The sequence below is a fragment of the Canis lupus genome, chromosome 35 (assembly GCF_048164855.1).
Source record: "Canis lupus baileyi chromosome 35, mCanLup2.hap1, whole genome shotgun sequence".
In the NCBI taxonomy this organism is placed as follows: Eukaryota; Metazoa; Chordata; class Mammalia; order Carnivora; family Canidae; genus Canis; species Canis lupus.
This window is the reverse complement of record NC_132872.1, coordinates 17,605,141-17,887,806: the sequence shown is the minus strand read 5'-3', so window position 1 is coordinate 17,887,806 and position 282,666 is coordinate 17,605,141. Positions and strand designations below refer to the sequence as shown.

The 282,666-nt window shown below is 39.8% G+C and overlaps 2 protein-coding genes and 1 long non-coding RNA gene across 3 annotated transcripts; 2 read left to right on the top strand and 1 right to left on the bottom strand.

Annotated features, from left to right (window-relative positions):
* Positions 1–117,319: 117,319 nt before the first annotated feature.
* On the top strand, positions 117,320–133,269 carry HHLA2 (HHLA2 member of B7 family). The gene is given in 10 exon segments (XM_072812241.1): positions 117,320–117,871; positions 119,826–119,864; positions 119,867–120,000; positions 120,002–120,087; positions 122,450–122,522; positions 122,524–122,727; positions 122,729–122,786; positions 125,658–125,765; positions 127,983–128,038; positions 128,788–133,269. Coding segments are annotated over 10 exon segments (858 nt in total). The 5' UTR covers positions 117,320–117,807; the 3' UTR covers positions 128,824–133,269.
* MYH15 (myosin heavy chain 15) lies at positions 125,932–280,125 on the bottom strand. Its single transcript, XM_072812239.1, has 41 exons — positions 279,866–280,125; positions 275,503–275,609; positions 270,456–270,599; positions 268,856–269,012; positions 268,187–268,214; positions 266,806–266,899; positions 264,728–264,820; positions 262,113–262,176; positions 261,927–262,022; positions 254,294–254,397; positions 252,921–253,059; positions 242,913–243,031; positions 237,938–238,087; positions 237,179–237,349; positions 229,959–230,135; positions 228,791–228,923; positions 225,706–225,773; positions 224,797–224,884; positions 221,627–221,744; positions 220,609–220,732; positions 218,875–219,011; positions 214,521–214,776; positions 210,192–210,434; positions 208,965–209,141; positions 207,163–207,308; positions 204,083–204,173; positions 201,678–202,067; positions 193,000–193,126; positions 187,967–188,085; positions 185,213–185,409; positions 181,144–181,493; positions 178,821–178,945; positions 175,423–175,538; positions 158,428–158,620; positions 158,013–158,216; positions 154,119–154,244; positions 151,830–152,000; positions 148,981–149,085; positions 134,187–134,282; positions 133,144–133,278; positions 125,932–131,072 (listed from the first exon to the last, which is right to left on the bottom strand). The coding sequence occupies exons 1-41, from the start codon at positions 279,951–279,953 to the stop codon at positions 131,055–131,057; spliced, it is 5,784 nt and encodes a 1,927-aa protein (XP_072668340.1). The 5' UTR covers positions 279,954–280,125; the 3' UTR covers positions 125,932–131,054.
* Positions 196,821–212,975, top strand: LOC140625046 (uncharacterized). Its single transcript, XR_012024435.1, has 4 exons — positions 196,821–197,467; positions 198,676–198,792; positions 209,037–209,085; positions 212,717–212,975. It is a non-coding gene; the product is annotated as an uncharacterized lncRNA (long non-coding RNA).
* Positions 280,126–282,666: the final 2,541 nt, after the last annotated feature.

Sequence of the window (282,666 nt, the reverse complement as noted above, 5' to 3'; positions counted from 1 at the left end):
AGAGACATACACAGAGGGAGAAGCAGGTTCCCTGCAGGGAGCCTGATGTGGGACCTCATCAGAATCAAGTCCCCCTCAGGATCAAGTCCTGAGCCAAAGGCAGATGCTCAACCACTGAGCCACCCAGGTGTCCCGACAATGCCTTTTAAAGTCAAGAACAAGATGAAGACACTCACTATTGGAAACTGTACTACTAGAAATCAGAGCCAGTACACTGGATGAAAATTAGTAAATATTGCAGAAGAAACTGTTGCAGGTGATACAATTAAGTAAAAAAGTCCAAGAGAATTTATAGACAAGCTATTAAGACAGCTCAGCAAGTTTGCCTTATATGACAAGATCCAAACTAAAGAAAAGTTACTAGAAAAACAAAAACTTCAAAAAAAAAAAAAAAAGAGCAATATATAGCAAGCAAGAATAAGTCTAAAATTATCATCATGGTGAAATTGTTAAACTTTACTGAAAGTCGTGGAAATATCCAAACAGGGATATGATGTTCATGAATGAGAAAAATTAGTTCTCTTTGCCCAATCTTTAAATTCAATGAATTTTGGATAAAATTGCAAGAGGGCTGACACTGAAAAATCATACATAAGAATAAATTCAAAGAAGATTGGAGAAGGAATCATTATCAGATAGTGTTTTCCTAATCAAAGTGTAACTTAAAATAATAACATCACAGGAATAAATAGAAGACGGCCTGGAAACAGGTGAGTTTATTTGGAAACTCAGTATATGGCAAAATTTGTGTTACCAATTAGTGGAGAAAGATGAACTAGTCAGTAAATGCTCTTGCAGTTATGGGTTATCCATGTGGAAACAAATCTACATCTCTTGATTCCAACACATAAATTTCAGTTGGATTGAAGACATAAATGTAAAATACTTATAGGAAGTTTAGAAGGGAACAAAAGAATATCTTCAACCTCAATGTAGGAAGGATTTCTCAAAGGAAATAAAAAACAAATTTTAAAGGAAAGAAAAACTCATTAAAATTTACGAACTTAGATACAAAAGAGGAACATAAACAATGAAGAAAAAAGATATTTGTGAGCCATATAATGTCAATGAATTCGTCTCCAGAATATACAAAGGTCATCGCAAGGCCTCTGGGCCATGTTGAAGGAAGTTTTTAGAAGTTTTCTTTTGGGTCAGGCTTTCTTGGCTTTTAAGACTATTGACATTTTAGTCTGGATAATTCTTTGTTATTGAATACAGTTCTGTACATCGTAGTATGTTTAACATCCCAAACACCGGTGGGACACACTGAGTCCTAAGTTGCTAGCTTAGAAGGAGAAGTGGCTTTGTAACCCGTTCCCCTGGGTTTACTTCATTTTCTAGGTCTTCTCTACTAATGGAAGTCTTCTAACTCCATTAAGATTGTAGTTAACTGCTTTACTTGACTTTGGTCCTCAAGACAGATAAATGCCATATAATTATATCGTACATATTTCAAGGCTTTGCTTTGCTTCCTCGTCTCATTTTCTTGGGTGAGAAACATAGTGCATGTGTGGACTGAGTACAGTTTACTGTCCCTGTGTAAGTGATGGGGGATAGTTATTGAAGGGTGTAAGTATGGGTATTTGTGTTGGAGGAAGAAGAGCAGAAGATTAGATTTGTATTTTCAAATGTTTCGGCAATACTGTAGAGAAAGGACTATAGGGAGGTGAATATTGATTCAGAAGGCAATTTGAATAATCAGGTGAGAGATGGTCCTGAACTGAGATGAGTGGCAATTGAAATAGTGAAAAAAAAATGATACATAGATATAAGGAAAGAGATTCAATAGCACTTTGTAACAGGCACCATAAGATGTTCTCTAGGGCATGAATGGCACCACAAAGATGCCCCCACTTTAGGACAAGAAAACCGGCCTTTATATCCCTGTCTCACTGAGTCATTGGCTGTGAGATATCCCAGATATTTCTGGGTGAGGTAGCTTCTGTTGGCCAAGGGTAATTTTCTGGAGAAGGATACAGCTGTGAACACAGAGTGGTTAATATTTATAGCAACTGGTGGATGGGAACATCAGCTTGGTAAAAAGGGATCTGGGTAGGCATCAGCTGCTTTTACTATAATAGTTGACATTAAAATGCAACACTTCTGAATTTCTTTATGTGGAATATGAACTGAAGTAGTAAAGATGGTCTTAAGCTAAGGTTTTAAAAAAATGTAGGCTGCTACAGATATAACTTATTGATCAGCTGTAGTATAAATGGTCAGAAAAATAGCAGATAAGTAGCTGAAAGTATGTAAACAGTCTAGTTTTTTGAAGAGACTTCTATTCCGTCATATATGATAGAAACATTTTGATTTGATATATACTGGGTACTAACAAGAAGGATTGATCTGATTTTTCAGAATTTTGAAGGTTAAATAGAAATGGGTTTATTCTTTAAGGGCTAGATTCAGAAAATTCAATTTATTTTACAGGCAGAGATGGCATTTTTCCCCCAAGGAAAAATTAAATTCAAGCAGAGAGTAAACAATAAATGTCCTAACAACAAGCTTCCTTAATGCGGCTCTCTCTGGAGCCTAATAAAAGCAAAATCTACTAGATGCTACACCTTCATGGAACAACTCTGAATCTCAATGCATAGTACGCCAGCCTTTCTGACAACCAGTTTCTCAAATGGTTATTGGCACCTTGTCATGGGTTTTTGGGACCCGGTGCCCAAACCATTGCGTGATAATAAAACATTAAATCCAATTGCCTTATTTTTATTCCTAGCTATTTAGTAGACGTGATTTCTACTCCATATCTACATATTTTGCTACATGAATATAACAAGAAATCCATCTGTCTTTGCATCTAGTAAGATTTTGATAATAAGAGAACATTCTTTTCTTTCTTAAACTTTGAATGTGAAAGCCCAAACTAATAGATCCAAAGATCAGTGTTTTGCTTTTGACAGCCACAAAGAGTATTTTCTAGAATTTTTTTGCACATCAAATACTTAAGTACATATAATATTGTGTTAGGCATAATGTGTTAGGCACTATGTGTGGGAGTAGCAATATACAGGCTTACAAGCCTGGTGTCTGTGCTGAAATATCTCATACCCTAATGTGGGATACACATGTCAACTGACAAGGGCAGCCTATGATATAGAGAAGTGTGCTTTGGGAAAAGGCTTTCCAGACTTCTTTCATCTTGCCCCTCCATAAGACAGAGTTGGGTGGGCCTCCTCTCTACCTCCACAGCCTATGATGCTTTCTCTCTAGTACCACTTTTCTCCTAGGATCTGAAGGATTGGGAAGAATTAGTAAGGGGACAATAGTACCAATATGACTGCGATAGATCTGTGGCCTGGGGAGCCAAACTGCTGAGTAAAGGTGACGGCTCTTCTCCTTTGTGTCTAATGTGGAGGTTGATACCGGTTAAGCTTTTGCTTACGTGTGCAGGGGTATGAGCTAACTCTGCCTAGGAACTTCAGCAAGGGGTCTGTAATATATAATCAGATATTTTCAGAATCTGGAGAATATGCACCTGTGGCCCATTTGCTAAGAATTCAAATTGGGATGTGTTTAAGTAAATTCCAAAGAACTCATCCCAAAATAGTCCCGAATCAAGAGCATATACTGAAGACTCTATGACTTTCTAACAACTTAAAATTTTCAGTAAGTCTTTGTGCTTGATCTACATGCCCAGTGTGTGTGTGTGTGTGTGTGTGTGTGTGTGTCTGTAGCTATGGAACTCAGTGTGTATGTGTGTGTGTATGTGTGTGTGTGTGTGTGTGTGTCTGTAGCTATGGAACTCAGTGTGTGTGTGTGTGTGTGTGTGTGTCTGTAGCTGTGGAACTCAGTGTGTGTATGTGTGTGTGTGTGTGTGTGTGTGTGTGTGTGTCTGTAGCTGAGGAACTCAAAGGACTACTCATAAAGTTAGTGTAAAACTTTTTTTCTTCTCCCCAATGCGCCAAGGCAGAGAATGGATTTTTCATAGTATCTTCCTGAGAAAAAGTAGACCAAGATGGTACCAAGACTGTGTGGTTGTCTGGCCCCCAGGAAGAAGGGTAGATTTTCCTCACAATCTCTCCATAGAATGGAGTTGACGGTTTCCCCTTCACTCCATAGCACTGTGAAAACAAATAATTAACCACCTACCAACCCATTCTTTTCCTTATTAAAATGATATGTTTATACTTTTTTGATCCATTTCCAGACTCCAAACTTTGAACAGACTTCACAGACTTCTCTTTACTTATTCTTGTGCCTCTAAAACGGTTTTTGTTTTCCTGGCTTTAAAATACGATTTACTCTCTAGTAGAACAACTCACCTTTCTCAATCTTGATTATCATATATTTATTCTTCTGGATAAATGCTAAGCCTGTTTAATGTTAAAATGTGTACTCTTAGGATATTTTTTATAAGACTGAGTTTACCATTCAAGAGTATAACATATACTCTACTTGAGTCTCTTATTAAACAGGTTTGTGGGTTGTTGTTTTTTTTTTAAGATTTTATTTATTTATTTATTTATTTTTATTTATTTAAATTCAATTAGCCAATGCATAGTACATCATTCGTTTCAGATGTAGTGTTCAGTAATTCAACAGTTGCGTATAACACCCAGTGCTCTGTTCTATTTTCAATTTTTAAACTGACAGTCAATTTTAAAACACAAATTCTTGCTATTTTCCTTATTCTAGTAATTTAGCAGTATTGAATATGAAAATTCCATATTTTACTTTCTGAAGGCAAGGACAGATTGTTACACTGCAGAAGATTTGAATCTCCTCAGCTTCTTGGAGGAAGAATAATACTTCTGAAATGGGAGGCAGAAGCTTTTATAAGTAAAATTAGAAATGCCCCAGAGGGTCTTGTTCTTTCAAAGGAAACACCAAGTCCTTTTATAAAATAAAAAGAGAAAGGTCTTTATTCCTGCTTGGAATACAATGATGGCTTCCTTATAGTTTTCCCTGCAGATCTGGTCCTTTTTCACACTTTTGTCTACATTGTTCTCAGAGTAATCTTTCTAAAATGCAAATGTGGACATGTCACTGTCTTACCTGATATCTGTATATGGATCCCCACTTGTGACAGTATCCAAATTTCTCATCCTGCTATACAAGCCTCCTAGGACAGATCCAGGCTTTGTGGGACCTGAAGTTTATGCAATTCATGGGGACTGGTGGTCCCTTTTAAAAAATATGAAATTCTGAATTCAAAATCAGCCATGGGACCTTAAAAGGGGCAATGCAAGTGAGGTTCCCTGAGCATAAATTTTACTCTTTTCCTAGTGTATCTGCCTCTACTAAGGGAATGATTTTATCATCTCAAACAAGACGAGGTTACTGGCTCAATAAATAATGACCAAAATAAAGCATCTAATGAGTTGAAATTGAAAAAAAAAAAAAAAGAAAAACATTTTCTTTACCTTCTAGATTCTCTGAAGGTGGCCCTACAAATTAGACTGACAAAAGGCAGATTAACAAGAGAAAAACGGTTTATTAACATGTGTTGTCAGCAAACATGAGAGAGAAACTCAGTAATGAGTAACTCAAAGAGGTGATTAGAACTTGGGTTTATGTAGCATCCTAATAAAGAACAACAAATCTGTAGAGAAATGACAAAACAAAGGAAAAGGGTTTTAGGCTTCCAAGGTAAAGAATGGGGGAAACTAATGGAGGGTAAGGGTTGTTTTGGTAAGGCATGTTACATAGATTTCTCTCAGTGCTGTCTCTGGGCTTGTGAGAATGTTCAGTGATTGAGGGTATCAGTTTGATTTTAGGCAAATGTGAGGGAAAGCAGAGAGCTGTTTTTGGGCATCTGCTATTTCTTGATTGTCTTCAGCTCAAAATAATCCTATGCCAAAGTTGCATATTTTTGTGTGTCCTATTCTGATCACCTATAGCCTACAGATCTTTGATTAGAACTTGAAACCAGGTGGCTGCATGTGGCCAGGATGGCTCTTCCTAACCTGGGACAGGCACGGTGAGCCCTACAGTCATCACAATAAGGAGAATATTAAGCCCATAGTTTTCAGACTAGGCTGTTTATGATTAGGTTCAAGTTTGAGTCTTAAATTACTAAATTAAATAAAGTTAACTAAATTATTTCCCTGTGATTTGAAATTGTACCTCTCTACCTGGTAGTGACTAACTTCCTTCACTAGTGGAAAATCTATTTAATAGTCTTCCTGTCTGGCTGAGCCACAGTTCTTAATATCTGACAAATGTTTGATTGGATTCTCTCTTATGCCTCTGTCTGGCTCTGTAGTCAACATCACCAAAGTTATGCTAATGACACCTATTGTTAACTCTTCTTCACACCAGCCAATGGTCTGGTCTCTTTTAGTTGAGGGTAGAGAAGATGGAATGATGAGAACTGCTTGCCCATACTCTCTCATTTTTTTCTTACCCAAGTACCCATCCTCTCCTCACACTTTAAATTTGGTTTTCCCCCTTTTATTTCCTCTAGAGCCTCTTCTAGTATGCAATAATTCCTTATTCTTTAGGTGACTTTTCTCTAAAACACTTGTGTTAGTCCAAATCTTCCAAGAATCAGAGGCTGAGTGGGAGTAGACATGATAAAATTTTATTACTCTGAATGCCTGGGCATTTAGTAATGAGAACTGGGCAAAGACTGGGCCAACAGTCAGATCTTGGTACAAGACTAACCTCAAGTGAAGAATAAAGGGAAGGAAGGTTGTGTGGAAACAGTCATTCTACACTGCTTTGCAGTTGAAGGGCCCCACTTAAAGCTGACAGCCTTTTGTATCACTGCAGGATGGGCAGGATGAATATTCTGAAGTTTGGAATATATCGTCTCCAGAAGCCCAAGAGGCCTTTGAAGTGCTTTCCTTCCTTTATTGTTTAAGGAATGCAAGATACAGTACTTTGTCTTTGCTTTGGAGCATGTCCCAGCATGCCTCTGATCACTGGGTTCCCAAAACTTCACTGAAAAGACTGGCACCTGAATCTTTGATCTTTCATCCTCTAGAGTGCATGCATCTGCCCAAGGTCTCCAGCATACTAATCACCTCTTGCTCCTACTCAGTCAGTATCATATAATGGCTAGGCGTGATGGTCTGTGGGATGTTTGGACTATGACCGAGAACAGGAGAGTTAACATAGCCCTGAGGGGAAAAAAAAATATTGTGTCCATCCATGTGAATGCCAACTGTTTCTGATCCTCTTTCCTGATTGGGATTGAATGGAATAAATACATTCACTAGATTGGTGACTGCATATGGTATACCTGGACCTCACCTTGATTTTCTCTATCAATAACACCAGTCTTGGCACAGTAGCTACAATTTAGAATCTTGGTTGTGATAGTCTACAGTTATTCTCCAGGATCCATCTGATTTTTGAAGGGGCCAGAGTATCAAATGAAATGGAAATTTGATAAGAGCAACTTTTCCTGCATCCTTCAAATACATAATGCTGATGCTTATCTTTGCAACACCCATTCATGGGATATTATTATGTTTTAAACTTACTGTGTGTGAGGAGGGTTGGTTTCAGAGGTTTCCATTTGACTATCCTGCTATGATAGCTCTTATTCCAGAGCCCAGGGACATAATGTGGGAATTACTCCAACTCCCAAAAGTAACAATTCAAATCATGCGTACGGGCACTGTATTGTCATGGTACTTACTCGCTGTGGTGCAGCCGAGTTCTTTCTCCTAGGAACTTAGCTCCTTCTTTAGCAAATTGGTTATAAATGTGAAAATTTATTCTGATCTGGGAGCTGAGCAAGTGATTGTGACTTTGTTGGGCAACCACTCTCAGCATCCTGCTCCGCTGTTCTTATTTGATTGTAATGTTAAGCAACACCCTTGTTAGCTGTCCATCTGTTTTGCCCCTAGAGACACTATGCTCTATTAACCATCTCTGCAACTCCCTGTGGGTCAAGCAGCCTTGGCTGCCCTGCGGTCTTGCCAGTCATTATGGTAATTACAGCCTCCTAGCTCCTGATAGACAAGTGCTGCCATCTGGCCTCTATTACTTCAAGGCCCCATCATTTCCGGGGATGTTACCCAGCCCAGTTATGCAACTGTTTCTAGTACCAACATTTCTGGCCTCTAGAGTATAGCTGTCACAGAATTTCGTAGTGTTGCTGGTTCCCTTCTTACCAGTGTGTTCCTGAATGGCCATTCATGGTGTGCTATCTGGACGTTCCAGTGGAACATAATCTTCTGGTGGGTCTTCTGGCCTTATGTATCCATACCACATTGTTCACTTCCTTCAGCTACTTCATTGCTTCACTTGCCTTCTGCTAGGGCAATTTGGGCATTTCTACTTTACTGAGAGTTATCCAAGCTTCTAGGAGCTACCCCAGCTGTGAGTTTACCTATCTTCTGGGTTCTGACTGGGCTTTTAAATCCTGAGTCTTTATAAAATGTCCACAAGTCAATGAATTCTGGCTTATGCAGTTGCGCATTCTGTCCCCATTAATCAAGAACTTTCAAATCAGGGCAGGTGGGTGGCTCAATCCGTTGAGTGTCCGACTTTTGGGTTTGGCTCAGGTCATGATCTCATGGGTTTTGGGATTGAGCCCGATGCTGGGTTCTGTAATCAATGTGGAGTCTGTATGGGATTCTTTCCCTCTTCTCTCTCCTTCTTCTGCTCCTCCCCCTGTTGGCACTCACTCTCTCTCAAATAAATTAAATAAATAAATAAATATATTTTTAAAAAGAAAGAACTTTCAAAATCTACTTCCAGAAGTAATTTCCTGATTCTTCCTATCATTTGCAAGCTCATTCATATAATTCTTTAGGGGTGTAGTCTCTTTCATCCCTTGTAGGGCTCAGTGCATATCCAGCTGTGTTAAGCTGAGATTTAATGCTAATTGTTATCCTGACAACTAAGAAAGATAGCAGCAGTAGCTCTTATCATTACTTCTCCCAACCCCAAAGTATATAATTACTTGCTCCTCAAAATCCTGGGGCAGCAGGGAGCAGCAGGCAGTAGCTCTTTCTGCCAACGGGTCCTGTCCCCTGTGCTTTAATAAAACCACCATTTTCTGCTGAAGACATCTCAATAATTCTTTTTTTGGCCATCAGCTCCAGACTCCACCAACCTCAGCAACATACCGACATTCAAAGACTACATCGTTTGGTGCCCAATGTGGCCCAATGTGGCACCCAACATGGTGCCAAATGATGTAGTTTTTGGTTTTGTATATTTTTTTATTGGAGTTCGATTTGCCAACATATAGTTTAACACCCAGTGCTCATCCCATCAAGTGCCCCCCTCAGTGCCTGTCACCCAGTCACCCCATCCCCCTGCCTACCTCCCCTTCCACTACCCCCTGTTCGTTTCCCAGAGTTAGGAGTCTCTCATGTTTTGTCTCCCTCTCTGATTTTTCCCACTCTTTTTCTCTCCTTTCCCCTATAATCCCTTTCATTATTTTTTATATTCCCCGAATGAATGAAACCATATAATGTTTGTCCTTCTCCGATTGACTTACTTCACTCAGCATAATACCCTCCAGTTCCATCCACGTCGAAGCAAATGGTGGGTATTTGTCGTCTCTAATGGCTGAGGAATATTCCATTGTACACATAGACCACATCTTCTTTATCCATTCATCTTTTGATGGACACCGAGACTCCTTCCACAGTTTGGCTATTGTGGACATTGCTGCTAGAAACATCGGGGTGCAGGTGTCCCAGCATTTCACTGCATCTGTATCTTTGGGGTAAATCCCCAGCAGTGCAATTGCTGGGTCATAGGGCAGGTCTATTTTTAACTCTTTGAGGAACCTCCACACAGTTTTCCAGAGTGGCTGCACCATTTCCCATTCCCACCAACAGTGCAAGAGGGCTCCCCTTTCTCCACATCCTCTCCAACACTTGTTGTTTCCCGTCTTGTTAATTTTCACCATTCTCATTGGTGTGAGGTGATGTAGTTTTTGAATGTTGGTGTGTTGCTGAGGTGCAAAAGGGTGGCTTTATTAAAGGAAAGTTCCAAAAGGACTTTCATATGCTAAAGAAGACTTCAGAGGATCCTGGAGGAATGTTACAATCTGCCTGTTCAAGTATTTGTCAATGGGCTGCAGGTTATAAGGACATTTCGTTTTATTTACATTCCCTTCTGTCTTTGTTTCCCACATGACTGACTCTGACCTTAAACTTTCTAACAGAACTTAAGCTTTCTTCAGCTTCCAATGAGTGAAAATTAGTAAGATTATAGGGTTCTTCCGCCCTAAATGGAGTGTAAGTTGCAAGTAACCAATCACAACAGGAAACAATGTACGTTCTCACTCAAGCTTTGTAACCTGAGCTGTAACTCTGAGACTGTTACTGGTGCGGCCTGTGAATGGGGGTTTTCAGTCCACGTTGGAATAAAGACAGCCGGAAGCAAAGTAGCAGCACAAAGCAGTTTATTAAGGACAGTACACTCTCAAGGTAGGAGAGCAGGGGCAGGCTCAGAGGTGGCAACTGTCCTGGGGCTATAGGGTGTTGTGCCCAAGATTGCAAATCCGAGAAACCACCAAGGAGCCAACGCGGTTGCAAGTCAAGTGCACGAGGGTTTATTTGCAAGCTCGAGCTTGGGTCCAAGTATACCCGACACAGCGGAGCAGGGACTTGGACCCCAAAGTGGGTTACAGCTGGGTTTTTTATGGGCTGGTCTAGGGGATTTTCAGAAGGGGTGGAGGAATTTCTCAAGTTCTGTTTACATTCTGATATGGGGCTTTCAAGGGCATTGGACTCTGTTCTCATTCTAATATGGGACTTTCTGCCACAGGTGTTGGCTCTGTTGTCTTTCTGATATGGGATTCCCTGCCGAGGACATTCTGCAGTTTTTCCTGTGAAGTTCAGCTTATTCACAGGGGCCTAAGATGGCTGTACTTGTGCTAATGCTACACTTGAGGTGGAATGGCCTTAATTTTTCTCGGCCCCCACATTGGGATCCTCTTATGTGAATGGGGTCTTGCATCATGAACAGGGTGGTCTTTAATGGAGGCTGCTTCCAACCCTTTGGGAGCTCTTCCCACAGGTTGGGAGAGTAGTTTTTGACTCTAAGCTTTGTAACACAACTGTCATGGCAGCCTCTTCCCATGGGGTGGGGGGCTGTAACTGCAATGCAAACGTATGATAATGAGCCTAAGAGTTACCCTGGGGCAGAGGTGGAAGGGGAGAGAGCAAGCTCTGCCTCTGTGGCTCTTGATCTGTTAGCCCCAAGGCCTGAGAAGCTGCAAGGGCAGGATGCTGTGCCCTCGGGCTTCTAATGCGTAACCTGTTTATCACTGTCCTTGCCTCCAGCTCCTGTCTAACCAGCTGCCTACTCTAATCATTCTCCCTGCCAGGACTTGGGACTCTCTAATCTTTCAGGTCAAGGAATGAAGTTCCTCAGGGCATCCCTTCCAGGCTCAGATCTAGCTTTTACCTAACAATACCACTTTCGTTTTTTAACATCTCCCTGTTTGCTGAACGGTTTATTTCTCATGCAATAAAATATTCATATAAGGTAAAACTCTGATTTTTCTTTTGATAGTAGATTCTATGACCCAGGAACTCAAATACAGTGTGTCAAGCATGGCTTATCTTTGTAAGGTTTAGGGATTCAGCTAGGAAGACTCTGATGCAGGATAGTTGGGTAAAAAGGCAGGCAGGGATGAGGGGCCCCACCCTAAGAGGAATTGATTTTACACCTCCCTGGAAGGAGCCACCACCCTTTCCCACATGACAGGTAGGTGACAAAAACCTGATTGGATGACAGGTGTAGGGAGGGTTAATCAGGTTCAAACAGCCTGCCAACAAGTCTATAAAAACCCCTGGGCTTAGAATCTCTGGTGGCAACCCTCTCGGGTCCTTTTCCCCTATGGGAGCTTTGTACTATCACTCAGTAAACTTTGCTTTGCTGCCCGCCATTCTTATCTGTAGCTTGGCTTTCTCACATGATATCAGGATAGTCAGACTTCTTATAGGGTAGCTTAGGGCTCCAAGTGTTAAGTGTTATAGTGAACAAAAAACACTTTTTATGATCCAGCCTTCGCTGTATTGTATTGGTCAAAGTAGTCACAACCTCACCCAGTGCCATGGGAAGGGGACAAACCACCTCACCTTTTGATGGGAGGAGTGACACAATTTTGCAGCTGCCTATTTCCTTCCTTCCTTCCTTCCTTCCTTCCTTCCTTCCTTCCTTCCCTCTTTCTTTTTTCTTTTCTTTCTTTTCTTCTTTCTTTCTTTCTTTCTTTCTTTCTTTCTTTCTTTCTTTCTTTCTTCTTTCTTTCTTTCTTCTTTCTTCTTTCTTTCTTTCTTTCTTTCTTTCTTTCTTTCTTTCTTTCTTTCTTCCTCTGTTTCTCTCTCTCTTCTTTCTTTCACAAGTCAACAAGTTCCTATAAGGAAGACTGTAGAAAACCTGACCCTTAATTTGTTGCCATTTCTAGCTTCCTGGATTTCTGCTCATCAAAACACCCCTTACCTTGTGTTGTAACTGCCTGTTTACTTCCATTTCAGTCTTCCTTGTTCCCTGGCACCTGGCACACAGGTGCTTAATAGGCACTCAATTAACTATTCCTCCCTTAAACCTACTCTAAGAGCGAAACAAACCTATATAATAGTGTACAATGTAGAACAATACAATTACAAGTTCATATGGTTCAAGCTGTACTAGAAGAGTTTTCTTTGTTCCCTCATCTGAATTAAGTCCGGGTTGATGAAAACCAGGAATTATCCAAATAAGCCATAGGGAACTATTTCAGGATTCTTTTTTTTTCTGAGGTGGTTGATACACATTTTGACTTTGGCCTGACATATAATTCTGAAATAATAAAATCCTAACTTGCCTCCTGAAAATGGCCTTTCTAAACTGGGAATTAGGGAATGAGTTTGTATCCAAAAGCAATTACACGGCGTTAATAAGTAATGAATGACTTCTTTAGGACATTCTCGGTGTATTCAACCCGGTGTATTCAAGTGCAGTGTGTTTACCGCTATAAGAGAACTATGAGAGAATTGGGAAGAATGGCAGCATTTTTTCCAGAAGGACATTAAGAACAATTCTCTAACTTTTCCCTACTCCTAGCTCCCTTTAAAAATATTACTAAAAAGTAAATGAAGAATATTAGATAATAAAATTGATTAAAATAGCTAATCTGTATCTACACACTAGTTAAAATACAAAGTATCAGAAGAAGCAAGAGGGAAATGAATGAGACCAAACTGAAATACATTTTATGGCTGTGTGTCAAATTACCCTGGAGTTCCTTTAATCTCTCTGTGATTTATACATCAAGAGCTAGCTAATTTGTGATATTGTTTGGAGAACTCAGAGGTATCAGAGTGCAGGCAGTTTTTCCAAACTAAAATGAGTTGGGAAGATAAGAAAATCCACCATTTAAAATAAATTGGCTAAGGGACTAGCAAAACTCGGTACAAAGCTATATCACAAATGAAATCCTTATTGGAAACTTAGCTGTGACCTATCAGTAAATATAAAATTCTTATTTTGGTCTTGTGCAGCAATAGATATCATTTACTTATAATCTTGGTTTTGCTTGTGACAATTTGCATGGCTTGGTAACTTAAGAAATTTAGAGTTTTGAAGAAAAAAACAAAGATCCATTGAAATCAGAAAAATACCTTTCCTAACAATCCATGCTCTTCACCATTGTATAGAATCTAATTATTGGTCTTGGGACTCTCTTTCTTGAAGATCAGTAGGATTACACTGTGATCTTTCTTGTAGTCCCCCTTGGATTTTGCAGGCAGACTAGAATGGTACAAAGTGGACTCCTTCTCTCACAGCCTTCCTGTCTTACTTCTGGCAGGCCTGACCAGAGAAAGAATATGTATGTGGAGATGAGAGAGAACTCTTTCACTTTGCTTTAGCATAAATTCTCTTCAGTTGAAAGCTTAGAATAATAGTGAACAGTACCATGAATCCAGAAAGATCTGGTTAGGTAACTATATCCTAATTAGTGATCAATTATAAGAGTCTTGGAGAAGTGGAGCACCAATATCTGACATCAGTTAAGACAACAAAACTAAAGAGAAGGTTCTTCTATTTTGAGGAATTAACAGAACTTATCCGAGTCTTAAGAGAATACAATCATTCAATATACATCAGTGATACACATATTTTGTGATACCTATTTGTCATTGATAGTTTCTGGCTATAAAGTCAAGGTAATTAACTAAAGATTAATCCTTTGAGATACCAAAGCTAACATTTGATGGGACTCTTCTTAAATGTGTGGGGGTCATGATTCCAGTCAATTAGAACTAGTGTTCTAGTTCACTGAACAGCAGTTGGGCCGCTTATATGCAGATGCCTATCCCCAAACCAATAAGGACATTCTAATTTACTGTGCTAGGATGGAGCCTGTACATCTAGGTGTTTAAAATTGCCACAGATAAATCTGAAATGCAGCTAGTAGTTATATCATCCTCCCAGCAAAGTTACTGCCTCTATGCATCATGTTTGCTACATATAAAAATTCAGAACTACCTTCTTTCTTCCTCACAAAATACTGCTTGTTGGATTAACTACCTTATTCTGTGACATTTTGCAATGTGAATTTTCCTTCCTTGGTTATCACTTCACTCCATCCATCATAGACTTCAACTTCCTATTAATAGTGTTTTACCTTATGGTAAAGATTTTTCTCCTTTGTAAAGAAGAAAAAACAAAAATCAAGCAGTTCTGCCTCCTTTCACTGGCTGATTTTTCTTAAAAAATCATATTCTTCAAGCAGTGGGGTCTTATCCAGTCTTTTGGCTCTCTTCTTTTGTAAACCTAATTTTGACTGACTTCCTGATGCAATCCCTTATTGTTTTTGATTATACACCTGTTCCCTGAATCTATAGTCTGAGTTGTTGAATTTATGTGCATGTTTCGCCTTTTTCTTTCCTCTCAAATGGTTCGGGTGCCAGAGTTCAGTCTGAGCTTGCTACCAGCCCCAGCCGTCTTGCACAATAATAGACGGTGTGACATTTGAATGCTCTGACTGCTTTGAAATAAACCTTCCTAATGTCTGGCATACTTTTCAATGTGCTTGACATGCTTTTCTTTGCTTGTAATAGATTTTGGGGGGGTTTTACTTTCTCCCAAAGTTTCCATTACTTCTACTTCAAAAAACATTAATTTATGTTGGTCAGAATGAAATTAATTCAAGGAGAGCAAATGCTTCCTTCCAGAAAAGCAACTTCTTAAAAATCCTGCTTCATTCTTTTCTGAGGCATTTGGCAGGCAAATCAAGAATTTTACAGTATATTCTATTTCTCAACATCCCCTCTATAGACTATTGACTATATCAATAGTCAACTTAGAGTTTTATGTAAATAGATTTTTTCTATTAGTTTCTACAATGGAAAGAATTTGGAATTTACTAACATATCCAGTGGCACATAGTTAATATTCCACTGTATATATGGGCTCTAATTTTTTTATAAATTTATTTTTTATTGGTGTTCAATTTGCCAACATATAGAATAACACCCAGTGCTCATCCCATCAAGTGCCCCTCTCAGTGCCCGTCACCAGTCACCCCTACCCCCCACCCATCTCCTCTTCCACCACCCCTAGTTCATTTCCCAGAGTTAGGAGTCTCTTATGTTCTGTCTCCCTTTCTGATATTTCCCACTCATCTTTTCTCCTTTCCCCTTTATTCCCTTTCACTATTTTTTTTTATATTCCCCAAATGAATGAGACCATATGTTTGTCCTTCGCCGATTGACTTATTTCACTCAGCATAATACCCTGCAGTTCCATCCATGTTGAAGCAAATGGTGGGTATTTGTCATTTCTAATGGCTGAGTAATATTCTATATGGGCTCTAATTAAAGCAACACTGAAAAAATATTTCAAGGTATTTAATGACATGGAAAAATAGACATGCAATCACAAAGTAGGTTTGAAAGTTGTGTATAAACAGCATAGTATCAGCATTCTAAAAAATATACACATATATAAATAAGATTAGTCATCATGTTAACAAAGTTATTCTGTAATCATAATTGTATTATCTGTATTTCTTTTTACATTTTTCAGTCCCTTTAATCATATACTACTTTGAAAATGAAGAAAAGTTATGAGACCATTTTAAAAAATCACATATACACTTTTGTTAATGGCTTAGTTGGGGTTCTACATCCCATTTATACCTTATTTTAGATTTGTTTCATAATCACCTACCGAGTTTAATATGGGGACAGAAGACACAGTTGCTTGCTAGATAATTGTACTGATTCTTTCTATTTCACAATAGGTAGCATCTGAATACTTACTCGGCGGAAAGCACAGCACCGAGGGTGCTGGTGAAGTGCATGGTGTTTTATGCATCTAATTTAGATAATACCTCACTGGAGTCTTAAAAAACATTTGGTGTCTTGTAGGTGAGAACACATAAACTCAGACTGCCCAAGGTCACACAGCCAACATGTGATAAGAAGCTTTATTTGATTCAAGGCTTCCAATGACAAAGCCCATAGTCTTTCCACTGCACAGTGAACACTATCATGCTTTTTCCATGGTCCCTGTGTACTATAGCAGCTCCTAACAGAATTATTTGAATATGCAATAAAAGTTCTCCTTGCCCTGCTTTTCAATTAGATTTCTTTTTTAAAGATTTATTTATTTATTTATTTATTTATTTATTTATTTATTTATTTAAGAGAGAAACAGAGACAGTGGCAGAGAGAACGAGAGAGAGCACAAGTGGGGAGGAGAGAGAGAAGCAGACTCCTCACTGAGCTGGGAGCCCAATATGGGGCTTGATCAGAGGACTCTGAGATCATGACCTGAGCTGAAGGCAGACACTTAACTGACTGAGCCATCCAGGCGCCCCTAATTAAATTTCTTTTTATTAATTAAATCCTATTTTGAGATAATTGTGGATTCCCATACAGTTGTAAAAAATAATGCAGAAAGATGCTTTGTATCTTGTACCTAGGACACTCCATTGGTAACATCCTCTAAAACTATGGTATAATATCATCATCAGCCCATTAACATTGGTTCAGTCAAGACACATCACAAAAATCATTCATGCTGACCTTTTGTAGCCACATCCACATCTCTCCCCACCCCATTTAACCTCTGGCAACTACTATACTGTTCTCTGTTTATGTAATTTGTCATTTCAAGAATGTTATATAAATAGAATCAAACAGTATGTAACCTTTTGGAATTGGCTTTTTAAACTCAGCACAATTCTATGGAGATTTATCCTAGTTGTGTGTATCAATAGTTTTTTTTTTTTTCTTCTCTTTATTCTTTCTCTCTTTCTTTCTCTTTTTTTTTTTTTTTTTTTTTTTTTTGTTGAGTAGTAGACTATGGTATAGTTGTACTACAGTTTAACCATTTACCCATTGAAGGATATCTGGATCATTTCCGGTGTATTACAAATAAAGCTGCTATGAACATTATTGTATAGGCTTTTGTGTGAATGTAAGTTTTCTTTTTTTTCCAAAGATTTTATTTATTTATTCACGAGAGAGAGAGAGAGAGAGAGAGAAAGAGATAAGCAGAGACACAGGCAGAGGAGGAAGCAGGCTCCATGCAGGGAGCCCAACGCAGGTCTCCATCCCGGGTCTCCAGGATCAGGGCCTGGACTGAAGGCGGCACTAAATTGCTGAGCCACCCGGGCTGCCCTGAATGTAAGTTTTCATTTCTCTGTGATAGATGTTCGGGGGTACAAATGTTTTAAAAAGAAACTACCAAACCGTTTCTCCAGATTGGCTTTCTCATTTTATATTCCCATCAGCAACGTATGGGTAATACAGTTTCTCTACATCCCCATCAGCGTTTGATGTCATCATTTTTTTAGTTGTCATTCTTTATTTTGCAATTTTATTTTATTAATTCCATTTTTAAATTTCTTATTATGATAGATGTGTTATTACAGCTTTAATTTACATTACCCTAAAATCTAATGATATTGAATATCTTTTCATGGGCTTATTTGCCATCTATATGTCCTCTTGGATGCAATGTTTCTTCATATCTTTTGCCAATCTTCTTATTGAAAATTCTTTGCTTTTTCACTGCTGAGCTTTGAGAATGCTTCAAATATTCTAGATACTAGTCCTTTGCCAGATATTTGGCTTACAAATATTTAATCTCAGTCTGTGATTTGTCTTTTTATTCTCTTAACAGTGTTTTTCATTAAACAGTTTCAAGTTTTGATGAGTCCATTTTATAAAGTTTTTCCTTTTATAGATTATACTTTTAAAGTTGAATCTCAGAACTTTTTGCCTAACCCTGGTTTCCAAAGATTTTCTTTTACCTTTATTCTAAAAGCTTCATAGTTTTATATTTTGTATTTAAGTCCAGGTTCATTTTGGATATTTCCTGCCCAGTTCTAGAATCAACAATTTTGCCAAGGAGCTCTTGTTCCTTTTATTGGAGAATGGTTTCAGAAACCAAGATCTAGGCACTAGATACACTTTTTGTTCCTGGAGTGTCCTTGGTTTTAGGTTCTCTCAGCTTACAGAGCAAGGAAATGTGTGTTACACTAACACATACACTAAAATTTGCATATACCTATAAATATTTTTAAAAATATTTTTAGAGAGGGTTGGGAGGGGGAGAGGGAGAGAGAGAATCTTAAGCAGGCTCCATGCCCAGTGCATGGACCCATATGCCGCACGATATCACAATCCTGAGATCATGATCTGAGCTAAAATCGAGTCAGATGCTTAACCCACTGAGCCACTCAGGCACCCCTATATACTTATATACTTATATACTTATAGGGGTGCCATCTATATCTATATTAAGTTAAGCTTGAGTTAATACCGATGTCTCCAACCCTATTAGCATATGGATTATCTGGCTTCCTCTCTTTCCTTATCTGTCAATTCCCAATGGTGAGACACGGGTCCCATCATCTGCCATCTATTGATTTAATTGTTCAATTCCAGTATGCATTAATAATGGTATCAGAATTAAATGATTTTTATTATTAAATGGTATCAGAATTAACCTGTACCTGCATAGGAAACAACTTTATCAACTAGAGTATAGTGCTTAGTAAGATTGTTTCCTACAGTAAGATTTATTACTACATTGTACAGTTGGATTGTTTTGTCACAGTCTGCATTTCATCCTGGAATTCTCTGACCCCTTAAATGACTTTTTTAAAGATTTGCATAATCTTTGTTCTATGAAGTTCTCTTTGTGCTATGAAGGTCTATAGGATTTTGACAAATGTGTAATCTCATGAATCCGCAAATATGTACAAAATACATGCCTTAAAACTATCCTTCACCTGTTCAGCCTTCCCTCTTCCCCCTCCTCCTTGGCAAACGCTAATCTTTTTATGGTCTCTATAGTTATATATTTTCCAAAATGTCACATCATTGGTATCATATAGTATATAATATGCATTTAATTAATTAATGCATTAAATACATTAATCCATGTATTTTCCGGTTTGCTAGCTTTTTTCTTTTTCTTTTTTTATTCCTAATATTCCATTGTATAGATGTACCACAGCTTGTTTATCTATTCACTTATTGAGGGACACCTTGGTTGGTTTCAGTTTCTTATAACCAGGAATAAAATTGCAACAAACATTCAGATACAGATTCTTGTGTGGACATAAATTTTCAGATCAGTTGGGTAAATATCTAGGAGTATGCTTGCTGGATTGTATGGAATACAGTTGTATATATGGTAACACAATTTTATGGTAACTATGTTTAGTTGTGTAAGAAGCTTCCAAACTGTCATCTAAAGTGACTATCTTTTTCATCCCCATCTGCAATGAATGAGAATTCCTGATGCTTGACATATTCACCAGAAATTAGTATTGTGTTTTTTGTTTGTTTTTAGTTTTAGTTATTATGATAGATGTAGTCAATTATATTTATTCTTAAGGCTGGAGACATTATTTTTCAATGTAGGGTAATTAATAAAAGGCAGTGATACTGTTTAAAGGCACATAGCCATTGGCTTTGCCTCCTCTTCACAGAATGAGGATTGGCCTCACTGCTAAGGAGTCCCCTTCAAGACCCAGGAGAACTCATGGTTGTAAATGTTACCATAAATCAATGATTCTTAGTCCTATCACACCCAATGCTACCTTACACCAAAGTTTGTAATGTTTTCTTTTTCTATGCCAAAGTGAAATTAATCAGCAATAGAACCTAACTACATAGTTTTTAAACATCAATATATTCTGTTACATAAAGGAAAGTTTTAAACAATAAGTTATACATTTCAGAATATAAATGTATAGTTATAACTATATTAAAAGACAGTGAAGTAGTCAAGTATTAGTACCTTCTTGAATAATAGATTGAGAAGATCAGAAGCCATTCCATACAAGATGTATAAGGAAATTGAAGCAGTGGTATGGGTGGACACTAAAATAAAGTCTAGTATTACTCTTGTGTATAAAAGAAAGAGAGCTCATTTGTATATGATGGAAAGGAACAACCCCAGTTGAAATAGGAATAATATGCCAAGATAAATTACAGACTGTTGAAATGGAAACAATGGTGATTTATGATTCTTGCAAATGAGCTCAGCACTACAAGCATGGTGTTAATTTCCTATATTATGACATAAGGTGTGATAGTGACAAAGTGTCACATCTCCTCCTATTTTGAAATCCCATTATGTGTTGGGCATATGTTCAGTCTCAGCTAAAAAGGCCTGGGAGGCTATATTCTTCAATAAGCAATAGGGACTATAGAACAGATTGGAAAGAAGCCATAAAATAAGAGGCTATAGAGAAATTGTGTGATGATCCATTAGGGACAGAATGGTAGTAAGAGCTGAAAGCAGGCAACCCCCAAAACAATTTCAATGCTATTTTCACAACATAACTTTTTATGTAAGATAGTAAGAATGTGAAATGTGAAATTTTAAAAACATTTTTATAAGGAAATGTAGTGAGATCCCCATAAGTTCCACTAACTTAATAATATTTGGTATTAAGTGGCTTAAAAGGAGTCCTAAAGCTGTGATATATTTGCAATATGCCTTTTGCCTTGTCATTTTTATAGTAACTGCACTTCTTATAATATGAAACCCTTTTTAACTAATACACATTTGAAAATGCTATGCAATGTTAAGTAGCTAGAGAGTACAAAGTAACTTAGTTTTAAAATTGGGTTTACCTAATTTAAGCCGTTCTGTCTATAACATCTTTCTCTTCAATTATGTTGACTTTTTGCATAAATTTATGTAAAGTCTTTTCAGCATCTCATTAATAAAGTATCGTTAGTTTATACTTATACTAGATTTGGCAACCTGGGATATTAAAAAATTGTTCAGGAAGATAACTTCCTGTATGGGATTGTCTTGTTTGTTTTATTTTTATTTTTTAATTTAAATTCAATTAGCCAACATATAGTACATCATTGGTTTCAGATGTAGAGTTCAATAACTGATCAGTTGTATATAACACCCAGTGCTCATCACATCACATGCCCTCCCTAATGCCCATCACCCAATTACCCCATCCCCTCGATCCACCTCCCTTGCAGCAACCCTCAGTTTGTTTCCTATACTTAAGAGTCTCTCATGGTTTTTCTCCCTCTCCGATGACTTCCCATTCAGTTTTCCCTCCCTCCTCCTACGATCCTCTGCTCTATTTCTTATATTCCACATATGAGTAAAACCATATGATAATTGTCATTCTCTGATTGAGTTATTTAGCTCAGCATAATACCCTCCAGGTCTATCCATGTTGATGAAATGGTTAGTAGTCATCCTTTCTAATGGCTGAGTAATATTCCATTGTATATGCAGACCACATCTTCTTTATTCATTCATCTGTCAATGGACATCTCAGCTCTTTCCACAGTTTGGCTATTGTGGACATTGCTACTATAAACATTGGGGTGCAGGTGCCCCTTCAGGTCAATACATTTGTATCTTTGGTAAATACTTAGCTGTGTAATTGCTGGGTCATAGGGTAGCTCTATGTTTAACTTCTTGAGGAACTTCCATACTGTTTTCCAGAGTGGCTGCACCAGCTTGAAATGCAAGGGTTCCCCTTTCTCCACATCCTCATCAACATTTGTTGTTTCCTGACTTTTTAACTTAAGCCATCCTCCTGGTGTGAGGTGGTATCTCATTGTGGTTTTGATCTGTATTTCCCTGATGCCAAGTGATATGAAACATTTTTTCATGTGTCTGTTGGCCATTTGTATATCTTCTTTGAAGAAATATCTGTTCATGTCTTCTGTCCATTTCTTGACTGGATTATTTGTTTTTGGGTGTCGAGTTTGATGAGTTCTTTATAGATCTCAGATACTAGCCCTTTATCTGATATTTCATTTGCAGATATTTTCTCCCATTCCATAGATTGCCTTTTAGTTTTGTTGACTGTTTCCTTTGCTGTGCAGAACATTTTTATCTTGATGAAATCCCAATAGTTCATTTTTGCTTTTGTTTCCCTTGCCATTGGAGATGTGTCTAGCAAGAATCTGCTGCAGCTGATGTCTAAGAGGTTGTTGCCTGTGTTCTCTTCTAGGATTTTGATGGATTCCTGTCCACATTTAGGTTTTTCATCCATTTTGAGTTTACCTTAGTGTAGGTGTTAGGAGAATGGTCTAGTTTTATTTTTCTATGTGTGGCTGTCCAATTTTCTCAACACCATTTGTTGAAGAGATGGTCCTTTTGCCATTGGATATTCTTTCCTGCTTTTTGAAGATGAGTTGACCATAGAGTTGAGGGCCCATTTCTGGCTTCTCTATTCTATTCCATTGATCTATGCATCTGTTTTTGTGCCAGTACCACACTGTTTTGATTATCACAGCTTTGTAATATAGCTTGAAGTCTGGCATTGTGATGCCACAAGCTTTGGTGTTCTTTTTCAACATTCCTCTGGCTATTTTTTTTTTCTTGTTCCATACAAATTTTAGGATTTTTTGTTCCAGCTCTGTGAAAAATGTCAATTACCATTGATAGAGATTGCACTGGTTATGCAGATTGCTCTGGGTAGCATAGACATTTTAACAATATTTATTCTTCCAATCCATGAACATGGAACATTTTTCCATTTCTTTATGTCTTCCTCAATTTTTTTCATAAGTGTTCTGTAGTTTTTAGAGTACAGATCTTTTACCTCTTCGGTTAGGTTTATTCCTAGGTATCTTAGGATTTTAGGTGCAGTCGTAAATGGGATCAATTCCTTATTTTCTCTTTCTCCTGTCTCATTGTTAGTGTGTAGAAATGCAACTGATTTCTGTGAATTGATTTTATTTCCTGCCAGATTGCTGAATTCTTTTATGAGTTCTAGCAGTTTGGGGGTAGGGTCTTGGGGGTTTTCCACATAAAGTATTATGTCATCTGTGAAAAGTGAGAGTTTGACTTCTTTGCCAATTTGAATGCCTTTTATTTCTTTTTGTTGTCTGATTGCTGAGGCTAGGAATTTTAGCCCTATGCTGAACAACACTGGTGAGACTGGGCATGCCTGTCGTGTTCCTGACCTTTGGGGAAAAGCTCTCAGTTTTTCCCCACTGAGAATGATATTCACTGGGCTTTTTGTATATGGCTTTTACGATATAAAGGTATGTTCTCTCTATCCCTACACTGTGGAGAGTTTTAATCAAGAAAGGATGCTGTATTTTGTCAAATGCTTTCTCTGCATCGATTGAGAGGATCATACGGTTCTTGTCCTTTTTTTATATTAATGTGATGTATCATGTTGATTGATTTGCAAATGTTGAACCACACTTGCAGCCCAAGAATAAATCCCACTTGGTCATGGTGAATAATCCTTTTAGTGTACTGTTGGTATCTGGGTGAGAATTTTAGCATCCATGTTCATCAGGAATATTAGTCTGTAATTTTCCTTTTTGATGGGGTCTTTTTCTGGTTTTGGGATCAAGGTAATACTGGCTTAATTAGAATAAATTTGGAACTTTTCCTTCCATTTCTGTTTTGAAACATCTTCAGAAAAATAAGTATTAGTTCTTCTTTAAATGTTCAGTAGAATTCCCCTGGGAAGCCATCGGGCCCTGAACTCTTGTTTGTTGGGAGATTTTTGATTACTGCTTCAATTTCCTTCCTTGCTGGTAATTGGCCCATTCAGGTTTTCTATTTCTTCCTGTTTCAGTTTTGGTAGTTTATAATTCTTTTTAGGAATGCATCCATTTCTTCCAGATTGCCTAATGTGCTGGTCTATAGTTGCTCATAATATGTTCTTAAAACTGTATTTCCTTGGTGTTGGTTGTGATCTCTCTTCTTTTATTCATGATTTTATTAATTTAGGTCCTTTATCTTTTCTTTTTGAAAAGTCTGGCTAGGGGTTTATTGATCTGATTAATTCTTTCAAAGAACCAGCTTTTAGTTTCACTTATCTGTTCTACTATTCTTTCAGTTTCTATTTCATTGATTTCTGCTCTAATCTTTACTATTTCTCTTCTGCTTGGTTTAGGCTTTTCTTTCTCCAGCTTCTTTAGGTGTAAGTTTAGCTTGTGTATTTGAGACTTTTCTAATTTTTTGAGAAAGGCTTTAGTTGCTATGTATTTCCCTCTTAGGACTGTCTTTGTTGCATCCCAAAGGTTTTGAACAGTTGTATTTTCATTTTCATTTGTTACCATAATTTTTAAAAATTCTTCTTTAATTTCTGGTTGACCCATTCATTCTTTAGTTGGATACTCTTTAACCTTCAAGTATTTGAGTTCCTTCCAAATTTCCTCTTGTGAATGAATTCAAGATTCAAAGCATTGTGGCCTAAAATTATGCAGGGAATAATTCCAACCTTTTGGTACTGGTTAAGACCTGACTTGTCACTCAGTATGTAATATACTCTGGAGAATGTTCCATGTGCACTCGAGAAGAATGTGTATTCTGTTGCTTTAAGATGAAATGCTCTGTAAATATCTGTGAAGTCTATCTGGTCCAGTGTGTCATTTAAAGCTTTTATTTCCTTATTGATTTTCTGCTTAGTTAATCTGTCATTGCTGTGAGTGGGGTGTTAAATTCCCCTATTATTATTGTATTATTATCAATGTATTTCTCTAATTTTGTTATTAATTGGTTTATATAATTGGCTGCTCCCAAGTTAGGAGCATAAATATTTATAATTTTTTTATCTTGTTGGATAGACCCTTTAAATATGACATATTGTCCATCTTCATTCCTTACTACAGTCGTTGGTTTAAAATCTAACTTGTCTAATATAAAGATTGCTACCCTAGCTTTACTTTGATGTCCATTAGCATGATAAATGGTTCTCCTTCCATCCCCCCCCCCCCCACTTTCAATTTGGAGATGTCTTCAAGTCTAAAATGAATCTCTTGTAGACAGCATATGGATGGGTCTTGCTTTTTTATCCAATCTGATACCCTGTGTCTTTTGATTGGAGCATTTAGCCCATTTACATTCAGAGTAACTATTGAAAGATATGAATTTAGTGTCATTGTATTACCTGCAAAGTCATTGTTTCTGTATATTGTCTCTGTTTCTTTCTGGTCTGTTACTTTTGCTTATAGGATCCCCTTTAATATTTCTTGAAGGGCTGATTTAGTGATCACAAATTCTTTTAGTTTCTGTTTGTCCTGGAAGATTTTTACCTTTCTTTCCACTCTGAATGACAGCCTTGCTGGATAAAGTATTCCTGGTTGCCTATTTTTCTCATTTAGTACCCTAAATGTATCATGCCAGCCCTTTCTGGCCTTCCAGGTCTCTGTGAATAGGTCTGCTGCCAGTCTAATGTTCCTACTCTTGTATATTAAGGATCTTTTGTCTCGAGCTGCTTTCAGAATTTTCTGTTTGTCCCTGAAATTTGCAAGCTTCACTATTATATGTTGGGGTGTTGATCTATTTTTATTGATTTCTAGGGGGATTCTCTGTACCTCCTGGACTTGAATGCCTATTTCCTCCCCCCAGATTAGGGAAGTTCAGAGCTATAATTTTGCTCAAATATACTTTCTGGCCCCCTCTCTCTCTTTCTTCTTCCCCTGGGGCCCCAATAATTCTACTATTGTTTTGCTTTACAGTATTGCTGATCTCTCAAAGCCTTCCCTCATTGTCCATTAGTTGTTTTTCCCTCTTTTCCTCAGCTTCCTTTCTTTCTACCGTTTTGTTTTCTATGTCACTGACTCTCTCTTCTGCCTCATTTATGCTACTGTTAGAGCATCCACTTCAGACTACATCTCAGTTAAAGTATTTTTAATTTTGGCCTGATTAGGTTTTATTTCTGCACTGAGATTCTCTAGTGTCTTTTATGCTTTTTTCAAGCCCAGCTAGTAACTTTATAATCATTATTCTGAATTTTATTTCTGACATTTTACTTATATCCATATCAATTAGATCTATGGCAGAGAATATTACCTCTGGTTCTTTTGCTGTGAATTTCTCCTTCTATTCATTTCGTCCAGAGAGGAATAGATGACTGAGAGAACAAAATCAAAAATATCAACCACAACCTAAGTGAAATACACACCAGACAAATCTGAAGAGATCAAAAACCAAAAAAGAAAATTATGCAAATCAAAAAATACTGAGCCTCTATTATGGCCAAGCACTGCTGGAAATTTAGTAATGAATAAAATAATTTCTGCTCTATACCCCCTTTATTACTACCAATGAAGAAAATATATTAAATGTCAGTTATAAGGTGGTGACTGCCTTGCACAATTCATGTACATTTATTTTATGTAATTCACCCAACCCCTAAAGCAGGCATTGCCATCTTCATCCTATAGATGAGGAAGCTGAAGCTTACTTTACATAATTGGCATGTGGCTACTTTGTTAATTAGTGCGGTCTTGGAACTACGATTTGAAGACCATCTATCTGATTCCATTACATTACTTTTAATGGCAATTTAAAACATGTTATTTTAAAGGCAATGCTGTTGATATAAAATGTCCTGAACAAGCTGAGAAAATAAGTCTAGTTTCAGAAGCACAGATATTATTTATTTTTAAAAGGTCTATTATTTTTTTATTTGAGAGAGAGAGAGAAAGGCATATGGAGAGAGAGAGAATAAGGGAAGGGTAGAGGAAGAGAGAAAAGCAGACTGCCCACTGAGTAGGGAGCCTATCCCAGGACCCTGAGATCATGACCTGCCAAAGGCATACACCTAACCCACTGAGCCACCCAGGCACCTCAAGCACAGATATTATTTTAATCTGTTCATATGTTGTTATACAACAACTGACTGATTTAGTCCATTTTGACTGTGATTAAGCAGACTTTTTATTTCTTTGTTTTAAACCATCAATCCCCAAAGCTGTGATTTACACAAACAGAAACAACACAGAATACACACACTCTCAGACACATAGACAAAACCTGTGAAACTGACAGGTTCTCTATTACTTTGTAATGTCAAAGATGTTATAAAAATGAAAAACATATTGTACCATGAAATAAAGCCATCATTTTATAAAAGAAATTTAAAAAACCCTTTAATAATGGGGTCTGTGTTTCTGCAGCAATTAAATGCAACAAATTGAAAGATGGGAAGAAGGTCTCCTTAGCTCAAACTAAAGAAGATTCATTGCAGGTGAAATGAGTTGCTTTCTGAGAGATGATGGACAGAAAGCCGCTAAGCGTTTATTTTCTGTGACATCTTTGGCAAGATCTACATTTAAATCAATGGGTCTTGTGCTTTTGTTCTGGAGTCTTAAAGGCAGTGTGCCGGAACATGCTCTTACTAGCTCATGGGGGCCAATTGGTACATTTTGAGGAGTTTTGCCATCTGTTTGTTAAATCATTGATAGTTTGAAATTAGCTCTGATGGGAATATTTACATCACAGAAGTCAGCAAACGCTATAAATCAAGCAAATGCTCCCCCCTTCCAGGACTAACTGTTAAACATTTACCAGCATACTATTGTTTAAAGATTACAAAATGCTTGCACTTTGGTTATTGGCATTTTCTTGTGCTGAAGGGATCTTGGCTTTCTCAGGGTGTCTTTCTATGGATTAAAATCATTGGCCATATGACACATTGAAAAAAAATATTTTTCCCTTTGTATTAACTCACTTTGGGTTGGGATGAGAAAAGTAAGTTACTTATTTGGGGGGAGCTGTCTTGTGCAGATGGTCCTGTTAATTAGTTTGTGACTCATTATCATTAAGGCTTTTATTATTTCCATTTATCCTTATTCTTCACTCCCATTACCCTCTGCTGTTACTGGCAAACATTCTAATTGATACAATATTTATACTTTTGTGTATGTTCTTGTAAAACATGTACTGCTCTGCAAACATATATTAAGTTATAGAAGTGGTTTATCTCATTCTATTTTATTCTATTTTGAATTTTTACATCCTGAACTAGTATTAAGCATTCTTAATTTGATTGTGTTGTGACCAGCTGTCCTCTGGAAAGACTTCACTAGACACTTTCCCATCAACTATTCTTGAGGATTTCCATGTTCCCACATTCTTGTCAATACTTTACAACTACCTAGCTTTGTATTTCCAGGGTAATAGGTGTAAAGTGATATCTTTTCTTCATTTACATTTCTCTGATTGTTAAATGAGTCAAGCATTTTGTTATATATTTGCTAGCCTTTGGGTTTTCTTTTATGTAAATAGCCTGTGGATATATACTTTGCACAACTTTTTTCCCCATGGAGTTCCTGCCTCTTTATTGTACATTCTAGATATTAATTTCTTATCAGTTTCAGATCCTAGAAAAATCTTTGGAGAAACAAATTTAATTACCCCTAGTGTCTAGGCCCTAAAACTAGAAGCCCATACTTTTATATTGTTTGGTGATAGTCTTCCAGGAGGAAAATTGTGCCCATTGCCCCCCTCCCCTTTGTTCTTTTATCAGGAAAGATAGATTATATTATGCTGCAGTATCAAACATTCCCTAGATCTTTGTGGCTTGAAACACGCAGAATGCCTGAGTGAGAAATGAACATGTCAGCTATGGATCAGCAGAATGGTTCTGCTTGTCACAGTGTCTCAGGGACTGATGGATCAGTCACCACCTCAAGCATTGCCGGCTGCTGAGACAAAGGATAAGAGAATTCTGGAGGTCTGGCATCAGCAATTGTATGCTTGGTCTGGAAGTGACACCAGTTGTCCACAACTCATTGACCAAATGTGGTCATGTGGCCTTATCCATTTCCAAGAGGGCCAGGAAGTATGATCCTGCCATTTTACTAGAATTAAGAGAGATGCAAACTGTCAACAAACTTCACTAATATCTGCCCTTCGGGCTAAAACCGCTATTTAAATGTAAAGATGGATAGAAGTGAAGACGGACACACTAGTGCTTCAGTAAGGTGTGACTTTAAAGTGAACAAATTTTCTCTTCCTTATTCTTGAAGTCTCTCTTTCCCTTTACTTTTTCTGTAGAATCCTTTGTTCCAAGAACTCAGTATTAATATTGACATCTCGTTGACCTCAATGTGTACTTATTTTGAGTACATTGAAACTTGGATGGTTGGCACCAGTGTTTGGCCATCTTGAGACCACCTTGAAGACATGACAAATGTTGCTGGCAGCATGTACCAGATCCCCATTGAAACCACCCAGAGCCTGCCTTTTCCTATAAAAGCCCTCAATCTTTTACCCCAGGAGGGTCTGCGGTTTGGAAGACATTAACCTGCTGCAGCCTCCTTTGCCTGGCGAAGTAATAAAACTATCATTCCTCTTTATGTCCAAACTGCCTTGGTGATGTTATGTTTTGACTCTGGAGGAAAGAGATTGGTTTTTGACAGCACGGCCACCAAATATGCTGGTCACCACTTCCTTTCCTGCAGCCAAAGCATACTGGACGTTGCTTGAAAGATATAACCCAAAAGTCACTTCAGTCAGTGCATCAAACTTAAAGCCCAGCATCTCTGAGTGATAAGTAGAATTCTTTACATCAAGTCCAGGTACTGTTCTCCATTATCTGGAAACTATGAAATAAGATGACAAGTTATTAGTTTTTTACACACTGATATACATTGGTGAGATAAGAAAAAGATAACTCAAACAAACAATCCTTTTCAGACTGGAAAAAGAATGGGATGCTCAGGAGTCACTGGCAATTTTAAAACCACCCTGGGAATGTGTTGTTGAGGGTCCTTTATGTTGTGGGTGAGGATGTTTCTAATTAGGGCTCAATTCTGTTTCCTGGGAGGGACTCCCAATTCCACTGTTTGATAAGATCTTTAGTATTAGCTTTGAGGAATTTCTCCCTTTTCCATTATCTTCCTTGGCTACCTCTGAGGAAAAAATTGGAGAATATATCCTCTTTAGAAGTTGAAAGGCTTTCTTAGCCTGTGCTTTAGGGAATAAAGATCATTTTAAATTTCAAATAGTCAATTTAAGTTTCAAATTTTGATTTAGTCTCGTAGTTCTTTGAACTACAACTACAAATGTAACTACAAATCCAAATACAACTTGGATTCTCATCAGTTTGATTCCAATCATTAGCACATGCCAATAGACACATCCACAATTATTTCCAGGACTGCGCTAAGTTCAATCAAGTGTACAAGCATTAAACCTACAAGGATTTGGTGGGAGAATCATAGCCTTTGTCTCTTCTCATCAAGCCATTTTGTCCTCTTAAAAATGATGCTCTGGATGCTATAACCTTAACTAGATCTATGCTCCAAGATAGCTGGAACCATTCAGAAGTTTTATTTTATTTTATTTTTATTTTTATTTTTTTTAAAGATTTATTTATTTATTTATGATAGACATGAGAGAGAGAGAGAGAGAGACCAGAGACACAGGAGGAGGGAAAAGCAGGCTCCATGCTGGGAGCCCCACGTGGGACTCGATCCCGGGACTCCAGGATCTCGCCCTGGGCCACAGGCAGGCGCCAAACCGCTGAGCCACCCAGGGATCCCCAGAAGTTTTAAACTTCAGGGATGCCTTTGATTTGGTTCTTTATGTAAGGCTGAATTCTTTTCTTTTCTTTCTTTCTTTCTTTCTTTCTTTCTTTCTTTCTTTCTTTCTTCTTTCTTTCTCTTTCTTTTTTTCTTTCTTTTTTTTTTTTTTTTTTGTAAGGCTGAATTCTAATAAGACTTTTTTTTTTCTCAAAAGACTTCTCATTTTTATCTTTTACCAGTTGAGTATGAGAAGCAGTGCCTCTCCCAATCCTGCAAGTCCTGGACTTTCCGGATCTTCTGTTTCCTTTCACTGTTGAAAGGAAAGATAGTTGCAAATTAGCCAACTCTTTCCTAAATTGATCTATTTTTTTGTTTGTTGACAGATATATCCAATGGTAATTAAAGCTCTCTTTTTTCATTCTCTTTCCTCAGAGATGCAAGTTTATCAAGCATATATACTTCATACCTTCCAAAGTATCACAGGGGACAATTTTACCAAATGCTTCACCACTGTATAACATGGAGCATTATTTTTCTAGCCTCTGAAGTTTATTTTCTTGCTACCTAGCCCTTAGGCCAATGCCATATAATTTGAGATTTTTGTTATAGTGACACCTTCTTTTCTAAGTAATTGTTTGTATAATGATCCAGGCGTCCTTCTTTCCAAAGGGGATGATTAATGTAGCAGTTAACTGTGAGGTCCTGCTGCTTACTGGAATTTCTTCCTTTGTGTTACTGAGTTAGAAGAGGAAGACAATTGATTCATTTTCTATTAAGGTTTCATATATCTAAGTCGGTTACCGAAGATTACATGTTAAAGTAACACTAAATGAATATCAAAATCTAAATCATCAGTGTCTAAAAGTAATATATTGAATCTCTCTTTCCCCCTTGCTACAATTATAGCAATCTCGAAGATATTCCTCTTATAGTTTGCCTCCTTGCCTGACCCTCCCACACAGTTATAAAGAATAAATAACTTGGTAATACTTGTCTTTTGTCAAAATATACTTACATAATCAGAAATTTTCAGAGAATTGAAAAGTATTGAGGCCACTCAGTCTCCAGCTTCATGGGTTTGCCCTTTCAAAGGTCTTTTTGTAATTTCAGACACTAAAATATTGGAATACAGAGTACAGATTTTGGGGAGATAGAGAAATGAATGATGCTCCTCTACCATGGAGTAACAGCCTCTTCCATAAGGTTGAGTGAACTGATGCCAGCTTCATGTTCAGAGTTTAAGTAATAGGTCTCAGATTCATCCAGCACTGCCAGGGCATAGGAGGTGGATGGAGACAGTAGACATCTGGATAGATGAGAGAGAGCCAAGATGACCCTTAACTAACCACAGCACTGGGCTTGGCATTCAAACTCCCCATAAACCAGATGGTCAACACCTGATCATTGGGTGAGAGAGTACTAACTCCATAAAATTGGTAGATAGAGGAAAATGACAGCATCAAAGAGAAACTCATGAGATCTGTACCTAGAGTAGAGGTTGGCAATTTTTTCCTCTAAAAAGCCAGACAGTAAACATTTTAGGCTTTGCAGGCCATATGTGTTCTCTGTCTCATGTTATTTTTCCCTTCTTCCTCCTTCCTACCCTTTCTCTTTCTTCTCGTTTTCCTCCTTTTTTCCTACTCCTTTTCTTCCCCCTTTTCTTTTGCAACTCTTTAAAAATGTAAGAACCATTCTTAATTCCTGAATCATACAAAACCAGGATGAAGACTTTGGTGCAAGGGCTGTAGTTTGCCAATCTCTGGTGTAGAGGAATTAGGCCAAATCTCTGTAGAACCGTGGATACTGGGAAGCTACAGGCAAGGTAGGGGATATCTGTAGGAAGAACTAATGTTATAAGATGAAGTCCTTATTGGTTAATGTGTGTGCTAAAAAAAACCAACTGAGGCACCAGCAGTTATGCGGAGAAAGATATGGATATGCCCCCTTTCCCCCTACCGCTGAGTGGACATAATTTCTAAGAAAGGATAAGAAAGAAGCCTAAAAAAGGATTTTTAAATAGAAATGTAATTAAATGATTTTGAACTTGGCTAGAAATAATCATGGAATTGGACCACTTTTTCTACTGCTGAGCAGAAGTGGGGCTCCAGAGCTAAGATGAAATTGGTTATAGAGATAGAGTTTCAATTGTGTTCTTTCCATTTTGATTTTCATATCTATGCCTGGTTTAAAAAGATGTTTGAACAATCACCAGTGAATTAGAGACAATTAAATATGTCTGTCTGCCAGTTCTCATGTTGAGCAGTCAAGTTTGCACACTGCGTATTCCAGACCTTTTTCATTCTGTGAATATAGTTTTTGTACTACTTTCTCTCTATATATGTCCAAACCACTGATAGATGATAAAGTTATTTATCTTGGAATGCCCAATTATTTTTAACTACTTTATACAAAGAAGATAAAATGTAATTTTTAAATAGTTTATTTCTTTGAGAAATTTTCTAGACTGAAAATTGGGTACTTTTCAAACCAACTCTGGCATCACCAAACCCACCAAAACTTTGAGATACTATAGAAGTTTACTTGATTAGAAAATAAAATTAACACTAGCTAGACTACCAGAAAAAATTGAGAATATTATTCTAATTATTAGAGACATTTAGTTTTTTTAATGTACCAAATGTTCAATTATAAAAATAAATATCAAAATGACCCCTATAGTTGTTCTTTGTAATTCCTAATTGGAAGATCTACAAGACAAACAGAGTAGTCCTCAAATCTTGAGCTGATATCTAGACTGGGTTATTTAGTTCTTTCAATGCCTTCGATATTTTAACCTAAGAAGTAGCAGCAATCATGTTCACCTTTGGGCAGTTCATCTTTTGCACTGTAATCCCAGGAAAAGGCCTCTTATGGTTTTGAGAAAGTCTAGTCCATGTGCCTTTGGTCTTTATATCTCTCCTTTTGAAGTTCTTTTATTCTACTGGAAGGCACATGTCAGAACAGAGTTGTATGGTTGAGTCAGGCTAGTACATGGTGGTATAAACCAGACTAGGTCTCGTGGGATCCCCAGGGCCAAGACAGACAGGAGCTCCAAGGCTATGTCTGTCAAGAGAGTGTGTTTACACCAACTTCTTGATGACTTGATGCTTTCACTGTCTTTAATTCTAAACCAGCTCAGGTCCCCTTGCCCAGTTCTATCCTACCTCTATAGTACCTTAAAAACTGGACATAAGGAGGTTTAAGGAGTTTATAATTCACTTCTTAGTTTAATGTCCATCAAGACTGTATTGGAATGACATGGGAGCCTTCAGAAAGATTTGAGTCAACCATTTCTCAGAGGGGAGTTATTGTCTTAGCAGCATCTCTGTCTATGGGAGGTGCAGCTGGGAACAATTCTGTCCTGGTATGTCCCCAGTCTATTCAGTTATCTTTTGTTTGCCCAATCGTCCGGCAATGGAGAATATGGCAATTAATGGCTCTGGATATCTTGTTCAGATGATTTGGGGCTGAAATTGCTACTTCATTTCATTATCTGCTTTATCTGAGGATCTTGAATCAGCAACTGGCCTGCAATTGAATGTCATCTTAAGTTCTCTAATGGTTGGGCAGCCCAGGTAGCCCAGCGATTTAGCGCCGCCTTCAGCCCAGGGCGTGATCCTGGAGATCCAGGATGGAGTCCCACATCAGGCTCCCTGCATGGAGCCTGCTTCTCCCTCTGCCTGTGTCTCTGCCTCTCTAGTTCTGTGTCTCTCATGAATAAATAATAAAGTCTCTTTTTTAAAAAAAGGAAAAAAAAATATCTCTAATGGTTGTAACTTTCTAATTCTGTTAAGAATTTTTTCACTTTTTCAGAGGTTTGGAGATTAATAAGGACAGTGAAGTTTTTGACTAATGGATAAAGCCTTTCATAAACCGTGAATAATTGTTCCTGCTCTTGTCTTTCTCTATCAGTGGATAGAAGAGATATGTTAGGATTGCTTAGGTAGAAATCATGAAGTCTTAGCATCTCTCTTTTTAAATTATGCCATTATTATTGCTATGGCTTCAACCATTCCAGAAAATAAATGTCCTATTACTATTATATATTCATTGTCTAGGCAGACAATTTTATAAAATTTATTTAGAGATGCTCAACTAATCCTGTCATTTATGTTTTGGCATGTATCAGCTTTATAGTTTTTTCAGTATTATGTTAATTATAGTGAAGCATGAACTGGGCATATCATCTCTTATTCTAGAAAAGTTTTCCTACTACTATTTAATGTCAGAGGCAATCTGTCCCAATTGTAATGATGTATATCATGGAGGATTTTAGCAAGGTCCATTTGAAGTCTGGAAACATTATACATCCTTCCTGGATTTGACAGACCTTATCCTCATGAATTTTAAAACTCGTTGATTTCCATTTTTTCCCAGAATTTGGGGTCTAATTTTATGTTCCTGTTTATGGACTCTTTGAACTTCTTCATGGATTTTTCCTTTCTGTTTTGTAAATAGGTATTTGTATTAGAACAGTCTGATTAACAGGGTGATCTGCTATTGCAGTCTCTTTTACTGTAAGGCCTCTCTCTCTTGATGACAGCAACTTTCTAGGGTAGAAAACCTTTGTGCTTCTTCTTCTTCTTTTTTTTTTTTTAGATGAAAGACACACAGAGAGAGGCAGAGACATAGGCAGAGGGAGAAGCATGCTCCCTGCAGGAAGCCCGATGTGGGACTCTATCCCAGGACCCCAGGATCACAACCTGAGACGAAGGCAGATGCTCAACCATGGAGCCGCACAGGTGCCCCAACCTCTGTGTTTCTATAGCATTTCAAAATCATGAACTACTAAGCTACTAATGAACTATTCAAAAGCATATTGGTGATCAGTGATAATTTCATTTATTGGCAACTTAATATGCCTTTTGTATGACCACAACTTCAACCACTTGAGCTGATTTGGCTTCTGTTAAGGGATAGGGTTCTACAAGAGAATCTAGAGTAGTTATTGCATGTCCATACTAGTATTACTACTTTTCACTTTTAAGATAAAACCCATCAATTACAAAAAAAGTCAGAATCTGGAATGAGTATGTCCAAAAGATATTTTCTAGGATGGATACTTCTCAAAATACAGAAAAATAACTATGAGATTCTTTCTCTTTCATTAGATCAAGTTAATCATGTTTTTGGATTAAGAATGTTAAATCAGTATTTCTGAATGACTATGAAGAGGAGAAAACAACTGTATTTGATCATTAGTTCAGCCTCAACAGAAAATGCTGGATGTTTTCAGTTAGGAATAGGGACTATGCTGCTTGTGGTACCTCAGATTTGTAGATGATCATGTTAGTTCAGAGCCTCTGAGAAAACAGATGTCAAGAAGAAATTGGAAGTACAAGAGCTTTATTGGAAGCAATGATCCTATGAAATATAAAAGTGAGAGAGATGGGGGATACTCAGGTCAAATCCTTAGTCTATGAAGCAGGGCCAATACTTGTGAAAGAAGAGAAGGAAGGAGACTTGAGAATGAAGCACCTCAGACTGATGTAAATGTCAGAGAAAGTCATTTGCTCTTCTCAAGGGGGAGCTCCAGAACAAAGACTGCCCTTTAAGGAAAGCCCATGTTGGAGCAAATGACAGGGACCTTATACCAGGGTGACTGAACACAATCTGCCTGGGGAGATTGTGTTCTTGTCTTGAACACTGTGGCAAATCTCAAAAGCACAGTCCTTGGAGGCTGTCAGTTAACTGCACTCCTTATGGCATGTTTTCTCTCTCTCTCTCTCTCTCTCTCTTTTTTTTTTTAAGATTTTATTTATTCATGAGACACACACACACACACACAGAGAGAGAGAGAGAGAGAGAGAGAGGCAGAGACACTGGGAGAGGGAGAAGCAGGCTCCATGCAGGGAGCCCGACGTGGGACTCGATCCCGGGACACCAGGATCACGCCCTGGGCTGAAGGCAGCACTAAATCGCTAAGCCACCTGGGCTGCCTATGGTTTTCTCTTTAAAGGAGGTCCTAGTGAAACATTCCCCTGCCATCACAGCCCACACTTACACTCTGTAGATCCATTGAACACAACAGAAGCAGATTCTCCAGGGTTACTTTACACCTCTCTTCCTGAGTAGGACCTCAGGTGGGAGGGTGGTTGGAATCACCACAATTTTGCTATAGGTGTTGGTCTTGGGGAGATAACTGACATGATGTGTACTTGTTGACAGGGGACCCGATTGTTAACTGTCCCTGATGCAAAACTGTAAAGGAATTTTGTCTTTACAAAATGCAAATGTGAATGAAAGTTTTCTGATTCTCATTTCTGATTGGGACAAAAAAAAAAGATAACATTGTTAAATCTGTAGTTGCATACCATGTACCTGAGGCCTTATCAATCTGCTAGCAATGCTACCAATCACTAGGATCCACTCAATATCTCTAAGGAAGGGACCACCACCCTTGTATCCTTTTTTAGAATGTGATATTGTTTTATATTTTCTATCATATTTGGGGTGACGGTATTTCAGAGACTTCCACTTGGCCTTCTGCCCTACAATAGATCTTATCAACAGGACCATGACCCAATGAGAAGGTTATGTCAACTGGCAAGTATGTCAATCCCAGCTATACATTTGAGGACAAGGGAAATGATGACCACATGCAGAATGGATGTAGAACAGACTGCACTGATGCACTGTAAGTCAATGTGATCTATTTGTTACCTGGGTTTTGATGCCCCATCTCAGCAGTGGAGCCTTTATTCCATTCTATGGATATCAGTATTAATGAAGAACCCATGTCCAAAGGCCCTGAAAGTGTCTGGGTGTTCCCCTTTCCCATATATTCAAGTAAATGGCTATCAATCTTGTTGGGAAAGGACTAGTGGAGCTATTATTAGATGCCTAGGTTTTGCAAAGTTCTTCTTGAGGACCCAGTCACCTTTTCAATCAGTGATTTACAGATTTTAAAACTATTCAGGACAAGGAACTAAGCAAAATAATATGACTTTAAAATGAGATGACCACCTTCAGCCTCTTGCTCTTTTATTCTTAACTGCTTCTGTGTGCATGTACTAAGCAGTGCTCTTACCATTTTGTCCACTGTAATTCCTTGCAGGCTAAGCCCCCTTAGCTGCCCGTCCAAACTTGCTGGTTGTTAGCTTTGGCCTCCTGGCATCCCCATCTCTCTCCTATTATGCTCCATTAACCCCAGTGTTTTTATGTTCTTACTCTTAGTCCTGACTTGAAGAGGAAAGCAAACACTTTTTATAGATGCTGGCATACCTCTCTCCAGCACATTCCTAATGACATTGCTGAATGGTGGTGCATTCTGGACCCTCCTATGGAACAGAATCCTGTGGTGGGTATTCCGGCCTCATAGTCTGGCCAGCAAGCCTACTTCCCTGAGCCTTTTAATCCCTTTTTCCACTGTCTGTCTCAGCAACTCGTGCCTTTTTACTTGGCACAATGTGGTCCAGTACTTTCTAAGAACCATCTAGCAGCATGCTACTGCAACCTTAGGATCCCTGCCATACCCCAGTTAGAGCTCCCAAGTAAATAAATTCTCATTGATAAATGAGAGAGTTTGATCAAACTCTCAAAATCTGTTACAATGGATATGCCCCATATTCTTGTTAATACAAGCTAGATAATTCTTGCAATTCCTTTGGGATCTAATATTGACTCTGTAGGGGTAGAGAGTACAGGGCTGTAGGGGCCAAGGGCAGGTAGCCCAAAGATAGGCTACTTTGGCATGAACATTATTTTGAGTTGAAAGCAATAAAAACCCAGCAGATTAAGGAAAAGCTATTTACCTCCATCCCTCTCCCCCCAACTGCCTGATTATTCCAGGAAGAGAGCTATTAACAGAGATTCCTCTTTACTAAGAAACTTCTCTGCATAACAGGGTGTTTGTTTTCCAAACATTTCCTTTCATTTTCCTGCTAATATTCTCCCTCCCTTTTGTACCTTTGGACCCTACCCCTCTCCTTAGCTCCTGTGTTATGTTGCTTCACTGTCCTTGGAATTTCCAGATCTGTGTGGACTCCCCATATTTCTGTTATTAAATCTGATTTTCTCCTGTTAATGGGTCTCATGTCAATTTGATTCTTAGTTCACCTAGAAGGACCTCGAAGGGTATAGAAAATTCTTCCTCCCAACAAGACAAAATGAGGGCATTTCTTGAGGTGGGAACCCAATGCCCTATGAGGGAGAAAGCTTCTAAGTGTCTTGCTGTATGAAAATCAACTTTCGACTTCAATGGGGAGGGCTGGACCACCTTCTAGGCTCTGGTTCAGAGTATCCACAGAGACACTGTCCTCAGGACACCCACCCATGTTTTTCCCAACATGGACCTATCCTTAATGTACTAGACCCTGTGTGGGATGAGCTTTCAATGGTCTTTAAACCCTCCTGACCTTAACTGTCAGATTAGGTGTTTGTTCCTTAGTTGTATTTGCTCTCCCTCTGAAGAATATAAGGGCCTCTTTGTAAACTACTGGTTCTCATACTTAGTTTTGAATTTTTAACTGTTTAAGTGTATCAGTTGCCCTCTGTGGTTCATCAATGAAACAGCAATAACCAGCCAATTCTACTTTTCTTGTATGTCTTGTTATCCTTATTATCTTATAAATGCTGAATAGTCCCACTGGCAAGGGTATACATCCATTGAGATGCTTTTCTTGTCCCAGCTAGTGAAATTTTTAGTAATCAGGCTTCCTTTTGTCTTGTGTCAGCCTTGCCTCACATACCACTTAGAAGGAAGTCCTTACCACCCAGCTGGTGACTGAACCAGTTCCTGAACCCCATATCACCACCTCCATTCTTGGGCCACTCCAGGTACCAATCGTGTCAGGCTGTGTCTTCTAGGAAGCAGTCACTCACAGCACTCCAACCAGTCTTAAGAGTTAACTTGCTTCAAGCTTATGAACTCCTTGCTTACTGACCTAATTCCCTTTATCCATAGCAGAATTGACTTACTTTCCTTGAGACTTGTAGACTACTGGTCTCAATGAATGAAGGACCACTTTCCCAGAAAATAAGGGCTGACTATACTTGAAAACAGTCACCACAGATGCCTGAACAGAGTTGCAGGGTCATGGGACATATGACTAACTACCTGGGCACCTACTGCTCCTGCATGCAGTCCCCTTCCCTTTCCCCATGCCTTCCCTTTTAAAACCCTCTGGCTTCACCAGGATGAGGAAGATGGTCTTTGCAATGTTTGTCTATCATCTTCCCAGGTTGCTGCCTTTCTGAATAAAGCAACCTTTCCTCTCCCACATCACTTGCCTCCCAAGTATTGATTTTTGAGTTAGAGCAAACAGCTCAAAGTTTGGAAATGATTCTGCATCCAGTAACATCACCAAGACAGACATAAAAATACATTAATTTTATTGCCGGTAATGGCTATGAGACATAAAGGAGAAAGCAGGAATAGGGAAAGCCTTCAGACTACAACTCAAGTCTGACACTTTATGAAATAAAGCCAGGAAGGAAAGGGGATTGGATAGAAATAGCATGCAATTGAGGTGCAGCGTTGAATCTCTGGGATCCCAAGAGAGAGATCCAGAGCTAAGATTGCCAATCATAGGAGGCTTGCACCAGACAAAATAATCATACATTCATATCCCTGTTTCTCTGTGTCATTGGCTGGGAGCCATTCGGAAGGGCTTTCTTCAGCTCAAACAGCAGCAGATCCTAAAGATGCTTCAAGAATAGGTTTTCAGTGATCTGTACCCCTCATTACAGGTTCTCTCTTAAAGGGAGATCTGAGCCATGCATTTTTGTATTTTCCAACTGCCAAATTAGGTATAGACTAGAAGCTAGGCATTACTTTTTACATTTCAGACTCTTTATCTGGGATCATTTCTCTTCTGTTTGAATAACATTTATTAGAATTTACTTAGTGATGTTATTCTGATTATAAAACAGTTTTTTAAAGATTTTATTTATTTATTCATGAGAGACACACACACACACAGAGGCAGAGACACAGGCAGAGGGAGAAGCAGGCTCCATGCAGGGAGCCTGATGTGGGACTCGAACCCAGGTCTCCAGGATCAGGCCCTGGGCTGAAGGTGGCGCTAAACCACTGAGCCACCTGGGCTGCCCGTATAAAACAGTTTTTAATGCTTTTTTTCTTGAGCATGTCTCTAGGTATAGAATGATAAGTTGTCTTTTCTCCCCACTTTAAATATATTATTTCACTCTCTACTACCTTCTATGATACTCTTAAGAGTTCAACCATCATTCTAATGGCCTTTATTTTGTAGACTATCTTTCATTTCTAAGTACTTTTACAATCCATCTTACTTCAACATTTATGATGTGTCAAGGTGTGGTTTTATTTTTATTGCTTTGGACTTCTTGGGAGTCATGGCTTTTTAATAATTACAAAAAAGTATCATCTAGTCTTTGTTTCTTCCTCATGCTTTCAAGTCCTTCTAGAACTCCAATCAGACAAATGTTAGGCTTTTCTATTCTCCATGTCTCTCCTCTATTATATTTATACATCAGTCCTTCTTGAATGCATTTTGGAAATTGTCTTCAAATTATACTTCCAGTGTAGAGGGAGCAAAAATATAATTAATCATCTTTTTAACTCATACACTGAATTTTGCATTTTATGTACTGTATTATTTTTCATATTCTCTTTGGTTACATTTTACATTTCTTGGTTGCTCTTTAAAATCTAATATTTCTAGCACATTTTCAAGGATCTCATTTCTTTAAACATATTTTCTTTTTAATCTGATTGATAATTCTGATATCTGAAATCCTTGTGAGTCTATTCCTGCCAGTTCTTAGTCATAATATGTTTTCATTATGATTGTGTGGTTCATATTTTGGAGTGTGTATGCAGATATGCAATTTCCTGTAATTCTTAGAATTCTGGATTGCTAAATTCCTCTAAGAGGATTGATGTTTTCTTTTCTCATATCCTGGAAGTATGATTAATCTCAAAGCAGATTAAATTCTGCCGTGTTTGGGGTTTCCTTAAACCACACAAAGAACTTGAATGTAGACCGTAAACTTGAGGATGGACTAGTTTATGTTTATGTATTCTCAGGGAAGAATTCATCTTCTCTCTTCTTCACTTAGCACCAAGTTTGAGAAAGCATGTTTCCTTGATGTCATCTTTTCTGGCAATGTTTTATTTTGTTTTGTTTCTTATATCCTAAAGAAGTCAAAATTTTGTGCAGGGATATATTATTAGATTCCCTAAGTGGATGGGCCATACATTTATTTCTTCCTCATATTAGCTCACACAGAAGCAGCTCAAGAATCTCCATGGTTCCATAGAAACTGACAAGTCAAGAGATTCATTTGATACCTGCTTATCTAGCATTTCTGGTTTTAAATAATTTGAGGAATATTTCATATTCCTTAATTTTGTATCAACCTATTGATACTTTACAAAAGATATTTTTATATTTCTATTTATTCTATTAGATTAAATATCCTCTCCTTAGAGAAGGATTGTTTAGGATATTTAATATACCATACTTCTGGAATATAAATACTGATAACTCTTTATCTGTTATGTGTTTCATGGAATCCCAATTTTTTTCCCCAACTGTTCTCACCGGAAAGTAAGATTGCATATTTTGGTAACTGGATACTTTCAAATCAATTTTAATACAACTCTAACTTACCCAAAAATATTCTTGTGAAGAAAGCTTCCTGTTGAGGAGAAGGGAAAAAAGGTAACATATGCTAGGAAGACAAACCTGTTTGTCATGAAAGAGGTTTTTTGTGTATTTTTGTTTTCAAGCCAACTTCCTACTTGCCTTTGTACCTCATTCAATCTTGATGTGAACAAAATGTTTACCTCTTTCTGATTTATCCATATTCTGTTCTTCTATAGCTCTGTGTTTCTTTCTATTGATCTTTTCTGATCTTCTCCCCTACCATCCCCTAGAGTCAAAATTCTAAGCTCTCTCTTTAATGCTCTTGTATTAGGGGAGCATTCAGTCCTTTGGAAAATAGAAACATGCATTTGTAAGGTTCCCATTTGCATTATTTTTCCTGCGAAAGATGCTGAAGGACAAAAAATTTTCTACTGACCCTTGAAAGACTTAGCCCCAACTCCTCCCCTCCACCTTTTAGTCCCACCAATGGCTGCTACACCACAACCCCGATTTTGTTGCCCCTGCATCTTGTCCCATGATTAACATAGCCTCAGTTTCTCATATTTTTCAAGGTTTGAATAATGAAATCTTTTTTTAAGAAAAGATTTTGTTTATTTATTCATGAGGGACACACAGAGAAAGGCAGAGACATAGGCAGAAGGTGAAGAAGGCTCCATGAGGGGAGCCTGATGAGGAACTCCATCACAGGACCCCAGGATCATGACCTTAGCCAAAGGCAAACGCTCAACCACTGAGCCACCCAGGTGCTCCTGAACAATGAAATCTGATCTTCCTTAAAATAGTCTATAAAATCTTTATATGTCTTGCTCCCTTAGAACATTCAACTTGAGCACTTACCACATTGCAACTTTTTTTTTTTTAAGATTTTACTTATTTAATCATGAGAGACACACAGAGAGAAAGAGGCAGAGACACAGGCAGAGGGAGAAGCAGCCCCCATGCAGGGGGCCCGACGTGGGACTCAATCCCGGGTCTCCAAGATCACGCCCTGGGCTGAAGGCGGCGCTAAACCGCTGAGCCACCCGGGCTGCCCTCACATTGCAACTTTTAAAGCAATTGTTTGAGTTACTCCTTTTGCTTGTTTTCCTTCTTTCACACTCCTTTTGTTTTTTGTTTTTTTTTTTAATTTTTATTTATTTATGATAGTCACAGAGAGAGGCAGAGACATAGGCAGAGGGAGAAGCAGGCTCCGTGCACCAGGAGCCTGACGTGGGATTTGATCCCGGGTCTCCAGAATCGCGCCCTGGGCCAAAGGCAGGCGCCAAACCGCTGCGCCACCCAGGGATCCCCACACTCCTTTTGTTTGGTAAATGCTTATTAGTTACCAGGCAATGAGTATCCTTGGTGGTAGAGTGACAGAGTGAAATAGGACTCCTGTCCTCAAGGAAATTTTTGTTTTATTTTGTTTTTAATAGAGAGGTAAATAGTTCCTATGTGATTTGAGACATTCGTCACATTTCTTGGTAACTGAAGTAATATAATCCAAGATTGAGTAAACTTGAGCTCTACAAATGATAGGAGAAAAGAATAAATGTGGGTGCATCTGATTCATGTGGAGATGGTAAGCCATGGAAGTTCCTTCTACAACATGCAGAAACAAAACACATTTCCAATAAGGAAGACATCTGATCTTCATGTAAAATAGGCTGCTCTTAAGGAATCTTATCTTTCAACTCTCTTCCAAAGTGGGGAAGGAGATTCTGACAAATTTATATCTTCCAGAAAAATGGGCATGTGAAAGTTAGGTGGGCTCATTTGCTGTATTTTAGGAAATGTAAATATTTTAAACAGATCACTGGGGTAGCAATCAAATCACCATATTTGAAGTTCCTCAAAATATCTGAGAAAATCTTTACCTTCAGATGACTTTGACTTGTGAGGTGCTCAAAGCTGAACCTAAATTAACCTCAGGGTTTGACTGCATACCTTGCAATTGTCACCAGCTCTAAAACTGCAATTATTTAATAAGGTAAAGAAATTATCATTGTGTACTACATTGTTATAAAGGTCTAAAATTAATTAAAAGTTAGAGTTCTTCACCCAATAAGTTATATCCTTTTGGAAAGTTGTAGATTTGCTTATGCATAGCTCTCATCCAAGAATCTAATGTAAGTGAAATAAGACTGTACACTACCCTAGCTATGTACCTATATTGCTATCTTATAGTCAAGGGAAATGTGCTTTGTGACTACTAGGGTCTTATCCTTTCCTTGGGAGTGGCTGTAATTCCCTTGTGCTATCATCCTTGGCTCTGCTGACAGTTATCTCCACTTCTGTTCTGCTGGCCTCACTATAATTCTAGTTTACTCTGCTTTGGAATAGAGAAAAAGGGTGGCAGCCCGGGTGGCAGCCCGGGTGGCTCAGTGGTTGAGCACTGCCTTCGGCCCCGGGCCTAACCCTGGGGTCACAGGATCAAGTCCCGTGTCGGGCTCCCTGCGTGGAGCCTGCTTCTCCCTCTGCCTGTGTCTCTGCCTCTCTCTCTCCCTCTCTCTCTGTTTCTCATAAATAAATAAATAAATAAATAAATAAATAAATAAATAAAATCTTAAAAAAATAGAGAAAAAGGGGGTAAAGACGGGGCAATACTGGTAATAATGACAGGATATTATTGTATTATTGCAGTTAGTATGCCCTCTATTTCTTTGGTACCAGGTGAGGGTATCACTTAGAAGAGGTGTTTGTATATGTAACCACTCTGTTCCTATGAGGGAGATATCAAGTGTTATCCCTATTCTATTACTGAAGAAATGGCCCTGTTGCTGAGGATTGGCCCAAAGACATAGTGTAAAATCACAAAAATCACAAAAATATAGCGGGGCGGGGGGTAGCTTGCATTTGAGTAGAGATTTGAGTGTCTATATGCCAGGAGCTTTGCTAGCAAAATCAAATGTCTTTATAGGGCAAAATTGCCAACTCCAAGGGGGAATCAGGAATGGCATTAAGAGAAAATAAAGGTCTAGCAGATACTGAGTCTCCTCGGAACCAGAAGATTCAGAGGAAGTCTTGTAACATGCGCTTGAAAGATCAGATGACTGGTAGCACAGTTTCATTTAAAAAAGAAGCAGTGTCTGTAATGAGTCAAGCACCTTACAAATGGTCTTATTTACTCTCCTGTACTGCCCATGAGGTAGATGTTTTCCATGTCTCAGAGATAAGGAAACTGTGATAAAATGATCAAATAGCTAAAGTGACGGTGAAGAATTTCTGCTTCCAGGAAGATCAAGTGGAAATACTTATCTCTTTTCCTCCCACAAAGCACGAGAAAACCCCTGAACACTTTATATAAAACAAATAGAAGGCTCTGAAAAATAGAAAGAAGAAGGACAATAGACTAGGAACCCTAGGACCCACAGAGTGACAGTATGGAAAATTCTCTGGGTTTTCTTTTAGCCTCATATACCCTACACTTGAACCTTAAGAGGTTGGCGACCCAGAAATGCCAACAGTCATAGACCAAAAGGCCCAAAGGAAAGCCTTTTCTCTCCACTAAAAAGACCAGGAAAGAAGAAACCTGGCAAAACAGACAACTTTGGACAATAACCTCTCCTATCCATGTCAAACATTACAGAAAAACTGTAGTGGAGAGGCTAGACTTCTACTTTCTAGAGGGTGTAAGAAAATGCCACACCCTCCCACTGGGCTTGTGTCAGGGAAAGCTGAATGGTCTACAGACTTGCATCCCTTCTAGGCAGTAACCAGAAACGTGCCCACACGCGTGGCAGTAGAGACTATGTGGGAGCATGGACTTTCACCTCTACTTGGTAGTAATGAAATGGCATCCCCTACCTTCCCTTGCTGGATCTGTGTCAGAAAAAGCCAACTAAAATACAACGTAAAAATAAGATCCAGAGTCTTATAAATTATAGAGATGGAGAACAGATTAGTGAATGTCAGGGATTAGATAGGATGAGAGAAGGTGAGGTGCATGTGGCTATAGAAATTCAGTATGAGAGATCCTTGTGGTGATTGACATGTTCTGTATCCTGACTGTATGAATGCCAATACCCTAGCTGTCATAGGACTGAACTGTGTTCCCCCACAACCCATCAAATTCTTATGTTGGAGTTCTAACCCCAGTACCTCAGAATTTAACTGCACTACCTCAGATGTAACCCTATTTGGAGATCAAGTCTCTAAAGAGTTACTAAATTTGAAATGAGGTCATTAGGGTTGGTCCTAATATAATATGACTAGTTTCCTTAAGAAAAAAGGAAATTTGAACACAGACACATATAGAATGAAGATACTATGAAGACACAGGGAGAGGATAGCCATTTACAAGCAAAGAGAAACTGTCCCTGCCAACACCTTAAGGTGTTCTGCTCACCTGAACTTTAGCTTCTGAGGCTAAGAGGCTTAGAAGAAACCAACTCTGTGGACAGCTTGTTTTCAGACTTCAGCTTCCAGAACTGAGAGGAAATAAATTTCTGTTTAAAACCACCAAACCTGTAGTACTTCGTTATGGCAGCCCTAGCAAACTAATATGCTAGTTATGATATTGTGCTTTAGTTTTGCAAGATGTTCCAGGAAAATTGGGTAAAGGGTTCATGGGATCTTACTGTATTGTTTCTTATAACTGCATGATGATCTCAATGTAAGGTTTTTTTTTAAAAAAAGTGATTCTGAGATCCACATTTCGATCTCTCTGTTGCTAAAGTTTATACTCAAAATTGACTCAAACTTTTGACTCAGTTCGATGTCAGAGGACCATCAATTCTGAGGCTGAGTTAAAAATTCAAACTATGAATTCAAATTTAGGTGATTGGCATGGCCACTGACCTAGAGTATTCGTAGCAATAAGTCAATATGTAGCACTTTGCCATGGGTTTTTCTTTATTGTAGAGCAATATTCCAACTACTTTCTTCCTTACAGTAATAACCATATCTCATTGGTGAGTAAAAATACCTCACCAAACCTTAAAGGTAATTGATTTGCCCCAGGTTCTGTGACTTTCCAAAATTGTCATATGGCATAATTTTGAGTGCAACTATTTCATAGTGACTAGGAAAAAAATTGCTTTTAAATAGATATTTTTGGTACCATGTAGACCCTAAATGCAAGCTACTTATGTTGGGTACTCAACTGAAAAATAGTAATCTGAATAAAGAAATAATAATCCATTTCCATACTTAAACAATAAAAATCCAAAAGGTAAAAACTTTGAGCTCGGGATTGTCTCTGTTTCTTATGTGGTAAGGGATTTTCATAAGGAGTTTTTAGAGGTAATTTTCATTTTGTGAGTGTTTTGCTTTATATGCTGACTTTAGAAATTAACCTCCTCATAAAATCCAATCCCACTTCGGTATTTTGACACTTCTTTTGTCTGAAAGCATTCATTAACATTTCGCATAATTGCCCCATTTCCAGAGCAAGTATATAATTTCCTGCAGAGTGAAGACTTCGTGATGCATATCCAATAAAGTCCATCCTGTCTGCTAGTGGTTGATGCCTTAGTCTTACCATGGGCTTGAAAGAGATTTTTCTGTCATGGATCATATTGGATTCTATTGAATCTTGTTGGCCATCTGCACCATTAAAATGTGGCCACCAGTAGTGGCCATTTGATTTTTTTAAAAAGATTTTATTTATTTATTCATGAGACACACACACACACACACAGAGAGAGAGAGAGAGGCAGAGACACAGGCAGAGAGAGAAGCAGGCTCCATACAAGGAGCCTGATGTGGGACTCGATCCTGGATCTCCAGGATCATGCCCTGGGCCAAGGCAAGCTCCCAACCACTGAGCCACCCAGGTGTCCCTGGCCATTTGACTTGTAAGTTAACTAGTCTTCACTCATTGTTGCTCTCCAATGACTTACTGGCTCTTTTCTGACTATATACTGTTAGTGGTTATTGTAAATTCAACATCTAGAATTTCAAGCAAAATTAATTAAAATATTTTCACAACCTTTTTTTTACCAAGATAATAATGAAAATATGAAACTAATTTTGATAATAATATTAGAGGACAGAGAAAGCCATGGTAATGTACCTATGAGAACTTATATTCTCGTGAAATAGGAAGTCAAAGAATGGGCTTATGGAAATGAAGATATTTTACTTTCTGACTAAAAAGTAAATTGTTCAGAGCTTCAAGAAGAATTTTTAGAAATTGGATATGCATATTTCTTCCTAAGTATTACGAGCAATTATGGAAACAGTTTTCATGTCATTATTTTTCAACTGATGTGACTTATTATTTTTTATGTTCAAACAAACTGCAACTTATAAATTCTCTAATACTTAGATCATATGGATAACTCTGGTAGTGAGTCTGTAGAATAGCAACTGATAACTTTTTATAGGTAATTCTATTTTAGGCCTTGAAAGAAATGGATTCCTTGGCGACTCATGTAGACTGTACATATGTGCTTTAGGAAGGGCATGACAAAACCTCCATCAGTTGTTCTGCAGTGACAGATATTTCAGTTGATAGATCTAAATTCCAGAAGCTATGTCTTAGCTTCCTTTCTTCATATTTATAACTCAACACACGGCATCTCAGTTTTTAGTGACCAGCAATCAGAGTGATATTTACATTCGGGCTACTTGGTTTCTGGCATCTGCCAAATATTATAAAATAACCTTTGCTGGCTCTTAAATCAAAAGCACTGTGATCAGTTGATCTGATAGTCTGCACAAGCTGAGCAGAATTGTTCCTTTTGTACTATTATTTATCCTTAAATTTATCCTTTTCTAATCAAGAATAGCCTGACATTCAGCAGTTGGTTTTTCTTGATCCCGTGCTGATATGTGATGCACCAGAAACAAGCAAATATGAATAATCATATTACATCTTTATAAAATTCATGAGAGGCAAACCCCCATTAACACATATATGGGTATATAATTAAAAATGGTAAATATCTATATTATTGCTTCATAGCTCAAAGCTATAAAGACATCATTCTATTTTCTCCATTAAGTAAGACTATTTAAAGTAGGCCATCAATATATCTAAAAGAAGAAGCCACAGAAATTAAAATTTTACTTTTTATTAGAAAACATAGGGTGAAAGGAAGCCAGCCCGGAAGCTTTATAGACATGGAACCCTTGTAAACTGACCCTAGAAATATCACTGAATAAAGATAGCTACTTCCAGCTCTTTTAAGTCATCTGTAGAAGAGCATCTTATCTATTTCTCTTCATATTTACATATGCATCATTTTTCTTTCTTTAATAGTCATTACCTTCAAGGTAACTACAATATCCTCCTATTACTAAGCACCTAATGTGTGTAGGTCTCTACAGAGCTTAAAAAGGTTTTATGTGGTATTCAAATCTTAAATCTATAGCCTTGTTTCTAATTAGAAAAAAAAAGATGAGTCTTGAACTTGAGGTCTGGCGATTTAATAGGGTAATAAGAAGAAGGTACTAGAAAATAAAAACAGTTGAATTGGGCAGCCTGGGTGGCTCAGTGGTTTAGCGCCTGCCTTTGACCCAGGGCGTGATCCTGGAGACCCTGGATTGAGTCCCAGGAGCCTGCTTCTCCCTCTGCCTGTGTCTCTGCCTCTCTCTCTCTCTGTGTCTCTCATGAATAAATAAATAAAATCTTAAAAAAAAAAAAAAAGAAAAGAAAAACAATGCATTTAGAGCCTGTTGTAACTTAGATTCTTCCAGGAAGCAGAACCGGAGATAAGTTTTTTATGCAAATGGTTGACTTTGGGAAGTGAGCCCAGGGAGTAGGGGAGGGCCCCCTCAGAAAAGTGAAACAAGGGAGGAAGGAGAGGTGACCCAAGGGTATGAGCTTGAGTTGGCTATCCCGGTGGGCAACTCAGGCTTAGTCCTGGTGGGGAGATCCTTCAGAATTGTTAGTCATAGATGCAGGAGAGAGGATCAACTCAACCTCTATAGGCTACGATTAACACCAGAGGGTGTTATTTTCTCTCCTTCAGGATTCTTACCAGGAAGCAGAGAATCTCTGAAACAAACAAGACAGAAACACACTATAGCTGAAATGCAGTGCTGTCAAGAGCATCTGTGCACAGCCAGTGGTTGAGTCAGCCACGGCCAGAGCCAAAATGTGCGTTGATGAAATATGGCAGGCGAATGGCAGGTATCTAGTGTGATGCCCATCTTTGACATTTATTCATTAGGTGCATCACTTGTCCACTCTTAAGACCTGTTTCCTCATCCTAAAAGAGGCAGGGGGTAACTTACCCTGCCTGTTTCCCTGAGTGATCGGTAAGGATTTGTAAAAGCACTTGGAAGCAATTTAAAGAACAAGTCATTATAGGGCACCTGGGTGGCTCAGTGGTTGAGCGTCTGCCTTCAGCTCAGGTCATGATCCCAGGGTCCTGCAACTGAGTCCTGCATCAGGCTCCCCACAGGGAGCCTGCTTCTCCCTCTGCCTATGTCTCTGCCTCTCTCTGTGTGTCCCTCATGAATAAATAAATATAATCTTAAAAAAAAGAAGTCTCTATAAAACTAAAGGTAGTTGAGGCTATTTCTAGATCGAAGATAGGTAGAAATATAGAGAAAACAGAACAAGGAGGAGGTCACAGAAAGCATCTAGAGGGCCATCAGAAGCCCCTGCATATGATGTTTCAGCTCTGTAGCAACCATAGACCAAGAAAGGAAGACACGCACGAATGATGACAAATATCACATTTAGCATTTCAGAAAATAAATGTGTGAATTTAACAGATCAAATTATCTACCAGCTGGGATATTGGGAAGATTGTTTCTTGTTAGGAATAAATATTGATTGAACTGATTTAGCAAATGCCTAATATATGAAGACCATAAGCCTCGTCTGCTTCTCAGGCCAATTTAAGATCTTTTACATTGCAGTCATGTCTGTCTACCCCTCAGCTTTAGAGATCAAATTCACTTTCTTCTGCAGTGTTTTGACAATTGAAAGTCTCCAGTTGGGTTATTAATTTCAGCCCTATTTGATCTCTAAGGATTCAGCCAGCAGCTACTCTCCCATCCTCAAATTACATGACAGTTATACTTTTATTTTTTCAGAACTTTTTTGCAAATTTAATGAGTGTTATTTTTTTTTTTTTTTTTTTTTTAAATTTAATGAGTGTTAAATGCCAACATTACTTTAAATTTTCTCTGAACCTCAGTGGAGGTGCATATGCATGATAGATATAATCAAGGCTAACAGTGTTCCGTATGCCAGCTCTCCTCCCAGAAACTTGAAGACATTATGGAAGAACTTTGCAGTGGAGAGCCCAAACAGGTACCTGGTGTGCAAGCAGATCTCAAAGCTTAATAGCTAAACTTCTTTGAGCAGTGGCCCTCTGGGCTTCCCTATCTAGGATCCTAATGGCTCATCCTGCTTCCTTTTGGTGACCCTTGTCTGGAGAGGTTGTGACACATACACCACAAGGGAGAGGTACGTGACCTAAATCTGTCAATTTAGTCTTCAATTGTGGTATAAATGTTGTAGTAACCTTCTCTGTGACACAAACCTTAGAGCAACCTTCAGCTGTTGATATTCTTAAAAACCTTGATTCTATTTTTGCTTCAGCCTCAACAATCTCTGCATAATAAATATCTTTTTGTGTATATGGTGTTTCATCCTAAAACTTCAAAAATGTTCAAAGAATATCAAGTTCTTCTATTTTGAGATTCTGTGAAACCTTGTTCTCCCCATGTGTATGCTTTGGGATTTTAGCTATTCCTTAGCCTAACATTAGAGTGCCTCTAATGTACCAGGAGCTACATGGCCCTGGGGGCTGAGAAGTAAAAGCTGGGATCACCGGCATCTTTATTTATTTTTTAAAGATTTTATTTATTTATTTATGAGAGACACACAGAAAGAGGCAGAGACACAGGCAGAGGGAGGAGCAGGCTCCTTGTGGGGAGCATGTTGTGGGACTCGATCCCAGGACCCCAGGATCATGACCTGAGCCAAAGTCAGACGCTTAGCCATTGAGCCACTCAGGCATCTGCCCACATCATTAAAGGAAGTCCCAGTTTGATCTTATGTCACAATAGATCTTACTAAATAATGATAAAAATTGGCCTGGGTGACTTTGGGGGTTCTGGGAGGGAACGCCAAATCAACTTGCAGTGGGTAGTAAGGCAGTGAAAGTCTCACCAAAGACAAGTCCTAAGTAAAAGGTGAGCAAGAAACAGGGAAGAGGTGGAGGGGAGCTCTCTAAATGTACCCTGTCCTCTGCTTCAAGTGTCTCCATGTAGCAGAAGGACAAAGTAGATGTGGGGAGTAATGCATAAAAGCTTGAAGCTTTTTTGAAGCCATCTGATCAAGGGCTTTGAGTATCCTGCTAGGGCTCAGATGGTATCCTTTGATCCAGACAGAAGAATTCTGTTGAAGTCCTGATGAAGAGTCTGTTGCCTTCATAAATTATCTTTTTGCTTACTTTGTAACTTTTGTGTCCATGTATTCAACAAGCAAATTTTAACCACCTAGTGGTCAATGTGCTAGTATGTAGTAGGTACAGTGTGCTAGTTGGGGATACAGGAGTGAGTAAAGCATGGATCCTGGCATCTACTGCATGTGTCTGTGTGTCTGTGTATGAGAGAGAGAGAGAGAGAGAGAGAGAGAGAGAGAGAGAGAGAGAGAAACACCCAATAATTTTGATAACAATATGATATGATAACAAAGGAGGAACATTATTTAGCTCTCTTCCACAGAGTGCAAGAAAGTCTTTACAAAGAAGGCTTGGACTTCTTGGACTTTGTTAAGCTCGGGTGTTCTAGCAACCAGAACCACAATGTGAATTGTAGCTTCAGTTAAGCTATGACTTTGTGTAGGGTTATGGTTCTTTTTCATAGAACTGACACTGCAGCCAAAAATACACATTTCTTTATTATTCTGGAGGAAACTAGACTAGGTTTGCTCTGGATATGGAGGTCATAGGGCAGCCTTGCCCCAGTGAGTAAGGAAAGGGTTAAGGCATAGGCAGGAAGAAATAAGAGGCCCCTGATTAGGCTCTGAGACTCTTCCTGGCAGGCAAAAGAGCTAAGCCAGAGTGAGCAAGAGATAAGAGGATAGACCAGACCACCCAGCCCCAATGTTAGGGAGTATTTTTCTTTGGTTTCTACATTGTAATCACAGAAAAATGACCAGATCTCAAAGAAGTAAGTTATTAAGGGTGTTATCAATTGTCCTTACTCAAACCAAGACAGCCCTTCAAGAATCTCAAGGCCACAAGCTCCCTGGTCAAGTTCTCAATAAAAGAACAGCCCTAAAAACCTTCAGTGGCAACCCATTCTGGACTCCTCTCACTCTAGAGAACTTTTTCTTTCTTTTCTGCTCTCACCTTCACTTAATCAACTTTCACTTCACTTCACCCTTTTTGTGTCCTCAAGATTCATTCTTTGACTCTGTGAGACAAGAGTCCTGCAATCCTGTAACACCATGAGGCTGCATGAATCATGATTCTTGCTGATGTGACCGCTGGCATGCATAGCATAGAGATCAGAGGAGTGTATTACTTCCACAGATAAGGGTTTTGCTGCTCCATTACATTATCTGTAACGGAGCATTCTGATTTCTGGAGTTTTAAAATATACTGATCCTGATCTGGGTTGGGTTTAATTTGAAAGAAGGAATCTTACATAACATCTTTGGTTTCTTTGATCTGTTATAGATAATTAACCAAACATACACTTTACTCTGCCTCATACTGCATTCCTAATCCCCCCCTCTCCTAAGTACCTGAATTCAACCTTTATTCTTATGGACTACTTAGCATTCAACTGCAAGGCACAGATGTCTAAGTAAGGTAAGAATTTCTTTCCAAGTTGTTTATACTTAGATTTTAAAATTGGTCGTGAATGAATCAAAAATATATGTTTTTACCTAATGCTTTATTTTTCCATTAGGAAAAAAGTTGTGACTGGTTATTTAAGTTGATTTTCATGCAAATACCTCTAGTACATATGTGCAAAATAAATGCTTAATAAAAGGTTGTCTTGGAGAATCAAGCTGAGATGTTTCAGATAAAAGAATGTACCAAAAATGATAAAATGCCAAAGATGAAGGTCCTAGTGTTCTGATAAGATAGTGAAGAAAGGATGAAAAATGTCTGTTTTGAAAAGTGGGGAAATTTACGTCTGAGGGTATATTCTTATTTACACTCTTAACTATTCATCTAGTTACACTAAGGAGGCTTGTTAGCTGCCCCAAGGATATACTTCCCCCGCTCCATGGGAAGAAAAGGACTGTGCTAATGGTTTTCTAGCACAATCAAGTGATCTTGGAATTCTAAAATAAGAAACTGAAGTCTGCTAGATATTTACAGTGTCTCAGGAGGGTCATTAAGTTATCTCATTATTAATGCCTAAGAAAGGATACAAGTTAAGATTTAATTCTCAGTAAGTTCCTATTACTTGGGACTTTGGACAATAGAAGAAAGATTACTGAAAGATACTTTGGATTTTCTGTGAGAAGCACACTTGAGTTTCCTCATTTCCCAGAAACGTGGAGGAAATCATTTCTGTCAAGAACAGTGAACTGGTATCATCTCACACATTTATAAACATATTTTAATTAAAGGATGTAATAAGCTGTAATGATCAAAATCATAGTCTCCACGGTCAAATAATTCTTGATGTGAATTCACCATTAGCAGTTGTGTATTTTTATCTGAGCCTTAGTTTCCTAATCTGTAGAATGGGATAGATAGGACCTCCTAGGTTTGTTGAGAAGATTAAGTACAATGTAGTCAAGTGCTTGGCAAGGTACTTGGTACATAGAAAGTGTTCAATAAATATTGATGACCATTACTTCAGAATACAGATATAAAAGACAATTTCCTAATCCTATCATAATTTGATATATCTTGTAACACTTAGTGTCCTGAAAGTCTGATGGGTCTTAAAGTAAATTAAAGTCCCTAGTTGAGGACTCTCCCTGGTTTCAATGTACAGCGCAACAGCATGCTCTAGCATTCAACCTAAACTGGAGAAGGGACTGATTCCTGGATTTAGTTTCTCTTCCAGATGCTTTGAGGAGACCACAGTTGTATGAATATTTTGATCAATAACCAGCATCCTGGGGGGCTCCTCCTCGCTGTAATCAGCAACCAGATGGACATTGTACACTAAGGTGTTAAAGATGTTTTTCTTCCTGTGACTGCCAGCCAACTGGGAATTCCCAGAGACTTGTCTAGGAGTGGAAACTTTGTTCTAAACTGTCATATGACAGCACCCTCTTCTTTGAGACTGAGAGAATCTCTGTAACTGACTTCCAACCTCAAGCATGCAAATGTTTTACTGCACCTCATGGGAATGATTATCTCTTCTCTAGGAGGTCTCCCCCCCACCCCCGACTCCTCAACAGCCACTTAGGGGCCACCGAAGAGCCCTGTTAATTTCTGACTTATTTTTGGTTCTGGGAAAACCAAGCTTCCTACTCTGGTTTCTCAACCTCTCCCAGTTGAGAGGAGGGCTCTGACCTGACTCCCCTATAAAAGAAAACTGAGATCTAAGTTTGTTCCATGTAATTGTAGTTAAAAACGTATGTCACTAAAAATCCTGCTATCCTGGTTCTCTTTAACTTTGGGTTCTTGTTTCCAACATGATACTATCTTCCTAAAATATGTCCAGCTTTCATTCGAATTCAATTGGGGTATTTATGTATTAAAAATCCCTCTAATTTGGCCAAAACTAAAGTTCCCAATACATATTTTAAGGCCTCTTTTACACCACAATCTTCAAAAATATGTGTATTTTTTTCTTTTGAGATAGACCTCACCCTTGGAGGCTTTCTTTTCTCCAGGTATTCATTTCTGGCAGGTCTCTGTGACAATGCAGTCTATTCCATCCCTCTCTGTTAAAGAATGAGATGTGGCTAGCAGGGGAAGTTTCTCATCTGTTCAATGTCAGAATTTTTCTCTATAAAACCCATTAAACGACTCTGCAGAGGTTTACCCTTACATTCTGGGTAATGGGGGTTGCTCTGTCTTTGCTCTTGCAGTCTTGTAATCTTAAATTGCACACCACTCTGTAGTAGCCATTTCGAGTCCAAACTCCTAATCCCCAGCCCACAGGATATCAAGATTACTGGAAATAGCTAAGCAAATATATATTTACAACTTTATTACTTTAATACTTTCTCATTTCACTCAGCATGTTTTCTCCATGGACAACTAGGTTCTGTCCTAACACCATCTTTGGCAAATGAGGTCCTTTTAAAATAATTTAACCTAGATTTCTTTTTAAAAATTTTTAAAAGAATTTATTTATTTGAGAATTTGAGAGAGAGAACAAGTGGGAGGAGTGCAGAGGGGGAGAGAGAATGAGAGTTAGAGCACGTGAGAGAGAGAGAGAGAGAGAGAGAGAGAAAGAAAGACTCCCTGCTGAGCAGGAAGCCTGATGGGGCTCCATCCCAGGATCCAGAGATCATGCATGACCTGAGCCAAAGGCAGATGCTTAACCCACTGAGCCACCCAGGCACCTCTAACCTAGATTTCTAAGAAGGATTACAGAGAATACCTTCTGAAGAGGAAAACCTTCTTGCCTTACCTTTCTGTCCCATCCTCTATTTGCCTTAGCTGTAATCACTAGAATGTCGTGACAATTATAGCAAATCAATGTTACTAACCCTGATTTTGGTAATATTTCTCTCAATAGGATGTTAAGGCTTAATATCATTTCAAATTATGGTTTAACATCATTTCTTCTCTTGGAAAATACCACTGTCTTATAAAAAGTTCAGTACTTTATTGAAAATTCTATTCCTAGTTATATATCTAGAATTTTACTTTTTGTTTTAAGACTACTTTAGTTATATTTTTTCTTTTAAACCTATTATGTTTAAGTTGGGCTCTCCTTTCTATGCTATCCCAGCCCACACCATCCCCACGAAAGTATACATTTGAAATATTTTAAAAAACATGTTCCCATAAATAGGAGATCCCTGGGTGGCTCAGCGGTTTAGCGCCTGCCTTCGGTCCAGGGCGTGATCCTGGAGTCCCGGGATCGAGTCCCACATCAGGCTCCCTGCATGGAGCCTGCTTCTCCCTCTGCCTGTGTCTCTTCCCCATTCTCTCTCTATGTCTATCATGAATAAATAAATAAAATCTTTAAAAAAAATTTTCCCATAGACTTCCTTAATTTACATATTCTTTGAACTAGTTCATCTAATCATCCGATCTCTAAAAAATTTGTTAGACCTTTTTTTAAAGCTGTGCTATATATTTTTAAAAGCCTAAAACACTTAATGATCATTTACCTATAATTAGGTTAAGTGCTTTTTACCATAACTTTTGATGTAACCTCAAAAATCCCCTCATGCTATGTTTCTAAGTAACAAGGCAGCAAGCTAAAATATTTACCAAAGCTGTCTCATTTTTTAAAAGCATTATAATGTGAATTAATATAAGACAAAGATGCCCCTTTATATTAGCAAAATATTTAAAATATCTAATGCTGCTGATGTTGAGGTATGATAAGCACTTCCAAACATCACTAGTGGCAATATATATTACAAACCCCTTTCAAAAGCAGGATCTCAGTAATATAAAGCATGTATGAATCTAGAGTTAATACAAAATTCACAAAATGCTAAGACACAATATGCAAAGCACCCTATTTTCAGACCTGGTGGGTTACTGGAAAGATCATCTCTTGGGGGGTAGATTGGAATAGGGCTAAGGTAGTATTGGTTATTAACTTTTTCGTTTAAGGTACATTATTTGCCTGTGGGAACTGTAGACAATACAAAAATAAATATTTCTTATTCCCAAGATTTTTATCCCTTTTTACTATAAGGCAGAAAGCCTTTGGCAACTTCTGAAATTCCATCTTGTAATTATTGGTAAGAGGGCATCATTTCTGAGTTCCAAGTCTTTTATGCTAGCTAAAGCTTACTGTGTACATATTATATGCTAGCTATTGTTTTGTTTTTAAAAGATTTTATTTATTTACTTGGGAGAGTGGTGAGGGAGAGAGAGAAAGACAGAGAGCACAGATGGAGAGGGAGAACCAGACTCCCTGCTAAGTAGAGAGCCTGATGCTAGGCTCGATTCCAGGACTCTGAGACCATGAACTGAGCCGAAGGTAGATGCTTAACTGACTGAGCCACCCAGATGCCCTCAGATATTGTTTTTAAAACTTTTATATATATTAATTTGTTTAATCCTCCAAACCACCTAAGGTTTTATTCTCATTTGTGTTAAATACCATAGATTTGAGTATAAGAACTAAGTCTATATCCCAACAATCTTATACCTTAGTGGTCTTTCTAAACAAGATCATTGATGGTATGCTTATATCCCTTCCACTCAGATGTTATCAGATGTAGATAGGTATGGTCTCTGCTGTACTCTCAGTTGCCATAACTTCTGAAGAGTCAAATTCCAGGATTAGCTTTCATCTACAAAGTATAGATTTCATATTTATCCATGAATGAGAGTATAGTCAAAATATTTATCAGCCCTTAAGGTAAGGGTACTAGCCAGTCAGTGGAGACACCACCTAATCAGAATGCACCACAAACAACCAGTGAGATCATATGGATGTGAAATGACTGGGTATAAATCCCCTCTATGACTAACTCATTCAGGGATGTCTGTGTGACTCAAGAAAATTAGCAGCTAAGTTTATCATTAACAATGTATATTGTTTAAAGATAGCCTATGGGGATCAGAAGATGGTGGTGGTGTAGGAGGACTCTAGGCTTGCCTTGTCCCATGAATACAACTAGATAACTATCAAATAATTCTAAATAGCCCAGAAATAGACCTAAAGACCGACAAAACAACTCCACAACTAAACATAGAGAAGAGGCCACATTTAAGAAGGTAAGAAGTACAGAAATGTGGCTTAGGAGAGAAATAGACTGTGGCCCTGTGGTGGTGAGGGAGCCACAGTCACAGAGAAGGGTGAGGGAGACTAGCACACAGAGGAGTGCATGGAAACACTGAATCCCTATAGCAATTGGGCTGGGAAAGCAAGAGGGCTTCAATTTCAAGAGTTCTTGCAACCGGTGGGGCTTAAAGCCCAGAGTTTTAAAAGTCAGCATGCTTGGCTCTGAGAGACCTCCGAGGACAATGGGGCTGCTCTTGGAGAAAAGGTAGGGCAAGTAGCCCATGGACATAGAGCATGGAAACAGTGACCTGAAGAATGCCTGGGGCACAGTGGGAAGGTTATTTTCTTATCTTGGAGTGTGCCCCAGAGAGGAAGTGGTCATGGAGAGACCCTCCCAGGAACAAAGTAACTGGCAGATGCCATTGTCCTCCCCTACACCTCAGCATAAGCATAGTGCCACCTGTGGGAACCAGCACAGAGCTGACACTCACTACCTAACTTGCTTACACCAATCCCAGTACCCCCGAGCTCTGGTGGAACCACACTTCCCAGTCATGCTTATCTTAGGCCTGGCGTGGTGGGCCCCCTCTCCCAGAAGTCCAGCCTGTGCCCCTGCCAACACCGCATTACCCAACATCAATTGGAAAAGCCTCAGTTCCAGTGACAGTGGTGATAGGTCTTATTTCACAGGCAGACCAAAGCACACTTAGTTAGAATGTGCCAGATTCAAGCCAGGGACCAAATACTACCCACAAGAGTCCAAGAGAGTATTTGCAGACAAAAGGCTGTGATAAAGGATAAAGCAGTGAGACAGACTAGCAGAGCACATGCAGACACTCCCAGAAGTGCCAGGCCCTGGGGAACAAGGGACAGACACTACATGGCAGGGCACTACAAGACCTCTTTTTCATAAGGCCATTACCCTAAAAAACAAGAGACATAGCCGACTTTCCTAACACATGGAAATAGCCACAGAGACTTAGACAAAATGCGAAGACAGAGGAATTTGTCTCAAATCCAAGAACAGGACAAGGGCAATGCTGGAGATCTAAGAGAAACATATATAAGTAACATGCCTGATGGAGAATTTAAAGCAATGATCATAAGGATACTCAATAGGCTTGAGAAAAGAGTGAAGGATATCAGTGAGACCATTAACACAGAGATAAGGAATAACATAGTAGAGATAAAGGGCACAATAAATGAAATGAGAAACACACTTGATGGAATGAATTAATGACCTAGAAGACAGAGTAATGTAAAGTGATCAAGCTGAAAAAAGAGCAAAAAGAATTATGCAAAATGAAAATAGACTTAGGGAACTCAGTGACTCCATCAAACATAATAACATTCATATTACAGGAGTCCCAGAAAAAGAAAAGAAAAAAGGGGGCAGATAATTTATTTGAAGGAATAATAGCTGAAAACTTCCCTAATGTGGGAGATGGAAACAGATATTCAGTTCCAGAAGGCACAGAGGACCCCCAACAAAATCAACAAAAACAGATCCACAACAAGCCATATTATAATTAAAATGACTAAATATGATGATAAAGAAAAAATAGTAAAAGCAAAAAGACAAAAGAAGATACTTACATACAAAGGAAACTCAGTGTTTTTTTTTTTTTTTTTTTTTTTTTTCCAGCAGAAGCCTTGCAAGCCAGAAAGGACTGGCATGATATATTCAAAGTGCTGAATGGTAAAAACCTGCAAGCATGAATAGTCTATCCAGCAAGGCTATGATTCAGAATATAAAGAGAGATAAATGGTCTCCCAGACAAACAAAAACTAAAGGAGTTCATGACCACTAAACCAGCCCTGCAAGAAATATTAAAAGGGACTCTTTGAGTGGAAAGACCAAAAATGACAGTAGGAAACACAAAAGCAGTAAAAATGAATATTTCTGTAAAAACCTGTCAAGGAACTCACAAAATAAAGAGATGTAAAATATGATACCATGTACCTAAAATGTGGGGAGGAGAGGAGTAAAGAATAGATTCAAGCTTAAATGACCATGAACATAATATAGACTGCTTTATGCAGAAGATGTTATATAAACCTAATGGTAGCCACAGATCATAATTACTAATAAATATGCAAAGAATATAGAGAAAGAAACCCAAATATATCACTCAAGAAAACAAGCAAACTATGAAATAGAAAGAATAAAAATCAGAGAATATCTTCAGAAACAACAATAAAACAAGTAATAAAACAGCAATAAATACGTATCTATCAATAATTACTTTGAATGCAAATGGACTAAATGCTCCAATCAAAAGAAATAGGGTGACAGAATGAATAAAAACAAAAGAAAACAAAATAAGATTAATCTATATCCAGCCTACAAGAGACTCATTTTACACCTATGATACCTGCAGATGAAAGTGAAAGGATGAAGAGGCACCTGGGTGGCTTAGCTGGTTAAGCATCCAACTGTTAATTTCAGCTCAGGTCATGATGTTATGGTCATGAGATTGAGCCCTGCTTTGGGCTCCATCATTGGTGTGCAGCCTGCTTAAGATTCTTTCTCTCTCTGTCCCTCCCCACCCACTTGCACTCCTCCCCCCCCCAAAAAAAGTGAGGAGATGGGGATGGAGAAACATTTCTCATGTAATGGATGTCAAAAGAAAGCTGTAGTAACAATACTTGTATTGGACAAAATAGACTTTAAAACAAAGATTGTAAGAAGAGACAAAGACATTATATAATAATAAAGAGGACACTCCAGCAAGAAGGTACAACAATTGTAAATATTTATGTACTCAACATGGGAGCACCCAAATACATATAGCAGCTAATAACAAACATAAGGGAACTAACTGATAATAATACAATAATAGTAGGGGACTTTAACATCCTTCTTACAACAATGGACTGAAAGTTAACATCAAAACTGAAAGTTAACAACAAAACAATGTCTTCATTGGACTGGATGGATTTAACAGCTATATTCAGAACATTCCATCCTAAAACAAAAGAATGCGCATTCTTTTCAAGTGCACACAGAACATTCTCCAGAATAGGTCACATGTTAGACCACAAAACGAGCCTCAACAAATTAAAGAAAATCAAAGTCATACCATGCATCTTTTCTGACCACAGCATTATGAAAATAGAAGTCAACCACAAGAAAAAATCCAGAAAGACCACAAATAAATAGAGGCTAAGTAGTATGTTGCTAAACAATGAATGGGTCAACCAGGAAATAAAAGAATAAATGAAGAAGTACATGGAAACAAATGAAAATGAAAACACAATGGTTCAAAACCTTTGGGACACAGCAAAACTTGTTCAAAGAGGGAAGTTTATAACAATACAGGCCTACCTCGAAAAACAAGAAAAATCCAACCCAATCTAACACCTAAAGGAGCTAGAAAAAGAACAAAAAGAACAAATAAAACCTAAAACCAGGAAAAGGAGGGAAATAAAAAAGATTAGAGCAGAAATAAATGATATAGAAACAAGAGAGGAGAAATAACAACAAATACTACAGAAATGCAAACAATTATAAGAGAATATTATGAAAAACTGTATGTCAACAAATTAGACACCTAGAAGAAATAGATAAATTTCTAGAAACTGAACTACCAAAACTGAAACATGAAGAAATAGAAAATTTGAACAGACCAATTGCCAGCAAGGAAACTGAATTACTAATCAAAAAACTTCCAGCAACTAAAAGTCCAGGACCAGATGGCTTCACAGGTGAATTCTACCAAACATTTAAAGAAGACTTAGGGGCACCTGGGTGGCTCAGTCAGTTAAATGTCTGACTCTTGATTTTGGCTCAGGTCATGATCTCAGAGCGGTAATATTGAGCCCTGTGTCAGGCTCCATGCTCAGTGTGGAGTCTACTTGTCCCTCTCCCTCTACTCCTCCCCTTGTTGACTCTCTTCCTCTCTCAAGTCAATAAATGAATAAAATATTTTTAAAAAATAAAGAAGAGTTAATATCTAACCTATTCTTTTCAATCTATTCCAGAAAACAGAAAAGGAAGGAAAACTTCTAAATTCATTCTATGTGTCCAGCGTTACTCTGATAGCAAAACCAGATAAAGATACTACAAAAGAAAGAGAGCTACAGGCCAATGTCCCTGTAGATGCAACGTAGATGCAGAAATCCTCAACAAAATACTAGCACACTGAATCTAACTATGCATTAAAAATATCATTCACCATCATGATCAAGGGGGGTTTATTTCTGGGATGCAAGAGTGGTTCAGTACTCACAAATCAGTCAATGTGATACATCACATCAATAAGAGAAAGAATAAGAACAATATGGTCATGTCAGTAGATGTAGAAAATAGCACTTGACAAAGTACAACATCTATTCATGATAAAAACCCTCAACAAAGTAGGCTTAGAGGGAATTTTCCTTAACATAATAAAGGCCGAATCTGAAAAACTCACAGCTAACATCATCCTTAATGGGGAAAAACAGAGTGCCTTTCTCCTAAGGTCAGGAACAAGATAGGGATGTTTTCTCTCACCACTTTTATTCAACATAGTACTGGAAGTCCTAGCCACAGAATCAGACAACAAAAAGAAATAAAAGGCATCAAAATCGGTAAAGAAGAAGTAAAACTTCCCTTATTTGCAAATGACATTATATTATATATAGAAAACCTGAAAGACTCCATCAAATACTCCTATGACTGACAAACTAATTCAGTAAAGTCACAAGATACAAAATCAATTTACAGAAATATATTGCATTTCTATACACCAAACAGGATCTAGCAGAAAGAGAAATTAAGAAAATAACCCAAAAAAAAAAAAAAAAAAAAGAAAATAACCCATTTGCAATTGCACCAAAAAAAAAAAAAAAAAAAAAAAAAAAAACAAAAAACCTAGAAATAAACCTAACCGAAGAGGTGAAAGACCTGTACTCTGGAAACTAGGAGACACTGATGAAAGAAATTGAAGATGACACAAAGAAATGAAAAGATATTCCATGCTCATGGACTGGAATAACAAATATTGTTAAAATGTCTATTCTAAGCAAAGCAATCTACACACTTAATGTAAACCCATCAAAATATCAACAGCATTTTTCACAGAACTGGAACAAATAATCCTAAAATTTGTATGGAACCCATACGAATTTACAAATCCTAAAATTTATAAAAGACCCCAAATAGCCAAAGAAATGTTGAAAAAGCAAAGCAAAGCCAGAGTCATTACAATTCTGGACTTCAAGTTATACTACAAAGCTGTAATAATGTATTGGCACAAAAAAGGACACATAGATTAATAGAAAAGAATAGAAAATTCAGAAATAAGCCTACTATTATATGGTCAATTAATCTTTGACAAAGAAGGAAAGAATATCCAATGGGAGAAAGACTGTCTCTTCGACAAATGGTGTTGGGAAAACCGGACAGCAATAGGCATACACCATACAGGAATAAATTCAACGTGGATTAAAGACCTAAATGTGACACCTGAAACCATAAAAATGCTTGAAGAGAACACAGGAAGTACTTTATCTGACACTGGCCATAGCAACTTTTTTTCTAGATAGGTCCCCTGAGGCAAGAGAAATAAAATAAAAACTACTGGGACTACATCAAAAAGTTTCTGCACAGTGAAGGAAAAAATCAAACTAAAAGGCAATTTACAGAATGGGAGGAGATATTTGCAAATGACATATCCAATACAGAGGTAGTGTCTGAAATATATAAAGAACTTATAAAACTCAACACCCCCAAAACAAATAATCTGATTAAGAAATGAACAACCATGTCTTCTCCAAAGAAGACATCCATTTGGCCAACAGACAAATGAGATGATGCTTGTCATCACTCATCATCTGTGAAATGCAAATCAAAACTACAATGAGAACTCACACCAGTCAGAATGGCTAAAATCAACAACACAAGAAACAACAGGTATTGGTGAGGATGGGGAGATAAATGACCTTCTGTATGGTTGGTAGGAATGCAAACTGATGCAGTCACTGTGGAAAACAGTATGGAGGTTTCTCGAAAAGTTAAAAATCAGTCACACTACTGGGTATTTACCCAAAGAATATAAAAACATTATGTCAAAGGGATGCACACACTCCTGTGTTAATGGCAGCATTATTTATAATAGTCAAACTAAGGCAGCAGCTCAAGTGTCCATCAATTGATGAATGAATAATGAAGTAGAGGTATATACACACTATGGAATATTGTTCAGCCACAAAAAAGAATGAAATGTTGCCATTTTCGACAACATGGTTGGAGCTAGAGAGTATAATGCTAAGTAAAATGAGTCAGAGAAAGACAAATACCATATGATCTCATTCAGATGTGGAATTTAAAAAGCAAAACAAATGAACAAAGGGAAGAGAGAGAGAGAGAGAGAGGAGAGAGAGAGAGAGAGAGAGAAACCAAGAAACAGACTTTATAGGGAACAAACAGATATGAAAGGGGAGGTGGGTGGGGGGATGGATTAAATAAATGATGGGGATTAAGGAGTGCTCCTGTTGTGATGAGCACTGGGTGATTAAAAGAAAAACTTAAAAAAATATATCCTATGAGGAATTTGATAAGGACTTTAAACTTACAACCGCAAAACAAGTTCTTTCTACATCTTGCTTTGTTTAATGTGAGCCCAGGAATTGGAGATCCTCACTTTACCAGGGCCTTCAGTTCACCCTTAGACATTCTTTATTCTATCACTTTTCACTTAAAGAACGATTTTTTAAAAAATAGGAAGATGCAAACAAAATGAAAATTTTACTATTAACTATTAAAACACCTGCTAAGCAGTTGAGACCATTCTTCTCCCAGTGTAAGCTCCAAATGTGGCTTTACAAAGTTGTCTCATCCTTAACTCTTCTCATTTGCTGGCCCTCAAATTGCCATTTGTCTTTTCTGATGTTTTAATTCTAGCCTCTGACTATCCAAATTTTTACTGCATCCTTGATAATACCTTCCTAGCTTTGGTTATTCTCTTTTTAAAATCTGCATTTAGATAAACCTTTTGACTCACAAAGTTTTCTTTGGCTTTTCTACCCTTTTTGAGGGGAAGGACGGTTATTTGTGGTGCTATAAATTAAATTGGAGAGACTCTATCTATTGTGCCATTTTTTCTTTTAGGGAGTTTCACCACAAAATATAGTTAGATCCTTGGAAATATTTAGAAGTTAGTCTTTTCTAAAGTCTATAGCAATGTCTATCTGTGCTCAGTGTTTTTGGCTTTTGCAAATAACACGATTACCTTTGTATAAGTCTCTCCAATAAACATCACATTTTGTACTTCTTCTTTTCAAGAGAATGGCATTATACTGTGCTTAATTTAAAAATAGGCAGCATGCATACTGTATAAGGAACTAGTTTGAACACTAGTCTTGCACCTTGTCAAGCAAGGATCCTAATATCTGAGCTTATAGAGCTTTTGTAGAGCAGACGCTTTTACTATTTGTATTTACATTCCTTACACTATTTTTTTTTCCTTACACTATTTTTTAATGAACAGTTTCAGGTGCCTGGAGTGAAGAGCCTCCTTTTAATAGTGGACATTCAGAAGTGAGTTTTTTCTAGAACACCCTCTGGTTATAAATTCCTGGCAAAAAGCTCAGCTCTTTTGAATTATAAACCAACATGTTCATAGCTTTTTCTTTATAGTTTTGGCATAAGTAAAGTTTTTGTACTTCTTTGGGGATGGATATCCTTTTCATTACCTCTGTCTATTTTAGGATATAATTCAGAGGCATCACATACTTATTATATTATTATCTGTTGTGTAGAAACTTAACCCAAAATCCAGGACCTTAAAATAACAAGGAGTTAAAATAACATGTTCTCTAGTACATGTCAGGAATGTATATATAACTTAGTTGAGTACCCCTGGCTTAAGACCTCTCAGGAGGCTGCAGTCAGTGTATCAGCCAGGGCTGTGGTCTCTTCTGAAGGCCTGATAGAGGATTTACTTCCAATATCACAGAGATACTCATTAGAAGGGTTTGGTTCCTTGTGGGCTGTTGGACTTGAGAGCCGTAGTTCCTTGCTGGTTGTGGGCAGGAGACCTCCCTCAGTTTTATGCCATGTGGACCTCTCCATAGGGCAGCTTGCAGTATGGAATCTGGCTCCCTCAGAACAAGGGAGCAAGTGAGGGCCCAAGATGGAAACCAATCTTTTTATAGCCTAATCCTGGAAGTGATACCTCCTTACTTTTGCTGTTTTTATTGGTTAGAAGTGAATCATTAGATCTACCTTAGATTCAAGGGGGATGAATTATATAGGGTCTGAGTTCTAGGAGGCAGATCACTGGGGCCATCCCAGGTAGAGCATACATATATACATATAAGTGTGTGTGTAAAATAAGAGTCTCAGTGAGCCATAGGTTTAATCTGATAAGTTATAAGAGATCAAGCATGATAAACGCCACAATAGAAGTGATGGCATTACTCTGGGAGTATAAAGAAAAGTAATTTGGAGATCAGGAATCTTTTGGAAGACATAGAGTTTATGTGTGACTTTGAAAAATGGAAAGGGCTTTGACAGGTAGATGTTGTCAGAAAGGACATCCCACCTGGAGGAAACAGCAGAGGTTGAGCACAAGGCATAGTCAAGAGACAGGTAAATGACTGTGACCAGAATCGTGGAGTGTATGACTAGGAATGAAGGATAGAAATTTTACAAAGTAGCCTGGGACCAGATTTTGGTATCCTAAATTTTATTTCAATGAGTTTGTGTTTTGTGGACAACATGAATATATTAAATATTTAAAGAGGAGAATAAACCGCTCAAAGCATGTATATTGGCCATATTTTCTGTCCTCCATGACATGTGGTATGAGGCAAATAGCAGATGCTTTATACTTAGGCCTTGCCATTGCTATGAATTCAAAATAAATTATCCAATTCCTTTCCCTTCAATCTACTCACCTATAAAATGGACACATTAGTATGTATTTTACAGAGTTGTTGCTAGGATCAAATAAGGAATGTTTATAACTTATTTAGTAAATTTTCTGACACATTGCCAACACTTATTGAGTGAATTCTATTAGTTATACAGTGAACCACAGGAGAGGAGAGGGCTTCTTGTGTATAGGAGTGCAGGGGGGTCTTTCTTATTGCTTAAGCCATCTTTATAGATAGCAAAAAGTGAGTTAGCTTTCTAAGATAAATTTTTTTGTTGTTGACTTTATTTATATATCTGGTTCTGGGTGTCTATAGAAGGCAGAAACCACATCTCATCTAAGATGTATGGTTGACATGTCACACCTGGACATGCCCAAAAGATAATTGGCTTCTCTGCCTCTTGATGATGTAGACAGCATGGAATAAAAGGAGGATGAGCTTTGGAATGGGACTCATGTCCATTGCTTAAGTATCTTTATGACTTTGAGCAATTTACTTACTTTCTGTACCTCCATTTTCTCAGTTAAATAGAGATCAAATAGGGACTTAAATGGAGACTATTATAACTCATAACTAATTATCCAGGCTTTTAACATCTTTTCAAAGATGTATCTCCATAGAGAAGACTCTCTTAAGTCCTCATCTTTTTAAGGCTCTCTCTATAGGTGTTCTAATTGATTTTTTTTCTTTTCTGTAGTTTATACTGCATTAGCCTGGCCAACTAGAAAAGAAAGATTTCTGGGAAGGGCAAATCTCTTACTCTTCCATAGATTTTCCAAAAAGAGAGAAAATTACCTGTACTTGATGAGTTTTTGTAATCATATTTTTAAATTCTGCCAATTTAGAATGTTATTTCTCCTTTTACTGTTTTACCCTTTGGTCAATATAATAAAATACTTCAACCTGCACCTTCATCTCCAAACGAAGTTGGCAATATTTTTTAAAATCTGAAAATACATGTTCTTCTGAATTTGTTATCTTTTTATAACCGATCTCTTCAGATTAGAAGGATGGCTATCAGAAACATACTTCTACACCCTAGCCCATTTAACATGAGTATCTGTGGAGGACAGCTGTGAATCTGGCATATGGTATAGGAAATCATGTAAAATATCCACTTTACTAGATTGGGGAGCTGATAGAAAAAAAATGAAACCTTTGATGAAGGAATAGATAAGAACTATGCCTCTGAAATCTGTGCCTCTGAAGATGTGGACAGAAGGTATAGTGTACAGGGAAATCATCTCTTTCCTGTCTATCTTTTGAAAAAGACTTGTGTTACTGTTGAAGTGAGAGGACAGATCAATAGCTTCTACACAATCATGTCAGAGGAGTTGTTGGGAGCACCTAGCTCTACCCAAGTAGTTCTGAGAATCCCTGTTTCTTTCCTTTTGAACATAGGAATGCCTTCCTGTGGATTGCTTTAAGATTAACCGGAAGGAACTCTTGTCTCACTCAATACTTCCCTCCAGCCTTCTTCGGTTTCTCTAGGGATACTGGGTCCACACTTAGTGTGCAAATCTTCGGGGCCCTGGAAAATCATTGCAACCTTTGGCTAGTTCCCCAGCCTTGGAAAGGGTACTTTCCCTTTAGCAAGTAATGGATAGTTGTTCCAGAATTGGTTTTAAGCCATAGGTATGTTGTGTGGTCTGGGAATACTGATTATGAAAATGAGATCAGGCTTCTCTTTGACATCAGGATTGTGTAAACTATTAAAACAAAAATATCCTAGCATGCCTTGGAGAAAGAACTGTTCAGATGATGTCAATAGGAGCCACTTGGTTCAGTGGCTCAGGTGTTGCTTAAATGCCAATGACAACTGGATTGATCTCCAGTTCCAAATGTACATAGTGGAGAATAAGCGGGTGTGGAGCACCTGTGGGGCACGTCCCTTCCTCCACTCTTTTTAAAGAGACATACACTTAATATTTTTAATTGAAAAGACTTTTTAATCTCCTTTAGAATTTAAAATGATAAACACTAATGTTAATTTTAGGATAAATTCTTTAGAGATGATTCTTTTAGAGATGTTGGCTCATCATTCATTCCATCATTGGTTGTATTAGGTGCTAACTGGGAACAGCGGACTTTTCTGTCACATTTTTATCTTTTTGGGGAAAAAGAAAACCAAAGCCTTATTGAAATCTAGGAATACTGTCCCTGGTCTTTTTTGTCCACATGACTAGACAGTGAGAATATGCATTTCTTCTAAAATAACCATGTCAATTGCTAAATATTGGTTTTAGAGATTTATAAATTGGCAAATAATATTACTAATCTAAGCTAAGTTAGCCGCTCTGTAGCTATCAAAATCAACTTGGCAACAAAGAAATCTGTTTAGTCTTTAAAAAAAGAGCTCAAAATGTTAAATAATTTTTAACTATTTAACCCAGGAAGTACACAGTAGCCTAAATGAGAATGTGAGCCATTGATGGAGTCAGGGTTTAGAAATCTTAAGATTGTTAGTTTAGTGGGAGGGGAGAGAGAAGGTATTGGAATGATAGAAACTATGTCAGGGTAGGATATTCTTTTTTATGATGTGCTTTTTAATTAATTTTTTAAAATCAATGTATAAATTGATATACAACATAATTTTAGTTTTAGGTGTACAACATAATGTTATATTTATATATATTAAGAAATGATCACCATGATAGGTCTGGCTAACATTCATCACCACACATGGTTACAATTTATTTTTCTTATGATGAGAACTTTTAAAGAGTAGGATATTCTGATTTTGATATTTCAGGGATAGAACAATTCTAGGAGGTAAGGGCAAGAATCTATCTATGGAAGTGATAAGTTGAGTGGAGAAATGACTTAGTTTTGGAGTTCTTGACCTTTATCTCAAGAGTTTTGTACTTGTCATCATATGGGCATCAAATTCACCCAGAATGTTGATAACACTGGGGATTTAGAGGGAGACTGAGTTTTGGTGCTAATTCTTAAACTTTATGGGCCTGATTGGAATTTGATAACATGAAGGCATAAGAAAGTGAAGACAGATGATCCAAGCCACAGAAGTCATGTTTTTTAACGGCATCTCATTCCTGATGAAAAGTGCAGCATAGGGAATATAGTCCATAATATTGTATGGGACAAATGACACCTACCCTTATTGTGGTGAGAAGTAATATATAGAATTGTTGAATCACCAATTTGTACACCTGAAACTAATGTAACATCATATGTTAATTATACTTCAAAAAATCTTTAAAAATACCTCACACCTAGAAAATATATAAAGAATACCATAACACAATCATATATATCCCATCCATCTTAAATACACTTGACACTCCCTAGGTACCTTCCTAGGTAGGAGTAAGTGTCACTTCAGAAGAAACTTCGATTCTCACAGTGAGATCCCTAATAATACAGATGTGACAGTTCGGAGAGGGCATTATTGTACACAGAGACTGACAGCTTTATTTCCAGATTACAATGTGAAAGAAGATAGGAAATGAGTCATCTCTTTATTAAGAAAAAGGAGAAAGGAAAATGTTGCCTTTGGGAGTGAATCACGTTTCAGCTGAAAGTGGAAGGCAGCAGGAATCTACGCAAGCATGGGCAAGGGGCAGTTTTTCATGGAATGAAGTTTCCAGAGGGCACAGAAAAGAGATCTCAGAATTGCAAGAGAAGTAGGAGGCTGGGTCAAGGGAGAAGCAGCACAGATCCTGAGGAAGGGCATATGTATGTGAGAGGACAAGAGGGTCTTATTCACAGTGTGAAATGCATTAAGGGATGTGAAGGTGGAAAAGAGCAGCTCAGGGCTTTCAAGGATAACCTGTCAGGGGGTTTCAGTGCATTGTTTGTGTCTTAAGGAAGATTCTATTATGAGCAGCTGCTTAGCTAAAGATTTAGGTGCAAATGGTTTATTAAAATAATGCTCCCAGGAGAAACTAGTCAGGGAGTGGGAGATGCCAGCTCCACAGATGGGTGGGATAACATAACCCAGGTGAGCTAATGAGCTGCAAAACATTGTTTGCTTGGGCTTCTGGGAAACAAACTTCTCATTAAAAGGTGCTGGCTGAAGGCTTCTTCTTTCCATCAGGATTTGGTGTTGTGCAGATGTCAGGCCCAAGATTTCTGCAGCCACTTTTTTTTTACCATGAGCAAAGCCAGAAAAGGTAAAACAGAGATGTGGGATCTGGTAAGAGGGTCCCTGGATCGCACTGGCGCGAGGCTCCCTGAATCTTCGATTTTATTTCTCAGAAAATTTCCTCTGTTGTCTAAGACAGTTCATTCTGGAATTTTGTTGTCATTGTTGTGGTTGTTTGTTTTGCTTATAACAGAGCTACAAATTCTCAAACACCTTATTTTAAGACTCCTATCATGCTTTTCCAAATGGGCTTTAAATTTGGGATTGAGAGCAATCAAAAATGAATAATGGCATCACCTATTCTTCAGACACAGAGGAAATAGTTCATAGCATTACAATTACATGAAAGAAAATTTCCTTTCTTACTGAAAAGGAAAGAGCAGATTATACTTCTTCCACTTATGTCTCTTTGAATATGTGTCTTCTGGTTTTAGAGTTGGTCTTTTTAAAATGCAAGAGCAAAGAGACCTAGGCCCTCCACACCAACTTTCCCCATTGAGTTTAGCTTTTATTTTATATGCAAAACAGCTTTATATCCTGTGTGCTTCATAGATGACATTTCTAAATCTTACACATTCTTGTGCTTAGTGCTACATGCTCTGACATGGTTCTGCAAGTTGTCTTTGCAGGGCTTTTGCCCTCCTTTTGTCTTGCCTGTGAATTCCAGAGATGTGACAGCAGAAATAGACAGTTGAACTCCAAGTGTAGGGTTGCTCTAGTTTCCACTTTTATTCATTTCCTTTTCTGAAGATTCCAAATGCTTCTGTTGTTTTCTGAGGCATTTGCTTTCTCCTACGGTTACCTTCTTGCAGTCTTTTTTCTTAAGTTACCTCCTATTCCCTCAAAATTCTTTTCCCATATTCTTCGCCCACCACAAGCTGAAGTCTGCTGGGTTTCCTTCTCCTGCTCCCCAATTATTTCAGGTGTCCTTATCGCTTCTGCTCTTATTTTCTTCCTTAGGGTAATTTGAGAGACTTGATCGTTCCTCTTTTCCTTTTAACATTTTGAGGATGACCCACGGTCATTTGTATCTGTTTGACAATTTTTTTTTTGTAATTTCTCCTTATAAGGATTCTCTGTCTCCCTCAACTCAGGCAGGCATTAAGGTTGTCTTTGCCCTCTCTTCTTGGAACCAAGGAGCATATCTTATTTCCCACTTGTCTCTGCCTTCTCCCTCAACCCTTCATTTCTTTTGTGCTTCCAAAATAGTTTAATCAGAGGAATCCATTTGCTGAGCACCTGAGTGGCCTGGGTGTTGATTGTACGTTATAAAAGATAAAACTAATTTAATCCACATAACTGAGCTGAGGGTACTGGGTTGACACTTTCATTTCAGAAGAAAGTTGAGATGTGTTACAGGTTTAGGAAATAAGGTTAGTGAAGATCTAAGATTTGATTTCTGTATTGCTATTTATATTCACCATCTAATTCCTACAAGAAATATGTATACTTACTAGTTACATAGATGTGATTTCTCTAGACCTTTTTATGGCATATAAATTGGGTTGGAGAATACCTCATTTCATTTTCTGTTTTACGGGAGGAGGAGAATTAGTCACTAGAAAATAGGTCTGAAAGAGTAAGCACCAGATTAACTGGAAACCTGTAAATATTTTACACTCCAGGCTTCCACCCCTCTACTTTTGCTGACAGTATGTTGACACAGACATGATTTTATTGACAATTTAACATCTCCCCCAACTTTCTGCCCTGCTAATTGTACTTTCATTTGCTGAGGTTGCAGTTGGGGATTTCTGGATTCGGACAACCCAACACATTCAGTTCTATTCAAGGCAAGTAATACCCCCCTTTTAAAATTAGTTTATCAGTTTCTTTTTCTTTTCCCCAATTCAGTTGTAGCCGCTTATTTAATATTGTCTCAGGGGTTTTCTCGGTGGAAAATGGCTGGCACTTTTGGGGAAATACCTTTTTCCTCCTTTTGTTCTTGGGAGTCTGAACTCAGAGTTTATGCAAAAGGGTCTTGAAGTCAACAGGGGAGATTAGGAAGGAAGAGGAAAAAAGGAATTCCTTGAGGGCATCTAATAGAAATATTTCCTTGGTTTTCCATTTTGTCTTAGCCTGACTTTCTCATGAAAACAACATAGATGATAGGAAATGGAATATCATGAAATCATTCTCTGTTTTTAGTGGGGAAGTTAGAGGTCCTTCTTTGTCTTCCTCCTCCCTTCACTACCTTTTTGTTATTAGGTGGTTTGGGCAAAAAAAGTAAATTTTTCTTCCTTTCCTTTTGTTAGGATAGGTCTTAGGCCTGGAATATAGATGTTCTTTTAGTGAACAGTTCAATTTTGTCTTCATTTCAGGGGAATATTCTATTTTATTTATGTATCGACAGCTTAATTTGATAAGTGTTATTGGCTCTTGAAGCCAAAAATCTATCTGTATACTGCATCATCCACGTTCTATAGCTCAACCTTATCTAACTATATTCATCTCTTTTTCCATCTGAATTACCAAGGTATGTCAAATCTTTCTGTACTATGGTGTGACATAATAGAAAAATATACATTGGTCTCTGCCTTTAGATCCTGGTACAAATCTCCTAAAACTCTTAAAAATTCCTAAGTGATGGGAGCAGTAGGAACATCTTTTGTTCTAATGAGGGACTCTGACTAAGGTCCTGGATGGGGGCTGGTCACCAGAAAGACCAATCCATGATTAGAGGCTTAGAACTTTTAGTCCTATACCCCTACTCTAGAGAAGGGAGAGGGGACTAGAAATGGAATTGATTGATCATGCCTCCACAAAATCCCAAAAGTATGGGTTCAAAGAGCTTCCAGGTGGGCAAACTCCTCTATGTATCTGAAGGGTGACAAACCCCAACTCTTGGGACGCTCCCACACCTCACCCTACCTATCTCTTCATTTGTCTATTCATCTGTATCCTTTGACATATCCTTTAATAAACTGGTAAACATGTTTCCCTGAGTTCTGTGAGATGTTCTAGCAAATAGTTGAATCCAAGGTGTAGGAAGTCATGGGAACCTCTAATCTGGACAGAAGTTGTGGGAAATCTACTACTTCTGATTGGTATCTGAAGTGGTGGTGGGGGTGGTCTTGTGAAACTAGGCATTCAACCTGGGGAATCTGACTTTATCTCTATAATCTCCAAGTAGTGTCAGCATTAAGTTAGATTGTAGAATGCCCAACTGCTGTTGAACAGTGCTTAGTGTGTGGGGGCGAAATCCCACATTTGGTGACTAGAAAATCTGAAGTGTTCTATGTGTGTAATAAAGGAGACACACAGAACAACCATAGGGCTTTTAAAATATATGGTAATTCACTTTTTAGTAGTATCTCTTCTGTACTTATAGCTAGCTCTATATTTTTATTGGTTCTTTCTAGATATTTTAATGCATATTGTTTCCTTAGTCACATTTTCATCCTATTCTTTCATTTATCTTGTTTTTGTGTACTTGTTTTATTGTACACATGTTCTGAGGATTACTTTCTAGAAGGTATGGATTTAATTCAAGAAAAGGCTTTCTGTTTTTTTTAACCATTTTATTCTAGGTTGGGCTTTATTTTTATCTTTTGTCATTTGCATGCTCTTACTGCATCCCTCACCCCTTTTTGGACTATGCATATATTGCATAGTGTATCATTTATTTTGCTCAGTGATTATAGTCCAATTTCTCTAACATGGTACGTGTGTATTGGTTTTTTTCCCCCCCTCACTCTGTCACCTATGACGACTAACACAACTCTAATGCCACGGTCCTCATTTTCTTAGCCTGAGTTATTGGCCAAGGGTGGACACTGAGCTTTGTAAAGTTTCCGATAGACAACTTGGTTGAAGTCTTTTTTTTTTTTTTTTTTTTTAACCTACTAAATATTCTGTCCTAGTATTTATACCAGTTACTTGGTGTGGGTGTGTGTGTGTGTGTGTGTGTGTGTGTGTGTGTGTGTGTGTGGTTTTCTAAAGGGGAATATATCAGGAGACTTTGAATGACTTCTCCCAGTACAAGGTACAGTTATATAAGTTATACTTTCATTGTAGAGTCAACTTTGTGTTTCCATTTCTTTCCTACTACTCCCCCATTAAGAAAAAAAAAAAAAAAAAAAGAAAGGTCTCCTTTAGGTCTGGGTATTATATTGGTTTCCTAGGGCTCCCATAACAAAATCCTACAAACATATTGGCTTAAAACAAGAACTTATTCTCTCATAGTTCTGCAGGCTAGAAGACTGAAATCAAGGTTACAGTAAGGCCACACTCCCTTTGCATGCTTTGAGGGAGAATCCTTCCTTGCTTCTTCCAGCTTCTGATGACTGCTGGCATTCTTTGGCTTGTGGATCTATCCCTCTAGTCTATGCCTGTCTTCATGTGGCCACCTTCTTGTGTGTCTGTGTCTTTTCCTGTCTCTTATGGGACTTAAGGCACAGCTTCATACAGTGTTTTGTTTTGATCCTTAATTACATCTACAAAGATCCTATTTCCAAATGAGGTCACATACTGAGGTTGTAGGTAGATATGAATTTTGGGTGGATACTAGTTAACTAACTACAGGTATATTAGGAAAAACTGTATTTTCAAAATTTTGTCGATGTAACCACAAATCTACAGGGTCACTGAGGGTTGGCTGTATTCCCTCTACTAACGACCACAGTTCATGTCCTACAGATATGTGATCTCTATGTATTTGGTAAGTTGCTCCTTCAGTCCAGGATAATAAGGATTCTCTTTCCTGTTGTTAGCCTTGGAGGTACAGCACAGTCCCTGTTAGTTTCCCTTAACCTTGCCCATCACTTTGTAAATAACTGCATTAGTAAACTATTCTCAGCTACTCAATATCACAATGCTACTCCGTTCCTGTCTGATTCTGAATCCTTACTTTATCACTGATTTTGCAAGGAATATTTCTATTTTCCCATTTAAGACCATATTTGTTCCAGATTTTTCAGATTTATGCTTTATCATATTTTAAAAAGTCCTTTACTCCTGTAATGAGTTTAAAAAATTATTTTGTGTATCAATTTTTTCTTGTATTCAGATCATTGGATCTTCCACTTTAATCCATTTAATGTGTTGTCTTAACCTGAGTTCTCTAGCTGAACCTGGAAACTGAACCTGAAGCAAGGATTAAAATACTGGTGCTTTATTGAGGAGGTACGAACCCAGGGTGGGGTGAGAGAAGGAAAATGGAAGTGAGGCAAGGAAAGATGGGAAGCTTTGTGAAAGGATGGCTTACCATGCTGGCTTCTGCTTCATGAGTAGCCAAAAACAGAGCATTTTCTTGGTAGTTGGATTGACTCAGTGCCAGAGATTTTTTTGAGTGGGCTGCATGGGGGAATTGTATCTCCAAGCAGTAGTACATGGGAGGCGTTTATCTGCCCAGATCTACTGGTTCCTATTGGTTGTAGTTTACCCCACAGGAAATAAACCATCCTGTATATCCAAGTTTCATTATCTACTCCTTTTGATGGCAGCTCAGGATGCCAGATCCCAGGCCCTGTAGTATAGTGTTTCATTCAAGCCCAGAGGTGTGAGATGTCAGACATCCAGGTACATGGCTGTTCTGCAGCAGTGAACCAAAAAGCAGGGACTGAAGCATTTGAACCCAGGGAATCTGAAGAGGCATACAGATTTGGGTCTGACACATGTGGTAAGTCACACTTATAGATCTTTCTAATGATAAACCTTTGGATTCCTGAAGAAAACCCTACTTGGTCACCGGCAGCCATGAAAATGTAGGGCTCAGGATCTCCAGCTGAGCAGAGTATGGTTGATTGACAGCCCCAATTACCACCCTCAGAATTAATCACCACCTTTCTATTATGGGCATGTTCACTACAGGCCATGATTGAACTCACCCAATGCTCAGTCATTATTTACTTAGACAGTGACTGAGCATGGTGATGAAACTAAGGCTCATTCCTGAGGGCCAGTGGATCCTCTAATGGGCGACAGGCTTAAGGACTCACCAATGGTCTGGCCAAAACTCACCTACAACTGCACTGTATCTGAGGTTCTTCTTACTTTATTTCCTTTCTCCCTCTCCTTTCACATGAGTCTGAAAGTGTTCCTGCTGACTTCTGCTTCCTCACCTTTATCCTTCTAAGGAATGTCCCTCAACATATTCCTTGCACGTATTATACCATCTTGATGTCTGCTTCTTGGAGGAGAGGATTAGCACAATCCTAATTGTTAGATTTGGTTTACTAACATTTTGTCTAGATTTTCATGTCTATTTTCCTGAGTAAAATTGATATTCTTTTGTCATTATGCTCTTTGCCCGGTTTTAATACAGAAATGATAGTGTCCTAGAAGTTTGATAGAATTCATCTAGAAAACCATCTGGGCCTGCTGTGTGTGTGTGTGTGTGTGTGTGTGTGTGTGTGTGTGACAGTTTTGTAAAGGAAGATATCTAGAAAACTTTTCAAATATGTTTGCAGAAAGCTGCTGACATTAGCTTTTCAAATCTCTGCTGTATTTTTAGTTATGCCACCTTTTTTGGTAATACTTTCTCATAGAATTTTGCCAGAAATTTATCTAATGTCAATTTCATTAGTTTTATCAATTTTTGATTTTAACTTCTATTGTATGTTTTCTACTTTTGCCACCATTGTTTTCATGTTTTAATATTTCTAACATCTTAGATTTTACACTTCATAAATTTTAATATTTATTCATTTTTAATAAGTATGACTATAAACTTAAAGGACTGCTTTTACTGCATTGTACATGTTTGTGTATGCTAAATTTTTTCATTTGGTTGTAATAATTTTGTTTTGGAATAATTTTAGTTGTAGAAAAGTTGGAAGAACGTTGGAGGGTTCCTGATTACTTTACCTAATTTACCTAATTACTTACCTAATTTTCCCTATATCAACATCCTACATAACTGTGGTTTATTTATTCAAATTAAGAAATTAACAATGGAAAAGTACTATTAACTAAACATCAAATTTTATGCAAACATCATGTTCTCCACTAATTTTTTTCTATTCCGTTCAACCCAGACTACAACATTGCGTTTAATACTTATGTCCCCTTAGTCTTTTCTAATCTATGACAGTTTTTTCATTTATGATCTTGATAGTTTTGAGGTATAATCATCAGATATTTTGCTGACTATCTCTGTTTGGCTTTGTTGTTTCCCTCCTGATTAGACTGGGGTTGTGGGTTTTGTGCAGAACACTATACAAGCGAAGTTTCCTTGTTATCATATGAGGGGTACAAGATACAGTGGTAACCATGATCACTTAGTAAAGCAGATGTTTTTCCACTGTAAAGTTACTATTTTCCCCATTTTTCATACCCTATTTGTCAGAAGTGAGTCCAGCTCACATTCCAATGAAGGTAAGGGGATGGTATGCCTGTGTATTCTTTGAAATTTTTTGCTAAGAAGAAAGCTATTCATTTATGGATGTATGAATTTTAAAAAATATTTTGGGCTTCAAGATAGAATTGCTCTACAATCCAGGAATTGCACCATTGGGTATTTACCCAAGATTACAAAAACACTAATTCAAAGGGGTATAGGCACTCCTATGATTATTGCAGCATTGTTTACGATAGCCAAACTATGGAAGCAGCCCAAATGTTCATTGATAGATGAGTGGATAAGGAAGATGTGTTATGTGCATATTTACAATGGAATATTATTCAACCGTAAAAAGAATGAAATTTTGCCATTTGCAATGACATGGATGGAGGTAGAAAATATAATATTGAGTGAAATCAGAGAAAGACAAATACCATAGGATCTCACTCCTATGTCAGAATTTAAGAAAAAAAAAATAAAAGGAAAAAAAAAAAAGCCAAGAGACAAACTCTTAACTACAGAGAAAACACTGATGGTTGTCAGAGGGGAGGTGGGGTAGATGGAGAAATAGAGGATGGGCATTAAGGAATATACTCATGATAAATAAAATGATAAAAGCAACATTTTGAGTTTTAATCCAATATTTGTTTTGCTGCTTAAAATTTCCAGTTATGGCCTTTCAGGATTCTATGAAATAGATGCCTGTGTCTTTTTGATGTACTGCCACTTTTGTTTAAAATTAGTACTTTCTCCTCTCCATCATTCCTCAAATTTATATTCCCATACCATTCATATTTTCTTAGGCTAGAGCAAATATATTTGAGAGAAATTCTAGGCTAATTAATAAAAGATATTATTTTATTTCCAATTTTGACATTTACATGGGGAAAAAAGTCTTACAAGGATAAAAAGTAGTTCTATATTTTTTAAATTGCTTTCAGGAGAAAACTACCTAAAGGATGCAATATTTGTCAGAAGTGTCAGTTAATACACTTGTGTTATCAATCATATTCTGCAAGAGTTAATGGATTATTGTTCACCTCTTGTTGGAAAAAATCAGCTAGCTTCTTTTTTTTTTTTTGAAATTTTTTGGCAAGTCAGTAATTCATTTGGATTATCAAGAGAAAATTTATAGTATAATGGTCTGAATTTTGATTCCCAAAAGTTGTTTATTGCTGAAAATTAACTGCATCCCACATCCATACTGGCAGTGTGAATGAATTTCCTTATGTATTATGATTATGGATTTGATTTCTCATCTCAGCAGATATAAAACTGGATGCCTCCCTAGTGCATCTCAAGACTGATTTGAAAGCTTAAAAGACCATTTGAAATTTGGATTCGAGGGAGATGGGACTACTTGGTATGTTCTAAATATTTGACTCTGTCATTTGCCCCTGGTATAGAACTTCTTTGAAGGCAGAAACTTTTATTTTTAAGATTTTTGTTTATTTGAGGGAGAGAGAGAGAGAGAGAGAGAGAGAGAGAGAGAGAGAATATGAGTGGTGGGGAGAGGCGGAGGGAGGGAGGCTGACTCCCTGCTGAGCAGGAACTCAGGGATCAAAACAGACCTGAAGGCAGATGCTTAACCACCTGAGCCACCCAAGTTGCCCAAGAAATTTAATGAATGCATTTAGTGATTTTTTTTTTTTTAACAAATGAAATTTTGGTAACTTTGTGCTAATATGTACACACATAAATCAATTTTTTCCGTGAGACTTTACCACTCCCCAAAATGCACTATAGATGTAGTAGCGGGTTATAGCTTATAGATCTTTCAGGTTGTTTTAAAGAAACAGAAGTTGTGAACACTTATAGAATGCTATTTATTTTCTTCAGGTTACTAAATGGAAATGTATGTGTCTGCATGTGGTATATGTACTTGGAAAATTGTTCCACTTGTAGCCAATTTGTAGGCTTGGTTGATTTTTTTTTTCCCCCCTTATATTCGATTTGCAAGTGGTAGAGAACAACACCTGGGAGGCTGGTCTTCTCTGTTTCCTAATAAGCCTATAATCACTTGGCTAAGCCCCTAGGGGCAGCCATTGTATAAACAGTTTCCTGAATAGTCCCAAGTACTGGCACAAATTGACAAATAATTAAAAACATATGTAAATGTTCCCACATGGGCCTATGGTTAATGCTTAATTATGTTATTTAGTGCATGGTGAAACATTTCAGGTGATGATTAAATTTTTGAAAATATCAATATCAAATATTAAGTATTTACCCAGATATATGAAAGAGAAAATGGAAATTCAAGCAAAGGGATTCCTGCCAAGTCAGCCTGTGCCAAAATTATTAATAGAATGGAGCTCAATTCTTAACGTCACTTTCAAAATCTTTTTTTTTTTTAATCCCTTTGCCTAGATTTAATTTGGGTTTAGGAATGGGCATCAGGAGGAGTGTAGCTTTGGATGCTAGGCTCTTCCACAGCTCAAAAACTAGAAACCAAGCTAGAACAACCAATGGTACGCATTTGATTGCATAAACTAGGACCAGGCATAAATTTCATTACTTCTTTTTTAATCTAAGGAAATGCCTGTGTCCTCTAAAGTAGTTTATTCTATATAATAGCAAAGAAAATGGATGACACAAGCTGTTTTGATAGGTGTAGATCTGCCTTCTTATGAACAGAAAAGCACAGGTGCACTGTAGTGGGCTCAGTCACCTGTTCTCTGGCTCCTGTTCTTTTTCTGCCCTTTCCTACTTTGCATCACAAGGAGCTACATTTCCATGGCCCCCCTTTCCCTCTAACTTCCTTGTAGGTTTGGCCAAGAGGAAACACAGGCAGAAAGCTGGAAGGCTGGAGGGGAAGGGAGAAGGCAAGTTATACCCCCATCCTTACTTCCTGAGGGGTCCCCTCTGCATCCTTTCAGGGGTTCTAGCACCCCCAGGTAGCCGAGACTGTATCATTGTCCCTTCAGCCTTGGTGGGGGGCAGCAACTTCTTGTTACTGCTACTTACTGGATTGTCTTATTCACTCCTGTTGCTTCCCACCTCTCCCATCACTCATGTGGCCAATTTTCTGTAATTCATTACTTCTTTATGAAAGACCTATGGTTGTTGCTGTTTCCTCACTGGACCTTCCTAGCTATATTGTACAGGTGCCCGTTTGAGCAGTAGCTCCTGTTGACATCCTGCACAGATCCTGGGGGAGATGTGCTGGGGAGATGCACCCAGCCCCCATCTGCTAGGAGTGTTGGCTATTAAATTAATCAGGATGCACTCTTTTCCGGAGAGTTGCCCCTGCCCAGAGATGCCTGGGGGGGGCAGGGAGATCCCACCTGGGATGTAATTTGAGATTACAAGCCACAGACTCTTTGCCTAAGGATAAACAAGTCTGTGGCAACATTCATTGGAGACCAGACTCAAGTCAGCCCATCTTTGCTTGGCTTCTTTCCCTTCTTTGTCCTATCCTCTCACTTTCTTACAGCTTTCTCTTGAAAGTGCACCCTCAGAAAATCAATTGCATGAGAATCCCCATCTCTGGCTCTGCTTCTAGGGCACCTGACCTAGGAGGTATATTTCACAGACTGATTTTCTCCAATTCTTCTATCTTGTGAGGTGGTTAAATGGAAGTTGTGAATAGAGTTTCGATTACAGTTCCTAACAGAGTAGTGATGGTGAGAATGAAAAAAAAAAAAAAAAAAAAGCACCAGCTGAACATCTTAGAGGATCTACTGTTGTTGGAGAACTCAAAGCTTTAATATATAGAAAAGGAGTGCCTTACAAAATTAAGGTTTAGAGAGAGAATATTGCAAAAAAAGATATTGTGCTTTTGGGTGAGTGTGAAGCCTCAGGAGTTTGAGTGAAAACACCTGGGGTGATTAGAAATGCAAGTCTGATTTAAGACTAGAAATAGAAGCTAAGACAATTATATGAAGGCAATTTTTCTCAGACTTGAATAATCCATAACTCTCCTTTTGAAGGATAATTGTTTTTATCCCCAGTATTGATTTAAATGGTTTTTAGTACCATTGGTGACACCTTCCATGTGGTATGTCACTTGGTCTTCAGTTGATAAAAACATATCTGCCTCGTCTTTATTGACATGGGGCAATACGGTAGAATTTGATGCCAGAGAAAGGAACATTGATACTGAAATTGCGTAGCAACTTTTTAACATGGTTGTCCATGAGACTCAGAATATGGGTCACTTTACCACAAAAATGAAAAGTTCCCCAATGACTTTTCGATCATGAAGAATATATCCTTGAACCATGTTGAGGGGAGGGTGGAAGGATGAGACCTTGAGAGTGACAACCTTAGGCTCTGCTGCCAGGGAAACCCAGGCTACAACGGAGACTGGGGCAGGCAAACCAGGAATGAAGGAAGAAAGGCCAACAGCAATGCATTATTGACTAAGTCACCACCTCCAGTGACTGCTCCACCCTTTGGAACTTCTCAGGAGCATTAGGAAACAAGTTTCAGAACTGCTTACATTTAGCCATCCCCTCCAGTCCCTTCATGGGCATTACCTCCGTCGTATTTCTGGATGGTGCATACATGTGTGGATGGGAAGCAGAATGAGAGAATTCCTGTGGCGCTCTCACTTCCACTTCAGAACTTTCTAGGTGCTGGTATCGTCTCAGGGCAAGGTGCTTCGGGCTCCAACTGTACTCAACTAGTTGAAACTTTTGCAGGGCTGGTTGCTGCAGCAGGACCAGAGGAAGAGGTTTATTAAGTGCTCAATAGGTGTCCATACAGGCTTCCATGTGTAGGGTGAGGGACAGCCACACACTAGTCAAAAGATTCAATTGGGGTAAGGTCTGGCTTTTTGCCACATAAAACCAATCTCTGTGACCCTAGACAAACCAATCCTAATTTACTTATGTAAACATTGAAGATGAGGGCGTTTGGGAAATGACTTCACCGTACCTCTTTTCAGGTGTAAAATGACTTATGAAAGCCCCTTCCTTTTCTCCCCTGATACCCACTAAATCTTCCTTAATTTGCAAGCACAATTCTAATGTTACTCTTGTGGGACCGTGGATGGCTTTACAAAGGGGGGGCGTCATGTTCTCATCTGAGTGTCTGCTGTTCCTGACAGAAATCTGGTGTGAACCATGTGGGACGCAGACTGATTTTGTTTTTGTGCCCACAATACTAGCAAGTTGGCAAACTGTTGTACCAGCAAGCAGTAAGCACATGCCCAGGGTAGGTGTCGGTGAAAATACTTGACGCAGAGAAAGAGATTAAAGGAAAAAGAAAAAGTGGGGGTGGTGAGGGGCAGCCATGGAGCCACCTTCCATATTCTTGTGAGCACCTACTCTTTTGTTATGACAAGCAAAGTGAATCATAGCCCTGCTCTTAAAAAACAAACAAACCCTCCACTTCCACATCCTTAGGCTTACCTTTAGCTGTTTTGTGGATTCCTTCGCCTTTTGAATCCAGATGGAGTCCTTTTCAATTTGTAAATAGGAATATTGTTGACAGCGAGAGAGTTTGGCAGGAGAAGGGGAGCAATTTTGCCCTGGCGCCAGATGCGATTGGTCCAGACCTGGAACACCCACATCCTGTCCCCCTGTCTCCTGTTAGGAGAAAAGCTGGAAAGGCCAGAGAAGGCAAGGAGAGGGTGGTAGCATGTGAAAAGGATGTGCATCTATGAGCACAGATATAGGCATTTTGCTTCCTCAAGGTGTTGTGAGGACTAAGGGCATTTGTATCCACTGCTAGCCCCAATCTGTTTGACAGGTGAGGGAAACCATTCAAAAAGTGGCACATCATCGAAGTCCTGTAGCTAGTAAGTTTTGGAGCTGGTAGTGGGGGGGGAAAAAACGAGGCCTGACTGCAAAAAGCCCAGGTTCTCTCACCTGTCTCCTGCTCCAACACCTGCTGGCACCACAAGACTCGGGTGGCCTCGCTGTGAGAGGAGCCCCCCACTCTGAGTCGGGGCTCTTCCCTCCTCGTTGAACACAAAGGTTGCTGTGCCTGCCCAGAAAGATGCCAGGGCCTGTGCCAAAACTTCCATCCTTCAGGAGGACAAATGCCCGGGTTTTCCCACACAGGTTGAAAATGGTGCTTTGGCATTCCCATTAGCCTTCCATCAGAGGTGGAGTTAAATCAAGGTGGCTCGCCCAGGGCGCTCTCCTGCTGGCCCGGAGCTCAGGAGCGAGCCCTGGGTGTTCCCTCGGTGCTGTGCACGCTGTGCACGCTGAACTATTCTGTGGCTCCAGAGGCGAGAATGTTGACAGAGAATCATCAGATTTGACCAAGAGAATTTGGCCTCCTATTACACAGAATGGGGGTGATGGTCTGTTGGAGCTGAAGCAGCTCAGGGCTGGTGTCAGCGTGCTTCCTCAGAGCTGGTGGCCTTTCCTTTGCCACCTGACTCTTCCGTCCATCCTCCCAGGTGGTTTGTTTTCCCTGCAGAGGCTGCCAGGGCAGAGGAAGCCCTTCCTCCTGACTGCTGCTCATCTGTGCGGCCTCAGGCTGGCCTGTTCACTTCTGCTACAGTCTATCTCCTGTGAGAGGAGGAGGCTGGCGAGCATTCCCAGAGGCTTTCTGCGTCCAGGGTCCTAATCTGCTCGTGTAGGCAAGCTATTAGATAAATTAAGATGGCTTATCTTATGGCAGGAACTTTCTCTTCTGGAAACTCAGGGTCTTTCCTCTGAGATAATGAAGTGCTGCCAGAGACCACAGGTGATATGTTTTATATGAGTAATTGAGCCAATTAGGGATTATTAGCCTATGTACATTTGGTGTTAAAGCCATTCTATTAGAATATAATACAGAATTAAAAGTCTAATTGATGCGTGGCCCAGTTTTAAGTATTACTTATCAACCTAAAGCCAGCTAGTCTGATCACTTTTGGATGTTAAGAGCAGACCTATATAAGCTGGTTTTCATGGGAGAAAAAGAGTCTTGCTGCTGCTTTGGGAAGTATGGCAGCTGGCTTTTCTTAATATTTTAAAAGGGCATATAGTAAGGGTAAGTAAAAGTACATGTGGTTTTCTTAGAGTTCCTTGTTTGTTTTAAAACTAGAATGCTATACCTTGTATTTTCTTTTCTCTCGATTTTCAAATATATACCTGGCTCCTAAAACCACCTTCATTCAAAAGCCTGATCTATTCGTGTGGTTTGCATGCGGTTGATGTTTATCTGGGTAATCTGAGGTAGCAGAAGAGGAATATATTTAATCATCTAACCTTTACAATAAGGAACATTTGAAATGTCAGCATTTTATTTCAGGAGCAGGCGAGCTATTGCACTAAAAGGCTTTTATTTATTTATTTACACCATGTGTCTTTCTGAAAAGGAATTTGAAACCTGCTTAGAACAGCTTACAATAAGGGTAAAATAATAGAAAAAAATACGAAAGAGGAAACAGAGTAAACATTCCAACCAGAAGAGTCAACATAGTTGCTATGATGGAATATAAGCCTGTGTCTAAGATTCTTGGAAGCAAGAAAAGGCAAAAGAAAATTATATAATGCTTAATATTCAAAAGAAGGGATCAAGTTCTTCTGGTTCAAAACTCAGATTCTGATAGAGTACATTATATAAGGGACATGGATGTAATCCGTTCAATAAATATTTAAGAACCTTTTGTACAATCAAGCTGTGTCAGGCGTTGGTGACAAAGCTGCGTATGTCTGAGGGCTCTTGAAGCTCAGGTTATAAGAGTGATAAGTATGAAACCTATTAATATATAACCAATTATACTTTCATATCAATTAATGAAACAGTAACAATTCCTAAGTTTGCTTAAATTCTTCCCTGACTCCCCAGCTGAGACCTGAAAGATGAGGGAACAGAAGAAGTGGCTGCGTGGTTTGGAGAACCTGCAGAAAGCCGCACATGCCTGGAGGAGACAGCATGGATAGGAGAGGCAGGTGGTGACCATGTAAGGCTTTACTTTATCAAAGTAAATATGTGGGTCTAAGTAGACAGCCCCCCCTTTTTTTTTAATTCATGAGAGAGAGAGAGGCAGAGACACAGGCAGAGGGAGAAGCAGGCTCCATGCAGGGAGCCCGACATGGGACTCGATCCCAGGTCTCCAGGATCACACCCTGGACTGAAGGCAGTGCTAAATGGCTGAGCCACCTGGGATTCCCCAGCCTTTTATTTCTTGAGAAATATTGGCCTTTATTTTGGAATTCCTATGCTCAGTAGATTATATACTTTATTTTTTTTTTTCAAATACTTTTTAAATTTTTTAACTAGTCCATGAAACCCAAAGAGCTGGGAAACGTTGGTCTACATAGGACCCTCAACAAATATGGCTGGAGAGGCATAAAGAGAGAAAAGTTTAGAGTAGAAGCATAATGTAGTGACAGGATTTCCTCGTGGGACTAAGGTAGTGTCTGTGAAGCACATTAACCCTGGTTACGCTGGACAGTTTACTCAGACTGAGCAGTGTATTGGGATACCTAGCTTATGTGACAAATCGAGATTAAAATCTGGCCTCCTTCCTCTCACCAAATCATGCATGTATCCTAGTACAGGGCAGTCAGTGACTTCCTGGAAGAACGGGAGACTTTTTTTTTTCCTTCTTCTTCTTTAATAGGAAGACACTGTGATCAGTGGGAACATCATCCTCCAGGGATCTAGCTTTATCCAAAGATAGAACTGAAGCCTGTAGGATTGGATATATGGCGTCAAGTTCGAATCTGTGACATTCTTTCTCTAGGTCTATTTTTTAATGTGTACAACTGTTCTTCATGATTCTCTAGTAGGGTGTAAAGTGCTAGCTGCTGATGCTTAAAGATGGATCTGTATGTTTTAGAAATTAAGCGGGCAAGAGGAACTATGAGTAACAATGAGGGAAGAAGAAAATACCTTCATGTCTCTGTCATTAAGGTAGCTACTTCAGTGGTTTTACATGATAGTACATTAGTTTGCCAATAGAATCCTGTCATCCTGTCCTTGAGAGGGAACCGTAGCTGTGCTTGAAGGAGATTGCTTCTTGAGAAAAGTGGTAGCTTTAACTACAGTTTTGAATTTAGATCTTATTGGAGCAATCTTTTTCTTAAGACCTCATAACAAAGCAGAGATGGGTCTAGTCAAAAGCTGTTCAGAAAGAGTATATAGCCAGTTATTATCAACAGGCCTGGAAAAAAAAAACTTAACAAAAAGGTCTGCTTTGACTAGCATGGCCTACTAAATATGACGCCCAGGTGGAATTAGCTGCAAAATGCATCTGTGGGCTCCAGGGTAAATTGACCTGTTCTATGGAGGGTGGTTTTTGTTTTGTTTTAAATAATTGACCAATTATGTCGGCGATTGTGCTGAAAACATTAACTTAGCTAATGTTCAGTATAATTCCTGGAAATAAGCAGTTGCCAAAATTATTTTTTTCCAACATCTTTTTTTTTTTTTTTTTTTAGATTTTATTTATTTATTCATGAGAGACACAGAGAGAGGCGCAGAGACACAGGCAGAGGGAGAAGCAGGCTCCATGTGGGGAGCCCGATGTGGGACTCAATCCCGGGTCTCCAGGATCACAGCCTGGGCTAAGGTCGGCGCTAAACTGCTGAGCCACCCAGGGATCCCCTCCAACATCTTTTTCTTTATATTATACCAATTCATGTTTATTGTAGAAAAATTAGAAAATACAGATTTAAAAAAATCATGACTTTATCCTGTGAAAGAAACAATAGTAACATTCTATTCAAGCTCTCAATATTTTCTACCCAAATAGATTTTGTGTGTCTATTTTTAGCTAAGATGTCAGTTCTTGTGACCCTCCGTCTACCTCAGATCAGCTTGTACTCCCCAAGTTATGTGGGAAATTTAATGTATGTCCTAAGATTTCTGGAATTGCTCAGGGACTTTGTCAACCTTGATTATCATTTCTTCATCTTATAGATGCTTCCCTGTCTCTACTTGGCATGCAGTTCTTTTTCCTCATTCTCAAGAACATACAGAACATCACTCACAAGACAGCATAAAGTCTTTTGGCCTCTGAACACCTAGTTACTTTGTTCTTTCTCTGTTCCTTAGCACTTTTATTCTTTGTCTCCTTATACCCCAAATACCTGTTTACATCTTTATTCACAGGGCCTTAGTAAAAGGCCTTGATAAGATGGTTGCATAGGGGATCAGGGCCTGGTTGGGAAAGTGGCAAAATCTCTACAGGAATTGTAGTGGTACCTAGTAAAATACTTTAAGAAACAAAAAAGAAAGGAAGAAGAAGAAGAAGAAAAAAAAACTTAGAATGTTATTGACTTTATTTTTATTTATTTATTTATTTTATTGGTTTATGATAGTCATACAGAGAGAGAGAGAGAGAGAGAGAGGCAGAGACATAGGCAGAGGGAGAAGAAGCAGGCTCCATGCACCGGGAGCCCGACGTGGGATTCGATCCCGGGTCTCCAGGATCGCGCCCTGGGCCAAAGGCAGGCGCCAAACCGCTGCGCCACCCAGGGATCCCTGTTATTGACTTTAAAAACAAATGGGGCCATGCTATATTCATAGCCCCTCCCGCATCCCACCCCGCACTTAATATTGTTAAGAATAGATTTCAGCAAATTTGGCCATTTTATAACCATCAGATTCCTTTTTCCTACTTCTGTTTCCAATGATTAGATTATCAGTGAGGGCACTCAAACTCTCTTCTAGGTGGTTTGCAGTCTGAATTCTGCAACACATACTATGGCAACCATGAAAATACTCAAGGCTCCTGCTGTGGGGAGCATAACTGACTGGGTGCCAGCTGCTGTGCCTCTGGACTTATGGCCTCATTTACACTGACATCATGTTTCCCATGGCTGCTCCCAGGCAATCACTAAGAACAGTTGGGGGTATTAATGCAAGTCCTTCACTGCAACATGAGTGATTCATTTGATGGGTGACTTTAGAAGAGGAACTCTCCATCAGATGGGCTAAAATTTTCTAGGAACCCCACCGTAACCCTTCCCACATTTCTTTCCTCCTTCTTTCCTTTCTTTCTTTCCTTCCCTGGCTCCTTCACAATTATCCAAACTTCCTCATAGCTTCAAGGTCCTTCTTGCCTTCTTCAGTGCTCTTTCCCTTTTCCATCATGGGTAAGTCCCCCCAATAAATCTGCAAAAATTCTATCTTGGCATCTTCTTCTCAGAAGTACCCAAAACATTACATTTAGTAAGTGACCATTAAGAGTCATAAAACCTAAAAAAAAAAAAAAGTCGTAAAACCTGTTCATGCAAGTTTGGGGAAGTACTAGAGCACTTGTTTCATAGGTACTCAAAGTTCCTTGCATGACAAGTAGAGGTAGACACCGAAATATTCCAGTGCTAACTGCTCTTGTGGGTCTAGGCTTCTGTTATTATCCTGTTCATGCAAGAGCAGATGTTTTAGTAGCTTTCACCAATGAAAACATATTTTGAACATCTCCTATCCTACTGAACTAGCTCCAGCAGCACTGGAGGATTTGCTATCATTATAGTGCTTGCCATTACCACTTCCAAAGCACATCCCCTGCGTACATGCACTGAACAGGGTTCTTCAAATATTAACTAATTACCCCTGGGAGGTAGATTAAATCAGTGCATACATATATCATATGGTCCATGTTTAAGTATTTTAAAATAAATTACAGTGTAATGTGAACTTTGCCCATGTCAGCAAATGCACCATGTCTAATGACTGCAAAAATGGTCAATGGCATGAATATTCCCAGTTACGTTAGTCAATTCTGCAAGAGTCGGTATTTTTGATTCCTAATTTTTAACGGTTAGTTTCTGATTCAGCAAAGCCTTTCTGTGTACTTTGGGCATTGTCCAACTTTTAATAGAAAATTAAAAAATTCTTAGAGGTAGAATTGGGTCAAAAAGCATGCCCAGTTTTAGGATTTTTTGATACTTAGTGCCAGAAAGTCACCCAGGAAATCCGTTCCAATTTACAGTCCAACCATTACTATATCAGTTGACTTATTTCTTTTTCCTTTTTTTTCTACATATGAAATTATGTGCAAAGTGTAAATTTTTAATTAACCCCCTCCCCACAATTTAAAAAATGTTTAAATCCTCCACTCTAGTTATGAAATAGAACTTAAAACCCTCCTGTGTTTGCTGCTCCTCAGCATTCCTTCTCCATGCCTCCCCTCTGCAGGGTGGCAAGTACAAAGCTAATTGTGTGAGCGATTCCAGGACAAGATAAACTCAACAGTCTCTGGGTCGTAGGCCTCTGCTTCCTGGGAGTTTACAAGAGGACCTTCTGACCTTCTGGGGTATTCACAGGGGGAGGCCATGCATGAGTTCTAGGAAATCTGCGGCTTACCACAGTGTTTGAATTGGAAAGAATTGTAGTATAAAACAGGTACTAAACATGATCAGTGGGAGTGAAGTGAACTGCCCTGGGTTTCTTGTTTCAGAGCTCACCATGCTTGTTCCAGCTCTCAGAACTGAATCGAAGCTGAAAACTTTGGTGGGGTGAAATAAATATCCATATCCATTTTAGGCTGCAAAACCTGGGGGAAAGAGCAGGGCATGTATCAGCAAATTGTCAAGATCCCCACATTCTGATCCATGCCAGGCTCTCGAGGGTACTCCTCTAGGTGTTTTGTAGTTGTTTGTTTGTTTGTTTTTAAAGACTAAACCAAAGCAGTGGGCATCATGGTAGTACATCCTACAGCGTGTCTGTCTAGACTTGTGTTGCCCCAAACTGGTCTAGTTTCCAGGTAGCATCTCAGGATATCTGCTCACCATCCTCCTAGGAATCCCTTCACCCTCTCCCATTTGGAACTTCTATTGCCTACACCATGTCTTTGTTTGGGGTTTATACTTTTATTTTGTTGGAGCACATTTCCAGCAGCTTCTTGAGAGAGAGAAACGGTAGTAAAATTTTTGAGACTGTGTTTGAAAATGTCATTCTACCCTCACGGGGTCTGTGAGTTGAATAATAATTATAGGTTACAGTAATTTTCCTTCAAATTTCTGGATATTACTCCATTTTGCTTTTGCTTGCAGTGATGTTGCTGTGAAGTCTGAAGTCATTTTTGATCCCTGATCCTTTCTGATCTGCTCTTTCTTTCTGGATGTTGGTAGTATCTTATTTTTGCTGGTGATCTGAAATTTCAAATGTCTTTGTGTAGCTATTTTCATCTATTACTTCTATTCAGTAAACTTTTTTTCCAGTGATAGTTTGTGCCCTATTTTTCTGGGGGAATTTTCTTGAACAATTTTGTTTTATGCTCTGTTTCCTTTTTCCCCTAGATTTTCTGGGGTTGACATCCCATTTTCTTATCTCTTTTTCTCCTATTTTCTGCACCTCTGTCTTTTTGCTCCACTTTCTAGGAGACTTCCCTGACTTCATCTTCTAACCCTCTAAATGACTGCACTTATGTTCCCAATTCCAAGCTCTTTTCTGCTTTCTTAATTTTTTTATGGCATCCTGCTCTTCTTTCATGGATGTAGCATTTTCTCTGAGGATGATGGTAATTTTATTTCATTTGGTCGTGTTGATTTCCCTCTCCTCCAGCCCCTGCATTTTTTATGTACTCCAAGATGCCTTCTTGTGAAGAAATTAGTTCTTAAAAATTTTTTAAATTTCTATCTTCCATGGCAGGAGCTTTCCCCACATATCTGATAATATCTGAGCATCTGTTTAATAAGTATGGAGGATCTAAAAGGCTCTTTAGAAGTTCTGAGAGCTTAAACTATGGGCCATGATTATCAACTGAGTTCACTGGAGAGTGATAGGGATTGGCAGTGGGGGAAAGATCTTTTATTCAGCGTTAGGTGTACATTTGATCCTTAATTCTGTCTTTTACTCTAATTCTGATGTGTGCCAAGATCATCAGTGCAGACATCTTGCTTTTAGTTTCTCCAGAGAACAAGCTTCCAGATTTTTCTCAGAGTTCGGAGGGGAATCATAACGAAGCATAACGAAGTAGAGGAGGGAATCTGCAAGGTTTAACTTCTTAAATTGTGTAAGAGAGTCTGACTCCATTTTTAAAAATCTTTGCTGAAAGCTTTCAAGCCCATTTATTCCTTCCCCACTTCCCCAAATTTAGGCAAGCTCATAAGAAAGCCAGGGCACGCCTTTTTTTTTTTTTTTTTTTTGGCATTGGAGGGAAGTTCAAACAATTCTGGGAATGAATTCTCTGTAGTTTCACCCCCTAACTGTAATAAAAACCAAGGCCACTTGCTCTCACTCTCAAGGCCTCAAGCCGATTCTAGACCATGTTGGGGTCTGTCCTGTTCTGCCCAGAAAGTTTCCTGATGTAATACAATTTTTTCTACTCCTTAATGAGTGCATGGAGTCTAGACATCCCATCTGTTTTTGGGAGGGTCTTAGTCTGCTTGAACTGTTATAATAAATTGCTGTAGATGGGGTGAGGTAAACAGAAGAAGTTATTTCTCATGGTCCTAGAGGCTAGGAATCCCAAGATAAGGTCTTGGCAGATCCAGTGTCTGGTGAAGGCACTCTTCCTGATTTGCAGATGGCCATTTTTTTTCTTGTATCCCCATATGGTAGAGAGTAGAAAGGGAGAAGTAGGCTTTCTTTTCTTCTTATAAGTATCTGAGAATATACTTCCTCACTAATCCCATCATGAGGGCCCCATCTCCCAGTACCATTACACTGGGTATTAGGGTTTCAGCATACGAAATGGGAGGGGGGCACAGATATGTAGTCTGACAGAGAGGGTCCAGACTGTCCACATTGCATTGGTAAAAGCAATGGCTCTCAGAAGCTTTTCTTATCTGTCCTTTCACTCCCAGCTCCAAAGACAGTTCCTGTGCTTATTGAGCACCCTGTAGTATAAACTGGTTGGTGCTCACATCTCCCCAGTACTAGCTAGAGATTGGTTTTCTTGTATCCACCAAATCAGTTAGTACTTTCCCATATTTCTCTAGCTTTCACAATTTTATTGTCTTCCCCTCAACCTCCGGTTTTTCCTTTTTCTTTTTTCTTTTTAGAAAATCCTTTTCTAAATTTTTATGGACTTGAGGTAGAAACAAAATTAAAAATTTGTGCTGAGGTTGCTATCTTAACCCAGAAGTCCTAGCTCATTTATTCACACCTTGTCAACAATGGATGTTATCTTTTTATTTATTGCTGACTTCCCTAATGTTTTCTGCATTTAGTTCTAATCATTCTGACAACTCAAATTACTCATATTATTGGAGTCTGATCTGTTTCACTCTTCATATGACTAAGAGTTTACAGTACAATTTCATGATTTATGGCAGATTCTTAAATTCAGCCAATTCAGTTTACCCTAAGTTTGCTTCCTATTTTTAGTAGCACTCCATTGTAATGCAGATGGAGGCTTCTACCAATACTCTAGAAACAAGTTGAAATGAAAATGAATTATCCATACTATCTCTACTGCATTTGTGTGAGGGAAATGGAAAGAGAATCAATTCATGGGTGTCTGTTTAAAATAAAAGCCACTTTGCTTCCCCTCTAGGTTATGAAAATTTGAACCATCTTTTGAACAAATTTAGCAACGATTTAAAATTCTTGGTAATACATGCCAAGTTTAAATTAAGATTTCAAAATGCAGTTGTTAATTTAAAACTAATTATTTCCTCCAATAGTAACTCTTACTTCTTTTCAAAGTTGAGTTATAGGTTGATGAAGTTTCTTTTTATTAAAAAAAAAATAATAATTCAAGAGTTATTTCCACAGCAAAAGCATTTGGCTGAAAATTAGCCCCTTCTTTCCATAAACACCAGAGTCCTACTCTCCCCTCTTAGAGGCAAAGGGCCAGATTAAATTTATTATGTATGTCTTAAAAAATGATCTGTTGGAATACAAGCATGCATACAAGTATATAAGCTTTTTTTTTTTTTTTTTCTAACAAGAGCCTCCTATTTCTGCTGTTCTGTACTTTATTCAACCATATATTTCTGAGGATTATATCAGAACATTTAGATTTCCCTAATACTTTTATTATTTTTTTGTGGAAGTAAAATAAATACAGAGAAGAGCACAAAATATATATACTTAAATGAATCGGCATGGAAGTTAGCCAAGCAGTAGAACATTCCTAACCTTTCATGTCCCCTCCAAATCACCACCATCTCTTTCCCTCAGAGGAAATCTCTTCTGAACTTCTATGATCATCCTTTCCCTATTTTTCTTTAGTCATACTACTTAAGTGTGCATCCCTAAACCTTATGGTTTAGTTTTGTCTGCTTAGAATCCTTTGCCACTGTTAGAATTTCAGACAATGGGAGTTGTGCAGTATGAACTGTTCTGTGTCTGGCTTACCCAGTGCTTTCTATTTGCCCTGTCTCTTTTATGTTTTTGTTTTGTTTTTTTTTTTCCTCCAAATGTCTGTCTTTCTGGTCTTTACTCCAAATTTAATTTGTTCTATTTTTTTCCCTTTGCTATCTTGGAAGTTATACATTCTTTTGCAGTTCTTTTTCTGGTTAACCACAAGATTGATACACTTTTTTTTTTTTTTTTGGTTCCCAAAGCCTTATATTACTTGGTACTTTATTTTCTTCACAGACAGTGCAAAGACCTTACATTCCTTTTAGATACTCTAAGTTCATTAGCACCCTCTGAACTTTCAAAGAATTATTACTATGGCCTTTAATTATGTCTGTATTTTGAACACTGTCACCATTGGTCCACTTACTTACGTTTGCCCATATTCCCCCTTTATATTGCTCATTATTCCTTCCTGAATCTTAGCTTCCACCTGGTATCATTTTCATTCTACCTCTGAAACATGCCTTTACTATTTCTTTTAGTGAAGATCTACTGGTAGCAAATTGTATTTGTGTCTTAAAATTATTTCACTTTATTTTTTATTCTTGAAATCTATTTTTGCTAAACTTATAATTCTGTGTTGAGAGTTATTTTCTTTCAGTATTTTACTCCCTTCTGACTTCCATTAACTGTTTAAAAGTTAGCTGTCTATCTGTTATTTTGAAGACCATATGCCGTTGTTGTTGTTGTTGTTGTTTCCTACTACTTGGCTTTTAATATTTCACTGGGAGGTACGTGGTTGTTTTCTGCTTAGGGTTTGTTGGGCTTTTTGAATATGCAAATTAATGGCTTTCAGTTTTGGAAAATTCTCATCTATTATTTCTTTAAATAATTCTTTTTACTCATTCTCTCTGCCCCCCCCCAAAGTTCCACTTATATTGTGCCTTCTCCCTGTATCCTCTCTGTTTCATACCTTTCTTTTAATGTTTCCATTTTCAGTTTCTCTTTGCTTTATTCTAGGTAGTCCTTTCTGACCAATCAATATTCCAGGCTACTAATTCTTTGACTACCTACACAGTTATTAAACTGATCCATTAAATTGTTGCTATTTCCCAGTTCTTGTTTCTCTTTGGTCCGTCATCATGATTTTGTTTTCTGCCAAAATTCTATATCTTGTCTCCTTGAACAAAATGAGTATGATTATTTTAAAGTGTAAGTCTAAAATTCCAGCATCTGAAGTGCTTGTTAGTTTTATTTTCAGTTATTTCTGTTTGATTGTTATTTTATCTGAATGCCTGGTTATTTTTTTTGTGTCCCAGACTTTGTATTTGCACAAATGTCACAGAAATAATTTTCAGCTGGCATAATATCTTGCAAAGAGGATTGATTATTCTTTTAGTCATATGGAGTACTAATACTCTGGGATCATTTTAATTTCATCCGTACAGCATGTAAAATAGTATTTTTTAAAATGTATTTATTCATGAGAGACAGAGAGAGAGAGAGAGGGAGAGAGGGAGGCAGAGACACAGGCAGAGGGAGAAGCAGGCTCCATGCAAGGAGCCCAACGTGGGACTTGATCTCGGGTCCCCAGGATCATGCCCTGGGCTGAAGGCAGCGCTGAGCCACCCGGGCTGCCTGTAAAAGAGTATTAATGCTACATAAGATGTGATGATGATGCCTTTTTTTAATGATGCTAACGTTCCTTCTATGCTAAGTGGGGAGATCCACAAACCAAATTTCAGTGTGATTTGTGTTGGCTGTTTGACACTTAGTGTGTGCGAGGTAGTATGTTAAGTATTTACCATATACATCATTAAGGTAATTCTTACAACAATGATTGTGAGATGGATATTACTATTATACCCATATGACAGGTGTAAAATTGACACAGACCAGTTGGGTAATTTGGCCAATGGTACATGGCCTTCAATGCAAATGCCACATTTGAATCCATTTGGTTTGGTTTTGAGGTGATAGAATGTGATAGAGTGAAAATATTCTTTAGGAGACACAATGCAGATTACTGCTTATGCCAATTCCTCTTAGCTCAGTCCCTGAATGCTTAATATATTAAACCAAAGGATAAACATTATTAATAGGATTATGTAATTTCAGTTTTACCAGGGGCAACTTTTGTGAATGGTCACCAGCCTAACTTAAATTGACTTGGTAAGAAAAAATGATGTCGAGGGTGAATTTAGACTTGAAAAGTACTGTATTATTCTGGGATATGATACAGTTTAGAATTATGTGGGGAAGGGCAGTTAGAAGAGGCCCTTACAACTTTGTCTAATGATTATAAAGTTTAAAATGCATTATCTGTCACTTCAGCAGTAGTATTGGATAAAGAGAATCACAATAGGATTATCATATGGGTTAGGAGACTCACTGAGAAAGATCCCAGTTTGTATAAACTCACTGCTGTCATCCAGAATTGGGAGGAAGCAGAGTTGTGGGTTAAGTGTGGGGTCTCTACAGACTCTTATATGCTGAGAGCAGCAAGAATGGAGAAATGGCATCTTCGAACTCAGAATTTTTGCTTGATTTGTGTGTAGGATTTGTTTATTGTGTTTCTTTTCACAATGACTGCTAGGGCTGCTTCAGCATGAATAGTTAGCTCAGTACCCAGAGAGTTTGATTAGCTAAGTTAGGAAGCAAAATGCCATACACTATAGAGAAAATTTACCCTGGAATAAATGTAGATCATTTAGTAAAATTGCTATATTCTCAGCATGCTAAGGCTTCCCTGGGAAAAAATGCCATAGGAACTTTCTTAGAAACACAAGTAAATAGAACTTATTTTCTGGGGAATCTAAAAAGCATGACCTAGCAGGTGATTGAGGACCCGCCAACATGACCTTGGAGGGAAAGACATCATTCAATAAGTAATGACCAGAGTAAGGCACGAAACTAATCTTACAGGGGGCTTTATGAGTCTGAACTCCTGGTTCCAAGTGACAGAAACTAGATTCAAATCAACTTAATCACAGCCATCAAGAGAGGGGAAAGAGAGACAAATTACTGAATTTGGCTGATTTGCATATACTGATTGCATATCATTATAAATTTACACTTGTTGGAGATGGAGAGAGGGTCAAAATGTTTTCAGCAGACCTAACTGTACTTAGAAAGTTTCTCAAGTTAAAGGGCAAGAAAAGGGGTGCCTGGGCTGCATTGTCAGTTAAGTATCTGACTCTTGGTTCCAGCTCAGGTCGTGATCTCAGGGTCCTGGGATTGAGCCTGATGTCGGGCTCCATGCCCAGTGTGAAGTCTGCTTGGGATTCTCTGTCCTTTCTCCCTCTGCCCCCACCCTAATTAAATCTTTAAAAAAAATAATAAAGGGCATAAAAAGGGAATGTATTGTCTCATGATACTGGGAACAGCAGGAATAGCACTAAATCACACTACAGTCAACCCAGAGGCATAGTTCACCCCGGTTAATGTGCTTGAGGACCATACAAGGGTCTGAATAGCAGGAGGGCCATTAGAGAAGCTGGCCCCACAGCTACTACAATAGGCAGCACAGTAAGATGGCCCCGGATTCTTGTTTCTTGCCATACACACTCTGTGTAATTTCCTCTCCTAGAATGTGAGCCAGGCCCATCATGAATATGATCTTCGTTCAGTTGTATTATATGACAAAGGTGAAGGATTTTGCAGATGCCCTTAAGCTCTCCTACCAATTGATTCTGAGTTAACAATAAGGGAAATGATTGTGTTGGCCTTGAAGTAAGCTGGCATGTTGTGGAGAGGGCCTTGTTCCAGGGAATGGAGTGTGGCCTTTAGTTGCTGAAGGCATCGGTGCTACAGCTGCAAGGAAGCTGTTTCTGCCAATGGCTAGGGAGCTTGGAAGAGGACTCCCGGCCTCCAGTGAGCAAGCAGCTCTGGCTGACACATTGATTACAGCTTGGTGAAACCCTAAGCATAAGGTGCATTTAAGCTGTGCCTGGACTCCTGACCTACAGAGATTGAGATAACGTGTGTTGTACTAAGCTGTTACATTTGTGGTAATTTGTTAGCATAGAAAACGAATACAAGTGCCCACCTTTGAAAGGTAAGGGATGTGCAGGTGTTCTCTCCGTCTGTCTCCATATTGTGAATCCGGAGGAAGATTCCTAAGGCAAGAATGGTGCCATTAAGAAATGTGGGGAATGGCAAAGGCCGCTAGACAAACTGAACTTAGCTCTTTAGTTTACAAAAATATTTCAAACCTGGAGACCTTCACCATATCAAGGATGTGAATCCTCAAGCAACAATGCCCCCACCGATGTCTTAGATATTGTTCTCAATGTGGTTGTGTACAACTTGCAATGGAACTTTCTGGAGTGTTTGTTAAAATATAAACTTCTGGGCCTTGCTCCAGATGGATTGACTCAATTTCTGTGAAGTATAGCTTAGGGCTGTGTATTATTTTTACTAATCATTTCATTGTTTTGTATTTTGAAGATTTTGAAAGTCAGGAAAAAGGGTAAAGTACAGTGAATGCCTTTCACCAAGATTCATCAATTGTTATTTCATCCAATTTTATTTCTCATATACATATTTATGTATAATTTTGTTGCTGAACTATTTGAAAGTAAGATACAAACATGACATTCTACCCCGAGCACTTTAGTACATATCTCCTACAAATGATTATCTCATATAATCATTTACCCTTATCACATTGAAGCGATGAAACATTGATGTATTATCTAATACAGCCAGTGCTTTCCAGTAATTCTTAAAATGCCCTTTAGATTATTACTTCTTAAGGTTTGATCCATAAACCAGAAGTTTAGGCATCACTGTGTTTTGACAAGAATCCAGTGATTCACATGCACATCACTTTGAGAAGCCCCATAGCGATTTTTTGATGGAAGACCTAATTAAAGATCCCATTGCATTTCGTTTACCAATGTTATCTTTCTTCTCTACCATCTTTAAACTGGAATAGTCCATGTTTTTTCTATCTTCAATTCTCTTTCTGCTCCCTCCCACCTTCCCCCCGCTCCACCTGTGCTTCCTTCTACCTACACTGAAATTTGAAAACGTCCATGATTTTGAAACTAGACACAGATGAATCACGTAAAAGTTTAATGAGTGATACAAACAAGATGTAGAAAAGGGAGGTGGCAAGTGACATCACTAGGATTTGGCTGAGGTTTCAGGAAGGATGTACTTCTGTGGATCTTGAAATCACAGTTGCTGACTGCAAGGAAAATAACTTGTAGGGATGAGCATGGGACATTTGGGAATCTAAGTGAGTTGGTTTCATGTTACTAATTCAGGAAACAAAGGACATCCATTTTGAAAAGTCATAACTTGATTCATAAGCAATCAGAAATCTTAAGTTTAAAAAATAATTTTTAGACTTCTAGAAAAATGTAGGCTACTTAACTGTGAAACTGAAAGTTATCTCTGGGTGGTGAGACCATAGAGTTTTAATTTTGAAGTGTATTTCCTACCAGTCTTTATAAAAAGAGATCACCATAAAAGCCTGAATAGCATTATAAATTTCATACAAGAAGCTCCCATAATATTAAATATCAATCCAGCCTAAAGTCACCTCAAATAATGTACATTTACATATATCTTATTTCCCCATATTATTGGACATTTAAGCTGCTTCTAGTTCTTCACTGTAATAAAAACTTTGTCCATACATCCATTATAGTTCTGATTATTTTCTTGTAATAGTCCTGACAGGGTTGCTGGGGCAGACTTTAAAATAGACTCACACTGGGGTGTGTGCCCAGCTCACATCAATTCCCTGCGAGGCTCCGGCTGTGCTATCATTCTCTGTCTCTGTCCCCAAATCATTCTGATCCAGGAATAGAGGAGCTGGATTCAAGCTGGCTTTCACCATCTTCCTAAAAAAAGAGGAGATTTGGAAACCTGCAGAGGCAGAAAAGATGGGGTCATCTCAGACAGGGTCCTGGTGCAATGACCTCAGTCTCCTGCAGCTGAGTTTTGACATTGTACTACTCCTATTCCATCCAGAAGCTGGTTTGTGTGGCCCTTGTTTGAGATGTGAGCCATCTTAGACTTCTTCCCCTGAATTGGTTTTGCTTGTTATTCTGGGTTCCTCCCTGTTGTCACACACACACACACACACACACACACACACACACACGTGCGCGTGCGCATATGCGTGCAACCCCTAACTGATGGTAGGATATCTATATATAGTTACATGTATTATACAATGATACCTAGAGAGCAGTGGTATTTGGAATCAGTCATTCAACCCTATTGATTTGAAAAGCAGTGAGACTCCCTTCTGTGTTCTGGGACAGAAATGTAAATGCTCATGGTAAGTGGTAGCCAAATATTTCATCAACCTCTTACCCTCAGGCAACCAGACCCTCATCAGAGTGAGTTTCTGGGTGTCTGGATAGCTGTTTCCAAAATGAAAAGAACAGAGGTTCATGAGGGTACATCATGAGGCATCAGGGTGCCATAAATTTTGTGGTTGGTCCTGGCCCAAGGTCATAGTCATTAAGTGGAGGTGACATGACTCAAACCTAGGCACCCTCACTCCACAGCCTTGGTTCTTATCCACTTCTATACTCCCTTGCCAAATGCAGCTAAGTCTCCTATATATGAGAAGAAACTAATGCCAAATGCCCCCCAAGTATAGAGATGCTAGAGTTGGCAAATAAAAACACAAGATTCCCAGTTAAATTTGAGTTCCAATAGCCAACAAATGATTTGCTTTAACATAGGTATGTATCAAATTATGCATAGGACATGCTTATAATAAATTTGAATTCAGATAAACTAATATTTTTAACTGAACATCGTGTACTTTATCTGGCAACTATATACGGCCTAATATCCTCCTATCTCTTTTTTCATCACTGCTCTCTCAGTAACAAAAATGAATTTAAATTCAGCACATACATGCCTCAAAGGGTATAGTACAGAAAACATTTCAGAGGAAATTTCAGAAATTCAGATCTGCTGAAATCATTACTATAGTACTCACCAGGTAACCTCTATTCAGCAAGCTAGCCTAGGCAGCCAGCTTTCATTTCAAGTTTGATGGTTTGGTTAGTGCAAACCTTTGTTGAATGCTGTCCTACACTAGGTGACATTGAGTCCTGGCCCTTCTATCATTCTGGAGCTTTTCTTGCTTTCAAAGTCTGCAAGAACTGGAAACATTAGTTTGGATATATACGTATGTCTGGCCCACCTGCCTTCCATTTTGTTCTGTTCCTGGGGCCCAAAAGAATCTCTTTTTCCAGGAGAAACTGATTACCAAGCCAGGTTGCAGAATTCTTTAAAAATGCACATTGCTATCAGTTTTTGGAGGCCAGAGGAGAGAGATGCAATGAAAATGGGATCCCTACACTCAGCAGAGTTAGGAGGAGTCACGCTGAAAGCAACTGATTGCAGACTCCAAGCGGGTGTGGTCAGAAATCCAAAGGCAGTGCAATATTCAGGGCTCAGGAAATAGACAAGCAGAAATCTTTGGCTCAAATTAAACATGGAATTAAATTGATGAGCCAGCCTTTTCTGTTTTTTTGTTTGTTGGAGGGTTGGGTTTTTTTTTTTTGGTTTTTGTTTTTACTTTTTTGACATAAAAACTTTCACTCTTCAATTGTCATCAATGTTGCAATGGCTAAACCAAGGAACTAGATGAGAATAAAGATGAATATTCATACATTCCTCTTTCAAGCCCTTGAAAGTATCCTAGGGTATGGCATTACTTTGGATCAACTATTTTGAAGGCATGGAGTATGCAAAATGCTACCATCTGGGCTTTCTACTCCAAGCAGCCTTTACAAAAGATGTCAGGGAGCTGGTTAATTTGGGGATTCCAAAACTTGGCCAGGATAGACCTTCCCATTATATACTCAAAGAAAAAAAATGGGTTGATTATAGTTCTGCAGACACCAGTGTCAGGAAAGTTAGCTGGCCTGCAGGTAAAGTCTAGGAAAATAGCATCCACTTCAATCATTTATAACGGAATTTAATGCAGACATCCACAAAATAGAGGAGTTGAGAAATCAAGAAGAAGATAGTGAAAAACCCATGGAAGAGTAGGAAGTCACTTGTGTGGTGGGAGGAATTGATACTATGGGGTTCCAGGGATGAGTTTTCCTTGTGGAAGCTGGAACCCTGAGAGGTCTACCTGGCAGGAGCTTGAGCCCGGGGAAAGAGCTGGTACCAGAAAAGATGCCTAACACATTATTATTACTTCATCAGGTGCCGATTCTCATTGTACCTTCTGTCCGTGTGTTGCTTCCTTTTTGGAAGAAATTTATGCAGTGGCTGAGCCAGGTCTGGATACTGAACGTTGTCTGTGGCAAATCCTAATATAATTACAATGAAAGCTACTAGATTTTAAGAAAGGCTTTGCTTTCTCTAGCCAAGGATATTCCTTTCAGAAATTGTGTCTAGGTAGATCAGATGGCATAGAACTGATGAAGAAGATACTTAGCTTTAGAGTCTATGATCAGGGATCCAATATCTACAACAAAGTGTGTCTTCCAATGTTCGATTAAACAAATTACATGAGCAGCCTGCCTACATACCATTCAGAACCTATTGGGCAAGCAGTGAGAAGGAGGCTGAGCTGAACTGACTCCACCAATGCCTGGTGATGGGATTGAGAGCCTCTTTTGTAGTGAAGGCTTTCTGGTGAGCATGCCCATGGAACATGAATAAGGCAGCCATAGGAGTAGGGATAAGAGGCTCTGTATAGGCCCCACCACACAGCCTTTCTCTCATTAGAGCAAACCAGGCCATGCCACAGCTGAGAACTCACTTTGTCAGCCTCAGCTATCAGCCCACATCTCTGATGTTGCATCACACCTAACAAAGACAAGTCGGCTCCTCTGGATTATATGTAATTGCTTCTGCTATAGAAGGAATCGTATTTCCCTTCTCCCTGGAGGTGCCTTTGCCAGAACTACTGGCCGCCGTTCTACTGAATGCTTCATACTCAATCATGATCCTACCCAAATTGGTTCTGAAGGGAGTTCCTTGCTCAAAAGCAAAGAAAGCCAGGGACTAATTCAAATGTAATTCACTGTTTTACATTTTCTATCCATGAAGCAGCAAGCCTTCTAATTGTGGTGGAATGGTCTCTAAAGAGGTAGCCTTGCGATCTTCAGGGCACCTTCCAACTGACAACATAGCTACTTTGCAGAAGACTGGTTAGCGTTCCAAATAAGGAGCTGTGTCCCCATAGTTAGAAGATGCAGATCTAGGAACCATGGGCTTAGGGGAGACTGTGGTGTCTAACAGAACTAAGCTGCTTTCCATTTTTTACTCACTGTGGCTTTTAGTGTCCTTCACCTTCTCTTTTAGAACCTGAGGACTGGAAGCAACATGTAGTGTGTAACATCCGGAGTGGTCCTGCATGTCACACATACGGTGTGGTATTGCGTGTTACACACTATACATCCGTAACATACAGTGGTACTTTGGAATTATAAGCTAGGATGGGTCATTTCGGTTATTCAATAAGGCAGGGGGCAAATGGCAAAAAAGCGGGATGCTGCATTAGCTGGGGTAACCATCTGTGCCCGGTAAGAATACCATGATTAGTGCTGTGCAGTTAGGAGGAATATGATAGGAACATAGTGGATCCCTTTCTTTTATGTTCTGGGTGGGAAAGGGTAGGGGAGACCATTGCCCCTCTATAGGTAAGACCACTGAGAACTGAAACTGTTCAAGAATCAAGGTTCAGGCTGCCCCATCAGAGACCTAACTAAGGGACTGGCAGGAGGCAAGGAGATAATGGAATCATTAACAGAAAAGAGAAGGCATAAATACCAGCTCTGGCTTGGGGAGAAGTGGCAGACAGAAAAACTATGACCCGTTTCCTTGCTTACTGTGTCATGACCTAGAACAAAATGTCATCTATCCATACTGTATGTAGAATGTGCTGTTGGTGGTAAAGTATTCCTTTCAGATCATAGATTAAAGCAGAATTTGAGGGGGAATAAATATCATATAAAGTAGAACCACTCAAAGTGGGGGCTCTGCAGGCTGGTGCCAGTGTGTGAGCTGTTTATTACTGGTTCATGATGCAAGAAGTATAGAAATAGAGTATTTAAAATTACTCTGTTAGATTGCTATCAAGATTTCTATGCCTATTGTATATAATAATAATAAATCAAGGCTTGCATTTTATGTTTAATTTCATTTATCTAGCAATTCATCTTTATTACGTTTTCCCAGTGAATTTGTCCATGACAGATTAGAAGCAAAAATTTACTGTTCCTTTCCTGTAGATGTTTTGAGAAGTGCTGATCTCGTTGAGCAGTGCCCTTGTGAAATCTATTATTACTCCTGGATGCGGCAGCCTGTATAACTTGGCCTGCTTCCCATAGTGAAGGAGGGGAGTAAGCTTGCCGTTGTCCATAGAGTATGTGGGTGGTGGTAGGGAAAGGCAGCTGTGGCCATACACAAACACATATGTGTGTTGGGCAGCCAGAGATGCACGCAGAGAAGTACGACAATGAGCTGACTGTACAGCTTCTGTTTTGTTGCCCTCTCTCCCTACCGTGGCCGGCTTTCCCAGGAGTGTGTAACCAGTGCATGGTCTCTCCAATTTGGAAAGTAGGACTGTGATCTAGTCAGGAGGAAGTTGATTGGAACATGGTCACTATATAACAGAACCCGAGAGGTCTCTCAGTTTCCTGCTGTTGACTTTCCTGGCATTGTCTGCTCTTCTGAAGCTTGGAGGTTCATCCTTCAGTTCTGGAGTTCCCCGGCGGCCTTCTAATCCATTTCCTTCTTGCTCGAGTCTTAAATCTGTTGCTTGTCACTACAGAAGGTCTTGCAGTTTTAAAGGTATTTGATAAATATTGCCAGGTTGCTTTCCAGAAAGTTGTAGATCAGTGTAAACCATCACCAATGATAGGTCTCCCAGCATCTTTTCCAGAACTGAACGTTAAATGCATATATGCATACGTGTGTGTGTGTGTGTGTTGCCGTGTAGATATTTGTCTCTCTATCTAATCTTTGTCATGCTGCCAAGTTAGAAATGGGACCTTATTCAATTTTTTCCCGTATCTTTGAATATTGTTGAAAGTAAATTGGGGGGAGGGGTTAGGTGTCAGGACACTTTTATATGCAAGTTATAGAAACCAAATTCAAATTAGCTTAGGCAAAAAAGGAGGTTTGGTTAGCACACATAAAATAGAAAGATACTGGAGTAGTTTATAGAATTGAATTAAAAAGTGTGGGAACCAAGACCATGACGATGTGGTTATTGGCAGGCACTTCTGTCTGCAAGAGTGCACTCGCCTACTTGCCATTAGCTCTCACCCTCAGCCTCTTTATGCACTCCCCGCCATTGATTGATTTCTTTCAGTCAAACAGTTCTTTTCACATGGCAGGAGTTTATTGCTGCCATTAGTTTCAAACACTGTCTCCCAGCCTGGAAGCTTTAGTGGAAAAAGATCTTCTCATCTAATGTTCAGAAGTGCTTTGGCCTTTTCTTGGATCACTTGCCCACTCTTTAGATGGGTCACCACGATTTCCCACACCTGGATTATTACCCTATCCTTGGTTGGAATGATAGAGTAGGACGTTCTGGCCAACACGGATTAGCAGCACCCCCTTCCCAGAGTGAAATAAAATGGGGAAGAAGGGCTTCCCGGAAGGCAAGATAGCTGAGTAGGCAGAAATGTCCCCTACACGTTTAGGAGGAGCTCTTGATTTTGAGCAGATTGATTACATGTTGAAATCAAAGCTTAAAAAAGACTAAGATAGCGATGGTACATGGCACCATGGTAAGCTTATAACTTATCATCCAACCTGGGGCACTGTGAAAGAGGCTACTACTAATAATTAGCAGAATGTACTGTTAATCCTATTTGTAGAGCTGAGCAAGTGGAAGCAGAGAGGGCACTGGGAATAACTATGCTAACCTCTTTCCTAAACCAAACATGTTTGTTTGTTTGTTTGTTTTTTTACCAAACATGGTTTTTACAATCACCATCAACACTTGCTAAGAGAATACAACTTCTTGGAACTGAGGCCAAAACTCCCCAAAAGGTCAAGATCCAAAAATGCTAAAGCTACACTGGAAGGGACCATCTGTTCCTTGATAGCTGGTTCTCTGGGGAATAACCTAGAGATGGTGAATCACTGATGTCACTTGTAAAGTTTCATAGCAGAATGGTTAATGAAGGGCCTCAAAGTCTTGATGAACCTGATGTGTTTGAAGTCCTGACTTTGCCATTCACTGGAGTCTTGAGCAAATTAGCCTCTATAAGCCTCAGTGTCTTCCTCTCTAAAATGGAAATTATAATACCTCCCAGGATTGTGTTTAGATTTATGATGTATATAGCATTGCTATATGCTTACTAGTACTGGGATGTTACCTGCTAATATTACCAAAAAAGTAATAAATGCAGGACAAAGGAGAAAACTATAGTTTACTTTTTTTTTTTTTAATTTTAGCAGATAGGACCTTCTAGTAAACTTTGTTCATATGGGTTCTTTCATCCATTCTTCATTATTTACATAATCTGCTCTCCTGACTTGCCAATTCCTTCCACCCAGGATCCTCACAAATGTAGATAACACTCCATTTTGTGGCAAGAGAGGAGTAGCTGTATGTCCCCCATGCTGTTTAAGAATGTCTTTGGGTTTGTCACTGGTGTCAGTGGGGCTTTTCAAATTGATTTCAGGATTGGTAAGGGGAATCTGGTCCACAGGATTTTTAAAGTCAGTATGCAGTGAGGAGTGGTGGTAAATAGGGTCCCAGATATAGCTCAGGAGGTAAAGTTTGTTGGGAATTAGGGTCACAAGTAGAGGGAACAACAAAGTCAAGGAATGTTATTCAGTGTGTTTGTAGGCATGAAGGAAGAGAGAAGGGGACCTGGGGTGGGTCAGGAGAAGGGTTAAGGTCTAGGGAAAGAGAAGAGGGGATGGAATTGGGACACGGAGGAATTACCAGAAAATGGGTTGATAAAGAGGAGAGCAGATGACAGAATGGATGTTTCTCAAAGAAGGTAGCTGATTTTGGAGAGCAAGGATGGGAAGCCAATGCAAGAAGAAGCAGTCATCATTCCACAGTGAATCATGCTGGGCCTGAATGTCACTGCCTGAAGAGACGAGAGCATGAACAAGATGCCTCACTTTAAAGAATCCTATCATCACTGGTTAGTGTCTCTCTCTCTATCCTCCCCTCTCCCTCTCTCTCCATATTTCCCTTTCCCCCTCCCTGAATGTTCCATTGTCTTTACTGAACTGAGAAAAACCCCTAGGAGGACTTCTACCTATGGAAACAAGTAGAACTGAGCAGAGGCTGACTTACCCAGCTGTGGGTGGGCAGCTTGATCTATGAATGGAACCATGTGTATGAATGAGTCAAACTCACATACTCTGCTTTTGAAAGGTCTACAGACCAACTTACAACTTTTGTATCCTCCCTTCTGTAGTCTTCACGTGTATACTTCAACATCATAAGTTTCGTAATTGAATTTATAACCATTGCATTATGACTTGTCAAATTCATTCTTCCTACCAATATGTAAGTCCTAGTTATGTACTATGAAGTTACTTTACTACTCAATAGCCTTATTTTTAAAAGCCTCTTGAAAACAAGTAGTTGCTCTTTTGTTGTTGTTGTTGTTTTCGGAAAGAAATAAGGACAACTAGGGGCCCTGGAGAATAAAAGAGCTAGTCAAACTCCTTTCTAGTTGTATAATAGAAAACTTGATATTTGCAAGCTACTACTTGAGCTGAGCATCAGTATTTTCCTTTTAATGTCAACACTAAAAAGAAAGGGGACTTTTAAGGTTCATGTGGTTCTGCTGTTAGAAACCTCTTCTTACAAAAAACATAAGGCACATTAAATTCACTACAAACTTCCAATGGCTCATAACTAATGCTTGCTTTAGCTTCAAGATTAAACGTGGTTTTGCCACCATTAGCAAGCAAATGCATGTCTCTAACTTTTAAAATATAACAAAACTTTTGTCAATATTTTATTGTGGTGGGAAGAGAGATTTTTTTTCATTGATTTATTTACGTAGACAAAAATGGAACTGACTTCCTGTGTCAGTAGCTCTTCATCAGGTAAAACATATTTTTATTTTGTGTCACCTTGGAATATTTGGAGACATTTGCAGGCTCATGTCACAGCAGTTTAAATACTTAATTAGCAGGAAGTCTAAAGGTACAGGATCCAGAACAGGCTGGACGCAACCACATCATTACAAACCCCAATTTTTTCTGTCTTTCCATCATCTCTATGATGTTATGTTGGCTTTTTGATCCTCACACTTGTTTCTTCACATCTAGAAGGTGGCTCCACAGTTACAGCATGAAATCCATGCTCGGGAAGCAGAAGGAAGAGGTTGCCATGAAGTTCTGCTCTTGTATCTATTCCTCTTATAAGGACACAAAAATTTCCACAGAAATCCCTCTGTTTATGTCTCACTGTCCAAAACAGTGTCCACATTTTTTTTCCAGTTTGATTTTAGTAGTTCATTTTGGAGACAAAGCACTGCAAGAGGCTGGTCACACTTTCCTATTTCCCTTGGGCTCAGAATTAGGAGGGAAAGGCAGATGTACAGACTTCATATTTGGGTTTCAATACTCAAGAGTTGTGCAAATATGGTTAGTTGCTGAGCTGTTTCCAGGACAGCTGGGAAGTTGTGACTGGGTTCCAACTCTTCAAAGTGGCCACCACCCAGCTCCTCCTTCCCCAAATGTGGAGGACTCTCTCTCCCACCCTGAGCCGATGTGGCCATCTCATGTACCCTTTCTGGACCCTTCCTCTGTTCTGTTAGCTAGAGGTATTGTACAGGGCTGGGCAGAGAAGGAGTTCTGTTAACAATGAAGGGGAATGGTATCAGCGTCTTAAATGGTGTGTTTTCACATTTTATCTACTTCACACTATTAAGTTTGCTTTTAAATGGTTTCCTGCCACATTTACTTTGTTGATGCTAACAGGCTGGCTCCTTTTATTTATCTGCTACAATCTCACTGGTGGGATCTTTCCAAAAGAAATCTGACTTCATCATTAGCTTTCTATTTCCTCAGGATGGCTTACAAGAATGGTCACGATCTGGTCTTTGCACACCCTTCCAGCATTTTCTCTTCTACATGGCCTGCTTGATATTTATGCTTTCTCTTAGAGCTGTATCTTTGTTTTATTGTCTACCTAGAAAATATCTCTCCTCCTCCACTTCCCTCTTCTCTTTCTCACAGGCCAGCTTTCCTTGCCCTTCAAAACTAAATGTTTCGAGAAGCTTTTCTTAACACTCTGCCCCCACCAAGATCAAGAGCCTTCTCCTGTCTTTCCATAGCACCTCATGGGAGTTTTTATTGCTGCCTGTATCTCTGTATTATGATTTATTTGTTTATATAATCCATCTATCTTTTTGTACCAGCCCAAGATCTATGATATTAGGGACTGACTCATCCCTGCACGGTTTGTGACCCACAGGAGATTCTTAAATTGTATGTTTCCAGTGGTAGCAAAGACAGTTAAGCTTGGTGGATGACAGTGAGGGGTGCCATACAAACAATGATCTAATCCTGTTAGATCCTGTCCTAGAAGGTTAGGATAAATTTGAGGTATATTATTTTCTCTTGTTTCTCAGAACTTTAATATCATCAGAGTCTAGGAATGGATTGTAAGTGGTAGATTGGGCTGAAGCAGTGAAGCTTTACAAACAAGGGTTATTTGGCAGAACTGACTCTGAACTGTAGAGAAAACTCACTGCTAGAAAGTCAACCTCACAACCACTGTATTTCGCAAATGACCCCCTAAGCTGCAGACCTAGGCCAGCAATCCTCCCTATCTTGTGCACCAGCTAGTTGAGTTAGCTATGGCTTTAAATTCTAAGGACTGGAAGCCACTAATTCAGGTGTCCACATGCACAAGTACCTGTCAGAAACCAGTCCTTTATAAAGAATCACTTAATAAAAACTCTAAGCAATCTACACAACTAGGAATAAGTCTTGTAAAGATTGTTTTGCCTGTTTTTTTTTTTTTTTTTTTTGTACACTAAATCCTTGATTTTGCTATTCTGTTATAGGTCACTCAACCCTAGCAGGTACAGGAGAGGTTCTTTACCTCTGAAGTTGAAACGATGGCATAGGGATGGGGTCAAAATGGTTAATCTTATACCAAGAATGAGGAATACTGTATGTACCACTTACCATGCAATAGACGTATTTAAATATAGCAACCATGACTATTATAGGATGGGATTCTGATATTGGCACTGGTGAGAAGCCTAAACCGACCTTAGGAAGGAAGGCTCATTTGACCCCCCAGGTACTACTGCTGCTTCTCTGTGTTACAGATACTTGGTCTCACATTGTGGTGAGAGACCATATCATTTCGGACCTTCCATTAATTTCCTCGGAATCCTTACATCTGACACAGTCAGGCCCAGTAGTTGGTCTAGTTAAAAAAGTTAGTTAGGTATCCAAGTTATATATTTTGAATGTTTTAAAAATTAAAGTCACAAGTGTCCGTCTACTACTTTCTAGTTTTTTGAGTGGAGGAGGTCAAGGTGTTGTTCTGAGTGTAAAGCACTCTTTGATTTTCTGTTTTCTCTTTCTTGCGCAAACTTAGTAGCGTACCATCCAGTATTTCTAATTTTGTTTCTTGAAAGTGGCCAGAGGACTCTGTACTCAGATTGTTTTTGTTTTTTTTTGTTTTTTTTTTTTTTTTTTACTCAGATTGTTAATAAGAGTTCAGCTCCTTCTAGATCTTTACAATTTGCTTTCAATCTTTTACTATTGTCTCTCTGACACCTACCTAATCCAATAGCAGGATTTTCATCCTTTTTTGTGACTTTTATTTAGCCTTTCCAGAGCATTCATCTTATTCAACTTAGTTGATGGAGAAACACCAGGTTTGTCTTGTCCTTGCATTTGATCAGTTAACATTTAAATTATTTAGTGATGCTAACACACTGAACTGGTGGGAGGAGAAGTATACAGAAAGAACAGACTGGCTTCTTAGAGGCATTTGGCATGCCATGGGCATCTAATAGTGTGTTTTATAGAGGGAGAGCAGACTTTTTATGCAGTCCCTGGCCTTACATCTGCACGTGTTCAAAACTCACTTCACTTAATGGAGTCTTATTCAGTTGTTTACTACCTTTATATGCTCAACAAAATGCCTGAAGTCTGTCTTGTTAACCCTGGCATTTTCTTTTGTCTGTTGTCTTGGCTTTGCAGCATTCTTGCTGGAAAAAAAAAACAAAACAAAAAACAAACAAAACAAAACAAAACAAAAAAAACCACTATTCTGTCCAGCTATATTCTTTCTTGTATACAGCACTATTGAGGAGGATTATATAACCTACCCTTTTGGCAGGAAGAAACATTTTGTGATAGGAGTCTAAAGTGGAAAATGGCCCTGGAGGCATAGTAGGGCCCCTCCTACTCCCAATCTTTGTCTCAGGCTCTGCAAGCTCTGCTTCCAGGAGATCAAGCCTGGAAGAGATGGGGATTTGTGGAGTGTTTTCAGGAGGAAAGTGTGAAGAAAGGTGGGAATAGGATGGGGCAGAAAAAGGAGCTAAGCAGGAATGTGGCTTCAGGTGAAGTCTCAGCCTCATTCCCTGGGTGGGGGCTCTGCACCACAAAATGTTTCTTGCCTTGAAGCCACCACTGGGGCAGGGAGTAGGGAAGGAGTGTAACTCCCAGAATTACAGCTGTCACCACCTAAGGGCAATCTCTGAAAAAGGTGGCAGGAGCTGAGAGCAATGTGTGCAAGAATCCTGAACTAGTAAAAGTGATCACAGGGGATCCGTGCAGGAGATTAATGGTCTGCTAATATACAAAATATAAGATATTAAATGTGTGGCATTTCTATAATAGCTGCTTTTATTGGACCCGATTTATGAACTTTCCTAGGTTTTCTTAGCTTTACCTGTTTCCTGGGCCTTCAACTGGTTGGACAAAGAGAACCCCTGCCCTAACACCACTGCCCCATTTCGAAATATCAGCAGCTGACCCACCATCCCTGGGGAGGGCAACTTCAGCATCTCCACCATTTTACCCACCACAGTGTGACCTGCAAAGACCACAATCCAGACATGAGTCTCCATGGGAAATTCACAGAGGTGCTGGCTTCCCCTGCTCTGTATTTCCAGACTCAGGATACCATGCTGTGAGGCATGACCTCTGGCTTCCTCTGTGGCTGAGGGGCCAGGTGCACACCTAGAAGGAACATGGGAGTTAAAGCCTCCCAGAGAAAATCCATAAATGAATTCGCTTTGTTCTTTTTCTCTGATGGACTGTTCTGAGATATGGTTTTGTAGAAGATGCCTAGAGATTGTCCCTATGCCTGAGCAAGTGGCCCTTTTTTCTGTTCTGAAGCTATGGCCAAGGCAACCACCACCTCCTATCTACCTTCCCTTCTTCCTTGTTTCAATTCCCCCTTTTCCTTCCCTTTTACTAGCCTGCAGCTGCACCTCTACACCTCCTGCAAAATATATTAGTGTGTAGCTTAACCCAGTTACAAAGACTTACTCCTTAACCCGCAACGACAATAACACAACAAAAAAAAACAAACAGAGCCTGAAACATGCAGTACCCCTAGAGACTCAAAGTTTCAACCCAATGTACAAATCCTTAAGTGCTAGACTTCTGCTGTAAAAAATCAGGGGAGATTTTTTTGAGTAAAGAGAGGGTAATCCTAAAATTGTTCTTTTGTTCTTTTTTTTTTTTTTCTATCTTAACAAAGTCAATCCTATTAAAATCTAAGTGGATGCTTAGGAGAAATCCCTAGGATGCTACAAAGAGTTTCCTTTTGTTCTGACTTTCATGAATTGGATCAGAGCCAGGAGCACTATGGCAAGTCACTGAATTTAAAAACAATGCAGAGGAGAATGTAGCACCCTGGAAGCTGCTTTTCCTGAAGGAATTCATAAACGGAACTGGCAAGAGGCAAGTGATATGAAACATTCTTGTTTTTCAAAAAAGAATTGACTTGCGATGTGGCTCCCGTCATACTTAGGCCAGCAGTTATGAGGCCAGGTCTAATCTTGAGTGTTACTGATGGGCGGGCTTGCGAGTGTGGCCTGAACACAAACCGAGTGTGTCACTATTGTCACAGTTAGTGCTGATGGCTGTAGTCACTGTGGTCTGTAGCTGTCAGGATGGGTACAGAGGTGGTGTTCTGTGTTCTTTGTTTTATGCGTGTAGAATGGCCTCGATTTTCTCTTCTGATTAGTCTTAGCATCTGGATTTCTTATTGCCGTGTTCCATTTTGCCTTGTCCTCCCCTACATCTGGAATCCAGCCAAAATGTACCAGCACAAGACGCTTCTAACATTTGAACCCTTTTGTAAGGGTGCTGATTGCAACTTGGGTAACTTCGGTTTAATTCAAGGTGGAAGATTTCTGCTGCTTTTGGGGAAAAAAATAAATGTCTAAAAATAAAACTTGGGCATAAAAATAGGGCCAAATACTCATTAACTGCCTCACTTAGCTGAATGCTGAAATTATTTCAACAGAGCTAAATCAAGCATTTGTGTAGAAGGGGTTGAGTATGTTTTTTTTTTTTTTATTCATAGTACTTTATCTTAGATGATAAATGGGTTACTGTAATTTGTCATTTTATTCAAAAGACGTGAATTAAATAGTTCTTAAGGGCCTAATTTTCAGCTCATGCTGACCCTTGAATTGGAGCATTTGTGTTCCCAAGTTTTTTAGAACATGTGTTGTGGGCTTTTATGGAAGAGGCTTGAGGCACAGGCAGGACCAGGAGCCAGAGTATGCAAGGCTTGGTAGAATAGGGTGAAAAATTTGGGTATGAGTTTGGTGGGAAGTTACTGGAAGAATTTCAGTAGTAAGGATGTCATAGAATGATCTACATTTTAAAAATATGACTCTTGGCTACTGCATTGATAGTGGGCTGTAAGCAGTAACAAGCCAGGTATTTATTTTATATATCCAGGTACGAGATGACAGTGGTTTTGGAAGAGACAGTAATGGTAGAGTTGGAGAGTGCACAAATAATGGAGCTTTATCTAACCCATTAACAAAAAAGACTGGGAGTAATTCTGGGTAATTTTGTTGTTTTGTTTGTAGTGAGGCAGGGAGCAATGGTAAAGGGAATGAGGTAAAAGTTGGGGGCTCATGTTGATTCTGTGATGCCTTATGGCATCCAAATGAACAGGACAGATGAACAATTGAATATATGACCTTGACTCAGATAGAGAAGTTTCAGAATCCTTCACATAAAGAATGACATTCAGAGCCATGGAATAGAAGAACTCACCTAGGGAGAGAGTCCAGAGAAAGTAGAAGACTTGAGAACTTTTCTTGTTTCCACATAAATTGAGCAAGCAGAGGGGGAACAGCAGTGAGGAAGGAAAAACTAGGAAAACGAGTTGGGCTGGAAACAAGAGAAGAATCTTCCATGAAAGAGGAAACGAATTATGTTCAAAGCGTCTATGAGATTGGATAAGATGAGGAAAAGTTGTATCTACTGTTTTTAGCAACACGCAAGTTCTTGAAAACACTGACAGGTGTTTATGACATGTTACACACAGAGGCCAGAATGGATTGAAGGGAAATAGTAAAGGGGAAGTGGGGGTGGCTCTTTAGACAATTCTTTCAAGAAACTAATAGAGTTGAGACATAGACAGATAGCTAACCAAGAACCAGAGGAGAATATGATGGATCTTTTTTCCATGTTCTTAAGATAGGACTTATTGGGGGCATTTATACTCTTGGGATTGATCTAGTGGAGAAAGAACCTGATGATACAATAGAGGAGGGGACACAGTTGCAGGGACAGATTTCTTGAATGTAAAAAAATATGGGATGCAGACCAAAAATGAAGGGTTTGGATTTATGTAAGAGGAGAAGGGGAGACAGAGTAGACACAGCTGTTAATAGGTTGGTTGTATCGGTGGTGGCGGGGAGGAAGTGTCCATAATTGTCATAAATGAAGGTAAGACATTCAGCTGAAACAGATGGGGGAAAAGAACATTGGAAGTTTCAAGAAACGGTAGCAAATATTGGAGTCATGAAGAATGAGAAAGTGAATCTACATATACAGTAAGATGGTAGACATGGAATGCCCCAAAGTTACATTAAGCAAGGTGGATCTGAGTTAATTATTGCTTGGAAAGAAAATGCTTAATTCTTGTTTGTTTTTTCAGTAGCCTATAAAGGCAAACAGTGTTATTACATATTTATATATGTTCATAGCAGAAAATGAGCTTAATGATTACTTGTAATCTTACTATTCAGAAATAATCATTGTGATACATCTTTTCATACATTATACATGCAAATATATCAACAGGAAAAAATATAAAGGTCTTATTTTCATAGCTAATACTATTTTACAAGTTTTTGCTTTGCAGATATCTTATCTATTGCTCTGAGCTATTGGAGTGATAACTTTGTCATATTGCAAATGCACTCCCTGCTTATTTTAATATGTTCTTGTTGCTTTTCCAATTTTTATGTAGACATATCTATAATAAAAAAAATGTATAGTCCTGTTTAAAAAGGCCCTCTTCCAAGGCCGTGTGCACAATTATTTTTTCTAGTATTTAAAAGGTAAAGATGAAACTCTAAATTACACTATCAGGTTTTACTTTGCTGTGATGAAGGACTCTAATTGTATTTTTTAGAATAATTATTCTTAAATTTTATATCCTACAACAAATTTATAACACAACTTTTTATTAGTATGGATCTCAAATGATTTCTTTAAAATTTTCTTTTAGAGGTTTTAAAAACTAATTATATGCTATTCTTTAAACAAGCTATTTTTTAAAAAAAGTAAAAATTATACTCCTATCATCAGAGAAAATCAGTTACATTTTACTTATTTGGAATTATACAATATAATATAGTTTGTAGTTTGCCATCTATATTTTATGTGTTTTAGTTTTTTGAACTCCTCATTGTAAACCATGATTTTAATGACTGCCTTACGATTTGTATTATGAGAATATATTTCCAGATTTTGTTTGTTTTTGTGTGTGATTATAAATAACATCGTAGTCAACATCATTGGTGTTAATATTTAATATACTAAAACCAAATTCCATTGTAGAAAGCTTTAAAAAAAAAACAGAAGCTGTTAACCAGAGAACCGCTGTTGAACCCAAATCTTTATTCATTCAATAGCCATTTTTCAGTATCTCCTATATAGTAGGCACTGCTTTAGATGCGAAATCTGCTCTGCAGAGTTAACATCCTAGTGTATATTTAGTGATATGTCTGTCTCTGATGTACAGAAATGTGTGTGCTTTTACAAAGAGACTATGCTATTTACATGTTACCTTGTAATCTGGGTTTTCTCCTATAACATTAAGAACTTCTTTCCATGCCATTGAAACCATCTATCATCATCAACCATATATCATCTTTAATGGCTGCAGAATGATTTGTGTGGATGTGGAGTTTATTTAACTGATCTCCTATAGTCAGATACTCTTTCGTTTTCTTTTGTTTGCATTTGAAATCTATAATATGCACATTTTGCTTGTCTTTGATATTATAACTAGTATGATCTCCACAAGACATGAAGGCACAGGCAGGGCTGTCTATCGTCCTCATTCTTGTACCATCTCTAAGTGGACTTCAGGGTGAGTTCCTTTATAATTACACCCAGGTATTAGTTGTTTGTACCACTAGATAAGACGAGCACACAATGCAAGGTAGCAGTTTCCTCGTTTCCTCTGTAGCCATAGTATTGTGAACTTTTCTAAAAGATCACTTAATGAGAAACAGGAAAACAGACTGGAGGTCCTGCGTGAAGACTAAAAATGGTATTTTCTCCTGTCTACTCTAAGGCTTTTTCTAATCTGTTACCTGCTACCAGATATAAAATCACTAGAAAGGCAAGTTTGATTGATTGGTAATTGATTTTTTTTTTCCAAGTGTAAGGTTGGTACTTAACACTTAACAGAAGGCATTATCCACTTTGCTTGGTCCTGTGATGAGCCTTTTTAATTATCCAGGGGAACATAAGAGGTGTTTAGTAGAGCAATTAGGGAAATTGACAAAAACCACTCCTCTCCCCCCCCCCCCCAACCCCCAGCCCCACTTTTCTGTGTCTTTCTCTCACTATAATACTCCATCCCTCTAGTTCTTTGTACAGAAATAAACTAAATCCCTCTGAGGGAGAGAAGTGGGACATAGCAGAGTGGAAAGAGGCTCAGAGAAGGAAGCAGAGGAAAAAGACTGTGACAAGGCCACTGAGCACTCAATTCTCCCATCTTGGGTGGTCTAGTTTCCTCCATCATCTGTAAGATAAGATCCTTTGTACTCCTAATATTCTAAAATCCATAGATTGGGTACACAATATTTAAAATGTTTTGTGAATTGGCCAAAGAAACTGGAGCTACCTTCAAGGATTATGAAATGGTTAAGTACATTTTCTTTGCAAAAACCTTGATTGTGATGAATCCATCTGCTTTTCAAAATTCTGAAGGGACAACACCTGGGTGGCTCAGCAGTTGAGCGTCTGCCTTTGGCTTAGAGCATGATCCCTGTCTGGGGATCGAGTCCCACATCGGGTTCTCTGTGGGGAGCCTGCTTCTCCCTCTGCCTATGTCTGCTTCTCTCTGTGTGTCTCAGGAATAAATAAAATCTTTAAAATTCTGAAGTTAATAGTAAAAAACTGTATATAAATTATAAATATATATGTATGTGTATATATATATTATATCTCAGGATTATTAGACTTCTAGATTTATATCCAGAATAATATTCCTTAACTATATTGCAGTTGACTTGTAGGATATCTTGAGAGATGTCCTAAAGGCAAAATAAATGAGTCACTCCACCTCCCCTTTTTGGACTCCTGCTCATGTGTTCCCTTGCTTCAGGCTAACGTCTGCATATTCCTAGCAGATTCCTGAATCCAGTATTGTCTTCTACATATTCCAAATATTTCCTAATGAAACCAAGTCAAATTTGTTTTATTATTGTCGGCAGGCTGACTCTAATTAGCTGGATAAACTAATTTGTTATTGTAGTAGATGTTAGAAGTGAATGTGCTCAGGGAATAGAAATCAACAGGGATCTGTTGTGTACATAAAATACGGTTGCAGAAATTCTAACACAAGTTTTGTGGGTTGTTCCTAGTAATCAGACTACCAAGGGTTCTTGATAAGTGTGGTCTGTAAGTGACCAGGCTGCTGACCCAGGATAGTTCTGCTAGGTTATTCTGATAGAGCCCTTGATAAGCACCCATCACTAATTCTCTTCATAACTGCTCTTGATTTTTTAGATACATTCCTTTTAGCTCCCCCCAATCTTGTTAGTACTGATGAAAAGCAAATAGTCCTTGGAAGACTTGGTAAAGATGTAATTCTTCCTTGCTCATTTGAAAGTAAGCCTAAACTTGTAGGTAACCACACTATATTTTAAGTTTCTATAGAGCTTTTGTTTTGATTTTCCTTTAGTAAATGCCAACTTTTGCTCATAAAGCTTAGCTTTTCATTTCATGAATATTAAAATAATAAGTGTTCTGCACAGATGGCTTAAAAAGAAGCTAATGACAGTCCTTCATATGTCCTCCTCTCTCCCTCCTAGCTTTCGTCACACCTGGGATCAAGTATGAAAAGAGGAACACAGCTTCTTGATGTGTGGTATGTTAAGTGTTTATCCTCATCCACTTATCACATGGAAAATGGACAATACACCCATCTCTGAAAGCAATGCGGGAGAAATTGAATCTTTAAGTCTTTTTTATGTTGATAATATGATAAAAAATTACAGGATCAAATTTATCTTATGAATGTACCATGGAAAACTCATTGCTGGAATAAACATGGATGGGGGGATAGACAATGAGAGGGTAGGCTTCGTCAGGCTTTCTGTGTGCATGTGCTATGTCAGAGGTTGAGAGGAAATGAAGATTGACTTACAGGAAAATAATGGAACACAAAAGAAAGAAAATGCATTTGCATCAATAAGAAGACCAAGATTGCAGTCCTATGTCTAATATTTACTGGCTATGTTCCCTTAAGCACTCATTCTTATTTCTGAGCACAAGCTCCTCACTGGGAAGATGGAAGTAATTCCTACCTATTAGGTGTTTGAGTTGAAGGAAAACATATGTGAAATGGGAAGTAGCAGATCTATTCATGAATATTATTCTCTATGATTCATCTTCTAAATAGGATTTTCTACCTGCATTGTATTTCAAAAGATGTGAGAAGAAAGCTTGCCTATTAGGTCACAATCTGTGATGGTTGCCATTCTTTCAACTAAACAAAAATTAGTTCTTATTATTGCTTCTGTTTATTCTCTTTACATAGTATTAGCCCATTAAGCTTTATCAACAACTCAATCATAGCATGAGCAGTTTTCAACACTCCTTCCTCTCATTTATTTGAACTGAAGGTTTGATCAATCTCTGCATTTACATCCTACCATTTAAGATTAAGAGGAAAAATTAATTTGACATCTCTTATCTAATTTCAAGGAAAAATGTTTTATATTTTAGAAGCAAAGCAAAAGGTTTTAGTAAACCCCCATCATATGGAGAAATTGGAGGTCAACTATCCTTTTTGGCCTCTTTTCCTGAGTTTTATATTCTCAAAGTGCTTGCCAAGAAGACCCTAAATTATGAGTAATTCACCACCTTTACATAATTTCAGCGTCGAAGGCCTGGATGTCCAATGTTCACTTGTCTAGGCAGCGATAGAAACATGGGAAAATGTTGGAAATGTTCATGTTAAATTGTAAATTTTTCTATGGAAAATCGTATTTTCTCATATTTATTCAGAATTGAGTATCCAGAAGTATCCATGGTTCCTTATGCTCAGTGCTATGTTGTCTTGCTGAGTATTTATTATATGCCAAGTTTGTTGCTCTCAGACTATGAACTTAAGAATGTGGACACTTGGGATCCCTGGGTGGCGCAGCGGTTTGGCGCCTGCCTTTGGCCCAGGGCGCGATCCTGGAGACCCGGGATCGAATCCCACGTCAGGCTCCCGGTGCATGGAGCCTGCTTCTCCCTCTGCCTGTGTCTCTGCCTCTCTCTCTCTCTCTCTCTCTCTCTCTGTGACTATCATAAATAAATAAAAATTAAAAAAAAAAAAAAAGAATGTGGACACTTACTCATTTCTGGATCCACAGCATATAGTACAAGCATTTAAAAATTAAACTAGGAAGGCAGCATAGAAAGGGAGCAATTAATTCTGTTCACTATGGTTGGCTATAAATAGGGTTGTTAGAGGATATATGCCTAAGGAGGCTGCAAAAGCGCAGAAGTTTAAAAGAATAGTAGGATTTTCAGCGAACATAGGCATTCCAGTTTAAAAACACACACACAACAGAACAGAGGAGTAAATATTGCTTGAATTTGTAGAAGTGTAAGTGGTAGAAGGTGAAGCTCAAGTTATAAGAGATAAGCCTGGAGATGGAGTCGAAAACAATATGGAAGGCCTGATGTCGGTTAAGGCACTTGATCAGAATTGCACAGGTGGTATGGAGCCAAAGAAGGATTTTTGAGGCATCAGAGAGGCTTGAACTTGCATCTTAGAGTGGCTTGCTTTGGCATCACTCTTTTGCAAGCGGAGTGTGAAGTGAGTGAGTCTAGAGCTTAGGGAGAAGAATTCACAGTAATCCACAGAGGTCAGCTCCCATAACTGCAGAACAGGAAGAACCAGATGGAGCTGGATCTGGAGGGGCCAGATGAGAAAATCCAACAGAGTCCCCCCTCTAATGGAGCTCAGCCCAGGGGGGCTCACCTGTACACAGTTGGAAACATATTTGTAATGTGCAGGAAGATAGACTTTGTGCAGAAAGTGGTTAAGAGGTAGAGACCATACAAGTAATAGAGACTACTAGAGAGTAAGTAGAATGACAAAAAGGGGGGAGGTGGGGTCCTGGGGAATACCGGCATTCGAAAGGTCAATAAAAAAAGAACATGGAATTCAAAAGCCTAGTAACTGGTAGCAACATTCTTGCGTGCTCACTGTCAGGCTGTAGGAGTTAGAAAGCAGGAGTGTCACCTCACTAGCTGGCCCCGGGTTAGGCCTCCTTGAAGGTCTAAACTTAATCATTGGGCAGTGTTAAAATGGTGGTGTCACAGCTTCTTTCAAGAAACACATTTCCAGAGATATTTCTCAAAGCATTTCTAAGTGTAGCTTAGAAAATTCATTCGAAAATTGTATTTTCATTGATGTTTCCTTTTCTACCCTGTTTTTAGATGACCTTCATAAAATGCAAAGTGAAAATGTTTCACTATCATGTGAACTTGCAAACAGTATTTTTTTTTTTTTTTTTTTGACTGAATCATGATTTCATAGCCAGTTGGTCTAAAGTAGAAAAAGAGACCTCCTCCATCCTGGCTTACTTTCAGAGCTCCTCATGAAATATAACTATGTATGAACCCTGCATCTCCTGGAATAAAGAGCAAATAAACCGGAGTGACTTTTCTTTGACTTTGAAGGATCTTAGTCTTTCAGACAATGGGGAATACTTAATGCAATATTTCTTCAAGCAAATATAGCTTACTCACCATCCAAACGCTGCATGTAGTAGGTAAGATACAAGTAGAGTTGGATAATTGGTTTTGGCTATAGCAATAGAGATTGTGAATATCAAACAGGGAAAATAGGTTGGCATTTAAATAATAATTTTTATTAGTATTTCTGCAAATGTCATCTACAGGGATACTTTTGGTCAAGACGACAGACAGCCTCTTTCTTTCAGATACACAAAAGTCCTGCATTGAAAAAAAAAATTACTCTCATAAGATTTCTTTTTCATGATTTCAGGGCATCAGAAACAAAGAGGGAACCTACATGATTTGGTGACTCTGTAGCCTAAGCATCTTGAATTCCTGCTTACTGCTGTGCCTAACATGTGCTTTTGGGCCTGGGGTTTGGGGAGTTGAGGCTTCAGGCACAGTGAGAAGTTAGAATTGGGGCTCTGGAAGATGCTGGGGAAGCATGGTCTATGAATTTCGTGGAAACAGTCGCCAAAGGACATCGGAAGCACTAAGTGTACACCTGAGTTAGCTCATTTTTTACCTCTAGTGATAGCTAACTGCCAAAACTCTTTAAAATATCTCTAGTCCATTCTCTATAGAGTCATGGCATGTGTACCCATGGAGTCGACTTTCTAGGTGGGCTGTTTGATCCTTTTACCCTTAAGATATCAATTTAATATCATGGGACAAAGATATTTGAGTCAATGAAACATAGGTTTTAAAAACGTTTCTATCATTCTAGTTGTGAAAATTAGGAATAACAGATTTGGAGGTTTAGTGATTCTATGTAGTAAGATTTGGAGATAAGAACACCTGGTCTTTAGGTCAAGTGGTCTTCAAATAGCAGCTTCTAGACACTGAGGGATGATACTCCCTTTGTGTAGAGCTGTCATTATGAGAGTGCTGAAAACTGGGGTGCATTTGCCGCTCCTATTTTTCTCCCAAATGAGAATGTTAGTTTTATATAAAATATAAATAAGCTTACATTCCACTTTTCTTTTTTTTTTTTTAATTTTTATTTTTATTTTTTTTTATTTTTATTTTTTTTAATTTTTTAATTTTTATTTATTTATGATAGTCACAGAGAGAGAGAGAGAGAGAGGCAGAGACACAGGCAGAGGGAGAAGCAGGCTCCATGCACCGGGAGCCTGATGTGGGATTCGATCCCAGGTCTCCAGGATCGCGCCCTGGGCCAAAGGCAGGCACCAAACCACTGCGCCACCCAGGGATCCCTAATTTTTATTTATTTATGATAGTCACACAGAGAGAGCGAGAGAGGCAGAGACACAGGCAGAGGGAGAAGCAGGCTCCATGCACCGGGAGCTCGATGTGGGATTCGATCCCGGGTCTCCAGGATCGCGCCCTGGGCCAAAGGCAGGCGCTAAACCACTGCGCCACCCAGGGATCCCACATTCCACTTTTCAAATGTTGCCTCATGTTGGATTTACTTCGGAGAGTAGAAAAAACTCCTGGAAGATATGCTCTAAAGACCACATATGACCCATCTTTCTAACCAGGGATTTAATTTTTAGTTTACACAAAATGCAAAGCATCAGGACATTCCATCTCTGACAAAAGCAGCTTTTTAGAACCTCCCACCCCAAGTAAATCCTGGCCCGTTGAGACTGGAGGAGGGTCTGCCCACACTTCCCCTCAAGAAGAGGCATGTAGCAGGAGTTACCCAAGCAGGGCAGAAAAGAGGGCAAACACTAATATCCTAGACATTACCCTTTCAAAGAAATTAGGTCTTCTATTCTGAATCATAATTTTCTACTTGTTGTTTTGCCAGGAGATGCTGCAACATTTGAAAAGGAAGCCCAGCCTGGGGGCGGGGCGGGGGGGAGTTATGATTCCTAGAGTCTAGATCTACTTGATAAAGGTTGCATGGAACTGAATAATTCTTGTTAAATTTTGCTGCTGAAACACTTATGTGATGTTGGGCAAATCTCTTTATGGTGGGGGAAGTGAGGGTCATGAATAAAGTAAGAAAATGCTATACCTTGCAGGATTTTCTTCAGTAGGAAAAGTATGCATATGAAAACACTTCAAAAGTCAACATTTTTCCTTGAATTGCTCACTTTATGTGGGCATACAATTTCAGAATGGCACAAATATATGTAGAGACTAATGTTTTAGTGGTTACAGAACATTTCTTTATTAGTGAAGAGTATGTTCATAAAAATAGGCATCTGTCATATAGGGCTTTTCATTTAAAATAGCTATAAACACCTTTTCACCTCAAATTGGCCTGTGTGCTCTAATGCTTGCTCCTACTCTATGCAGAATGTAGATCACAAGATTAGCAGGTTCTGGTTTGAGGACTCAAGGTCTCCCAAGTTTCTGCCTCCTGGGGTCCTACTTCCTTTAATACTAATTACAATTACAGTTCAGCAAAGATGCTGGAAAAACCTTGGTTCCTCCAGTGATTCTGAGGAGCATCAAGCACCATTTTCCTGGTGTTTGCCTGTTACTTCTTGCTCAAGATGACGACTTCTCTGTTTCACTGATTTCCTCTGCACTGATCCCTGTACCTTTATGGCCCTGTCTTCTCCAAGCCAAGGGTGCACTCAGCTCTCCCTTCATCCTCCAAGGAGAATGCTAGGCTGAGGTTAGTCTGTAGTAAAAATTATTCCTTTGTAACGGTGTGTTAACTCTCTTTACAATGGAAAACAATAGAAACTCACTATGCATAATAGATTCATTGACTTTCAAGTTTGCAGCCTTTTTCTCCCCCACACCAGCCTTCTACAGACCGAGCCCCAAATTGGCTAAGATTCCATCTTATGCAGGTTTCCCAGAGTAAAGACATTGAGACTGGGCCGTATTTATGCTCATTAATGCAGAAATAACTAGTTTTTAAAATAGTAAAAGTGTTCTTCGGTAATTTTTCTTCCAGCTTATGGACTTTTTGTTTCATTTAGAACAGAATCAAAGTGGAACTGCCTGGATAATTGTTCTGTCATTGGTGACTTTGGTTTTGCTGGCAATTTGCATATTCTATATGTCAAAAAGATACCATTCCAGGAGAGGTAGGTATCTCATGGAGAATTGAGCTCTGTCCCTGGGTGTTCGGGTAGAATGTATCAAGGATGACCTGCAGCTAACCCTACACGGCTGTTGGGCATGTAAACAGGTCTGAATTTTCTGGACAGTTATTTGTAAAATCTATCAGAAATCCTTTAAAATGATCCCACATTTCTAGCTAACTATATTTCTAACAAATTTATTCTGAGTTAAATGGTCAAAGTTGTATAAGCACATGTATTGCAACAGACTGAAAAAATTTAAATCTGGCAATAAAATAATACACAGAATTATCAAAATTATTTTGCATTGAAAAACAGCTGGAAAGAAATAAGCTCAAACTAAAAATGGATGCCTTTGGAAAGCGTTTGTCCCCATGTCTAGACTTGCTTTAGTGCCTGCACTCTGTTTTCTCTTTCTTTGAGCTTTGTCTATAGTGCTACTGTTCTGTCTTTTATGGGGCTTTTTAAAAAAATCATTGTTACATTTTTAAAAATACTTTTCTAGATTTTCTGCAACAAACTTGGATTACTTATAGTAATTACTTATGGTAATTTAAAATGATACATTAAGATGTCATGGTTACAGGACTTCTTGGCTCTATTGACAGAATTAGATCTAGGAAAAACTTAGATCTACTTATTTCTACATTTTATAAACCAGGAAACTGGAATACAAGAAATTAGGGGCATAAAACAGACTTATGTATACCACTTAGGGTGATCCAGCTAACTAGTGGTAGAGGTAGATCTAGATCCTAAGCAGCTCTCTCTTATTCCATAATTTGTCTGAGAAGACTGAGTGTCCTGGGAGGTTGAAATTGACCCTTCCTCTGATTGATAATTGTCTTTTTGCTTCTGATGAGATTAGGGGATTTGGTCCTAACAGACAACTTTATTGAAGGTAAGATATTAAGTGTGACAGTGAGCAAGCATTTCACCAATTTTACACTGTGATTTTGTACTAATAGGTAGGCTAGCCTTACTTATTACTTGTTCCTCCTGTCCCTTAGCTGGCCAAAAGTAGAAAAAGATGGGCAATCATAGGCAAGGCTAGTTTGTGCCCTTTAGCAACCTCTGACCTCATATAATGATACTTGTGACTAGATTCAGGTTCAAATTATAGGACACTACATATGGCTCCAGAATGAGTTTAGTTTCTATACTGGACGTGTGCAAAAGTCAAGTCCCAACAGAAAACGACTGACACACTCAAAACTGTACACAGGGGAGCACAGAGGATAGTTCATTTCTCCAGAGCTTGGAGCAGCTGATTTGTTAGCAAAATCTAAACTTAAAAGGACAAGGAGAGGGTGTACTTTTACAAAACCCTGAAGAAGAGAGTCCTATAAAATCAGATGCCTTGTAGGGAGAGTAACTTTTACTTGAAGGACACAGCCAGACCAAGGTGACCTTACAAGGAAGATGCTGGGAGAATAAATATGTGATTTTGACCCTTCCTCTCTCTGCTCTCCACCCCAGCTAGAAGCCAGAGGGAAGACCTAGCTTGTAGAAGGAAGCCCTCCAGGTCAGGGACAGCAGGCTGGATTGATTCTGGAGGAGATATCAGCAAAAACAATGTTAGGGTATTTGCTACTTAAAAAAAAAAAAATAAAGCTGTATAGTTCTGTAGTTAGGTAGGCTGAAATTATTTTCCAAGCTGTTAAACTAAAGGCCCCCAAACCTTGCCTACCACCATGTCCTTGGTTGTAGTTTCATATGACAATGGTATGCATTTTCTTCTTTAAATTCCTTTTTCAAGAATTGTTGTAAAATACCCTTAGTCTAGGATAAGTATAAATTATCCTAGATTTTAGTGAGGCACAAAAGTAAGGCCTTCCTTAGAAAATGGCATTGTAACAAGCCCTTTGCCTTCACCATTGCTGGGCTTAACCATCACCTCCTTGGCTGTTATTTTTCCATTGTTAACAGGTAATAGGACTCAGGCCAACAATCCTAAAGAGCCAGGAATTCCTGGCCTGGTTGAACAGCCTTTATCCCTGGTTTGATGCACCTGAATCAGCCATAAGAATTTATTGCTATTTGTAGCTGATGAGGTATTTCTACACTGAATGCATTTTTAAGGCTGTTTGTTGGAAGAAAGATATGAAAGCGGGAGTAACTAAGCTGAGTCTAATAGCATAATAGTGCTGAGGTAGGAATAAAAGAATTTGAGTGTTAGAAAAAAAAATCTCTTTGCAAAGTTTCTCTCTTTTCCTATAGAAAGGTGCTCTGTCCATACTGAGAGGGCCAACACTGCTGGTGCTGAAGAAAACCAGGTAAAGCCTTTCCTTTATCAAACCATCTATAGCATAAGAATGCTACTGTATCAAAGTAATTGATTCACACATCCTCATGCAAGACTTTTATAGAAGGGAGAAAAGGGGTAAGAGAGATCATAGGATAACATAACGGGGGGGGATACAATTTGAGCGTTTTCCAATGTCTATTAATAGGTTCTACTTAAATAAGGGGCTGCCCTTCTCATTTCCTATCGTTATTTGTAGAGAAGATCTCCAATGGTACTATGCATATGACGGTGCACCACTGTACTCATTCTTTCAATGGAAGCATGGGACTGTACAGAAGTAGAAAAAAAAAAACCACAAAATAGAGAAAAGCAGATTACAGTTTCTGCCCAGATTCAGATGGCTGGCCTTTCATACTTTTCCAACCATTTCTAGGCTCCTTGGGCATTAATAATTCACTTACAAGTTATAGTTTGATTGCAAACTCAATTTAAAATGGAGTTAAAATATTTTGTTGCACACCTTTTATTATGATTTTAATTAATAATATAAATAAAAGCAAAGAGTTGGGTAAACTTGTTTTTCCTATTGGTTAAACACTAGAAGGGAAATTTAGACTTCATAACTATAACTGTCTCATAGATCTCTGATTACAGATGCAAACAATAGCTCTAAATATCCCCCCCTCAAAACAAAACACTGTTATTTAACACTTAAGATAAAAATGATTATTCCTACATGAACCATAGCCATTTCAAGTCCATTTTTCTTGGTTCTAGGCTATTTCAGCTCAGCCAGCTACTACAGGAAATTAAGACAGGACTATGTCAACACATGATGAGCATCTTTAATATTTAGTGACCTCTCTTTCCCTTTCTTCACTGCACTTCCAGCCATGGCTTGTCATGGCCTAATAATTCTACCATTGGAAAGACTTGCAACCATTGTCTGTCCTGCCATCACATTTACTCTTCAAGTCCTAATCATCACTCACTGACTCCCTACCTGCATCAAGATGATGAATTTCTGTATGCCAATTCAAACTTTCATTTGGTGACACTCCTCCCACCAAGATCTTGGAAGAAATGTATCCTTAAGTACTGATTCAAAAATCTAATCAGCTAATGAAAGGTGAGAGAACACAAAAGCAGAAATCACCTTAGTGAAAAGGTGAAAAACTGGGGCAATTGATATGCTAAGGTATTGTACTCCAGCTTTATGTGAATAGTTAATAGCAGTGTAACAAACTCGATTTAATATAGTGAGTCTTAGGGACTCCAAAGTGTAAAATGTCAGTATCTCCAAGACTGCCTAGAGCAAAAGGCCCTATCAACTCAAAAACTGACATCTCTGGGGTTAGGTTGTACCTTCCAACACCAGGTTTGCACAGCCGAGTGACATTAGCTTTGGAGATGATTTGATTCATTTTTCTGGCTCAGTTGTCATATTGTTAATCAGCCTTATAATAAATTTAGATTTCCATATAAATTTTTACACAAAGAGAATGGATAGCCCAGCTGACTTGATGATCTCTTCCCTTTTAATCAATTTATAAGAAAGAAAAGGCTAACCACGATCTTAGTGACTTAAACTTTGACCCTATAGTTTATAGGAGAAGACCAACCCCGAACTGTGTGTTAATGCTACCTGGTCTGATTTTCTCTAAGTATTTGCTATAATGTTGACAGGTATTTAGCATAAAGTGTTGATATCATTATTTAAAAAAAAAAAAAAAAACAACTTCAATTGTGAGGAGAAAATGCTCAGAACTGCTATATAGTCTTCTTACAAAATGGAAAGACCAAAGTCAACAAATCGAAGATAGTAGATAAGAATGAACCTGGGTCTTTCAATGCTGTTGAGCCTCTGAATTAATCTTAGAGCCATCTGTAGGAGTTAGGGTTGGGGTCAGAGAGGCAGAGTGCTGAGAATGACAGGGAATAAAGATTTATTATATAGCATCAACCTCATATAATTTTGGGCACTTGTGAAGAAGTCTATGTCAGGCTGTCCCCTCTGCAGCTGGGGCTGGACCTGAAGTAGCTGGAAGTCAGCTGTGCCAGTGTTCAGGATGGAGAGCTGGATATGGAGTGAGGATGAACTGAAATCTGCAAGAACAAACTAGGACTCGTATTCCTAGGCAACGCTAGGGGTGACCTGCTAGAGAAGCTGGCATCCAGTACCATGGAACCAAGCACACCTAGGCAGGACTCGAAGCTGAAGGAGGGAGCCTTACTGCTAACTCACTTTCTTGGACTGGGGTAACATTTGTCAGCTATGACAGTGCCTGGGGCCATACTCTGGCCTTCACAGCATAAAGTAGACAATTGCTCCTTCACTTCTCCCTCTCAAATCTGGTGAAAATTTCCTTGTGACCAACTCTAATCCAGAAGCACACAGAAAAAGGAAATGTACCTCCTGCTTAGATACATTGGCACAATACAAAGCCAATATCCCATCTATCACTGAATGGAGTGTCTTATATGAGAAGCTGCTTCAGTGTTGAAAAGCTACACTAACATGTGACCAAGCCAGGTGTAGATTAGGAGGATTTAATCTATAAATTCTAAGTGCTTGTGACTATATGTACACCACAGTGCTAGGATGAAAGCTGATCAACTCCTACCATTAGTGGCTGAAAACACAGACTCCTGAATGGATGAGTCAAGAAAAATTCATTAACTTTAGTAATAACAATTTACAACATACCCTAGGCCTCATGTCTTCTATAAATATTACTCATTGAGAGGCAATATGGACAAAAGAATAGGTATTCATTTTTTTAACTTCAGAATTTAAACAATTCTTACATTACTTATATTTGAGAATCTGAAAAATCCCCATTAACTTTGGAAGCAAAGATACTCTATTATATCTTCTAATCACCTTGTTTAAACTACTTTCCACACCACATAAACATTTTTTTAAATGCTTGTTTCAAGTGCAACATGTTTTTTTAAATGCTTGTTTCAAATGCAACCTAAGTTTTCCGTCATTAAATGGTACCATCCTTGTCCAGCCTCCATCCTTCATAAGCAGGGACTTCTTATTCTTCTTCATGAGCCTGAAAAACAGAATGAGTGTGCTCTGAGATTCTGTGACTTTCATTAGTGGAAAACATACCCAGAACCAAGTCTAGTCCTTTCCAGAGTAAGCAGGCCTTAGCCAAACTCCTCATTAGCTTCAAAAGGATGCAGGCAATTACGTGCATTACAGAAAGCAGACACAGGTAATTCATCTGAAGGACATGCTCGGGCATTCTCAATTTTCTGCCCGCCTAGCCTTGCTGGAGAAGGCAAGACCCCACATCTTTTGTGGGAAAGACTGTGGCCACATCACCAATTGGCTCCATGGCCCAGACAGACCCCCCCAGTTCTATCAGAAAACCTTTTCACTTGGTTTATGACAATTGAAAGATTTTCAGGCTTTCCTTCTGAGAATGGGAAACAATTAGTCATTGCACTGCCAAGGATGGTTTTCCTATTCATCTCGGACCTCTCAAGCAATTTCTGCTTCATTCATTTTATTCTTTGTTGGAAATAACTGTGACAAAGTCGAATACATTACATATGTTTTGCAGCCCTTTTGACCTCCTCCAGCTGAGTGCAAGCATAGCACATGTGAGGCATTTCCCTAAACAAAACTATTATATGGAGTTGATGGGCAGGCTCTGCCTCAAAGACCCCAAATCCAGTGCCATGACCCTTCTCAAATTGAGGGCAGAGTTCAAACCACTTAACTGGACCTCTGCACATAGGCCTTTATCCCTGAGACAATATTCAGGCAGCAACAAGAAATCTCTGGAATGTGCCAATGACTCATGCTTCTCATATTTAGATCTAAATATATTCAATATAACCAACTTTTAGATTCTCCTTCAAAAGAGCTTATTTTGACCTCCTTTCAGGTAGTGTTTATTATGGACAACCCTATCTACTTGTCTTGCAGAGTTATTAGTAATTCGTTTTAAATAAGAGGACCAGGCATGTACCAAATTTTTAAAAAATGAAATGGTGCCTATCTGTGCTAGGCATCTGTGCTAAATGCTTTATATGCATTTCATGAAGGGCAGCTAATGTCACATTATCCAGTATCATTTAATTCATTTCTCTGAAAGCCAGACCTCATTTAAAAACTGTGTTTGTGGGAAATCTCAGTAAGAAAGCTGAGGCTGACTATTTTTGGAAAACTCCCAAATTTATATGTTGAAATCTCAATCTCCGTAGTGATGGTGTTAGGAAGTGGGGCCTTTAAGTCATGAGGAAAGAGTTCTTATGAATAGGATTTCTGCCTTTTAAAAAGGGCTTCTTCCCCCCACCCCACCCCTTTTACTATGTGAGTGCAAAGTGGAAAAAAAAAAGGCCGTCTCTGAAGAAGTGGCCCTCACCAGATACTGAATCTGCTAGCATCATGATCCTGGACTTTCCAGCCTCCAGAAACTATGGGAGATGTTTGTTATTTATAAGCCACCCAGTCTCTGGTGTTCTATTATAGCACCCTGAATAGACACTGATCTTGACAAGCCTATAATTCAGTGGTCTTGTCATGCTGCCACTTTGCTAGTAAAATACTTAAGGGAGCAGCCCCTATCCTGGGATCAGAATAGAAGTGTTGAGAACCACAGATATGGAAATATCTTTCCCCCTGTTTTAGGGATTAAGCAGAAAGCTAGAAAGGACAAGTGCCTTTATTCTCCACTGCCTCAAGTTTAAACCTCACCACCCAGGTCTCCATACTGATACAGTATGAAGTCATGTATTTGTCTACATAGAAGGACTTCACTTAGTTTCAAGCAGATCCATCTGTGCTTTTTAAATCCTCTTTGCTCTCTGGACTCCTGACTGTTCTGCACAAATGAATCCAGGATCTGGAGCTCCGAGCCCACAAGTTCATCTGGAACTAAGCATTTGCGAAGTATAAATACAATATACATTCCACTCAAATGCTTACCACTTCATATTACCTGGACAATAAAAATTTAGTAAATATTGGAAGACCTTAGCAGAACCTACTTTAAAGTCTTTTAAAAAATAAAGAGAAAAAACAAATTTCTTGTTCTATTGCTCTGTGTGATGACACAAGCCCTAAAACACACATGCTTTAAGAATTACAACAGAGTTGAATATCTGACATACCTTTTTTCTAAACTCCTTTGCTTTGATCTTGAGTTTATTGACTTGAGATTCTGCTATCTCTGCCCTTTCCTTAGCTTCGTTCAACTCATGTTGCTGCTTCTTATACTTGGAAAGATATTGATTGGCTTGTGCTTCCTATAAAAATAAAAAAAAGAAAAAATATCCGTGCCTGCATAGTCATTTTTTTCTGCTTTGACATGAAAAAGTTGAAAAATGTGTGAAAGGAATCTAAACTTCTGAGTATTGAATGGAATATATTTTGGTCTGATATATAAGGATTCAGACTTTCTAACAGACATTAGATTCATTTTTATAACCATCGTTCTCTGGAAATTTAGAATCTGCTTAGGATGTTCCACTAATTGGATATAGTATGGCTCTCACAGGCATGTTACATGTAAGAAAAACCACAGTTGTTTTATAATCAGTTAAACATCCTAGTTTACCTTTGAGTAGAGGGAGGTTTATCTTGAAAAATTATACAACAGGTAATTTTTAGACATAGCAGGTTTTAGCCTGAATCTTTGAAATAATTCAAAATCCCAAAGAGATATTAGGCATAAGCCAATGTATATGGCACTAATGAATTACATGCTATGTAGCTATGGCTATAAACCCAGGGTGGGCAAGTACATTTCAAAAGTTGGTAGTCTGGGCCATAGTTATGTCCAGGCTCATCAGGAAAAAGGACTATGAGCCACATTTATGCTCACCCAAGGTTCTGAGGTGAGGAAGGCCCCAGGGTGGCTACCTGACCAAAAATTCACCATCCCTATATGACACCATATTCTTAACTTGACTCATTTCTTGCAATGCACATATTTGAGTGTAACCACAATGTGAGGGTAAGAGCTCTGGCTCCCTGGAGTGGAAAAGTAGCAAAATTTCTGAGCATGGGTGATAATTCTCATTTGAGAAAAAACTAGAGAATGAACAGACTTTAAGCTGGGCTGGTCTTCTCTAGACAAAGTGCTTACCTATCTCCATTAATCAAAAACAATGGCTAGGAAACCTGTAGGACGGCAGCAGCCCCAAGTACTTACTGCTGCCTCCATTTGCTGCTTGTAACTTTGTACTTGTAGCTGAAGTTTATCCATCAGAGTCTGCATCCTGCTCAGATTTGTCTTGTCTTCCTCTACCTGAAATGCATAGATATGTATATGAAGGCGATTTGAATGATCCAGAAGTCTATATTGGGAGTTGCGTCATGAGAAAATAAGAGTTAGGAAACGTTATTAAACAATATATCTGATTTGTGATTTGAAAAATGAGTCTAACTTTACTCATCCCAAGGTTTTTTTTTTTTTTTTTTTTTTTTTTTTTTTAGATTTTATTTATTCATGAGAGACAGAGAGAGAGAGAGAGAGAGGCAGAGACAGAAGCAGGCTCCATGCAGGGAGCCCGACGTGGGACTCGATCCTGGGTCTCCAGGATCACGACCTGGGCCAAAGGCGGCGCTAAACCGCTGAGCCACCCGGGCTGCCCCTCATCCCAAGTTTTGAGAAAGTAGCACAGCTCTGAGTACTAACAGCCATTGCTCCTTATCCGCCACAGAACTCCACAATCGCCTTTGCTGAAATAGAAGTTAAAGCCACTAGTTTCAATTCAGTCAGCAGTCCTCCTATCCTAACCAAGCTACTACACCTGCCTGTGGTTTCTCAGTAGGAATGAAGTACCATTGTTAGAAACCAGTCCCTCTCTCTCACTAATCAACTCTTCCCTTGAACTTTCTAACTGACTCTTGGCCTTGGATAATGAAACTATTGAAAAGGTAAGTTTTCTGGAATTCTGGTGTGGGCATCAGCAGAGATTGGAAAATTCTATGAGCTGTGGGGATGTTGATGTATACATTCTCATTGCTTCCATTGCAATCCAGGCATGGGATAGAGAAAGGAAATCTAGTAAGATAGTGTTTCTCAACTGTGCTCTACAGAGCCTTGGGTATTCTGAGGAAACAGGAGGGCAGGTAAGATTCTATATGTTCTCCACTTTCCCATGACCTTTTAACTAGAGTATTTCCATTTTGGAACTGGTGACCTTCCCAAAAGAAGAATATTTCAACTGGCTGATGGTTGAGATACTGATCTAATCAAGACCTACCCTTGCTGCTCAAATTATTTTCCTGTTTTCATCTTATCTCTTTCATCAAATGTTAACACCTTTGGTGACTTTCATGGTCTTTCCACCTACCTTCTACTGCCTTCCAGAAACCTCCTCCACTCCAACTATGTTCATCTCCTATTACCTCAGAGCTCTCCTGCTTATTCCTTCCTTTATAAGTTCAGTCAATATCCCCTCCCCCAGACACAGCACAGAGGCAACAGATAGAAACACCTAGCCTTTCCATTAAAGAGGTCTCTTTGCTTATCTTAGTAGCTGCAGGCTAGGGGCAGGCTTCTAATTTAATACACATCAAGGAGCTGACTGTGATATTCTCTGGAGGCTGGAGAGGAAGGTAGGCATCATATTCAAACTTGCCCTCTGTCTCACTCCAGGTTTCTGATATCTCTCAGAAAGGAGCCTGTTTTTTTTTTTTTTAACAATTTATTTATTCATGAGAGGCACAGAGAGAGAGGCAGAAACAGAGGAAGAAGCAGGCTCCTCAGAGGGAGCCAGATGCAGACTCAATCCCCAGACCAGGATCACACCCTAGCCAAAGGCAGATGCTCAACCACTGAGCCACCCAGGCATCCCAGAAAGGAGCTTTTAAAGGTGTGTTTGGCACCTTAGTTTTGTGGCTGCTGCCGAGAGAATACCCCATGAAGGCATGGCTCTGGTGGCCAGTGCGACTTATGCTCATGGGTCCCATAGGACTACAACAAAAACTGCTTAACCAGCTGCCGTCTCCCCTACCATGGCACAACATAGAAGTAGCGTACTTAAATGCCATCATTCTGTAAAAGAGGCCAATTCATTTGTCTTACTAGCTATGACCAAGAAGCTGGCTTCTAATTTAATATACATCAAAGGGCTGACTACAATCTTCTCCAGAGACTGGGAAGCTGGTGGGAGCAAGCTTTATGCTTTCCATCTGCTTCACTCTAGCTTGCTGATGTTGACAAGAAAGGAGCTTGTGCACAGATCTAGTGCCCTAGATTTTGTAGCTCTGCCCAGAAGACACATCCCTTGGCAGCCTGGCTCTGATGGCCAACAGGACTTGTATTCACAGGATCAATGGGTTCGTAGCAAACAAAGAAATCATTCTTACATAGCTAGTACCCCAAGGCTTAGCACAAAAAAAACAGAAATGTCTATCTCCTGGTTTTCCTCTAGAAGAGATATATTTGCATATTTTAAAAGCTTCAACCTAAGGAGCCAGCTTCCAATGAGCCTGCATCTAGGTACCTAGATCCACCCCCTTTGGGACACTAATAGTCTGGGACACCCTCAGTTATTGGGAGGCACTAGGAACAAAGAAGATTGCTTGGATAATCATAAAGGTTTTAGAAACAACCAAGAGCTAGAGCAGTGTTAAACAATAAAGATCATCTCCTACATGAGGTCACTCTTTCAAGACTAGGAGAGGTATCTTTTAGGTAATGCATAGAAATTAGTACAGAGAGGCAAAGAAAATGAAGGAACAGAGGAATGTTCTCCAAACAAAAGAACAAAATAAAATCTCAGAAAAAAGAGATCTACCTGATAAATGATTTTTTTTAAATCAGGCAAGTGATTTACCTGATAAAGAGTTCAAAATATTGGTCATAAAGATGCTCACCAAGCTCAGAAGAATGAATGAACAAAGTGAAAATTTCAACAAAGAGACAGAAAATATAACAAAGTACCAAATGGAATCACGGTGATGAAGAATACAGTAAGTAGACTGAAAAGTACAACAAGGGGGTTCAACAGCAGAGTAGGGGAAGAAGAAGAAAGGTTCAGTGAACTTGAAGACAGGACAGTGTAATTAATCTCATCAGAGCAGCAAAAAGATAAAAAATGAAAAAAAGTGAAGATAACTTAAGAGACTTATAGGAAAACATCAAACAGACTAACATTTGCACTATAAGGGTCCCAGAAGGACAATAGAGAAAGGGGCAGAAAACATTTGAAAAAAAATCATGGCAGGAAATTTTCCTAACCCAGGGAAAGAAAAAGACATCCAGATCCAGGAAGTTCAGAGACTTCAACATGCACAATATTAGATAGTCAAAGACAAGGAAAGAATCTTAAAAGTAGCAAGAGAAAAACAACTTGTTACCTACAAGGGAAACCCCATAGGACTATATAAGCAGATTTTTTAGCAAACCTTTTCCAGGCCAATAGGGAATGGCATAATGTGTTTAAAGAGCTGAAAGGAAAAAAAAAAAAAAAAACAAAACTCAATCAAGAATACTCTACCTGGCAAAGTTGTCCTTCAGAACTGAAGGAGAGATGAACAGTTTTCCACACAAGTAAAAACTAAAGGAATTCAGTGTCATTAGAGTGGTCTTACAAGAAATGTTAAAGGGACTTCAATAAGCTGAAATGAAAGGGCACTACTTAATAACAGGAAAATGAATGTATAAATCTCACTGTTAAGGATTTGTAGAATTCAGGATAATATAATGCTGTAATGATAGTGGGTAAATAACTTATATATCTGGTGTGAAGGTTAAAAGACAAAACTTCCAAAATCTGTTAATGAATCCACAAGATAAAAATATGTAATTTGTGACATCAAAAACATAAATGTGATTAGGGAGGAGAATAAAAATATAGAGCTTTAGAATGCATCCCAACTGAAGCTTAAAATAGACTATTATTGGGGCACCTGGGTGGCTCAGTGGTTGAGTGTCTACCTTTGGCAAGGTTGTGATCCCAGAGTTCTGAGATTGAGTCGTGCCTCAGGCTCCCCACAGGGAGCCCGCTTCTTCTTCTGCCTATGTCTCTGCCTTTCTCACTGTTTCTCTCATGAATAAATCCTTAAAAAAATAGACTATTATAAATATAGGTTGTTCTATGTAAGCTTCACAGTAACTGCAAAGTGAAAACCTACAGTAGATACAAAAATCTATAATAGATACATAAGAGAAAGGAATCTAACCACACTGCAGAAAATCATCGAATCACAAAGAAAGCAAGAACATAAGAAAGGAACAAAGGAATCACAAAACAGCCAGAAAACTAACAAACTGGTAATTATGTACATTCGTATCAATAATTACCTTAAATATAAATGGAACAAATTTTCCAAACAAAAGACAGAGTGGCTAAATGAATAAAGAAACAAGACTCATCTACTTGCTGCCTACAAGAGACTCACTTCAGCTCTTAAGACACACAGACTAAAGGTGAAGGAATCCAGCAAGATAGTCCCTGCAAATGTTAACCAAAATGAAGGTGGGGTAGCTACACTTCTATCAGATAAAACAGATGTTAAGACAAAGATCTTAATAAGAGACAAAGCCATTATATAATGATGAAGGGGTCAATTCAACAAGAGGATATAGTATTTGTAAATATGCATCAATATAGGAACATCTACCTATTAGCAAATATTAGTCTCTTAAGCAAATATTAATAGACCTAAAGGGAAAAATAAACAATAATATAAAAATAGGAGGGGAATACCCGATTTTTATTAATGGATAGATAATACAGACATAAAATCATTAAGGAAACATAGTCCTTAAACAAAACATTAGAACAGATGGACTTAACAGACTGTATATGTTCCAACCAAAAGCAACAGAATACATGTTATTCTCAAGCATGTGCACAACATTCCTCAGAATAGATCATATGTTAGACTGCAAAACAAGTCTTAATAAATTTAAAAGAATGAAATCATACCAAATATCATCTCTGACCACAACAGTATGAAACTAGAAATTATTAAATAAATTTGGAAAATTCACCAGCATATGAAGATTAAACAACATCATTAAACAACCAATGGGTCAAAGAAGAAATCAAAAGAGAAATAAAAAAAATACCTTGAAGGCTTATATGCAACTAATAAATTACTAAACTCTATCTCTCAAGTTAAATAAAATATTCTTTAAAATACTCTCATGCTATAGTGTTCATCACATAAAAGTTTGTACCTCTAATTTCTTCATTTTGGGTATTACCTCTTATCAATATAAACTTTCTTTTTCTCCATTTTAAAAAAAATACCCTGAGGAAATTGGATATAGAAATACAGCATACCAAAACTTATGATATACAGCAAAAGCAGTTCTAATAGAGAAGTTCATAGTAATAAATGTCCACATTAAGAAATGAAGGAAGAGCTCAAATAAAAAAAACTAACTTCATGCCTTAAGGAATTAGAAGAAAAAACAAAGACCTATGTTACTAAAAGGAAGGAAATAACAAAAATCAGAATGAAAATAAATGAAGTAAAAACTAAAAAGACAATAGAAGGGGCACCTGGGTGGCTTAGTGGTTGAGCATAGCCTTTGGCTCAGGTCAGCATCCCAGGGTCCTGGGATTGAGTTCCACACCCGGTTCCCCATAGGGAGCCTGCTTCTCCTTCTGCCTGTGTCTCTACCTCTCTCTGTGTGTTTTTTCATAAATAAATAAATAAATAAATAAAATCTTTTAAAAAGACAGTAGAAAAGACCAATGAAACTAAGAGCTGTTTTTTTAAAGATAAACAAAGTTGATAAATATTTAACTAGACATACCAAGAAAAAAATGAGGACTCAAATAAAATTAGAAATGAAAGAGGAGACATTACAGCTGATGCCACATAAATAACAAAGGATCATAAGAAACTACTATAAACAACTATGTCAAAAAAATTGATAACCTAGAAGAAATGAATAAATGAATTCAGTAAAGTGGCCATATATGAAATTAATATACATAAATCTGTTGCTTTTCTGTATACTAATAATGAAGTAACAGAAAGATAAACTAAGAAAACAATTCTACAGATTCAATGCACTCCTTATCAAAATGCCAGTAGTATTTTTCACAGATCTAGAACAAATAATACTAAAATTTGTAGAACCACAAAAGACCCCAAATAGCCAAAGCAATCTTGAGAAAGAACAAAACGGGAGGTATAACAGTCTCAGATTTCAAGATATACTATAAAGCTATAATAAAACATTGTGGTATTAGCATGAAAATAGATACATTGATCAATAGAATAGAATAGAGAGTCCCAGAATAAATTTACAGCTATATAGTCAGTTAATCTATGACAAAGGCAGCAGAATATAAAATAAGGAATGACAGTCTTTTCAATAATTGGTGCTAGGAAATCTGGACAACTACATGCAAAGGAATGAAACTGGACCACTTGTTTTTACATTATACACAATAATAAACTCCAACTGTATTAAAGACTTAAATGTAAGCCCTGAAACCATAAAACTCCTAGAAGAAAACATATGCAGTAATCTCTTAGATACCAGCCTTAGCAATGGATATATACATATGTCTCCTTAGGCAAGGGAAATAAAAGCACAAATGAACTATTGGGATTAGACCAAACTTAATAGCTTTTGCACAGCAAAGAAAACCATCAACAAAACAAAAGGACCACCTACTGAATGGGAGAACATATTTGCAAATGATTTACCTATTGAGGGGTTAATGTCCAAAATTTATGGAGAACTTACATAACTCAACACCAAAAAACCAAATAATCTGATTTAAAAATGGGCAGAGGATCTGAATAGGTATTTCTCAAAGAAGGCATATAGATGGCCAACATCATTAATCATCAGTAAAAATGCAAATCAAAACTCCAATGAGGGACGCCTGGGTGGCTCAGTGGTTGAGCCTCTGCCTTCAGCTCAGGGAGTGATCCTGGAGTCCCGGGATTGAGTGCCGCTTTGGGCTCCCTGCATGGAGCCTGCTTCTCTCTCTGCCTCTGTCTCTGCCTCTCTCTCTCTCTCTCTCTGTATGACTATCATAAAAAAAAAAAAAAAAAAAATATTTAAAAAAAAAAAAAAAAAAGGAATGCAAAGGATCATAAAGGGGATCCCTGGGTGGTGCAGCGGTTTGGCATAAAAAAGACTCAGACATAAAAAAGGATGCAAGTTTCCCATTTGCAGCATGGACCTTGAAGGTATTATGCTAAGTGAAATCAGCCAGAGAGAAAGATAAATGCCATGTGATTTCACTTATACGGGTAATCTAAAAATCAAAATGAAGAAACTACATAGTAAAAAGAGAATCTTAGATACAGAGAACTAGTGGTCACCAGTGGTGGAGGGATGGGCAGAAAGGGGTAAGGGGAGTGGGAGGTATAGTCTTCCAGCTTTGTAATGAATAATTCATGAGATGCAAGGCGCAACAGGGAATATAGTCAGCTACACTTGTGGAGAACATAGCATAACATCTAGAGGTGTCAAATCACTGTTGTACACATGAAACTAATATATTTTTGCCATCTATACTTTAACAACAACAAAATTTTAATTAAAATTGATAAACTTTTTGCTAGACTCACCAAGAAAAGAGAGTGAGGACTGAAATAAATAAAATTAGAAATGAAAGAGGAGACATTACAAGTGATACAACAGAAATGCAAAGGATCATAAAGGGGATCCCTGGGTGGCGCAGCAGTTTGGCGCCTGCCTTTGGCCCAGGGCGCGATCCTGGAGACCCGGGATCGAATCCCACGTCGGGCTCCCTATGCATGGAGCCTGCTTCTCCCTCTGCCTCTGTCTCTGCCTCTCTCTCTCTCTCTCTGTATGACTATCATAAAAAAAAAAAAAAAAAAAAGGAATGCAAAGGATCATAAAGGGGATCCCTGGGTGGTGCAGCGGTTTGGCGCCTGCCTTTGGCCCAGGGCATGATCCTGGAGACCCGGGATCGAATCCCACATCGGGCTCCCGGTGCATGGAGCCTGCTTCTCCCTCTGCCTGTGTCTCTGCCTCTCTCTCTCTCTCTGTGACTATCATAAATAAATAAGTTTAAAAAAAAGTCATGCAAAGGATCATAAAAAAACTATTATAAACAGTTTTATGCTAAAAATTTGGATAATTTAAAAGAAATAGATAAACTCTTAGAATATACATCCTACCAAGACTGAAGCATGAATAAATAGAAAATCTGAAATCAAAAGCAAGAAACAACAAATGTTGGCAAGGACCTAGAGAAAAAGGAAACCTCTTGCACGTTGGTGGGAATGCAAATTGGTGCAGCCACTCTGAAAACAGTATGGAGGTTCCTCAAAAAATTAAAAATAGACATATCCTATGATCCAGGAATTGCACTGAGTATTTACCCAAAAAATAAGAAAACACTAATTCAAAGGAATACATGCACCCCTGTTTACTGCAGCATTATTTACAATAGCCAAACTATGGAAGTGGAAGCAGCCCCCGTGTCCTTTGATAGATGAATGGATAAAGAAGATGTGGTTGTGAATATTCACAACCGTGAATATGTGCCGTATTATTGGTATGTTATTCAGCCATAATAAAGAATGAAATCTTGCCATTTACAACAACATGGACAGATCTAGAGAGTATAATGCTCAGTGAAATAAGTCAGAGAAAGACCAAAACCATATAATCTCACTCATATGTAGAATTTATGAAACAAAACAAATGAATAAAGAAAAGAAGGAGGAGACAAACCAAGAAGCAGGCTATTAACTATGGAGGACAAACAGATGTTTACCAAAGGGGGAGTGGGTGGAGGGATTAGGGAATTAGGGGATGGGGATTAAAGAGTACACTTCTTATGATTAAAAAAAAAAGTGATAAAAATAAGTAAGTAAAGCTCAATACCAAGAAAAAAAAATGTGAACAGACCAATTACTAGTAAAAGATTGGATTGGTAATAAAAAACTTCCTAACAAACAAAAGCCCAGGACCTGATGTCTTCACTGGTAAATTCTTTCACATGTTGAAAGAAGAATTAATACTAATTCTTCCCAAATTGCTTTCCAAAATTGAAGAGGGGGAACACTTCCAAACACCTTTTACAAGGCCAGCATTGCCCTGATATCAAACCAAAAGAGAGAAAGAGAGAGAAAAAAAATAAAGAAAATTATAGGCCAGTATCTCTGATCAATATGGATACAAAAATCCTCAAGAAAGTATTTAGCAAACTGAATTCAATGATATCTTAAAAGGATCATATGCCATGATCAAATTGGATTTATTCCAAGGGTACAAAGATGATTCAACATTTGCAAGTCAATGTGATACACCACATTAACAAAATGAATAATAGAAATCATATGATCATCTCAATACATGGGGAAAAAGCATTTGACAAAATTCAATATCAATCGATGATAAAACTTCTCAACAAGGTGGATATAGAAGGTTGTATCTCAAGATAATAAAGGCTGTATATGAAAATCCCACAGCTGACATCATACTCAATAAAAAACAGATTTTTCCTCTGAGATCAGGGACAAGACAAAGATGCCTATTCTTTTCACTTTTATTCAACATATTACTGGATGTCCCAGCCAGAGCAGTTAGGCAAGAAAAAGAAATAGAAGGCATCCAGATCAGAAAGGAAGAAGTAAAACTGTTTTGCTTTGCAGATAATATAATAGCACATGTAACAAAACAAAAGAAAGAACCACTAAAGATTCCACCAAAAACTATTAGAAATCATAAACAGTAAAGTGGCAGGATATAAAAACATACAAAAATCAGTTGTGTTTCTGATAATAACAAACTATCAGAAAGAGAAATTAAGAAATTCCTGGGGCACCTGGATGGCTCAGTCAGTTAAGCCACTGACTCTTGATTTCAACTCAGATCATGGAAGGCAAGAAAAAGAAAAAGAATAGAAATAGATCAGCTATCAGATCATGATCTTAGGGTCCTTGGATTGAACCCCAAATCTGCTTGTCTCACTCCCCCTTTGTCCTCCCTCTGCTTGTGCTCTCTAAAATAAATAAATAAATCTTAAAAAATGGAAAGGAAACAATCCCATTTACAAATGCATCAAGAAGGATAAAATATTTAGGAATGAGTTTAACCAAAGGGATGAAAGACCTGTGCCTTGAAAACCCTGACAATGATAAAAGAAATTTAAGATGACACAAATAAAATGGAAAGATATTCCATGTTCATGGATTAGAATAATTAACATTATTAAAATGCCCATATTACCCATAGTGTTTTACAGTTTCAGGGAAATCCCTATCATAATTTCAATTGCATCTTTTAGACACAGAACAATTTTAAAACTTGTATGGAATCACAAGACACCCAAAATAGTCAAAGAAATTGAGAAAGAAGAAAACTCAGTGCATCATGCTTCCTGATTTCAAACTGTATTATAAAGCTATAGTAATCAAAATAGTATGACATTGACATAAAAACAGACACATAGATCAGTGAAACCAACTGCCCAGAAATAAATCCACATATATATGGTCAATTAATTTATGACAAAGGAGCTAAGAATATACAAGGAGAGTTTCTTTAATAAATGGTGTTAGGAAAATTGGACAGCCACAGGCAAAAGAATGAAACTAAACCACTTTCTTATGCCATACACAAAATTATCTCAAAATGGCTTGAAGACTTAAATGTAAGATGTGAAATCCCGAAACCATAAAGCTCCTAGAAGAAAACAGGGGGTTAGCTCTTTGAAATTGGTCTTGGCTATGAAATTTGAATTTGACAGCAAAAACGAAGGCAACAGAAGCAAAAATATATAAGTGGGACTACAAACTAAGTTTGTAGTTTAGGGCAAACTAAAAATCTATTCAGCAAAGAAACAATAAAAAAATGAAAATGCAACCCATGATATAGGAGGAAATATTTTTAAATCCTATATTTGATAACGAATTAATATCTAACATACATAAAGAACTCCCACAACTGAATAGCAAAACAGAACAAAACAAAAAATATGATTTCAAAAATCAGAGGAACAGAGAAACAGAAACATGCAAAGATGCTCAACATCATTATCAGGGAAATGCAAATCAAAACAACTATATGATATTACCTCACACCTATGAGAACATCTAAAATAAAATTAAAAAAAAAAAAAGGAACAAGCGTTGGCAAAAATGCGGAGGGAAAGGAGTCCTCATGCACTGTTAGTGGGAATGCAAACTGGTGCGGCCACTGTGGAAAACAGCAGGGAGGTTCCTCAAAAAATAATTACTGTATGATCCAGGAACTCCACTACTGAGTATTTATCCAGAGTATGAAAACACTAATTCATAAAGATACATGCACCCCTATATTTATTGCAGCATTCTTTTTTTTTTTCTTGAGATTTTATTTATTTATTCATGAGAGACAGAGAGAGGCAGAGACATAGGCAGAGGGAGAAGCACTCAATCCCAGGACCCCGGGATCACCCCGTGAGTTGAAGGCAGACGCTTGTATATTTGAAAGTTGCTGAGAGAGTAAATCTTAAGAGTTTTCATCTCAAGAAAAATAAAATTTTGTAATTATGCGTGGTGATGTTAACAAAACTTATGATAATCATTTCACAATGATTGAACAAACATCAAATTACTATGTTGTACACCCAACACTAATGCAATGTTACGTGCCAATTTTATCTCAATATAAATATATAAATAAGTAAGAAAGAAAAATCTATAAATACAAAGTGAAGAAATAAAGTGTTAACCAAGCCATTTCTATTGCCTAGAATGCTCCCCCACCCCACCTTAACGTACAATCTGACAGTGGAAAATTAATTACTAATTTTAAGCTAAGGCAGAGACCAAGAAATGCTACTTTTTCAATAAAATCTACTCTGCTTTCATCTGCCTATCCCTCTCCCTCCCAGGTTTAAGAAATTTGAAGGGTCATAGAATTGTGTGTATATAGGAAGTTCTAAAACCAACAGCGGTTTAATTGCTTAAGACCAATTTAGGGGGGGTCCCTGGGTGGTGCAGCGGTTTAGCGCCTGCCTTTGGCCCAGAGCGCGATCCTGGAGACCAGGGATGGAATCCCATGTCGGGCTCTCGGTGCATGGAGCCTGCTTCTCCCTCTGCCTGTGTCTCTTGCCCCTCTCTCTCTCTCTCTCTCTCTCTCTCTCTCTGTGTGTGACTATCATAAATAAATAAATAAAAAATAAAAAATAAATATTTACTAAAAAAAAAAAAAAAATTTAGGGAGGCAAGAAAATTCACTGTGCTGGTAAAGGGCCCCAAAGAAGAAAACCGAAGGAGTCTAGAAGGGGCTGCTAATGCTCATGATGTTCCTCCCACTTAAGGCAAAAGCTTAGGCTCCCATCTCGGGCCTGTGGAAGCCACGGTTGGGCGAGGCTCAGATTTCCCTTCTCGAACTTGCCCTTCAGCTGTGAGGAGGGCACCTACCTGCAAACCTCGGCAGCAGCACTTTTGGGATCTGCTGTGGCATTTACAGCCAGGTCACTGCTGGGCCAGCTGGATCTGGCCGTTCCGCCTAACCCGGGCTCCTTTCCAGGCAATCCTGCTGCTGGAAAGTGCTCGGAGGTGAGCTGCGAATCTCAAGCCCCTAGTCCATCCCCTCCCTTCACCCTTTCCTTTCCGGGTGTCACACTCATACTGTGGTCCAACAGCTTTCCCTGCCTGATGCTGCCTGCCCGCCCCCCCCCCTTTGTCTTTCCAGGTGTTGGGTCCAATACATCTCCTGTACTTCTAGAACTCCATCCTGGCCTCTGGTTCCTGGAGAAGCTACCCCAAGTCACATTTTGTTTCTTCTCTCTAAAAATGAAGATACTATATCTGTCATTAGGTTTGTACGAATTAAATAACATCTATACATAGATCCTTGAATATAGAAAGCAGTCGAAGATAAAGTGGAGCAGGTGGATGGGGGGTGCAGGAAAACTGTACCTTCTATAACGGTTGTAAGTTTCTGGTCTTATGTCCTTTTTTTTTTTTTTTTTTTAAGATTTTGTTTATTTATTCATGAGACACACACAGAGAGAGGTGGAGACACAAGCAGATGGAGAAGCAGGCTCCCCTGCAAGGAGCCTGATGTGGGACTCGATCCCAGGACCCCAGGATCATGACCCGAGCCAAAGGCAGATGCTCAACCACTGAGCCACCTGGCAGTGGCTTATGTCCTCCTTCATAGCACATTATTCTGGGTACTAGAGAGAGAAAACTGGATGAGTTTCCACATGCTGGAGGGACATCCAGGGAAGATAATGCCCCACGGGGACTGGCCATAGAACGACTGTGGTCCAGGTCACACTCGTGTCCCTTTCCAGTGTAGGAGGATATTCCCAGAGGATTTTTCCTAGGAAATGAAAAGCATATTGAGGCCCCTTGAAAAATGACATTTCCAATTGGCACCAACGACGTGCTATCATGAAACACCCCGCCCCATAGTCCTGGTGGTTATTTTGATGTTAAAGGAGAACAGATTGGATTGAGTCAGCATCTCTCTTGAATATTCCAAAACCAAGTACTGAGATCAAGGGATGCGGGGGGCTCTCTAATGTCTCCTTAAAGCCACAGCGCCTCGCTTAAGAGCTTGCACGAAACAGGCGCTCAACAGGTGTTATCCGACTTAACGGCCGAAAATCACGGCCCGAGTGAGCCGATACACCCCAAGCCCCGCGCAGACACTTGGAAGAGACGAAGAACCATCCGCCCTTGGGCGCGCCAGGGGCCAATGGGGTGCTGCTGGGAAGGACAAAGCCAGACCCCAGCAGAGCAGGAAGGCCTCGGTCTGTTCCAGACGACCCTGCCTGCAGGAGACAGAGGGAGGGTATGAATAATCCGCAGGGAAAGGAGAAGAAAAGTCATTAGCAAGCGGCATTGTACACCCCCCGCCCCCGCACAGGTGGCTCCTCCCCCTCCCTCGGGAGGACAGAGGACGCGGCCCTCAGGCTCCCTCGCCGCCAGGGGGCGCCCCGCGCAGGTGGGGTGGAGCAGGGGGTCAGAAGCGGGGGACCAACCCGCCTAGGAAGGCGCCCCGCTCGGTGAGAAGCCGGCGGAGCAGCTCGACCCACGCCTTGAGGCCGCGCCGCTGCTGAGGGGCTCCGCCTCCTCGGGGGCCACAGCCCGCGGGGAGCCCCGGCAGGACTAGGGCCGCCCGGACGCAGGTGGCTTTTCTAGGCCTGCGTCAGCTGCACGGCGCCGCAGGGGGGGCTAGAAGGTGACCCTGGGTGTCCTCGGCCGCACCTGGGTGGGGTGCACCTGGGCGGGGCTGCACCTGGGGGGGCCTCACCTGGGTGGGGCGCGCCTGGGGGGGGCCTCACCTGGGCGGGCCTGCACCTGGGGGGGGCCTCACCAGAGGATGCGGAGGATGCGAGTGGGGCCCCAGGTGGCGTGTGCCACGACGCCTCCGCTCGCGCCTCCGCTGCAGTCGCCTGGGTTTTCGAAGGGAAGACGGGGCAGGGCAGTGTAAGCGACGGGTGGCGCGTGGCGCTGGGCGCTCGGCTCCAGCGACGCCGTCGGTCCTGCCGAGAAGTCTTCCCGCCTCTTTCCCGTCACCGGCTGGAGAGCCACTCGGTCCAGGGGCAGAGGAGCCGCGAGCTCCCGAGCGCCCCGCCCCCCACCCACGAGCAGGTGCTGTTCCCAGCACCCGGCACCAAAGGGAGCCCTCGGGGCCGGGGGGGGGGGTCTGTGCAGCCAGAAACGAGGAGTGGGGGGTTCCCGGGGGGGCTCAGCGGTTGAGCGCCTGCCTGCAGCCCAGGCTGTGATCCTGGGGACGCAGGATCGAGTCCCGCGTCGGGCTCCCTGCGTGGGGCCTGCTTCTCCCTCTGCCTGGGTCTCTGCCTCTCTCTGTGTCTCATGAATAAATAAAATCTTAAATAAAATAAAATAAAGAAACGGGGACTGGGGCTGTCCGGTGCCGCGGCCCTGTGTCCCGTAGCCGTCCGTGCGCGGAAGGACGAGCGCGTGTGATCGCAGCCCGGGCTCGGGCGGCCGCGGAGGAGGAGGAGGGGGCGCAGGGCAGGGCCGGGCAGGGCAGGGCAGGGCCGGGCAGGGCAGGGCCCGGGGCGTACCTGGCGGCTCAGCTCCCTGACGCAGCGCTCCAGCCTGCGCGCTCCGCTGCGGGCCTCGGCTGCGCGGCGCGCCTCGTCCTCCAGCTCCCCTTCCAGCTCGCGCACCTGCGGGACGGGCCGGGACCTCAGGCCGCAGGCGGGCCGGGCCGCCCTCCCCCTGGCGGGGAACGCCCGAAGGAGTGGCGGGAGCCGTGCGGTGCGGGCTGTCGGGCCCATCGAGGCCCCGCGGCCCGGCTTCCTGCGGCTCCCCGAGCTACGCGCAGGCACGTGGCCAGAGAAGCAGCCGGCGGCGCGCAGGTCGAGGCCGGGCCTGAGCTCCCCGCCCGCAGCCGCCGCCCCCCGACTCGAGCCGGGGAGCCCGGGGAGCCCGGCCGCCAGCGGGGGGCGCTGCAGCGCGCAGCCGGCCTGCAGGGTGCGCGCAGGTCTCAGGCCTGCCCCGAGGCTGGGGACACCGCAGCGGCAGAGCAAACATCTCCCCCCTGGACCAGCACGAATTTTAAGGGGGGATACACCCAGCAAAAGAATGTTCCATGGTGGGAAGTGATTTGGAGGAAAAAAACAGAAAAGGGGGAGAGTGTTGGTGGAGGAAGGGTGCTGGCTGCTTCTCGTCTTGCCCTAGAAGTCCCTGCTCTCTTCCTGCCTTCTTGACACGAGTGCCACCCTCTCAACAGAGCCTTCCTGACTAGCCTTCCAAAAGTGCGAAGTCCGGGGGATCCCCGGGTGGCCCAGTGGTTTAGCCTCTGCCTTCGGCCCAGGGCGTGATCCTGGGGCCCCAGATCGAGTCCCACGTAAGGCTCCCTGCATGGGGCCTGCTTCTCCCTCTGCCTGTGTCTCTGCTCGTGTGCTCTGTGTCATTCATCAATCAATCAATCCTTTAAAAGCATAAAATCTTTTAAAAAAATAAGTGCGATGTCCAATGCCCTGAGGCATGAACGTGTCCGCACTGTGTGACCCCATCTCTGACTGCCCGCCTGCCTCCCTCCTTGCTCTTCCTCAGGGAGGGCAAGTCAGCAGGTGTGCAGGTGCTTGTAGATGAAGGTCATTAGAAAAGTCTTCGACGCCCCTATCATCGAGGAACCTAACACACGGCTCTGTTGGTGAGACTAAGACGATGAGGCCCCGGGTCAGGTCTTCTCAAGTGTGTGTGGTTTTGAGTTGATTAAAAACCCCTCTGGGAAGATCACTATTACATCAAATCCTAGATATCATAATTTCACCTGTAAATATTTCGTTAGGTGATCCTAACAGAATAGTATTATGATTATGTTTTCAAGAAAATTAATCATAATTCCTTAGTACCAGCCTGTATCCAGAGCTCACTGCGACTGAGTTAGCACAGGGTCCAGGCCTTAGTGGTGGACAGACAGAACTGGAAACCAAATTAAACCCTGCAATCTTAAATTTGAATCAAAAATACCAGTATCATTCTTATGTTTTTTTTTAAGGCACATTTTAAGTTAATTTTATACCTATATTTTCTCATACTAAAAATCTTGGTTCTTATGCAATAAAGGTTAAATAGTTGTTGGTTAAAGGATAGTATTAGTCTTACTGAGAGTGGTGACGAGAAGGTATTGTTATTTGAAGCTAGGAGCACAGTTTGCTCAATGTGCTAATTTTTTTCTTTGGTCTTTAGATGTATTCCATGAGGGATGTACAAAACACCATGTTTAAAAGTCACTGGGAATCATTCTTCTATGTTTTATGCACCCTCCCCCCAACCTGATACCCAGTTAGCTTCCTTTGTTTCCATTTGTGTTAACATTTTAGGGATTGATTTGTTTTACTCTTAGATTTAAACTTGTTTTTTTAAATTATGAAGCGTGTAAATGTTTTATATGATTTTACAACAATCAAAACAATGGAATGAGGTTCAGAAGATCTCCTTTTCATCTACGTGTTCTCTTCCTACGGGGAGCTATTTTTATTAGTCTTTGTCTTATCCTGTCACGCCTTCCTTTTGAAAATACAAGCACATGTGTATGTGTACTTGTCTTCTATATTTCCTTCACCCTTGCACAAAACCTTGTAGACTCTACCTATTGCCTGTGCCTTTTATCACCCTTGTACCACTGGATGAGATCTTCAGAAACTACTACAGAGCTCCTCCTCATTCCTTTTTAATCAGCATCTTTACCTGGATGTAGCATGGATGTGCATTGGGATTCTACGGCACGGGCTAGGCCATAAATGCGCAAAAGCAATACTGTATTTTTCAGGGCCCTTCTGAACCATCGAGTCCCTGTCAAATATCCTTCCTATCCTTCTAATATTTGTCACCCAGCTTGTCCATAGTCATTGAAACTGGTTCAATACTTTAAAAAATTGTGTTTTCAAGAGAGAGCTTTCTAGTTGTTGCTAAGTTCCCTGAAGGCAGGTGCTAAGTCATTTCTATCAGCCCTTCTTATATCTTCACTAATCATTTCTTGATCCTTGATTTAGTTGTTTCCCTTCCACTTTTTCTGGCAGAAAAAAAAAGCGTGGGGGGTGGAGGGGACTACTCTGCAGAGGAAATAACAGGAACAAAGGCACAGAGGCAAGACTGCGTGGGCGTCCCTGGAAATGGCAGGGAACCCTGACTGCGGGGAGCCCGAGTCGGTGTGGCTGAGCGGGAGAGATGCCCTCTCACCTAACAGCAGGAGGGAAGGCCGACTTAATCCAGTTCAGGAAGAGTCTTGGCTGAGGGTCAAGCAAGAATGAATGAGTAGATTGAGATCTGACACTTGATGATCTAGAAGTGCTAGATGCAGAAGTGGTGAGAGAGGGAACATTTGGAGTGATATTCCAGGACAAGACGGCCATGAATTGGGAGCTGTCATGACTCCACGATTCCCCATGCAAACGCCTACCCTCGATTCTAGCTTCTGGATCTGCTTTCTATTCCCCATCACTGCAGTCTGTTCAGCTTCATCCAGCCTTTTTTGTAAGTCTTTAATTGTCTGCTCCATATTCTTTCTCATCCTCTCCAGGTGGGCACTGGTGTCTTGCTCCTTCTTTAGTTCTTCGGCTACGTTTGCTGCCTAAAACAGAGAGAAAGGAGCTGAGCTAAGCTGGCAGCCAGCTGACCTTCACATTTCCACCCACAACCTTCCAGTCGTGATCTGACTAGATGGCATGCCCTCCTCCGTGTATTAATCTCCTCCACTTTTCTGTCCCTAACATGGGCCACCCTGGAGTTTGTTAATGATATGGCAATCACGATGACATCTGCTGCCAGGGAGACTGGGGTGAGGGGGAGCAGAAACAGGCCAGAGAGGAAGTACTGCATGAACAACGCACAACACCTGTATTGAAAGAAGAACGATGACCACCTAAAGCAATAGCTTTGAACACACCAAAGCTTGGGACATGTCCTATAAGATCACGCACCAGGGAAGTAGGGAAGGGTGCCTATGAAAATCTTTCACATCTCACTTTTCTAATTCTATGATTCACAACAGCAAACAAGTTTAGGCTCCAGGAATTTGGCAGCTACAGATGCTCTCATTGCCAATAATCTGGCACAAGGAAGGTTAATTCTTGTTTGTGAAGCCTGCTCTTGGCTTTAGCTATGTGTACAAGGGCTTGATGTCTCGACAAAATTATTAAGAACTGGTTCATGAATCTCTCAGCGCATTTAATGTAAGAACAGTGTCCTCCCAGCCAAAGCTTCTCTGTCTATCAGGTTACCAACCATCTGTATAATTTAAGTGTGAGACGTCTGTGCAGATGGTGAGGGCAAAGAATGAATTATGGAGGCAACTCTGGGTTCTGCTAGGTAGGCCTGGGACTCAGAGCTGAACTATTAGAGAACTGGAAGGTGGGGGAAGAGGTAGTGAGTTCATTTTTCAAGTGTCAAGGAAATCTTATAAAGGCATGCTAAAGCAGAGAGTCTTCATAATGTGACTGCATACATTCCCCAAGCTGAAGCAGACACTCTTTTTATTCCTTTCTCTCTGTGTGGATTTTCATAAATGTTAAGCCACATTATTTTTCCCTTGGCCATCAAACATCTTTAAGCTTTCACGCACCTCTTTTCCATCACGGAGCAGAAATGTCTCTGCCTTGATACCAAATGGCTGAGTGATAGGCACGCTTCTCTATTCTTAGAGAGGGCTGGCTTCTATAGCAACCTGGTGTCCATGATTTGGTGCGAAGGTTTTGTTTAGCTCCTCAACTGCCAAATAACTCAGGCAAAGCTAGACACAAGCTCTTCCCCTCTTTTGAATTTTAAAATGACTGATATAAAATCTAATTAAATGTCTTGTCTCCCTAGTTCCCATACCCTTTTCATCAAGAGGATCAGCTTCCATCCACACAGCAGAGTCAGGGCTGCTGCACAGAGTTGGGTATTGATGGACTACACGGGGTCACTTGATGGGGACGGAATGAGTGGAGGCTGCAGTTAAATGCACACTCTGCTCAGCAGGCCTGGGACCTACAAGGCCCTCCACCTCCCTTCGCTAATTTTTATTCTGAGTGTTACCTTCTGCTTGCTATGCCCTTTGAGAGAAGTGCTGCATCTGCCCACAGAGGGTCCCAGCGGTGGCCTTTCTTCAGTTCCCACAAAGCTCCAGACAAGGCTGGCTGCCAATGCTGAGCTTAGTGCCATTTAGGAAAAGCACCCCCATGAACAATTTTACACTTGCAAATAAAGAAGGCATATCAGCCCTGAAATCCTTCTTTACCAGCCTGATTGCGCTACTCAAACAATAGTTATGGGTTGTAAGAAATAAGTGAAATAAGCTTTTCTTTCCAGATCATCATCATCAAACCGTTACAGATGCTAGGAAAATAGCTATTTGTAAGGATATACAGGAAGAATTGTTTCTAGACTCTAGATGTATTGATTCACAAGTGGAAAGTGGCTTAACTGTAAAAAAAAAAAAAAAAAAAAAAAAAAAACTTCTTGCTTTCATAAGGTTTTGCTTATACCAATTCAACTGTTCCTTTTTATTGTCTGAGTAGGTTGGAAGGGAGGAGCTAATTGGCCTAATTTTTCAAAATGGGAACAGAGAGGCAGAGGGGTCAGCTAACCTCCTCCTGGCTATATGGAGAATCAATGGAGTTCTTTTTGACTGCAGATCTGCTTCTGCCCTTTGGCTACTGCTCCGGTCAACTCTGGAAGACAGGAGTGAGCAAGCAGTCAATGGACTCACCTCAGTGGCTGCCTTCTTGGCCTTCTCTTCTGCATTTTGACACCTCTGCACTGCCTCTTCGGCTTCTTTCTGCATCCTGGCAACATCAACCTCCAGTTTCTTCTTCTGGCTGAGGAGGCTAGTGTTCTAAAGTGGAGCAGCGCTCTCATTAGGCAAGTTGAGACCAGGGAGGCAAAAGCAGACTGGTCGGTTGAGGACATGCAACAGGAATGGACTCTGGCCAGGAGCAAGTTCTGTTCTCAGCTGCCGCAGTCAGCAAAACAATACTTCCCACCCCAGGAAGCCACACTAGACAACTCCCCTTTGCCAACAAAGGCATATGGGAATAGAAAGTACTTCATCTGTTAGAAATTCGATATTAGAGATAGTTTGTCTAATATGGGTCCAGATAATCTACAAGTCCCAAGCATGTGTTTGGTTTTCAACTTGTTGAGGAGGACTGGTTTCTGCCTTTTGTTCTCTGATGTGGTAGGAGAAAGTGTTCCAGAGCGCAATTAAGGGTCAGCAGCAGACATTTGGGGAGCAGGAAGGTGGGGAATAAAAATCAGTTGCCTGCATGCTGCTCCAGGAAAACCAAAACCCAAACCCAAACCAGAACTTCCCTTAACCACCTCCCTTTCTATCTGTCTTTGCAGTGAGGTGGCGGGAAGTGTAGCTCAGATGAGCCTCATCCCCCCAGCCCTTAGGAACCCATCCTCGGGAGGATGCTGGGTGTTCTGTGGCTACAACTGTCCTAATTCTTTCTTTCCTGGGTTGTGACACTAGAGGCTGAGACTCCTTTTGCTGCTATTTGGCCCATGTTTGAAGCACAGCTTTTCTGAGGGTGTGAAACCTTAGCACAGAGAATGTAATATAAAAAGCACAGGTTCCTATTTTTGATTTCTCTTCATTGTCCTTTCACTTTTCTTTAGCTAGTGCCTCTCTCAGCAGCAGGACGGTACCTTGGAAATAGAGAGATATTCCAGCCTCCCACTGCCCTGCTTCCTCAATGGCATGAAGCATCTTCATCGAGGCTGCCATGCTCTGTCCTTACAGAGAGCTAGCTTCTATGCTCCCGGGCCCAGGCTTTTCCTGGGGTGGTGGTGGTGATGGTGGTGGTGGTGGTGGTGGTGAGGATAAGTGTATTTTACTGGAATATTTTCTGGGTGCTCACTGCACATAACTCCACAGAAATTCTTTCTTCATAAAGGAAGGTAGAAATATATGTGCCTACTTATTTATACATGGAATCATTTAAAATCTGCTAGTGAGATAATGGTCAAAACTTTTTCAAGCTGAATGACTCTAATTGGTTCTTTTGGGGAGGAAGAGTTTTAGGAGATACTGTGCAAGAGGGCAATCTAGATTGTCACAGCTCAGGTTTGAAAAAGAACACGTGTAATCAGCTGAGAATAAGTTTGGCCTTGTATATTTATTCTAGGCTTAGAGGTCTGGGGGTGCAGAAGGGGCGAAGAAGTTTCCATAAAAAATACACTTTGTTATCAAAAGATTGACAGCATGCTATTAATTGCAAGGTGCCCCCATGTGATTAATGTTGGGGAGAGGTCCTTGTGAGCAGTGTAGTATCACCTGGATGTGCTGGTCAAAGGGAGCATTCATTTGAGAAATCATTTGGTTCCTGCATCCCACTGCAGAGATTTTGATTAAGTAGATCTGAAATGAGACCTGAGAATTTGCATTTTTTCTGTTAGTTTCTGTGACACACTGAAAGTGTCAGAAACTCTGCCCTAGAGATCAGGTTTCCATGGCCTAATTTTCTTTTTGTTTTTCCAATTCATCTCCTCCTCTCTCTGTCTGCTTTTGCTCTGCTTGATGTCCTCAGCTCTCTCTGGGCTAGTGGTTTTTCATCATATTGGGACCCACTGGTGCATTATCAGTTATAATAGGCATGGCAAATGATTTATTACCAATAGCTAGATTAAGTACTACAGATAGATGATTACTTTTTAAAAATTCAATATCCTACTTTATAAGAATCCTGCTCATTATATTTTAGATAAGGACTCTTAAGAGAGAAAGAAAATGTTGAAGTGAGCCTTCTGGGAATTATGCATAACATACAGCCTATTTGTTCCATATCATATGATATCTAAATAGAGTTGGGTCATGCACAATGTTTTGATGGACCCAAAAGTCAGACTGGGCACAAACTGATTGCAATGCCTTGCAACTGGTACATCCCTGCCTTGTCCTTCCTTTTTCCCAGTATTTCTCAATGGGGACGAAATTGGCATTCTGGAAGGGGCACTTCGTTGTGAAGTGGGGTTATCCTGCACCTAGGACAATATTAGTATCTCTGAGTGCTGCCAACTAAATGTCACTGGCACTTTCCAGTCACTGTGGCAACCAAACTGATTCCACAGATATTTCTAAATGCTTCAGAGTACGGCAGTTCTGCCTATAGTTGTTTTAATCCACTCTTCAAAGCAATCGCCAGAGTATACTTCCTGAAATGAAAATCTGATCATTTCACTCTTAGCTACTCAAAATTCTTCAGTGGATCCCCATTAGCTGCAGGACAGAATTCAAGCTGCATCAGTCTCACACTCAAAGTTCCTGGGAACCTGGCTCCCCCTGCCTCCTGGCATCATTTCTCTGATCTCTCCTATCCCCGCCCCACCATGTTCTAGTGAGTATAGCAATTTCCCTCAATAGCCCAAAGCTCCTCCTCCCCCATGCTTCTGTCCTTGGCTTCACAACTCCAGTTAAGCATATTGTGCATCCAGTGAGGTCTAAGACTGTCAGGAAAGGCTGTCTGCAGGGATGTGCTTGCCCTGACTCTACACTCCAGCAGTGCACTGCAGTTCTTACCTGGGGCTTCACTTTTTAAGGACAATGGAGTTATTCTGCATGTATATCTGCTCAGGTTATGGTGGGTGCCCTATAAATGTTGAATGATTCACTGTACACATTTGTCCTAGCCACAATGGTTCCTCCTGATTCCATGAGAATGGCAAGCAATCTAAGAATTCTTGCTTCGTGTCACTTACATAACCTTCCATGGGAAACCAGACTCCTGACAGCTCATCAAATCTGTCAGCAGCCACTTAGAATTGTTAGAAATCTCCTGGCTCTGAGGCAGGAACATTTTTTTTTTTTTAATCCTGGGATGCTTGGAGAGCATGTGACTTGGAGGAAATAGGAGAAGCAGGCAAGTGGTTCTGGTACACCAGGGAATGTTCATGTCTCCCCAGTATCCTGGCTATCAATGCTCTGGGAGTTCATTCTTTTGGACTAGTGTTATGGGCTAAATTGTGTCCCCTTCAAAAGAGACATGCTGAAGTCCTAACCCTGTATCTCTGAATGTGACCTTCTTTGGAAATAGGACCTTTATAGAGGTAATCAAATTAAAATGAGGTCATTAGGAAGTGTCTGAATCCAATATGACTGATGTCCTTATAAAAAAGGGAAATTTAGACACAACTACCAACAGAAGAAAGATGGTGTTAAGACAAGGAGAGAGAATGCCATGTGAAGGCTGAGGATTGAAATGATGCATCTATAAGCTCAGGAACACCAAAGATTGCCAACAGACCACCAGAAGCTAGAAAAAGGCAAGGAAGGATGGATTGACCTACGAGATCCAGAAGGAGCATGGCTCAGCCGACACCGTAGTTTCGATCGTGTGGTCTTCCATACTGTGAGAGAATCAGTGTCTGCTGTTTTAAGCCACTCAGTTTGTGGTCCTGAGTTATAATAGCTCTAGGAAACTAATACATCCGGGCATGAAGGAAGAGTGTGCCCACTGCTCTGCTGCCAAAGACACTCCCTGTGTCTTATGCCATACCCAAGGCTTCACATGACAACTATGTATGGTCTAAGGCTGAACAGTGGGTGGAAACTGTTGCCTTCACACAGCTGGTGCAGCTAATGGGGAGAGCTTATGGGCCTCACCTGGGTATGGAAAAGATTGATTCTCTCTGTGGCCTGCAGGAGTTCTTCCTCTGCCAGCCTGCGCCCACACTCTGTCTGCTTGTACAGGGACCTCAGCTCCTCTAGCTCGGACTGGAGAAGAGAGTTGTGCCTCTCAGCCATAGCCACCTGCTCCTTCAGCTCACTGTTCAGGTGTGTGCTGTCATCTAGCTGCACCTGAAGGTCCTGCGAGAGAAAACACAGGCCTGGGGCACAGATCGCTCTGAGTTCAATAGGATATGCACCTGCATGCATGCTCCGAGCAAAGCTCCACCAATTTAAATTTAAGTATGTTCCTACTCTTTTGAAGAATTAGGATTTGTAGCCCTTACTTTTATTGCTCAACACAATCTCTTAGTCTGTTTACTCCATGCCCCCATATTACAATTTGAAATACCTTGACCTGGGTCTGAAGCTGGCCCAGGGATTTGGTTGCCTCTGACACCTGCCGGTTGGCGCAGCTAAGCTGGAGTTCCATCTCACTGAGGTCCCCTTCCACACTCTTCTTCAGCCGGGTCACCTCAATTCTGCTTCTAGTTTCAGAATCCAGACTAGACTGCAGGGAGTCAATAGCGCATTGCTTGTTCCTCCTAATTTTAGAATAACATTCAGGGGAAAAAAATCATGCACCCAAATTAAGAAAGGTTACCTGCTGTGTACCTAATAGTTTAGGAAACAGAAAAAATTAAGAATCAAGAACAATTCTGGGTAATTAACAAAATGAGTCTAAAGGGTTATCATTTTAGAAACATTGAGGTTGGGCACCTGGGTGGCTCAGTCAGTTAGATGGTCAGTTCTTGATTTTGACTTATGTCATGATCTCAGGGTTCTGGGATTGAGCTCTACACTCAGGGAGGAGTCTGCTTGAGATTCTCTCTCCTACCCTCTCCCCCCACTTGCATGTTCTCTGTCTCTCTCAAATAAATAAGTAAATATATTTTTTAAAACATAGAGGTTGAAGGGTTACGTTAATGAAAGTTAATGAAAGCATCATAACAGGTTAATATTCCCAAGACAACTTCCCACAAGAATCATGGAAATTACCAGAATCTTGTGAGGTTCCAGTGGGGCAGACTTAGCCTTATCTAAGATGCTCTAATGTATAGCATAGAGCAAACACCTGGATTTCCTAGAGTGGCTAAGGATGAAGGAAGGATGCTCTTCCAATAGCCATAATATTTAAACTACTTTCAATGGTGAAACATGTCTGAACAAGGTAAGAAAGAGCACTCAGGCTGAAGTCTCAAGGACCACAATACTGCTCTAATGGCCTGTAGATGCTTAGCTCTTCTAGAATAGCATGGTTATCTTTCTCTAGGAGTTGGAGTATAGTCAAGGGTAGGCTGAGAAAATCAACTGCTGTTGTGACGATTCAGTTGCTTCAATATTCCTTTATAACAGCAAAGCCCTATGCTAAAACCGTGTTTGCAAAGTGGGAGAATGTAACACCCAGAGTTAGCCCCTCTCCTCTGCTAACCCCATGTCCCTGGGCCGCACAAGTTGAGATCAGCTTCTCATGTCTATTCTTAGGTCCTGGCTTCTGTTCAGCTTGCAGTTCAGAATTCTATAGGGATGCCAGTATATAAAGTTAACAGAGACTGTTATAGCTGAATATGTACCTCTCCATTTATATGTTGAATCCCTAAACCCCAGTATTTCAGAATGTGATTATCTTTGGAGATATGTCCTCTAAAAGAGGTGATTAAGGTAAAATGAGACTGTTGGATAAGGCCTAATTCATTCCGATTTGTAGTCCTTTAAAAAGAGAAGATTTGGACACACACAAACACACCAGGGATGCACAGAAGACCATGTGAGGACACAACAGGAGGATGGCCATCTGTAAGCCAAGGAGAGGCCTCAGGGAAAACCCAACTTGCCAACACTTTGATTTTGGACTTCCACCTTCCAGAACTGTGAGAAAATAAATTTATGCATTTAAGCCACCCAGTCTGCATTTGATTATGGCAGCCCAGGCAGGCTTACACAGGGACTCACACTCTCAATACCAGTAAAAGCATTAAGGCACTTCTTTGTCTTATATTGAGGAAACTTATTTTTGCCACAGCTGACTCTCCTCTTGCAAGAACACTAACGCATCCCTTGTTTAGTGTCAAAATCCTCTGTAGAAAGATACATCCTATTTAAGCAATGTTTCAAACTGTACTTTTCTACAGTTGTTTATGAATCTTCATGAGTGCCTGCAGACAATAGAAAGTGCTGTGGTTTCAGAGACTTGGATATGATACAGGTCTAGAGAATGGCCTCTAGACAATCAATACATTTCATGCATAGTCATGTTTTAAAATGAAAACTCCTCCAAGTACCTTTTAAAAAAAAATGAAGCACTCAGGACTAGGACAATACAGTAAGAAATTCCTCTCCTTACCCTCAGAAATGTGGAATACAATTTGAAAAAGGAAATCAAATGCAAAAAAAGAAAATCAATATAAAAACTTAAAAAGGAAAACCATCAATAAAACAAAAAGGCAACCTAGTGAATAGGAAAAGATATTCTGCAAGTGATATATCTAGTAAGTGATTAAGATCCACAGTATATAAAGAACATACACAACTCAACACCAAAAATAATAATGATAATAATCTGATTACAAATGGGCAAAAGATATGAACAGATATTTCTCCGAAGAAGACATACAGATGGCCAACAGACACATAGACAGATACTCAACATCACTCATCATCAGAGAAATACAAGTCAAAACCACAATGAGATCTCGCCTTTCACCTGTAAGAACAGATAAACTCAAAAACAAAATATAATAAGGGTTGGTGAGGATCTGGAGAAAAAGGAACCCTCATGCACTGTTGGTGGGAATGCAAATTTGTGCAATCACTATGAGAAACAGTATGGACGTTCCTCAAAAAAATAAAAAATAGAATTACCATATGATCCAGTAATTCTACTACTGCTTACTTACCCAAAGAAAACAAAAATACTAATTTAAAAAGATAAGTTAGACCCTTATGTTTATTGCAGCATTATATACAATAGCCATGATATGGAAGCAACCCAGTATCCATCAACAGATGAATGGATAAAGAAGATGTGGTATAGCCTTCAAGGGGAAATGGTGGAGTAGGAGGACCTTATGTTGACCTGATCCCATGGATAAAATTAGGTAACACCATATCAGTGTAAATAAACCAGAAAATACACAGACTAGCAGAACCAACTCTTTACAGCTAAAAGTAGAGAAGAAACCACATCAAAGAGAATAGAAAGGGCAGAGACATGGTTGAGACCTAAATGGACTGATAGGTTTGTCCACAGCAGTGAGGAACATAGAGATGAATGAAACAGACCCTCACACCAAGCACCCCAGGCACGAGGAACCTGTATGGGAAAGACAAATCCCCATACTTTTGGCTTTGAAAATCAGAGGGGTATGGCTTCATGAGTTCTTACAATTGGGCTTAGTACCTTGAACTGTGAAAATCAGTAGGACGGATTCTGGGAGAACAATAGAAAAATGAATTCTATCCTTAAAGAGACTGCATGACAAACAGCCCCTCAGAGATATGGCATAGAAGCAGCAGTTTGAAAAACATCTTGGCATCAAAATTGTCAAGGAAGAAGTCAAACTTTTACTCTTTGCAGATGACAAGAAACACTGCATAGAAAATCTGAAAGACTCCACCAAAAAAATTACTAGAACTAACACATGAATTCAGCAAAGTTGCAGAATATAAAATCAATGTGAAGGAATCTGTTGCATTTCTACACACCAAAGGAATTGATCCCATTTGCAATTGCACCAAAGACAATAAGATACCTAGAAATAAACCTAACTACAGAAGGACAAGGTCTATACTCTGAACACTACAGAACCACTTATGAAAGAAATTGAAGAGGACACAAAGAAATGGAAAAGCATTTCATGCTCATGGATTGGAAGAATATTGTTAAAATGTCTATATTACCCAAAGCAATCTACACATTTAATGCAATCCCCATCAAAATACCATAAGCATTTTTCACAGAACCAGAAAAAACAATCCTAAAATTTTTATGGAACCAGAAAATACCCTGAATAACTAAAGAAATTCTGAAATAGCAAAACAATACTGTAGGCATCACTATTCCAAATTTCGAGCTGTATTATAAAGCTGTAGTCATCAAGATAGGATGGTACTGGAACAAAAACAGACACAAAGCTCAATGGAATAGACTAGGGAACCCAGAAATGGACCCACAACTATATGGTCAACTAATCTTTGACAAAGCAGGAAAGAATATCCAGTGGAAAAAAGATAGGCTCTTCAACAAATGGTGTCGGGAAAATTGGACAGCCACATGCAGAAAAATGAAACTGGAGGACTTTCTTACATCATACACAAAAATAAATTCAAAATGGATGAAAGACCTAAATGTGAGACAGGAAACTATCAAAACCCTAGAGGAGAACACAGGCAGCAACCTCTCTGACATTGTCTGTAGCAATGTATTACTAGACATGTCACTGGAAGCAAGGGAAGCAAAAGCAAACATGAACTATTGGGACTTCAAGATAAAATGCTTCTGCACAGCGAAGGCAACAATCAACCAAACTAAAATGCAGCCTACTGAATGGGAGAAGACATTTGCAAATGATATATCTGATAAAGGGTTAACGTCTAGAATCTATAAAGAACTTACCAAACTCAACCCCCCCCCAAAAAAAAAACAAACAAACAAAAAACAAATAACTCAGTTAAGAAATGTGCAGAAGACATGAATAGATGCTTTTCCAAAGAAGACATCCAGATGGCTAACCGACACATGAGAAGATGCTCAACATCACTCATTGTCAGGGAAATACAAATCAAAGCCACAATGAGATACCACCTGTGTGGAGGTTCCTCAAAGAGTTAAAAGCAGAGCTACTCTATGATCCAGCAATTGCACAACTGGGTATTTACCCCAAAGACACCTGTGAGTGAAACACTAGGAACCTGCACCCCAATGTTTATAGCAGCAATGTCCACAGTAGCCAACTATGGAAGGAGCCTCGGTGTCCATCGAAAGATGATGGATAAAGAAGATGTGGTCTACGTATACAATGGAATATTCCTCAGCCATTAGAAAGGATGAATACCCACCATTTGCTTCAACATGGATGGACCTGGAGGGTATTATGCTGAGTGAAGTAAGTCAATCGGAGAAGGACAAACATTATATGGTCTCATTCATTTGGGGAATATAAAAAAATAATGAAAGGGATTATAGGGGAAAGGAGAGAAAATGAGTGGGAAAAATTAGAGAGGGTAACAGACCATGAGAGACTCCTAACTCTGTGAAATGAACAAGGGGAACTGGAAGGGGAGGCAGGTGGGAGAATGGGGTGATTAGGTGACAGGCACTGAGGAAGTCACTTGACAGAATGAGCACTGGGTGTTTTATGTTGGCAAATCGAACTTCAATTAAAAAATACATATATATTATATATATAATATTATATATATATTTATATAAGAGATACCACCTCACAACTGTCAGAATGGCTAAAACTAACAAAAAAGAAACAATAGGTTTGAGAAACAATAGGATGCAGAGAATGGGGAACCCCCCTTGTGCTGTTGGTGAGAATGCAAACTGCTGTAGCCACTCTGGAGAACAGTTTGGAGGTCCCTCAAAAAGTTAAAAATTAAACTACCCTATGATCCAGCAATTGCACTACTAGGTATTTACCCAAAGGCTACAAAAATACAAATTTAAAGGGGTACATGTACCCTGATGTTTATAATAGCATTATTAACAATAGCCAAACTATGGAGAGACCCCAAATGTCCACTGCACGATGAATAAAGAAGACACACACACACACACACACACACACACACACACACACACTGGAATATTACTCAGCCATCAAAAAATGAAATCTTGCCATTTGCAACTATGTGGATGGAGTTTCAGTGTATTACACTAAATGAAATAAGTCAGAGAAAGATAAATACCATATGATCTCACTCATATGTGGAATTAAAGAAAGACAACATATGAACATATAGGAAGAGAGAAGGAAAAGGAGAGAGGGAAGCCATAAAAGACTTTAAAAAAAAGATTTTATTTATTTATTTGAGAGAGAGAGAGTGAGTGAAAGAGAGAAAGCATGAGAGAGGGGAGGGTCAGAGGGAGAAGCAAATTCTCCACAGAGTGGGGAGCCTGATGTGGGACTCAGTCCTGGGACTCCAGGATCATGACCTGAGCCAAAGACAGACACTTAACTGACTGAGCCACCCAGGTGCCCCAAGCCAAAAGAGACTTTTAGTGATAAAGAACAAACTGAGGGTTGATGGAGGGGGGATGGGCTAGATGGGTGATAGGTATTAAAGAGGGCACTTGTGGGGTTTTTAAAAATTTTTTTTTAATTTAAATTCAATTTGCCAACATATAACACCTAGTGCTCATCTCATCATGTGCCTAAAAAGGGCACTTGTGATAAGCACTGGGTGTTATATGTAGGTGATGAATCACTGAATTCTACTCCAGAAGCCAATATTGTATGGTATGCTAACTAACTAAAATTTAAATTAAAAAAGAAAGAAAATGCTTAGGGTATCTGGGAAAACTTATTTACTAGTCTTCATAAGGACACTACTTTCAAGAACAGGAGACAGAGTTGACTTCCCTAACATATAGGAACAGACACAGAGAGCTAGAAAAAAAAATGAGGGAGCAGAGGAATATGTCCCAAATTAAAGAACAGGACAAAATCACAGCAAAAGAGCTAAATAAAACCAAGATAAATAATATGCTTGAAAGAAAATTTAAAGTAATGGTCATAAAGATATACACTGTACTTGCCAAAAGAGTGGATGACCTTGGTGAGACCCTCAACAAAGAGGTAGAAAACATAAAAAAGAACCAGGTATGAAGAACTCAATAACTGAAATTAAAAATATACCAGAGGGAATAAATAGTAGACTAGAGGAAGCAGAAGAACAAATCAGCAACCCGGAGGACAGGGTAATGGAAAGAAATCAACCTGAACAGGAGAGAGAAAAATAATAATAAAAACTGGAAATAGACCTAGGGAAATAAGTGACATCATTGAGCATAACATTCACATTATAGGGAGAGAAAGGGGGGCATAACATTTATCTGAAGAAATAATAGCTAAAAATTTCCTGAATCTGGGGAAAGAAAGAGAAATCCAGATCTAGGAGGCAAGAATAGTCTCCAAGCAAATCAATCCAAGGAGGTCTACACCAAAACACATAGTAATTAAAATGGCAAAAAGTAGTGATACAGAATTTTAAAAGCATAAAGAGAAAAGGAAACAGTTACATATAAGGGAAACCCCATAAGGCTATCAACTGCTCTTTTAGCAGAAACTTTGCAGGCCAAAAGAAAGTGGAATGATATATTAAAGTACTGAAAGAAAAAAACCTACAGCCAAGAATACTCAATCCAGCAAGGCTACCATTCAGAATAGGAGGGATAAAGAGTTTCCCAAACAAAAGTTACAGGAACTCATGACAATTAAACCAACCCTACAAGAAATGTCAGAGACTTTTCGAGTGGAAAGACTATAAGTAGGAATAAGAAAAGTAGGAAGCATAAAAGCAGTAAGATTAAGTATATTTATAAAAATCAGGGACTCACAAAATAAAAGGATGTGAAGTATGACACCATATACCTAAGAGGTGGAGGGGAGAGGAGTAAAGAATGGGTTCAAACTTAAAGGACTGTGAACTTAAAATAGATTGCTATATGCATGTTATATATAAACCTGATTATAACTCAAGTTAAAAACCAGTAACAGATATGCAAAAAATAAAGAGAAAGGAATCCAAGTATATTACTAAAAAAAGCCAGCAAACCATGAGAGAAAAAGAGCAAGAGAAGAAAGGAAAAGAACTACAAAAACACCATATAACAAGTAACAAAGGGTGCCTGGGTGGCTCAGTAGGGTAAACATCTGTCTTCAGCTCCAGTCATGATCCCAGGGTCCTGGGATCAAGTTCCCTATCGGGCTCCCTGTTCAGCAGAGAGTCTCCTTCTCCCTCTCCCTCTCCCCCCTGCTCATGCTTGCTCTTTCAAAATAAATAAATAAAATCTTAAAAAAAAAAGTAACAGAACCTTGATTAGTACATACCTATCAATAATTACTCTGAATGTAAATGGACTAAAAACTCCAATGAAAAGACGCAAGATGGCAGAATGAAAAAGCAAGACCCATCTGTATGCTGCCGGCAAGAGATTCATTTCAGACCTAAAGACACCGGCAGATTGAAAGTGAAGGGATGGATGTGGCCATGTGGCTCATCTTTGCTGTCATCTCCTTCCCACCACTTGTCTGGCTGTACTGCCAGCCTGACAGTGCCACCTAACCATAATGCAGCCTTAAAAAGTAGAAAGGTATCTCAAGCCCTGCTGCAACAGCTGCTTCTCCCACCTTGCCTCACTGTGGGACCGATCTAGGCCAACATCTACTGTAGGGCCAAGATACATATGTGCATGCTCAGCAAGAAGAGGTACTATACAGCCACAAACGTGCCTGCAGGACTAAAGAAAGAGGGCTGGGTGCCTCAGCAGGGGCTGTGCAAATGCAGGAACAGCTGGAGGACAGCAGCCTAATGTAGGCAGGAAGGGCAGCTACCGATATTCCAGGGTCTGGCTGGGGTTAACTGAACTGGAAGCACTGGCTAATGGAGATCCATGCCCTGTCAGGTGCCTGCCAGGCACCAGCTCATGCTCCCTGTTCTTTCTGTCCTGCGGGGGCCAGGGAGGCGGGGGTGCCAGGCTAGGTATGCAGCAGCATGTGCCGAGGCAAGGTGGCCTATGTGTGCAAGAGCACTTCACCATCATGCCCCTGTGGATGGGTGGGTTGCTGCTCTGCTGGTTTCCCTCTGTCTTCAGGTACAGCCTTCAGGGCATCTGCCCTAAGGCATGCCAGGTGCCAATCTGTCTTCAAGTTCTTTTTCTGGATTGGCTACTACAACAGCTTGCTCAACCCAGTCATCTATACTATCTTTAACGGGGACTCTGGTGTTCCTTCAAGCACATCCTCTTCTGTTGGAGGAGAAGGGACTTCAGGCAATGAGCTGCATTCCCCACCTGGCAGAGACCCTGGGCAGCTACCCACCAAGAAGTAGGAAGGCTAATCCTCCAGGAGAAAGTGGAGGCAGCTTCCCCAGAGACCCAGGGATGGATTGGCCTCTAGGGCACAGTGGATGGGCAGGAGGTGGGCTAAGAGACTGCAGGCACCTGGGGAGGGGAGACAGAGGGACAATCTTCTGCCTTTTTATCTCAGCAGAGGGCTTCTTCAAGGGCACCAGGCCTGGATCTGGTTCTGGGAGTCCTGCAGAGGTGTAGCTGTGAAGTCAGGGTCTTAAACAGCAGAGGCAAATGCAGCCTCCTACTCGAGTGAGAAAGGAGCCCTAAAGGAGGGCACTGACAATTTTTGGTTCCTGAAAGTATTTAAACATTTGCCAAAAATGGTAGCCAACACAACCAAACTATTTTCTAAGTAAACCTTTATAATAAAAAAAAAGTGAAAAGATGGAATAGCATTTACCATGCAAATGGAAGTCAGAGTAGCATTGGACAAAATAGACTTTAAAACAAAGACTGTAACAAGAGACAAAGAAGGACACTGTATAACCATAAAGGGAATAATCCAACAAGAAGATATAACAGTTGTAAACATTTAGGCACCCAACATGGGAGTACCCAAGCACAAAAAGCAGGTAATAACAAACATGAAGGAAGGAAGTGATAGTAATACGATAATAGTAGGGAACTTTAACATCCCACTTAAATCAATGGATATATCATCAAAACAGAAAGTCAAGGAAACAGTGGCTTTGAATGACACACTAGACCAGATGGACTGAAGAGATATATTCAGAATATTCCATCCTAAAACAGCAAAATATATATTCTTTTCAAGCGTACATGGATTTTTTTCCAGAATAGATCACATACTAGGCCACAAAACAAATTTTAATGAATTCAAAAGATTGAAGTCCTATCATGCATCTTGTCTACCACAATGTTTCAAAACTAGAAATCAATCAGAAGAAAAACTCTGGAAAGAACACATTGAGGTTAAATAACATACTACTAAGTAATGAATGGATCAACCAAGAAATCAAAGAAGAGTTAAAAAAAAATACATGAAGACAAATGAAAATGAAAACAAAAACATCCCAAAATCTTTGGGATACAGCAAAAGCTGTTCTAATAATATAGGCCTGCCTCAAAAAGCAAGAAAAATCTCAAAACTATCTACCCCTATATCTAAAGAATCTAGAAAAAGACTAAAACGTCAAAGGAAGGAAATAATAAAGATTAGAGCAGAAATAAACAAAATGGAAACTAATACACAATAGAATAGATCAATGAAACCAGGAGCTAGTTACTTGAAAAAATCAACAAAATACATAAACCTTTAGTCAGGCTATCAAAAGAAAGAGAGAGAGAGAGGGAGAGAGAGAAAGAGTCAAAGTCAGAAATGAAAGAGAAATAACAACTGACACCAGAGAAATACAAAGGGCTGTAAGAGAATATTATGAAAAGTTACATGCCAACAAACTAGACAAGCTAGAAGAAATGGATAAATTCCTAGAAATGTAACCTCCTAAAACTGAATCATGAAGAAATAGAAAATTTTAACAGATCAATTATCAGCAATGAAATTGAATCAGTAATCAAAAAAACTCCCAACAAACAAAAGTCCAGGTTGGCTTCACAGGTGAATTCCATCAAAAATTTAAAGAAGAGTTAATGTCTAATCTTCTCAAACTATTCCAAAAAATAGAAGAGGAAGGAGAACTTCCAAATTCATTCTATGAGGCCAGCAGTATCTTGATACTAAAAGCAGATAAAAACACTATAAAACAGAACTGTAGGCCAGTATCTCTGATGAATATAGATGCAAATATCCTCAACAAAATATTAGCAAACTGAATCTGACTATACAATACCTTAAAAAAAAAATCATTCTCTGTGATCAAGTGGGATTTATTCCTGGGATGCAAGGGTGGTTCAATACTTGCAAATTAATCAATGTGATACATCACATCAACATCAAAATAAAGGATAAAAACCATAGGTCATTTCAATTGATAGAGAAAAAGCACTTGAAAAGTACAACATCCATTCATGAAAAACAACTCTCAACAAAGTAGGTTTACTGGGAACATACTTGAGCATAATAAAGACTATATCTGGGGATCCCTGGGTGGCACAGCGGTTTGGCGCCTGCCTTTGGCCCAGGGCGCAATCCTGGAGACCCGGGATTGAATCCCACGTCGGGCTCCCGGTACATGGAGCCTGCTTCTCCCTCTGCCTGTGTCTCTACCTCTCTCTCTCTCTCTCTCTCTCTCTCTCTGTGACTATCATAAATAAATAAAAATTTTTTAAAAAAATAAAGACTATATCTGAAAAACCCACAGCTAACATTATACTCAATGGTGAAAAACTGAGATCTTTCCCCCTAAGATCAGGAATAAGACAAAGATGTCTATTCTTACCACTTTTATTCAACACAGTACTAGAGGAGGGGGTCCTAACTGAAGCAATCAGACAACAAAAAGAAATGAAAGACATCCGTATTGGTAAGGAAGAAGGAAAACTTTCCCTATCTGCAATGACATGATACTACTTGTAGAAAACCCTAAAGATGCCACCAAAAAACCCCACTACAACTGATAAATTGATTCAGGAAAGTCATAGGATACAAAATCAATTATACAGAAATCCATTGCATTTACATACACTAATAATGAATTAATAGAAAAATCAAGAAAAAAAACCATTTACAATTGCACTAAAGTAATAAAATACCTAGGAATAAACTTACCCAATGAGGTGAAAGACCTATATTCTGAAAACTATAAAGCACTGATGAAATAAATTGAAGATGGCATGACCAAATGGAAAGATATTCCATGTTTATGTATTGGAAGAACAAATATTGTTAAAATGTCCATACTACCCAAAGTAATCGACAGATTTAATTCAATTCCTATCAAAATGCCAGCAGCATTTTTCACAGAACTAGAATAATCCTAAAATTTGTACAAAACCATAAAAGACCCTGAATAGCCAAAGCAATCTTATAAAAGAACAAAACTGGGCATATTGCAATTCCAAATTTCCAGATATACTACAAAGGTGTAGTAATCAAAACAGTATGATACTGGCACAAAAGCAGAAACATAGATCAGCAAAATAGAATAGAGAGCCCCGAAATAAACCCATGTTTATATGGTCAGTTAATATATGACAAAGAAGGCAAGAATAGGCAATGGGAAAAAGACAGTCTCTTCAACAAATGGTGTTGAGAAAACTGGACAGCAACATGCAAAAGAGTGAAACTGGACCACTTTCTTAAACCATATACAAAAATAAACTCCAAATGGATTAAAGTCCTAAATGTAACACTTGAAACCATAAAATTCCTAGAAGAGAGCATAGGTAGTAATTTCTCTTACTTGGCTTTAGCAACTTTTAGAAAAGTTTCTACCTATGTCTCTTCAGGCAAGGGAAATAAAAGCAAAAATAAACTATTGGGACTACCTGAAAATAAAAAGGTTTTGCACAGCAAAAGAAACCATTGACAAAACTAAAAGACACCTACTAAAGGGACATTTGTGAGTGACATAGCAATAAAGGGTTAGTATCCAAAATATCTAAAAAACTTACACAACTCAACACCAAACCCCCCCAAATAACCCAATTAAATAATGGGCAAAAGACTCGAATAGACATTTCTCGAGAGAAGACATGTACAGATGGCCAACAGACACACAAACAGATGCTCAACATCACTCATCATCAGGGAAGTGCAAATCAAAACCACAATGAGATATCATCTCACAACTGTCAGAATGGCTAAAATCAAAAACACAAGAAATAATAAATGTTGGTGAGAATGTAGAGAAAATGTACATTGTTGGTGGGAATGCAAACTGGTATAGCCACTATGGATGACAGTCTGGAGGTTCCTCCAAAAATTAAAAATGTAATTACCATATGATCCAGCAATTCCACTACTGGTCATTTACCCAAAGAAAACAAAACCCCTAATTTGAAAAGATATATGTACCCCTATGCTTATTGAAGCACATTTAAGCCAAATTATGGAAGCAGCCCAAGTGTCCATCAACAGATAAATGGATACAGAAGATGTGGTGTGTGTGTAATATTACTCAACCATAAAAGAATAGATTCTTGAATCAATCTAGAGGGTGTAATGGATGTATCTAGGTGGTATAATGCTAAGTGAAATAAGTCAGGCAGAGAGAGATAATACCATATAATTTCACTCATACGTGGAATTTAAGAAGCAACACAAATGAAGAAAAAAAGAAACAAACCAAAAAACAAACTCATAACTACAGAAAACAAACTGACGGTTACCAGACTGGAGATGGGTGAAATAGGTGGATTAAGCACTGACAATTGCACTAAAGTAATAAAATACCTAGGAATAAACTTACCCAATGAGGTGAAAGACCTATATTCTGAAAACTATAGGATGAGCACTGACTAATGTACAGAATTGTTGAATCGTTATATTGCACACTTGAAACTAAGATGACACTGTATGTTACATTTTTAAAAATTTAGAATTAAAAAAACCCTTAAAACGTGGGAAAAAAACCCTTAGAATTAAAAGAAACCTTTAAAGCCTTAGTGGTTTTATTTTTTTTTTTCCTTAATGTTTTTAAATAGATAATTCAACAGGTCAGTTTTTTCTTTTGCAATATTGTTCATCTATATCAGAGAAATATAAGATTTTCCTTAATTCTAATATATATGATTTAGCTTTAAAGTGATTAACAAAGCATCTTCCTAACTAAATACCATGTCTGAGTTTGAGGTCCTATTTCTTAAAGACGTGCTAAAATATTTTATTTGAAATGAGAAAAGACTTAAACATATTCTAGCAGAAACTCAGACAACCAATGAAATCAAGTTTGATGGTGCTTATAGATTAAGAGCATGTGTGAAGGCTGGCATCAGAGTTTTGAGGAACAGACCAAGGGAAAGGAAAACATGATGCAACATCACGAGACCCTCAAGGCTATGGCCAGGGGTGGGCAAACTAGGAGCTATGAGCCAAATCCAGCCATGCCCGTTGGATCTCCTACTGTCTATGGCTGCATTCAAACTACGGCTACAAAGTTGAGTAGAGATTGAGACCCTATGGCCTGCAAATCCAAAAATATTGACTATTGACGCCGCTCAGGGTATGCTACCCCAAACCGTGGCACCTTGGCATATCCAATATCTCAAGCTCAAGGAGTTTGAGAAAACAACAAAAGCAGGAAGATCGTTCTAAACCCTTCTGCCCTGAATGCAAGAGATAAACCCCACATGTGAGATACACCTTCCCCTTGTACTGAAGGAGGGGACACAGCCTTATCACCAAGAGGGGCTTTAGGGCTGAGAAGGCTGTATAAACAAACCTTAATTTTTCAGCATTTACTACCCCTAACCCAAATCCCTGTGCCTTGTCAATTCTTCACAAACTCATTGTTTCTTGTCTAAAAGGTTTAAAATCTTCCTGCTCTGGTCATGTCCCTGGGTCTTCACTCCCTTGTGAAGTGAAGGCCTCCCATGTACATGTAAAAATTCAATAATGTGTCTACACTTTTCTCCTGTTACCCTGTCTTAAGTCAGTTTAATCCTCAGAATCAGCCAGAGACCCAAAGAGGGCAAGGAGAATTGTTCTCTCCCCTGCGTGATCTAATCCTACCCAGATTTGTTCAGCCTTCCATAGGTGATCAAACCAAAGCAAGCTGGCGCATTTTGACAGAGTAAGGAATTCCAGGGTTTCATTCCTGAAAGCGTCCCAGCGTCCCTCTGGGTGTGTCTGGGGAGAGCAGACCAGGCCAGGTGCACCCTGGCTCTGGGCCGTGAGAAGTCACTCACACATTTCAGCATTTCCCTGCAAATCCGGAGCTGGAGGAGGGATACAGCCAGTGGCCTCTGAAAATTCAAGACACGCCTGACCCACTTGTTTTCAACCCAGTTCTGAATCTTGAGGTTAGAACTTGACTTAGGTGACCGCAACGGCCACTAGCTGGCCTTCATGCCAGCTGCCAGCGTTCCTCTTTTCCTCCATCGAGGATGGAGAGGACCAAAGCCAGCCACCCAAACCTCTTCGCCTTCCATCAGTGACTGCATTATCACCTTATCGCCTCCCTACCTCTAGCTATGTTCATTAGAACCCTCTAGAAAAAAAAAAAATTCTTTTTAAAGAAAGCTCTACCAATCCATAAAAGTTTAGGAAGCCCCGACGAGAATAGCAGGCACAGTGTCTGGCCAACGTGAAGTGCTCAAATATGTGTTTAACAAGTGAAACAGATGACACATATACCAGCTGCTCATACTTTTCCCCACCAGCAGGCCTCCAGCTCACTCCGGATTAGTCCTCACCCGGTGGCAGAGCAAGCTCGGCAGCAGAGGGGGAGGTGAGCCAAACCTCCTCAGGGCTCTGTCTCTGCGTCTCCCCTGCTTCTCTGGTCCCTGCCACCTCCTGGGTCCCGCCCCACAGGCCTCCCTCAACCTCCATGGACTCTCCCAAGGTTTATGCAGATGTAGGACCCAGCACCTCATCCTGTGCATTCTAGAACCCTACCTGGCTCATCCTCGATTGCTCAGAATGCTCTGCTTTGCTAGTACCCCCCCGCCCCCACCACCACCACCACCCCTGCCAATCTACTCAGTTTCCTCTGGACCCCAACCTCTCCCAGCCCTGAAGTCCAGATTGAACCCAGGCATCTCGACACAGCCTGTGCCTGCACAGAGCATTGGCACAGCAACGTCTGCGAGGGCATTTGTGATATCTTGTAAGATGGGCTCGGCTCTCCTTTCCGGATGTACCTATTATAGTTATTATGAATCATTAACTAAAACTCCTGACGAGCTGGCCCCACCCGCCAGCCCGCCCCCTTCCTTTCTCAGGCCCTCCAGGGCTCCAGGCTAGTGCTCACTTCTTTCTTCTTCCAGCCCCGGCTGTTTGGATCTCCGGCTTCCTCTGCACTAAGATTATTATAATTGCTGAACTGCTGTAAGACATTCAGATGTACCTGACAAGATGCAGACTCTCTGAGGATTCATTTTTCCTTAGCTGGGTTTATTAATAGGTGCAGGTTTGACGTTACCTGAAATGAGCTTTTTTTTTTTTTTTTTTTTTAACTGCACAAAGAAACGTTCGTTTTTGTTCCTCGCGGAAGGAAGTAGGGCAAATATCAAGGCCCAATGTTTTGCCCTTCATCAAAAAAAATTCTTTTAGACACTGACTCAGAGCCTCTTAAGTAGACCAGAATTCATCCCCACAGTCAGGCCTAGAGAGGAAAAGTGCTAGTGAGGGAGAGCAAGGATAACTCAAAGCACGCAGAAGGGCCAAATTTGGCTTGATGTCCTCATTAAAAAAAAAAATGACCCCCATGGGAGTTTTGTCTGAATTTGGGCGGTAGGAGAGAAGCCAGTTCTGGTGAATACATTAGCAATTTTTTAAAAAATTGTTTAGCAAACATGTTGAAAGCAACATGCCAGTCAAAGCTCAGACTCAAATGATTTTCCTCGCCGACATATGGCATTGACTTAATGGGACAAATGAGATAAATAATATAATCATAGTGGATTCCATGTGTTTATAATTGTGCCTTTGATCTATACAGTGTGAAGTGCTTTGCCAACATCAGCTCACTGATCTTCCCCGCCACCTTCTGTGACATGTATGGGGCTGCTTTTATCCCCCTCGCTTCACTGAGACGCTAAGAAGTAGAATGTCTAAAGTCATCAGCTTGTAATGATGAAGCTAAGAAAAGATCCTGCCACCCGTGAGTCCTGCCTAATTCAGTTTCCTGGCTATTAAGACTCGGCCTCTTCACCAGGGATTCAATAAGCAGCTTAGCTCCTGGCTTCTGCTTCTCTCCAAACAAATGGCTGCAGGTACAGGCAGGGGGTATGTGAAAACTTCACTCTGATCTGACATTAATTTTAATGCACCGCATCACATTTTTTGGTTCCTTTCCTCCACCGTTCAGCATTATCAGTCAGCTTCTTCAATGCCCAAGAAAGAGACTGGGGTAGTGCCCCCCCACCTGTGTGCATATAATTATGCTTTTTTTTTTTCTTTTCTTTTCTTTTTGTTTTTTGGTATGTTCTCTGGAGTCTCTATGAAAACAGAAGCTGCTCAAATATAGGAAAATCATAAAAAGCAGACAGTAATTGCATAGAGGTGTGCCTTTATATTAATAGTGGTGAGCTCACTAGAAAGAGGCTGCTGTAGGGTTGGACTGGCTAAGTTTCTTTGGTGACGTTCCAACAGAGGCCATAAAGGCAGCCAAACACAGCATGTTCTGTTCAGTCAAGGATTCTAAATATGCAAATGTTGCTCATCAGAATAAGCTCAGATACCTCAAATTTTCTATTTCTTCATTTTTCTCTGAAAGCTTTCTTTCAAGTTCTGCTTTAGCTTCCAAGAGTTCAAGCTGGAAGCGAAGAATCTTGCTTTCATTACGTTCCAGAGCTCCCTGAAATACATAAATTAAAAGTACTAAGTTAAGTCTACTTTTTGAATGCAAAAAAAAATTTTTTTTTTTTTAAGTGATGTATGTCACTACTGTAAGCTCTCTTTGGAGTTGCCGGAAGAGCTCCAAGTTCAAATCAGGTCCCTGAAGATTGGAACAGGATGAGAGACAAGTGACTGCTTTTGTTTGTCATGTCACTCACAGCTTTGACATTCCTAGGGCTCTCGCCTGTAGTTCAGGAACTAGAATTCTAACACATTTTTTTAAAATAGAGAATTTCAATCTTGTCTGTGACTATATTTAAACCTTTTAATTTATTACTCTTGACTTCGTTTAATGTAGTTCATCTTCAGGATGAATCAATAAAGGGATCAAAGGTAGGATAAGGAAGGTGGTAACTCCTCCTTGGGATCTTTAATTCTGGACATCATGGAGGAATAGAGAAAAAGTTGAAAGCATTCAGAGAGCAGGAAACAGGCTAGTGTCCAAATATTGTCAGAGGAAGAACAATAAAGGAATTTAGGATGTACTTGACACATAATACTCGGTGTGAGCCATCATCACCATAATTATTACTACTACTTCAGATAGCTTGCTTTGACAGCTAAGGAAGTCTCCTGCCCCTCTGAGTATTTAAATCTAGGCAAGGCAATTACTGCCAGGGATGTTCTAAAGGTGATTCAAGTTTAAAAGTATAGCTTTGATTAAATCTTTAAAGCCTGTTCCAAAGACACAATTTATATAGAAGTAGAAACAAACAGACGAAATATTTGGACGATGCTACGGAAGATGTTCCTAAAGGGCACAAGGTGTGACCACAATCTACTGGGCAGTTACCAATTGGCAGATCGTCCTGAGGGCAGGAATAATCCTTATAGCCTTTTCTGGGGGTGTGCTTACTTACCACGTACAACCAAAAGTGAAAAAGTAAAAACTGCGTAGCAATTTCAAGATAAAAATAGGAAAGACGTTAGGAATTTTAATATGTCTTAAGGCCTTGCTGCTGTTCCCTCAACACTACCTTCAATATAAAAGAAAATAAATCAAAAAAACCCAAACAAAGCCCAATGCTTGGAGAGCAATTTCCTGCAAGGAAACGGTGCCCTTCCTTCAGGGGAAACTGTCACCTCTCACCCTCTGGAATCCACAGAGAAAGTGAATCTTTGGAGAAGGCGACCCGGGATAATTTGAGTTTTGTGGCTTCAAAAATAATGTGATAAAGTTTCTCATAAAGGCTCACCCAGGAAAACAAATAACCCAATTTTACAAATACATGTCCAAGTTGATGAAGTATTTATGGATGCAGCAAAGGACAAAACTTGGGAGATGTAAATAGAATATAATGCCATCTAGTGGTAGTCACTGGTAGCAGGGCCACCGCCTGCCTTTCACCTGCGATGGGCTAAGTCAAAACCCGAAATGTCTTTGTTATATGGGACCCCAATTGTGCCCGCCCCATCGGATCTCTCACTGGCTCGTCATAGTGCTTGGAATTTCTACCATAAATATTACTTCTTTAGGTTAGGGTGGTGGCTTTAGAAAGTCCCGAACCAGGATGGCCAGAGGACCCAAGGGAGCAGGTAAATGAAACAAAGCTCACCAACTTTACAAGGTTACCAGCCTTGCTAGGGGACACACCACCACGCTACCAACTGAAAGGGTTCTATATAAAACGTAGAAGACCTCAGAAAGGCAATTATGCATAAAAAGGTGAGACTTGACAACTCCATATGCAGGACACTATGGACACGGCTTCCGTCTGGCAGGTTTCTTACAGAAACATAGTGATAAGATGCACTTAACAGACATTGCTTGGCATGGAGCAGTCCTTTGAGGTCTAAATTTTCCATGATCATACCATCCAGAAAGATCTGTTTAAGATGGACTGCTTTGCCTTTTAAAAATCATTTTTGTGGCACGCCTGGGTGGCTTGGTTAAGTGTCCGCCTTTGGCTCAGGTCACAATCTCAGGGTCCTGGGATTGAACCCCACAGTGAGCTCCCTGCTCAGTGGGGAGTCTGCTTCTCCCAATTCCCCACTGCTTGTGCTCTCTCTTCTCAAATAAATAAATAAAATAAAATAAAAAAACATTTTCTCAGTTGGAGGGTGAGTGATGGGATCTGCATTTTAAGTACTAGGTGCTTAGTCTAAGGGAGAGTCAAGCAGATGAAATTCAGCCACAAGAAAAGAGGCTTTGCAGGGTGTGTTAACTGCTTAGTGAACGTGATGGATGACTCCTTTTAGCTCACTCTCTTTGGCAAAAAGTCTTCTCAGTGGCTCTTTCAATCACTAGCACACACCCAGGGATGAGGTCAGAGATTGTTCCTGAACTTTTAATCCATAACACTCAAAATGCTCCTGTCAAACAGTCTGTACAAAGATAAGCTTTTAGGACAAATGTTTGAAAGCATCACTTTGAATCTCATTTTTAAAACTAAACGGTTTGTGTTTTGTTTTGTATTGGATTTTTTGGGGGAAAAAAAGTGGTTTCACGGATTTTTTTTTTTTTTAAGATTTTATTTGAGAGAGAGTGTGCACACTGGAGATAGAGCAAGCACGAGTAGGGAGAGAGCAAGGAGGCTCTGAGCCCACAAGTGGGCTGCTGAGCTAGGAGCCTGATGTGGGGCTTGATCCCAGGACCCCAAGATCGTGACCTGAGCCAAAGGCAGATGCTTAACCAACTGAGTCACCCAGGCATCCCTCACTGCCTCTTTTTTAAAGAGAGGAGGTGGTAGAGGATATTTAACCATTCAGCACTCAGCAGATGTTTGTTGAACCGCTACTACACACCAGGCAACGTTCTAGGTGAGTGCCTCTCAACTGTTGGTGTGAATATGAACCACCAAAGGATCTTGTTAAAGTGCGGATTCTGGTTCAAGAGAGCTGGGGAAAAGGCTGAGTCTGAATTTCTAACAAGCTCCAGGGCGATACAGCTCCAAGCAGCTGATCCGTGGGCCACATTTTGAACAGTGAGAGTCTAGGCCCTGAGGATAATTTGATGACCAAGATAGACACGGTCCCTTTATTCATTGCGCTTGGTAGATTTGTCACCCTGATTGCTTATCCTGCCCTCTGAGCCTCCATTTCTTCATCTGTGAAATGGGGCAATAGTTGGTAGGGTGATGACATAATGCGTATCAACCATTGGGCATGGTCCCTGGCATCGAGTCAACACTTGAAGAAGCACCATTTGGTTGCTGCTCCTGCTGCTGCTATTATTACTAGAATGTAGACTTTCTGCTCTGTCACAAGGACAAAAACCTTCCCAGCTCCCTGGAGGTAATACCTCTGCTTCTTCCAGTGCCACTTGGACTTGAGTCTTCTCTTGTTCAATCTGTTTCTTGACCTTTTCCATTTCACTCAGGTTCCTCTTTCCTTCTCTTACCTGATTTGTCAGATTGGAAATCTCTTCTGGAGAAGGAAGAAAAGCAGGTTAGTGAAAGGAACCAGCCAGCCTCAGACCCATGATATGGGGTACAGCAGACTGTTCCCCTGAGACCGTGGTCATGCCATCCTTGGAAACGTGATGGCAAGGCCACCAATGGCACATAGGGGACCCTTGTCTGAATGCAAAAAAAGTCCCTCTTTCTTCAATATATCCTTTTGCCACCTGCCAGAAAGCTGTCCACCACAACTGGAGAGGACGGTGCTTCTCAGAGTCCTCTCTGAGGACTGCGCTGCACAACCTCTAAGACTTTACATGGTGGGCCTGCTTGTCGGAGCCCTGCCAGATTGCACCTGGTGGTGCCGAGGCATATACCTGGGCCCCCCGCCCCCACTTCTGGTGTAAGTGCTTAGCTGTTGACACCAGTGGCTGCTTTGTGTCAGCCACTCAACACCACTCACCATTGCCACGGGAACTTAAAGCAGAAGCGTGTCACTGCCTGCCAGAAGCTGATGTGTGAGCCCAGATCAACCCTAGAATCCAAAGGAGGTCAATGGAGGAGGAGGGTTTGTGGCTAGCCTCTCATGAACACAAGTCTGATGGAATAAGGCCACCAGAGTGACAAAACCTCCACCATTCAACACTGTTATCGTCAGTTCTGCTCCTTCCTGAAGGAAGCCTCTAGGAACTAAGAGGTGTGGGGTAGGGCCAAGTGGCTCTGGGCATTACCCACCGTCCAGAGGTGGGTGGAAGGAGCTCAAGAGCTTGCTGCTCCTCTGGTTCTGAGCTCCCTGGCTACGATGTGATACGACAAGAGTTTTGAAAAGTTACAAAACCAAACCCTCTAGATGACAATCTTTATGTAGTGAATCCTTCTCTTAGAAGCTCTCTCCAGAAGAAAACTTGGGGCAGTAGTTCCCCACTCAGGATCACTTGGAGAACTTTTGAAAAAGATTCCTGCCCAAGCCCCAACCTAGACCAAGTGTGATCTCCAGACCAGCAGCCCTGGCCTCAAGGGCAATCTGTTGGAAATGCAAATTCTCAGACTCCGCCCTAGACCCGAGGGACTCTGGGGATCTGGCCCAGCCAACCATTTGAACAAGCCCTCCAGGCAGTTTGGATGCAGCTGAAATTTTCTGACCACCGTTACAGCACCTTTCACCTGCCCAAGCTCACTGATCACGGGCTATGTGGGCCAACAGAGAAGCCAGGTTCATGTACGCCTCCATCAGTAACGAGCTTGCTCCTGGGGCATCTCAGGGCTTGAATGCACATCACTGATGGTGCTGGTGTAGGCTGGCAGCCTCCCTGAAGGGCTGTTTGGCAGTGTCTCAAAATTTAGAAATCTATTCCTTTAGCCCAGCAGTTCCTTTTTTGAGGAATCTACCCCTACTGAGGAATCTACAAATCTGAAACGTTATTATGTGTCCACAAATACATGCACAGAGTGTATAGTATAGGATTATTAATTGTGAAAAATCCTACCTAAACTACATAGAGTCTAGTTACATAAGTGTTGATCATCCCTATTACAAAACACTACGCAACTATCAACAATCACGTGTGAGGTCTCCACGTACAGACATGCAAGGAGAATCACGAGGCACGTGGAAGGTAGATGGCCGGTAGGTAAGTGTGTGTGGGCTGGAGACAAGCCGGCTGGGCTTAGATCTCCGATCTGCTTCCGATCAACTCTGAATTCGGACAACTTGGGAATCTTACACGACTTAATATAATCTGCATTTTACAGACAAAGACACTGACACATAAGACTGCTCTGAGAATTAAATAAGGAATGGTTATATATACGACAGAGCCTGGCGCGTCACGTAGGCTACAGAGATATTTGTTAAGTCAGAAAATATATTGATGGATGAAAAAAATAAAAGGTGTGGAATCCTGAGCCGTCTGAGTAATACATGCATGAACGTATGCATGGGAAATCTCGGGAAGGCTGTGGATGATCAAGAAAATTCTTAATAGTGGCCTTCTTGACACAGTGAACCTGCGGCTAAGGTAGGAAAGTGGTTTTATTTTTAGAACTTGATCAAAATAATAGCTGTGGTTTTAAAAAAAGAGTATTAAAAATGGAAAAGTTGAGACCCAAGTGGGGCCAGGACCATGCTGAGGTGCCTGCCGACAGCGGACAGCCTTGCCCTTGCAGCCGGGGCCTCCCCCTGCACCTCCTTGCTCCTGCTCTGGCTCCAAGCCCGGCTCCGAGTACCTTGGAGCTGCTTGTTCGCCGTCTGGAGGGTCTCCCGGCTCGCGCTGCTCTCCTCGTAGGCCTGCCTGAGCTCCAGGAGCTCGGCGCTGAGGGCCCGGGCCTCCCTCCGAGAGGCCTCCAGCATGGCCTGTGACTCCTCCTGCTGCTGCCTCCAGTCGTCGAGGCACCTGTCAAAGTGCTGCTGCTTCCGGCCCAGCACAGCTGCGGAGGAGCGGGCCTTCCCGAGGTCACACAGGGTGTCCCCCAGCTCCAGCTGCAGTCGGTGCCTGGCCCTCTCCAGGGAGGCGTTTCTGGCGTTTGCCACCCCCACGGCTTCAGCGGCCTCCTGCAACCTGCTTGCCAGCTTCTTCCTGAGAAGGGGAGACCCGAACAAATGGCAAGAGGCCGCAACCCTCAGAGAGCTCACCCAGCTTGTCTTGGATTAAGACAGGGGGACGAAACAGGGTGGCCCCCTGAGGTTGGCCTAATGGCACCAAGCCAAAGAGCTCACGCCACCCGGATGGCTGCTGACCACCATGACCACCATCGTCCGGCTCGTGTGCCCACGTACGCTTCGTTTCCACTGCCCTTTGCCAACCTGATTGGCCTTGGAACTCAGGGGTCTCCACTCCTGTAAATCTTTGCTTAACCATAAACCTTCTTTAAGCCATACAGACCTTAGTGATGACTCCATTAAGAAACTGGAGAACGAGGAAGGTTATACCCAACATCCCCCCAACAGTGAGCGGCTGTTAAAAGTTCGTAGGCACATCTAGTCTTGAAAGATCTCCTTGCTTACACTGCTTCCAAGGAACATTCTTTGGTTCTCTCCTGCTCATTCTCTCTCCTCCTTAGTGTGTGGCTCCTAAACATGCCAAAATTCTGTCTTTTCTCTGAATTTCTTCTCCACCTCAGCTGCTCTTCTCAAATTTATATACTCAAATCCATCCCCTTGTTATGCTCACTTCGCAGGTCCCAGTGCTCTCGGGGTGAGGGTTCGGGGGACTCTAGCCCCCCGGTAGTCCCTCCAGCATCCTCTCAGGTGGAGTGGTTTATTAAAGTGCTTCCTCCACCGCCCCCACAATGCAGTGCTCTGAGGCTTTCTAATGGATGAAATGTGTTCTCTTGCTCACATCTCCTGCAGGGACGCTGGCAGCCCCATTCTTACCCATTCATTACACTTCTTAGATGAAAGGTACCGTGTGTACCCAACCACTTTCTGATCTACTATTATTAAACAGAAAAAGGTCCTCAGGAATGAACATGTGCCACACAAGTAGCCCCTCAGACCAACGTGGTCATAAAGCCCCTTTTTGGTGGAATCCTGCAAAAACCAATCTACGCTCAGCATCCAGGAGGGACCTGATCCCCAACAACTACTCCTTGTCCACTGGCTTTCTAAGCATAGTAACTTCACATCTTTGCTTTGTTTTTCTTAAATGTTAAGAAGGGATCTCTTTTTCTTTAAAGCCTTATTAATTTGAGAGAGAGAGAGAGAGAGAGACTGTGTGTGTGTGAGTGGGGGGAGGGGCAGGGGCAGAGGTGGAGAAAGAGCATCTCCAGCAGACTCCCCGCTGAGTGCAGAGCCTGATTCCCACATGCCTGAGATAATGACCTGAGCTGAAACCAAGAGTCGGACATTTAACTGACTGTGACACCCAGGTGCCCCAAGAAGAGATACCATATAGTGACTGTTGTTAACAATCCGTCTTGTATATTTGAAAGTTGCTGTGAGAGTAGAGCCTTAATGGTCTCACCATAGGGACAATAAATGATAATTACATAGGGTGGAGGATGTGTTAAGTAACCACATTGGGGTAAAGACTTCGCAATACGTACATACATCAAATCATCACATTGTGTACCCTAAACATATTGAATGGTATACAGGAGCTTGGGGCCTGGATGAACCTAGACTTGGTCCCAGCATGAGCATGTCAATGTCTATATATGTATATAGATATACCTATATCTATATCTATACACACAAATATCAATTAAAACTCAATAAAGCTGGAGAAAAAAGGAAATTCTGATGCTTTACCCCACCTAAAACTGGGGTCTTGTAAAAAAATTACATGTATTTTAGCTACTTAGAAATACTCAATTGGTACCAGAAAAGAAGGATTTTACTTTGGGCAACCAATTGTCTGAGGGACAAAGGGGTTTCACCAGGACATGGGGCTATCAGTGCTAAAATCAACCAGGCCCACAACGGCAATTTTGCCGTCAGGCAAAATGAACAAATTGGTCACCCTCATTTCACTGACGTCATCTACATTTCATACCAACTACCATTTGTTCCCCAATTTGCCAACCACAGCTTCTTACTCAGTACTAGAATCTGTAAGATGTGGAAGATTAAGAAACCAAATCCCTATTCTTGGGGAATGTGAAATTCAGAAACAGTCAACTGGGTCTCAGGTGAGCTTGATTCAGCTAAACCAACTCATTCTATGAAGCCAATTAAAAAAAATAGAATCCTAGATTTTTTTTTTTTTTTTGTAGTTCTGCCTCTCTGGGGTAATTTAGAAAGAAAATATAATATAGGCAATGTTTTATTTATTTGATATTTAAGTTTGGGGGCACCTGGGTACCTTAGTTGGTTAAGCAACTGACTCTTGATTTTGGCTCAGGTCATGATCTCAGGATCATGAGATCGAGTCCTGAATAGGGCTCTGCTGAGTGTGGAGCTGCTTAGGAGTCTCTCTCTCCCTCTGCCCATCCTCCCTTACCCCCTCAATTCTCACACACCAGCTCTCTCTCTCTCTCTCTCTCTCTCTCTCAAAAAAAAAAAAAGGTTGGAAGCAGAAGAAGTATTGAGATATCATCATGTTGTCCATTATTTCTCTTTAGTTGTCATGTACTACAGGACAACAATCTGTTAGCTCAACAAATCCACGTGGTCATAAGCAGTCTGTATGCTTTCCCTCTTTTTTAACCCTCCCGAAGAAACCTCCAAATGCTGCGACTGGTAGGTACTTTCACCAGCATTCTTCTACCATAAAAAAAAAAAAAAAAATAAATAAATAAAAATTTCTGACTTTAGAAGCAAATGCCCTATTTCTAATATGCGGAGCCATTTCAGTTCAGAGCCCCACTTTTCTGTGGTCAGTGTTTTTCAAACATCCACTGCAGGTATTCTTAGTATCCATCATCCCAAAGCCCTTTTTAAGTTACTGTGGCTTCAGAGATGGATCACTTGGTACCCCTCCAGGGACAGGACACAGCGACTGTTGAACAAGTGCACAGCCATGTCTCTCAAAGATTGAGGTGGAGAACTGAAAAACAATATTTTTGGTTGAAGCTAAAGAGAACTGGATTGATCTGCCCTGAGTTTTGCTAAGTTGCCAAGCCAGGGACATATTCTTTTCAGTAAACCTTTAATGACTATAAAGCTGGGGTTGGTCTGACACTTTCTCTCAAATTTACACAGTCCTTTGACCTCTGAACAAAATGCTTCAGTTCTACACCCTTGAACCAGGTCTTGATTCATCTAGGCCCCAAGCTCCTATAGTTCCTGAGAAGGACTTCTAAAGCCTTTATGTAGTGTTGGCTGTAAAACTGATATTCTAACCTTAGAGGTGGTCTGAGGGTGACTTCTTTTCAAAGAAACTTTTGGCCCTGAAGGCATATGAGGACAGATCCTGATATGTTTCCAGCCATCCCTGTCCATCTTCACAGACCACTTTGTAGTCTGCAAGTTGTAGACCAGAGACATAATTGACTTTAATGTACAGGGACGTGTACACACATGAACTCAATTATTTTGATGTTCCAAATGAAATATAAGATTTTAAGCACTAGCCCATTTTCAAGTCATGTCTTCCATGAAGACTTGCCTTGAACCCTAGAAAGAGCCTCCTTTCTTTCACCAGGACTTCTTTATAGTCTTTAGTACTTTGTATTCTGTTATTTTTTAGCCCTGCTAAAGCACGTGCTCCTTGCCAGCAGTGGCTATTTCAGCTTTGGTCTCGGCCTTATTCACACACTTGGTAAGGATCTGTTAAGTGGCTATAGCAGGCCTTGAAGACACAGTCACTATCCTCACCCTCTGCCTCTGGGGTGGGGACAACCTTGCCCCACTCACTTGGCATCCTCCAAGTCCTCAGTCCTCTGGGTGATGTCATCTGCGTACTTCATTCTCCACTGCACCATTTCACTGTTGCCTTTGGAGAGAGCCCGGAGCAGCTCAGCCTTAGCCTCTTGTTCTTCCTCATACTGCTCTTGTAGAAGGTCATGGTCATGCTTGGCTGACTGCAGGGCCTGGGCCAGGGCACTCTGTGACTTAACAGACACAACACACATTAAAAAGGGGCACTGCTACCATTAACAACGAAGGGCTTGGAGGTGACATTTTTTTTTTTTTTTTTTTAGATAAGGTTAATAACAACCTGCCACAAATTCAAGCTGAACCTGAATCTAGTAAGATAATACCAGGGAAAGAATTTGGGATGAGAAAGGATCGAGTATCTAATTGCTGCCATTACAACAGGGAATAATGTTCTATTTAGGGAAATGCTCACCTGACTTTGTGGGCTTCAGCAATAGGCAGGTCTGGGGAGTTCTGGAAATAGTGGAGAATGCAAAGGTAGCAAGAACATTCCCTATCATTTAGGTAGTAAGATTTATAGTTAGCACTATCTAATATTCAGATCTGATCTGGTCTAGCTTTTCATTCGTTGATGAAAAAAAAATCTTTTATTTCATGTGCAAATCTCTGAAAACTCTTATCACTTTGAAACAGCACTATACAATAGAACGTTCTACAGATGAAAATATTTTAGGGGCACCTGGGGGTGCAGTTGGTTAACTGTCCAACTTTTGGTTTCTGCTCAGGTCATGATCTCAGGGTCATGATCAGGTCCTCTGCTCAGTATGGAATCTGCTGGAGATTCTTTCTTCTTCTCCCTCTGCTTCTCCCACTTGTGTTCTCTCTCTCTGTCTCCCTCTCTCAAATAAATAAATAAATCTTTATTAAAAAATGTTTTATATGAACACCATCCAATATGGTAACCATAGCCACAGGTAGCTATTGAACACTCAAAATGTGCTTAGAACACTGTGTGGTCAAAACTGAATTTTAGTTTTAATTTATGTAACTTAAAATTCAGATAGCCACCTGCAGTGGAGTAGGAGCTACTGTACTTTTTAGACAGCAGAGCTGAGTTCAGTAAGCATTTCTGTCACTTATGTGACAGTCTGGTTAACCTAGAGGCATCATTCCTATAAGATAACCTAGCCTAGTGGGAAGAACCTAGTCTAGTAGAGCCTGTGCCAGTCCTCATGAGTCCTTTCCGTAAATTAGAAAAAAGTATCTTCTCAGTCCTTGGATGCAGCTCTGAGCGCACAAGGCTTGGTTACTGGCAGCCTCAGCCAGAACCCCCTTGGGCAGTGAAGGAGGAGCTATAATACACAGTGACCCTGAGAAGGGCGCAGGCTTTGAAATCCAATAAAATTGGCTTTAAATTGTGACCCTAACCCTCTTATATATTTATTGAGCACCTGTTCAAGGCATTAGTGTTTACAGAAGTGAGTGAGATGAAGATAAAGTCTTTGCCCTAAGGAGCTATAAAGGAGTGAGAAGATACACAAAACGAACATATAAACAAATTATTTTTTTTTAATGCTGACAGCAGTAAGGAGCTAAAACAGAGTGGCGATGAAGGATGTTTGACTCTCTCGTCACTGCCCAAGGGCCTTGGGGAAGGCCTGTACACAGTGGAAACAGCAGCTATAAAGTCCTATGGCAGGAGAAAGGGTAGCTTGTGTAAGAGTCAGAAAGGAGGCCCGGGTGGCTGGATGGGAGGAAATGAGTGAAGCAGATGTAGGACGTCAGAGCACAGTAGGAGGCTGGAGCCAGAGCAAAAGGGCCTCTGAGGCCAGCTGGAGGCCACTGGGAAGTCAGCCAGAGAGGTCTTCTAAAATCCACATGGAGTCATCTCACTACCGGCATCAATTCCTTCATGCTCTACTACTAGCTGTTTGTCCTTGGGCGTGTTATTTTTCTTCTCAGAGCCTTGGTTTCTCCATATAAAAAGATATAATCCTACCCGTTTCCTAGGACTTACATGAAGATTGAGATAACATGAGAGAAATATCTAGCAGAATGTCTGATACACAAACCATGGCAGTGCTTTACAAATACATATATAATATAGAAAATAAGGAGAGTGGAGAGAATGAAATAAAATATTTAAGAACAGAAGTCTACAGTCTCATGATCTCCATCTCAGGGTAGACGCCTTTGCAGGAGGATCATGTACAAGTGAGGCACTGTGGGGGTTACTAACAAGGTGCCTTGAAGATGAATGAAGAATTAACTTGAACTACCAGAGCTCAAAGAATTTCTCTCTCGTGTTAGTCACTATGCTTTCACCTTTAGAGCCACTTCCACTGGGGTCACCTGCTAGCAACATTATATATCCTCTTGGGGAGAAGTGACCAATATGTAGAAGTTATTGACAACTTAAAAGTAATATTGAACGAAGCCAGCCGCAATTATTTCCTTCTGGTCTTTTGTTTAATTCCACTTCTTGGTACAATTCAGAATCAAAGATCCATAAAGAACCTTGCTGACTTCCTGTTCAAGTAATAATGTAAAATGGAAATCCACAGTTTGCTTGCTCTATCTAAATCTGACAAACTAGGCAAGCAATTTGAACCACTGATCAAGGTCCTTTCCTGCACATACAAGGTGCACCATGTTCTTTTTCCCGTAACTTCTGGAGCACTTTCCTCTCTTTTATATGAGAAGATATTAAGGCTGACCCATCAAGCACTTTTTTTCTTTTTTCTTTACACATACAGTCAAGCCACTAGTGAGAAATAACAGATGCATTACTTTGGATTCCTCTTCCAGTTGCCCTTTCAGTTCTTCTATCTGCCGAGTGAAGTTACTCCTTTCCCTGGAAAGTTGGTTTATCAGAGCTTCTTTTTCTTCCAGCCTCCTTAGGAGCTCACCTATAGAGAGATTTCACAGAGTGAATTAATCACGGCCTCCTTCATCTAACTGCCTCCTCATATAACTTGTTCACTTGAAGGGCAACCACAATGATTCCTACCACATATTTTTAATATTTAGAAAGCATCTGAAAGCCCAGGTATCAGCATAACCATGGCAATGACCTGTTTCAAGACTCACAAAAAATCCCTAATAAAGAACTGATTTTAGCATTAAGTTTGGGTCCATAACAGGGAGTATTAGCTATCAGATACTGAGACTCTTCTGTGAAGTAGGTAATACTATCCAGCTTAATACTCACTACTCTTCAAACATGCTGGTATTATACTACCCACTTTACAGAGGGGGAAACAGAGCCTTATGCATGACTGAGACATAAATATGCATAGCTAGAAACTGGTAGAGGTAGATTCAAATTAAGTTTTTAACCCTGAAGAGCACAGTCTTTAATGCTATGCTCCCTTGTTTATGTGGCTCCACCAATTTCCAGCTATATAATTTTTAGGTAATCACTACTTCTTTGCCTCTTTTGTAGAATGAGGATAACAATAAAAAGTTGTCAGGGAGCCTGGGTGGCTCAGTCGATTAGGCATTTGACTCTTGGTTTTGGCTTAGGTCATGATCTCAAGGTTGTGAGATTGAGCCCTGTGTTGGGCTCTGTGCTCAGACTCTGCTTTAGATTCTCTCTCTCTTCTTTCTTCTTCTCCCTCTGCCTCCCCCCTGCTCACAGACATTCTCTCTAAAATAAATAAATATCTGGGCAGCCTGGGTGGCTCAGCAGTTCAGTGCTGCCTTCAGCCCAAGGTGTGATCCTGGAGACCCAGGATCAAGTCTCACGTCGGGTTCCCTGCATGGAGCCTGCTTCTCCCTCTGCCTTGTCTCTGCCCCACCCCACCCTCCTCTCTTTCTGTCTCTCATGAATAAATAAAATCTTAAAAAAATAAAATAAATAAAAATCTTAAAAAAATTGTTAATGGAAATTAAATGACCATGTTTTGTGACTAATGTGTTTTCACTAATGTGAATGTGTTTTGTATACTAACTGCTAAATAAATAATAGAAATAGTCATTAAATAGTGGAGGAGGTGACCCTGATGGGGGGAATTCCATTATATTGCAGTCTACCCTCTCTCTCTCTTGCTGATGATAGGACAGAAATGTCTTTGTTATTAGCAGTGGTACCAAATGCTGAGCCAATCCTGGGCAGAAACAGTTGCTTCTGTATTTTAATTAGCACAACACTAAAAGGCCACAATATTTATGAGCCCCACATCTCTTGCTATAAATAAATCCTAAAAGTCTTAGCATTATAATGCTTCCTTATGTTTGGGCCAAAGCAGAAAATCTCAAACGTTTTGGTCTCAGGAATACTTTATATGCTTAAAATTTATTGGGGGTCCCAAAGAGATTTTGTTTACATGGGTTTTATTTTGAATAGAGTATTTGAAATTAAAAGGGAAATTTAAAATTTGTATTAATTCATTTTCAAATGATAATAAAAATCTTGGTGTGTTAACATGTTTACATAAATAATTTTAAGAGGAAAAACTATTTTCCAAAACTCCAAAAAAGTTAATGAGAAAAATGACATTATTGTACATTTTTAAAAATCTCTGGCTTACTAAAAGCTAGATTTTCATGTTTGCCTCCAAATGCAATCTATTGTAATACACTGTTTCTTTGAAGTATGTGAAGAAAATCTAGCCTGTCACAGATAACGCTGGAAAAGGGAGATTTATTTTCATAGTCTTCTCAGATAATTGTGACCGTTACTTAATACTACAACAAAATTCAGCAAATAGACATTTGTCAAGGATTAGTTGCAATATGTTCCTCTGTTCCATTAAAATCCCTGAGCCTATCTTAAACTTTGAATGGATCTTTCACCCACACATGACTGTATAACATCATGCAGTGGTGATTTGAAAAATAAGTGTTCACTGAATTATACAGATCTTCCAAAATGTTGACACTTTCCATTATATAATATTAAAAAAAGCATGTTTGTTAACGTCCACTACTGATCTCATCAGAAAAGTCTTCAAGAATTGAGAGCATCAGGCTCATGATGGCATGTACACATTTTCCAAAATCTGATTTTTGCTGAAAAGCTCCAGTTTTATTATTGGCAACAAATAATGTCAGTTGTTTTCCTTGAAGCGACAGGCTCACTTTGTTCACTTTTGAGAAAATATCTGCCAAATACCTGAGTCAGAATAAACATTGTTTGTCAATTGTCTTTTTAAGTATATAGGATGCTCCCTGAGAAAACCTGCTGGCTCAGCTCAGGACTTAATCACACATCACACTTCAGAGGGGAGGTGGGTGGGGGTGGGCAAATTAGGTGAAGGGGATTAAGAGCACACTATTGTGATGAGCACTGAGAAATGTATGGAATCGTTCAATCACTATATCGTATACCTGAAACTAATATAACACTGGAATTAAAATTTTTAAACTTCATAAAAACATAGAAGTGTTTTATGTATACTTCTTGTTTTGTCCTAGAGAATATTAAAAAGAAAAAAAAGAATATTAAAAAGATACATATTTGGGGTGAAGATGTAATACAATTAATTTTTACTGCTTCATTAAGGACATTTTTACTTGAAAAAAAAAACTGACCTTTTTTTCTTCAAACTCTGAGTGCGTATCAGTGAATATGATTACTAGTACAGTGTGGTGCCACTACCTTGATGCATGATGAGGTTCTAGAAGTTTTAATCATCACTGCTTTTGCAGCATCAATATAAATCGCAAAAGAACTTAGAAAGCAATCACTTTAGCCTAGGCCCCCTAGAAGGGTCCTGATGATCACCAGCGCTCTGTGGACCAAACTGAAAATCTCTGAGTGACAACATCATATTGAAAAGGAGTCTGAAGAAATGCCAGTCCACTAGGGGGTTGAGACTGACATATCACGTATCTTACAGAACAAGTACTCGTTTAACATGGCTTAATTGATCACGTCTACCACTGGTCGGCTTTGAAAGCAGAGTGTGATATGTTTGATAGGGCAGGGCATGAGACTAGTGGTAGTGGCAAAAAAAGCAGCAAAAAATCTGGAGCATAGACCCAGTGAGGTGAGGGGAGGTTTGGATAGGTATATACTTAAATTTTAATTCACACAAAGCCAAAAGGTAAAAATAAGAATTAAAGGAAGAAAAGGTCCTCTATCCTGAGCAGAATTATCACCTCACACCCACTTTCACTTCACTCACTTACCCACTAATTTCCTCATCAAAAAAGTGAGTGGAAAATTAATGCCAATAACTAGGGGGAGGTAGGCAGTGCCTATCACAATTTTGTACAGCACATCATTCAGGACCCAATATAAGGGTATTCTTCAGTCTTATCACTGGACTGCGGAGTCCACAGACCACATCCTAAATGGCAGAGGTCAAATTGGGGGCTTTGTAACAAGGCCAAGTGTTATACACCCTTCCCCCACTACAGGGTCCCATTCAGTGTCTCTGCTAGAACCAAAACTACTTTCTTCTGGGTTTCTAGGTTTATAGTTTTGCAGCCTATTTTAATTTAGTTTTAATTCAAGATATAGCATCTAGAAACAGGTACCCATTAGCAGAAGAATGTGATATAGTCCAAGTGGTCTTTATTCTCTTTTTAAAGTGTGTGCATCTGGGCATCAAGAATATTGTTTATTTTCATTGATCCCAGAATTTGGTCTCTGGAAATATATTCCTAAAAATAATTCTAATTACAGAGAAACATCTAGCCACATACTTTTCATAGCAGAGAAACAAGACAAGTTACAAGACAAGGTTAAGTAAACTATAGTTCCTCTACTTGATGGATTAGAAGCAACCATTACAAACGACTAAATCTGCAAGATACAAAAAACAAAAACAAAACAAAACAAAAAAACTACAAACTTATGACAAATTGAAAAAGAAAAAACTCAACTAAATTGTCACAATGTAAAAGACTGGGGGAAAAATAACCCACAAAACACACCAAAAAACCCCCCCCTATCAATAGAAGCTGATAGCAGAGAGTAACCATGGGACATTTTTCTACTTTTTATTTATCAAATGTTTGTGCAGCACCAAAAAGTGACAGGCATTGTTCTAGATGATGGACATACATCGATGAATAAAACAAAGCTTACATGAAGCTTACATTCTTGCAGATGGAGATAGAAAAATAAGCACATTTATCATTTCAAGTATGTAGTTTGTTTGAAGGTATTAAATACTATTAAAAAAAGGAGCAAAGAGAGAAAATGGGTTGAGAACAGTCAAATGTCGCCTTCTCAACAAGGCCTACACTGACCTCCCCCAGATATCTGTTTGATTAACCCTCATCTCCAAGTCTCTGGAGAATTATTAGAGTATTCCAGGCAGAGGAAAAAGCTAGGGCAAGACCCTAGGATGCAAGTGTGCCTGGTGTGTTAAAAACATAGTCAAGGCAGAATGAGAGAAGGGGAAAGTAGTAGAAGAGGTCAGAGAGATAATGAGGGACCCAATTACGTGGCCTTTGTAGGCCACTGTACAGACAATGGCTTTTACTAAGTGTAAAAAAAAAGTATGGGTTTATTATTGAAAATTAGAAAAAAATGCCTGTTTCAATGAGGTCGACATTATAAAAAGCCATGTCTTACAGGCTGTGTGGACAGCCCTGCCATCCTTTGATCTTGACAGTTGCTTCATCCAACTGTATATTGCGTTTCTCCTTCCTGAAGGAGAGCTGGGCAGAGCTCCCAAAGCAGCACAGAGGTAACCCTCACTAGACCAGAGCATATCTGCGGACAAGGTTAAATCAGAGGCTGCATTCCTCCCCTAGAATCTCTAAATGCTCACTCAGTTTCAGTGACTGATTGATCATCTCAGTTGTCCCTCCACCAGGCTGCTGGGACTGAGACTCACTCACAGCGAAGCAGCACATTCACTTACCATTCTCACTCCATAACTTTGTCTTCTGTGCTTTCAGGTCATTTGCCAACTGAGTCACTTCATCTAGTTTTCCATTTGCTTCATTCAGGCGCTCTTCATACAGACTACAGAGCTTCTCAGAGTTAGCCTATGAGTTGAGAATGAAGGGTTGGACAGGGGTCATAGAGTCCATGATGAATTAATTAGCTGCATAAGAAAGGGAGGTGTGGCTCCTGGGACCCTTGTGCTCTCCTCTGCTCTGAAAGACCACAGCTAACATTTTGGAAACTGTATCTTCTAATTTCAGCAAACACTATAAATTCAAGTTCTGGGCCTTTAAGGGGCCCAAACTTCTTAGGCTATAGGTGTCCTATAGGAACCCAACTCTCTGGGTATTGGGACACTCCAGAATTCTTTGTTCTTCTGAAGAAGGGAACATGCCAAATACTGATGAAGTACATAATCACTTCCTGACATTATATTATATATTTAACCATTTTTTTCTCTCACTAGAATAGGTTTCATGAAAGTAGAGATGCTGTTTGATCATGGATAACCCCTCAGTGCCTAGAATAGTGTCGAGCACATTCAAGAAGCTCAATAAACAACTGGTGACGTTCAGAGGAGGGAGGAACAGGGGAAGAAGAAGGGAAATCCAAAGGGCTGACCAAACAGTATAGGAGAAAGTAGATAGACCTGAGCTTAATAATGGACATTTGAACTGTCAAGGCAACTACATCCTCTGGGTCACTAAGGCTGCAGGCTCGAGGTAACCCTCTTGGGTTAACACTTCATTTCAAAACTCCAATTTCTCAGAATGGGCTGTTTGTGCTTAGAGAAAAGGATATGCCGTTCGGCCTTTGTATTTCTACCTAAGTAACCAATCTAACCATAAGATTTCTGCCACATTCTGGAAACTAATGCTAGTGACTTTGAGACTCAAGATTCTTAAACAGGGGACGCCTGGGTGGCTCAGTGGTTGAGCATCTGCCTTTGGCTCAGGGCGTGATCCTGGGGTCCTGGGATTGAGTCCCGTATGAGGCTCCTCGTGAGGACCCTCTGCCTGTGTCTCTGCCTCTGTGTGTCTCTCATGAATAAATAAATAAAATCTTTAAAAAAACCAGATTCTTAAATAGGATAAAGAGCTGCCTGATGCAAAATTGTTGTATCCCCCTTTATCTAGCTGTAATTTGCATCCTTCTTATTAATATGGTCAGAAATAACATTGATGGTTCCATAGTTGCATAGTCCTATAGGTAGCTGTTTGTTTTGCTCTTTACATATATTAAATCTCAATCTATTCAATAGTCCCATGAGATCTGTTTCTATGATGAGTGCTGTGGAAAAGGAAGAATTAATAAAGAAAAGACTACATCAGTGGCATTCCAAGAAAATGGTGATGTGTATAAAATCTGGTGGTGAGCCTAACGGTCTGAATGTCAACCTAATTTGAATGATGTAGCAATGGCCAAGGACCAGGAGCCTTTAAAATATGCCACGTTTAGTCCTCTGGGAAATTCCTGAATCAGCAAAAACCTTGGAGACCTCCAGCTAGAGCCAACTCTGTGTTGAAGATTATTTTCTTCAAGCTTACACTAGTTACAATTCTAAACTCTCCATGAAAAACTACTGGATTACATCTTCTTATAACCCCAAGGCAGTATACGGTGCTTGACACAAAATAGGTACTTAATAAACATCTAAGACAATCAAATTATTGCTTTAGTGAAAGACTGGCTAACATGCCCACTAAAGTTTACTTAGAGGTCATATTCAAACTTTCCTTATGAGCCCCAGCCTCCAAATTTACTTTTTAACTTGGTCAAGGTATTATCCACTGATCAGCAAACAAGTGAAGAGCCAAATCAGATTCATGCCCATTTAGAGGCTGAAGAGGAATACCACATAGTTCAAGCTCGAATATGTTCCATAGCACACCCGGGTTTGTTGGTGATTGTGTAACCAAACTTGGTAGAGGTCTGATGGCCAGTTTCTCATACAATGCCATCAACATCATATAGGTTAGAGCCCTGATGCCAAATGCCAGGCACACTCAATTATCCACACTCTCCACTGGCTACTAGAAAAAAGCCATAGTAGTGATGAATGTAGCCATCTTTAGATGGTCTGAAAGTTCTAGTTATATTTTAAATGTTGAATAGGTTTGCTCTCACTCCTAAAAATAATTTGACAAAGTTGGCACACTCATTCTTTTCATCAAGACATCCCTTAAGAGTTCATACTGACTCTGTTTTATAAATGAGAAAATAGAGTCAGAGAGGCTAAACACCTTGTTCAAATTCACACAGCCAGGGAGTGTTGGAATTGGGATTTGAACTGATAATGGCCTGTGCAGAGGCAACGGGGAAAAAAGCTAAATACTAGATTCTGAAGTATCTGTTATATGAAGTAGGAATGACAAAGGGAATAGTACATTGACATCCTCGTTGGCTCCTACTGTCACGAATCCTGAGTGCTGGTGGAAACCGGATAAAGATATGATTGCTGTGTGAACCATCTTCATTTTATGTTGTCTCCAATAATAAATGACCCATTAACTGGGACAGGAGGAACACATCCAGGTGTGAGAAATGGCACTTATGTTTATGGCCCAGAATATTCTATGCTATGCACCTGTTTGCTGGCGGTGAAAGAACACAGAGCTCTATAAGACAACTTAGTCAATGGTGTGTGGAAACAGCAAGCAAAGGAGCCAGAGAACCCCCAGGTTTTAAGAGACTTGTGTGTAGTAAAGCCCAGCTGGGGTTCTGCATATCGGCAGAATAGGCAACCACCTGGGCAGACAGAAAAGAGACTTGCTCTTAGGCATAGCTTCAAATGGTAGGTATTCCTAGGCAATGTTAACCATTGGCAGATCATTTTCAATTTACAATATATTTTTGTAAGCAGGATCCACAAAAGACATTGCAATTGTTTTTCTAAGGGTAACCTACACAGGGATGTACCATTCAAATGGGTTGTACCTTCAAAAGAACTTCAAATTTAAGCATAAGGACAGGCACTAAATTTTCATACCAGGAAAGAAGAGGTTAATGGAATAATGTACATTCATCTTAAAGCTGATTCTTAAAATGCTGCCTAAAAATGCCATCTCTCAGAAATGCAGGAACCAATGGGAATTCAAAATAATCAAGATAATTGTGAGATTGCCTATAACTTCTAAATTTCCCTGGGCTTCTCTGTCAGCATAATATACTCTTTAAAAATGCTTCAGCTTCCACTGTACCACTGAGTATTGGCATTCCTGGCATTATAATTCAGGAAAAGATGAAATAAACAATTCAAGAAAAATTTTAGCATAATGTATATGCCTATGAGAGTGAACAGAATCAATTTATCCCACCAAGAAATATTTAAGGCAGCAGCAGAATGCGGCCACCCACCAACATAAACAGAATTGGGAGTTGAGGCTCGTCTCTACCATGACTGTGTGACCTTGAGTAGTCATTTAGCCCCTGAGCCACAGAATTCCCAAGAGACATACGTAAAAGTTAATGCTAATACTTGAAGACGCAAGTTACGCATATCATGTAGTGAGAGTAAAATAAGACCTGGTTTCTGCCTTAGAGACGCTTTCTATTTAAGTAGAGTTAAAAGACTATATAATGCAGTAATCCCAGAGGGATCCCAAAAGTGCTACAGTACTTCTGAAACAGATAAAGTTTTAATATGGAAGGTTGAACTTGAGCATTCCAGGAGAAGGCTTAGTTTGGAAAAGGCATATTGGTGGGCAAAGGATATTTGGTGGAAGGCAAACATTCTAACTTGGCTGAAATAGAACGTCCATGAAACAAAGTAATAGAATCTAAAATTGGCCGAGCAGGCTGATTCAGATCACAGGTCATGGTGTACCTTGAAAAGCAGCGGTTTGAAGTTCACTGTTAAGCAGGGATGTGATTCTATAAAGCTTGTCTAGAAATATTCTATAGATACTATATAGGATAAATTGAAAAAAAGAAAAACTCAAGGTGAGAAAGATAATCTAGGAAACCACTTTAATAATCCAGTTAAAAGGTAATGAAAGCCCTACCTATTTGTGGGAATAGCATAGGAAATTGTAAGACGGTGAAGAATTGGCCTGCTATGAGAATTGACTGGAAAGCAAAGAACAAGAGAGGAAATAAATAATTAGCTATAGGCTTATAGCCTGGGTGATAGGAAGAAACAGGGTGCCTGTGGCGGAAATGTCCAGAAGAAACACGAGATTCAGAAGAAGGTGATGAGTTTGGTTTTAGACACGCTAATTTGAGGAAAAGAAGACATTACTGATTTTGAAAGAACAACCTAAGAGAATACTCTTAAGAAAAGCAGGGGAAATAAGACACTGCAGGGGTTACAGGAGCGAGGAGGTAGTGAGGTGTACACATCTGCTGGACTTAGCCTCGAAAGATGAACCCTCCATGAACCACACTCTCTGGTATTCACACCTTGTGCAGATTCCCTACCCTGTAAATCACTCCACTGCATGGTAAGTCTGCCTCACTAGAATTGTTGCAGCTCTGTCTTGGTCTTTTATAGTACTTGCTCTTGTGCCTAAATTACCTCGTTAAGAAGCCCAAGTCCCCCATGGTTGCCATGCTGTGAGGAAACTAGCCACATGACAGATTTATGCCTAGGCCCCAGTCATTCTAGTTAGTTGTCCCAGCCCAGGAACCAGACATGGGAATGAACAAACGTTCAGATGACTCCAGTCTCAACTCTCATCTGAGCTAAGTCTGTCAACCCTAGAACCAAGAGAGATGATAATAAATTGCTGTTCTATACTACAAGATTTGGGGATGATTTGTTATACAGCAATAGATAAATGGAGCACTACTCTTCGGTCAAGGAGACAGAGGCAGATATGGATAGACTTTGTTTTCCTCCTCCTGGTATCTGAGGAAAAGTCTTTCCTATTTTGATTTGTTTTTGCAATGGGTGAATAATGGTTACATGGAAAAATATTTTATTCTTTGGGACGAGAAAGAAAGAAATGGATGAGCATAAGAAAAATATAAGGTGAAGAGAGAAGGTCTTGATCTTATCAGTTGGGTCTTACCATTTATTGAAAAGGATTTAGAAAGTCAGGGTTAGAATCTGAGGGAGGATTTTGTTTAAAATAAAACAGAAAGTGATTTAGATGAATAAAGAACTTCTGAGAAGTGATGGAATTCTAGAGGAAATTGGAAAGTATGAAATTCATATCTAATTAGTATGGATTTATGGTGAACCTATCAACAGTTTTATGACTGACTTCCTACTAAGATGTGCAGAAACAGAAGAATTCCTGAGATTAACAAGAGGCACAGTAGATTATAAAGAGTAAGGACTTCTGGAGGCTCATTTGGGCTGAGGAAAGCAATTGAAGGCTACAGGGTACGGAGAAGGAATGCTTTCATTGCTGAGAGAAAGATGAGTCCCAATAAAAGGCAAAATACAGAAGAGACAGAGGAGAGAAGACTTAAATCCTTACGAGATTTATATTCTAAGATAATTGGGGGTGGGTTGGCACGGACGATGGAGAGAAATAGAAGGAAGAGCAGGGTGGTTGTGTTTCTTTCTACTTAATATGGTTTTTAAAGGGAATTAATGCTAAATATTTTAGGAGCCACTCAATCTCTCTAAAGAAATGCTGTAATTTTTTCTGGCTATGGTACATGCAGGTTGAGCTTTACTGTTGGTTTGTCTCTTTTCCAGATACCTGTACCAATTCTGCTCACAAGGAGAATGTGATGCTGGCTACAGGCATACCTCGGAGGTACTGCAGGGTCTGTTCCAGACCACCGCAATAAAGGTCATACCACAAAGAAGCAAGTCAGTGAATTTGTTTCCCAGTATACATAAAAGTTATATTTACACTATATTGTAGTCTATTAATTGTGCAATAGCATTATGTCTAAAAAATCTGTATGCCATAATTTAAAATGCTGGATTGCTAAAAAATGCTAATCATTGTCTGAGTTTTCACTGAGTCACATAATCTTTTTGCTGGTGGAAGATCTCGCTCAACGTTGATGGCTGCTGACTGATCAGGGTGGTGGTTGCTGAAGGTTGGAGTGGCTGTGGCCACGTCTTAAAATAAGACAATGAGTTTTGACACATCAATTGACTCTTCCTTTCATAAGTGGTTTCTGTGTATCGTGTGATGCTGTCAGATAGCATTTTACCCACAGTAGATCTTCCTTCAAAATTGGAGTCAATCCTCTCAAATGCTGCTAGTGCTTTTAATTAACTTTATGTAATACTGTAAACCTTTGTTGTCATTTCAACAATCTTCAAAGCATCTTTATTAGGAGTAGACTCTGTCTCCAGAAACCACTTCCTTTGCTCATTTATAGGAAGCAACTCCTTATCCGTTAAAGTTGTATCATGAGATTGCAATCATTCAGTCCCATCTTCAGGCTCCACTTCTAATTCTAGTTCTCTTGCTATTTCCACATCTTCAGTTTACTTCCTTCAGTGGAGTCTTGAACCTCTTAAAGTTATCCGGAAGGATTGGAACCAACTTCTTTGAAACTCCTATTAATGTTGATATTTTAACCTCTTCCTATGAATCATGAATGTTCTTAATGTAGAATATTCTTAATCTGGAATGGTGAATGCTTTTTAGAAGATTTTCAATTTACTTTGTCCAGATCCATCAGAATCACTGATGGATCTGTGGCAGCTATAGACTTAAAAAAATGTATTTCTTAAATCCTAAGACTTGAGAGTCAAAATGTGTCCTTGATACACAGGCTGCAGAATGGCTGTTGTGTTAGGTATGAAGACAACATGAATCTTGTTTTACATCTTCATTAGGACTCTTTAGTGACCAGGTGCATTGTCAATGAGTGGTAGTATTTTGAAAGGAATCTTCTTTTCCAAGCAGTAGGTCTCAACGGTGGGCTTCAAATATGTGTTGTCATTCAGGCTTTTTTAATTTCTACAGCACAGGCAAAGTAGATTTAGCACCATTCTTAAGGGTCCAAGGGTTTTCGGAATGGCAAATGAGCATTGGCTTCAACTTTAGGCCCTAACAAGAGAGTTAGCCTGCCTTTGAAGCTGGGCATTGCCTTTTTCTCTCTAGCTATGAAAGTTCTAGATGACATCTTCTTTCAATAGAAGACTGTTTTGGTCTACATTGAGTTTCTTTGTTTAGAGTAGTCACTTCCATGAATTATAAGCTAGATCTTCTGGAAACCTTGTTGCAATTTCTCCATCATCACTTGCCGCTTCACCTCGAAATATTACAGAGACAGCTTCCTTCTTTAAACCTCCTGAATGAAGCTCTGCTAGCTTCAAACATGTCCTGTAGCTTCCTCACGCCTCTCAGCCTTTATAGAAGTGGAGAGTTAGGCCTTTGCTCTGGATTAGGTTTTAGCTTAAGCGAATGCTGTAGCTGGTTTGATCTCCTATCCAGACCACTAAAACTTTTGCCATATCAGCAATAAGGCTATTTCACTTGCTTATAATTCATGTGCTCACTGGAGTAGCACTTTTAATTTCCTTCAAGTATTTTTCCTTTGCATTCACAAGTTGGCTAACCATTTGGCACAAGAGGCCTAGCTAGCTGTCAGCCTGTCTTGGCTTCCAACATGCCTTCCTCACTAAGCTTAATCATTTCTAGCTTTTGATTTAAAGTGAGAGATGTACAACTCTTCCTTTCACTTGAACACTTAGAAGGCATTGTAAGGTTATTAACTGGCCTACTTTCAATATTGCTGTGTCTCAGGGAATAGAGAGGCCTAAGGAGAGGGAGGGAGAGAGGAGAACGGCCAGTCGGTGGAGCAATCAGAACACACATATTAATTGATTAAGTCTGCCATCTTATATGGACATGGTTCTTGGTGCCCCCAAACAATTACAATAGTAACATCAAAGATCACTGATCACAGATCACAATAAATATAATCATAACGAAAAAGTCTGAAATTAATTACCAAACCATGACATGAAATGAGAAAATGCTGTTAGATAAATGGCACTAATAGACTTGCTCCACTTAGGGTTGCCACAAGCCTTCAATTGTAAAAAACCACAATATCTGTGAAGCACAATAAAGCAAAGCTCAATAAAATATTTTATACTTGTATTTGTTCTGACTAACCTAAAGGAAGCCTTCTCTCAAATACCAGAAGGTAGGATGGCCATTACCTATGATCCGATGATACAGTCATTTGATGTAAGAGCTTATACTATATGGATTAAAGGGCTCAGTGAAGAAAGAACATGTGGTGAAACTTCCTTCTAAGTGCTGGCTGGTCAAAGAAATGCCAGAGAAGATGGAGGTGGGAGGAGGTCTCTCCTCTTAGCAAAGCTCTTTGTGTCCACCATTCACTGAGACAAACACAAGAGTGTCTGAGCCACCCCCAAGGAATGCTCCCAACTCAAAGCCATTCTTCAAGAGAGACACACAACTCATAACTAGTGGCTTCACTTTTCAGCCTACCTATTTATGTCATCACCAGAAAGACCCGCAAGACATATGGACTGGAACTCCAATAAAACCTGAGGCTCCTGTCAGGCTACATTCAGGTAATAGCCATGTGACCTTAACAATGTCAACCGAGATTAAGCCTGGTCTAGTCTATCTAAAGAACTATAGCCTCCGTTAGCAAATACCTCAAGTCACCAATCTTGTTTATTTTTCTTTTTCTTTCCCTTTCCTACTTACTTTCATGTTCTGAAGTCCATAAGGTGGACCTGGGGATGTTTACCTTAGCTCTGGTCATCTGTTCAACATTGGTCAGGAGGTCATCCACTTCTAGCTGCAAGTCATTCTTGTCTTTTTCTAATTTCTGCTTGACCTGTTGTAAATTTTCAAGTCGGCCCTGGAGTTCAGCCAGGCTGTCTGCATGTCTCTTCTTCAAAGAGGCCGAAGTTGTCTCGAAGTGCAATGTAGCATTTTCCATTTCTCGGCGAAGCTTCTGGAATTTTGTTTCCTGTTTCTTAGTTATGTCCAGCTGAGCCAAACTGGTGCCTCCTGCCTCCTCCAGTCTCTGGTTCAAGTTTTCCAGTTCTTGAGTGAGGTTAGCTCTCTCCCTCTCCACCTTGGCTCGAGTGGTCCTTTCAACTTCCAGTTCCCTCTTTAAACCTTGTATCTGTACCTGCAACAATAAATAATTTTGACTTTTACTAAGCACTTGTAGCATATTTTATATTGAAGAGTTTACTGAATTTCTGTACATTTCTCAACACTAAGAAAAGTCATTTTACAAAGGAGATAGAATACACAGAAATTAAGTGGTTTTCCTCAAACCAGTACAAAGACCAGAATTCAAATGTGCAGTTGCCCCAATCTTCCAGTACTTGGTGATGAGCATCTTCATTAAATTCTATACATGGACGGGAAAGTACAGTAAAGAGCACTTTCCAAAGCAATAGGAAACATTTTTCATATAACAAGAAAAAAATTTAAAGCAAGTTAATAAAAACTAACACGATGAATTTTATATGCAATATTTACTCTTCTAGAATTAGCTGACCAATCTCAATTATTGTGAACTTGCGCAAAAATATCTGATGGATAGAATGAATATCTCTGAGTCCAAGCAACTCACTCACAAGAAACAGCACCAGTGTAATTTTACACATAATTCTGACAAACTTGGTGATTTAGCTTCTTAGTTAGCAGGTGACTCCAAGTTACCAGGAGATCTGAAGTAACAAATTAAAATCGGTGGAGGAATGCGGGCTGCTACCGTGAATGGTAATCTGATACCATTAGAGGCAAAATTATTACATAAAGAAAATTAGTGATAAGAACTCTCAGAGCCCAAAACCCTTTTAGCGTAAGGGCAAATGGCTCTACAAATCTCGATAGCGTCACTGTGGTTCAGGGAAGCCACTGATATTCATTAACTATCACCTCGTATAATTAGGCGTAGGTTAGGATAGGGGTAGAAAAGGATAGAATCTATTTTAGAATGTGTTTTCCTTTCCTTGAAATGAGAAAATGTGGATTTCTAGATCATGCCAATACGTAGGCTATCAGATCTGTAGATGAGTTGTGACAGAAAAGGCGCTAAAAAATGTATGACTTCTACATCCAAGTAAACACGATTCCCTTCCCACTAGTTATTTTGGGATCCAATACCTTTATCCCAAACAATACTATCATTAAACCAAACATTTCTGAAGTGTTTCTTCAGAAATAATCTTCAGAGCATTTTTTAAAAATCATCAAGGGAAGAGTATTTGTCTCTTGGATAAATTGAAACTTCTGAGTCTTTTTATTTTGGATAAAGTCAAGTATCATTTGAAGACAAGCCTGGTGAATATGATAGATAATCACTTGGAGATTAATATTGTGTTTGAAATCATGCCTATAAATCAGTGAGACTGGCTTTCTTATTTGGTTCAAAATGTCTCAGAAAATAATTATCAGAAAGAGGCTCAAAATTATTTTGAGTAATGGCTACATTACTGAGATAAATTTTTAGCTCCAAAGGAAAAACATCTATCATACAGATGTATATGCATACAGCATACGTAGGGAGTTGGATATGTGTGTGTGTGTGTGTGTGTGTGTGTGTGTGTGTATGTGTGTGTATCCGTACATATTTATGTTACTCTAGAACATGGTCAAATAGTATAAAACAGCCACATGATCTAAAACTTATAAATAGCTTCCCATTATCAAATAATGTTTTGAGACTACAAGTAGATATAAAACAGATTTTCGGCACAGAAATAGAATTGCCTGTTAATCACAAAAACTAATCATTATAAAAAATTAAATTGCTAACACTGAACGCTTACCATGGATCAGGCTCTATGCTTACCACTTAAATGTTCCGTTGCATTTAATAATATTAGCTCAAAGTTGTCAGGAAGATTAATAACCAAAAAAATAAATAACCGAGGCTTTCAGCACAATGTTTGGTTCACTGCAAATATTCAACAAATTATCTATGTTGTTATTATGATAAGAAAGCCGAAGTTGAAAAAGTAATTTTCCTGAATCACATTATCTGGGGAATGCCACACTTTCCCTTCTTAACCACTGCTCTCTTCTGCCTCTATCCATAGTTGGCTAAGGGTCTGGATCCCCTGGCAAAGCGTTTGTTATCCCCCATGAATCTATATACAGCTACTCACAGGTATTTGAATAAACAATCACCTGAAGCTCTTTAACCATGTTCTGAAGCTGAGCCACCAGGCTTCTCTCCTTCTCCACCTTTGAATTCATCTGATTCATTTCTAGTTCTTTCCTGTGAGGGGAAAAATGTATTAAATGGAATTGTTGAGATTGATAACGTTTGGCTTAAATATTTTTAAAATTATAGTAATGGCACATGAATTCATTCTCATTGTAAAAATTCAACTATTATATTTCTATCTGGAATCTTCTCAGCAATGACACCCAATCTTTGTTCCTTCCCTACAGGTAAACACCAGTAGCAATTTGGTGTGAATCCTTCCAGACATTTTTCTAAGTATTGACATACGTTTGTGTTTATATATTGGTAGAAATAGTTTCACTTTCTTTACTGTGAAAGGCATAATGTGGCATCTGTATTTATAGTTCTATAACTTATTTTTAGCCCAATGACACTTTAGGGGTGTTCCCATGTTGGCCCACACATAAATTATTTCATTTAAAAATTAACTATGACATACTACTCCATGACTTAGGCATGCTGTAATTTATTTATCCATTTCCCTATTAGTAAGAACTTAAGTTTTCCCCAATATTTTCCTTCTATAAATAACACTGTTCATATCCATGCCCCCTTGTACACATGTGAGTGTTTCCTTAGAGTGGATACTGAGCAGGGAATCTCTGGGGCAAGTGTAAGTGCGTGCTTAAAAATATATAACCCTGCCCTTTGCCCTCCAATAGCAGTTTGAGATTCTTCTTCCTCATTTACACTTAATATTAGCATACTTCTAAATTTTTCCTAGCCTTAGAGAAGTTAAAATGTTTTTCTTTTTAATGTCTTTGTTTAACAGTAAGGCAGCATCTTGTCAACTATGAGGATTTAAAAATGGTCCATAAATAAAAAAAAATAATAATAAATAAATAAATAAAAATGGTCCATAAACCAAATAATCTACTTGGTGTCTTTAATCATTGGTCTCCTAGGTTGTTCATATAATTATTGAACTATAGATTTCCTGTTAGTATACTTATTTATTTTCTGACGTCTGCTGCAAATATTTCTCGCATCTTATATCACTTGTTCTGATTTTACTTATGCTGGCATTTGCCACTTAAATGTTTAAATATTTTATATCATTAAACGTATCAAAATATTCTTTTCCGGTCTCTGGCTTTTGACACTTAGTCAAGAAAACTTAACCTGCCATTTTCCTAAGACTTATCACCTATATTGTCTTCCAATGAGTTTTGTTGTGTTTATTGTGGTAAGAACATTCAACATGAGACCTACCCTCTTAACAGATATTTAAGTGCCTAATACGGTAATGCTAACTATAGGCACAATGCCGTACAGATTTCTAGAACTCAGTCATCTTGCATAACTGAAACTGTCTACCCATTAAATAATATCCCTATTTTCCACTCCCTCCAGCCCCTAGCAATCACCATTCTAATCTGTTTCTATAAGTTTGACTATTTTCGATGCCTCATATAAACAAATCATGAAGTATTTGTTTTTCTATGACTCCTATTTCACTTAGCATTGTATCCTCCAGGTTCATCTATGGCGTCACATATGGCAGGGTTTCCTTCTTTTTAAAGGCTGAATAATATTCCACTATATGTATACACCACATCTTCTGTATCCATTTATCCATCAAAGGACATTTAAGTTGCTTCTATATCTTAGGGATTGTGAATTATGCTTCATTTTCTAATGGTTTTATAGCCTTGTTTTTACACTTAATTCTTTAATGCAACTGGATTTTGTGCATGTGACTAGTGAAAGTTAAATTTCTACCTCGCATCTCAGAAAATGAATAGCTAATAACCTCAGCATCATTTATTAAGTACTCTCTATCCAGTCATCACTGATTTGAAATGCTTTCAATGAAATACGTAATACCTTTATCATGTATTAAGTTTTTATATATACATAGGTCATAAGTCCATTTAGAGGAAAAGTTTTAGAGTTAAAGTTGTACCTTTCTGAAAACACAGATTTCTAAAATGCCGGAGCTCATTGACTTACGGCCTACAAGGACATGGAACATCATTTTCACTTTGCTGAACTGAAACATCATCTTAAAATTGAATGCTCAGGGACCTCTATCATGGTTTCACCATTCCATACATTTATGGGATTACTTATTTCTTCTTTTTCCAAACACCTATCAAGTCCAGTAACTTCTTAGAATATTAATCAAGCCTGAACATGAGCATGTATCATGGCAACTCATGCACACAGAAAGACCAGGAGCTCATAGCTGCTCACTTGACTCCCTTCTCCTTGTGGCTCCAGCGATGGATGTGCTCCTAGCTTTACCCTGACCTTACCTCACTCTTGGGCCTCGCTGCCTCCCGCTCTTATTTGATCTATTCCCAATAACTTGAAAATCCCTAATGGTTAGAATTAAGTCTAGCTCAGCAGGGGATGACAAGAGACAAGAGGAGAAAGTCCATTTCACTAATGAAACTAGACTGAGGGGCCGTCTTGCCCTGAATCCAAGGGAGCTGAAAGCTCCACTCATTTTGATTGTTATGTTTTGCTTTAAATTTTAAAATTTAGTATTTTTTAGGGTAAATTACTTGATAGAAAAAGCTACACAAATAACAATGAAGTTAAATCTGGCCAACTTTTTAAAAGTGATCAGAGGCTTATGTTGAACTTTATATTAGAGATTGTTTTGTTTCGTTTTTATTTATTTTTGCTTTATATTTTTGTTTTATTTTTACTTTTTATGCCATTGCACTCATCATGAGTAAAAGAAGTAAGCCATTTTTATTTTTGGACTTGTATTTTGGACTTGTAGCCTCAAATTTCAATAATTTACATCTCATATGCCTTACACTTTTCTTTCCCATCTGCTAGTCAGATACCTTCTCACTCATCATCTTCTAGATTATGCACTGACTCTTTTTTACAACCATATAATAAAGTCCAGCAAAAAAAAAAAAAAATCATTTCCTAGGCTTGTTATCTTCCCCTTCAGGTCTTAAGACATCTGGCCCTGGAGTCACAAGGATAAATGAATGAAGAGCTGTTCCTTCCAATCTAAGGTCTTCCCGAATGTCAGGTCAACAGCAAGGTGGCTTACTCGCTCAGCTTTCCTGCCAGCTGCAGCTGGCTGCTCTCCAGGTGCTCCATGCTCTTGCGGTGCAGCTCAAAATCGCCCTCCAGTTTGCTCCTTTCCCTCTCACAGTTCATTCTTGCTTTTCTCTCCTGCTCAAGGGCACCCTCAAGCTGACAAAAAGAGGTATTATTTAGCCAAATACATTGGTGAAGTGTATACTTTGCTAGATGTGTTCATTAACACTTAACTTCTGGAAAAAAGAAAAATGCACAGATTACGTAAATGTTGCCCAGTGATGTAGATGCTTTAAAATAAATATTGTGTGCATCGATAAGACAACAAAAATCTAGAAATTACGGCGATGAAGGACAACTTTGGAGATCACGCAGTATGAGCTCTGTCCTAAAGAAGGAGCCACTAATAAATAGCCAGTGAGCCCTTGTTTGATGGTTTCTCACTGCTGGGAAGCCTACTTCTTCAAACAGCAGCTCATTTCATGGGTGGATAAGTCCATTTACTCAGGAGTGCTTCCTCCTAAGAAGCCAAAATATTCTCTGTAAATTCTTCCCATGAGTCTAAGCTCTGTTCCCTGGAGCAACACCAAGCAAATCTGTCTCCACGCAATCATCTATGAATATGAGGCAGCTGATTTCACAGGCCCTTTCGTACACATCTCACATGGCATGACTTCCCTATCTCCTTCACCACCTTGGTACCCTCTTCTCATCCATATCATGATGTCATATCCTGGCTCCCCACCAGGGTGGTTGGAATGTCCCAGTGTTTTCTGGATTAGTGTGGTCAACAATACTGAGGTTGGTTTAGCAGGAGGCTAGAGAACACATACAATATGGCTGTTTGTTCACTGATATATTGATAGGTTTACTTTTCAGCAAGAGAAGCTATTTTCTGTAACCAGCAAAATACAGGAAATTCAAATAGGAGGAGGAGGAGGGAAGATTTCTAGAAAGAGTATGTAAAAACCTGAGAGCAGATGAACTCCAGGAGAGACCGAGTGTGTGTTTGTGAGAGAGCGAAAGAGCGAGCGGGCGCACACACACAGAGTAAATCCTCAGACTGAGGCTTTGTGAGACACACAATCCATGGAAATAGGAAGAGAATTGAGACAACTGATAGAAAGGCATGAGGAAAAAGCAGCAAATAGTTTAAGTAAAAAAGCCAGACCACCCTTGTCAGGATTTTATAAAGGCTAAGCTTTTGCAACTTCTAGAGCGAATGCATATGCTCTACCAGCTGAGGAGGGAAGGAAGAATGAGGAAGCTACCACAAAGGGTGGTTTAAAACATCTTTATTTCCCAGGGTGTTTGGAGCAGAACAGGGACACCACCTTTAGAATCTGCCAAGTATTTTTCCAAGTCACAGCTTGTGATTTACATATCTTTCCATTATAAATAAGCCTCAGCACAGCACCGGAGACACAACAGGGCCTTTCAACTCATCTCTCAACACTAGTGTCAAGTAGAGAACCAGCTTGTCTGTAGGGCAAAACACCAGGTTCTGCAGGGGCTACAGGAGACAGTCAGTCACCTGCAGGGGTAACCCTTTATGACTCCTCTCGATGCTCTTCCCCCACTGCCCAGGGTTGTATGGAGGTTCTATTTAAAAACTGATTACACGCAGGGGCTTCTCATGCACTGGAGTGCTTCTGTGTACATCGAGAAACAGATAAACCTCTGTTTCCAAATAGTATCCAAAGATACAAGCCATGCTACTAAGTTTTCCCCAAATTGTCAAGATAAATTAAGTAGAAATCAGAGGTTTGGATAGATGCAGATGGCTCACTAGCCAGACACAGCGCTACCTACCTCATCTACTTGCTGTTCCAACTTCAACTTGGCTTTGCTCAGGCTGCTGAGTTTCTCCTCCTCTATGTGCAGGTCATCCAGTGTCTGCTGATGGGCCTCCTGCATGACCTTGGCTGCTCTGGTAAGTTTGCTGATATCCTCATTTAGAGACTCCACTTCCTCCGTCAGGTTCTTGACCTGTGGGACGACGACAGTGACAGTAGCATTAGAGGGTGGGCATCATGCTAAGGGCCATCTTGTGTCTTTTCTGGTACAGTCTCAAGAGGTATCCAAGATTATAAAGAACCAAAGTTACCAAATTCCCAATCTCCTGTTAAAAACTCTAAATTCACTTTTTCTTACACACACACACACACACACACACACACTCACACACACAGTATGTGTGTTAAGGAATGGGGTATTCTGGTTAAGCAGGTATCAGGATAGCTCATTTGATGGCCAGTTTTCAGTGTGTTGTATTGTTATATAACAAGAGCACCACTAATGGTAGTTTTCTGAGTACTCAGGGGGCACATAGCAATCTTGTCATGTCTCAAATCCTGAGAGTGGCAATGAAAGAAGAGTTCCAGCTGTTAAAATATGCAAAAATGGAAGCTGGCTCTATCAGGCCCACACGCTTTTATGAAAGGGAACCAACGGCACAAGAGTTGCTATTTAATCTGCCAAAATTACAGTGTCATTCCAGAGACCAGTTGTTCATCAGAGGTCGGAAACGGACTCCTCAGCTAGTTTCAATTCATACACAGATGCGCAAGTTAAAATCCTCAAATGAAATGAATGGAATGTCAAAACCCTTAACTGGAATTAACATGACATCCTCAAGGTCGAACTTCAAATTAATCACAGAGCTAGAGGTTCAGACACATCCCAAATCACCTTTCAGTAAACTGCATCACGATCACTCTCCTTCCAGACAAGGATACTCAGAGGCCCAATGAAACTCTTCTGGTCTTTCCACTAGATTTCAGATGTAATAAGACTGAAACAAGTGAAGATGTTTCATTTGGAAAATTAAGTGCGGTCCCATAAGTTCGAATTGGAAATTTGAATTGGGACAGCACACAGGTCATCCGACCCTTCGTTTCATGCTGGTTCCGATTGGGCCTGCTGTAAAGCTGCGAGCCACCGTGTTCATTCATTTAGGCTGAACAAGTCTGATACTGGAACCTGATGGGGAGTGGGACTGGGGCGTCCAGGCCCCCCTAACATTATCGAGGAAAGTACCTTGTGCTCCGTAGCACACTTCTCCTTCTGTGACTTCACCAATATTGTTTCCAGGTCATCGATTTCTTTCTTCAACTCGGAACATTCATCTTCGAGCTTCCGCCCCCTGGCCGTCAGCTCGGAATTTATCTCCTCTTCTTCCTCCACTCGCGCAGACAGCACCTTGACTCTGGCCTCCAGCTGGATCTTGGATTTAATCAGTGACTCACACTGCTCTTCAACATTTGCCAGGGTCTCTTGCTCCTGCCATGATGAGGAGAAAATTGTTGCCAACAGCTGGAAATAATTTATCAGCTAGGCGAAAATGCTGCTTAACGCATAGCAAAGAGATAATTGCCTGCCCTGTGACCAGTACTTTCACCTGCCTTCCCTCAGCAGGTGAAATAATATTCCCAGTTCCCTGATCCTATTGTTGAGAAGTGGAGGAGTAGCTTGTGCTTGGAGGTGCTTTTGATCTTTCGGGCCATTCAGTAGATTAGATTACCTCTTCTAAAGCACTTAATAGAATCCTGGTGGCCTAAAGGAGCTAACATGCCTCCAAAAATCAGTGGCATACTGCTTAATTCACAGCGTCTGGAAGCATTCACATGGGCATAGAGTTTGAGGTTGATATCTGTTCAGAATACAGTCTTTTAAGAAAGCAGTGTTCCCTCAGATACTAGAATATTTATATTATTGTAAGTGCCCTGATGCACTTGTTTTATATATGTATCTTCCAACAAGTAGAGTTGTATATTTTTTTATTTGTAGGTTGAAATTTAGAATTCATAAATTTTACTTGCAGGTTACTAACTAGATTTTACTATTATTTCCAAAGAAAATCTTTTCCTCAATGATTCTGTCAGTGGTAAATTCCACAAGTTATACACCGAGTATAAAACAGTCTTTGTTTTTATCCTTTCAAAAATACTGCCTCTAATTCTCCAGTGAGTGACCCATTGTTCCTGTGTTATGGGTCAAGTAAAAAATGAAAGGGTCAATTGCCTTTTTGCTACAAACATGCTTTATAACTTTGAACCCCTCTAATTTGTCTCTGTTCGAGGCTAAATAAAACCCCTTCCTTGTAAGCAAGTTCTTAATTACAGTAGGTCTCCTTGCAACATAACTTCACATCTAGCTCCATCTTCCATCTCTAGACCTTATCATCCATTCTTTGCAATATGCCACTCGATTTATTTTTTTAATATTTTATTTATTTGAGAGAGAATGTGGAAGTGGGGGGAGGGGCAGAGAGGGAGAGAGAAATAATTCTCAGACTCCCTATTGAGCATGGAGCCAGATACAGGGCTCAATCCCAGGACCCTGAGATTGTGACTTGAGTTGAAATCAAGAGCTGGCTGCTCAACTTACTAAACCAGCCAGGCACGCTCAGTAATTTATTAACTATCTATTTGCCTGGCTTCAGTTGTTTGAAATGTAAATTGGGGTAGTCACTCAGGAAAACAGAATGGAGGTTCCCCAAAAAGTTAGAAATAGAACTAGCCTATGATCCAGCAATTGCAATACTAAGTATTTACCCAAAGGATACAAAAATACGGATTCAAAGGAGCACCTATACTCTGATGTTTATAGATTTATCAACAATAGCCAAATTATGGAAAGAGCCCAAATGTCCATCAACTGATGATTGGATAAAGAAGATATGGTGTATATAATGGAATATTACTCAGCCATCAAAAGAAATTTTGCTATTTGCAATAACGTGGGTGGAGCTAGAGAGCATAATGCTAAGTGAAATAAGTCAGTCAGAGAAAGACAAATACCATATGATTTCATATGTAGAATTTAGGAAATAGAACAGATGAACATAGGGGAAAGAAAAAAAGAGAAACAAACCATAAGAGACTCTTAACTAGAGAGAACAAATTGAAAGGCTGCTAGAGGGGTGGTGGGTGGGGAATGGGCTAAATGGGTGATGGGTATTAAGGAGAGTATTTGTGATGAGCACTGGGTGTTATACGTAAGTAATGAATCAATTCTACCCTTTAAAAAAAAGGATTTTATTTATTTATTTGAGAGAGAAAGAGTAGGAGGCAGAGGGGGAGGGGGCAGAGAGGGAGGAAGAAGCAGACTCTCCCCTGAGCAGGGAGCCCAACATGGGACTCAATCCCAGGACCCTGGGATCATAACATTTAGCCCACTGAGCCACCCAGGCACCCTCAATTCTATTCTGAAACCACTATTACACTATATCTTAACTAGAATTTAAATAAAAATTTGAGGAAAAAAGAGAAGAATAAGGCAAAATTCTAGGCCATTGATTTCTGGCTAACTGTTGAGAATGGCCATCTGCCCAACAAATGGGGCTCAAAGAGGCACAGATGGGGAAGGCATAGAATAGTAAATCTCCAACATCACTGAGGACCAAAAGAAAAGGGATAAATTCAAAACAAACAAAAATGTCAAAGCAGGAAGCATCTATGCAGATCAGAGTAGCTTTCAATGTTTGGGAAATAATGGGAACATTTGATCTTAGTTCACACCAGGTTGACAAATAGAATGCTTATTTGCTCTATTCCATTCAGCATGTGTACTGGACCTGTCACCATCACTGAATGAAGAAGACAATCCAATCGACCATCATTGATCCCTTCATTAAACATGACAGCAGGACTTGGGGGCCAGCTGAGCAATGGTGTGGCAGGTTAACAGTAGGAACATCCTCTCCCTGATGGCAGTTATTCTCATGTACTCATAACATTAATTGGAATGGGTTCACTCAGTTCTGCAGTATTTTAAGTGATGGTTTTAAAAGAATCTTTGTTTATTTGATCCCTACTGTGTTCAGCTGTGTTCCTTAAAAACAAATAATAATAAAACATATCATGGCTTTGTCAACTTTAAAAATCTCAGTTACAATTTGAACCTCTCTCAGCTTTCCTAGGTTTGCTCAGGAACTGGCTTCCATGCATTTCCCATGCTTCCCACACTGATCCTTTATCATGTATTCCAGGCTTTTACCTACTACCTCCTGCATGAGGTGGGTCCATTTCTATCTTCCATACCAGCTTAGGTAGCACTGACCACTCTCTGTTGACAGGGAGAATGATGACAACTGGGAGGCCTCTCCCCCAAGCTGCACAAAACATGATACTATGAACAGGGATTTTCACAGTATGAATTGAAAGTAGGTTTAGAGTGGGGCCCAAGAATTTGTATTTCTAACAAGTATCTCAGGTGAGGCTGAAATACACTAAAATTCTAGAACCACTGTTATGTTAAATACATATCAGAAATATGGGTTTGGGTGAAATTCCCCTGCAAAATATGGCCTCTTGGAACACATGAATAGTATAGCCCCAAAATAAAAGAATAACTCGGTAAGTCTAAAATTATTAAATTTTCTCTGCTTTCTGTAAGTTCAAAAAGCAGGAAAAAGGTGTTTTATAATTGTATTGCATAAATTGTATTATAAATTGCATATAATTGTATTGGAACCCAGTATTTTTTAACTTAGCACTGTGCTAAGTGGGGTGGAAAATATAAAATCAGTGGGTAAAATCTCATCGCTGCCTTTGAGATGTTTGGGGATAACAGCAGTCCTGGTGGTTAGAGAGGAGGAATGTGAAAGGGAGTAATGGCACACTGGCATCAGATTGGAGATAGAGGCTCAGATGCCAACACCAAGGGTCTGGAGTCTATAATGCACATATTATAGGATCTGAAACTTATTCATCAGGGAAGCAACATGATGTTTGTTTAAGACAATGGTTCTCAATCCTAACTGGGTATCAGAATCACCCATATAGATTCTTTGAACCCATTCAGGGCTTGCTTAATCAAAATACCTGACAGTGGGGTCTAGGCATCTTTATTTTTTATTTTTTAATTGTTTCACCAGTAAGTTTGAGGCAGAGCCAGTGTTGAGAGCTGCTGCTTTAAGAATTGGACTGATTAGTGAGGTTGATTTGGAGTGGAGAAGGGGAAGTAGAGAGGCCAAAATCAGGAAAACCAACTAGAAGCATACTGCAATAATCCTGAAGATTTCAGTAAAGCTTTTCTCAGGATCTACTAAATCCTGTCTTTTGATTTGCTAATGAATCATAGAAAACTTAAATTAAGTCCCAGAGTTTCTTGGCTCCCATGATAGATTGTGCTTTTATATAGTTTAAACCCGTCTAATGGTTTGTTCCCTTTTCAAAGACATCCTGCCAATGAAATCCCTTCACTATAAAACAGGGTGTCTCCTTAAGTGTTCCCATTGTGTTTGGTGAAATTCTATAGTATTTGAGAAGCACATGCTTCATTTTTCTCAAGTGAACACTGCCTGCAAAACAAGGGACTCTAATTAAAAACTTGATTTGAAGAACAAATGGTGGGGCCACTCACAGCCTGCAGCTGAAGAAGCAGGTCATTCTTCTCCCTGATGAAGGAGACCTGTTTTGCTTTCAGTTCTTCCCTCTGAGATTCTGACTTCTCCAAGGCTTTTTGCAGTTGCACACACTCTTCCTTCAGAGCAACTATCGCCTTTCCCATTTCAGCAGATTTAACAAGAGGCTTGATCTTGAAGAAGAGCCTCATCCAGGGCCAGTTCTTCACAGCCATGAAAACTCTTATGTTCCACTGGATCAAAAGAAGTGCGTCCCTAAATCCAGAGGGAAAAAGAAAAACAAGTTAACCCAGATGATATGAGAGTCATTTTCCCAATCCAGATCCTTAAGAAGCATATCTTCCGAGGAGTCATTAAAATATCTCATTAGTCTTCAAAGCACTTCTACATCTGGGCTGTCATTTGATTCTGGCAAAAGCCCTATGAGGGACTTCTTGGGCTAGCAATATTGTGGGCTAGATGTCCCCAAAATACTCCCACTGCAAACATTCTCTCAATGAGAGCGGAGTCTGAAAGAGGGTAAGAAAGAGGGAGCAAAAAAAACTTTAATGAATGTGCGTATAGCTTGGCCACCTTCATGGAAGGTGAGATCCAGTTTTGGTATTGTAATGATTTATATTTTTATATCCACATGGAGAAACAAACAGGCTGAGACTTTCGAAGAACATCATTCCTTTTTTTTTTTAAAGATATTTATTTATTTATTTATTTATTTATTCATTCATTCATTCATTCATTCATTCATTCATTCATTCATTCATTCATAGACACACAGAGAGAGGAGCAGAGACACAGACAGAGGGAGAAGCAGGCTCCACGCAGGGAGCCCGATGCGGGACTCGATCCCGAGTCTCCAGGATCACACCCCAGGCTGCAGGCGGCACCAAACCGCTGCGCCACGGGGGCTGCCCAAAGAACATCATTCTTAATGAAAAGAAAAAATTTTAAATTCACCACTAGCACAAAGTGATGTCAAAGAGAAGTACATCTGATTTGCTCTGGGCTTAGGATAAAGAAAAAATTCTACTCCAGAATTTTTTTTTATCCTAGACCAGTACCATTGGAATGTCTGATGTTTGAATCATACTATCTGGTCAGTGCAGATGTATGTAAGGATTTAGCATAATCATTTTTTATGCTGGTAATAAACACCCTTTGGGCTTTTGGGAAAGGAGAATACAAAAGTGCACTGAAGAAAATACCCTCAAAAGAGATTCTCCTAAAGTCCCTTGGTAGATGAGCTTACTCTTCAAAATTACAAAACACCTATAGAAAAAAAAAAAAATCAACCATAAGTGAGGGAGGGCAACTATAATAAAAAGTCTGATTATTCCAAGAATTTTAAATAATTGAACAATCTGGTGGAGACCATAAAATAATTGTTAAAAATTCTTAAAGGCATAGAGGAAAGACTTTAAAAAACAAGAAATAAATGAGCCTTTATGATAAGAGGGCAGAAAGATTTTAAAGAGGATCAAATAAAATATCTGATACTGGAAAATAGAGTCATTTAAATCAAATTCAGTGGAAGAACTGAGAAGCTGATCATACACACTGAAAAAAAATTGTGAATTAATAAACCCAAAGCAAGTGGAAGGAAGGAAAGAATAAAGATGAGATCAGAGACTAATAAACTAGAAAGAAAAAACAAAATGAAAAAAGGTGATTACATAGTCTCTATTAAGTATCTGACATAAGTGATCAAGAAAAAGGAGAGAAGACACGAATAAACAGTACTAGAAATAATATTCTAAGAATATTCTAGGATTATGTTTAGAAACATATAGATATGGTAGAGATTAAAAATCATAATCTAGCAAATTGGAAAATTTAAAAGAAATGTACAATTTTTTAAAGGAACATCTAAACCAATTCAAGAAGAGAAATCTCAATAGGTCTATAACTGTTAAATAAATGGAATCAAAATTGAAAAACCCCATCACCGTATCTACTTGGTTTAATAGGCAAATTTACCAACCATTCAAGGAACAGATAATCAAAATAAATTGTTTCATGTTTTGAAAAGAAGAAACATTCTCTACTTGTCTTCTAAGGTTAAAGTCGTCTTGATCCAAAGATAGATAACATAGTAGGAGAAAAAAATTACCAAACTTATTCATGAAGAATGTTGCAAAAATCCTTATAATACTATAACCAAATCCATCAATGTATAAAAAAGGTATTTAAAAAACAAAGTGGGTTTAACATTTTTAAAAAGCAACTAATATAATTCAAAAAACGGATAGGTCAATGGGAAAAAAACTGCGATTGTTTCACTAGGTGGAGAAAAAGAATTTAACCATTTTCCTGGTAAAAGTGTTTAACAACGTAGGATGGAATGAATGTCCTCCATACAATATATCATACCTTTAAAAAGAAAAGTCTATAGTAAACATCATCTTAAAAGGGAAATGATAGCTTTCCCCAAAATCAGAAATATGACAAAGTTTGGCAGAAGTTTTTGAAGTCCAAAACACCACAAGTTAGTAATAATCTGGAGCAATGAGATTTTCATACACTTCTGATGATGAGTCAATTGGAAAGCATATTGGCAATATCTCATGAAGATAAGTTGTGTGTAGGCTAAAATCTAATAATTCATACCCTAGAGAAAAGCTACTGGGAGTGTGGGTCTCACTAGCTGCTACCCACAAACTCTCAGAGCATGAACCAGCATTTTGAATAACACTGTTCTCAAAAAACTCTTGTACATGTGAAGGGGCAGACATTTACAAAAATGATGCTGCAGAGCTGTTCCTAATAGCAAAAAGTCGTAAATGAGTTAAATTAACTTGAGCTGGAAAATGGATAAATAAATCATGGTATATTTATACAATGGAATACTATATAGCAGTTAAAATCCATAATCTAGCACTAAATTTATCAATATTAATAAACTGCAACAGTAGTTCTGAATATAGAGAATGAATTTCAGGATAATATATGCAGAATATTCTATAAAAGAAGACTCGAAACAGGCAAAGTCATGTAACCTTTTAAGGATATCTGCATATCTCCATAGGATTCAGATCAAAGCAGAAATACACAAGGGGCTTCAACTGTATGTTTATTTTTTTGTAGTGTTGTGAGCAACTACAGAAAAATATGTTAAAGGAATGAAAACATACCTTTATATGCTTTATATACAAAACATGAACGAAACATGGAATGACAACACAAACTCAGGATCTGGGGAACTAGGTATAGGATCTGGATCAAGGGAGAGATATACAAAGGACGTCAATTTTGCAAATATTTTTAAATTGTGAGCAATTATAGAGAAAATGTTAGGAACTCCTAAACTTTGATGATAAGCTCCATGAGTGCACATTAGAATATTTTCTGTATTTTTTGCTTGAAATACTTTATGATAATTGTGTAAAGCCATCCTGTGATTAGAAGGAATGGATAGTAAAGACCTCATTTTACAGATGAAGGAAGAGAACTATATAGAAACTGTAAGACTTTTACCCAAGTTTACACAACTAGTCTTAGAAGCCATCTCTCCCATCCCCAAACTTCCATAAATTCCCATACCATACTGAGCACAATATCAGTCACAGAAAATTCTTAGGAGACGTCTCTCTATTATCTTTGATATCACCATGTAATGATATTTTTCTTTTTTGGAAAAACAGAAGGAATTAATGATTGTCAATTAAACAAGTTATACCAAGACCTGTAGACTTCTCTCCAGAAGGTAAACTACACAGTAAAAAAAAAAAAAAAAAAAAAAAAAATGCAACAACTGCAGAATCTCTTGCTCACAATCCCTTTGTTTGGAGATTTTGCTAGCTTACTTTCCATGACTCTCTTAAACAATAGGCAAGACCTACACCTTAGTGTCCAAATGTGTTGATAAATGTCCCCAGTGAAACTGCCTGAAATGAAATAAGAGAGTTATGATTATATATCACCAACAGCCACAATTTCTGACCCAGGGGAAGTTGTAAAGTGGTCGGCACACCTCCCCACTCTGTAGCAAATTTCCCCAGAGCTGGCTGTAGGATGCATGCAAACCTTTCCAGTTCTGCTTCTGTTATGAACTATGAGTCATGCCACCCTCAGAGACCCAGACTTCCTTGACTCTAAAGAATCCCTCTAAAGGGAAGCCTGGAAACAATACAAAAAATATCTGAATTACACTTACCCTTAGTTGTAGCAAGAGAAACAAACAAACAAACAAAAAGCCCTTTATGCTCTGTGTTCCAGGATTTAATTTTAAGTGAAGTCCCAGCCTATGCAGGCTAGCAGCTCTTTACCTTGACCTATTATAAGACAATGAGATGAAGTCACACTGATTCAGGCACAGCACTACTCTAGCAGATGAGGTGTAGGGGAGGGATATCCTACCTCTCTTCCAGAATCTTCTGGAACTTGATTCGCATCAATTTGCCCCGTATTCTGGCTTGGAACAATGTAAAGACTTTAGATAGTCTCTCATGTCTCATTGCTTCCAGTTGTTCCAGAAAGCCAGCTTTTAAAAACACCTAAAAGAAATAAGTTAGATGTTAGTTCCACTCATAATGGGTATTCATTAGATGTCTACCGAATGACTGTATGAACAACTGGTGTATTCATTGATTAGTCATCTGTCTTGCTAAGTTTTACTCAATGTGTAAAATGTACATTCTAGAAAGTTTGGTTTTACAAATCTAAAGTTTGCAAAAATATTTTATTTAATCCTGTAGTTATTGGTCCCTATGGACTATTCTCCTCCTCGATAGGAGATCAAGGAAACCTGGTTTAAGTTTTAAGACAGACCCAGCCAGGCAGTGCTCTGAAGTGCCAGACAGGGGTCTGCAAACTTTTCTGTAAAGGGCCAGAGAGAAAATATTTTGGGACTTTACAGCTCACATAGAATTTTCATAGATCTATAGAATCTTCTTCATCTCCTCTTTTCCTTCATTTACCTCCTCCTCATCCTTTAAAACAAACAAACAAACAAACAAACAAACAAACAAACAAAAAACCCAACCATTTAAAAACGTCAAACCATTTTTAACTAATGGGCCATATTAAAAATAGGTTGTGGCGATGGCCCTTAGGCCAAAGTTTGCTGATCTCTTTCCTAGAGAAAGTCACTTTGTCTTAGGCATTAAAGAATCCACCTTTTCACGATTTATTAGCAATGGCCAAGATGAGGTGAGTGAGGTGTCAGGCACAAATTTTAAGGAAGCACTCACTTTCAGGGTTGTATAAGTCAGTACTTACATAACCCTAATAGTGAGTGCCTTCTTAAATTTTGTGCCTTAGGAGGCTCTCTTGCCTCTTGCTAGTTCCAGTCTAGATTAGTAGTATACAGCAAAAATAATTAAGCCCACAAGGAAATAAAGGACGAGTAGTGGCAATCAGCAGAAACAATGACACCAGAAGCAGATTCTCAGGCACTCAAAATGTGGGAGTCAAGTACCATTTTATAGTCACGTCCTATGGAGCTCTTTTTCTGTGAGCTCTTCATCCTAGACCCTCCAATTCTCTAATAATTTGGTCTTTCCGTGTCTGTCATTAGGAATCACCTGATGTCGACCATCAAATGAAACCAAATCTATTAGTCAGACATTTCCCATAATATACGGATCATACCAAAATCATCTAAGGCAAAGCCGAATTTAGCCAACCACATCTAAAGAACTTAACAATGGATTAATTTTTTGGATAGTGAGGTTGACCCTAGCATTTTTAATTACTCATACAGTTTTCTAGAATTAATTCCCTAAAAGAGTTCTTGCAGATTAATCCGTTCAACAGATACAAGCAGTTTATTCCAGTAAGTTGAATTTACCTTTTTCTAGCCCTGATGTCTCTGCACATATTCTAGCACACTGAGGTTGATTCAATATTTTATAGCTTGGCACAAACTTACTTAGATGAATAATTATAAAAATGTAAATGTAGTCAAGACTGAGGGCTGAAGAAGCATTGAGTTTTCTCTCAAATAGCATTGAAGTTTCCGCTTTCGACTGAGCTCTATTTGTGTTATTTGTGGTCACAAGAACTGTAGAGTGCCTTATCATGGATATTTTAGGATACACACTCTTTCCTCCCACTCTTTTCCAAATGCATTCTTCCTAGTTTTCCGGTTACCTTAGTGATTCCAAAGCGGTACTGGATATGGTCTATCTCCAATGAGCCAAGTAATTCCTCAGCTGCTTTTCTGCTGCTTACAAACCTACTCTTCGGAAAGGCTCTTGGGTTCAGAATGCAGTACCTAATTGAAAATAGATAAAGAATAAATCCTGGGGTCAGGGAGGTCACATGATTCAAATAAAGAATAATCTGAACAAATGAGGTAAAGGAGGTACAGACTTGTACCTCTCCTATCAATATGTTCGATTTTCACAAAACTCTGGGCAATAATGAGGATACAAGTAATAATCTCTTACTTTGGCATAATAATTTGTACTTTTCATAGGCCCTTGGAGACAACATCATTTGAGTCTCTGCTCAATTAGGGAGGGAAGGAGAGATTGGGAGGCAAAGGGAGGGGAAGAGGCAGGCTTATGGATCTCTGTTGTACAGATAAGAAAACTGAAAAGCAGAGACATTAAATGTGTCTTCCAAGATTTCTTCACCCTAACAGTGAGCTAGCACAGAACTAGAAATATACCTCTTAACCTTGAGACAGGTTCCCTTTCTAGTCTATCATACTTGGCTCAAATTTGCTTGATGACCTATAATTTAGACTTTTGGAATTTAGAAAATAGAAAGCAGAAATGCCTCTCCTGCCACACACCCTGCTGGGTTCCTTTCTTTCACAGGCTTGCTAGTAAAGCAACAGCCTGCTTGGAAGGCAGCTACGATTAAGTACACACAACATTTCAGAAATTCAATTCAGCCTCCATGTCTTTCTTCTGTATATATTTCTTCTATATGTGGGTCTATTATCCGTTAATAGAGATTTAAGGATATTACAGCTACATGGATGTTGGATTTAAGGGGAAGTAATAATGGAACTCTGTCGTCATATATCTCACCACCACCAAAACACATCGATCTGTAGTCTGGAGGCCATCAACCAAACAATGCATGCCTAAACACTCAGAAAGAGAGGAAAACAGAATGGGCTACCTTAGGCTCCTCGGATCCAGGGATGTATGTTTACCTTTGTTTAAAATCAGCATATAGCAGTTGGTTCGGAAAACCTTCACAGCATATCCTGATCCCTTCTAAGACACCATTACAGCGGAGCTGCTGCAGAAGCAAGTAGGGATCCAACTCACCTGAAGCAAAAGGATCCTGTTCAGTCTGTGTCCAAAAGAATTATTACCCAAGATCTAGTCCTAATTGCACATCTTGGGATTTAAAAAAGTTTGAATTTGGTGTTCTCTATATAAAGGGTAATAGGAGTTCACTTCACTCCCAGCCTGATGGCACTAACAGTACCCATCCTATCATGTAAGAGTCTCGAAATAGGATTTACCTGAAGTTCCTTTAATACCTAATGAACCCTTTAATTCACAGTTAGTCAAATTTTATAAGCAAATACACCTAGAAGATAAAGAATACATTTTTGCTAGGATTATAAATAGCTGATTTTACATCCATTCTCTGGCTTAAAACCAGCTAGAGAGGGGAAATATGAACACAAAAGGGAACTGCCATCTCCGGTTAGGAAGGGGAAGAGATTACAAGAAGGAGAATATAAGAAAAGGAGAAGATAAGCACAGCCACAAAATTCTGCTTATTATTTTGCCTTATGAGGGACTTGGTCACATCCCAGCCTACATTCTCTGAGAGAGAGAGAGAGAGAGAGAGAGAAAGAGAGACCACCTATACTTTATTCTATACCATAAGCATCCTCCTATCACCTCCTTGTTTATCAGATGAAGTCCTACTAAAGCTGCAGCTGCAATCTCAGAGACAAGCCTTTGAAAAACCTTCCAAGAAGCCACTGTGTCTCGCTTTCAGAAAATCTGCTGGAAGAAGCCAAATAGCACTCCTCCTAAGACAAAGGCCTACAATAGTATTATAAGAAAAATGGAAAGGAGATGAATCTTTGCTTATGTCCAGGGTCACAGAAATAAACTCTAAGCCATATATCCATATTCCTGTACTCCAGTCCCTTTGATAGACAGAGACAGATGATCTGTAAGAAGGGGAACAAGTGGAGCTCTATGACCCCAAAAGTTCAAGCATGCTCATTCCCTTTAAGTACATATGAAAAACTGTCTTGATTAGATCATGAAGCTTTTCTTAGGACTTTGTCTTATGACTTAAAAAAAAAAAAATCAACTGCTAAAATCAGAGCTGACTCGATGGGAGACAACTCTAATAGGTAACAGAATTGCTCCAAAATAGAGGCAGCTAATTAGATTTCTTGCCAAATGGAAGCAGTGTCCCTGGATGCATTCAGAAACCCAGCTGATAAGAAACAATGAGGCAAAAACATACAGTGTCGATGAACATGAAGTGTTTGTGTTGCAAAAACCCAAACTGCAGCATCATTGTTTAGTATCACACTTTCCCAAAATAGGTCACAGACTGTCAAGACCGGGGTCCTAATTACAGGAGGTTAATAAAAATGCAAGATACTACAGAACCTCAGAAATTAGAATCAGCAGCATCTGGCTAGCTATATATTCCAAGGGTGATTAGAGCTCTGAAGACATAAGCGTGTATCATATACACAACTTTGAAGGTGACAGTCTCTGACCAAGTTTTATAGAAGCCTGTAATTCCAAAAAGAAGTCGGAGAATCTTCAAACATATGATGTAAGGAAAATAATCCATGTAGTTAATATCTATAAAAACTTTGTTTTGGCAATTAAGAACAAAAAGTAATTCACCACCCACCACCATCCATTCATCAAAAAGCATCCAGTATAATAGCCAAGACATGGAAATAAACTAAGTGTTCAGAGATGGAAAAATGGATAAAGAAGATGAGATATGTGTACACACACACACACACACACACACACATCCCTACATACATATACACATATACACAATGGAATATTATTCAGCCATAAAAATGGAGAAAGCCCAACCAGATGCAACAACATGGATGGACCTTGAGGTCATTATACTAAGTGAAGTAAGTCAGGCAGAGAAATATAAATATTGTATGATCTTGCTTATGTGTGGAATCTAAAAACAAACAAACTGATGGAAAAAGAGATTAGATTTGTGGATTTGCAGTTATCAGAAATAGGAAGTGAAGAAGGGAGGGGAAATTAGACCAAGGTTGTCACAAGGCACAGACTTCCAGTAATAAGATAAATAAGTATTAGGGATGCAAAGTAAAACACAACGGGTATAGTTAACACTGTTGTATGATATATTTGAAAAGTTAAGCATCAAGGTAGTAAAGCAGAGTCAATCCTAGGGATGCCTAGGTGGCTCAGCGGTTGAGCCTCTGCCTTGGGCTCAGGACATGATCCCAGGGTCCTAGGATCATGTCCCGTATCAGGCTTCCCACAGGAGCCTGCTTCTCCCTCTGCCTGTGTCTCTGCCTCTCTCTGCGTGTCTCTCATGAAATCTTAAAAAAAAAAAAACAAAAAAAAAAAAAAAAGAGAGAGTCAATCCTAAGAGTTCTTATCACAAGGTTAAAAAATATGAGATGATGGATGTTAATTAAACTTGGTAATTATTTCATGATATATATAAGTCAAATCATTATGCTGTATACCTTAAATTTATACTGTAGTGCTGTATGCCAATTATATCTCAATAAAACTGGTATGTGTGTGTGGGGAGAAACATTAAAAATAAAACCATCTATTCACTGCTCACAAGTACATAACTAAAGAGATGTGTGCTATTAGGGAGAGGGAAGATTAGCATTGGCAAGGAAGGCTAGAAGGAGTTCTTAACAATTAGAAATGGATTTAGGTACTGTCTTCATGGTCGATTTAGATCATTCAGATCAAATGATTTCTTATATGCTCAAATATCTACCTTATTTCCACCATCGATTATCTAATCCCTTTTATTATACTTTGCCCTGGTAGACCATGGCATAGAAACTCATCCAGGTTTTAGCGTAAAACTTAAGGAAGAATTTAGATGGTAATATCAAGCATTCTAATGTTAACCAATTGAATTGGCCTTGTGAAATCCTTCTGCGCATCCACTTGAATCTCAATCCAAAAGCAATCTTGAGGAGGTTCAGAAGACCTCATTTTTAAAGTTACTTTCATTTTTCTACTTGAAATCTACTCTAATATAAAAGGAAGTGGTAAATTTTCTTAAAAAAAAAAAAAAAACTTTCAACATAGCGTGAATCAAATGCATTTCCTAGTGTGGATTACAAAGAAATCTAGTTCTTACCTGGTATTTTGTTCACATTGGGATTTATGCATCTCACAAAATGAGGTGCTGTTGATTTCAGCTTAGTCATCAATTTATTTAGGTTTTCCTTAAATAGAGACCGTAAGAAACACAAAATCACTTTGCAAATCACTAAAAATACCAATCTACCTAACAATTGTCTCCAAGTCTATCAACCTAATCATAAAGCCAAGATGCATATCAACAATAAAATAATGAATTCAACATTCTTCCCTGCTTACTAAACCATACATTAGTTCTTTCCTATGACAAGTCAATATTTATCTGACAGATACAGTTCTGTTGTGAATTCTATCTACCTGTTTTGAATTTGATAGCAATAATTTATGGCTGGGCAATCAAATGACTTGAACACAAACTGTTTCTCAAGTTTTCTGTATGGAAAGTTTTTCTTAGGTCAGGTTCTTTGGAAGCAGTATCTGACTTGGGTTTGAGTGATTTACTCGAGAAGCAGGGGAGGGGAGGGGAAGAAAAAAAGCAATGATACAGATTCGAAGTCTACTGTGATCCCTGCAGGAGCTCTGAGCACAAATGTACCAATTGCACCACAGTTGGTCCCCACCTTGATGCAAGAAAGGAATCAGGGTCTGGAGGGATGAGTAAGGAGATAGCTAAGCTTCCCATTTGGCCAGTGGCAATTCTGGCACCTGTGAGTTGCTATGAGCCAACATTCTCATCAGCTGGAAGATGGCTGACAAAGGGGACCTAAGTAGACAAGAACAGTGTCCACTAAAACCCATTAATATCAACATAAACGCCAACTTCTCCAACTTGGCTAACTTTAGATAGATACTTTTCCCTTATTTGAAGATGTGAAATTTCAAATAAGTAATAACATATGCAGATTGTGAGGCAGTTAATATATGAATAGATGCAATTAAAAATTACTTTATGCAGAGATGCAACCATTTGGAATGAAACTCCTCTCTTGCGCTGCTTTTCCCCAAACTGTAGAGCTAAAAAAAGAAGAAAAAAGCATTTAAAAAGCTCTTTTTTGTCACATTACCATACCCTGTTGATGAAAGTATAAATTTGTCAAGTTCTAGAAGCAATATGGCAATATCTACAAAAAGCTTTTAAAAATATTTGTCTCAACACAAATGTCTATTTCTAATGCTCTTCCTTAAGGAAATAGGCAACTGTGCAAAGACTTGCTGCAGCATTGTTTAGTCAGTGTAAAAAAAAAACTAAACAAAAAATAAAGATATCAAAGAAAATATCTATCAAGAAGAGATTGACTAGTTAAAGTATGAATGAGTACGTATACAGTGAAACACTGTGGCCTTTTAAAATGATGAGGAGGATCCATATAACTGAGATGGGAAGATCTCTGGGATTTATTTTAAGAGAAAAAGTAGGGTATAAAAGTTTGTGTGTTATGATCCTGAGTGTTTATACGTGTTTCTCAGTGTTAATTATATTTTTAGTGACTATATACATAAAAAACATCAGGAGGAGCATATACCAAAATGTTAGCAATTGCTATCACTAGCAATTGGAATGATAGGTAACTTTTATGTTTCTCTTATTTTTCCATATTGTCTGCATTTTTGGCAACTCTCATGCACCACTTTTATAATTTATAAAAAGCCATCTATTTCCATTTTCTTGAAGCAAAAGGGTCTATGCTAAGCCAAATTATTTTACAAACATTTTTGTAGTGCTAACTCGCAAAGATGTACAACAACAACCACCGCAAAACTCCCAGGCAATCTGGAAAAACTGGACCAGCTGTCAACACGAAAAGCAAAATATTCTTTGCACCCGAGTAGCACTGGGACAGATGTCCTAGCTCTTAATCACTAACGTCCTGCTGACATGCCCCAGACCCTCCAAGTCAATCACTGGACCTCTTAGTACTTCAGTTTCTCCACCTATGGAAAGAGAATACTACTACCTTCCATTATTAATTTTTTAAAACAATTATATCTCTGGTTTAAAGTACCTGGATTCCTCAGAAGAAAGTATGGTTATTACAGGGAATTTAATGTTTGGATGAGTGAGAAACGTGGAGGCAAGTATTTTCAGGGGGTGCTTAAAAATTACCCAAAAAAAGCACATTCTGGACAATTATTCTTTTCTGCTTCCAAAGGACACAGCACAAACCCTGAAGAGTTCGAAGATGATTTCCTGTCTGATTCTCTCCCAAATCCCTGCCTGATCTCTTATGATCAGAGAATGACCCATCTGGGAACTGTAAGCTTAGGAGTCACCATCTATCCGACTGCTCAGGGGCACTTTAGAAACCATTAGAATCAGGCAAATGCACTGCCTGGAGATGATGAGGGCCCAAATACAATAGCCTTCATTTCTCAACCTCCTCTTGAGGCAGGCCAACAGGATTTCATGTCTGCTCTGAATTATGTCATCTGTGCTGATGAAGCCAGAAGTGCCAACTTCCTTCTCCATTTCCTCACCATGTCAATCAGGGGGCCCAAATTAGCCTGCCGGGGCCAGGAGTTAACTTAAAGCTGGGTGTGAGATAACAGGACAGTTGAGGAGGTTAGGAAATGAGAATGCACACCCCTTCAAGAAGAGCTGGTACATGTTGCTCCATTGCCACAAGGGTGTCTGAACACAGGCTGGACAGATTTTTCTATTTTCCCATGTTTTCTACGTTTTGTGAGAAAAAGGAAATGCAAATGTGTATGTGGAAACTTCTGATTTTTTAAACCGTGCGGACCAAACAAAACATGTCTGAAGGCCAGGTTAGGCTCGAAGGTTACCAATCTGTGACTTTTAAAATGATTCATGGAGAGCTTCCCTCTGTAGCCAGCAGCCAGTTGTGAGGCTGATGTTCTCCACATGGTCTCAGTTTCCTCAAATGTGGTGCAGAAATCTGAATTATGTCCTAAATACTCGTAGCCTGTACATCTCTCTGTCTTGTTTCTGGAAGACAGTGAGAGAAGTATAGGCACTAGGCCAGGAAGCAGAATTCCTGCTTCCTACCTTGGTTTTGCATTTACTACTGTCAAATTAATTAAACAAGGAGGCCCTTAGACTGATGTGGTTCTAATTCCATAGTGACCTATATCAGCGAGCCAAAATCTAAGCCTATAAACGTCCCAAGGTTACAGAATCAAAACACTAGCGGCAACCGATCGCAGTCGAGTAGGCTTTAAACTACAACCAGTCAATAGCTTCCTTATTTTGCCTCCACCTTCTCTCCATAAAGTATCTCCCTGAACTCCATCAGTGGAGCAGTCTTAAACACTGAGGGTTTGACTTGAATCAAATGAATGATGTCAATCAAATGAATCACATGAATCAATTTTTGCTCAACTAAGCTTAAAATTTTTTTTAACATGCTTCAATTTATCTTTGATCAGTAGATTTGTGAAATTGGGGATGCTCCTTAACTCTTCCGTAGTTGCCCCTGTAAGTAAGGAGACATTTCCCTTTCACTGTATCTGAAAGGGTCATGGCAGGGACTAAGATAATATATCTAAAAGTGCTTCGTAAATCACAAACTACTAAACATGAGTAGTTATTTGTCGATCAATAAATATTTATGGAGTGTCTGCTAAGCAGGCATTTGCTACATGCTTGAGGCTACAGTTAAACAAATCAGACATAATCCCTGCCCTCAGAAAGCTTATCATAACCCCAAGTTACTATAACACAAAAGCACTGTGAAGGCGAACTCCAAGACACTTGGGGAATATAGATTAAAGAGGCTTGTTATTTCCCCAAAATCATTTATCAAAATACAGTTTGCTGCTCCCTGTTTGCAGCAGGGTTGAGTAGGAGCTAAAAGTGGACCAAAGCAGGCTCCCTGAATTACATCTATCTTAGAGCACCATTTCCCTGAAGAACCGCCAGCCTGAGGACAGAAAGGCTAATAAGAGGGGATGACTCAGACCATGGGAAGCAGACACAGATATCATAGAAAGAGGCAAGGTTTTTATAAGCATCGAGGCAGCCATGGGTTCCATTCTGAAGCTAAAAAATTAGGGAAGATTGTTCAACTCACCACTGTCAGTACCGACGCGATTTTCAAAAAGGTTTGCCAGGAGTCTGTTTGATGACTTCTGAAATACAGCCACCACTGTTTCATTAAGAAGGTCTTTGTTCTTTTCAAGCCAGCCACTAATGTTATAAGGCACCTTTAGAAAGGCATGCAGTTCGGGTAACAAAAGAAGAGAATGCATAAATTAACATAGCAAACTGTGCATTACTTTTTTTAAAAAATCATAAATTGTATGGGTCCTTTAACTTTAAATTGGTTTGAGGTAACAGTACTGAATAATACTCCAGGAGTCCATTGTGCAACCCGAAGAGATTCTCAGGCTTTACCATTTTACATTGTGGAAAGAAAGGAAGAGAAGGGGAGGGAAGGGAGAGGGAGAAAGAATTAACTGGTATTTCCAGTAGAAACAATTCACGTCAGCTCTCCCTCACAGGCAAGAATAGATGAAATAATCCAATTGTCTCTGACACACTGAACATTCAAAAAAATTAGCAATTGTAATGATATTTTACTGTAAATATCATTATAATTAATATTCGAGGATGTGAAGGAAGACAATGACAAGCACATCTATGTACAGTTGGCAGGTCATTTTTAGAATGAATTATCATATCCATTATCAATTGTTTTTGTTATACCCAGAATCACTGACCAGAAGCTGAAAAAGGAGGCAACACACACACCCGTGGGGAAATGAGAAGAAACAGGGAGAGTCATTAGAAACCTTTGTCGGCCATAGTTTGGAGGCCATTACTTCACAGTAACTATCTCTTTATGAGAGAGAGGGGAAAAAAAAAAAACTTCAATAAAAAAGATCAGTTGAAATCACTCATTCACACAATGTTAAGTTAAAAGGAAGGACAAATATGGAAAAACCCACGACTTTGATAATCTCCATGACTTTCTGAAGCTGACTTACTTTGAGTTGGGATGACAGAGTCTATTTTGAGATTTCTAACCTTTGTGCACATGGAATACTATTATAGTATGGGTACTTCATTTCCTAGGTGCTAAAAGGCTATGCCAACTTTTTTGCTGGAACTGAGATTTTTTTTTTGTTCATCTCTTCATTTAATCTAAACTTTGCTTATGTATTATCTAGGGACTTTGGCAGAATGCATTTGAAATAGAGTCAGGAAAATTCAGGGCTCAGTGTCTAGAGGTAACTTACCGCTCCTGCATAATGGACAAGCTCAAAATGAGCTTCACATCTCTTATCATCAGGCTTGGGCTTCTGGAAATGAACCGACTTCCCAAGATGGTGGTCAAAAAGTTTGGTCTGGAAAGTCACATCTGTGGCCTGAGGAAACATACATTCTTCCTCGAGGATGGAAAAGATGCCCATTGGCTGTTGGAGATACACACGAACAGCAGATGAAAGAAAACACCAGGACACAGTATTTTTCAAAAGGGAGGAGGTCAGTGTAATTTCCTATTCCAGGAGACGAATCAGTTGACAAAGGGAAAGAAGGTTCACTACATATAACTAGTCAATCATCCATTCAACAAATATTAGGTATGTACTAGGTGCTGGGCACCAGTAGGAGCTGGCGATGTAGCCATGAGCCACATACACAAAGTGCCTGTCCTCAGAGTGACTACATTCTAATGAAGTAGAAAGTCAATAGTCCGGTAAACACAAAAGAAATCATTTAGTTTCACATAAGTGTCCTGAAGAAAATATACAAAGGAAAGAAATAGGGAATGACGGGGGGAGCGACTGGGAGCTGTTTAAGTAGGATAGGTAAAAGCCTCTGACCTGGACCAGAAGAGCAAATCCTGAGGTCTGTGTACAAGTACTCTTGGCAGACAAGTAATGACTGCAAAGGTCCTGAGGCAGGAACGCACTTGGCAAGTTTGAGGTCCTACCAAAGGCAAAGCGGACAGACCTAAAGTAGTCAGATGGCACATGTGGAATGAGATGCAGCCAGAGATGTAAACAGTATTGGATCCCAAGAGCTCTCCAGGCCATGCTAAGACATTTGAATTTTAAGTGTAATGGGAGGTCTTTGTAGATTTTTAATAAGAAGTGATGTGATGTGATGTTTGCTTCAAAAGGATCACTTGTTTTTGAACAAGGTTGGCAAAGTAGAGCCTGCCGGCCAAATCCTGACTGTGGCCTGTAGAAGAGACCCAATGAGCTAATAATGGTTTTTACATATTAAAAGGGTTGCCAAAACAAAAACAACAAAAGAATATGTGGTGGAAAAACTGGTGATCCTACACCCCATCAGCAAACCTTTTCTTTAAAGGCCCATGTAGGAAACAGGCTTTGTGGGCCACAAATTTCCCGCTACACCCCTGCCATCCACTCAGCCATTTCAGGCCTGAAAACAGCAAGTGGTGACATGTAAATAAAATGAGTGTGACAACGCTTTATTAAAACTTTATTTACAAAAACAGGCTGCAGGCTAGTTTGGGCCCCCAGGGACCTAGTTTGCTGACCCCTGGTCTAAATCGGCAGTAGTGTCAGAGATGGTCAGGAGTCATCGAGATGTGATATAGCTTGAAGGTAAAGTGGAGTAACAACCTGCTGAGGGATAGAACGTGGGTGTAATACAGAAAGAAAAATGATCAGGTTCTTGGCTTGAGCAAATGGGTCATGAATGCTGCCATTAACCAATGTAGGGTACATACACATAGGGAAAAACAGGGTGGGGGGGGGAGAAAAAAAATCAAGGATTCTAACATTTACATATCAGTTTCTATATTTGTATATTCATTAATTTATTCCACAAATATTTTTGTAGTGCCTTCTATGAATAAATCACTGTACCAGACACATCAGGTTATATGAGGGTTGTGACTCCAGAGCATCTAACCAAGGAGGCAAAACGTGTATGTGGGTGTACAATAAAGCACACAAAACAAAGTATAGAGAAAACATCGTCAGAATTCTGAGACTCAACAGGACCCCTTGGCCCAACAGCATAAATTTCATGATTTTCCACCAACACTTCATACTTAACAACCATAGACTCTCAGGTTTGGGAGGGACGTGAAAGGTCTGGTCCAATCCACCCAAAAGTTCCTTGAATTCCCTTCATAATTTCCTTCTAAAAAGCTAGCTAGTTAATGCTTAAATGTTTTCATGGTGAGAGAACACACCAACTCCCGGCCTAGGCTCTGAATGGGTAGATACATTAAAAGAAAATTTGTTTGTAGCTTAGATTTTGTTCTAAATTATCCCACCGAAGCTATACAAATGGCTCTAATTTGTCAGAGTAGTGGATTATCAGATATTCAAAGATCATATTTTTTTTAAGGTTTTATTTATTTGAGAGGGAGAGAGAGAAAGAGAGCACGAGCAGGAGGAGGGGGAAGGAGAGAGGCCAAGAGAGAGGGCGAAGCAGACTCTCTTGCTGAGCAGGGAGCCCAGCACAGAGCTTGATCCCAGGACTCCAGGATCATGACCTGAGTCGAAGGCAAATGCTTAACCAACTGAACCACCCAGGTGCCCCTAAAGATCGCATTTTTGATCCATCTGAGTCTATTCTTGTAATACATGGACTGTGATTTTCTACCTCTTTTGTATGTTCTCCTAGATTTAGAATCCACATTCCATAGAAAGCATAATTAACAACATTTCGCTACTAATTCTTGGGCTGAAGAGTTCTCAGACATCTTCCTCCCAAGCATCTAGATGGGGAATGAATCTGCTTGCTCCTGGCAGCAGTGACCTTGCAAGTTCTCGGCAAAGTCAGTAACGTGGAGGAGCACGAGAAGGTGGAGGGAGAATCTGAAAAACGAAATAGTTGTTTCACTGGGGTAAGCTTTTGGAGGCATGGATTCCATCTAGTACCACAGAGTTTCCTGCCATACGTGCAGTCAACCCTCAGCGAAAACTGGGCTTATTTAAAAATTTAAGCATCTCCTGGGATGGTGCCTGCCAACAACAGGGTCGCAGCAATGCCTCATGAGGACGACAGCCTCCATCTCAAATAATTACCTTCCATACATGAGGGCTGCCATCATGCTGGGCATCTAATAGAGCCAACTGCTATTGGGGGATGACTGGAAGCTTTATTATTTTTTTATGTATTTATGTATGTATGTATGTATGTATGTATGTATTTATTTATTTATTTTGACTGGAAGCTTTATGCTAAGCAAGAACGTGTCATAGTTCGAAATGGAACAACTTGACCACTGATGAAGGCGGACAAACATTTTTTTTTTTTCAGAGTCTTCTCCATTTTTCCATTCTTCAGGAGGTTTAAAGCTTCTGATAAATATGAGGCCTTCGGGCAAATTAATTTCCAAATAGGTCAGGAAAGAAGACTAATTATGTTCTTCCCTATGGCATCAAATGTCCTCTGTGGCGCAGTAAATGACTGGAGTCAGGTGCCCTGACTCAGAACCTTCAGGCTCTAACCTCTCCCTCCTCAGATGTTATGGGTCCTGCCTTCTCTCCTGTGAGGTCTATCACTTTCTTACTATTTCCATTTCTGTTGTCCCGATGCAGGACCTCTTTCCTTCTCACCGGGACTGCTCCACAGGCCCCTGAACTGCCTCACCTTTGGCCTTTCCTCCCATCCCAGACCCTAGACACACACCCACAGAAAAAACGCAAGCAGCTCTGACTGCCCCATCGCCCAGCACAGAAGCCCTCTGTGGCCCCCACTGCCAAAAAGTAAGGGATAAACTACTTAGAGTCTCTTCACAACCTTCCCTTCATTTCTTCCAGCTCCTTCTTTCTGTGCATCCTAGACTACGTAATGTTTTGGAATGTGGCCTTTGCACGCACTCACCCCTCTGCCTTAGCTCTTGCCAGGGCTTCCCTCACTAGTTTCCTCTCTTTACCTGCTAAAATCATAATCATTTCTTAAGAGCCAGCTGCAATTTTACACCCTTTCCAACCGGACCTTCCAGGATTCCCACAAGCAGAGGCGACTCCTGCTCTTCTGGGTTCTGTGGGCCTTTGTGCCTTTCTGCATTTATACCGAGACATATTTTTACACTGATTAGACTTACAAATCTCCTACTTGACTGTATACTTCCTAAGGGCAAGTGCTACTTATAACAACTGCTTAAGTTTTCGACAGCATTTAATTCAAAGTCTTCTACGCGGTAGTGTGGTATCAGGCCTAAAATTAAGGCCCAACATTGTGTGTGCCCTGACATCTGGGGAAAATTGGGAGGGCCTCAGGGGATCCGATCACAAGTTCCCCTTCCCATCGTGCTTCATGGTCGAGGTTCCCTCGCCAAACAACCGTCCTAATCATGGGACAAGGCACAGTGCCTATTTCCTTGAGTGATGGGTTTCAGATGTCTGCCAGCCAATTACTCAACCAAGCCAATCACATCCTCTCTTGAGAATCAACAGTCACCTCACCCTATTCTTACTATAAAACCGGCCTCCACAGCCCCTTTTACTCCCTCTGCTCAGGAGTACAACCGCCACGTGGCCGTGCATGGCGTGCAGCACCCTCTTCCTTCAGGGAGTGAGTGTGTGTGGCCAGTAGGCTGTTGTCAACCTCACCTGTCCAGGGTCAGGTCCTGAGTTCAGCCATCCCTCCACCTCAGGGCAGGAATCCCTCTCTCACCAACAAGATGACAAGGAAGTGATCAAAACAAGTAGTTGCTAAATAAATTTACTCATTTGTTTAATCAAAAAAAAAAAAAAAAAAGTAAAAGTCTGGTCTCAAGAAGATGCCTTTTTGATGATACCCTATGTTCCTGTACGATACACTGATGCCTCTGACTCACATTTCTCACAGCCCTTAGCATAAGTAGCTTCTGTGGGGACTGAATGTAGGTCCCCAGCCAAGTTCTGTTAAATAATTGATTGGCAGGTGAGCACCAACACATCTAGGTTTGAGCTTTGGGATCTGGGCTGCTTTGCTGTGGGCAGGAGTCAGGCAGAAAGAGTTGTAACCGAAAGCTTGGAGTGACGCGTTTCAAGGAAATACTCATGGGTGTACAAGAGAGAACTCGATATTAATGGGATTCATTCTATAATAAGAAAACCAGACTTAGCATACCCAAAGAATGCCAGCTGGGAGACAACAACACGTATTGCCAAGATGCTACCAGGATTTAGGATATTTTAGAAACAGGATCACTGCGGAGGAACAATAAAAATTCATTTGGGCCAAGTCAGGCAAACAAGGTAAAAAAAAATGTGGCCAAGTGAGGTAATACAGTTTGGACTTAAAAACGGGTGAGACGATCAGTACTGCAGCTACTTTTCTCTCACAGCTGGTAATGTTCTAAAACCTTATCCAAATCCGCATCACATGAGGAAGTTTTTGCAAAAGGGCTGAATTATTGGAAAATGGAGGCAGCCTCTCAAGGTGACTACAATGATAGGGGCGGCAAGGTTTTAAATATATAATTTTGGATGTATTTGTCTACTACAATATCTATGCAAAACTATAAATTGTATACCTATGCAAAACCATAAATATGCAGCCATATGTTAATACTTTAACATGTAAATTATTGATGCTCAAGTTCTAAACAAATGAGAATATTTCAAGTAATGAAATAAGTGTGAGCTAATCCTGTAATAGGTTTGTTCACCGTCTATATAGGAGGTCACTGTATGCTTGACGACCAAATTAGCATTAAATGTTAAAATACATTTTTTTAGTTTGACAAACTTTTTTGTAAACATAAAAATTTGAAACTTTTATGTATGAAAATCCTTCCTTATATATGCACGCAGATGCATGCTCTACAGCATTTTGTACATATTGATGTATTTCCGTTCTTTTGAATTTTGAAAATTTCTCATGATTCATTCTATTTCAAGGAGTAAGTTTGGTCATTAATATTTACAACAAATTTTCTTCATGTAGCCTGAACCAGCTCAACGGGTCTTTTCAAAATATAGAATCATGTCAAGAAAGGTTTTAGTATTCCTCATTTGCCTGACCTGAATACCTTTGAAATCATTCATTGGAAAAAAAAAAAAAAGAAAGAAAGAAATCATTCATTGGAAGCCAAAGACTTATCTTTTCCTTCTATCATCTGGTCAGGTTTTTTTTTTTTTTTTCTTCTCTCATTTTACCATACCAATAGAAAATGCAACAGGAAATTACATCCATGTTGCTAGTGTGTTATTTGGAATCACGGAGACTGGCATAAATAAGACAATGGGCTTCAGATCAACTAAAAATCAGTAATGTTCACAGACCTATCTGGATCTGAATAATGTCTATGTCCCACTTTCCTGCCCAAAAATGGTATCTCGCCATAATCAGAGTAAGCAGATATTATAAGTGACACTTGCCCAAAACTAAATCTGCCCCTCTACTTCTTTAGTTTCATTTCTCAGCTTGAATAATGCCAGCAAACATTTACCAGATCATGGTTGGGCTGTTATTATTTTTAATTAGCTCAGAGTTTGGTTCGTTAACATATTATTTTTTTTAATCAGCCTGTCCTCCCTCTACAAAGCTCACTGGCTATAAAATAATAAAATCAATGTGACGTCCATTCCTGTTAAGAATAGTGGCTATTTTCAAGGAAGATATCGTTTCATCTAAAGCTCAACAAATAAAGTTGATGGGACACTGATCAATAAAACCCAAGGCCCACAAAGACAGGGAGAGGTCAATCACCCTAGCTCCTTCCTGGCAGGGCTGTTGAGAACCAGATGCAACCACTTAGCCAAAGAGAGCATTTCGCACGTTGAAGGCACTAGGCGTTGGCCTTCTCAGACTTGACTCCAGAATTCACTGCAATCCAGTCATAGCAAGACACTCCACCATGCATGCTCCCATGGACAAAGCCACAGAAAACACTGTGCTCAATTCCCCCAGCTAACCCAGTTCGTCTTTCCCAGAGCACCCGGAAAGACTTCGGAGTACAAGAACATCATTGAATTCAGGAACCATACACTGCAGCTAATTTACTAATAAGCCATGAAGTATTGTCATAAATTACTTAAACTAACTGGTACTTGTCCAATTAAATGAACAAACTACATCCTGCAAGGTAGAGGCCCTTGAGGATTTATGACAGTTGTTTGTTTGCATGCTAATTTGCCAAATTTCGTTAAGCTGCTCTGGGTCTACTCATTCACCTTATGCTAATCAGCCAGGCCCTACAGTGCTCATATTTTCAGCTCTGTGTTTTTCCAGTCAAGAGCATGACCATTTTTAATCTCGACAAGTTTCCTCACGCATTAACAGTGGAGGCCATGCATAAGCAGCCTACGTGCAGCGACAGTCTGTGTGGGAGATGATGGAGCGCATAACCGACGTGAGGGTTGAGTTAGGTTGCCACAGGTGCTGCACACAACGCCCACTAAGAGAAAATGCACACAGCTCCCCTGCCCCATTTCCCATCCCCTGACAGAGCCCGAGTCCTAATATGGATCAATATGGCAGCAGGGACAGTTCTCCTTAAATGAAAATGAATGAGGAGAAAAACAAGAATTACCTTCTCCACGAGATCTATGCAGGCTTGTAAATCCAGACCAAAGTCGATGGACACCCAGCCAATGCCTTCCTTCCTGTATTCCTCTTGCTCCAGAACAAACATGCGCTGATTAAAGAACTGTTGTAATTTTTCATTGGCAAAATTAATGCAAAGTTGCTCAAGGCTGTTATACTTCAAAGATGTGATTAGGTGGGGAGAAGAGACAAAAGTAAAATTGACCAAATGGTAACTATTTGAGGTGATGGACAGGTTAACTAATTTGACTGTGATTATTTCACAACGCAAACATGTGGCAAACCAGTAAGTTGTATATCTTACACATATAAATTTTTTAATTGTCAAATATATCTCAATAAAAAATATAATAAAATTGAGGTCCACTTGGAAAAATGTAGAGAGAATATCATAACCACAATCACATGATGGCAAATAGACCCAATGAGTAACGATTCTTCAATTAAATCCTTAGCTCCTTCAAATATACTAGCAAACTAAAAATTATAACAATAACATGTAATCATATCAAAATGCAAAATCATAAAAGGTTCTTTTATTTCTATTTATCTTTATTTGAGGCTGAATTTTTATTTTTATTAATTATTATGTATTAATATTAATAATAGCTCTTTTCCAGCCAGGGTGGCCCTTAAGTTTTCACAGAATGAATCTCCTCACGTTCTGCCTTTTCGGATGTTCAATTCACATTTTCTGATCTCCTTGTAAACACACATTGACTTCATTTTAATTCGATATACTTACATCAAGGATTTCAAAACCAGTGATGTCAAGAATGCCGATGAAGAATTGCCTTGACAGCTTGGCATCCAGCGCCCTGTTGATTCGTGCCACCAGCCACTTAAACATCCTTTCGTATATTGACTTGGACAGGGCACCAACAGCACAGGTCACCTGGAAATCACATTGGAAGCACCTCACATCTGCCAGCAGTGTGCATTCTAATCCCGGGCATTTTTTAATCAGCAGCTAGTAAAATCGGGATCTATTTAGTGCCTTTCTGTGTGGTTCTAGCATGCTGCTGAGATGATACAGGAGAGGAAATTTAATACAATGAGAAGAAAGGGAGAGGAAGCAAGGAAAGGAGGAGAGGGAAAGAAACCTAGAGGCGAGCCAGCCTGATGCCTCCTTGCCAGACACTTCTATGAGAGAAATCATGTTCCTATTATCAAAGGACCACCTTTCTGGGGGTAGAGTGGTAATGCATCCTAAAGCCTTGCCATTCCAAGTATGGTTCTAAGACCTGCAGCATCAGCATCACCTGGGAGCTTGTTAAAGACGCCGACTCTCAGCATCTCAGCATCCAGTCCCAGACCTATGAATGTGAACCGGTGCTCTAACACGATCCCCCGCGGACTCCTGTGCACCATTAAGTTTGGAAAATGCCGGTAGAACAGGTCAGGGATCTGGAATGCCTAGCCCTTGTTGCTGCTAATAAATTGTATAACCTTTGGTAACTGGCCTAACCTCTCTAGATTGAAGTGTCTTCACCTGAATAAAGTTCTTGAAGGTTCTTTCTAGCCTCAGCCTCCACATTCTCTACTCTACCAGTTCCCAGGGGTGCTCTCAACTTCCTGTGGCAATTTAATGCATCAATCTGACTCAGATCGTCCTACTGTAAAACCCAGGCTGCCTTTCCCCTCCCTGGAGGTGTGCGGCAAAGGCTCTAATGTAACCTACTGGGGAGAGCTCCAGCCTCTGTGCTGGTTGATGCTGTATAAATGCAGATGCTACTTCCATGACGCAAAGGTGCTGCTATAGTAGCGGGTTTCTGACAGACTCCAAGTAGGAGTGGATTTCAGCTGGACCTTCTCCAAGCCTGGAAGCAGAATGTGCTCCAACCGCTTAACATTTAAAATAGGCCTAGCCCATCCATCCTTCAGCTGCCCAGGAGCGAGCACGCAGCAGGAGCCAGTTGGTGTCTGGTGTTGATTTAGTTATGAGTCACCCACTCTCTGATCAGTTATCTTGAGTCATTTCCACAGTAATCCATAAGCCGGATGGCATCACAGTTTTTTATTATGGGCGTCAAGAGCACACCCGCACAAATAAAGCACTAAGAAGGATTTTTATCCCCCAGAGCCCTGAGGAAATCATTCTCTGTCTACAGCAGTCACTTTGAAACTTTCAAAAGAACGTGACAAACTTGCTTACCCACCTTTTAATTCCCTAAATATTCAGAAGTGGGGGTGGAGAGTAATGAAGAAACAGGAAGAGAGCTTGAAGATGTGGTCACAGGAAGAAATAGAAGATATGGTGTCTGCTGGCTGAAACCAATAAACCAGCATACAGCTTACAGATTAATCATTTTCATTATTTTTCAGCCAATGAAGGAGGAATCAGGCAGCTAGACCCACACTTCCACCTTTTGAGGACTACATGGACTCATTCCTTAGCTCTTTTTCAAATGAACTCACAGAAGACTGATCATTGGGGAGCAATCATGAGCAATAGAACAAAAACCACCACCAAAAAGAAATGGAGTCAAACAGCCATGTTTGCAACCACACTGATCCCTGCCTTGCTCATCTGCAAAACGACATTAAAATATGCTTCTGCTAAGGTTGTAGGGAGAGAGTCAACGAGACAGAGGGTGTAAATATGTGTAACACAAGATTCGGCCCCCTGGAACCCAATAAATGTTAGTCTCACTCTCCCATCCCCCTTTCTGCTTTTATTACTTCCCCAACTTCACTCTAGTATTTACTATGCTACCCTGAGAAGCTAACTTTTGTAAGGTTCACGTCTTTAACTACAAAATGGAAATGGAAATAAGATCAATTTTGTAGGGGCACCTGGGTGGCTCAGTCAATTAACCGTCCGACTCTTGATATCAGCTCAGGTCATGATCTCAGGGTTGTGAGATTGAGCCTGGTGTTGGGCTCCATGCTGAGCATGGAACCTGCTTAAGATTCTCTCCTTCTCCCTCTGCCCCTCCCTCTGCTCAAACCCTTTCTCTCTTAAAAAAAAAATCAATTTAGTAGGCTTGTTATCAGATTAAATGAGATAGCCATACAAAGCACATGCTTAGTGGTTACTATTATGATTTTTTTATTATGAATCTTTTAAAAATTAAGACAACTTATTTCTAACAGGCATAGTTAGAACTCTCATGGAATCATAAAATACTGGACCCAAAGGGTCTTAGTTCTTATTAATCATGTATAGTGGCTCTCAACTGGGGATGGCACCCTGCCCCTGAAGGAGGAGTGCATTTGAAAACAGGGAGTGTGTTTTTTCCAATTATCAGCATGACTGAGGGTTACTGGCAGTTAGCACCTGGGAGCAGGAATGCAAAACCTCTACAATGTGCAAGATACACTCACATCTGAAGGACTGTCCCATTTAGATGCCAGTCACCCCTCCACTAAGACACAAAGGATTCCAACCTCTTCACCGGATGCTCAGAGAGGTGAAGATATTTGACCGAGATCCCAGAGTTAGTCAGCATTAGAGTTAGAATCAAATTTTGTAAATGTTAACACTGCAAGAATTTTTGCCATCTTTTGCAATTGTCATCAACAGAGCATATACATCTCTATTCTTAGCAGTGGCAATTGTCTCTATAAAGTCAGTAAAATTCCTAAGAAAAGAAAAGCCTTACAGTGTGCTTTCTTACGCTCTCTCCAGGAGTAAGAGAAAGAGAAAGAGAGAGAGAGGATGGAAGATGAGGATTTTTTTTTTCTTTTAGTGTTGGATAATAATACATTAGCTTGCTTCACTGGTTCTATTATAGTAAAGGCTGGTGGTAACTCAGTTCCTGAGAACACAATATTAAAGAGGCGAAGGTTTGATTTCAGTCCTCCTCTGGGCTCATTAGTTTTACACAGAGCAAGTCCCTGTTCTATAATCATAGCATGTCATGCATGCATGTCGTGGCGAATGTGTTAAAAAGCAAGAAACTGCCAAACACTCCTAGCCTCACTACAAGAAATAGCTCAACTCCTTGTCCTGCTGATCTTGGCTCAAATTGAGCTCGGTATTTAGTTCATCTCAACATCTACGGAGCACTTACTGCTTGCAGGGCACTGTGCTAGGGGCAAGGGGTACTAAAATGAATTAATCATAGTCCATGGCCTCAAGGAGCTCCAGTGATGAGGGAAAACAATGATGGAAACTACTGCTTTCAGTACAGTATTAGGATAGAGGTAGAATTATTGATTTATAGAGTAAGCTAAACTAGGAAAATGCTGAAATGCTATAAATAACACAGTCACATCAGATGCTTTAATATACCAAAAAGCAAGAGAGTTGATTGTCAGCAAAATCATTGTCTTCTATCACGAATGTGTGCGTGTGTCTATCTCATTTTCAGATTTAGAACGTATGTAGAGTAAGACAATCTAAATGTCACCTGCATATTAGTGTGTGCCCTTTGCAGTGTTACTTATGTTCCCTAACCCTCAGATTCCCCAACTGGGAAAACATCAGTATTCCTGCTCTATTTACCTCTGAGTATTGGTGAAAGAACAGGAGACAATGCCCGTGAATGCTTTATACATGCTATACATCATCATACCCCTCCCTCTCTCCAGAAAGACATTTCTCAGCCCTCCTGTGGCTAAGAGGGTAATCTGACTAATTTTCACCAATAGAATATCAATGGAAATGATATCACTTCTAGCCCCAAGCAGTTGAGGTGGGTGTACTTTTTGAACAGAAATGATCTGTTCACCTTGTGCAGCAACTGTGGAGGCCATGTGTTCCAGGTGTCTAACTATCGTACGGAACAAGGCTGTTCAATCTGTATTGGACTTGATGTAGGGAATAAATATTTCACTGTCAAGTGAGATTTCAGTGTGTATGTGTTACTGCAGCATGGTTATCACATACTGACTAATGTGCATTAGAGATGTAAATTATTATTTTGAAATGTACTAGCATACTTAGATGGTCTCATTTTCTGGCAGCCCTGGGAACATATATTGCATTCTGACAAAGCCTCAGGATCAACAGTCCTCATAGCACTTGTTATTTTACCATTAAAACACTCTTCTGGATGCTGCACAAAATCTACATGACCTTCTGTTTCTCATTTCTGCTCTCCATACCCCTCCTTTAAATACTAACTTCAGCCTATATACATATATTTTTAAAGATTTATTTATTTATTCATGAAAGGTACATAGGCAGAGAGAGACACAGACTCCCTGTGGGGAGCCCAACATGGGACTCAATCCCAGGGCCCTGGGATCATTCCCTGAGCCAAAGACAGACACTCAACCACCAAGCCACCCAGGTGCCCTTCAGCCTATATTTTATTTTATTTTTTTTTCAGCCTATATTTTAAAACCCTATCTCAACCAATGTGCCTGTTACTCTAAAAAGTCAATATTCCAAACAGGTGGGGGATGCCAATTTGCCGATTTTATTCATGTCAGGAACTAATAGCTTTGAAAGCATCTTAGCTGGACAACAAAGATGTTGGTCACAAGTTAACGGCTTGCTACATCTACAAAGAGACTTGCTACCTGCAGGAAAACTGTCAAACAGCATATTAAGAATCTGGAAAAATTCTTTACACGAGAGCATTTACTGTGCTATGCATCACAAGTGAAAGCATTCCAAATATGCATCACTGGAGCTTTCTTGCCCTTTTTTTTTTTTTTTTAATAGAAGCTCTTGTTGCAGACATCAGAAGCCAAAAAATAACAAGTACAATATGTATACAATTATTATAAGATCATAGAGTCCTAATGCTCTGGAAATATCACCTTACCTGTTCTACATTTTGACCTCTAGTAACATATTCATTACCAACTTTGATTCTAGGGTGGATCAAGCCCTTCACCAACTCAGAGGAGTTAATGCCCATAAGGAACGCAGCTTTGTCAGCACCTGGTCAGAGAAAAGGAAGGAAGAGGAGGAGGGAAGTGGGGAGAGGAAGGAGCAAGGAAAAAAGGGAAGAGAAAGGAAGGGAAAACACTGTTAAAATTCATTCCATTATAGTCAAACAGACTCCCCAGAGGACAAGAGAATAGTGGGTTTAGACAGATGTAGCAAGGTAGACTGTAGTTTTGAAATAAAATGCTTGAATCCTAAATGTTTAAAAGACTTTAGTTCTTAGAAATGGAAATCAGACCACAATGAAATGTCACTTCACACCCACTACACTCGCTATAATCAAAAAAGACAATAAGAAGTGTCAGTGAAGGTGTAGAGAAATTGGAACCCTCATACATTGCTCGTTGGAATGTAACATGATCTGGCCACTATGGAAAACAGTTTGGCAACTACTAAAAAGTTAAATAGAGTTACTCTAGGAACCAGAAATTCTATTGCTGGGTATAGACCAAATAGAAGTGAAAAATATATGTTCACACACAAAAAACGCACACAAATACTTTTAGCAACATTCTTCATAACAATAAAAAGTTGAGAAAACCCTAAATGTCCATCAACTGATGCATGGATAAACAAAATGCAGTATATAAATACAACAAAAACTTTTTCAGCCATGAAAAAGGAATGAAGCGTTGACGCATGCTACAACATGGATCACACTTGAAGATGTTATGCTAAGTGAAAGAAGCCAGAAACAAAAGGCCGTAGGTTGTGTGATTCCAATTATATGAACTGTCCAGAATTGGCAAATCCAAAGAACAGAAAGTACCCCTGTGGTTGCTAGGGAGCAAAGGGAATGGAAAGTAACTACCAATGGGCACACAATTCTTCTTGTGTTGTTTTTTCTCAAGTTTTTATTTAAAATCCAGTTATTTGAGATACAGGATAATACTGGTTTCAGGTATAGAATAGGATTCTTTTTGAAGTAATGGAATGTTCTGCAATAGATAGTGATAATGGCTACACGGTCTTGTCAATCTGCTAAAACTCAGTGAGCTGCATACTTTAAAAGGGTGGATTTTATGGTATGGTGAATTATACCTCGGTTGTAAAAAGAATCTTTCTTGATACTGACCCTCTTCTAAAAAGAAATACTTATCTGACAGACATGGAAAATCTCATCTTTATTATTTGCCTATTTTTCCCTACTACATATGTACTTGTAGATTCTTTCAAAGAAATAGGCACTTGGGCCAAATAGTCTGAAAATTCAAGAAACCACCAATAATCAACAGAAGCCAGGACACTTCTATCAAAAACTTTTCTTCTCCGGCCAAGTCTCTGCTCCATAGTGCCCTCTGCTGCCCAACAGGAATACTTACAACCCACACAATGGCTTTTTTCTAAAACAGTGCTTCGGTTTTCTGTTTTCTAAGGAACGTGGGGAGGAATGAGTGTTATCAGAGAAAAGTAAATACCCATGTATTACATCATGTGTTCTTTAAGATGACAATAATAGAAGAGAAAGCCACAGGCAAAGGGTTATAAGCACATTTCCAGTTGTGTACTTCTTCAGTTATCAAATAAAAGGAGTATTTCACTCACCTGAGACAGTGCATCCTACATTTTTAGATGAATTCTGATAAATGCTAGTATATCTGATGTTCTCACTTTGTAAAATAACATCTTAGAAAAGAAGGAAATATAGTCTTTCCTTCACTAAGAAGTACAAGATTTCCTGAGCAATAACCACAAACAGGGAATAAAGTAAAAACAATTAGAGCGCTATATGTCATTTTTATTATCTATATCCATTTCCTTTTGTGGGCCTTTGAAATTCTCACAAAGGCTTAAAAAGCTTGAAGTGTGTATTTGCTTGTTAACTAAAATCAATACACATTATACATACATTTCTACCAGCCTCACACCTACTCCATGTCAGCGATAATGGCCCAAGTCCTCAGTTGCTATGAAACCTTTCAAAATGCAAAGCCCATTTGGGAAAATAAACGGAAAAATCAAAAGTAGAGCAGATGTGTTCATCCAATGCTGAGATATCTCTGCTAAGAGTGCCATGTTTGGAGACCAAAGCATAGTTATTTCAAGTGGAGAACCCAGTGGATCAGAATCATAGCCCTTTTGCACTGGAAGAGACTTTAAAGAACACATTAGCTAGAATGAAAATATTTAAAAGAAAGAGAGAAATGTAATGTGCCTGATGAATCTGAGTGGACATGAATACTAACCGCTTATGTGAAGAATGAACAATTCTGCAATATCTGCTCAGGAAAAAAAGACAGGAGTTCAGTTTTCTCAGCTTTGGAAGCATTTAGATGGACAATACAGATAATAATAGTCTCAAACTCATATCTTTTTCCAGTGTGAAGGACAGTCTTTTGAGTCTATTTTTATCCATGAACAAAGGAAACCCAAATTCTCTGTACAATATCTCACCGTAGGCTCTACCAGAAATAGTATCCAACATTACAGAATCATTTCCCACCCACTCCAGAGATAGTTAAGAACCTACAGAGAAGTAGTATACCTTGCATTTATCCTAGAGGTATACGTTACACATTCTCCAGTTTTTTGTTGTTTTGTTTAGACAAGAAACGATAGTCCTCTTATTCTAAAACAGAAATTACTTCATTTGCACTAAAAGTTTCACAAGCAAGGTGAAAATAGTTTAAGTCTATGAATAAGTATCCATCTGACATCCAGGAAATGTTTATTATGGACACAGCAAGGTCTATAAACACATTTTCATCATATGACCTGATGTGTTTTCAAAAGAGGCTTTATGAATTTCCCACCATCATGCCCTAGGACCTTGTGAATAAACCCACGGATTTTAATTAGGCTGTCTGATAGTTTAGCTAGAGCAGGTGTTCTCAAACATTGGTGTGGATCAGAATAGCCTGGAGAGCTCATAAAGGCCAAAGGACTAGGCTTACTGAAGGTGATTGGGGTGTAGGCCCTATTCTTAACCTGCTCCCCAGGTGATTCTGACATACATGAAGATTTGAGAACAGAGTCCACATTATAGTGTTGAGGAAACTTGGCTGCACATTGGAGTCACCTGGCAAGATGTCAAAAACAGACAATGATACCTGTACCTAATCAGATTGGTCTGAGTGAGGCCTGAGCTTCAGAAATTTCAAAGCTCCATGGGTGGGCCCATTGTGCAGCCAAGTTTGAGAACTATTCTCTAGAGAGTGGTAGCCAGTTCTAGTAAGTACATGTTTTTAAGATTTTATTTATTTATTTAAGAGCTCACACATGTGATCAGGGGGAAGAGCAGAGGGGTAGTGAGAGGAAGGGGGAAAGAATCTCAAGCCGACTCTGTGGTGAGCGTGGAACCCGATGCAGGGCTCAATCCCACAACCCCAAGATCTTAACCTGAGCTGAAACCAAGAGTCAGAGGCTTTCCTGATGAGACCCTCAAGCACCTCTAGTAAATACATTTTGAAGTCAAGAAGATAGAAAGAAGTCTGACTTTACCTGAAAACAAGTAAGGGGATAGGGAAAAACAAAAGGCAACCTTTTCCAACTACAATTTCATCCCAGTTCCATCCGATATGTAAACAATCAGATATAAAGAAAGGAACAAAGTCCAACTTTGTCAATCCACAACCTGGCTAATGTGGAAGAGGGGTTAAAAGAATGATATCAATTGTTAGCCTTTTATGTAGGGTCATAATAGGATTTCGGAGCTGTTCACATTTTACTAATTTATTGAACAACGTTTACTAAGCACTTGCTATGTGCAAGGCCTAAGTGCTAGTCTGTAACAAGAGATAGAAAAAAGGCAAAAAAATATTGGCATCAAGGAGTTTATAATCTATGAGAGTAAATAAACAAAAAACAAGCCAGTAAAACAACTGCTTATCAGAGACCAAGAAATTGCTTATTATGAAAGTTTGAAAGAGGGAGAGATCCCTTCTGGACTGCCTGACCAGGGAAGATTTGAAATGAATAGTATTTGATCTGAGCCTTGAAAGATGAGAAGGATTTTGATAGGCAAATACAAGAGAACAAGAATTTCTGAGACAGAACAGCATGACTTACAGGCATTGCAGTAGGAGAGAGCAGGTATGTCAAAGACTGGCCACAAAGTCAGGGAGTGAGCAATAAACTGAGTAAAGCGAGTGATTTCTGGTCACAGAAGACTTTTGACACCACTCATTATAAAGTATTCATTGAATAATGAGGAAACTTTAAAGGGACTACATGGCATAGAGTCAGGCTTCACAATGATTAATTTTGTGCAGATTTACAAGACTGACCAGAGCAAGAAGAGTAGAAAGAATGTGAATCCATTACAAGATACCAACATGCAAGGGGTTGGTAGTCTAAATTGGTAATAAAGAAATGGGAAAAGACTGGGGAACATGACCAAGAGGGTTCTGACCTAAGAAGTAGAGGGAAGAGCAGCATCGTGAATACAAATACAGAAGTCAACAGGAAGACATCACATGGGAGAAGAGGATAAGAGTTTTAGCCATGCAATTTAGGGTGGTACCAGATTAGTCAGTAGAATGTGAGAAATGTAGGATTGGCACTTGAAAGAGGCAAGAATGCCCCATTTGGTTTGGGTACCCTCTCCCTTTACACCCTCCTCTCTATCTGTCCAGCTCTTTCAATCTTCCCTCCATGATTAACTGAGGGTGGGGGTAAGGGGGCATCACCAAAGCTTAATACATTATCAGCCCTTAGAAATCAATAAGAAAAAGTCAATTGTTCCAAACAAAAATTTTCTCAATTTTAAAAGTGGGCTAGGGATGGAAACAAAAATCCAAAAATGAGGCTATGCAAATAGGTAACATACAAAAATTAACTTTATTAATAGTTAAATATAAAACAAAAGCTGGCTACTTGGCAATAGAAAAATAACTGTTGGGGATCCCTGAGTGGCTCAGCGGTTTAGTCCCTGCCTTCGACCCAGTGTGTGATCTTGGGAGTCTCCGGCTCAAGTCCCACATCAGGCTCCCTGCATGGGGCCTGCTTCTCCCTCTGCCTGTGTCTGTGCCTCTCTCTCTCTCTCTCTCTCTCTCTCTCTCTGTCTCTCATGAATAAATAAATCTTTTTTTTTTAAGAAAAATAATATTAGTGAACTTAGTGCAAAAGTTATTTTCAGAAATTACTGATGGGAATGTAAATGGTAAAACATAGGTCAGCTTGAGAACAAAAATTTACTCAGAAGTTTACTGAGGAAAAACATATGTATCTCTGAATCTGTAAGGACGTTCACCAAAATTTTGCTCATGATGACATAAATATTCAATAATAATAGATATTTAATCTATCTGTACAATGGGACATTTTGTAGCCATCTAAAAAGATATTTCAGAAAAGATGCCAGATATTTATGTATAATTTAGTAAAAAAATCTAGTATGAAGAATATGTAAATATATATTTTATCTTTAAAAGTTCCCTGAACATATTCAACTATAAAAACATGAAAGATATGTTCTGTGGCATTAATGGTGATTGTCCCTAAATAAGTAGGATCCATTTAATAATTATCTACTACTAATGTGCCAGGCACTGTCTTAAAACTTATAAACACAGCACAGAACACACCAAATTAAGTCCCTGCTTTTATGGAGCTTACATCTGAGGAGGATTGAGGAGTAGGATGGTCAACCAAAAAATAGATGTATGAACGACATGGAGAAAAAAATAAATATTCAGGGTAAGAGGATAGAGAGCGAAAGAAAGTGGTGGGAGTGGTCAGGGGAGGCTTGTCTGATAAGGTAACATTTAAGAAGTCACCTTAATAAAGTGAGGGAGTGAGAAATGAGGATGCGTAGGAAAAAAAGAGCTCCAGATGAAGGAGGAATCAGTGAAAAAGTCCTGAAACAGGGGTTCCTGCATACTCTAAGAGGAGCAAAGAGAGCAATGAGTCCAAGTGAAGAGAATGAAAGTAGGGAAATGGTAGGTGAAGGCTCTGTACCCTATTCTCAGGATTGAGGTTGGTGGGGGAGGTGGTTGATTCCATACTGAGCCATTCTGTGAACCGGCTGTGTGTCCTACAATTGAACTCAATTCTATCTAAAGGTAGCATCAGATTCCATGGGTCAAGGATTCAGTTCTACAAGACTGTTACTCCCCCACTTCAGAGGTCAGTTGCAAGTCCAGGTTGTCTCCTGGGCTATTGACTCACAGGCTATGGATTCATGGCTCTAGTGACCCCCTCCTTGGGTTCAATTAATTTGCTAGGAGTTCACAGAACTCAGAGAAACATTTTACTTACTATATCAACAGTTTATTTCAAAAAGATATAACTGAGGAATAGTCAGATTGCATAGAGAGCAGAGGACATGGTGTAGGAAAAAAGTACAGAGCCTTGCCCTCTCTAAGAACACTATCATCCCCAAACCTTCATGTGTTCACCAACCTGGAAGCTCCCCAAACCTGTCCTTTTGGGGTTTTGTGGAGGCTTCATTACATGGACATCACTGGTTAAGTCATTGGCCACTGGTGACAGTATTTAGTCTTTAGCCCTCTCCCTGCCACTGTTGGAGGTAGGCCCCAAAAGTGCCATCTCTCTAGTTCCAATGGTGACCAGCTCCCATCCTTAGGTACAGTTTGAAAGTCACCTCATTAACCAAACAAAATCACCTATATTGCTCTCATCACTTAGAAGATTCCAAGGGTTTTAAGAACTCTATGCCAGAAGGAACAGAGATCTAATATTTTTTTTATTATAAATCACAATATCACAGTAGGAGATAGAATTAGAGGGATTTTGAGGTATCATGGAGCACAAGGAGGCTATGATGAGATCTTGGGGTTTAAGTGGGCGCCTGGGTGGCTCAGTCAGTAGAACATCTGACTCAGTTCCAGCTCAGGTTGTGATCTCAGGGTCCTAGGATTGAGCCCTTCATCAGACTCAGCACAGAATCTGCTTGAGGATTCTTTCTCTCCCTCTTCCTTTGCCCTTCTTCATTCCACTTATATAATCTCACTCTCTCAAATAAATAAATATATAACTCTATTAAAAAAAAAAAGGACTTGAGATTTAAGTAGGATGGGAGCTATTGATGAGCCTAGAGTGAGGTGAGGACATGAACTGATTTATACAATGAAAGGATCACCAATGGCTGTTCTGTGTACAACTATCAGTAATGAGAGAAGGGTGAAGACAGAGAGACCAATAAAGAAGCTATTACAGTAATCTGGTAAACGCTGGTTCAGGCTAGAGGGTAGCAGTGGACATGGTCATGGCGAGTAAGTAGTGATGAGCTTTACATGGGTTTAAAGGTAGACACAGCAAGGCAGAGACAAAGAAGTTCAAGATGATGCTAAGAGTCTGGGCAACTGAGAGAATCCAGTTGACATCTACTAAAGACTGAGAAATGAAGAGTTGGTAGCAGGGGCAGAGTGAGATGTAGAGTTCAATACCATACATGTTGTGTTTGAGATGATCACCTAAAGAAAGAACAGAGAGGGGTGGGAGGGATGGGGAGCACACTCTGAGAGTTCCAGTAAAAGGTTCCGAAGCTGCGGGGGGGGGGGGGGGGAAGAGGAGAGGGAGAGGGAGAGGGAGAGGGAGAGGGAGAGGGAGAGGGAGAGGGAGAGGGAGAGGGAGAGGGAGAGGGAGAGGGAGAGGGAGAGGGAGAGGGAGAGGGAGAGGGAGAGGGAGAGGGAGAGGGAGAGGGAGAGGGAGAGGGAGAGGGAGAGGGAGAGGGAGAGGGAGAGGGAGAGGGAGAGGGAGAGGGAGAGGGAGAGGGAGGAAAAAAGAAAAGAAAAGAAAAGAAAAAGAAGAGAAAAGATTCAAGGATGAAGCCCAGCACCCCGATAGCAGTCAGAAGTAGGACAGATGAAGACATCTAGCAAAAACTCTGAGAAGGAACCACCAGGGAGATTGGATGACATTATGCGCTTCATTATAGGTATTTTCTGGTAAATAAGTATACCTAGTTGTCATAAGGAAACCAATTCCTCAAAAAACCATTTCAAAGGGTGGAAAAAGAAAAAAAAAAAAAACCCAAAACCCAAAAAACAAAAACACAAAAACCAAAAAAACAAAGCAACAAAAAGATGTCACAAAAGCGTATCTTAATATGTTAATATAGAAGAGGCTTACACAAGCCACAGGTCCCCTTCCTTCACTTCATTCTCATCTATGCTCAAGTATTCTCTTCCTTCAAGGGATTTTCTGACCACTCTATCTATAAGAATATTATTATTCTTTATTCTTCTGTTCTGCTTGATTTTTTTCATTATGACTTCATGCAAATTTGTCTGTTTCTGTATACAAGCTATCTCCCAACTAGGCAGTCAAGACAGGGATGATATTGTGTTCCCAGGTATATCTCCAGCACCAGAATAGTGCCTGGCCTGTGCACTGGCCTCAAAAATTATTTGATGAATAAAAAAAACCCAATTCATAAATGGGCAAAGTACCTGAATTGATATTTCTCCAGAGAAGATATATAAATGGCCAATATGCACATGAAAAAAAATACTCAACATCACTAATCACTAGGAAATGCAAAACAAAGCCACATGAGATATACTCATTAGAATAGCTATTATAAAAATTTTTAATAGAAAACAATAAATGTTGATGAGTATGTGGAAAATTGGTAGCATTATGCATTGCTTGTGGGAATGTAAAATAGGGTCGCTGCTATGGAAAACAGTGCAGTATGGTTCTTCAAAATAATTTAACATAGAATTACCATTTAATCCAGCGAGTCCATCTCTGGGCATGTATAAAAGAATTGAAAAGCAGGGACTTGAGTAGATATTTAAATGCCAATGTTCACAACAGCATTAATCACAGTAATGAAAGGTAGAAGCAACTCAAGTGTCCATAAACGGGTAAATGGAGAAACAAAATGTGAACTATACATACAATGGAATATTATTCAACTTCAAAAAGGAATGAAGTTCTGACACACACTATAACATGGGTGAATCTTGAAGACGTTATGCTAAGTGAAATAAGCCAGACATAGAAAGACAAATATTGTAGGATTCCACTTAAAGGTGATGCCTAGAGTTGACAAATTCATAGAGACAGAATAATGATTGAGAGGGGCTAGGTAAAGGGGGTAATAGGGAGGTATTAATAGGTACAGAGTTTCAGTTTGGGATGATAAAAAAGTTCTGGAGATGGATACTAGTGATTGGCTGAAGAACAATGTGAATGTACTTAGTATCACTGAACTATCCATTTAAAAACAGCTAAAGTGGTACATTTCATATTATATATATCTTATCACAAATGAAAATATAAAATTTTTCAGAATTATTTGTTGAAAGATTTAACAAATGGGTTTTCTCAGTTTTAGTAGGTAGGAATTTTAACATTAAACGAAATAATTATAATAACTATGCTTCCTTTTCATAATCATGATTTTCTCTTTTAATGTTCATTCTAGACAGATCACTCATTGTAAGATGCCGCAAATCTTTTTTGGCAAGCAGGCAAGACTATAGATTTTTTTTTCATGTGAATAAAACACAAAGGGGGATGAAGCCGGTGTGGTCTCAACCCAATGGAAACTCTACCTTTGGAATTCTAAAGAGCTCTGTCCACACCTCCATGACGTCACTTCATACATCTTCTGGTAATTTTCTCCTTTCTCTGTTTTTTTGTTTTGTTTGTTTTTTGTTTGTTTGTTTGTTTTTTTTCAGCAGGCTCTGTGCTGACAGCAGGGCTACCTCTTCGTCAAACCTATATTACCCTCCTTTAGCAAATTTACTGGCATTGTCGATAATTAAGGATTGCTTCTCATTTTGAGATACATAATCATACATCAGAATGGTGGTTTAAGAGGATGATTTTGAGGAACAGCAATTGAGAGAGATTGCTGATCAGTTTCAACATTTTCAAAAAGCACAAGGTAACTGCAGGGAAAGGGGGGGAAGGCCTGGGGTCGGAGAATTGAAGAGAGTACATGCCATGGCCTCAAAGTAATTCTTACTTTCTATGCCATCTGCTTCCACTTGCTCTTCTCTGGGTTTCTGTTTAAATTTCATGTTTCCAAAGTGCATGATGGCTCCAATGAGTTTATAAGATCCATGCTTCTCATCAGGAAGAAAGCCCAAGATGTCCATGGCCCGCTGTAAAAAGAGAAACAGATGGCCATGTCTTCATTTGCCTAATGGCTGCAGTAAGCACCTCACCCCCGCTGTGTGTCACACCTCCCTACACTCCATGGGCTGTCAAAGGGAATGAAACAGATCGCCACAGCCCGAGGTGTGACAGCTCTGTTCAAAGCAATGCAAATCGGCCCTGTTGGCACTTGGTCACCCGCAGTCTGCTTATCCCTTTAAAAGAGAATTAGGAAGGCTTGTTTAACTTCCAGTAGTTGTAGAACTTTCCTTGGATGCCCTGCCCAACCCCCCAAGCCATTGATCATTAACTGGATCGGAGGTAAATTATTTTGCCTTCCATCATTACGGCAGAAAGTAGTACCGTATCTGATGGGTTGCTTATTTTGGGACCCCCTGCATTGCCACAACTTTATTCAAAGACTAGCAAAGGGAAACATTTCAGAAAAGAAAAAAGCCATGGCACTGAAGAACCGCACCCTAAAAGAAGCCACTGCACGTGGTAAGATATGTGTTCTCACACAGTCCCAGAGGATAGAAATTGGTATAATCTTTCTAGTGGTTAATTTAGAATATGTATCAAGAGACTATAAAAAATTCATAATCCTTGCCTAGTAATTTCACTTTTGGGAATCTAGCATAAGGTGAGTCTAATATATGGAAAAAGCATTTACCTACAAAGATATTTACCACAGTAGAAAACAAAACAGAAAATCTTAGAGTCTAACCATAGGAGAATGGCTGACTACACTATAGGACAAATATCTGATAAAAAATTAAGTAGTCATTTAAATGTTTATGAGGACTTTGTAATAGCACTTGAAAATGTTTATATTACAGGATTAATCAAAAAAGCAAACTCTATACCGAATAGTATATGCAGTGATTGCGATCTTTTATTAAAAAACCCCACCAAACCAACTATATAATAGCAAACCCAAATAGAAAAAAAAAGAATAAAGATTATAAAGATATATACCAAATAAAAACAGTGGTTGCCATTGAGTTGAAACACTTTCCTATCTTTCCACACGTTCCAAAGTTACCAACCTCACAATGTGTATGTACTTTTAGAGTAAATAAGTAAACTTTAAACAGACATAGACTTAAAGGGCCTCCTTGCACCCACCACCCCCAGAGGAAAGAAGGTGACTTCTCCAGGACCCTTTGGAAAAAGGATCTGAAATGCTTTCATTTCTCATTGTCATTTCCAATCTTTGCTTTGATAACTACCAAGCCTTACATCAGTGGCCAGCAATTCTTCAGCATCATCCCAGCTGTCCACAGCAACAACTCCCTGAGAGCAAAAGGGAAAGTCGGAGGGTTCTTCAGACACCAGGAGCATGTCTGCAATGGGAAAACCTTCACTTAAACAGTTAAAGAAATCCACAAGGCTTTAGGAAATAATTGACCAATATTCACAGTTTACTCTTACAGCTGATAGCACACCTGTAAACAAGCCAAAATAAAATCCATATTCTACAGCCAAACCTCTGCAATCAAATTTTGCCCTCTATTAACTTGTCAGTCATGTGTTAATGCCTCCCAAGAGAAGACCGGGCGGACCAAATCCAAAAGCAGATTCAATTGCAGCAACTTGAATTGGTGTGAAACAAACAGATAATGCGTGTTGGCAAAACTTTGAAAACAGGAATTTGGCCTAGATACATGGTCGAGGGCGGAGGACAAAAAAATGTTTTGTAAAATTAGAAGTATAACAGGGCTGAATTTCAAAGGCTAGGAAGCGGGGCAGACCCTGGGGTTGAGCGCCCAGGGAACATTAGCCGTGTAATCCTGTCATATCACGTCTTCCCGGTTAGGAGGCTGAGTCTGTCTTTCAAGGAATCCATAAATCAGCCTCTGTGTTCACCGCTGCAGCTCTGATGGGTCTATGACTCCTGACATGATTCACTTAGTCAGGAAACATAATGCAGGCGGAAGCCAAGGCAGGCTGTCAGCAGCACATCAGCACCCGACTTGGCCACATCACATTAACCACTTACTGCCTAACACTTGCTCCCAATGAAGTTTCTCTGAGCTGATCTGATTTTTGTAATGTTTCCTTTTTAAAATTTATTCTTTTCATTTAAATTCAATTTGCCAACATATAGTATAACACCCAGTGCTCATCCCATCAAGTGCCCTCCTAAATGCCCATCACCCAGTTACCCCGCCCCCCCCACCTCCCCTTCTGCAACCCTTTGTTTGTTTCCCAGAATTAGGGCAAACCATGAGAGACTCCTAACTCTGATTTTTGTGTTCATCACTCAGTGAAGTGAAGCTGCTATCCTCAACCCCAAAGCTCAGAAACAATTGTGCTTTGCAAATGTTCACGGCGGCTTCGTTTGGAAACAACCCAAGTGTCCATCTAGAATTAACAGACTCTTGTTTGTCCATATAACAGATTATTACTCAGCAAACAAAGGAAAGAACTATGAACATATGCTACAGCATCGAGAAATCTCAAAATAATTTTGCTGAGTGAAATAAGCCAGACAAAAAATGAGTATATACTGTGTGATTCCAACTTACAAAATTTGAGAAAGTGCAATCTAATCTATAGTGGCAGGAAGCATATTAGAGGTTGCCAAGAGACTCGGTGGGGAGGGGAAGACTCAGAGGAGTAAGACTCGGGGGCGGGGGGTTACAAAAGATCATGAGAAAACTTTTGAATGGATACATGCATTATCTTGATGGCAGGGATAGTCTCATGCATATATACATATGTCAGCATTTACATTTATGTGGATAATGCTTCAATGAAGCTATTTCACAAAAGTTAAGAAGTAAAAAGAAATTGGGCTAGCCCAAAGAAAATCAAGCTGAATAGATATATTTAATATTTAATAGCAATATAATGCTTAAATCCTTACTTGAGTGATGACTAAAATGTCCCTTAAATGTTAATACTTCTCAGGGATCTTTGTGTTCTTTCTCATGCCTCACTTCATATAAAGAAAAATTTGTTGAGCTCAATGTGCCAGGTACTATTGTAAGTTTTAGAAATACATCCTAAAATACACGGGGAAAAAAATCCTGTCCCTGTGAAGCTTATATTCCAACAGGAGGAGACAGAAATTTTAAAAATAAGTAAAACATATGAAAATATATGGAACGTAAGATGGTAATAAGTACCACGGAGAAAAGTCTCAGGGGAGGGGAGTCAAATGTATTGGCAGCACAGGGGCACCTGGTTGGCTCAGTCAGTGGAGCTTGCAATCCTTGATCTTAGGGTTTTGAGTTTGAGCTCCACATTGGGTATAGAGTTTATTTAAAAATAAAATCTTTAAAACAAAAAGTACTGGTCATACAGAGCTACAGTTTTCAATACAGTGATCTGGGAAGGCCTCCATAAGGTGATATTTCAATAAAGGCCTACAAAAGTTGAGGGAGAGAATAAATAGGGGAGAATGTTCCAGAGAGACAAGAGCAAATGCAAAGGCCCTGAGATGGCGGTTTGCCTGGCATTCTGAGTGGCTAAGGTGGGTCAGGAAGGGGCAAATTGAGGAAGAGGGAGGTGGTAGGTTATGAGGGGCAGAGAGGCATCAAGAGGACAGGTCATAGCTCCTCACAGGCCAGGGTGAGAATTTGGGCATTTATGCTCTCGGTGAGCTAGGAAGACATTGAAGGTTTTTGAGCAGAAGAATGACATCATCTGATTTTTTTTTTTTTTTTAATTTACCATGGCTGCTGGGCTAAAGACAGAGGGAGCAAGGATGGAAGCAGAAATATCAGGCAGGAGACTGTTAAATAATCCAGGAGAGAAATGATGCTATTGACCAGGGCAGTAACAACAGCAATGGTGCGAGAGTCCTCAGAGTGCGGATTTTGAAAGTGGATGGAACACGTGGGAGACACAGAGGAGATGAAGGACAGACCTTAGGCACATTAGATTTGAGATGCTACAACGAATACGTGCTAGAACATAGAAGAATCTCAAAATAATTATCCTGAGTGAAGTAAGCCAGACAAGAACTTTATACTGTATAATTCCATCTTACAAATTCCTAGAATTTTTTCTTTTAAAGTGTTTCATTTTTGTGTAAGCTAAAAGGAAATGGACACACTCAAAAGACGTTGGGCATGTACATTAACCTTATTAAGGGTTCTTCTACACGTCTCTCTTTTCCATAGGAATTTCCCATAAACATCTAAAACCCATAGTTTTTTACTGTATATATAGCCTAAACCACAGCAATCTATGATTCTGTCATTTTACACTGTGTAAAATCATCAGAAAATAGTGATTCCATAGGAAAAAAAATGAGTAGCAAGTAAATTTCATTGTAAGTCATTCAAATAATTTGGTCCTTCTCCAAACCACATAGAGATATAAGAGAGTCAGTTAGCTATGAGTCTGGAATACCGGAGAGAAGTCTGGACTTGTGACCAAAGTGTGGAAGTCATCAGATGCAGATGATCTTTAAAACTGTCAGTCTAGAGGTCACCATGAGATTGATGCGAAGACTGAGCCCCAAGGTGCTCTAAAAGCATAGGTCGGATGAAAGAGACCCACAAAGAAACACCTAGAGATTTAGAAGAGAAACAAGGGAGGGTGGTGTGCTAGAAGCCAAGAGGAGAGAGTCTCAAGGGGGAGGGAGGAATCAGTGGTGTCAAATACCGTCGTGACTCTCAAGGTCAAGAAATGAAAGGTCTATATATTCTTTTGCAAGGCTCATTCATGGCTTCACTGATGACTCTCAAAACTCTATTTTCTGAGCTCCAGACCTAGAACTCCAGCTTCCCACTAGACATTTCAGTGCAGATGGTCATAAGTAGCTTAAACCCAACACTATCGAATCTATGATATTTTCCATGTGTGCCCTGAAGCTATGCCTCTTCTGTGGTTCCTTATGCTGGCAAATATCACCGCCCTACCCAAGCCAGACATGGGGGTGCGATGAAATCTTGTCCTTTCACAGCTCAAATACAGACATCATTTCCATGTAGTTTTTTTTTTTAATTTTCCAGCATTTATTTTTTTTAATTTAAATCTAATTACCCAACATACATCATTAGTTTCAGATATAGTGTTCAATTATCCATGTCTTTGAAATCAAAGTATTTAATCTTTCTTCTCTAGAATAGGTGTATGCTGTTGGAATGAGGTAAGGATATAAAAATAATAGTCTTTTCCCTCAAGGAGGCTACAGGAGGGGGCCAGTAGTAAGGCACCATGGCAGGCCCAAGTGCTACACATGCACTTCTCCCGCCATGCCTACCTGCTTCCAGACGCGTTATTTCTAGAAGTCATAAAAGACACCTAATGGGCTTTTCCTTTATCTCATTAACCAGCAATATGGCTGATGCACTGGCCTACCCATTCACTGGAGCAGCTGTAGTCAACATGAAGTGGTGGCTCTTAAAAATGTACAAACTAAATGCATGAGTGTTTGAGGAACTCTGAAAGGTCTTTAGCTCAAAACATCTTCCCCACTGGGCCTTATCAAAATTTACTTTCAAGGAGCAATGAATTTTAATTGGGTTGAGGCTTGAGGTTACCTCAGAGTATCATGTAAACAGAGCTTCCTTTATTTAATTAATTTCATTTCTATCAAGAGAAATGGCCCTGAGAGAATGTAAAAAACAAACAGTGAATACATTTTTGTGAGACACCATTAGGGCCAGGGAGACTGTCTAGGCCAGAGAAGTCCCTCGCAGAAGATTGTTGACCAGGCTGTAGGCTTGTGGAGAATGGAGAGCGCCTGTCTGGAGGGCTGAGGATAGCATAAAGAGGAGGTGGCACGAGAGGAAGCTGAAGGTGAAAGTCAATTGCTTCACAACTGCAAAAAGTGCAGGCGTCAACCTTCACACAGGTTCACTTCTAGATCCCACTCTGAAGTAGGAGATACAAAGAGCCCTTTAAGAGTAGGTATGATATCATTCAAGGCTTTGTTTCACGTGGCATCCTGACATTAAATTTTACTTTCCGCATAGCTGAATGTTCTCCAAGACTCAGTTGAGTTCACTATGAAAAGAGGAAAAGCTGACATCGGGCAAAACAACAACAATAAAAAACCCTTAAAATCACAAAGTTCTGAAAAAAATTAATAAAAAATTAATAATAATAAAATAAAATAAAAATCACAAAGTTCTGCAGCCAGTACCTCTATACCACATCACCCACCATTACCTGTTTCTCACACTGCCATGAACAGCTGAAGAGGTTGTACACTGCCCAACTCCAGAGAGAATCATTCACAGAGTCTATAGTTTGAATAGTGTTCTCTAGTGTTAGGCAGCGCACAATCTGCAGCACCACAGACACATCTTGTTCCTCCTCACAACCAGTGGGGAGAAAGGGAGTAAACATAGGAGATCAGATCAAGAAAAACCTAATGGGTAAGGGGAGTACAACTTAATATGCTCCAGAGTAGGAGGCCCAGATGCTGACACTGTTTGCGCAGAGGTATTCAGGCCACTAGTAGACAGGTTGGGCGCACCTCTTGGCAACCACCACCATGCATTACTGTCACATACTAAAGTGAGTACTCAAGGCAGTAGGCAAAATGTCAAAGATCCCAAGAGACAAGGACATTTTCTGACCCATGTCCTAGAGTTTATACACCAGTTGAACAGTAAGAATGGATACAATAAAACATAGAAAAAAAAATAGTCAAAGAAGAGAAGAAAACTAGGAAGGGATAGGCAGGACCAAGCCATCCTGTTGGCATTAAGAACAAGAATTTCGAGGAGCCGTATCTGAGGAGACGGAGGGAGTAGGTGGGAGCCACACCTTGAACAAGAGTCAGCCTAAACTGAAAGGTAAGGGGAGGAAGGATGCTCCAGATGAGGCAGAGACTAGTTGAGGGCTGGCTCTGGGTGACACATCACCCCATTTCTTTGGCTCCTTTCTTGGGTGCCCAGGCTCCCGACAGATTCTCCACCCCTGGTTCTCCTGTAGTACTGACAAGTGCTTCTCTTTCAGGAAACTTGGACATAACCCTTACATTGCCAAGGTGGGCCCTCCTGTAACAACCCTCGGGACACTCTGAAACTCTCCTTGGGCAAACATGAATCAAAAGTTTAAATTTTAAAATGTCCCAAAGAATGACCCGTGGTGTGAACAGGTGGACTGACGATACCCCCTTTGGACCACCAGATGTCAGTCTTTGTACAGTAATCAATCTCTGCAGCCCCCAAAGACGCAACAGGATCAATGAATTCCAGATAAGCCTGCATTTTCCAGGGGGTCGCCCAGAGCCCTCGGCCAGTTCTATTAGTAAACAGAGATGCTCCCCCAAATCTTACAATCGTCGCTGATACCCTCATTGGGCCCTACATGTCAGATAGATGCTTTGCACAGCAGAGAAATCTGTGCAAAGAATATTAGATTTGGCAGGGCTAATCAAAGGAAGATCAAAAAAAAAAAAAAATTCTGTTCCAGGTTAGGTGGAAGGGAAAGTAGGAAGGGGAACAGCTGCTGCTTTTATATCACCAGTTGAACCCAGGCCAAAAATAACTGTCCAGTTTGCAGAGCTTGCCCCATTTGGGGGGGCACTTTGAGGGCGAAGGCCGTCACTGCTAAGTGCATGATTAACACACTGACTCTAGCATAACAGGCGGGGGTATAGCTGCCCATTAATTTGCTCGCCCGGCTCCTTGATCTACTCCCACATCCACTCCTCTGGGCGCATTCTTGTCCTCAGTGGCTTTCTCCATACTCAAGACCGTGGCAATCCAATCAGCCTGTCGCTCTCCCCTTGCAGTGACTTCCCGTCCTCGGCCTTAGGGTGCAAGCTGCTGCTTGATCTGGCCCTGCCCACCTGCCCCCTATATCACCTTCTCTCCACCCCCTGCAATGGCCACTTTGCTATTTCAAAGATAAGCCACGTGCATTCCTGCCTCAGGTCCTTTGCACTCACTGTTCCCTCTTCCCTGAACTTTATCCCTGGAAATCCGGCCTGCTCGTTTGCTCATTCGTTCAGGTGTCTGCAAAAATATTGCCTTTTCAGAGCCATCTGGCATGACCATTCTATCTAAAATATAGCCACCTTCTACCTTACCAAGCCCAAATTCATTCTGTCCCCACACCCTATTTTTTTTTTTTTGTAGACCTACCATTCTCTAAAATTATATATTTCTTTGTTTCCTTGTTTATTACTTGGCTCCCATACTAGAATGTAAGCCCACAAGGGCAGGGACCTGTCTGCCTTATTTATTTTCCAATCCTGCGCTTAAACTACAGTGCCTGGTGCACACACAGCAGTCCCATAATAAATATTTGTTGAGTGACTGCATGAAGTTCATTCTCTTACTCCATAAATTACTTTTCTATTTCTCCTCCTGGCACTACCTTTATCTTGGTTAAACTGTAAAACTCGGGAGTATTTTTGACTCATCACTCTCTCTCATTCCTCCGTTCAGTCATTGCTAAGACCTGTCTGTTCTTCTAGGAATCCACCCCCTTTTCTCCCATTCCCACGGACACAACCTTAGTCAATGGCTTGTCATCTGATTCCAGGACGACTATAGTCACTTCCCCCTAGGATCCCTGCCTTCCATCCATCCTGCCCACCACAAATCATGACCTCCTATTACCCCACCCTTGTAACACATGCACACCCCTCTAAATCCTTGAGTTCAGAAACCATCAGAATAAAACCTGCAAATCCTTTCGTCCAGTCAGCCTGATCTCCGCTCCCTGATCTTGCCCTGCCTTTTCCTGCCACTGTACTCACTGCTCCTCCCATAGGAAACACCCTCCCTGCATTACTCCAATACTCATTACTCATAAATCCCCTTCCACTGAGCCACTCAGGTACCCCTAAACTAAGTTCTTATGAGATTTATGAAACAATACTTTTGTAGGTCCAAGAATCTGACATCTGTCTCTTGTTTTAGAATGTCCCTCAGCTCCAGAATACTACACTTACCATGAAGTTCTTTTTTCCCAGACAGAATTTGATAGAATATGTGGTAGTTCCTCTCTCCAGGCTGCTGGAAAATCACTCGGGATTTTTCAAGCAAATCTACGGGATGAGAGAAGGATAAAGAATCATACTTAGGTGTTCTTGCAAAACTTAGAAGGAAAGTAATCAGAGAGTGCAGTGGCTACTCACAAATATCAATGTCTGCAGATGACAGCTTGCCTCTGGCACAGAAGTGCATCCTGATGAACTTGCCCTAGGTAGACACAAAACACAGCCTCCTATTGAAACATTCCCAACAGTTGCAATGGCTCTATTATACACATTATTCCCAAAGTGACTACTTCTCCAAAAGTTAAAAAAAAAAAAAAAGCAACATGGGCCTGAGATGGCACCAGTGAATGCTAGGAGGGCAGGATGATCACCAGGACTAGCACTGGTCCTGGATTCTAGTCTCAGACCTGCCAGCTTCTAGCTGTGTGTTCTTGTGTGTATTACTGAATCTCTCTGGGCTTCAGTATCCTTACCTAAAAATGAGAAAAATAATATCTGTTCAGCATATTCTTTCATTATTCAGCAAACATTCATTGAGCGCCTACTACCATTCAGGAAACCACGAGTCCTGGACAAATCACATTAGAAAAAATGAGTGTGGTCATGGGTGGCTCAGTCGGTTAAGCATCTGCCTTCGGCTCAGGTCATGATCCCAGGGCCCTGGGATGGAGCCCCACACAGGAATCTGCTTCTCCCTCTCTGTCTGCCTCTGTCTCTGCTCCTTACCCTGTTTGTTCTCTCGCTCTCAAATAAATAAAATAAAATCTTTAAAAGAAGAAAAGAAAAACAGGTGTGGTCCCTACCCTTCTAAATTCTAAGTGTAAACAGCTAATGCAATGGCATTAATGTGGGAACATTTGGTGATTCTTGAATCATACAGAAGAGTCAGCTGTGCGGGAGTTCAGTGAGTAAAGGAAAGGGGGCAGAAAAGGGAGTCAGAGAGGTAGACAGGCACCAGGCACCATGCCACATAAGCCATATGGGCCACAGGAAGGAGTACGGTTTAATTTTATGCGTGCTCAGAAGACACCGGGAGATTTTGAACAGAGGAATGATGTGATCAGATTTATGTTTTAAAACACCGCTTTGGCATCAATACTAGATGGGGTAGCTTCCTTCCTTTCTTCTCATGAAAAGCCATAAGACAGGATTTAATGGGACAGAAAGGCTGCTGCCCAAGGAGACAGCTCACATCAGAAGGCTGCTGCAGCTAAGGAGGCGGTCAGCGGGCCCTGGAGCTTGCAGGAGGAGGATGTGGTGGCAGGCAGGTGCCAGGCCGGTGGAGGTCACCCATGCGAGGAAGGAGGCAGAGCAGGACGGCAGCCAGGCCAGGGAAGGAGAGGGGTGACAGAGGGATTGAGCCATTAGGTTGACAAATGTAGAGGAATGGGAACCATACACACAGATACACATATATGTGCATTTATATGCACACATATAGCATGGTATTAATTGAAATAATTTAACCTGGATTTATTTTTTGGACTCCCTTTACTCTTTCTCCTCCTCCCTTCCTCTCCCCTTCCTTCCTTCCATTCATCCATCTCTGTATATTTTGCTTCTCTTTTTCTTCTATCCTACTTTTTTTGCATTGTTTTTCAATTGCTTTCTTATTTATCTTTCCACTTGCTGTTCTTTCCCTTCTTCCTTTTCTTTTTCCTTTCCTTTATTCTTGTCTTCCTTTTTTCCCCTCTTCCCTCCCTTCCTTCCTTTTCCCCTTTTTTTTTTTCATATTTCAGCAGAAAATCCTTCACATTCTATCCAACCTAAATCTAGCAGTTGTTTTATGGACCGATATTAGCACCTGCTATGCAGCCAGACCTGGCAAGCAGATGTAAGTGCAGGCAGGGCAGTGCTAAGGCCCTGGGTAGAAACCAGCCACATCAGCATGAGACTGTTATTTAATTGTGCCCAAAGATTCAAACAGGAAGCCTTCTGCAAATTTCCTTGTAAATTATAGAGTGGCGCCCTGCCACTCATTTTTGGCATTAGATGGGTTTGTGAAACTCGATTTTGAAATCCAAATTCTTCCTGTATCCTGGGAATGCAAGTTATCAAAATCTATTTTAAAAAATGTTTTCTCCCGGGGCAGCCCGGGTGGCTCAGGGTTTGGCACCACCTTCAGCCCAGGGTGTGATCCTGGAGACCTGGGATCGAGTCCCACATCAGGCTCCCTGCATGAGCCTGCTTCTTCCCCTGCCTGTGTCTCTGCCTCTCTCTTTCTCTTTCTCTCTCTGTGTCTCCCATGATTAAATAAAATCTTAAAAAAAATATTTTCTCCCCAAAAAAATTCCCCAGTGGAAAATATGCAGAGGTAGGGGAGCCATAGGCAAGAATAGAAATAATAACTGTACTAAGTGATTTAGGAAGTGCTTACTAAATTGGCTTGCTATAAGGAGTATAGGAAATTATGAAAGAGAAAGTACTTTCAAATCTGTAAAAATGCAATAAAATATAAAGTATTATTAGAATTTGTTGGGTGAGCTTCCCTACTGGAAGTGGAAAGGAATTTGAAACTATTAAATCTGGTCTTCTGGAAATTGACCAAACAATAGAAGCTTCTCTGATGTATATTTATATGTAGTTTTAATTTCTTAACAATGAAACTGATTTCTTCCTTTTTTGAGGAATCTAATAATATTAGACTTCTTTGATGTTCTAGAATTTTTTTATACCTATGTGCTCAAGAATGAGTTTTATCATTTGCTTAAAAAATTAAAGACTCTGATACACTGCTCAATCATGCTACTTACAAAACGAGAGGAGTTATCATTTCTCAGGGTTTTGGCATTTCCAAATGCTTCCAAGATAGGATTCACTTGCTTGATTTGATCTTCTAAAGACCCCTGAGATACAGGTAAAATAAATACAGCAGATGAAGTTTTCAGTAAAATTCTGTAATATGGTAAGCCCTGCATCCCTAGGTCAGACCCTATTCTTGCTTTGATAAATAGGAGCCAAAGCTGTTTCCAAATTTGATTACACAATGTTACTTCAGAATGAGAACGCAGAAAAACAGATGAATGAGAAGCTGTCTTAACATAAAATGTCCCTGTGAATATATATGGGAGCTCATTTATTTGCAATACTTCTCTTTTGGTCGGAATTGGCCTAAGTGTGAAAAGAAACTAGATATCTACAATCAACCAATTAATCAATCAATCCCATAGCCTATTTCCAGACAAACTTCATTCCTTATATTTTCTCCATTGTTAGTCTCCTTCTCTTCCCACCTAATTCTTACACCTGGAAATTTATCCTAAGCTAACACAGCAGATTCTTGGCATTATTAAATTATATTTTTCCTTCTTACTATTCCTAAGTAATCTAATGGTTCATGCCAAGCTGTGAGTCAATGGTGGTATTCATTTTGATTTTGAATCATATGTGCTTAGGAGGTTACCTCCACAGAGTGAGTCTGAATGAGCACTCAGCATCCTGATTGCAACATGGCTATGTTGTTTTCCACTCAGCATCAAAGATCCATTTTATGGGAGGGATTACATGGTATATAATATTCAAGAATTTACAAACTTAGGGGCGCCTGGGTGGCTCAGTTGATTAAGCATCCCACTCTTTATTTCAGCCCAGATCATGAGATCAAGCCCCACTTCTGGCTCCGTACAGGGTGTGGAGCCTGCTTAAAATGGTCTCTCTCCCTCTCCCCCTACCCACCCACCTCCACACACACACACACTCGTGCACACACTTTCTCTCTCTCAAAAAAAAAAAAAAACAAAGTTTATAAACTTACAAATACTATATCCCTTCTAAGTATTATTGGTCTACTATCCTTTAAAGAAATAAAAGGACTATAGGAGCAAGGATTTTCATAGAAGTGATATGTATTATGTATTGTTATGTATTGTCTATCATAAGGCCAATGGCTAGACCAAACAATTACACAAACAACCAAAATGCACACAAAAATGAAGTAACATCTAGTGAATAATAGAGTTCAATGATACCTAAAGAAATCAATCAAATTCAGGAATGTGGCAGTTGGGAAAGAAACTTTTTGTGCTTTGAAAATTGGACCAGTTTGCTATTTTGATATACTTCTTACTTTGCAGAAACAGCAGGAAGCATCCAGGATTGAATTGAAAAAGCAAAATAACAATGCCAGACATAGAAAGATGAGAGGCCCTAACAGCTCAATAACTCATTGATTCTGAGTCCCACTCAGCATTATCTAGTTATATTTTGCATACCAATTCTCACGGTCTAGTTACTCTCAAATTATTACGAAACCCATCAACCAGTTAATGGAGCTAAACAAAGTAAGCTAAATTAAAAATCACCAAAGATAAAAGTAATTAAATAGAGAGGGAAGGTAAGTAGAACCTGGAATGTGATTAAAGTTGAGAGTATGTCCATCAGGCTTTTGGAATTTGACCCAGGAGTTAGTGATGAAGGAAGCAGACTTCTACTTTTTTGCATTTCTGTGGGAGTCTGACATCTCATGGTAGCTAAAGGGATTCAGAAATATCCAAAGTATCCATTCAAGGCATTGATGATTCTAGTGTTTCGGGAAGATGTTTGAATCTTAAGTGTTATTCTCAGAGGGTCTAATCAACAAAGATCAGACTAAATAGCACTTAAAGCAAATCGAAACAAATTATGTCATTTCATCTTTTGGGGTTACTGGTTTGAGCACTTGATAGTACTCTCAAGAGGCAAAGATGGGGGGAAAAACTTTTCTATAATTTTCTAATTGTTTTATGGCTTTCGTCTCCTCTTTTCTCCCCAAAAGTGGTCAAGGCAGAGCCTCCGTGATTAGTGGATAGGACCCCCTCACCTTTCTTGCCAAGATATATGAATACTTACTTACCGGCTTTTCCCTAGATTCACCCATGGTTGCAATGGTGGCAAAATACTGGATAATATGTTTGGTGTTCACAGTCTTTCCAGCACCAGATTCTCCTCTGTGATTAGAAATTCAGTGATACAGTTAACTGGTTCAGATTATTAATGAAGTGGGAGTTAAATCATTTTAACCATATAGACTAAGACAAAAAGGAAATGTTTTATGGAAAAATGGAACTTAAGAGGAAACTTAAAGAGATGTAGATATTTAATTGGTTGGGAGAAGGGGAAGAACTATCTCAGGCTGGAAAAACACCATGAACAAAAATCAAAACTGAGTACAGAAAGATTAAAGATTTTATAAAAACCGGAAGCCTGTTCTTCATGGTCCTGTTAACAAGAAGCTGAAGAACTCCTCTATTAATTAAAGACAAGCCTCCTCATTACCAATTGTTCGAGGGATTTTCACATATTAAGGCTAGCACAGGTCTAGGTCCAACCCTTTCCCTGAGAAGAGGACCTACCAATCATTCCACCAGGCAGTTAGGTTTTAGAGTTCCTTTTTTACCTTTGATAACCAGTTAACTTTGTGATGTGGGAAGAACACAGGGTGCTAGTCTTATTACAAGCATCCTAGGATCAAGGCCTGCCTTTATCTGTATGAAACTCCAGGAAATATTTTATCTTCTCTGCAAAGGGCTAAACTCAAACTCCCCTTCTAGCTCTAAGATTCTGAGACTGTTACTCTTGAGATGACTAAAGCCAATGGAGAGCCCATTGGCTTTAGGGTGACAACACCATTATATAGGAAGACCAAGAACTTTAGCATTTCACGGTCTCTTGAATCTTAGTCACCCAGCCACCACGCTGACATTTCACCAGGCCAACCAGTGCTCTTCCCATCAAAATTAGCATCCAATATGGTATCGCTGAAGTCTTTTCCTTCCTTTTCTTCTCCAAGTTGCATCATCTTTTACTTCCTATTTAATGTACCTTAGTCTGCCCCAATCTAGCTGCCCAGATAATAGCAGGTTACCTGTTCCATGGTCATACTCATTGAACTTTTCTCTCTGCCCAATTAGTCCACAGACCTTTGAAAATGACTATTTGGACAAATTGTTCTCCATCAGGAAGATGACTAAGATCAGCTTGTGCATTATGCGTTCTAAAAGATCTACTAAGATGGTGGAGGCAGCCTAGCGAGTACCATATTTGGAGTAGTCACGGACTAGAGTGTTATGACAATTTCCTGAGTATCTTATTCTTGCCTAGAATGTATTCTGTATGTAAAGAGCAAACAATTCAAGGATAGTGAATTTCTGTTTTATTCCCAGTAAAATGTAGGTGTCTGTTTCCATTGAACCTCTCACTGCTAGCCAAAAAGAAGAGGCAAGGCAAACACTTACGTCAAAAGTACAGACTGATTCTCTTGATCTACAAAAGAAAGGAAAATGTCAGAACATTCTTCTGCGAGAGCTTCTATGTTTTGGCAAACTTATTCAAAATTTCCTTGGTTGCGTTTTGAAGTCAGACACAAGGAAAAGGATTTGCTCCCAGCTGGAGAAAAAAATACCATTTGAGTAGTACAGAGTAAAAGAGATTTTTCCCTTGCCCCTATGTATGTCAGTCATATGAACATACAAATCTCAGACCTATTTTCTTGCTCCAAATATAAATGATAACTGACTAATGGTTGACATTTTTGCCATTTTAAGCCTTTTAAGAAGCATGGTGTTACAATAGCTACAGAGAAACTTCTTAGGCCAGAAACTCTAGCAGGTGCTTTATGTAATAAAAGCTGCCATCTACAGGGGGCTTCCTCTGGGCCAGCCACTGGGCCGAGCACTTTCAATGCATTATCTCCCTTAATTTGACATGTGAGCTAATCATCTCCAGAACCCTAGGAGGCAGGCTCTATTTTGCCCATGGTTTTATCCAAAAGAAATGGAGGCTTCAAGTGATTAGGTAACTGTAAAGGACACGCTCCGCTCACAATGCCTACATGCCTCTTTAGTGACACTGAGAAAAAGTAGATCAGATATTTTTACCTTTCATTTTGTAGGGCAGCCACTTACTGTGAAGCATATCCTGAAAGGCATTATCGGCAACAGCGAAGATGTGAGGGGGAGCTTCTGATCGCCTCTTCCCTTTGTAGGCAGCCACGACTTCTTTCTGATACACTGGGAGCCACTTGTAAGGGTTTATGCTCACACAGAAGAGACCTGAATATGTCTGAGGAAAAATATCAGAGGAGATTTCAGAAAGCAGGTTAGCAATACTTCCTGGTTTGTCAGCTCTCTCACTGCCAGATAACATTTGCTGAAATATTTACTCATAAAGGAACTAAAAAGAGGAGAGAGCTTTTGGATCCTTACAGAGAAGAGACTGTAACAGGAAGAGACAGAACCGGGTTAGAGTGGCAGCAGGGCCTGGGGTTACCTCTCCCCGGGGAGACCCGCTAACTATGAACATGTCTGACACATACACCCTTTGAAGACAGAGACAACACCAACAACAGGCTGAGCAGCCATCGGGCATTTGAGGCCAGAAGGTGGCTTATGTTTCAGCAAGATTAGGAACCTGATTTGTAAGGCATGAGAGAAGAGCTCATTTGGGTCACTCAGTCACTATAATAACAGAATTATGGCCCCCCCAAAGGACACATTCTGGTCCTAATCCCTGGAATCTGTGAATACAATCTTATTCGGAAAAAGGATCTTTGTAGGTATAATTAAGTTAAGGATCTCAAGATGCTATGTGGGTGGGCCTTACATCCAATGGCTGGTGTCTTTATGAGACACACAGAGAGGAGAAGGTATGAACACACAGAAGAGAAAGTGATGTGTAGACAGGGGCAAGAGCCTGGAGTGGTGTGGCCACAAGGAATGCCAGAAGCCACTAGAAGCTGGAAGGGTTAAAAAATGATTCTCTCCTAAAGACTCCAGAAGGACTATGACCCAGCTGATTTGATTTGATTTTGGACTTCTGGCCTCTAGAACTGTGATAGAATAAACCTCTGTTGTTAAGCCAACCAGTTTGTGGTAATTTTGTTACAGCATCCAAGGGAAACTAATATAGTCACGTATAACAGACGGCCAAGGAGCAAGTTGGCTATATGTCATGGCTTCTATGGAAATGGAGCCCAAGTGCGACCATTTTGGTCCAATCTACTCAGGGCTGCTGCTGTTGAATAGGCTCTGAGTAAATCAAAGAATCTAAGTAACCATCACCAATGTAATGGTGATGAAAAAAGTCATTCCTTCTACTGAGCACAAACAGGGTGACAGGTACTGCACTATGTGCTTTACATTCTCTGATTTAATCCTCCAAGCTATCTTGGAGAACCAAGCATTCTTATTCCACTTTACGGATAAGGGGACTTCAAGTAGTTAAGAAACTTAACAACGAGTGAATGATAAGACTCGCATCTGGACACTGATCTATCAGGCTCCAAGCTTCATACCTTTAGTTCGAGAATCTAGGGAAAGGGATATGAATGTTGACAAAATAAGACTGGGGAAATGCTAGGGGAAGGTCCCTTTCCAGTGGCCATTCAAGGATTATCCCCATGGAAGTCTGCTTAAGTTCAAAGTAACCTATTATCCAAGAGAGGGTTAAGAAATTGCCAATATGAGTGCCAACAGGATATTTCAGCAGTAAAGCATATATACACACATAGATCATCCAGTGGTCATAGCGCCTCTTCAGGGTATGCAGGACCGATGCTTCATTGAGATGAGTCAGCATTGCTAGATCTTCAATCATTTCACACTTTGGGGGATTCATCTGCTGGACTTCAACCTCCTTGACACTCAGACTCTGCAGAGAGGAGAAAAATCTAATATGTATTTCCCTATTTTATGTTTCTTCATTTTACCATAGATTGGAAAGAATCTTCAAAAATTCTAGAAAAAAAGATAACTCCTGAGGGATGGGTCCAGAAGTTTAACCAATCCTAATAAAAGACGGGTGTTTCTCCTACCCAAGATTGCACCTTGTCTGAAGATTTAGTTTTAAAAAGTTTTTGTTGAATGAAAATATTCTATCTCGCGGAGCTCTAGTCCTGTGTCCCCTCACTGACTCTGGCTGCCTCTGAGAGCACACACATCATATTGCCTGTGGTTTGGCATGTCTCTTGATGCTTAGCAGGTTTAGAGGAAGGAATTGGGAGTGAAAGATCAAGGAGGCAGATGAATCCTTCCAGACTTTCTTCAAGACCTATCTTCTCCCTCAATCCTTGCCCCGCTCCCTTAGCTCATTTAAAAAAAAAAAAATATTTTACCATATAAACAACCTATATTATCTTGGCACAATCTTTTGCACATGATTCAATAATTTAAAATGTTAGACTATCTCTCACCTAGATTATAAACACCTGAAGGAGTTCTGATGGTGTTTTTATAGTTACTAAAGCATCTATTACAATGTGACACTCGTGGTGGGTACTCAATAAATATTGATATCTTGATTACTATGGATGCGTTGCTACCCAATAGTTGTTCAGAGTTGCTCTCAAAGTTTCCTAACACCATTTCCTATAGCTCTTTTCCTCGTTTAATAAACATTAGCATCAATTGATGGGTCCATTTAATCCCAGTTGGTGATGGATTCCTCTTTCAAACCTCTCACACTCTCCATATTCTTTTTTTTTTTTTTTTTTTTTTTTGAGTGGTGGGGGGAAAAGGAGTGAGGATAGGGGGAGAGGGAGAATCCTAAGCAGGTCCACACCCAGCACTGAGTCCATGGCAGGGCTCAATCTCACAAGATTGAGATCATGACCTGAGCCAAAATCAAAAGTTAGACACAAACAACTGAGCCATCCAGGTGCCCTCACATTCTCCAGATTCTTCATCAAATTCCTAACCATAATCTGCTTTGACATTGCTCCAACAGTAATCACTTTTCTTTCGAATCTCTTTAATTTCCATATGTCAAGGACTCCTTTTCTGTAGAACTTAATCAGGTGTCTTACGTCTTTAAATATCTCCCTTTAGCTCTGATTCTGTTTTTCTATCTTCTTTCATTGCCTACTATCTTCCATAAGTATTACTCTACACCTACTGGTTCCCTGTCTCTGTTAATGTTACAAAGACTGTTCATACGGTGATTGAAAGTGTAGCTACTTCTAACACCAGGAGGAGGAAGCCTGGAGCTAGGGAGACACAGAGTGGGGCTAAAGGAATGGGACTGTCATTATGTGGTGGAAAGACAAATAGGACAAAGCAAAATCCTTTAGACTCTTCTTTCTACATTATTAACTTACTGCTTTCATGCTCTTCTTCTTGCGATTTCTTTTGATAATAATTATAGCCATAATATTTATAAATCACCTTAAGTACTGTTGAAAAGACAGTTTTGGAACATGTACTCAGACAATAAAGTCTCTCATTTGGAGGACCGATAAAATAGGGTTGGATCCCACTAAGAAAATGAAAAGATGGGGATGTAGGTGGCTCAGTCAGTTAAGCATCTGCCTTCAGTTCAAGTCATGATCTCAGGGTCCTGGGATGGAGCCCTGTATCAGGCTTCCTGGTCACCTGGGGAGTCTGCTACTCTCCCTCTACTCCTCCCCGCAACTCACGCTCCCTGGCCTACTCTCTTACATGCTCTCTCTTAAATAAAATCTTCAAAAAAAAAAAAAAATAGTGAAAAGACAACACTGGGGAAAAAAATCTTTGCAAATCATAGATCTGATAAGAAACTTGTATCCAGAACATATAAAGAACTTTTATAATACAACAACAAAAAAAGCAATAAGCCAATTAAAAAAATGGGCTAAGGGTTTGATTAGACATTTCTCCAAAGTTACACAAGATGCTCAATATCAATGCCAAGATGATATTAAGATGCTCAATATCATTAGTCATTAGGAAAATACAAATAAAAATCCCATTAAAATACCACTTCACACCCACTAGATTGACTATAATCTAAAAGGTAATAATATGCGTTGGTGAGGATATAGAGAAATTATAACCCTTACAAACTACTGGCAGGAATAGAAAATGATGCAGCCATTTTGGAAGACATTTTGGCAGTTCTTCAAAATGCTAGACATAGAAGTTACCATATGACCCAGGAATTCTACTAGGTATATACCCAAGAGAAGTTAATACGTCCACACAAAAACTTACATGCTCACGTTCATGGGAGCATTATTCCCAATAGCCAAAACATTTAAACAAACCAAATGTCTATCAACTGGAGAAAGAATGAACAAATCTGGTGCATCCATACTATGGAATATTATTCAGCTATACAAAGGAATAAAGTACTGATACATGCTACGATGTGAACCCCAAACACTATACTAAGTGAAAGAAGCCAGACACAAAAGATCATGTGCTGTATGATCCCATTTATCCAAAATGCCAGAAGAGACAAATTTCTCTATTGAGGAATAACATAGATCAGAGGGGATAAAGGGAGGGCAACCCATCTGGGGTCCCCTCCCTCTCTAGGAGCTTTGTACTATTGCTCAATAAACTTTGCTGCCCACCAAAAAGAAAAAAAAAAAAAAAAAGTGGGGAGAGAGGGGAATGATTGCTAATGGGTACAAGATTTCTTTTGGGGATAATGAAAATATCCTAAAAATTAGATTACAGTGATAGTTGCGTAATTCTTTTAAATATACTAAAAACTGTAAAGGCCATTTTTAGGTAAAAAGGTTTTGAGTGATGGACTGTAGAAAGGGCCCACAGCGACCACCTGGTTGGATACAGACTGGCCCCTGGGGGGACCCAACCTCAAGATATCCATACGCCCTAACTGACCCATGGGCTGCTTACAACCAGGCACAGTTACCAAAATAGGGAGAATTCCATAATTCCCCATACCTCACCTTCCCTCTAAAACCAGCCCCCACCCCCTGCCTCTGCAGACAGCCTCTCCTCTGCTGTCCTGCCCACTGCTCCCTAGCAGTGTATTCATTAAATTTCTTCCTCTTTGTTCTGCTTCAGGTAAATTCTTGTCACTGCCCAGACCACCTGCTTCCACCCAATCATCCCCCCACAGTTAAGGGCTACCATCCGACCAAACACATTTAACCACCACCAAAACTATTAAATTGCACACTTTAAAGAGGTGAACTCTATGGTATGTAAATTATAGCTCAATAAAGTTGTTTTTAAAAGTTGGCATGGGACACCTGGGTGGCTCAGTGGTTGAGCATCTGCCTTTGGCTCAGGTCGGGATCCCGGAGTCCTGGGATCAAGTCCCATATCAGGGTCCCCGTGAGGAGCCTGCTTCTCCCTCTGCCTAGGTCTCTGCCTCTCTCTGTGTGTCTCTCATGAATGAATAAATAAAATCTTTAAAAAAAAGAGGTAAATAAATATTGGCATAAACAATGATGGGAAAAAGACATTCATATCTGTTTTCTCTCTTTTAATAAGAGATTGTCCCAAGACTCATTTCAGGGCCCATGTTTCCTTATTTAGGACATTCTGATTTTTTTTTTTCTTGTCTATCTAGGTAAGTTCCTGCTGATAAGGCCCAAGTTCTTAATTCCATTACTTAAATAAAATCTATCTAACTGGGGATTTTTTATGTCCAGATACTGTCAAAAGGCATATTAAAATGGTCATTTATAAGTGGCCTCCAGAGCTTTACAACTCAAACAGCAATGCTTTAGATGATAAATTGCCCAAATACGAAGATAAGGATGTGAAAAAGAGGAACCTTCTTGGTAATGTTTGTTGTGGAGCTGAGGCACAATCAGGAGACTGGAGACATGACTCCGGGCATGGAATGGTCTAGAAAATCTACCAGGAACTGTTCTTCTGAGTCAGGGCAGAAATAGGGACCAGCTCACCACCATGGGGCTGGCAGGCAACCCGAGGTCAGTGATTCATGGGAGGGTCCCGAGGTGGACCGTCTGCTCAGGGTTATCCTGCTGCCCTATACACCCAGGGGGCAGGGGAAGGGGCTGCAGGCCCCTAGAGCCCTCCTTCATATGCCCTCCCTGACCCCTTACACTCTAGCTTATGCTCAACACCTGCCCTAAACCTCTTTCAAAGGTCTTACGTGACCTCCTAATTCTGAAACGCTGAGGCTCTCTCCAAGACTCTAATCTCTTACTCTAAGGTTTGGCATTACTGACCATCCCCCATCTCTTGGCTTTTCTGGCACTGTGCTATTCTTAGTCAAATTATCCCTCTTTTTTTTTTTTTTTTTTTTAAGATTTATTTATTTACTTTAGAAAGAGAGAGACAGCACGAACAAGCATGAGGCATGAGGAGAGGGGACCAGAAAGACTCTCAAGCAGACTCCCCGCTGAGCACAGAGCCCAGGGCTTTGATCCCCCACCCTGAGATCATGACCTGAGCCAAAATCAAGAGTCGGATACTTAACCAACTGAGCCATTGAGGTGCCCCGAATTACCCCTCTTTCTTAATCCAAACACAACTTGCTTCAGAGTTCTTTAGGTCACTATTCACTGCAAGGGGCACCTTTAAAAAACAATAAAACTTGAAATGTTGGTGAAAGAAGAGAAAATTGAGTTCTAGAGTCAATGATCTTTACCACTGGCAACTGTTTTACTCTGATTTACCCAGGGTCATTTAATCTTTGATAGGAAATGGAGGAGCTTCTCAAAGATGCATGAATTTTCCAAAAGCGTATCTATCAGTGGCATCTCCTACCCAGGTTTTTATCAGAGAGAAGGGATATTTAATTATTTAAGTAAAGAACACAGTTATTCCAGAGAGAAAATAGATTCCTTTACCTTTCCGTCTGCTGTCTCAACAATTACTTTGCCATCATTTCCACTCCCTTTAACCTCGGCCTCCACGTAGGCATTTCTGCCATCAGGAATCCAGCATTTCTTCTTCCCTACGGAGCCAAAAAAGATTATAACCATCGGATTTGTACAAAATAGATGCTGGACACTCCTGTACTGAAAGATGTGATCTCCTTTCTGCTAATTCGGCCTGGTAACTTGGAGTCACCAATATAGGAAATTGCAAGGTTAGATAAAATCGTGAAAGCTCATCCCAAAGATGACACACTGACTCTGCAGGAAGGAGAAACACTTGAGCAAGCCAGACGAGGACCATCACAGACCATTGTGCTGCAAGGAAGTTACAGGGCAACACCCTACAAGCCACTCTTCCGGACCCCAACTCTTAGCTCTCACTCCGTCCCAGGTCCTGGGTGTTCATCCTAGTGCCTCCCCCTCCCCTGCTCCCTTCCAGAATACTTCACTCAGAAAGGTCTGGTTATATCTGAGTGAAAATTAGGTGAGTGGTCATGCCTGTGTTTCAGGGTTTTTTAGAATGTCTTAATTTTGGAATAAAAGCCTGCTGAGAGAATTACGTGGTCAGAATTGGAGGAGAGGGGATATGGGCTATTTTTGCCAGACAGCATAACTGCTTCACATTATTTCCCCCATATAACATTTCTGTTCTCTGCCCCCTCACTTCCACACCCCACCCCTAAGCAAAGCATCTGATCACAACGTGATCACAAAATGAGAAGCTTTGGGGGAAATGAAACACCCTTATAACACCTGAGACAGGCTCGCTTGGCTGCTTCTGGGCTTCTCTCCCACCTGAGACAGATGCCAGGGAATATGACTAAGACATCTACTTTCAGGAGCACCGGGGTGGCTCAGCTGGTTAAGCATCAGGCACTTGATTTCTGCTCAGGTCATGATCTCAGGGTCCTGAGATTGAGCCCCCTGTTGGGACTCCCACTGAGCGTGGAGCCTGCTCAAGATTCTTTCTCCCCCTCTGCCCCTTCCCTGCCCCCTCTCTCCCTATTTATAAACAAAACAAAAAACCAAAAGCACCTACTTTTAAGGGAAAGTGAGTCTTAACAGAAGCTCATGGAAGTTTCAGGTCTCAGCTCATCGAGTAGGTAAGGGGGAGGGAAGAGCAGAGCACTTGTCTGGAAGAGGGAAAGTCTGAACCAATGGCTAGGAACCCAGTGCAGTGGAACCTATAGCAGGGGTGGGCAATGCCAACCCCATCACCACCACCGCCCTCAACACAAAAGTTAGGAGGCCTCATTGGTGCTGGACAGGAGGCCCTCACCAGACGCTCTCCCCAGAGGTGACCTATAGGACCTGACGGTGTGTAGGAAGCTGGGCAACATTCGCCTTCCTTCCACCATGCTTGTCTCTGCAAGGGATTTTGTTGCACACTACTTTCTTGCTGCCCCTGTCTTCGCTGTGCTCCCTTCCTTGTCCCCTAAACCAATTTGCCACTAAAACTGCCTGGGAAGATTTTTGTATTCCTGTCAAACTGATTTTGCATTTGCTCCTACTTGTCGTTTGCATTTTAAATACTGGTTTTGCGCTATATTTATCATTTTGGTCTCTTTTTACAAAAACGGATTTTGCTTTGTGTTATGTCTATGAAAAGAGGCTTGTTTTTGAAAAGCACCTCTTTGCATACATTTTGTGTGTTTAAGGTAAATAAATGCACTGTATTTTAAACCAAATGTTATCACTCGAAAGAAACATGGATATCAGCTGGCACAGATTTCCTTTTTTTTTTTTAGAAAAAAAAACCTGAGGAAAGAGATTAAGAGAGTTGTCTGTAGTCACATAGCTAATTAGTGGCAGTCATTAGAATAATGACTCTAGAAATTAGATCACCCATCTCCTAAATCAGAGCTCTTCCATTACAGCACATTTCTTCCATTTTACATGCTTAGTTTTTTTTCCTCCCATTTTTCTCTCAAGGATTAGGTCCATCCCCCACCTCATGATTAGCCCCATCCTTTGTCCTTTAACTTGCCTGGAAATGGTAGGAGAGAATTTTTGGAAACCCTTACCTATCTGAGACCCCAGTTCCTAACAGGAATGTTTTTGAAGACAAAGGAAAGGAACTCATTTTTTAAATTTTTAAGTGTTTTGCACTCATGAATAATTGCAGAAGTGGAAATGTAAACAGTAATGGCTTTGAGTTAGGCTACCTGGACTTTAGTCCTGGCTCTGCTAGTGACAAGGTGTGAAGGAAGGGATTCATCTCTTTGGGCCTTGGTTTTCCCACCTGTATCCTCACAAGGTTTGCCTACATGATTTCATATCTTTAGATGACTAGATACCCTTTCTAATATAAAGGCAAAAATAACAACCAAAAAAGGCAACATGTGTGTATTGGAGAAAAAATGAAAACGTAGAGAAATGTATAAAGAAAATTGAAAAAACAAATCACCCATGGTGCACTTGGCTGGCCCAGTCAGAAGAGCGTGTGACTCTTGATCTCAGGGTTGTGTTCGAGTTCCACATGGGGTGTAGAGATTATAAAAAAAATAAATAAAACTAAAAAAAGTTACCCATAATGTAACAACACAGAGATAGCCACTGTCTGAAGCATTTCCTTCCAGTCTTTTTTCTATACTGTTGCTCAAGATTGGAGAAATACTGTATTCAGCTTGGTAGTTATTTGAAATAGAGTGTTTAGGTGCTCTAACATTAAAATCACTTACATTTAACTTTGGAGGGGTGCTTTGTGTTTATCTCTTAAAGCACTTTCTCCCTGACACCCAGCCATCCTAGTTTTCCTTCCCAGGCCACATAATAATGTTTGGTGTTTATTTTTCACACTAATTGTTGCAGTAGGGCCTCCACTGAGGAAGGCAGGCAGAGCAAGTGTCATCATCCTGCTTGACAGATGAGGAAACCACAGCTCAGTAAAGTGCAGTGATTTGCTCTGATTACACCGCTGGAGAGGATGGGTGCCAGGGAATTCGAACCCAAGATTACCTGCCAAATAGTCTAATCACACTGCTTCCATTTGGCCTGAGTTCAAAAAAGCAGGCTCCATTGTCTGCTAGCCCAGGGGAATGAGAATCTTCCTTAGTCTTTCCGTTTTTGCTGCCACTGCGTTTCTATGGGGAAAACCATTTGGCCAAAAAAAATTAATTAAAAATTATTGCTATATTTGAAGTAATTATTTACAGTGCTGATTCTACTAAATGCATCATCCAATTATCTCTAATGCTTTGGCCTAATTTTTATTTTCTCGCTGGCACCACTATGATCTTGTCCTTCATTATCTGACTACCTGTGATAAGCTTTTGCATGCCCAGATCTGACCTCAGGGATAGTTCTGTTATTGTATTTGATTTGATGGATTATAATTAGCTACTCTAAAATCCAATCATCGTAATGAAATCCAATGACTGGAAACTGGGAACTGATCCAGGACTGGACTCTGATGGAAATAGAATGTCCTACATACCCGGCTTGAATTATAATCGGTCATATTAAAGTCTAATGTTGACTAATTCTGAGTACTAGAACAACAGTCAGCCCTTACGTTGCACTGTTGAATCATTTTGGAATTAAGATAGGTAGGTGGCTTAATGCTAGATCACACTGTGAATCTGACTTTAAATCTCCAACTAGCTGAAATTCGGATGCCCACGCAGCCCAGCCACACAGAGAAGGAGCAGGAAATGTAGCATTTATTTAGAGATTTTAATGTAGAACCCAGCCTTCATCTGGAGGGTAAATCCTCATTAACCTTTGTCCTTGCCACGAGACTAGACATCAGGGTGAGCAAGTCTCCTAATTATCTTTCGTTGAGTGTTGGCTAAGTGACCCTGCTGACCTGGAAGACAGCCAGAGGGCAAAGTTCCAACATTAGAAAAGTCTGAAGAGGGCCAGGGACGACTCCTCTTTCTCCTGCCTTCCTCCAAGGTTTTTCCTTTCTTCTTGCTTAGAGTGTACCAACACCACCTACAGTCCAAGCTCCGGGCCCCGGTCCATGCTACAATGTTCACCCACAGTAAGTGGTTTCTAAGAAAGGCTTTATCTGGGCCCACTCCTGGGGGTGGGGTGGGGATGGGGTCTGTGCTATCACAGTGCTTCCTCCAAGAGAGAACAAGTAAGCATGGCTTGGGTTGGGTCTGCCTCCCAGCCATCCTCCTCTTCCTTGCAGACTCATCTCTACCCAGGCCATGTAGGCCACTTAGCTCCTCAGTTGTCAGTCTAATGCTCATTCATAGAGGCGAATGCACCTCGAGCAAGCAGGTTAGGTTCCAGAATTGACGGCTCTTCTCAACCAATCAAATAAACCAGTTTCCACCCAGAAGCTGTAAAATAAATGGAAACCAGCAACCCCCACAAGTCTTACCATCAAAGGCCACAGCCTGTAGCAGAAGCAGCTCGGCCTGGCTTCTTCTGAGGAAGGCCGCAGCCTCTCCAAGCTCTGACACATCCATCCTTCTTCAGTGGTCCACCAAAACAGGCATCAGCCTGAAAGTGAGCAGCAAGGGTTCACTCTGTAAAGACAGGTGTAGGAAGGAACCGGTGGCAATGTGGCCTCACACACTAATCCAAGATTCCCTAAAGATGGGCCAATAAGGGTGAAATCTTTTTAACTACCCCTCCCCTCCTCTCTCTCCGCCTGTCTCATGTGTATGACGAAGTCGGACTCAAGAACATCTTACTGTATCAGGGCCAACCAATCCACTAGGCACAGAAGCCACCAGCATCCACGATGCTTTCAGGGGCCCACAAAAATAGTGTAATAATAATTTTATTTAAAATCAGAATAAAACATGAATATAATACTTAGGACACATAATAAGGAATCCATCCTGGGTAATATTAATTAGTCTTTATACCAAAGCAGTTGCAAAATCTGATTTTTAATATTTTTTGTGAAGGAAGAAGCCCACAAAGACAGAAGTGCCTAAGGTCCCCATGAAAGTCATCATGCAACCCCAAACCGTGGTCCTGACCTTGGCCAGACTGAGAAACACCCAGTTGTGAACACCGGGTGCCCTGATGGGAGTGGAGGAAGGGCTTGCAGGGATCTGGGTGCATCCGGGGAGAGGGAGCACTGTGGCCAGAGTATGGTGACAATGGGGAGAGGTCATCCAGACTAACAGCATGAGAGAGGGCAGGAGTAGAGATGTGAGTATCCCGCAGAGGCGAGTGTCTGGGAGCAGGTGGGGTGCACAGGTGAGGGGGAGGGCAGGCTGTGTGCTGAAGGCGGTGACCAGGTATGGGTGGAGGAGCTCATCAGCTCAGGTGAGGCAAGTGCGGGTCTTGGACGGGCTGGTGGCTCGGCAAGTCATCGGGTCTAAATTCATTGTGTGTTCTCTCTGTACCAAACACTTGATTTTTGATCTTCACGCTTTACATGTGACAAGCAGAAGAAATAGCATCTGGGCTCTCGTGATCCAAAGTAAGAGGTCATTCTCTCTAATTGGACAAGAAAAGTTTTAGGCTTTTTCCTCTCCACTCAGGGTTGCAGGGCAAATATTATTTGCCCCATTTTACAGATGAGAAGGTAGAGAAGGGCTTGCCAAGTTTGTTCAGCTCTGGTGCTGCTCTCGAGGACTGAGAAAGAAGAAACTAATCGCTTTCTATTTTGCACGTGGGTGACAATTAACTAACCTAAATCAGTAATGCATTTCGCTGCACTTAATCTACTCCTTTCTTTGTGGTGTTTGAGTGTGTCTGGCAATAGCGTTTCTAGGGTCTAAGGAGTGTGGTTTACAGCAAAGACCAGTGGCTCAGGCTAATGAGTCCATTTTCTCTCTGCCAGAAAATGAGCATGTGACTTGCAAAAAATCACTTATGTTCAATTTCCTCCCCAGCATAACCCGAGGACTAATCATAATCTATGGGGACATTTCCTGCGGTAAAAAGCAGGTAGGTACGCAAGGGAAGCAAAGAGCCAAAGCCCAGAAATGGGACTGAGCATGGTGACATGTCCCAGGAGAAAAAACCCAAAGCTGGTCAGCTTTGTTTCCCACAGGTGACGATTCCTATTTAGGATATTTAATGATAATAATCCACATTGGACTGGATAGAAGGGAACCGGATAGAGGAAAGCTTAGAGAGCTAGGCCGGGAAATTTGGGAATACACTCCAGGAAACACTGCAGACAGGGCGAGAACGTGAGGGAAGCAGTATTTTAGGAAAGTGGCTCTGGCAACATGTTCAGGGTGGGTTGGAACAGAGAGAAGCCGTAGTCAGGGAGACAAATTGCGAGTCTGTATTTGTGAGGAAATTGGACTGAATCCTCCCCCTTCGCTCTGTGGCTTCCTGGTGGTTTGCACTCAGCACACAGAAGAGCTCAGGAAGCAGATTTTGGATACAGAAGATCCATGTGTGTGTGTGTGTGTGTGTGTGTGTGTGTGTGTGTGTACACTTCTGGAAAAGATAGCTAAGGAACAGGTATCTATCTGGGGAGTGGGGACAGGATATGGTGGGGGAAAGAGACAGTTACCTTTCACTTCCTGGCTTCCTGGTCTATTTTAATTTGTGGCATGTGCGTGCATTTTCATCATAACAGATTTTTAAAAAGTAGTTCTTATTATAACACCCAAGGATAAAAAGATCACATCAAGACAGAGCACACAGCTGTGTAAATCTCTTTCCTAGTCTGGACCATTTAGCATATTTAAAGGTATACGAGGAACAGAATGTGTTGAAAGCAGCACCGGATAGAAGCCTCTGCATATGCCAAGAGTACAGAGGACCTGGCAACTGTTTGGAGGTAGGAAAGTGAGGCCAAGAGATGACCCACCTGAGCACAGGAAGGATGGAATCTTCCTTCTCCCTGGGCTTCCTGCATCTGTTAACCCAATGCCCCAACTGTCCTCTGGATCCCTTCAGTTTCAAATTGCACACGTGGCTTTAGAACTTTATAGAATAACATACTTAGCACAGTTCAGTCATATCAACACCTTAAAATAGAAAATGAAAGAGCCCAAACCCCCAAAAGAAGTAAACAGATTAACCTTACCGGCAAAATAAACAGAAGGTGTAGTTTAACCTTCTCGTGATAGAGAAACAGAATTAAAGAGCTCTTTCAGAAGGAAAAGTTAATCTACATATCGAGAGGAAATTAAATTTGAGACTGACATTTTGGTGCTTTTTTTGTCAAAAGATGCTGAGGCCTATTGTAACTTGTATCTG

What these genes read in the sequence shown, in the direction of transcription:
- MYH15 (XM_072812239.1), bottom strand. Translation starts at nt 279,953, where the DNA reads ATGGATGTGTCAGAGCTTGGAGAGGCTGCGGCCTTCCTCAGAAGAAGC. An exon ending in ATGATAACTCCTCTCGTTTT is followed by an intron (nt 262,177 to 264,727) that starts GTAAGTAGCATG and finishes GTGTCTACCTAG; the next exon opens with GGCAAGTTCATCAGGATGCA. An exon ending in AACAGATGACCAGAGCTAAG is followed by an intron (nt 193,127 to 201,677) that starts GTAAACATCCCC and finishes CTCAACTCATAG; the next exon opens with GCTAACTCTGAGAAGCTCTG.